This window comes from Heteronotia binoei, chromosome 8, assembly GCF_032191835.1.
Source record: "Heteronotia binoei isolate CCM8104 ecotype False Entrance Well chromosome 8, APGP_CSIRO_Hbin_v1, whole genome shotgun sequence".
Classification (NCBI taxonomy): domain Eukaryota; kingdom Metazoa; phylum Chordata; class Lepidosauria; order Squamata; family Gekkonidae; genus Heteronotia; species Heteronotia binoei.
Window position 1 is genome coordinate 80,402,250 of NC_083230.1, and position 288,358 is coordinate 80,690,607.

At 43.0% G+C, this 288,358-nt stretch overlaps 4 protein-coding genes across 7 annotated transcripts in view; 2 read left to right on the top strand and 2 right to left on the bottom strand.

Annotated features, from left to right (window-relative positions):
- The first annotated feature begins 12,613 nt into the window (after nucleotides 1–12,613).
- On the top strand, nucleotides 12,614–57,978 carry RANGAP1 (Ran GTPase activating protein 1). The gene is made up of 16 exons (XM_060245359.1): nucleotides 12,614–12,792; nucleotides 24,982–25,131; nucleotides 27,300–27,427; nucleotides 29,470–29,529; nucleotides 30,233–30,412; nucleotides 30,972–31,106; nucleotides 36,064–36,222; nucleotides 36,380–36,493; nucleotides 45,290–45,389; nucleotides 46,044–46,128; nucleotides 48,466–48,625; nucleotides 48,884–49,003; nucleotides 50,077–50,179; nucleotides 53,430–53,518; nucleotides 54,223–54,344; nucleotides 57,177–57,978. Exons 2-16 carry the CDS (start codon nucleotides 25,020–25,022, stop codon nucleotides 57,244–57,246), a joined length of 1,737 nt encoding a protein of 578 aa, XP_060101342.1. The 5' UTR covers nucleotides 12,614–12,792; nucleotides 24,982–25,019; the 3' UTR covers nucleotides 57,247–57,978.
- A 5,979-nt stretch (nucleotides 57,979–63,957) lies between these two features.
- CHADL (chondroadherin like) lies at nucleotides 63,958–108,122 on the top strand. The gene is made up of 8 exons (XM_060244428.1): nucleotides 63,958–64,026; nucleotides 66,442–66,723; nucleotides 69,530–69,701; nucleotides 78,188–78,204; nucleotides 98,971–99,138; nucleotides 100,964–102,634; nucleotides 103,153–103,319; nucleotides 107,897–108,122. Exons 1-8 carry the CDS (start codon nucleotides 63,958–63,960, stop codon nucleotides 108,120–108,122), a joined length of 2,772 nt encoding a protein of 923 aa, XP_060100411.1.
- Nucleotides 108,123–113,059: 4,937 nt separating this feature from the next.
- L3MBTL2 (L3MBTL histone methyl-lysine binding protein 2) lies at nucleotides 113,060–164,625 on the bottom strand. Of its 3 annotated transcripts, none has more exons than XM_060245372.1 (17): nucleotides 164,470–164,625; nucleotides 160,963–161,224; nucleotides 159,164–159,297; nucleotides 157,642–157,765; nucleotides 153,959–154,038; nucleotides 148,204–148,321; nucleotides 139,539–139,673; nucleotides 138,355–138,443; nucleotides 135,047–135,278; nucleotides 134,061–134,137; nucleotides 131,887–131,991; nucleotides 131,220–131,367; nucleotides 130,302–130,384; nucleotides 129,261–129,495; nucleotides 122,584–122,649; nucleotides 122,004–122,126; nucleotides 113,060–114,013 (listed from the first exon to the last, which is right to left on the bottom strand). In XM_060245372.1, exons 1-17 carry the CDS (start codon nucleotides 164,488–164,490, stop codon nucleotides 113,730–113,732), a joined length of 2,316 nt encoding a protein of 771 aa, XP_060101355.1. In that variant the 5' UTR covers nucleotides 164,491–164,625; the 3' UTR covers nucleotides 113,060–113,729. The 3 variants fall into 3 exon arrangements, with proteins under 3 accessions (XP_060101355.1, XP_060101356.1, XP_060101357.1); XM_060245373.1 differs by having other exon boundaries at nucleotides 113,060–114,010; nucleotides 164,470–164,608; XM_060245374.1 differs by lacking the exons at nucleotides 159,164–159,297; nucleotides 164,470–164,625 and having other exon boundaries at nucleotides 160,963–161,101.
- A 29,450-nt stretch (nucleotides 164,626–194,075) lies between these two features.
- Nucleotides 194,076–288,358, bottom strand: part of EP300 (E1A binding protein p300) — a 124,130-nt gene continuing 29,847 nt past the window's right edge. The window contains exons 3-31 of one of the 2 annotated variants that reach the window (XM_060245391.1): nucleotides 254,752–254,928; nucleotides 250,899–251,160; nucleotides 242,745–242,858; nucleotides 239,128–239,364; nucleotides 237,820–237,913; nucleotides 236,241–236,378; nucleotides 228,879–228,996; nucleotides 227,907–228,078; nucleotides 224,871–224,948; nucleotides 222,913–223,022; nucleotides 222,020–222,175; nucleotides 221,085–221,543; nucleotides 220,464–220,652; nucleotides 216,707–216,863; nucleotides 215,315–215,433; nucleotides 214,811–215,050; nucleotides 212,936–213,024; nucleotides 210,549–210,629; nucleotides 208,337–208,393; nucleotides 207,535–207,612; nucleotides 206,808–206,875; nucleotides 204,940–205,090; nucleotides 202,290–202,436; nucleotides 201,064–201,177; nucleotides 200,586–200,751; nucleotides 200,101–200,265; nucleotides 199,580–199,741; nucleotides 198,813–199,094; nucleotides 194,076–197,393 (exon numbers count right to left, since the gene is read on the bottom strand). In XM_060245391.1, the coding sequence (XP_060101374.1) occupies nucleotides 195,198–197,393; nucleotides 198,813–199,094; nucleotides 199,580–199,741; nucleotides 200,101–200,265; nucleotides 200,586–200,751; nucleotides 201,064–201,177; nucleotides 202,290–202,436; nucleotides 204,940–205,090; nucleotides 206,808–206,875; nucleotides 207,535–207,612; nucleotides 208,337–208,393; nucleotides 210,549–210,629; nucleotides 212,936–213,024; nucleotides 214,811–215,050; nucleotides 215,315–215,433; nucleotides 216,707–216,863; nucleotides 220,464–220,652; nucleotides 221,085–221,543; nucleotides 222,020–222,175; nucleotides 222,913–223,022; nucleotides 224,871–224,948; nucleotides 227,907–228,078; nucleotides 228,879–228,996; nucleotides 236,241–236,378; nucleotides 237,820–237,913; nucleotides 239,128–239,364; nucleotides 242,745–242,858; nucleotides 250,899–251,160; nucleotides 254,752–254,928 (6,576 nt within the window). In that variant the 3' untranslated portion in view covers nucleotides 194,076–195,197. Of the gene's footprint in view, nucleotides 197,394–198,812; nucleotides 199,095–199,579; nucleotides 199,742–200,100; nucleotides 200,266–200,585; nucleotides 200,752–201,063; nucleotides 201,178–202,289; nucleotides 202,437–204,939; nucleotides 205,091–206,807; nucleotides 206,876–207,534; nucleotides 207,613–208,336; nucleotides 208,394–210,548; nucleotides 210,660–212,935; nucleotides 213,025–214,810; nucleotides 215,051–215,314; nucleotides 215,434–216,706; nucleotides 216,864–220,463; nucleotides 220,653–221,084; nucleotides 221,544–222,019; nucleotides 222,176–222,912; nucleotides 223,023–224,870; nucleotides 224,949–227,906; nucleotides 228,079–228,878; nucleotides 228,997–236,240; nucleotides 236,379–237,819; nucleotides 237,914–239,127; nucleotides 239,365–242,744; nucleotides 242,859–250,898; nucleotides 251,161–254,751; nucleotides 254,929–288,358 lie in introns of both variants that reach the window. The other variant, XM_060245390.1, reaches the window with a different exon arrangement.

A 288,358-nucleotide genomic window follows, 5' to 3' on the forward strand; every position in this document is an offset into this window, starting at 1 on the left:
CCTCTAAGCTGAGTTAGTTTGAGTTAGCTCACAATTTTTTAGCCTCCAGTTCGCACATTTTTGTCCCTGCTCAGGAAAAATGGCCCTAGAGCAAACTAGAACATAAGAACATAAGAGAAGCCATGTTGGATCAGACCAATGGCCCATCCAGTCCAACACTCTATGTCACACAGTGGCCAAAAAAAATTATATATATACACACTGTGGCTAATAGTCACTGATGGACCTCTGCTCCATATTTTTATCTAACCCCCTATTGAAGCTGGCTATGCTTGTAGCCACCACCACCTCCTGTGGCAGTGAATTCCACATGTTAATCACCCTTTGGGTGAAGAAGTACTTCCCTCTATCCGTTTTAACCCGACTGCTCAGCAATTTTATCAAATGCCCACAAGTTCTTGTATTGTGAGAAAGAGAGAAAAGTACTTCTTTCTCTACTTTCTCCACACCTTGCATAATCTTGTAAATCTCTATTATGTCACCCCGCAGTCGACATTTCTCGAAGCTAAAGAGCCCCAAGCGTTTCAACCTTTCTTCATAGGGAAAATGTTTCAATCCTTTAATCATTCTAGTTGCCCTTTTCTGGACTTTTTCCAATGCTATAATATCCTTTTTGAGGTGCGGTGACCAGAATTGCACACAGTATTCCAAATGAGACCGCACCATACAGGGGCATTGTGATACTGGCTGATTTGTTTTCAGTTCCCTTCCTAATAATTCCCAGCATGGTGTTGGCCTTTTTTATTGCAATCGCACCCTGTCTTGACATTTTCAGTGAGTTATCTAACATAACCCCAAGATCTCTCTCTTGGTCAGTCTCTGCCAATTTACACCCCATCAACTTGTATTTGTAGCTGGGATTTTTGGCCCCAATGTGCATTACTTTGTACTTGGCCACATTGAACCTCATCTGCCACATTGACACTCACTCACCCAGCCTCAACAGATCCCTTTGGAGTGCCTCACAATCCTCTCTGGTTCTCACCACCCTGAACAATTTAGTGTCATCTGCCACGTTGACACTCACTCACCCAGCCTCAACAGATCCCTTTGGAGTGCCTCACAATCCTCTCTGGTTCTCACCACCCTGAACAATTTAGTGTCATCTGCAAACTTGGCCACTTCATTGCTTACTCCCAACTCCAAATCATTTGTGAACAAGATAAAGAGCATGGGACCCAGTACGGAGCCCTGTGGCACCCCACTGCTTACCATCCTCCACTGCGAAGACTGCCCATTTAACCTCACTCTATGCTTCCTATTAATTAGCCAATTTTTTATCCATAAGAGGATCTGTCCTTTTACTCCATGACTCTCGAGCTTTCTAAGGAGCCTTTGATGAGGAACTTTATCAAAAGCTTTCTGGAAGTCAAGGTAAACAACATCTATTGGGTCTCCTTTGTCCACATTTGTTCACCCCCTCAAAGAAATGTAACAGGTTAGTGAGGCAAGATCTTCCCTTACAGAACCCATGCTGAGTCTTCCTCAATAACCCGTGTTCATCAATGTGCCTACTCATTCTGTCCTTGATAATGGTTTCTACCAACTTTCCCGGTATTGAAGTCAGACTGACTGGCCTGTAATTTCTCGAATCTCCTCTGGAACCCTTTTGAAAGATGGGGGTGACATCTGCTACCTTCCAGTCCTCAGGAACGGAGGCAGATTTCAATTAAAGATTGCAGATTTTTGTCAAAAGATCCACGTTCAACTTTGAGTTCTTTCAGAACTCTTGGATGTATGCCATCCGGACCTGGTGACTTATTAGTTTTTAATTTGTCTATCAGTTGTAGGACCTCCTCTCTTGTCACCTCAATCTGACTCAAGTCTTTCAACACCCCTTCCATAATAAGTGGTTCTGGAGTGGGCAAACACTTCTCATCTTTCACAGTGAAGACGGAGGCAAAAAATCCATTCAGCTTCTCAGCCATTTCCCTATCCTCCTTCAGTAATCCTTTTACCCCTTGCTCATCCAAGGGCCCCACTGCCTCCCTGGCTGGTTTCCTACTTCTAATATATTTGAATAAATTTTTATTGTTGGTCTTTATGTTTTTTTGCAATATGCTCCTCATAGTCCTTTTGCCTGCCTCATCACAGTCTTGCATTTGATTTGCCACAGCCTGTGTTCCCTTTTATTAATCTCACTTGGACTAGCTTTCCACCACTTAAAGGAATCCTTCTTACCTTTTACAGCTTCCATTACTTTGTTTGTTAACCATGCAGGCGTTTTCTTATACCTGTTTGTGCCTTTCCTAACTTGTGGTATATGTTTTACCTGAGCTTCTAGGATTGTAGTTTTAAATAGCCTCCAAGCTTCCCCAAGGGTTTTGACTGTATTTACCTTTCCTTTCAGTTTCCTCTTCACATGCCTCCTCATCTCAGAGAATTTACCCCTTTTAAAGTTAAACGTGGTTGTGCTGGTCTTTTGGGGCAACTCTCTATTTATACAAATGGTGAAATCAACAACATTATGGTGACTGCTCCCAAGCGGTGTGATCACTTTTACATCTCTCACCAAGTCTTGGGCATTACTTAGGACCAAATCCAGGATCGCCCCACCCCTGGTAGGTTCTGTTACCATCTGCTCCATAGCACAGTCATTGAGAGCATCTAGAAACTCAATCTCTTTCTCTCAACCTGAACACATATTGACCCAATCAACCTGCGGGTAGTTAAAATCACCTATTACGACACAGTTTTTATGTTTAGCCACTATCTTTAATCCTTCCATCATATTATAATCGTCTTCTATCTTTTGATTTGGTGGGCGATAACAAACTCCCATAGTTAAATTTCCTTTTGGGCCCTCTATTTCGGCTCAAAGCATTTCTAGAAGGGAATCTAATTCTTTGACCTCAGTCTTACTGGACCGTATACCCTCTCTGACATACAGAGCCACCCTACCTCCAACCCTTCCCTCCCTAGCCTTCCGATATAACTTATATCCAGGAATCACTGTGTCCCACTGATTCTCCTCATTCCACCAAGTTTCTGAAATTTCCACAGTGTCTATGTTTTCCCCCAACATTAAACATTCCAACTCACCAATTTTACTTCGAACACTTCTAGCATTTGTATACAAACATCTATAATTTCCCAGGCAAGTTAGGCCTGCAACCTTCCTCCTGCTGCCTCAAGACTTTGGCAGACACTCCATACTGTTTGTCACCATCTCAGTGGACAACTCTGATCCATTACCCGGTAGAAAAGTAACAGCTAACTCTTCATCTCTTTGAGATGAGTCCTCCCGAACCAGAGATGTTTCATCTCCTGTCGGTTTCCCCCCAAAATTTAGTTTAAAAACTGCTCTGCCATCTTTTTGATTTTAAGTGGCAGCAGCCTGGTTCTATCTAAGGACAAGTGGAGACCGTCTCTTTTGTACAGCTCCCACTTGTTCCAGAAAGCATCCCAGTGCCTAACAAAGTTAAACCCTTCCTCCTTACACCATCGTCTCATCCACACATTGAGACTTCTAATTTGTGCCTGTCTCTCCAGCCCTGCACGTGGAACAGGTAGCACTTCTGAGAAGGCTACCTTGGAGGTCCTGTCCTTAAGTCTCCCGCCTAGCAGCCTAAATTTTTCCTCTAGGACCTCACGACTGCATTTCTCCACATTGTTGGTGCCAACATGCACCATGACCACTGGCTCTTCCCCAGCACTGTCTATCAGCGTATCTACTACACGTGTAATGTCCTCTACCTTCGCACCAGGCAGGCAAGTCACCATACGATCAGTACGCGGTTTTGCCACCCAGCTGTCTACTTGCCTAAGGATTGAATCATCAACTACCAAGACCCCCCCTTTCCCCCTGCCCAGGGATGGTTCCCTGGCGCGAAAGGATTCCCGCTCACCAACTAAAAAAGATGTCCCCTCTGAGGGCGCATTCCCCTTATCCTCAGCATGGTGCTGTGTTCTCTCTTGACCCTCATGCTTCCTGGCAGCAACGGGGCTGCCATGTTTGGAGCGAGGCTCATCTAATATGTCCCCGAGACTCTTCCCCGAGTGCCTAACTGACTGTCTCTGCTTCTCCAGGTCAGTCACCTCGGCCTCAAGGGTACAAACCCGTTCCCTGAAGACCAGGATCTCCTTGCATCGAGAACACACCCAAGACTTCTGTCCTGTGAACATGTGACACTCAGTGCAAAACATTGGAAAGCCCCCACCTCCCTGCTGGCATTCTACCTTCATGATAGCTTTTTTTAAAAATATAGTCCCCTTTAAATCCTGTTTGTTTATGTGGCTCCACTTCTGGAGGGTCAACTTACCTTATTGGGAGCACAAGAAAATTAGGGATCTGGGTTCCTGGTCCTTACAGAGCCCCCAGGTGAAGAGCCACAGGCCAAGAGCCCTTTAGCTCTCGCCCTTCAGCTCGCGTCTCTGGCAAGGCGCAGCTTAATAATGCAAAGAGGGTGGGAAACAAAGCCACTCCTAATCAATCAATCAAACCTAATTTATGCAGTTGCTCACAACTTTAATGCCAGTAGCTCACAAAGTAGAATTTTTGCTCACAAGACCCCACAGCTTAGAGGTAACATTGCTCAGCAGTATTATCCACAGGGGTGGAGCCTGGGGCCAGTTGTATGTTAGGGTACCTAAAAGGACTCACCACACTATTTCCTCCCTCCCTCTCCCTGGCATACCGCATATCCCCTTTCCCAGGTTCCTTCTCTCCTTCTCATCCGCCAGCCTTTTATTTGCCTCCTATTTTCTGCTATATTTATTATTTACTTCATTTATATCCCACCTTCTTCCCTCCCCAATGTGGACCCCAAACAGCTTACATCATTATCATCTATTTTATTATCCTCACAACAACCCTGTGAGGTAGGTTAGGCTGAGAATGTGTTAACTGACTCAAAGTCACCCAGTGAGTTTCCATTACAGATTGGTGATTCAAACCTTGGTCTCTCAGATCCTAGTCTGAAACTCTACACCACAGACTTCTGAGGTGGCTGCTGTTGAACAGTAGCCAACAGCCAGTGTTAGGTGAGTAATGCAAGTCATCTGGTATTAAATCTCTCAATGGTTGCTACCAGGCCTGTCCAAGTGAGTCCTCTTTCAAAGGCCAAAAACATCCCCAGAAAGGACCCTGCCTTCTACTTACGTAAGGAAAGGAAAGGTCCCCTGTGCAACCACCAGTTGTTTTCGACTCTGAGGTGACGCTGCTTTCACAACGTTTTCACAGCAGACCTTTTATGGGGTAGTTTGCCATTGCCTTCCCAGGTCATTACACTTTCCCCCCAGCAAGCTGGGTACTCATTTTACCGACCTCGGAAGGATGGAAGTCTGAGTCAACCTCGAGCCGGCTACCTGAACCAGCTTCTGCTGGAATTGAACTCAGGTCATGAGCAGAGGGTTCTGACTGCAGTATTGCAGCTTTACCACTCTGCGCCATGGGGCTCTTCTACTTACCTACATAAACCAAGTGTTAAAACCTGACAACACTGTCGTGGTTACCTAGCAACCCTAACAATGGTCACTTTCTTAAAAGCTACAGATATTGTTTCTGTTATTTTGGGAAGGGGTTAAACCCCCAATGCATTTTTTTTTAATTTCAGATTTTCTTCAAATCTGGGCCTTTTCTCAGGTTTGTAGAATAGCTGCCTTGTCTGTTCATGTCTCTAATATCTGGATTTAGATATGTTATTGATAATGGTGCTAACCTGCAGCTGGCATTGAAGGTCTTTATACAATCTATGCCTTTACACAAAGAATACATACAAAATGGTGCTTTTAGAGTTGGCTACTCAACTTGTGGAATTCCTGGATATTTGAGGGTGAAGCTTACGGAGGGTGGGTTTGGAGGAGGGTACGGATCTCAGTGTGGTATAATGCTATAAACCTGATGTCTGTCTTCTAGAGATCAATTGCAATTCCAGGGGCTCTCCAGGTAATACCTGGAGGTTGGGAACCATACTTCTGCCTCATGCATTGCATTAATAACTTAAGCCTGAAAAGGCCATTGTGGGTAGACCAGCTAACATTTGAGTGCACCTGTAAATTTTTCCAGGTAAAGTTTTTTACATTATAGGATTGCAGTAAGGGGAGATTTTGCTCTTCTATGCCATACCTGCAGCATAATTCTAAGCATGTCTACTCAGAAATAGATATCAATGAGTTCAGCTCCTCCTGAAATACAGGAAACATTTCATACATTAGACCTGACAATCCTATTTATTCCAGTGAGGAACTGTGAAGTGTGCATGCACATGAAAGTTTATATTCTGAATAAAAGTTTGTTGGTCTTAAAGGTGATACTTGACTCCTGCTTTGTTCTACCGCTTCAGACCAACACGGCTGTCCACCTGGATCTATCTTTTATTGTATATGTATAAACACAAGTATTATTTATTAAAATCCTTCTGTGCTGCTTTTCCACCCAAATAAGTCCAAGGCATTGAACATAAAAATATTAAAATGCCTGTCTTCGGATCGCGTCCTGGACGGCTTCGGCGCGCTCAGCCTGGAAGAAGTTGACAGGATCCTCCTATCTGCACGCCCAACAACTTGTAAATTGGACCCATGCCCCTCCTGGCTTATTAAGACCTGCCGGAGGGAGCTAAGATATCCTATACGGGATATCATAAATAGATCCCTACTGGAGGGGCATTTTCCATCAGCGCTCAGAGAGGCGGTGGTCCGTCCCCTCTTGAAGAAAACATCGTTAGATCCGACCGAATTGGCACACTATCGGCCGGTATCGAATTTGCCCTTTTTGGGCAAACTTATCGAGAGGGCAGTGGCGTTGCAGCTACAGAGCTTCCTGGAGGACGCTTCTATCCTTGACCCCTACCAGTCTGGTTTTCGCCCGGGCCATGGGACGGAGACGGTGCTGGTCGCCCTGGTGGATGACCTTCAGCGGCATCTGGATCAAGGCGGCTCGGCAGTGCTGATGTTGTTGGACCTATCGGCAGCGTTCGATATGGTCGACCATCGGCTTCTGGCGCGCCGCCTTGCCGACGCAGGGATTCAGGGGTTGGCCTTGCAATGGTTTTCCTCTTTCCTTGACGGTCGGGGACAAAGGGTGGCGATTGGGGAGGAACTGTCCCGGAGACACACGCTTGATTGCGGGGTGCCTCAAGGGGCGGTGCTCTCCCCGATGTTATTTAACATCTACATGCGCCCCCTTGCCCAGATTGCCCGAAGGTATGGGCTTGGGTGTCACCAATATGCTGATGACACCCAGCTCTATCTGCTTATGGATGGCCGGCCCGCCTGCGCCCCAGAAAATTTGGACCGAGCGTTACAGGCAGTGGCTAGGTGGTTTAGGCTGAGCGGGCTGAAGCTGAATCCGGCGAAGACAGAGGTCCTGTGCCTTGGTCGCTGCGGCCCGGGAAGGGAAATCCCCCTGCCAGTTTTTGACGGCGCGCCACTAACAGCGTCGGGCAGGGTTAAGAGCCTGGGGGTGCTGTTGGAGCCTTCACTGACAATGGAGGCCCAGATAGCAGCCACTGCCAAGTCCGCGTTTTTTCACCTTCGGCGGGCGAAGCAGTTGGCCCCCTTCCTGGAACGTGACGACCTGGCAACAGTGATTCATGCTACGGTCACCTCGAGGTTAGACTACTGTAATGCCCTCTACATGGGGCTACCCTTGTGCCGGACCCGGAAACTGCAGTTGGTGCAGAACGCTGCTGCCCGGCTGTTATTAGGGCTCCCAAGACGGGAGCACATTCGGCCGGGGCTCCGGGATCTGCACTGGCTGCCAGTAATATTCCGAGTCCGGTACAAGGTGTTGGTTATTACCTTTAAAGCCCTATATGGCCTAGGACCTGTCTACCTTAGGGACCGTCTTTCCCCACACGTTCCCCAGAGAGTACTACGCTCGGGTTCACAAAACCTGTTGATAGTCCCCGGGCCAAAGGAGGCCCGTCTAAAATCCACCAGGGATCGGGCCTTCTCAGTAACGGCACCTTATTGGTGGAACCAGCTGCCGGAGGAGGTGCGGGCCCTGCGGGACCTAGGGCAGTTCCGCAGGGCCTGTAAGACAGCCCTCTTCCGGCAGGCCTATAATACTGACTGACAAGGAAATCTTTTGGATGGAACAAAATGCATCTGTAGACCGCCGGTTTTTATCTATCTTGCTTTTATTAATTTATGGTTTTAATTTTACTTGTAAGTGTTTTAAATTGTAGTATTCGTATTATCATGTTGTAAGCCGCCCTGAGACACTTCGGTGCGAAGGGCGGGGTATAAATCCCAATATAAATAAATAAAATAAAAAATAAAATATTAGAGACATTAAAACAAGTTTTAAAATAAAGGATATATAAAACATTTAAACAATTTATTAAAACATGTAAACAGACATAACAACACAACCACGGAGGAAAGCTAACAACAGTTATTCAGGAATATGCCAAATAAAACAAAGAAAAACCCCTCTCTTCAACCACTACTGGAAAATAATGACAGTGGAAAACAAACCTCTCTGGGGAAGAAGCGCCAACATTCTGGCACCATGACTGAGAAGGCCCTTTCTCAGATTGCCATCTGTCTAAGCTCAGATGGCAGAACCACCCAAAGATACCCAAATTGGATGGCAGGTTCATATGGGAATATGCCATCTTTCAGGTATGTTGTCCCCAAGCTATTTTACAGGGGTCGTTTTGTAGAAAAATAGGTGGTGGAGCTCATCCAGGGATTGTTATGCAGCTGCACCTACTATTCAATGGACGAGGTAGGGAGTAAGAGGAGAAACCCTCAGAAAGGTTCAGGAGCTGTGCTCCTGTGAGCTCCTACTGAATCCAAGGCCTGGGGTTTTAAAGCTCAGTGTCAGCACCTTGAATTGGACCAGGAAGCAAATTGTGAGCCAGCATACATAAGAGAGTTCCAACAATAAGCTGTGGCTAATAGCTGCTGATGGACCTCTGCTCCATATGCTTATCCAATCCCCTCTTGAAGGGCTTTTTTTGAACAGGAATGCACAGGAATGCACTTCCGGCTAGCTTGGCATAAGGGGGTGTGGCCTAATATTAAAATGAGTGCCTGCTGGGCTTTTTCTACAAAAAAGCTTTGTGTGGAACAATGGTGCCATCAGAGGGCATGGCCTAAAATGCAAATGAGTTCCTGCTAGGTTTTTTGTACAAAAAAGCCCTACTCTAAATAAAAGGCTGGTACCAGACTGGGGACTATATTATAAAGCATGTGAGCTGGCATGGACAAAAGAATGGATGACAACTGAGTATAAAAAACTTTTAAAACTTGAGGGACATGACCTCAAATTGGGTTGGCATGCATTTATCTGATACCATAAAGCTGACACACACAAGTATTTTAAGAATCACCTCATCAGGAAATCATTCTTAACAACTTGAGAGAAGATTAAACACCAGATATACAATAAGATTCCTAATAGAGTCTCCCCTCCTGAAGCTTTTACTCAAATTAACTTGATTATTATTGAGACTAAGACTATAATTAGATGTGGAGAACTGCCTGGGAGAGATGGTATATTGAAATCTCCTGAGCAACTGAAGAAAGAAAATATAAACATTGACTGGTAGTCGAGACTACAAATCGAATCTAGATATACAAAAGATAAGTCACAAGGATTTTACACCGAGCAGACTTATTATATTATTATTATATTATTCATTTTATCCCTCCAATGATTAATTGTCAGTTCCTCAGCTTCTTTCCAATTCCTTGCTATCACTAGAATGATGTTTACATATTAAATAATAAAGTAGGCGGATAAGAACATCACTATCCAATGTATTTCTCTTTTAGCTGTATTGACATACTCAAATAGGGATACTGGCTGTTTATCTCATTACGTATACTAAGCCCATATTCCACTATATTTTAACATATTTTTCTTCTAATGGCAAACTATATGTATGTTACATGTTAAAACTTCTGAGAAAGTAATGCCCTCTTTTTGACCCAGGCTTATATAATAGAGTGATTGACAGACATTCTCACATTTTGATATATTACTGTTTTATTGCTTTCTCATACTCATGCTACCCAGATCAAAGGTTTGCTCAATTTGTTAATGTTACTATTCTATCACTGTATCTTAAAATTGTACCATTTTGCATTCTAAACCACTGCCCACCAGCTATATGTAGCTCCGCTCACTGTGCCTGATTCCTCGTCTGATGAAGTGTGCTTGGAACACACAAAAGCTTACGTTCTTAATAAAACTTTGTTGGTCTTTCATCCCTGGTATGAGGTCTGCACCTCAGGAAGGCTCACAGCTTAACTGTTTCTCTGGTTTAAGGTGAGAACCGCCTAACAACAACAAGCCCTACCAGGCACTTCACACTATCCAGATTTCTCAGGATACTGAAGATAGTTAAAGGGCAATTTTCAAGTTTTCATATTTTAGTATTTAGGTACCAGAACATTGGCTATCTTAAAGAAATATAAGACCTGAGCATTCTTGACAAACATTCTAACTACATTCCAAAAGAATTCTGTAATCTAAGCAATCCCTGGCACACGTACCAAAGAGAGGCACAACAGACCTTTTTGCTCAGTTTATGGAGCCAGTTCTCCACTCAAGGAATTGAGGCAGGCTCATTTGATCGCAGCACTGCTGAGGCCAAAGGTATGGAAGAAGGCAATGGGCATGGTTTATGTTTTTCATCCCAACCTATAATATAGTGGGTTCAACGCATAGAAGAGACGAGGTTGCGGTGATCATAGCTCTCTTTATTCAGTACAGCATAGTAATGGCTAAACTGTAAGACTGGAGAACTGAGCAAATACAGTTCAAGGTTCCTGCGCTAGAACACCATTGGGTCATTTGAACCAGCAGGGGGCCTGTGATTGGATCAGGGCAGCAGGGATTTGGATCCTACTGCCCATTGTTCCTGAATCCCCAAGCTCAGTCCACAAGGCTCCAATGAGCCAGACAGGAACCTGGTAAAACGTATTGCATGAGTCCACATACACAACCCAACCGCATTGCTTTGTCTTACTAGGAATCTTTGCTGCTAGAGTCAAATATGTCTTGTAATCCATTAATGGACTGCCTGTGATCATATTTTGTAAGCCACTTATTGACTGAAGTTTTTACCATAATTGTAATCCACCTTGGGTCCTAGTAAAAAAGGTAGGTTATAAATATTTTAAAAATGATTAGATAAAATTGTCTCCAATTCCTAGTCCAAGATGAATTTCTGAGGATACGTCTTGCTCCCTGTTTGTCTTGATACATACCACCCTCATTTCTCCTCCCACCCCTTAGAAAAGGTTGCTTACCCTTCTTTTAGATCCCCAAGTGCATTACACTGGCCTCCCAGAAGAGTTCTTCTACCTTTAACAGCAGTATATGAGGAAAACTTTCAATAGAAACAGCTTTTTAGCACATTACCTCTATACAAAGATATATGTTTAGCTACTGAATTGTTGTATTATTTAACAGTAGTCCCCAACCTTTTTGGCACCAGAGACCGGTTTTGTAGAAGACATTTTTTCCATGAACGGGGGCGGGGGGGGGGCACAATGGAATTATACCATTGTGCACTTTATTTCTATTAGTTTGGTGTGATTGTTAAGTATGCAGACTTTTATCTGGGAGAACCGGGTTTGATTTCCCACTTCTGCTCTTGCAGCTGCTGGAATGGCTTTGGGTTAGCCATAACTCTCGCAGACTTGTCCTTGAAAGGGCAGCTTCTGGGGAGAGCTCTCTCAGCCCCATCCACCTCATAGAGCGTCTGTTGTGGGAGAGGAAGGTAAAGGAGATTGTGAGCCGCTCTGAGACTCTGAAATTCGGAATAGAGGGCAGGATATAAATCCAATGTCATATTATTATTACTACATTGTAAAACATAATGAAATAATTATATAACTCATGACCCGGTTGCTAACAGGCCACAGACCAGGACCGGTCCACGGCCATGCATTGGGAACCCGATTTAGAAGCTACAGGCACAAGAGCTGACAACTTAAATTATGATAGCTGGAGTGATGCTGAAGGTGTTACAGGATGCTAGCATTTATCTTGGGTAGAAAATGCTGTATTCTTCTGATTACCTCTACTTTTAATAATTTAAGGGCAGAAACCCCAAAACTGCAAGGTTCCCTGAAATGCAGCAATGAAGACCTGAATTTTCATCAGCCACGCAGCTCTAAAAGCAAAGAAGGGTTTTTTGGGGGGAGGGGGGTGGGGGTGGATGGGGATTGCAGCCAACCTCCAGGTGGGGCCTAGAGATCTCCTGGAATTATATACTCCGGTCTCTAGACGAAAGAAATCAGTTCCCCGGAAAAGATGGCTGCTTTGAAGAGTGGTCTCTATGGTATTATAACCAGCTGAGGTCCCTGTGTTCCCCGAACTCCACCATTCCCAAGTTCCGCCCCTCAAATCTCCAGGAATTTCACTACCTGGAGCTGACGACCCTTGTTTACAGGCGTTAACCTTAAAAGAAAATACTGGTCATAACCAACATGCATGCCGTGCACGTCATCTCCTAGCAACAAGTGTGATGAACAGAGATGTTCCTTAACGAAGTTCAAAAAAAAAGATTCAAAGAAAACTACAGCTCCCACCATGCCTCGCGGCAAACACTCGCAACGTTAGACGCAAAATTGTGATCGCCTCTCTACATCTCCGGTGGCTGAACCGCCATGGCCTACATTGCCTCAGAGCAGTTGGGAGGCGCATGTGAGGGGAAACAAAGCGCCTGCGCAGCCGCAAGAGACGGAGAGACTGAGGAGCGAATCACAACGTCGGAAACAAAACAGCCGGCTTTCAAATCCTCCGCCTCCCGTAGCGCCATCATCCTCGGCAGTTGTGGCGGCGGCAACTGGCTGCAACGTGACAGGCGGAACAGATACCTTCCGCAGGTGAGCGGCCGTGAGTTGTGGAGGGTGTTGCGTGCGCAGTGGGTTGGTGTATCGCCCGGCCATTGGCACCCTAGCGAAATGGGCATGGGTGGGTTCGCCTTCTAAGATCAGGGCGCCGCCTGACAGGCTTCCCCCCCCCCCCACGTGTGTGAGGCAGGTGTGCGTATCTGCCTTTGGAAAAGATTCGCTTCCCCTCTTAATCCGCATCACGTGTAGGCTCATCGCGGTATTATCGCCACTGCACACGTGCTTGGGAAGAATTCGCATTCGGGAATTCAAGAGAAGGTACCTGATCAGACCTACCCATGTTACAACGCCTTCTCTTCCCTGTATGAGCTCATCCCTTTTGACCGACAACTGAGGGTCAACATAGGCAGGATTGTGTAATTTCGTGTTGCGTATGTGGATTGCTTTCATCACACAGAGAGGATCGCGGGGAGGCTTCTCTGTCTCTATTTCGCGTCACTGTTTGACTTAAAATCTCAGCATAGAGGTGGCTGTAAAAAGGGGGAAAAAAGGGAAAGCTTACTTTTTTAAAAAAGGACTAAATTGTACCAAGTTTGGCTAAGTAAGAGAAATAGCATAGAAAAATTGATCATTGTCAAATAATAGCCTAGTCAAGTGTTATTAATTAGTATGACCATAACATTGGTTAACTAATTTGATGAATAATAATTCTAAAACTTAAAATGCAAAGCATGGAGCACACAGCTAATATAAAAATGCCTTTAGAAACAAACAAACAACCCCCCCCACACACACACACAAATGAGCAAAGATGTGCATAAACTCAACAGGTATATGCCATACAGTCAAAACTCAAACACTTCCCTCGCAACCAAAAAAGCAGTATTAGTTCCTCAAAAGAGAAAATGGTAGAGAGGAGTGGAAGAGGGATAAGGAATAATGAAGTAACAAAAGGAGAGCAGTCACCATGAGAAACCCTTTGAATTAAGAAACCCCAAGCGAGGAAAGGAAGAGTTCGTACTGAACCTACAAAACAGACATGAAAGAAAAAAGCAAGCCAGAGTATAAGCTCAATAAAATGGAACAAAGGTAAAATACTAAAGCTGAGATAAAAGGAATTAAAATAAATAGGTAAAAGCTAAGATTGTATAAGGTTTTTTTTTTAAAGCCCTAGAAATGGAGCACTGCTTCATAATGTCCTGCAACAATGTTCCAGGACTGGCACCTTGCCTATTAAAACCCTTACTTCTCCCTACACCTCCTACAGTGGAGAAGGCAGTAAGATAGACAAAATATAAATATAAAAGTATTGAACCTAAAAAATATGTAAAACAAAATGAAACTACTACCTCTCAGCAGAGCACAGCCCCCCAAGCATACAAAAACAAGAACTGTGTATAGAAAACTAAGTTTAAGCGACTAACAGTAATGCTGGTTTGACAACAAAGAAAAGTATTTTTTAAAAAACTCACTTCAATGATGGCTGCATTACCACAGTGAGAGTCATGCTGTGTCAATATTGCAGTGAGTTTTGTGATTCGTTTATAGAGTAATGAATGTATTAACATGGCAAATGCAAAGATACACAAGGTGCTGTGAACTACAGGAAAAGAATGGGTAAGTAAAGGGAGCCTAGAAGGCCCAGTGTCCTGTTACATACGTGTGTTACCTTACATTGCAAACACAGGTGAAAATGGGACCACATGAAAAGAGTATACTGTTATACTGTTTGTAGACCATTTCCAACTGCTGATGAATTAGCAAAGCAGGATAAATCTGTGTAGTAGACCTTCACTTGTTGTCAGGAGTAGCTAGTATGGCTAGAACTTGTCATGAAACTCACTGGGTAACCTTCTCTGTCTGCTTAAATCTATCTTGCAGGATTGTTGTGAGGGTAGAATTGAGGAAGGGAGACACCTGCATAGTGCCTATCTCCTTCCTCCTTGTCTTTGCTGGCTTCTGGACTTGCAAAGCTACAAGGAAAACACGAATGGATTTTCCATTAAAGTCTCTGCACCTAGAGACCTTAATGGAAAACCTACCTCATGTTTTCCTTGCAAATTTGTGTTGCAATGTATTTCAATGGAGTGGAGGTAAGGCAGTTTCACTTTTTGCAGCATTTATGGCCAGTTAAAGCTGCTTACAAATAAAGGGTTGATATATGCTGAGTGAACCTGAGAACTGGTGCCTAGTGAGTACTCTACCCTGGGAACCCACAGCCATATTAAACTGGAGAGCTATTGTTAATCTGTGTAGACCCAGGGGCAGAGGGGAGAAGCTTGCAATGCCCAGCCATTTAATGTTTCTCAGATTCAGAGCATTTTAAATGTTCAGTTTCTGCTGTGATTTTTGTGCTTTTACTTGTTTTATTTTAAAAACTATTGCCAGATCCAACTATTCCCCCACCTTTCAATTTTAAACAAAGCGCAAGAGTTTTAAGCATGTTTGTGTTTTAAATTAAAAATAATATATTTGTGTTTATCTGTGTATCCATTATAAAGTTTTTATCTTCAGTACCTGGCATTACATTTTATGACATGTATAGGTTGGCCCCCAAAGTCCCATTTATGTCAAATCCATCTCTTGTAACAGATGAGTTTGACATCCCTGCTCTGGAATCTGTTTGCAATGTTCCTACAAATCTTTCTGGTGTTCATAGCGAGGGTATATATCTGTGTCAAATGAACGTAGCTTTTATGCAATTGATGAAGTGGGTTCTGGCTTGTAAATACTTATGACAATAAATTTATTAGTGGCCACTGTGGGAAGTTCTCTATGTTACCTGGAAAGGAGGGTTGGACATTGTCATCATATAAATTCTGGAAGAAAACAGTCCATGTTTCCGCTGGAATATACATGTCCAGGGGAGAGGCTATCTTAAACCCCCCAATCTTTGTTAATTTCCAAAAAAGCGCAGAATTTTTTAGTTTTACAGCCTGCATAAGTTCTTCCCATAGTTTCCGAGTATACTCTTTCTTCTTCCTTTGAATAATGCCTTTATAGGTTTTTTTATGGCTCACTAGGACACTTTGTGTCTCTACCCTTTTTTCTATGCTACTTCTCATAGCAAGATAATACAAACGATTTAGTTCTTTTTTTGCTTGGACACATTCAGAATCAAACCAACGTTTTGTTTTCCTATAATGCTGATGTAATCTATTCCCTGCTGGCACAGTCATAATAGAGTAAATCTCCTGGATTATATCTTGGTAAACTATTAACGGGTCTTGGTTTTCCTCTAAAGCTATGAACACTAACACATGCTTCTGCAAATTTTCCGGAGTTAAGATTTCTTTCACTTTTTTATCCAATTCCCCACCCCACCTTACTCTTTTCCCCATAATTCCTATCCTTGTTGTATAACATACCTCATTTTGGTTAGGATTTAATGGGAGAGCTATCTGCAGACATAGAGGTAGATGGTCACCCTCCAAGTATGGGAGTACTTGGAAATTTTTAATCAGAGGTAATAGAGAATTGCATACCAACATATAATCAATAGTGCTCATTCTATTCCCAGACATAAAAGTATATTCGCCTGGATGATCGCCATAGAATGCCCCATTTAGGATATGGAACTCTCTTCTGCCTGCTAATTTAGCTAAACATAGGCCGGCAAAGTTTGCCTTACAATCTTTAAAATCTCTTGTGAAGGGAAGTCCATTCTGGCCTTGTTCCTGCTCATTTAATAGGGAATTAAATTTATTTGCTAAGAAGGCATCATTCATTCCCATACGGGCATTGAAATCCCCTGCCAGTAAGATTTGAGCTTCCGGGTGTTCCAGGGAAAGATTTATTATAAATTGGTCTAGTGACGCCCAGTTTTCTTCTATAGATGTCTGTTTTGTTAGAGGTGGGAGGTATACATTTATAATAATCAGGATTCCCCTATCCCATCTCACCAATATAGCCATAGCTAAATGGGACAGCGAGGGTTTCAACACGCACTGAACCTTAAGGGCATTGGAAATAAAAATGCCCAAGCCTCCCCTTAACCTCCCTGGACCTTTTCCTGGAACTGCTGGTAAACTATAGGAGGAATAACCGTCCAGCAAAAGAGTTTCTGCCATCCACGTTTCCTGCAATAAAATAATATCAAAGTCTCTCTGGAAAAAAGGAACCTCTATGTATGAATGAAGACATCTTAGCCATCCTGCCACGTTCCATGACAAAATTTCAACAGGTTTGTTGGTGATCCCCATGTCTTGCGTTGAGGACAGTCATTTGCATTTTCCTCCATCAGGTGCTTGGGGGACATCCCTTATTTCGCATATTTCAGGGTCATCAGCTGCCACAATCAGGTTGGAATTATGCTTTCCTTTGTTAATTATTATAGTTGGTTCTAATGGGAAATGATGGGCCTCCTCTGCAGAATGGGTCCCTTCACCTTCACTCTTCCTCAGCTCACAGGCATTAGTACTTCCCTCTATTTCCATCTCCCTACAATCAGTAGAACCTCTGAGACCCTTCAGGGTAGATGTCAATTGTTCAAAACGGTCTATCAAGGACTCTTGCTCACAGTCTTGTAACAACGTAAATTTTGCAAGCAGTTGTTTCTCGAGTTCCTCCTCTGGCCAACTGGAATCCAGATTTTTCTGTCCAATCCCAATATCTCCTGTTAGGGGTGCCTCTTTGTCTAAGTTAATGGAGGTAATAGAGGCAATAGAGGGCTTCAGAGCTGATTCCAGCAAAGGAGGGGGTAAATTAGAAGGAGTTGGTTGATCTAAGATCAATACAGTGTTGGTAGATTCCAGTTCTGCCACCAGTGACTGTTTTTTATAGTCCTTCTTAGAACCACCATCTTTTGTTTTTGCAACTATTTTTGAAATTATAGCATTTTTGAAATGTCTTTGTAATCTAATCCCTAGCGCCGCATATCTGTTGGCATAAGCAAACAAGTACGAGGGAATTTTGTCTGTATTAAAATGAAGCAAAAAGCGTTCAAATCTTATAGGACCTGGCAGCCTTTCCATCTGTATGAGGTCAACCAAAGGGGGAGCTATCCCAAGTAAGTTGGCTAAATGTCCTTTTGCTTTCCATTTGGCGCTCCAATCGATAAATCTCCCTTGCAATGGGAAAATATTTACAACAATACTTTTTGGATTGTATACCAATGAAAATAAATTTTCTTTAACAACCTTTGGTTTCTTTGATGTCGAAGTAGCTTTAATCCCAGTACCTATTGGACCTCTTTTCTTAACAACGTTTGCTTTATTCCCCTCCTGTGCCTGTTCTTTATTTTCTTTTGCATAATCTCCACCCCTCTCCTTTATCAAGGATACTATTTCTCGTAAGTAAGTAAAAATTGTCTGTAAGGCCTCTGCCACCAGGGTTGTTTGCTGTGCTAGCAACTCCAGCCCCTCCGCATGCCTATTTGGTTGTTTGTCACTTAGTTGGCAAGGTATGTTATCATTCAGAGCTTCATTAGTGTTGCAAAAGGGCTGGCCCACAGGACAAGCTTCTCTTCCATCTTCTCCTCCATTAGTCAGTCCACTAGTCAGTTCCTCCTTTTCTGCTGGCTCCAACACGTCCTCTAGAGGGGAAAAGCGATTTGATGTTTCAACAGCAAATGACGGCAGAGCAGATTTGGACTTGTTGTTTAAGGTAAAAAAGTCCTCTATCCTAAGCTGTTTGCAAACTGGCAAAGAAGCAGATTCCTCCTCCATTTCTCTTGGCCGCTTGCCCGATGCCATTAAGGGGGTTCTGTTGGATGGTAATTGGCACTGTTCTGATAATAAATAAATAAAACAAATACCAAACAATTGATATCTTAAAAATTACAGATAAAAGCCACAACATCTGCTAAGAATATCGTGAAATGTCTTTAAAAGCCAAATTTGTCAGAACCAACGCTGTAGTCGACTGCACTCCGCCATGTTGCTTTACAGGAGTTGACTTAATTTCAACCTTCAGTTAAATTCACAGTTCAAGTTAAAAGACTCTAAAAAAAAAGGAAAAGAAAAAAACCCCTGTCTTTGAAGGACAATGTAAAACTTTGTAAAACTTTATAAAACATCAGCTGTCGTTCGTTAGCTGCAGCAGCTTCTGTGTCAGAAAACAAAAGGAGAAGCTTATTAACTGATTAAACAGCCAGAGCTTGGGAGAAACGAAACAGCTGCACCAAAATTAAAAGTGAGGTGATAAGATGAGACTATTTAAAAACAATTATAACAAGGCAAGATAAAAGTTAGAAGATTGAAAACAACTTAGCGTTTTAGGAGCGTTTTTAGGAGCGAAGAAACAAGCGTCTGCCTTCCTCCTAGTCTTTAAGGTACCAACACAAGACTCAGTCTTGGGTTGCAGCAAACTAACATGGGTTCTGTTGTGGAAGCTCAGTGTTGACTGATTGCATTATTTTGTGACATACCGTATTTTTCGGACTATAAGACGCCCCCCCCCCCCAAAAAAAGTGGGGGGAAAGTGTGTGCGTCTTATGGTCCGAAGGTACGTACCTTCCGGGGGGGGCGATCTGCTGCCTCTTCCTCCAATCTGGCGCTGCCCCCGCACCTGCCTGCCTGGCTCCATCTTCTTCAGGCAAGCGCTGGGATCGCTCCACGTGGCCCCAGCGCTTCGCAAGCGCCGGCTGCAGAGGGGGCGGGTGCTTCCTACTTGCCTGTATGCCTGCCTTCAGCTGTGATGTTTAAAGCAAGCGCTGGGATCGCTCCCTCCCCCCTCTTATCCCAGCGCTTGCTTTAAACATCACAGCTGAAGCCAGGCACACAGGCAAGGAGAAAGCACGCTGCCCTCTCCACAGTCGGCGCTCTTTGCATCGGCCTTGAATCGCTCCCGGGTCTCCCATCGCCTCCGGGAGATTCGCGAGCGGCGCTTTGGTGCTCATTAAGGTCCCCGTGCCGTACTGCATTTGTTGATGGGGGTGGGCTAAGTCACCCTCCCCTTGCTCCACCCCCGTTTGCTCTGTTGGATCTATCTGCACCACCTTCATCACTTTCGGGGTGTGGATCCCCCAGTGGGGTGGGCTCCCGACTCCCTCCGCCGGCTGTTTCTGATAGCCCTGCGCCCCCTCTTTCATTTGATATGTGTCCCGTGCGGGTGCCACCCTCCCGCCGGGAGATGCCGCAAAATGAGCCCCCTTGAGGCTTATGGCAGCAGGGCTCGGGGGAAGTGAGCTAGACTGCTGTTCTTCTGAGGGGTGATAGAGTGTTTTGAGCCCGTCCCTCTGGCATCGATCCCATCGTTGTGGGACCCAGGGGGCTGGCGCGGTGGCCCACCAAAGCAGCCTGTCAGTCACTTCCGGGTTCCTGTAAACCTGTAGGGGTTTCACGTGAGTCCATCACTAGGTGTGGCTCTTTCTGTTGCTCTGCATCTTGCTGCGTTACCCCTTTCTCCCCGTTTTTGCTGCCCAGGACTGGGGCAGGGGTGGGGGCTGCCTGAGACTTCTCTCCCCCCCCACTTGGGGTGTCACTGGGGTTCCCTCGTTATTTGCCTGTGGCTCTTGTGATGCCTGTGAAAGTGATTTTCCATCTCCTCCTCCCGAGGAATCCTTCTGTAAAGCCCGTTAGCAGCATAATGTTATTGCTTCCCGGTGGTTTGAGGTTCGCGGGGAGGGGCTTCGGGGCTCCCTCCCCCCTCCGATCCCAGTGCTTGCTTTAAACATCACAGCTGAAGGCAGGCACACAGGCAAGTAGGAAGCACCCGCCCCCTCCGCGCCTGATCAGAGGAAGAGGCAGCGGATCGCCCCCCAGGAGGAAGGTGCGTCCTATCCTCCGGAGCGCCTTATGGTGCGAAAAATACGGTATTTGTATTAAAATAAAATGACGAGCATTAATTTGTTGGCAACCTGCTAGAAATAAATCAGTTGTGGTGGGTAAGGCTGTGTCTTTTGCTTACTTTGTAAACTATGTTATGCTTATGAGAAGAGGCTATGTATGTGAGTAGCACACACTTGATTCTTTTAAGGAAATGTCATTAAAGACACAGTACACCAAAAATACATTAAAGAATACAAAAAGTCCCAGTGCACAGAATTCTCTCATACAGTCCAAAATCCAGTACTTGGAATGCACTCTTCCATAACATGGAAATGAATCCTCTAAGAAGGAGTCATAGGAGACTGGTTTCAGCCATGCCTTTCTCAGTCACAAGTTGCACCGTACATCACTGCGCATCTCGCCTCCAGTTCCATAAATGATCATTCGCTAGTGGGGACCCGGTCTTCCTTAATTTATGGGCAGTGGCTCTCACTAAACTGCTGGTTACGTCCCTACCAACCAGTGGCCAAAACCGGTCTCCTATTACTCCTTCTCCGAGGATTTAAATACATTGTATTTTTTGCCAAATATTCACTGAGTATCCGCTGTGTTTACCAAACTCTATGAGATGAGGCTGGCATGGTTGTGATCTTTCTGGGAAAATTTGTCAAATTCTAATTTAAATATTAGCAAAAGAAGGCAAAAACACCATGTAAAAGCCCAGACTGTGGATAAGCACTGAGGTTTGTCCATGCTTTACATGACTGGTTGGCAGCACAACATCCCTGACCACTATAGATAAACAGTCAATATTTACAAATGTAGGGCAGAAAATTTTCCATGGGAGACAAATAGTAACAGAAGATTTTTTGGGGGGTAGTGTTCTATTCTTGAAAATTTTTCTTCCCCACAACATTGGAGACTGGCTATAAGAATTCTGAATAAAAGCAGTTTAAATATGCCTGAAAATTTCCTGTGATCTTGCGCATAGCTCTCATATAAACATATGTAATTGTTTTGTACTGAGTCATACACTTGCTCCATCTAACTCACGACTGTGAAATCAAACTGATCTCAGTTCTCCAGGGTCTCTGTAAAAGGTCTTTTCTAGTTCATTTCAGTGAAATAATCTCATTTGTTCAATTTTTTACCCAATCTTTCTTCCGGAAAGCAAAGCCCGAGGTGGTGGCTTGTGATAGAAAAGCACACCAATGAACAGAACCAAAAATCTCACAATATCAATCACTTGAGATGTCTGGAAACTGGGACCTTCTGTATGCAAAGCCTGCAATTTGGCCCCTCCTCTTGACTCAAGCATTGTATTCACTAATACATCTTTAAAGGCCAAACAGTCTGCTTTCCTTGGTCAGTTAATAAAACAATCTATATATAGGTTGTTATTTTGGGCAGGAATGTTAATTACACTGTATTTCAGTTAATTAATAGAAAGATAGATTAAAATGATAGTGGGGCTGTCAAAGGAAAATGTGTGCCAAACCAACATTGGAATAATAATTCTGCTTGGAAAAAATGTTGTTAGAAAGGTAGTTGACAGAGTATGTTAAGTGCTAATATGGTTCCTGTGTTGAATGTGACACCTCCAGTCTAAAAATAATAGTGATGGTCCAGTTTTAAAAGTTGGCAAGCAAAGGCAACACTGGCGATATAAGTTTTGATGTAGACTTTAAATTTGTATGAAAACAATTGATGCTCTGTATTAGCTAAACAAGAAAATTGTTATAGAATACTTGGAACACATACACAGCTCTGTGTATTCTTTTTTTGTTTTTAAAGTCAGAATTCTGCATTGAGAGAGCTTTATTCTGTGACTTGTATAAAATTGTATTAATTGCTAGTGTATTTTTCTTGACCAAGAGAAAAACAAATCAGTGCTACACATGCATCCCTGGGGGGTGCTGCAGAAAAATTAAGCAGGAGTCCAGTAGTGTCTTAAAAGACAAGTATAATTTGTTCCATGGATATACACCTCATACATGTGGTGCTCTGACTCAGGAAAGAATCTGTGGGAATTCCCCCCTCCCCAAAATCTGTAAGGTGCCACTGGATTTCTGTTTAATTTTATTTCCAAACTAACATAGCCAATCCTCCACCTGTTAAATCTCTATATATTCCTAGTCTTTCTTTTTCCCTTAGAAATTCTGTTCTGGCATAAAAGTAACTATTTTTATCCTGTGTTATTGCACTTAAGAGAAATTTCATTTTTTCACTTAGAGGCCTTTTCTGACCAAGGCTTGGCTCTTTGATTGTAAGTGTCTTAATTGGGAGTTGAGAGTATGCCATTCTCACCATGTTTGGGGGTTTATATTATCATATTCTTATCATGCCTGCAGGTTCAAATCATATTACCTGCATCCAAACCTTATGAAAGCGGTTCAGGAAAATATACTACTATGTCACAAAGTAGGATATTTTTCCTGTTCGTTTCCTCGTTTTCACAGAAATGCTTAAAAATTCATGCTAATCTATCACCTTTTGAGAGCTTCTCCCCATGTTTTATATAATGCACTGACTATAACAACATAAATGCTGAATGGGACAACAATAATATCCTAACATGCTTTTCCAGAACTGTGTCACCATATGATGGGCTTGAATAATGCTCCTAAAAGCTCCCAACCTTGTAAAATCACTGGAAAACAAAGTAACCTTGTGATTTTAAAAGAAAATACAGTAAAATATATGTTAGGACTTGCAAACCCTTTATGGAGGGGGCGGGGGGGGGGGGAGGGAAGCACTCTGACTTCAGTCTTTCTCCTGACAAAAGTATTGATGAATTGGTTATTACATTTGAGAGCTTTACTGTTTGTTTGCTCAGTGGCTCCCAACCTTTTTGGCACCAGGGACCAGTTTCATGGAAGTCAATTTTTCCACGGACTGGCAGGAGGGCGGGTAGCACTCCAGGCTGCCCCCCCTGCCCACATCCCATCCCTGCCCCCCATGAAGATCTTTAAAGGGGGGGGGAGAGACGGACTGATTCTGCCACTTCCCTGCTAGGTGGCCAGGAGGCAGAAGGCCAATCTGCCTCCCTCTCCCATTTAAAGACTCCTGCCAGTCAGCTGATCAGGTGTAGGCTAAGGTTGCAGCAGCACTGCCCCAGGATCCAGGCGAACAAAAGAGGCAGTGTGGCCTCACTCCGAGGCAGGGGAGGCAGTTTTGGAGTGAGACCACACTACCTCTTTCATCCACCTGGGTCCTGGGCGGGCAGGGGCGGTGCAGCACCTCTGCCTTGCTCTGCGGCCCAGTTGCTAGCAGGCCACAGACTAGTGCCAGTCCGTGGCCTGGTGGTTGGGAACCCCAATGTTAGCAGATAGATCCTTGGACTTGTGGCCTAAAGACATCCTAATTCAATGCTGCCAAATATAGAAGTGGAAGAGTTTTCTGTTGTTTCCAGTATATCCCTTACTACATTTTCCACACTCTGTGTTATGTAACCTTTTTCCAAATCCAGGAAGCATAGCAAGGAAGATCTGACCTCATAGTGTTATTGCTGAACACCATAGCTTTAGTTCCTAACCTGTTTCTTATGTGTTTGTATGTTGAATGGTGAATAGTGTAGTGTAGCATGAAGTTTGGAGTTTGGTTAAAAACTAATCTTCACTATAGTTGCTTATTGAATCCCTCCCCCCTTGTTTTATTAGTGGCTGGCTCAGTTAGAGAATCAGCACGAATGTGTGAGAGAATGTTTTCCTTCTCATTCTATTGACAGGAGAGTGGAGTAAGTACTGAGGAAGAGGACACTGGCTGTAGAATTTTGGGAGTGCTATTTTCCCACCCAAATGCTGCAAGCATTTTCTTGCTTGGGTTCTCCTCCAGGTAGTAGAATTCAGGGGGTGTGATTGAGGACAGAAATTGGGAGCAGGACTCAAAATGTATTTTAACAAATGCTATATGGATGTTACTGATTTTTAAATATGAAAAGTATGTCGCTCTGTGATTCTGCTGAGTAGTAAATTGGACCAACCAGCTGACAGTTTTGCCATAGCTTATCCTGTCTCTTGCCAGCAGTCCTTTCTCAAAATGTGCTGATGCTCTGAATACAAAGCTAAACCATGGGGAACTTTACAGACGTATTATAGTGTGCAGTAGTAAATTATCTGTTCATTACCTCATCAGCATTTGTTTTCAAACTGACTGTTCTTAAAACTGATGTGTAGGAACTGTATACTTCTATGGGTCCTCCCAGTTTGAAATGTGTAATGTGGCCCACTTGCATTGTCTTCCTCACAAGTAGTTTGCACCCTAGTATTGGTCTGTTTCGACCCCTTCTGTTTTGTTACAATATAGTATGTCACAAGAGAGCCACTGTAGTTACTCAGTTGAATTTGTTGGCTTATAGGCCAGCTCCATTCATAATTTAATTCTCTGCTCCGCTTTTGTGATATTTTTCTTCTGGGCATACTTCAGAGGATACTCTTGAAAAATGACATACTTGCTGTTCTCCCCCCCCCCCCCCCCTCGGTATTTGTTGATGGTGTGTAACTTCTGTTCTCAGCACTCTTCTCAACTGGTAAGGCTGACACAGCCCGGAACATGGCATCAGAAGACATTTCTAAGCTGGCAGAGTCACTTGCCAAAACACAGGTGGGCGGAGGACAGCTGAGTTTCAAAGGAAAAAGCCTGAAGCTCAATACAGCAGAAGATGGTAAGAGGAATAGCAGTGTTGCTGGGAGGGTTTCAAAGTCTTCATGGTTTCAAAGTCTCTTTCAAGGCAAGGAATCTTTGAGAATATAAGCTCAGTCAAGGAATGTGAAGATGAAGTATTACAGAAGTATAAAAGTATGGTTTCATTTCAGGAGAGGAGAGTATTCCATCTCCTATAATTCCTTGAGACAGGAGGTAATTCCTTCCACCCCTGAGGAGGAGGTACCCCCAGTTGTTTTCCTGCCTCCTCTGCAAGCACAGGACTTTGTAGTCTTTTGGCTTTTTTCCCCCTCTGCAGGGAAACTAGGTCTGGTTTACTTCCCTTGTGGGTCTTTAGTTCCATCTATGTCTTCTTCTTCTCCTCCTCTTCCTCTCATTTGTTCTTCCCTCTCCTCCCATCCTTCTCTTGAGCAAACTACTGCCTTTGTGGGTCTTTAGTTCCATCTATGTCTTTCTTTTTCAAAAGAAAAGTCAGCTGCTGTGCATTTGTTCTTCCTTCTCCTCTCATCCTTCTCTTGAGCAAACTACTGCCCAGAGCCCTGCCACAATATTGCTTATGTCTCCAAAAGCAGAGGGAGAGGCCGCCCTAATACTGGAAGGAGACTCGCTGTGATGCCCAGTGACAGAGAGCTGCTGAAACAAAGGCAGAGGTGTAACCAGCCGCTGGGAGTGATTTCCTTACTCATTTAGAATATTTCTATGCCACCTCTTCAGAGTTGTAAGGTGGCTTACAATTAAAAAGGACAATTGGAAACGCAACTTATTAAAACTCAAGTGGACCATTAAAAAGCTTGTAAGATAAACCCCCTAATTAAAAGCCTAGGTTAAAAGATGTGTTTTAAGCTGGTGCCTAGAAGAAAATAAAGTAGGCACCAGGTGAGCCTCAAGGGATCATGCTTCTTAAGGGAATGGCTGTAGCTTGTGAAGTAGGTGGAGCTAGTAAAAGGCACAGCGTGCCATGAATGAAACCTGACTCTCCAACCATAAGCCAGGATCCATTAGCAGTTCCCCCCAGCTACAAACATGCTCGTTTGGAAGAATGCAGCCTCCTCCAGGACAAGGTGACTCTGAAGTCCCCAAGCAGTTTCTCCATTGACCTGTAGCACCTCACTTTGTCTGGAGTGAGCTTCAGTTTATTGGCCCGTATTCATCCCATTAACCTCTCCAATCACCTTTTCAAAACTGCAGATCCATTTGGCTTAGCTATTAAGGAGAAATAGAACTTTTTATCATCTGCATATTAGTGGTTGAATGTTCTTGCATTATAGGGGAATTCTGTCACCACCCCAGCTTTTACGTTCTTTGCAGAATGTTTTCGTCACAAGGAAACTCAAATCTATCAGTAATTATGTACATTTTCAGAGCTGTCTCAGATATAGTAAGCCTGGGGGAACAGAAGCATAAGTAAAATCAGGTGTGTGGGGAGAAAGGTTTCTTTAGACAGGGCAAAAAGAAGGGGTAGCATGAGCCGCTAAATGACAGTAAGGGCCTGTAGCTTTGAAGGTGGGGGATAATGTACAGAAACCCTTTACTAGTTTCATGAGCAGCACCTACAGTCTCTTTCTGCAACTAAAGCTCATGAAATACTGCATAGAGTGGGGTCTTAAATGACAGAAAAATCTACACCTTTAATTAACATGGAAGAACTGATATGGTGTGTCCGATATACATTTAATATATACTGAATGCCATCTGAAGCAAGAAAATGTCAAATATAATTAGCACCATATTGTTTTAATTGTTCTTAACTGTTTAATTTGCTCTTAATTGTTTAACTATTTAATTGTTCAATTGTTATGAATTGACTGATTATGAGCTGCCCTGAGCCTGCTTTGGCAGGGAGAGCAGGATATAAATCCAATAAACCTTAAACACCTGGTTTGCAGCTCTAAGTTGCTGGAGTAGAGCTTCATAAACAAATGATCTTAACCAGAGTGTCATAAACAAATGCTTTCTATCTGCTCCTCCAGAACAAAGCCACGCTAGTTGTGAGAAGGCCAAGCAAGGGCAATGATTACAGGCGAGCAACTTCAGTCTCTCTTGATACATAACCTAGGATTGTCAGTCATGCCTCCAGAGCTCTCCAAGAGTTTCATGTGGCACAACTGGCACACTTAACACTGCGATCTTAGCTTTGGAGAGTAATAATGTTCTGCATACTCCACGCAGCTGAAGAAGTGATTAAAGAGATAGAGGAGTTTGATGGCATGGAAGCACTGCGTCTGGAAGGAAACACTGTGGGTGTGGAGGCAGCAAAGGTCATAGCCAAGGCTTTGGAGAAGAAACCTGAGCTGAAGGTAAGAATCTTAAAGGCAGATGAGCAAAAAGCATATATTGTCTATTGATCCTGAAAGGCAAAATTACGGTCACAGAAATGTACTGCATGTTCATTTACTCCTTGAACTGGCAAATAAAATGGATCTATTGACATTCTGTGTGAATGAGTAGCAAATACAGGAATATGCTAAAAGAACCTTAGCAGTTCTGTGGGAAAAGTATGACATTAACCATGGGACTGCCTGCAACTCTGCTGAAGAATCAAAACTAGTAGCAAATTGATTTTGATAAGCACTGTTGTTTAGCTTTAAAGCACAGCTCAAACTGGTGGAATAAGCATAGATTGAAAATCATTGTTTTTCAAGGCAGAAAATTAATTTGGAGGGAAACTTGTAATTTCATAGAATCATAGAGTTGGAAGGGACCTCCAGGGTCATCTAGTCCAACCCCTTGCACATTGCAGGAAACCCACAAATACCTACCCTAAATTCACAGCCAGTTTGGTGTAGTGGTTAAGTGTGCGGACTCTTAGCTGGGAGAACCGGGTTTGATTCCCCACTCCTCCACTTGCACCTGCTGGAATGGCCTTGGGTCAGCCATAGCTCTGGCAGAAGTTGTCCTTGAAAGGGCAGCTGCTGTGAGAGCCCTCTCCAGCCCCACCCACCTCACAGGGTGTTTGTTGTGGGGGAGGAAGGTAAAGGAGATTGTGAGCCGCTCTGAGACTCTTCGGAGTGGAGGGCGGGATATAAATCCAATATCTTCTTCTTCTTCTTCATCGCTGTCAGATGGCCATCTAGCCTCTGTTAAAAACCTCCAAGGAAGGAGAGCTCACCACCTCCCGAGGAAGCCTATTTCATTCAGTATTTGCTTGGTCTTTCTATTGGGATAATTATTCAGTCATTCTCTTCCTTCTGCCTCTGAATGCTTTATGTAATGATGGGGGGATGATGATTGTACAGATACCCAGTTGGGAGGATGCTGTCCTCCTGCATTTACTGTTGTCTTCTGATGAAATGTTGTTACTGTTGCTCTTAGTAATGGGTTACTACCCCACCAGGAATCTTTTTTTGTGCTTGTGCATTGCCAAACTGATACTTGGCATTCAGAATTCAGTTTGTTTCATCTACCTGCCCCTTTTGGATTTTGATGAGCTTCATTTACTTCCTTGTGCTATTGTATTTGTAATGCACTCTACATGGGTCTGTCCTTGAAGTCAACTCTAAAACACCAGTTGGGACAAAATGCTATGGCTTTAACTACTGGGAACTAGACATAATATGCTTAGTATATTCATTCTACAGTTACTTCATTGATTATATATCAGTTACCAGGTTCAATTTAAGCTACCATCTCCCCTGCTGTGCTCCTATGTGACAACTTTGCTTATATGAGCAGGGTCTTCTGGCAGTGCCACCCTGCAAAAGGGTGAGACTGGCAATTGTATGTAGAGATCCATACTCTGTGGTGGTTCCCCACCTTGTGGAATAGCTTGCCTATGGTGGTCAGGAAAGCTTCCATACTTCTGCTTTTTTGAAAAATGGCATAACAGGAATATTCAAGAGGGCATTTTTATAAAGCTGATAGGTGTGCAGTATAATACGAAGTCTAGGGGGATGCTTATATAAATGGAACAGGAGTGTAATCTGTTCCAGTTTCTGTTTTATTATCATGTCCTTACTGCGTTGCCTTTTACTTTTATAATTCCAAGTCCTGCATTTGTTTTATGATATATCAGGTCTGAAATTTTTGCATTGTTTTTAATATTTGTAATATGCATTCTGTTACATTAGTTATTGACTGTCACATGCTATTTGAATGCATTGTTTTACATTGTGTAGTCTGCCTTGAGTCTTAGTGAGAAAGGCTGGTTATAAATAAACATGACTTCTGTTCACTATTTAATAACTGCTGCAATATGAAACAGCTGTCTTTTATTGAGCAAATAAATATACATCTTATGTAGCTCTGCTTATTGCTCAGCAGATTGTTCATAGGTAAGTAGTATGTAATTGTCATTTAGGCTACTTTGACTTTCCTGAGCACATACATATATGTTTTCCAGAGATGCCATTGGAGTGATATGTTCACTGGAAGGCTGAGACCTGAGATCCCTGCTGCTCTGGTAAGTGCATGACTTGTATAGGAGTTTGGTATGGGACTGTTATGAACATGCTTTCACAGTGATTTCAGTGGGCTCAGTCTGGAATAACTGCTTAGGATTGTGCTGTAAGTATGGAATTCTATAGGGCTAGGTTCTAGGCTAGCCAGATCTCAGAAGCTAAGCAAGACTGGCCCTTGTTAGTATTTGGATGCAGACCTCCAAGAGATACCAGGGTCGTTGCACAGAGCACCTCTGAACCTCTCTTACCTTGAAAACCCTATGAGGCTGTAAGTTGCTGGCACTTTCCACCACCACCAAGCTATGGGGGTGAGTTAAGTGCTTGATGATTAATGTTAGAAAAAGATGCCAGGTGGAAGAAGGTATGCAGTTATTGACCAGCATAAAGAATCTTTTAAAAATAGTTGGAGGAAAATATAGCCTGCTCAGGTTCTGATAAGGTTCTAAAATGAAACTCATTCTAAAATGGAACTCAGTTAGGATTTACTCCTCCAGGCAATATGATATTTCAAGCCTTGAACTTGATTTCCAAGGGTTAGCTATACATGGACTGGATAACGGTGACTAGGGCTGTATGAAGATTTTAAAAATAGCTTGGAGTTTTATGTTCTGGAGCATAAAAATATTGTGGGATGTGAACAAGATTTCTGTCTTTCTCTTGAAAAGAAAGCACTTTATCAAATGTAACCCTCTGGCTATCTTGCAGATCTCTCTTGGGGAGGCCCTTGTTTCTGCAGGCTGCCAGCTTGTGGAGCTGGATCTGAGTGACAATGCCTTTGGGCCAGATGGGGTGCGTGGATTTGAAGCACTGCTGAAGAGCCCTGCTTGTTTCACCCTGCAGGAACTCAAGCTAAACAACTGTGGCATGGGCATTGGTGGTGGCAAGGTGAATGGCATTTCTTGGGTCTGTATAAAGACAGAACAGGGGACTCTTTGGCTTCTCATCCCGCCCCCCCAACAATGATTTGTTTTCATAACCATGGTTATTGTTGCAGATTGTAGCCTGATTAAGTTAATTAGGGATTTGAGTGGGTGATGGTGGGTTTTTTTTAAATCATGGAGAAGATCTGCCTTATGGCAGATACTCTGAAACCATTACAGAGGGGAGCTGTGTTAATCTATTGTAGCAAAATATAAGTAGCTTTCAAAAACAGTGCCTGCCCACCATAACAGGGAAATAAATATAACTTGTAAAGATTGGTAAAGAAGCTGTGATCTTTTTGGGAGAACAGAGAGATCTGAATTTATGACAGACAGTAGAACCATAGCATCTTTCTAAATTCCCCTCTTGATGATACAACTGGCAATAGTATTATTGTTGCAAAATATATTTAGCTAAGACCGTCCCTGTATTGTATATAGGAAGTGATATCTTAAATATCCCTTGTATTTGCTTCTGGCTGAAGTGACATTACAGTAACATAAACTATCTGATAATCTCTTAGATCTTGGCAGGAGCTCTGCAAGAATGTCACAGGAAGTCAAATGCTCAGGGCAAGCCTTTAGCTCTGAAAGTATTTGTTGCTGGCCGAAACCGCCTGGAGAATGATGGCGCAACTGCTCTTGCTGAGGCCTTCAGGGTAAGTACAAAAAGGGAAGATCTTGTGACAAAGTAATTTTGTTAACTCTCATTGTAAGAGAAGTGAGAGTTTTAGCCACTGTATGGTTAGTGCATGAGAAACATACATACAGTTTCCTAAAGTACATCATACTTTCCTTTCTAAACAGACAAAAAGCATGACTTCTGCTATATCCTAGATTGCTCATGCTGAATGCCACTAAGTACTAGGACTCTTGTTAACAGCATAATTCAAGGTTATTTGATGCTATCTTGGCTACAGTTGATGATTCTGTTGCTGAGGTCCTGTATGTCATGTCTAGGTCATGGAAGAGTGAATTTGCTATTTGCCCATGCTCTCTCAACATGCCCTGCAGAATTGTACCACATTCCACAGGGCACAGATGTTGTTCAGCAGGGAGTTCCACCAGAAAATGCCCTGGCTCTAGTTGAGGACAGCTGAATGTCTGGCTGGGGGACCACCAATAAGTTCTGATTTGTCAAGCATAACGCTCTTCTGGGGGTGGGTATACCACGAGAGGCACATAGGCACATAGGTCCCTGCCTATTGATCTATTTATAGTAAATTTGAAATATATAGGGGCAGGTGGGATAGTAATGTTGATCTGAAGCAGCAGGACAAAGTTTGAGTCCAGTGGCACCAAGACCAACAAAAGTTTTATTCCCAGTATAAGCTTTTGTGTACAAGCACACTTTGTCATATACAACGAAATAGTTTCCTCAAGCCTTAATTATAGGGGTGGGAGGGTTACTGTCAAGAAGGGCCACTTAGAATCAAGGTTCATAAGTCCTGGGTGACTATAGCTGAGATTGGATGCAAGAAAGATCATGAATGGCAGTAAATTAGTGTCCAAATACAAGAGAACAAACATGTGGGACTGAAGTTTGAGTCCAATGACACCTACAAGTCAAAGTTCAGTTCTGGGTACAAGCAAGAACTGAGAGACTGAGTATGTACACGCCTTCAGCTTCATTGAAACAGAGTTCCTCAAGTATTACATATAGGTGGGGGAAGGGGTTAATTGCCAGGAAGGGCTAATAAAAGTCAAGATGCCTAACTGACTGTTAAGATTGGAATAACACATTAGGTAAGACACATAAATAGGAGTAAATTGGTATACAGATAATAAAGGAGTTAACAACTGATGTGAGAACTAAGTTTGAGTCCAGTGGCTCCTTGAGGACCAACAAACTTTGATTTCTGGGTGTGAGAACTGAGTGACTTAGCATGTGTAGTGAGATAATCCAATATCTGTTAAGTCTTGGGGGTTCCATTGTACTGAGTGTTGTAATAAAGTTGGAAGATGAGCAAGTGAATAAGCCTGAAATGGTGTAGTTGATGTTAGGTCCAGTGACTGAGTTGCCTGAGTGTATGTGGCAGCAAAGTTGGCATCTGGGTTTATTGGAAGTTCAGGTACCAGCTCCATGTTCAAATTAGATGTTGTATTGTTGTGGGGGTTGTCTGTATGCAAGAAAAAGTCCCCCCCAGTACTTGTGAAAGAGAACTGTCTTTATATAGTGGAGGTTGTAAGTTGCTAATGATGTATTGAGCTGTTTTGAGTTGAGAACTGTATGTGGCCACTAGTGGTGTTTTGTTATTACCGCTTTTGGGCCTGTCTTTCAATAGGTTTTCTCTGTGTATCTTACTTTGTTGATATGTCTCTTGACTTCATCAGGTGGATACTTTAGTTCCAAAAAAGGTTTGTTGTAGCATAGAGCCTGAGTATAATACAGCAGATCATTTGGTATGTTTAGGATGGTGGCTGGAGGTGTATAGGTATGTTTGTTGGTCAGTAGGTTTCTGGTATAAGGTGGTGTCTCTTCATCCATTGTGTATTTTGACAGTAGTGTCCAGAAAATGTATTTCTTGCATAGATTGGTTCATTGTCAGGTTGATGGTGGGGTGGAAGTTGAATGCCTGGTGGAATATGTCCAGGGCTTCTTACCATACATCCACATGATAAAAATGTCATCAATAAACCACAGGTATAAGAGCGATGGGAGTGGGTGGGAGTTTAGGAAGTTTTGCTCCAAGTTGGCCATAAAGATGTTAGTATATTGTGGGGACCATACAAGTGCCAAGGCTGTTTCATTGATCTGTAGGAACAAATTGTCACCAGATTTAAAGTGGTTATAGGTGAGAACAAAATGGCATAGTTTGGTGGCAAAGTCAGCTGTGGTATTGTCAGAAATCATACTCTTTGTGGCTTGTAATTCATCTTTGTGTGGGATGTTGGTATACAGAGATTCCAGATCCATGGTGGCTAAAATATTACTCTCTGGAATGTAGTCCAAAGCTTGTATTTTCCTTAGTGTTGTGCACATAGCTAGGAGAGTTGATGGCATAGGATCTTGGAACAGAGTCCATATATCCAGATACCCCCACTGTGATAATGTCTATTCCTGAGACATTGGGGCATCCTCGGTTGCCAGGTTTGTGTATTTTGGGTAGAAGATAAAAGGTACCTGGTTGAGGCTCCTATGGTGTGTCTGAAAGGATTTGTTCTTGAATGTGCAGAGGTAATTCCTTTATAACCTTGTTTAGTTCTCTTTTTTTGTATTCCTATGTGGGGTCTGAGTCAGTTGTTTGTAAAAAGCAATATTTAAGAGTTGTCCTTGAGCCTCCTGGATGTAGTCAGATCTATTCATGGTGACAACGGCTCCTACTGTACATACATATGACTAAAATGCACAGGTCTTTACTTGCAGTGTAGCATTTGGGTGGTCTGTGCTAGGGATGGGCACTGAATACGAAAATGGTGGATTGTTTTATGGTTCATTGGGTTGCCTGATTTGGTGGTTTGGTTCATTTCGTGTTTTTTTCAATTTCCTGAACCATTAGTGGTTTGTTGGTTCATTTGGTTTGGGAAGACATAGAACAGCCCCTCAGTGGACTAGAAACACTAAACTTGTAGCAAACTCTTCGGTGGACTTTCCTCTACCAGCTCTCCAAGTTTGGTGCGAATTGGATTTCGGGGACCAAGCTACAACCCTCCAAAGCAGGTGCTGCTTCTAGTCAATTTCACTGGAAACTGACTAGAAGCTCAGGGTGCTGAGGACTCATGCCAGGCCTTCTGGAAAAACAAACCAAACATGAACCAAAAGACATGCCAAGAAAAAAGACCAGTTTGTTTTCAGGTCTGGCCGGATCAGATAAACCATTTCTGAATGAACCACGAATCTGCCATTTTACCATGAATCACAATTTGTGGTTCAGTTCGTGCCCATCCCTAATCTGGGCTGTCTTCCCTTTCTATTACTATGGTAGGTCCTTAACTTGCTTAGAAATATGCAATGTTTCATCTACTGCTAAAATCATAGAGCTGAGATTCTTTGGTAGGTGTTGATGTCCAGAGGCATTCTCAGAGATTGCAGAAGTGCTGGACAGCAACCATCCTTCCCATGCGCTGTGCTGTTTTCTTGAGATATGCGCTGTGTTCCTGTGTTGCAACTTATGTGAGTCTGGTGCTCAGTCTACGATTGCCTCCTGAATGCCATCACTACTTCTATCTGCTTTCCATATAATTGTTGACGTGGAACAGTTCTCTATATGCTGTTGTTGCTGCTTTTTGAATAGGTCCTAGCTAAACCTTTTCTAGGTGCAGACTGATAGCTATTTCTATTACATAGCAAAGCATGTTAAGTTTGGATTTCTAAGGTTTCCTAACAATTCACCTGCCCTCTCTGTAATCATTTGCAGTGACTTCTTATGATACTTGATCAGAAATAATGATTGACTCTGGTAGAGTCAATGGTAGAGCAGTGGAAAAGCATTAATGCAGCTTACTGTTACACATGGGTCTTTAGAGGGAGGCTAAAGAGGTTGATCTTTGTGAGAGGAGAGTTCTCTGCTGCTGTTCTTTATCATCCATAATGACTAAACATTTTCATAACTGTATCACAAGTATTAGGTCCATTGTCTAAAACTACTTCTTGAAGTATATTATTTTGCATTGCATTCTGGTTTCAGGCTTTTACAGAAATGTTGGGGACTAGCAGTTTGATTTTGTGTGGTGTCTTTTCAAATAAAAGTAAAGTTTCTTGACTCAAGAAGCTAACCCCACACCATAAGATTACTTCAGCATCCCAGCATGGTGCACACTGTAGTAAAATGTTCATTGGTTATTCAGAATGAAAAGCTTGTCTCCTTGGATGCTTCATGGGGTTTCAGAATATTCAGGCAAGATATCTGAAAGTCAGTGCAGGTGAAACAATAATTATTCTCTAGCACCATTCTGGGAGAATGCTTATATATCTACTATTTATTATATTTAGTTTGTTCAACTTGTATCTTGCCCTTCCCACAAAACAGGCTCAGGACAGGTTCCATCAGAAGTTAAACAATTAAAAACAAGATTAAAACCACAATATAAAACAGCTAAAAATACAGACTTAAACTCTGTCTCAACAGTTATGGCCCAGAGGTCCATCAGATCCCAGGATTGCCAGAGGTGGGAAGGCCTAATAAAGGACATCTGCCCCCTCAACTGAAGCCCTGGCAGAAGAGCTCTGTTTTGCAGGCCTTGTGGAACTGCAACAGGTCCCACAGGGACCTGATTTCCAGGGGGAATTAATTCCACTAGGCAGAGACCAGGGCCAAAAAAGCCTGGCCCTAGTCAAGGCAAGTTGGATGTCTCGGGCTGGGGACTACCAGAAGACGTTGAGTTGTTGATCTTTTAAAGACTTTTATGGGGCTGATATGGGGAGAGGTGGTCACAAAGTATGCTGGCCCCTGGCCATATAGGGCATTGAAGGTGAGTACCAGCACCTTGGAACAGATCCAGTACTCAATAGGCAGCCAGTGCAGTTTGCACAGTGCAGGATGGATCCGTGCCTACATAGGTGACAAGGTCAACATCCATGCAGCTGCATTCTGCACCAACTGGAGTTTCCCGATCAGAGCCAAGGGCAGCCCCTCTATGTTGGTATAATGTTGGTATTTTGTTGCTATTGCTCAGATTATTGGCACGTTGGAAGAAGTGCATATGCCACAGAATGGAATCAACCATCCAGGAATTACAGCTTTAGCACAGGCCTTTGCTCTCAATCCTTTGCTGAGGGTGATCAACCTGAACGACAACACTTTTACAGAAAAGGGGGCTGTGGCCATGGCAGAGGTGAGTTCCTTTAAGTGAGATGCAGTCCTTTTTATGTTAGTAGTAGTTATAAAGTCCTGCAAAGATGCAGAATGGAAATTGCTTTGGGCAAGATTGAGTTGGTCTTGTATGGTCCACTTCTGTGACTTTGCTTACACATGGTCTTTATCCTACTCAGACCCTGAAGAAACTCAGACAAGTGGAAGTGATCAACTTTGGTGACTGCCTGGTGCGTTCAAAAGGTGCTGTTGCCATTGCTGAAGCTGTCAAAGAAGGGCTCCATAAACTAAAGGTATTAACTACCATTTGATCTTCCTGGATATCTGTGTATGCCTCTTTTAAATCAGAGTTGTCTAAGGGCATTCCAAATATATGCAAAATTTTCTGCCCATTTCTCTGTCCTACTTTAAAATCCTAGAATAGGGGCTTGGAAAGTATATGTGATCATATTCATGCCAGCAGCTGTAATCTATCCTAATACTAAAGATAGCATCTCCAACTGAAACTGAAGTACAGTTAGATCCAACTTAAAACAGTTCAACGTATCATCAACAACTTACAACCTCTTTTGGACAGTGACAGCTCTCTTTCAAAAATCCTGGGGGGGGGGGGGGGGGGTAAAACCTTTTCTTGCACACAGACAGCCCCCCAACGTCAAACAACTCCTCACCCACAACAATACAGCATCTCATCTGAGCATGGACACCAGTACCAGAGCTTGCAATAAACCCAAGTGCCAACTTTGCTGCCACATACACCCAGACAACACAATCACTGGGCCTAACAACATTAACTATACCATCTCAAGCTCATTCACTTGTTCATCTTCCAACATTATATATGCCATTAAATGCCAACAATGCCCTTCAGTTCTCTACATAGGGCAAACATAAGAACGTAAGAGAAGCCATTTGGATCAGGCCAATGGCGCATCCAGTCCAACACTCTGTGTCACACAGTGGCCAAAAATTTTATATACACACATACACTGTGGCTAATAGCCATTGATGGACCTCTGCTCCATATTTTTATCTAAACCCCTCTTGAAGGTGGCTATACTTGTGGCCGCCACCACCTCCTGTGGCAGTGAATTCCACATGTTAATCACCCTTTGGGTGAAGAAGTACTTCCTTTTATCCGTTTTAACCTGTCTGCTTAGCAGGTTAAAACAGGACAAACCCTATGCCAAAGGATAAATGGACACAAATCTGACATTAGAAATTACAGAACTGAGAAATCTGTGGGAGAACACTTTAACCTTCCAAAGCATTCACTGGATGACCTCAAGGGAGTTGTTTTACTGCAAAGGAACTTCAAGAACAGAATGGAGAGAGAAATTGCTGAAATACAAATTATTATGAAACTTGGAACAAACACCTCCCCAGGAATGAACAGGGATGTTGGTTTTTTATCTCATTACAGATGCTAAACCCACTCTCAGTGAGTATAGCTATGCATCCACAGTATTCCAATGTGTTTCTCTTTTAGAATTGTGTATCAATTTGTACTGACATACTCAAAATAGGGATATTGGCTGTATATCTCATTACGTATACTTTACCCATTTTCACTATATTTTATTGTATTCCTTTTTCCTATGGCAAACTAGAATGATGTTTACATGTTAAAAAGTAAGTTAGGTGGACAAGAACATCACTATCCAATGTATTTCTCTTTTAGCTGTATTGACACACTTAAACAGGGACTTTGGTTGCTTATCCCATTACATATATTGAACCCATCTCCCACTAAATTTTTCTCCTAATGACAAACTATATGTATGTTGCATGTTTAAAGGTGGGTTAGTTGGATGGGTAAACATAATAATTCCTTCCTTTTGGCCTAGGTTCATAGCAATAGGGTCATTGACAGACAATCTCACATTTTGACATACTACTATTTTGTTGCTTTTGCATGCTCATGCTACTCAGATCAAAGGTTTGCTCAATTTGTTAATTTTACTATTCTGTCATTGTACCATTTTACATTCTAAACCACTGCCTACCAGATAATTTTACTTCACTGTCATTGGTTATTAAATCTGTACCATGTTGCATTCTGGGCCACTGCCTACCAGCTATCTATGGCTCTGCTCAGCTGTGTATGGCTTTGCTCACTATGCTGGATTCCTCATCTGATGAAGTGTGCTTAAGAGCACACAAAAGCTTACGTTCTAAATAAAAATTGGTTGGTCTTAAAGGTGTAACTTGACTCCTGCTTTGCTGAAGTACAGTTACTGTGCCTCTGTGAAGCTTGAATGTTGTAATTATGCCTAGGTAGTTGCTTTTTGTCCACTACAAACCAAAACCAGTTTAATTGGAATGTATTGGGTCTACAGTTACAATAAGTAAATTAAACTTCACCAAAGATTAGGTTTTGTGGTCCGTGGACTGAGTCAACAAAACAACAGAGCACTCTTGTAAGATCTTAGGGTTATTTGTACTTTTTTTCCTAATATAGCCCTTTTTTTAAATAAAGGATTGCTTTGAAGTGTGTCTCACTGAGCCCATGTGAAAGAGGTTCTCCCTCAGAGTCAAAGGACATCTGAATGAGTTATTCCCATGGTTCTCTTGGGGGGCAGGAAATACTTTTGTAGTCTTCCCTTTGGCGCCCTCAGAATAACCCTGAGCTTTCAGTTTCCTTCCTGCCTCTTAGGGAGTAGCAGCGTTTTAGTTTAGGCTCTGCCTCTACTTCTATTTTTTCCTTTGTTTCTTCTTCCAAACTTTTTTTTTCCTTACTCCTCTAAACTTACCTGGATTCCTCCCCTGCCTTTTATTGTCTCTCCCCTCCTTCTGTGCTGCTCTTTGGTGTGGACAATGATCGAATTATGAACCCATGGAGGCAAGGCAGCCAGACGGGTTCCTTTGGGAGGGGCAGGAAGGAGCCTGTTCCACCGCGGCCGCACAGGAACCAGCTGGGGCTGATGTGCTTTCGGAGCACAATTGTGCCGGCGCCAAGGAAGCTGCTGCGGGGAAGCCAAAAAACCAAGCGGCCCAGATCAGAAGACGTCCTAGGAGGGTCAGGACACACGGCAAAACATGGCGGTGGCCATCTTGGAAGGCAGCGCTTCCTGCCCTTTCACTATGGCCCTCCAGCGGCCGATTCTGCAGTGGACGATGGCACATGGAGGGACCTCGTTTTTGGGGCGTCTGCCTCCACTTCTGCAGGACCAGGTAATGTTGCTGCAGCCCCAGACTTGGGTGATCCTGATTCTCTCCTGCCCCTCCATCAGCTTATGCAGGAGGAGATGGCTAGATTTTATCCAGGCTTTGGGGTCAGCGTGGCAGGGGCTCTTATGCCTTCCAACCCTTCCACCACCCCCAACCTTCTCCCTTCCTGGCCAACTAAGGCAGCGCGCAAGGAGGTTTCCCTACCCAAGCCCAGGCTTAATGTGGAAACAGACTCAGACTCTTCAGACCCTGAGGGAGAGGAGAGGGAGGAAGGGGAGTTTCTCTTCGATGAGGAAGAGAATGTCCAGGCTAAGACCAGGCTGAACTTCCTAATCGTCTGTTTAAGTCAGAGGATTACCAATATCTGGTTACCAAGGCACAGACTGCCCTGGAAATATGTGACCTTCCTGCTGAAGAGGAACCTAAGCCTTCTCAGGCTAAGAGGTTTAAATCCAGAACCAGTGGCAACACTGAATTCCTGCCCAAGGAAGAGACTTCTGAAAAAGTCTTTCCTTTCCCTCAGTATTTTGAGAAGCAACTTAGATCAGATTGGGAGAAACCGGCTTCTAGTAAGCAGTTTCCTCATGCAGTGAGGCGTTTGTATGCCTTACCTATGTACACTAATGAGATTTTACAGGTCCCAGCAGTGGATGGTCCTGTGGCAGGTTCTTCAGTCTTCAGGGCTACTAGCAGAGGACGGGCATAGCAACATCAAGGATGCCTTAGACAAGAAGGTGGAGGTTGCTCTCAAGAGAGTTCATGAATCGCCGGCCATGATGGTGAGGGCGTCTTCTTCCGCCTCCTTAGTCTCTAGGGCATCCATTGTCTGGCTGCGCAAGCTCCTGGACTTGATTCCTGAAAACAACAGACGTGGTTTGGAGGGTGTTAACCGCCTTCTTAAGGCAGCATCCTTCATAGCAGATGCAACCTTAGATGTCATCTCAGGAGCTTCCAAAGCCATTGCAGCTAACACAGTAGCCAGAAGGCTTTTGTGGCTTAGAGCTTGGTTGGCTGACCTGTACTCCAAGTCTATTGTAGCTGCGTTTCCCTTCTATGGAGAAAAGCTCTTTGGTGAAGCATTGGAGAATATCCTTGTGGAAACGCGTGATAAGAAGAAGGCTGTGCTCAGATCCATTCGCCGCTCCGACAAACGAGGTTTTCAGCCCTTTCATTCTCACCACTCCCTATTCAGATTTCAACAGGAGACTAAGAGATCATCATGGGAGTCCTCCAAGTTGTCCTCCAAACGGGGTCCTTCGGATCCAAATTTAGTAAGTTTGGCTCCAACAAATCCGACCATGCAGATAGAGACAACAAAACCAAGCAGGCATGACTGTGCCAAATTTCCGGACAGCGCCAGACTGCGGCACTTCCTTCCAGCCTGGCAGGTCTCTCAGGCGGACTCTTGGGCGTTGGAAGTGGTCTCTTAGGGCTACTCCATCGAGTTTTCCACTTCTCCCCCCCCCCCCACAGATTTCTCATGTCCCCCCGCCAGGAGCCCCCAAAAACGCCTAGCCATTGCCGGGGCGATACAACATCCGTTGGATATTCAAGCCATTGAGCCATTACCCTCTGGGGAACAGGGCCAGGGGGTCTACTCCATCTTATTCCTGGTTCCCAAGAAAAACGGTGACTAGCGGGCCATCTTGGACCTCAAGTTTCTAAACCACCATGTCAAGCTTCGACAGTTCTGGATGGAGACCTTGAGATCAATCGTGGAAGCTCTTCAATCCGGGGAGTTCCTAGCATCAATAGATCTGACAGAGGCCTACCTCCACGTCCCAATTCATACAGCTCATTGGCGTTTTCTTCTTTTTTTAATAGAGGGCCATCATCTTCAATACAAGGCATTACCTTTCGGACTAGCCACAGCCCCAAGGGTGTTCTCCAAGATGCTCATCAATCCAGTTGTCTATCTCAGACAACAGGGCAGCCATGTTCACCCATACCTGGATGATCTGTTGATTTGATTGGGCACAAAGGACAAATGTTTGCAAGACACCATCTCCACCAAGTGCCTGCAAGCTCATGGGTTCTTGGTGAACCATTCCAAGAGTGTTCTCACACCCACCCAGCGCCTGGAACACCTGGGAGCAATCCTGGACACTCGCAGTAACAAGCTGTTCCTGCCAGAGACCAAGACCAACAGAATAAGGGAGTCAGCCTCCCAGGTCCTGCGTAGTCACTTATCCTCTCTATCCCACCTGGCAAAGCTCATGGGCCTCCTTATTTCCACAATAGATATGATCCAGTGGACCCGTTTACATTCCAGGCCCCTGCAGAAGTTCCTGAGACCCTACCAGGGGGCGATCATGCAGCGCCGGAAAATGTCCTTGAGGGTTCCACCAAGGGTCAGGGCCAGTCTTGTTTGGTGGACTCACTCAAACAACCTACTGCAGGGAAAAGTTTTTTTTTTTTACCATTTAAATTTTATTGAAACTTTTTCATATATAAACAACATACAAACAACAAACTCAAAAAGAAAAAAGTTCAGCAAGATACATACTGCAGTTTCTTCAAGACAAACAGAAAGAAACATCTATTATCGTACAATAACCCAGTACTTCCCCAACCCTAAGGCCAAATATTACACAGGAATCCAAAATAGAGTTAGTAAATCATAATATTCAAGTACTTTGGAGGAATTTTACCAAAACTGGTTTCCTTATTATTTGCATATTTGAGGAAGGTGAACCATTTTTCAAGAAACCAATCACCTGCTTTGACATTTTCTTGCAAAGTGATGCTGGTTGCTAGTTTATCTTGGATCAAGATGTCCCAAACTTTGTTAAACCAACAATTTAACTTAGGTGCTTTAGCTCGTTTCCAGCAGCTGGCTATAACAATTTTCCCAGCTAATAGTAAAAGTGCAACCAATTCTTTTTGCAACATAGACAAATTAGAATTAGGCCAAAAGTTTAATAAAAGAGATTCTGGTGTAAATGGTATTGTAATCCCTGTTGTTTCTGTTATTTTTCCCAGTACTTCCATCCAGAATGCTTTGATCTCAGGACACTCCCACCAGCAGTGAATGAAAGTTCCAGTCTGCCCATAACCTTTCCAACAAGTTGGATTTTCTTTCACTTTGCCCTTATAAAGCCTGCAAGGAGTCACATACCACCTTGCAAAGATCTTGTAGTTCTGTAACCGAAAATAATAAGATTTGGATTTAAATAAAGCTGATAACCAAATTTGTTCCCATTGATCATCATTAATTGTAGTATGGCAGTCTTTCTGCCAGGCTACTTGCTGACTGGACATATTTGACCAAACTGGTAGATTTAAAAGATTTTATATAATTGAAATAACCCCCCCCCCCTTACTGAAGTGCAGCCTTTGTTAATTAATTTTTCCAGAGGGTTAAGCGATTTATTAGCCATAATTATTGGAATTATTTGGTGTAGAGCATGGTGTATTTGAGTATATTGATACCAAGGGATAGAAATTTTAAATTTGTGCTCTAGTTGGTACTCAATTTACCATTAGTTGTTACATCTGTAAGTTTGAATATATTATTATTCCTCCACACTTTGAATTGATTATTGTCCTTTCCTGGGGGAAACCAGGACTGACCCAAAAAGGCCATTATAGGTGAGGAGGAGGGAAACGTTTTTCACATCCCTATCCTCAAAAGAGATCTTCACAGATGCCTATCTGCAAGGTTGGGGGGCAGTTCTGCAGGCGAACCCAGTTCAGGGCCTTTGGACCCCATCAGAATCCAAACTACCTATCAACATTCTGGAACTTCAAGTGATTCGTTTAGCTCTCCTTCACTTCAAGTCATCAATATCCAACCATCATCTTCTGATCCAGACAACATGTCCGCCAAAGCATATATAAACAAGCTGGGAGGGTCCAGGTCTCCTCAACTACACCTGGAGGTGATGCACATTCTTCAGTGGTGAGAGAAGAACCTCTCAATTTGATTGGAGCGCATCAAGAGACAGGACAATATTCAAGCCGATTGGTTAAGCAGGCAAACAATCTTCAAAGCAGAGTGGAGTCTTCATCCAAGACTATTCGTTTTCATTTTACAATCACTGGGCAACCCAAAGGTAGATCTGTTTGCCTCTCACCTGAACAGGCAGCTCCCTTGTTTCTTCTCCCAGTACCAACACCAGGAAGTGGAACAGATAGATGCTCTAACATCTTCTTGGCCTCAGGAGCTACTGTATGCTTTCCCTCCGCTACCACTTCTACCCAAAACCATCAGGAAGATCAGGGAACAGAAAGCAGAGGTCATTCTAGTGGCACTCTGGTGGCCACTGCATCCTTGGTTTTCCATGGTTCAGGCAATGTCAATACAAGAATCGCTGATACTTCCAGCAACTCCGGACATGTTACTCCAGGGTCTGGTCTGACATCCCAATCCAGAGTGGCTATATCTAACCGTCTGGAGATTGAGAGGGGCAACTTCTGTCAGTTAGGTTATTCACCGGAGGTTACGGATACCATCCTCTCATCTCGTCACCAATCTACTATTCGCATATACAACACTACCTGGAAGGCGTTCGTTAGGTGGTGCAGATGCAAAAAAGTCAACGCCTTGTCCCCTTCAGTTCTCTCCTTCCTGCAGGATGGTCTTCAGGCTGACCTCAAACCTTCTACACTTCATAGACAGGTCGCAGCTTTATCTACCGTCTTACCCTTCATCAGCGGATACAGACTATCCCATCACCCTCACGTGAAGTTGTTTTTGCAGGGAGCAACAGCTAAGTGTCCACCTCAAGTTCATCGCTTCCCAACATGGCGGTTGAATGCCATTCTTACAGCTCTCACCAAACCACCGTTCAAACCTGTCGGGGAGGTGGGGCTAAGATGGCTTCGTATGAAGACACTTTCTCGTGGCGATTACTTTGGCACGGAGAGTCTCTAAGCTAGGTGCCTTATTCATCAAGACTGGCCTATGCGTCTTTCATCGGGACAAGGTGGTACTCAGAATGGATCCATTCTTCCTTCCTAAAGCCACCTCTAGGTTCCACCGATTACAGGAGTTATGTTTACCAACCTTTTGTCCTCAACCGAAGCATCCCAAGGAGGTCATGTGGCATACCCTGAATGATCAGAGAGCCTTGAAGGTTTACATTTCCAGAGTTCAAGAGATTCACACATCAGATCACCTGTTCGTCAACATAGCTCCTCCCAGATTTGGGAACGAGATGTCCAAAAGTGCCATCAGTTCAGTACTAAAGACCTGCATTGCAGAGGCTTACAAAGCATCACGACACATTCTTTTCGCTCTGCAGTTACTAACGCAGCATTCCTTAACCAGGCATCGGCTGAAGAAGTGTGTCGAGCGGCTGCTTGGTCATTCATCTTGACTTTTGTCCGCCACTGTAAGATTCACACAACAGCTTCAGCTGAAGCAGCCTTCGGAAGAAAGGTATTGCAACATATTCTCACAACCGGAGACGATGAAGAAGAAGACCCACCCAACTGAGGGACACTGCTCTGTAACATCCCATTGAAATGTCCTCTGACTCTGAGGGAGAACGCATCATTGGTACTCACCATGAGGGGTGGTTCTTCTTCTTCTTCTCCTTATTCCTCTTCATGGCTATTCCTTGTATACTGTTCGCCTGTTACATGTTCTGCCTTTTCAAGGCTTCAGGTTCTGAAATATTTCTACTGTTACAGTTTGTTTTTTGTTCTGTTAACAAGTTTTATTTTACAGTGATATAGTTTCTGTTAGATACTGCTCTTTGGAGTCCCAAAACTGAAAGCTCAGGGTTATTCCGAGGGCACCAAAGGGAAGAAGAAAAAAGTATTTCCTGCCTCCCAAGAGAACCATGGGAATAACCCATTCAGATGTCCTTCTGTACTTTGAGAAGGACTCCTCACGGTGAGTACCAATGGTCCTTTCTCAGCTGTCCTTTCCAACTTGATTATTCCTAATAACCATACCATCTGTCTTCTAGGAACTCAACTTATCCTTCTGTGAAATCAAGCGAGATGCTGCTCTGATTATCGCTGAAGCCACTGAAGATAAGTCGGAGCTAGAGAAGCTTGATCTCAATGGTATGGGAGTATGGTGTTGGTGTATAACATACATTAATTATGCTGTGGTGTTAACAGATATCTATAACCAAATAATTGATTCGTTGGTTCAGGTCAATATGTGGTATCACCTTCGTTCATAGTTCTTTTACCTTCTTCCTCAAGGATGTTTCCCTTTCACCTACGTAACCTATGTGTTCCTTGCCTTCGGTAGGGTGTCTGCCACCTTGCCCCTGGGCTTCCTATCCTAGCTTCCTGAATTCCTGGGAACTTATCCCACTCCTCAGCTGTTGTGCTTGTTCTTAGGTATGAGTGAGAGTTTAATCCTAGACAAATTGAACAATTTCTCTTTTCTCACAGAAGGCAGGTGACAAATATTCTAACAGCTTTGTTTTCTGATCACTTGGGATGTTTTTAACATTCATGGATCAGCGCAGGCAAATTAACTAGAGACCACATGTATAATGCTACAGATTTTAAAAATTCTCAGCAAAGAATGTACAGTTACTTTTCACTCCGAGGACAAGTCCAGGTGGACAGCTGGTTAGTAAAATCTTTTATATAAGATTATCTGAAATAAGTTTCTCTAGATGGAAGCATATTGATGTATTCCCAGACAAATATCCTTGTAGCCAGTATAATTTTTGGCATGGTTTGTTTCTGTCTGTATTGCAGGCAATTACCTTGGGGAGGAAGGCTGTGAACAGATTCAGGAGATCCTTGAAAGCTTCAACATGGCAGAGGTGCTTGGATCCCTGAGGTAAGAAACACAGTGACCCACTAGATTATTAAGTGGAATCTTTTCAGAACTGTGGTATGATAGTGATGGTGACCTGACACTACACAGATACAAGGGCTGTTGGCATGATAGGCTCTGTGTTTGTTTCCTCTCTTTGGCAGTGGTCTATCCATTGTATGTTGATTGAGTTTGGACTGCTAGTTAACCATATAACTTTTAATTCCTGATGATATTTTCAGAGAAACCGTTATTGGGGTAAAACAAGAGTGTGGGAATCATGCTGCTGTGTTTGCTGACTTTGAAGTTTCTATTCAGCCTCTTAAGTTTTAGCCCACATGAGCTCTTGAAGAACTGTATCTTCTAAGTAGTTTAAGTTACATTGAATTTGTCTACAAGTACTTGCTTTGTAATTGTAATTGCTTTAAGAAGGCGACAAGAACATATGTAAGGAAATGAATGCCTTAGCTTTCTATGAGAAAAAACCCAAACTTACCCTATACTTGAGAGAGCACCAAACTGATGCATCCTGTGTTATCTTGTGTATCTTTAACTTTTGCCATCTGAGACATACAGAAAACATTGAAGGTCAAAAACAAATTCTGAGATAAACAAAATTGTGTTGCTTGGACAGAAGCATTCTAATACAGTCAACGGTATGTAGGACTACCAGCATATTTAGATTTTGAATAAAAAACAACTCTTCAGTGTATTATTAAACACATTATAGCAGAATAATTGTTGCCAAAATTATTCACATTTAAAGAATATAGTTATTCTTGAAATTTTGCTGTATATGTATATATTGGAATCTTCTTTATCTTGTGCTGTAGATTTTAGTTTGGTGTAGTGGTTAAGTGTGCGGGGAGAACCGGGTTTGTTTTCCCACTCCTCCATTTGCAGCTGCTGGAATGGCCTTGGGTCAGCCATAGCTATCGCAGGAGTTGTCCTTGAAAGGGCAACTGCTATGAGAGCCCCACCCACTTCACAGGGTGTCTGTTGTATGGGGAGAAGATACAGCAGATTGTAAGCCGCTCTGAGTCTCTGATTCAGAGAGAAGGGTGGGGTATAAATCTGCAGTCATCTTAAAATCTCAAAATCTTACCTTAAACATTTCACTCATTCTAAAAGGGGGGGGGGGGTGGAAATCCCTATGAAATTTTTGTAGTGCCCCTAAACTTGAAATATTCATCCGACATTTTCATGATATGTATTTTGAGTCAAGGGAGAAAAGCCCTTCATTCCACATAGCTTTTCATAGGAAATTAGACACTTCCCTGTTTGTAATCATATTGTAGGATGGGCATTAAATCGTCTTCTGGAGTGGCTTGTGGATGTTAGTGACCTTGATTAAGAGTCAGAAGATGCTTATGATTCCAGGGCACCAGACAGTATGAGGGGCTGCAGTGAGAAGGGAGAACTGGATCAAATTGTCTCCTCCATTTTTTTTTGCCAACGCACTGTCAATGGAAGGGGTGATTTTAACCCAGTTTCTCCTGCTTCACTGCAGCCCCTTGAATTGTGGTACAGTTTAGTTTGTGAGGAAATCCTGACCGTAAGGATTTTGGGAACATAGTATGATGCTGGGCAAGTAGACAAAGATATACCTTCTTCTACAGCGTTCAACCCAGGATTTTTTCAGCAACTCTAAGGTGATAAGAAATCTATAATATGGCTTAAATCAGGGATGTTGAACTCATTTGTTATGAGGGCCGGATCTAGCATAAATGAGACTTCGTTGGGCTGGGCCATGTGTGTACCTGTTTAAGATTAGGTAGCGAAGATATGAACTTTTTAAAGAACAGAAACACAACTAAAGATTTTTTTAAAAACAACCTTAAAGTAAAACATGTTTAAAACATTAGCACTTGTTGGTCTTAAAAGTGCTTTCTTTGTATTTCTCTCCTGGGATCCAGGGAACTGAGCAAAGGAAGCTCTGGCTCTTTCCCTCTCTCTCCAGGGGACCAGGAGGGGGAGAAGCCACAGCCAAAGGAGAAAATCAAGGTTTTGCTCTGTACGACTGAGCAAGTTTTGTAAAGCAAGCTGAGATACAGAAGGAAGCAAGACAGATAGAGAAGGAAGCAGACAAGAGCTAGTTGCTCAGGGGCCTGAAAGGAGACCTCCGGAGGCCTGATTTGGCCCCTGGACCTCATGTTTGACACCCCTGGATTAAATAATATGTGTCCATGCCAGGCAGAATGTTATAAACTATTTAATTTTAATTTAATTTTTAGTTTTATATCCTGCCCTATCCCGCAAGTGGGCTCAGGGCAGCTTACAACAATAAAACGACAGAATTAAAATAATATCATAAAAACAGACATAACAACATTTATTTCTTCTAAAACTTCCTCTGTTTAGTGATGATGAGGGGGAAGATGATGAAGACGAGGATGATGATGAGGAGGAGGATGAAGAGGAGGAGGAGGAGGAGGAAGAAGAAGAAGAAGAACCTCAGGTGCAAGAGAGGGGGCAGGGAGAACAAGAGTTGCTGACCCCTAAAAAAATTTTAGATACTCATGTAAGTACAGTCAGGTTCCATTATCTTCAGGAGGCGAAATGAGAAACTGTTGTAGATAGAGATGTGTATATTTGGGGGCTTTCCTGTTGATGTTGTGAGCCTAGCTAGTCTAAATAGGCTAACAGTTGTTGCTTTCAGAATTGCTTCTCCCCCTCCCCTTCTAGTTCAGCTTTGTCCTTTGTGCAAGTCCTTGTGTGTACAGATTGAGATCTGTGGTGCATACAAAGATGTGCTAATGATCAGAGCTATTTGTTTCAGGAGTCCACTCCAGTGTCTTCCACCCTTCCTCCCGTGGATGTTGGTACATTTCTTGCTTTCCCCTCTCCAGAGAAACTATTGCGACTGGGCCCCAAGTGTTCAGCCTTGATAGTTCAGCAGGTAAGTCACTGCTTTCTTAATCAAATTAAAGCAGCTGCTCTGTGCACCCAAGAAGGCTTGGTGTGGCCTTCTTCACCAGTAGTTCCTCCCCTTTTAATCAAATTAAAGCAGCTGCTCTGTGCACCCAGGAAGGCTTGGTGTGGCCTTCTTCACCAGTAGTTCCTCCCCTTTTAGCTGCCTGCTGTGACACTGAAGTTTGTAAGATGCTTTTCATATAAACGTAGATGAGAAGAGTTCAGACGGTTCCCCGAAAAGGACATGCATGAGTCACACAACAATTAGTTCACAACTGAAACGTAAGTCAGGTACTGGATTCAGCAATGTGCACTGTGTGTTATAAGGCCCAGTCTTTCCAGGTTGCTTTAGAATCAGCTTGGGCATTAGTTTCCTGTACAAGCAGAAAATCATTCCAATGTATATATTTATTACTTTACTTTACTACCCCACTCTTCCCAAAATGGGCTCAGGGCAGGTCACATCAATAACTGCAATTGTGGCGGTACACCTCAGTGAGTAAAGGGAGGGCATTTAAAAATGCCACCCCCAGAGCCTCCCACCAATTCATGAACCACGAACTGGTTTGGGAAAGTGAAAGTTTGTGGTGGTTCATGGTTTCTTATGAATCTCCAGTTTCCCAGTTCATGCCCATCCCTACCTGAAATAACCCACTTCTGCCTGAGCACTATTGACTTGAGCAAAGTGTACTGCTAAGATACTAATGATGCAACTTATGGGAGAGCAAAATGAGTTACATCACAGGCAGTGCTCCAAGAACACTTCAACAATGATCTACTTATTTTGTGCATGAACCTTTCTTGTGAATATTCTGTCCAGAAAGACTTCACGTGCAGATTGTGCATTTGCACTTTCAGTGTGTAACTTTACTTAATTATGCTTGATATATTTAGATCCCAAAAATTGTCTACATTTGTGTGCTTTTCCCAAGTTGTAAAGTGAAGCTGTAATTAAGCCTGAGAATCTTAGTACAAACATAGCCAAATTATTCTTTCTGGCAACAAGGTACCTTGCAGTAGACTTAACATTCTCAGATTCTGGAATTATGTTTCTTCTAGACAGACACATCTGATGTTGAGAAGGTTGTTATGGTTTTTCTGAAGATTTCTTCTGTGTTCAAAGATGAAACAGTAGTGAAGACAGCAGTGCACGAAACAACAGGTGAGCTAATCTCTTTGGTCCAAATATTTGAGAAGCTTCAGAACAAATGAGACTGACAAACTTCAGGGCAAATATAGATGGCAGGTGTAGATAAGAACACTACCAGGTTCTTAAGATCCCTATGTTGGCTGCTAGCCTTGGACACAAATCAGAGGTTATCAAGCACTCAGGTTGTACAATACTTGGGTGGCCAGTTTATTTATTTACATGATGCATAATCCAGTTTTCTTGCTGAGACACCAGGTGGATTACATACCGTAACTGAAATACAGTCAACGGGCTGGGATGTCAATAAATAGTGCAATAGGATTGAAGAAATCTGAAATAGCTGAAACAGATCTGAACTAAGCATCTGAGTCCAAGGGCTGACTATAAAACTTAAACACTTTTTATTGTATTAATGGCATAGCATGAATAATTATGATATAATATATTCTGTATGCTGTTTGGTATACTTACGGAATTTAGAAGTACAAGTACTACATGCAAGATCAAGAATGTATCCAAAGCTTAAGAGAGCTGCAGACTGCTATACCCTATGCCACTGTAACTCATGTTTGTATATTAAAATCTTTTATGCCACTTTTCCACTTCATCAGAGTTCCCAAGGCAGCAAACAAGAAAACATTTGAACTCTTAAAAATAACATTTAATTATTTTATAATTTTAAATAAAAACACCAAACCTACAGTTCCAGAACCAGTGAGGAGGCCATTAACTGTTGTTGAGGCTATGCCAAATCATAGAATCATAGAGTTGGAAGGGACCTCCTGTGTCATCTAGTCCAACTCCCCAGCACAATGCAGGAAATTTACAAATACCTCCCCCTAAATTTGCAGGATCCACATTGCTGTCAGATGGCCATCTAGCCTCTGTTTAAAAACCTTCAAGGAAGGAGAGCCCACCAACTCCCCAGGAAGCCTGTTCCACTGAGGAACCACTCTGTCAGGAAGTTCTTCCTAAAGTTGAGTCAGAAATTCTTTTGATGTAATTTAAACCCTTTGGTTCTGGTCCTACCTTCTGGGGCCACAGAAAACAGTTCTGCACCATCCTCTACATGACAGCCCTTCAGGTACTTGAAGATGGTGATCATATCACCTCTCAAACCAAAGTCTTCCACTAATAAAAGGCACTGTTAGAGAAAGACAGAGTAATCTTCTGGAGCAAGAATACCAGAATTCTATAACTGAAGGAGCTCTTTCTTGAATCACCACCTGACTAGCCTCAGATGGCAGGAGCAACCCAAGCAGGGCTTGCAAAGATGACCAGAGTGAACAGGTAGATTCATATGGGAGAAGGTGGTCCTTAAGGTACGTTGGTTCTAGGCCTCACAGAGATTTAAAAGCGAGTGTAGATGGAACAAGACTGGTGTGATACGGTCTCTACTCCAGTCAAACGTCTGACCGCAGTACCAGCTATAGATTGCAGACCATCTTCAAGCTCATACCCATGTAGAGCACATTCCAGTAATTTAATCCAGATATTACCAAGGTGTGCACTGCAGTGGCAAGATCTTTGCTGCCTTGGAAGGGCTGAAGCTGGTGAAAAACATCCCTGCCAACAGGAGGCCAAGCTACAGACCTGTTCCTTTAGGGGAGCGCAACACTATCCATTTTCAGAGTCAGATTTTTCCCCTAGCAGCATCACCTCTGTTTGTGAGATTGTTTCAGCTTGCCTCATCCATTCCAAAACTGCCTCCAAGCCACCCCTTCATTGTTTTCACTGCCTTCTTGAGATCTGCTTAAGATATGAGATAGAGATGAGCAGCATCTGCATATTGGTGGCAACTCATCCCAAGTCTCTAGATAATCTCTCCCAGCAACTTTACATAGATGCCAAAAAGTTTGGAGGACAAGATGGAACCTTGTTGAACTCTGTAAACCAAGGAGCAGAGCATCAGTCCCCAGAACACTCTGAAACCCATCTTCAAGGAAGGACTGGAACCACCACAGAACCTGTTGTGATCCTGAGTGGTGGTTCAGAAGTATACTATGAACAATGATATCAAAAGCCACGAAGGGGTCTAGGAGAATTCACAGGGTCATACACCCCTGTCCATCTCCCAGCATGTGTTATCCACCAAGCCATTTTACAATTAAGACAACTGCAGATTTATACCCCACCCTTCTCTCTGAATCAGAGACTCAAAGCAATTTATAATCTCCTATATCTTCTTCCCCCACAACAGCCACCCTGTGAGGTGGGTGGGGCTGAGAGGGCTCTCACAGCAGCTGCCCTTTCAAGGACAACTGCAATAGCTATGGCAAACCCAAGGCCATTACAGCAGCTGCAAGTGGAGGAGTGGGGAATCAAATGTGGTTCTCCCAGATAAGAGTCCAGGCACTTAACCACTACACCAAACTGGCTCTCTAGTCCCATAACCAGACCTTGAACTAGATGGGAACAGATCCAGACTATCTGGTGCTTCATATAGGATCATATAGGAATCCCTGAAGTTGGCTAGTCATCACTCATTCAGTTACGTTACTCAAGAATGGTACATTTGAGACTCATTGTCATGAAATGAAAGACAAAAATAGGCAATAACTTTAGTGCTAAATAAGAGTGTGTGACCAGAAATAGTTTCATATTCACATAGAACTAGTGGCTTACATGGATATCAAGAAGCTTTAACACTGAACTCCTCAATAGGGTTGTTATAGCTTATTAATTGTGGACACATTTTGTTTTGTTTGAACAAGGAATGTACAGTAGGACATACGTTGTATATATCTGCAGTATAATCAAATTATAGCTGCTGTAAATGTTTACATTAAAATTTTCACTTGGTAGATTTTGAGTAACTCTTTATCTTAAAAAGTGACCATGTGGAACAATTTAAAGTGACCCATAGCTGTGTCCCAGCCAACCACTAGGAGAAGAAGACATACATTAGAGTTATGGTGGCTGTTCATCTACCTAAATGCAGATCCTCCTTGTTCTTGGCCCAGTCTGATGGGACTCTCTAAACTGGAGCCACTGCAGTCTCTTGCTGTTCTTGTGGCCTTCATCCTGTGTAGCAGTGAGTCCCATGGTTGCAGCTGGTCCATTCCTCTGTATTGCACTGCAGTGCAATACAATGTGCTGCCTAAATAGGGCTGGATGTCAGCAAAGTGCTAATGAATTCTCTTCCTGCCTTGTTACTTTAAGAGTTAGGGAATGTTGCCTGAAAAATGAAATTAGTTGTACAGCATTGTTTAAGATAAGCATCTTGTGGGCTTTTTAAACCGACACTCATGTGTCTCTTTAGATTTGTTAATGAGGGAAGCCTTCTCTTCAGCTACCTTCAATTCTGATGCTTTTATTACTAGCCTCCTGATCCACATGGGATTACTCAAGGTAAGATCGAAGAGGGCAACTTGCAATAATTTTGGGAGGCCTATATGGTTTGTGTTATCATTGACAGTACGCCATCCTTATTCAAAAATGCCCAAGATTCATAAGCCAACATCTCACCACCTGTGAAAGAAAGTGTTTTTGTTTCTGTGACACTATATTCTGGTGCATGCCTACATAATAGAAATAGGCTATACTAACATTATGAAATGCTGTTGAAATGGAGGCGGCACTTCACTTAATACCCATTCTGTTCTTAATGTGACAGAAATGTTGGGCAAAATAGAAATTGTTCAGTATTAATGGAATTGTAGAAAAGTCTTTTATCTCAGGGATTAAAGCACTTTCTGCTTATTATTGGAAGGATGACTTTTGGGGATTTTTCAACTCAGTGTCTTTGTATATGATAAGCTGTAGTTCCGTTATGGACACAGGTGCCATAATGCTTCAGTCTGGCTGAAAGAGCCACACAGGGTTAGTCTTCCTTTTTATTGGCTTTCAAAGACTGGTTCAGGCTGCCAACATGGTTGCAGCAGTGACAGCATAAGGGGATGGATGTAGGAGGAGGAGTATGTTTTGTTACACGTGGACATGAACAAAGGTAATATAGGTAAATGCTTGGAAATTTTATAGATACCTGTAGGAGGAGAACTTCCTGGACTGCCTTAAAGAACATAGCTCATCTGTATCTTGCTTCTGCTTTCTAGAGTGAAGAGAAGATCAAGGCTGTTCAAAGCCTTTATGGCCCTCTGATGACTCTGAATCACATGGTCCAGCAGGATTATTTTCCCAAGTCTCTTCTCCCAGTACTCTTGGCCTTTGTTACAAAGTGAGTACTGTGCCTCCTCAGCAGGGAAAATTAGTTTATATTGGTAAAAATCACCTGCTAGTATTCCTGCATAAATACTTGCTTAGTCTGGCCCCTGTATATCCGGTTTTCACAACTGAACAGAATGTTCAGTAGTCCGAATTTGAACCTGACATAAACCTAGAACTTAGATGACTTTGTCAGTAGATATATAAAAACTTCTGAAATTAGCATTGGTATAAGTAATCTTAGTGAGATGCAAGATATTACATACTGTGCATCTTACAAATACTCTAAAATTCATATTGCATCATTTTAATATAATTACTCCTTTTGATGCATGGTAAAAATTGAACCAAAATACTCAATGATAAGAAATATTCAGAATATGTCATTTTATTTACGTGTAGCATCATTAGATGAAGAAATTATGCCTAGTGTATACTGGTCAATACTTCTAGAGTTAATTTGCCCAATTCCAAAGAATTAGGAAATATGATGATTAGGGTTGGCATGAGCCACATATGAGCCAAAATTCAGCCTGGCTATATTGGGACTTTCTAGAGTGAAGAGAAAATCAAGGCTGTTCAAAGCCTTTATGGCCCTCTGATGACTCTGAATCACGTGGTCCAGCAGGATTATTTCCCCAAGTCTCTTGTCCCAGTACTCTTGACCTTTGTCACAAAGTGATGAGGTTAAGCATGAATGTGGTCACCATGCAATCTTTGAGCTTTTGGGTGTGACTCAAAATGGCTCAGAAGAAAAAACCCACCAGAATAACTGTGGCATGAAAATGCTAAGTGGGGATGGTGATGTTTTTCAGCCTTGGAAACACAAATAAGGACCCTCCAAAACTTGGCAGGCATAGTTGCCTGCCAATAACAGAGCTCCCTTTCCATTTGTTGCAATGGGAGGGGATGATCTATAAGATTAGGATAGGCACACATTTGCTTTGTTGGCATTGGGGTTTTGGATTGAGAGGGTGTACTTGTATGAAAGAACTTTGCTGTTGGGCGTTGTCCATTTGCAGAGGGAGGATGGGCCCAGCCAGAGACATGTCCATCTGCCACTGTGCCAGCAACAGTTCTCTCCTGTGTGCTTCCAGGAGAAAAGGGGGTATCCATCCCACATAGGTCCTCTGCAAGTTTGATGCCTCCCCTCTGCTAGGTGATATAGGGTCTGGTAAGGCTGTTCTTTGGCCCAGAACTCAAACTTGACACCATTTTCTCAGAAAGCACTTTGCTGGGAGCATCTTTGGCAGGCTGTAATTTATACACATAGATACTCATCCAGTCTTTTCAAAGGGTACATAAGTCCGTCTTTGATATTTCAAAGAATGTAAGGTGATCAGAAAATGCCACAGTTTCTCAATGAAGTGTATAAAGTCTTGATAATAAAAAAGTGCTTGTGCAGATAATTTCAATTGTCAGCAAATGGACTCCTTATTGCCACCTCTAACGGAGCCCTGCCGGCTTACATAGATGCATTGTTTCCAATACTTTTATCCAGGGCTTTTTTGGTAGAAAAAGCTCAGCAGAAACTCATTTGCATATTAGGACACACACCCTGTCATCAAGCCAGCCAGAACTGCGTTCCTGTGTGTTCCTGCTAAAAAAAAAAAAAAAAGCCCTGCTTTTATCAAAGAGTGGTCCAGGCAGTCCTCCATATACATCTTCACAGCTTCTACAGTCGATATGAAACATTTCATGAAACTTTTACCACAGGAGGTGGCAGCGGCTACAAGCATAGCCAGCTTCAAGAGGGGATTGGATAAACATATGGAGCAGCGGTCCATCAGTGGTTATTAGCCACAGCGTATTGTTGGAACTCTGTCTGGGGCAGTGATGCTCTGTATTCTTGATGCTTGGGGGGGGGGGCGGCGAGCAAAGTGGAAGGACTTCTAACCCCACTTGTGAACCTCCTGATGGCACTTGGGTTTTGTTTTTGTTTTTTGTTTTGTTTTTGTTTTTGGCCACTGTGTGACATGGACTGGATGGGCCACTGGCCTGATCCAACATGGCTTCTCTTATGTTTCATAAACAAGCACATGCCTTTGGATTGGACAAGGAGTCTGATTTGCTCACACTTGAAAATATCTGCACAAGCACTTCTTTCATGATGGGGGCACCTTGTTTGGGATTCTGTAATTTGGACCCCCCCCCCCCCAGTCCAATCTGCACATAACTTGTGGGACATGTGGAGGGGCATACTGGGAGGTGTACCTAGAGTTTGCTTCTAGCTCTCACAGAGTCTGTTCTATACACTCCTGAACCCATGTTCGACATCTCCCTGGAAAGCACTTTCCCAGGGGTACTTTGTTTGGGGGTCCATAACTTAGACCTCCCCTCCCAATCCAATCTTAGTTTGGTGGACAAGTAGAGGAGAGTCAGCTAGAGATGCCCTATGATTTTGGAGTCTCTACAGCACAAGAGGAGGGAGACTGCCCTCCGTGTCCTGAAGTTTGAGAACTGAACTGGTTCAGGACATGTCCCAAACCAGAGTTTCCTGTTTTGTGAATATCCCTAATGATGATAGTTAACTGTATGAGTGATATTTTAAAAGGAGATGAATACAAAGAAATATGAAATGTTGTTTCCCTTGCTTTTTGTTGGGGAAAGAGTCCTGGCAATTTGAGTATCTTTGAAACAAATTTCACCTGATAGTGGTCCCATTCTTATTCTTTGACATATGTTTCCTAATGAGGCTGTCTGGGCCTTGAGAGTAATTAAAATTGATGATAATGTTCCACGTGGCTTGAATGGCAGATCTTGTCGCTGTTGAAAACATGCCTGTATTCAGATACAAGTCAAAATTGGAAAATGGTTATCTTTTCATTTCTTTCTGTCTCTGCAGACCTAGCCGTGCTTTGGATTCCTGTTCTGTTGCTCGTCATTTACTGTTGCAAACTCTCCATCAGCTGTAACATATAAGCAGCTGCCCCCAGTCCTGTCATAGGATCGTCAGAAAAGCGTTCCAAGATGGAGAGCAAGAAAAGACAATTAGAACTTAGGGATGAAAAACTTTTCCTGTCTTATCTCCACAATGTCTGGCTGCCGTCTGCTATAACAAACTTTGAGGAACTCTACACTATGCTTTTTATGTTTTTTGTGGTTTTTAAATTATTATTTTAAGCTCAGTGTTTCCAAATTGAATTCTGCCATCCCTGTTTTATCCTTACTGTTTTTTGTTCAACTTCTCTCTTTATTCTCCTACACTTGTTTTGGTCAGATTTGTGTTTCCAAATTCAGCTGTTGTCAGGATCTGAGATCCACCTATTGTCTCAAATTGCAATGTGTGTCAAAGGACCTCCTCTCTTGGGGTAGCAGCAGCAAAATTCTGAATCTAACTTCATTACTCTATTGTACTGGAAGCACAATTAGGTTTGGATTTTTTTCCCAGTTGTTGACCAGCACTTAGGTATAAAGCAATGTTTCTGCCCTTGTTTCCCTGAGATTTGGAATGTCATAACTGTGGAATGTGGCATATATCTCTAAAAACAGACATTTCATTGCCTGTTTGGTTCTCATGAGTAATCCTTCACCACTTGTATTGGATTTTCCCACTAATAGAACTGATTCTGGTGACCTACTGTTGTGAAACTGCTTTATGCGCACACATGCCCAATTAAAATAGATTTGGTTCAGAATAAACAAAACCAGTTGCTCTTTATTTTTTCTCTTCCTGTCAGTGGGGATCATTGTCCATGGAGTAGCAGGTTTCATTGATTTAGTTGGGGGGATGTTTACTGCATAAGGAGGGAAGTAGGCTAATCAAACAGAAGTAGAACTGAAAATTAGCAGACTCCTTCAAGTGATTACCCCTCTTTAAAGTTCCATTATCTTGTCCTGCTGTTTTCTTCAGACTTGGCATTTTTGTATTAGAATATGAAACTGTTCTGAGACTTTGTTTTAAAATTTGAAGGGAGCACATTACAAATGAGTTCCTCAACTAATGCTCTCATATTTTCTCCAGTCAGCATGGCATATCTAGCTATGTGGTATTCTGTTCAGTGAAGACAGGCCACCAGGCACATCCCTTGTGCAAGGGCCATGCAAAAGAACCAATTTTAGGGGAGCTGCCTTATGTCTTACATTCTTCCACCAGGAATGCTGTAGGGCTAAAAGCTTATTTGTCTCTGGGGTAGTGTTTGTTATTTCCACCTTAATCTCACCCATGAAGTGAATGGTCATGATTTTCAACACATAGATCAGAGCAAGAATAGGCAGTACTCTCTTTGACAAACCAAAGGTCTTTCTCAATATAAATCAACTTCATGTGTTCATGAAAATATGTAGTCTGTGCTGTTGTAAATAATAGGTTGGATCCCATGCAGCACCAGTAGAGGTAGATTTTCTGCTTTTCCTCAACTGCTCTCTTTGAGCTGCACTAGTGGTTGCAGACTAAAAGCTATGCCATGCCAGTGCTACAGTGAAGAAGAGGAGGCAGAAGCAGTTCAAACCACCCCCTTTTTCATCAGCAGAGCCACTGCCACCACTGGAAACTGCTCTTATGGACAGAAGGGAGGCCTGCAATCCACCTCAGTATGGTCCTTCAGAGATACTGTTTGTTTAAAGTGTTTGTGCGGTATTAATGATGACTAGGCTCCTAAAAATTATGGTTGGAGGGATGGGTCATAAGGCACCTTTGCCTGCTTGTTGTCTGATCCTTGCTGAATAGTTTGAATGCACATATTGTAAGTGGGTAGATTCCTCTCCAGGATTATCCTACAAAACCACTGTTGATCCGCTTGTGTGAGAGAAGTAGATCACCCCTCTGCGGTCATGAAAGCAAAAAACAGGTTACTCACCTGTAATTGATGATCTTCGAGTGGTCATCTGTGCAGTCACACACACGGGTTTTCCCGTCAGGATGAACCCTACCTCGGAGATTTTAAAAGCTAGCCTAGGCGTTATTTTTGGCGCGCGCTCCCTTCCGTCCTGGGGAGCAGGCATCCACTGCGCATGCCTGGAACGGGAGGGAGGCGCCCCACCCAGCCAGTTTCTTTCCCCGCCGCTGACATAGTAGATGAGCGGTTGTAGTGGACCAGTAGCCAGCAGCGGGGATGGTTGGGCGGGCGTGTGTGACTGCACAGATGACCACTCGAAGATCATCAATTACAGGTGAGTAACCTGTTTATCTTCTTCGTGGTCTCTGTGCAGTCCCACACATGGGTGACTGATAAGCTGAACTGCACGGCGGTGGGTGCTGGCACTAGAGTAGGAGAAAAAAATTAATGCAATGTTAATGCAAATCAGTCAAACAAGTGTTGGACTCCAAGGTAAGTTGGTACTTACCGGGCCCAGGTCGTATCTTCAGTCGAAGATAGAACGAAGTACTGCCTGTCCAAAGGAAGCATCTTGCCTAGCACGAACGTCCAGAGCGTAGTGCATAGCAAAGGTCGAGGTGGAAGACCAGGCGGCGGCAGCACAGACGTCTTCCATGGAGACCCCTCTGGCAAAGGCAGATGATGTTGACAAAGCTCTTGTGGAGTGAGCTGGGAATGCAGTTGGAACCGGCTGCTTCGCGAGTTTGTAACACAGCGTTATAGCAGCAACCAACCATTTCGAAAGTCTCTGCGTAGATATCTTCTGTCCCTTATTGTGGCGTCCATAGGCCACAAAAAGTCTGGAGTCCTTTCTGAATGGTGCTGTCCTATCTATGTAATAAGCGAGTGCCCTTCTAACATCTAGGCAGTGTAGGGCTTCTTGGCCCTTATCTGTAGGACGTTGGAAGAAAGCAGGTAAAGTTGTGATCCTGTGCAAGTGAAACGTGGAGACTACCTTAGGTAAGAAGGTAGGATCTGGTCGTAGCACTACCCTATCATGATGAAAAATGGTGTAAGGTGTGTCTGCTCTAAACGCACAAATATCACTGGCTCTTTTAGCGGAGGTGAGTGCGACTAGCAGCGCCGTTTTCCACGAGAGAAGATGCAGCGGTATTGAAACCATGGGTTCGAAGGGTGGTTTCATTAGTTGACTCAATACTAACGATAAACTCCAGCTGGGGTACAGTTGTCGTGATGGTGGATGCAAGTGTAAGATTCCCTTCAAGAAGGATTTTGCAGCGGGGTGTGAAAACACAGATCGGCCCTCTATGTGAGGGTGGAAAGCTGAGATCGCTGCCAAGTGCACCTTTAAAGACGAATAAGTTAGCCCCTTTTCTGATAATGACAATGTATAGGCCAAGATTTGAGGCATAGAAGCAGATAGAGGTTTGAAGTTATGCTTGGTTGCGTAGATGGAAAATCTTTTCCATTTCATGGAATATGATTTTCTCGTTGATGGTTTTCGCGCATTTAATAGGACATTTCTCACTCCCTCAGGGAATTCTGAGAAAGTATCCTCCAAGCCGTCAAGCGAAGTCTGTCCGGGTCGTGATGAAGAACCTTGCCGTTCTGTTGTGAGAGGAGGTTCTTGGCCCGGGGGAAGTGATGGTAAGTATTGTCCGATAGGAAAAGGAGCGTTGTGAACCATGGTTGGCGCGGCCACCACGGTGTGATTAGAATGCAATTTGTATTGTCCAGTTGAATTTTCTGTATTGATCGTGTTATCAGTGGAAAAGGTGGGAAGAGAAAATGCAGCGGACCTGTCCATTTCTGGAGGAAGGCATCCCCTGCAGATTGTGGTGAGGGCGGACCTCTCATAAAAAAGAGAGCACATTGTGCATTGTCTGGTGCAGCAAACACATCTATTAACGGTGTTCCGAATTTCTGGCATACTGGTAGAAGGTACGGCCTGTGGAGTGACCACTCGTGGTCGTTGACGAGATACCTGCTTAGTGTGTCCGCTTGTGTGTTCTGGGCACCGGGGAGATGTACTGCGGTGAGATGGATCTGATGTGCGATACTCCAGTGCCAGAGATGCATTGCTCTCTTGCAAAGGCGGGTAGATGCAGTCCCTCCTTGCCTGTTTATATAAAATACCGTCGCCACGTTGTCTGACGCTATTTGAACGTGGCGGCCGTGAAGAGATGGCAGGAATGATTTGAGGGCTCTGTGGACGGCTAGGAGCTCCAGGCAATTGATGTGGAGCGACTGTTCGTATGCTGTCCATTGCCCCTGGACTGAGAGGGTGTTCAGATGGGCTCCCCAGCCCCATCTTGATGCATCTGTTGTGACTAAAGCTGATGGACTTGGCCTTAAGAATGGCATGCCCATTAGGAGATGATCTCGTACTGTCCACCATTCCAGAGAGGGAAGGATGTTGTTTGGGACGGTTAGGAGGGTTTGTTGAGATTGGTGTTGGGGACGAAATGCACGGACAAACCAGATTTGTAGGGGTCTCATACGGAGTCTTGCATGTGTTAAGACCGCCGTTGTCGCTGCCATGAGTCCTAACATGCGTTGAATGATGAAAGCTGTTTGTCTGGGCTGTTGCATTATTTCTGTGGCTAGGGTATGAATAGAGGCTATCCTGTCTGTTGGGAGGTAAGCCTTGTGGTCCGTGGTGCAGAGGCGAGCCCCTATGAACTGAATGTCTTGAGAGGGGATTAGATTCGATTTTTGCTGGTTGACTTGGAGACCCAGGTCGGCTAAGAGTGTAAGGGTTATAGCAATGTCTTTTTCCAGTTGTGACTTTGAAGCTCCTACAAGGAGCCAATCGTCTATGTATGGGTAAGTTGCAATTCCGCGCTGTCTGAGGGATGCAGCAACCACAGCCATACACTTTGTAAAAGTCCTGGGTGCTGTGGAGAGTCCGAACGGAAGCGCTCGAAACTGATAATGGCTGTTTCCCACGGCAAATCTCAGGAACTTTCTGTGGCATTGATGAATTGTTAGGTGGAAATAGGCATCCTGTAAATCTACCAGCGCCATCCAAGCATTCTGAGGGATTAGGGGCAGAATGGATTGAAGGGTAACCATCCTGAATTTTTTGTGGTGGATGAATTTGTTGAGAGCCCTGAGGTCCAAAATCGGGCGCTGACCTCCATCCCTTTTGGGAACTAGAAAATACCGGGAATAGAAGCCCGTCCGATGGTACTGATCTGGGACAGGTTCTATGGCCGCCTTGGCCATTAAGGTGATGAGCTCTTCTTGGAGGGTAGGGGATGGAGGGGTTGCAACAAAGTGATGTTTCGCAGGGGGCTGAAGCACAGACTCCATAAGATGACTTCTTAGTCTAGCGGCCCTGTTTTTCCGCGCCTGTTTGCCGAATTGAAGGCAATGCGCACAGGCGTCCACTTTATGGGTTTCTCCCAGGCAAAATAAACAAAGTGAATGTCCGTCTGATGTAGGGATTTTCGCTCTACAACGCGAACACCTTTTAAAGGTTATTTTACTGTCCCTTCCTTCCATACGCCCGGGGGGGGGGTAGGGGAAGGGAGGTCTGAGGTAAAAAGTAGGGAAATATATATATATATATATATTTTTTTTTTTAAAGATATAAGAAGGAAGATGGAATAATAATGCGGAATAGAAGAAGAAGACAGGGAAGAACGAAGGCTAGGTTCTGAGGTAAAAGAGGAGCGCAGCGAGGTAAGACTATCCCGGGCGACGGTTGGAAAGAAACTGGCTGGGTGGGGCGCCTCCCTCCCGTTCCAGGCATGCGCAGTGGATGCCTGCTCCCCAGGACGGAAGGGAGCGCGCGCCAAAAATAACGCCTAGGCTAGCTTTTAAAATCTCCGAGGTAGGGTTCGTCCTGACGGGAAAACCCATGTGTGGGACTGCACAGAGACCACGAAGAAGATCAGCTAACTTCTATATCTGTGGAGTACATATTCAATTAAAAATGGCTAAGTTTGAGTCTGAGAAGATGTTTTGGTCAACTTGGACTGTGGAGTACCTTGTCACGGAAAAGATATACTGTCTTCATAGTAGCATTGGAACATGATTTGTCAAAACCTTTGCCTATAAAAGGCAAAAGGAGGCAGGGTCATCAGTGCTAGAAGGCCAGTGGTGATACTAGTTCCTAGGACTAGACTGTTGTGTTGAGGTACAGGGTGGGTTCCAGTGTGTCCTGATATGCATTGTTGGGCTGGTGGAGCCACACATTCCAAGAGGTTCTCATTCTGGGGAATGATACAGACTGTACTCAGTCACTGGTTGGAGATGGTGAGACTCAATCTCTGCTAACCCTCCAGTCACTCACGATATTTGCCTATCCACAGCAGACTTGCAGCACACTTCAAACTGGTCATGATCCCCAGAGGAATACCAAGTAACTACTAGAGCAGTGTCTTCCTTTGTCTGTGTGTGAATGCTACTGATGTGGTTAGACAGGCAAGGATTGTATTTCTCTAATACACGATAGTTATTTTGAGTACTTGTTCCTGCTTGGTAATTAAAGTAGTGAAAGTAGTAATAGTCTGTGAGGTTGTAGCCTGTGGTAGAAGTCTTTCATGAGATGGAATAGTAGTCTTGAGTGCAGCATTTGCAGAGGAGTTGAAGGCAGGATCAATTTGAAAAGAAGTCAGTCTCTGTAACTGGGGGAAGGGAGAGGGGAAAGACAGGAGATCAGTGTGTTTCTCAACCCTTTGTCAGTCATACATGCCTTCACTCTTTGTAAAGCAGGATCCCAAATGTAACGTCTCTCCTTCAGCTGCATAGGAAAGCCCAATCCTCCACAACTTCAGACTTGCATAGTAGCTTCTTATGTCTGTTCTATATAAATGGGGGTTTTAATAGAAAGTTGAAAATATGAAGGTTGTCATTGCTTATGGAAGTACTATCTCTTTTGTGCCCCCTCTGGCCAACAGGTTTTTGCAGGTTTGTGAAGCACTTAAAAAAACCTGCTTCTCATGTATTATTATTAAATGTAAATATTTATTGCCCACCTTTCTCACTGATATTCAAGGAGGATTACAAAATATGAAAATTCAATCAGACAGCAAACAAAAACTAGTCTAAGGCATGACTGACATACCTCAATAAAGGGGGGGGGGCATTTACAGAGGTAGAGAATATTGCTGTGAAAAAAGGAGGTGATATGCACAATAAATGGTATACTAGACTGCAATACTATTCCTTATAAAAGCAACCTGTGCTATTCTGCTGCTTTACCCTTCTAATGTCTTTGTAAAAATGCCTTCCTAAATTTCTGTTTTGCACAGTCTGTAAAATGAAAGAAGTGTTGGGGCCTCCCTGACCACCTCAGGAAATTATTCCATGAGGTGGGAGCCACCACAGAGGTGAAAAAGAGCTTTCTGATTTTCTTTTTTACCCATTTGTAGGCTGGCAGCTTCAGAAGGCTTTGCTCAGATAAGGAAAGCAGTCCCACTGGGGCATAGCAGGAGAGCTGGTCCTGCAGGTATGTGGATCCAAGGCCATTTGATGGGAGGAATGTACACAGCTCAGGCAATTATGCTTGTATTTCTCTTTCAGCGGTCAGAGGGGGAAAGGCTCTCTCCCTGACACAGATTATTACTGATCACTCCTGTATTTTTTCCCCAGAGCTGTGGGAAGGGCAGCTGCCAAGTTTCCTTTTGCTCCTGTGGAAGGTGTAATTTGACACCATAAGAATAAAGTGTAGACAACTGAATGCAGAAAATGGAAGTAGGAATTAGAAAGGAGAAGCTGGTGGCTCCAGCTGGGAAGGGCTTGTATAAGTTTTCTGAATCCAAATATTAACCAAACATGTTTATTGTCTTAAACAAAACTTAGTAATTTTTTTAACTACAAAAATATTTACACCCCACCTTTCTCCACAGTAGAACCCAAATCAGCTTGCATGTAGGGCTGTTATATAAAACACTAGTCATGTGTGGCGAAACCATTGCTCTGCTTTGTTTACAGCATACCCCATTTGTAATCACTGGCCTCACACACCATATTGTTCTAGCATTTGTTTACTTTTTTCTCCCACTACTGGAAACAGCAGTCATGCAGAGATCAATGAACTGCCCAAATTAATCGGAAAACAAATTTTTTTTAGCTGCAGTGCTGTCTAGTGTATCATCAACTTAACTCAACATCCTTAGGCTGTTCAGAGCAAAGGCATGTTAGATTTTAAGGCCTTTCCTAAACTATACTGCATAAACCATAGAAAAGAGAAGTTTCCTTGCCTTGTGGCTGTTTGTATAAGAACGACTTCTGAAGGGTCCTGGGAGTTCTCATTGTTTTAGCTGCAGCAGTTGCTGGTTGCCACTCTGGAAATGTTGAATATGTTCTTGTGCTCTATAATCATCAATTGGATAGTGTCAGAACTTGTAACTACTGCTGAGGCTTAACTGTAATGTAACCAGTACCTGCTTTGTACTTTCAGTATTGCTCATGCTCAGATTGTAACTGAACCAAACTGACTCCATGTTGTAACCTCTTAACAACCCTGAATGCCTTTGTAGTAATTAACCTTGCCCTATTGGTATCCAAAATATTTAGGGCTGTAGACTGAATTATGGTGTGTCTCTGCACATTCTCACACTGATGCCCTTTGAAGCCGAACCGTGTGGCCTTCAGAACAAGGAGGCAACCTCCTTACTGATAGTGGATGGTGGGAAGACAGATGTGCTTGCTCTGGTGTGAATTGTGGCTTTGTGAGGTGTTTTCTTTAGTGTATAAAACTGTACCAGTGCTGGCCCTCGCCATCACTGTTATCTCGTCTCTTCCAGTACTTAGTTCTCTCTAATAAAATCCTAGCTTTGAAATCAAGTATGGGATCCGTTTGAAGTTCTTAAGTTCTGACATTATAACAGTGATCCCATTGTTTCGTGGCTTATCTGAACTGGAAACCTGGTCCGATGGCGGCAAAAGTTCCAGACAGCGGAGAGCCCACCACCCCTACAGACGATCCGCCGCTCGACCCGAAGGTGACGGGGGTCCGGCGAAAAATTAAGGTCCCGGCACCTTTCTCGGTCGACGCGTTCCCTGCCCCACGACCCTGGAGCCCGCGGAAGTCCACGGCCGCGATCGACGCCGCGGAGCAGCGCTACCGGAGCATGTTGGGCGAAGGAGGAACCGGAGACGACGACGAGGACCTGGGAGAAGGTCCCGGGGTGCAAGGTGGGGACGACGCGATCCGAACCCTCCGCAACGACTTATTCGACTGGGTGCGGGAAATTCATGACGACGTGCACAGGTCCCGCGTATCGATGGCGGAGGACATGCAGCAGAACCTGGGCGCGATCTACGACCAGCTTCGCACCCTGCAAACTGCGGTCCTGGGGGTCCCGCCGTTGGGAGGAGGGTTGCCGCTGGGGCTACCGCCCGCGGCTCCGCCGGCCACGCCAGCCCCAGCACCACCGGTGGTACCCGCCCCGGCTCCGCCGGCCCCGCCACCGCCCGCACCGCCTGCCCCGGCGCCACCGGCACCACCCGTCCCGGTGCAACCGGCGCCACCCGTCCCGGTGCAACCGGCGCCACCCGCCCCGGCGCTGCCTGCCCCGCCAGGCCCGGTGCCGCCGCCGGCAGTACCCCAAGCCCCGCTTCCAGCGGGTCCCCCGGCGGTCCCTGGCCCTGCGGCTCCTGGTGGGGGCGACGGCAGGGGCAGAGAGTTGAAGATTACATTCGACGGGAATCCAGAAGACGTGGAGTATTTCACGATACAATGCGACACGTTCTTCACCCATTGGGGTGCCGACTACCCGACGGAGGCCAGCCGAGTAAACCACATTTCGTCCCGCCTGAGGGGCCCGGCCCGCAAATGGTACGTGGGGCTCTACACGGGAAGGAAGCCCGAGCTGGCAACAGTCGCGGGTTTCCTGCACGCGATGCTCCGCCAGTACGGCGACCCCCTTCGAGAGGAGAAAGCCATTGCTGCCCTCCAGCGCATCGAGCAAGGCAACCGCACTACTCGCGAGTATGCTACTGAGTTCCTGGGATATTGTGCAGCAGCCCGGGGGTGGAACGAAGTCATGAAGTACACCGCGTTCCGCAACGGGTTGAACCCGAACATCCTCGACCGCTGCTACAGCCAAGGGAGACCCGACACCCTGGTCGGATGGATCCAACTGGCCGGGGAGGTGGAAACCAACCTCCAACATGTGGGGATGCGTCGGCAGCAGTTGGGGAAGAAGGGGGCCAAACACACTCCGACTAAAGCGGAAGGGAGGAAGACCCCAGCGACCTCGACCCCCGCCGCCGCGCGCAGGTGCTTTAGATGTGGAGACCCGGATCACCTCGCCGCCAACTGCCCCGTTAAAGCAGGAGCAACACCACCCTCGGCGAAACCTGCCGCCTCGGGGCCGAAGAAGAAAAAGAGCAGCCGCTCGAAGGAGCCCAGTCGGGGCTCCGTCGCCACTTCCCTGGCGACTGACGAGGATTTTACCACCGACCTGACGGCCGTGGAGGAATCGACCGAGGAGTCGGACGAGACCGAGTCGGCGGGAAACGACAGCGACCTGCTTTAATGGGTGCCGCAAAGCAGGTCCAACAACAGCCGGCACTCCTCACGGTGAGAGCCACTGGGGGTTTATTGTTTATGGCAGTCACCCTCCTTAATCCAAACTTAAAGCGGTTCATGCACGCCCGAGCGTTAATCGACTCAGGGTGTAACAGAGACCTAATTACCCCCTGCTTAGTAGAGGCACTGGGACTAGCCACCTCGCCTCTACCGCAGCCGATGCAATTTCAACAGATGGACGGGGGACCCATGAGGGGGGAACCGTGTACTCTTGAGACCCAAGCGGTCCCGGTAGGAACCGAAGAGCACTGGGGAATTGAAACTTTCGTAATCGCCCCCTCCTGCTCTTTCGATGTGGTGGTGGGCTCGGCTTGGCTCGCCCGCCACCAACCCGACATACGGTGGGCGGAACAGATCGTCCGATTCCCCGATTGGAGGTGCGAACACCACCACTGGCGCCCCGAATGGGGGCCGCACGCTCCCCCCCAAAACGAACGAGCTTGCCTCACACTCGAGGAAGTCGCTTCGATTCCCAAGGAGTATCGGGACTTAAGACTAGCTTTTAGCGAGAAGGAAGCAGATGAGCTACCACCCCATCGCCCCACGGATTGCGCCATTGAATTGATCCCGGGGCAACAGCTCCCCAAGGCGAAACTATACTCCATGGGTTGGGCGGAGAAAGCAGAACTCCGAAAATTTTTGGACAAAAACCTTAAGCGGGGGTTCATACGGCCGGCCACAGCCCCCCACGCCGCCCCCGTCCTCTTCCGAAAGAAGAAGGACGGGTCGCTTAGACTTTGCACAGATTTTCGTGCGATAAACGGGATTTCGATGTCCAACGCCTACCCGATCCCGTTGATAAAAGACTTGTTGAACACTGTAGCGAAAGGAAAGATATTCACCAAACTTGACCTTCGGGACGCGTACTTCCGCGTCCGCATCAAGGAGGGGGATGAATGGAAAACAGCGTTCAACACCCCTCTAGGACAATTCGAGTACCTAGTCATGCCTTTCGGACTACAGGGGGCCCCAGGGGTATTCATGAACTTTATTAATGAAGTGCTACGTGACTTCCTCTTTAAGGGGGTGGTGGTGTACCTTGATGACATCATTATCTATTCGCAAGATCTCAAATCTCATGTTCCGCTAGTCAGGAAAGTGCTGAGCACCCTGTGTAAACACAAACTGTACGCCAAGTTGGCAAAATGTGAATTTCACAAAACTGAGCTTGACTATCTGGGTTTCCGAGTGTCGGGGGAGGGACTGTCAATGGACCCCGCAAAGGTCCAAGCGGTGCTAGATTGGGAACCCCCCAAAACCCGCAAACAGCTCCAAAGTTTTATCGGGTTCGCAAATTTCTACCGCGAGTTCATCAAAGGGTTCGCCACAGTCATGCTCCCCCTAACCGAACTCCTAAAAACCAAGGGCAAAAGTGAAGAGGCGAAAAAGCCAGGCGCACGCTTAACGTGGACGCCAGACTGCCAAAAGGCTTTTACCGAATTAAAGCGCCTCTTCACTTCAGAACCCGTGTTGGCACATCCCGACGAGTTGAAACCCTTCGTGGTTCAATGCGACGCCTCTGACGCCGCAATCGGAGCCATATTGATGCAAAGGGGAGAGAACGGGGTGCTTCGTCCATGTGCCTACATTTCTAGAAAATTTTCTAACGAGCAAAGAAATTGGTCTGTCTGGGACAAGGAAGCGTTTGCAGTCATGTTTGCCCTTAAAACCTGGCGCTCCTGGCTTGAAGGAGCAAGGGTGCCGTTTGAAATATGGACCGATCACAAAAATCTCGAAGCCCTCACCGGGCGCCGCAAAATGACTGCAAAACAAATCCGGTGGGCGGGCTTCTTTGCAAAATTTGACTTTGTGTTGAAACACATTCCAGGCTCAAAAAATTTTTTGGCAGACGCCCTCTCTCGCATGCCCCAGCACGACAGTCTCCGAGAGGAAATCGTAGATTCACTCATTCCCCCGTCAGCCATTTCGGGGGGAGTCACCACCCGCTCGGGGAAACAGACCTCCCCTCCAGACGGAGACCTTCTACCCCGGCTCCTTACTGAATCAAACCTAGAAACTGACCGTCCACCTAACCTAACTAAGGGTGAGAACGGTCTCTGGTTGCACAACGACAAAATCTATGTGCCCAGCCCCCTCAGAAAAGACGTCCTCCAACGCTGCCATTCTAGTCGCCTGGCAGGCCATTTCGGCTATGTCAAAACGCTCAACTTACTCACCCGACAGTTTTGGTGGCCAAAAATCAAAAAAGACGTCTCCGAATTCGTTCTCGCCTGCCCCACTTGCCTCATGGCAAAACGAAGAGGGGGTAAACCCCCCGGCCACCTGGTTCCCCTCCCCACAGCCAACCGGCCCTGGTCAGTAGTCTCCATGGATTTCATTGTTGAACTTCCTCCCTCCCAGGGAAAAACGGTCATTCTCGTTGTAGTCGACACTTTTTCTAAACAAGCCCACTTCATCCCCTGTAAGCAACTCCCCACAGCAAAAAAGCTCGCTCAGCTCTTTTTCACTCACATTGTACGACTACACTCGTTCCCCGACAAGGTCATTAGTGACCGCGGAACTCAGTTCGTTGCCAACTTCTGGCGGGAGTTCTGCAAACTTGCTGGCATTGAACAGGGTCTCAGCTCCGCCTATCACCCCCAGTCGGACGGACAGACTGAGAGGGTTAATGCCCTTCTAGAACAATATCTCCGATGTTTTATTAATTTCCAACAGTCCAACTGGGTGGACCTCCTCCCCTTCGCTGAATATGGCTATAACAACAGCCTCCACAGCTCTACCAAAACTTCTCCCTTCCAAATCATTAACGGCTACGAGGGAAAGCCATTCCCCACACTCGCCCTCCCCGCCAGCCCATCCGAGCCCACTTCTTGCCAGCAATGGTGGGAGGGCCTTCGTGAAGGCTGGAAGGGTATTCAGGAAAATCTGGAGGAAGCGAAAAAAGCATACAAAAAGCAGTTCGACAAGAAACATTCCCCCGAGTGGGAATTGAGGGTGGGGGATACGGTCTTCCTATCTACAAAGAACCTCCCCCTCCCACAAACGTGCCGCAAGCTTGCTCTAAAGTTCCTGGGGCCCTTCAAAATCAAAAGGGTCATAAACAAGGTGACCGTAGAACTCGAACTGCCCAAGTCTCTAAGTAAGATCCATCCTGTTTTTCATTGCAGCCTTCTTCGGAAAGACCCTGGTGCTACGTCATTCCATCCCAGGGCCCCGCCGCCCCCTCCGACGACAGTGAGGGGTCAGAGTCACCATGAGGTCCAGGAAATTCTGGATTCCAGAGTAAAGAGGGGCCAGTTGTATTACTTGATCAGATGGAAACACTTCCCTCCGAGCTGTGACGAGTGGGTCAAGTCACAGGATGTATCTGCGCCTCAACTGCTGAAAAAGTTTCACCTACTGTACCCACACAAGCCCAAGTTGGTTCCCCGTGGGGGGGGGCGCTTAGGGGGGGCAGTATGTCAGAACTTGTAACTACTGCTGAGGCTTAACTGTAATGTAACCAGTACCTGCTTTGTACTTTCAGTATTGCTCATGCTCAGATTGTAACTGAACCAAACTGACTCCATGTTGTAACCTCTTAACAACCCTGAATGCCTTTGTAGTAATTAACCTTGCCCTACTGGTATCCAAAATATTTAGGGCTGTAGACTGAATTATGGTGTGTCTCTGCACATTCTCACACTGATGCCCTTTGAAGCCGAACCGTGTGGCCTTCAGAACAAGGAGGCAACCTCCTTACTGATAGTGGATGGTGGGAAGACAGATGTGCTTGCTCTGGTGTGAATTGTGGCTTTGTGAGGTGTTTTCTTTAGTGTATAAAACTGTACCAGTGCTGGCCCTCGCCATCACTGTTATCTCGTCTCTTCCAGTACTTAGTTCTCTCTAATAAAATCCTAGCTTTGAAATCAAGTATGGGATCCGTTTGAAGTTCTTAAGTTCTGACAGATAGTTACTTTGTGTTCTCTAGGAGTCGTCTCTGAAGGGCCTTGGAGGAGCTGCACTCCACCAGACTGTGCTCTCTTCTAATTGCTTTCTTCTGCCAGGCACTTAGCCAGACGATAGAGATAATGGATGGGAGAAGGTTATGCAGAAGTAAGTTAAATATTCACAAAGTATCTTAATCCAAAATTACTAAAGAGCATTCAATATATTCGAGCTCAAAATTAAAAAAAACATTAAAGTCATATATCAAAATGTTTTCCTGTACCAAAATAGTCAATCAACAATAAGTCTGTCAAGTATTTCTGTAATACTTGACAGAGTATTCAGTAATACCACAATAGTATCAATCTTTTCAAAAGTCCATACAACTTCATGAATGCTGAAAATAGAATGAAGCACTGTCTTCTTCCATAGTAATTTCCAAAAAGTGTTCTCAATGCAATCAAAAGAAGTGTTGAACTCCCACAAGAGAATGACACATAGATTAATTTATCTCTAGAAAAATCCCTTCACATAAACACAACTTATTAGACAATGTCAAGTTGGATGAGAGAGCTCTAGTTTTTCTTTTCTGCCTTGCTCCTCCCTTGCATCCTTATTTTTAAAAATTCTTTCCTGGAAATCTCACCATAAAGCTGGTTCTTTGCTGGAGCTTCTGTTTCAGGGCAAAGATTCTGCTGCCTTCTCCCTCTTTTCTTTTGTATGCCTCCCTCAAGCCACATAGATGAAGGAAACTGCATTCAGACACAATTGTTTCCTCCAACTGTCTTTTGGTGAAAATGGTCACACAGCTGGGCCATGGAAGAAAGGAAGCGGCAAAGCCAAACAAGTGTCCTCTTTGAAATTAGGTATGCTGCCATTTCACAGTACAACTGCCAGCTTTGGTAACACACAAAATTCAGATATTTAAAACTCATTAAAATAACCAAGTACAAACATAGCAGCGGTAGCAGCTTAGAAACCCAGACAGCAGCAGAAGGAGCCACTGCCATCTATCAGTAGAAGCAGAATCAAAACATTTAACTTTGTGCCAGAGTAAACAAAAAGTGGGTGCTAAGTGAATGTCTCAAAGGAGCCTGTTCTGCAAATAGCGTTACTGTAACTGCTGCCTATTGCCCCACAAAAAAATTGTGGACAACGTTCTACCCTGCCCCCATGAAGAAGGTTGACTGAAATATGCTGACCAGCTAGCAAGCAACATCAGAGGTGGTTTTTTTAGGGTGTCCATTACAAGATTCCGAACATAACACCAGTAGGAAATAAAAAGACTCAGCACAAACACTTTATTGAACTGCATGAGTTCATTACTGTATCAACATACAGGCATCAATTGTATATTGTTGGACTGAAATTTGGATCAATGTAACTTTTTGCATCAAATTCTGAGAACTTGAAAAATACATATTTTTGGAAACAGTTTACAGTTCTTGTAATTCAGCCGCAGTTTATTTTTGTATATTACTGCCTACTCCCCCACAGCAGTTAATGTCAGGGGAGCTAGTCTGAGGTAGTGGTTAGGGGGCTGGCCCAGGATCTGAGAGACCATGATTCCAGACCTGACTCTGCCATGGACGCTTGCTGGGTGTCCTTGAGCCAGTCACACACACTCTGCGTAACCTATATCACAGGGTTATTGTCAGGCTAAAATGGAAGAGCAAACGAATGTTGTAACCCACTTCGAGTCACCATTGGGGACAAAGGAGGCATATAAGGGAAGTGAATCAGAGATAGATCACTGCATGTGCTCCACTTACATCAAGCTTTATACCCAGACAGCAATTTTTTTCCTCAACTAACTTTTTAAAAAGTCGGGCAGTATCTTAAGGACTTACAAATTTACTCCTGATCTTCCAGGTTTTTTTGCAGTAAACACAGCTTTCTACAGTGATTTTCTTGCAGACAGGATGAAAGGGAGGAATACACAGGTGCAATTCTTAATTACTGTTTTAACAACCATAGTCATAAACAGCAAACCCTCACCTCCCGAATGGAAAACCTAAAATTTACTACAAAAATTAACATGTAGCTTAACAGCTGCCAAAAATTTCACCACACACAAAGTAGTTAATCTCTGAGTAACCAAGATGATTTAGCTTCTGAATAGACAAAGTCCTGATTGAATAACTGGGAGATCAGTTCAGCTCTTAGATCTAAAAATCTAGAGCAGTAAAAAAAATATGAGCCACAGAATTGATCCTGTTGTTGCTACAATTACAGACTCTGTCTGAATATGGAATTCCAATCCATATTCCATACAGTGGACTGGGGTCCTTGAGGCTCAGCAGTAGAAAGATGCTAGAGAATAGTCCTCCAGTCTATCTCCAGCACAGCCACTCTTGTTCAGTTGGGAGGAGGAGGAGATTGGATTCATACTATGTTAGCTCCTCACAACTAACCCCCACCCCACCCCGCATCTTCTCTCTACGTATATAAAATAGTTGAGGAAATTCTGTTTCACTATCTGAAGTTAATAAAAAATTGTTGGTCTTAACAGCATCATTCTAAGACCAACAAAGTTTTATCAGAGAATTATACTGGACCTTACCAGTGGGGTTTTTTTTGTAGAAAAAGCCCAGCAGTTCATTTGCATATTAGCCCATACCCCCTGACATCACTAGAAGTGGCATTCTGCCATGCCCATCTTGCCATGTCACCGGAAGTGACATCAACCAGGCCACACCCCTTAACTACTGGAAGTGCAGTCATCCTGCCACATCGAGCTCATATTGCTTCTGGTGATTGATGCTGGAAGTTCTAGAGAGAGTAAAGATATTATAGTCACTCCAGCAAAAAAACCCACACATACCTTGTTGGAAAGCAATTTCCAACACAATTGTTAAAATTCTTCTCTGAAAATTTTTTTGCTTCTTATTCCACTGTTTACCTTGTCAAAACCAATAAAATATTATTTTAAAAAGCAGTTTCCACACTTAATAATATTTTATGTATTTTAAAAGTAACAGTAACATAAGCAAATGTCTCTGGAACTTGGAAAACTACTGAAATGGTTAAGATAAATCCTTAAATCTACATTGGATTATCTAACAATCTAAATCATCTAATAAAGACAATCTGAGAAGGCCTGCTCAGAATTCCACTGTTAAAGTGCCCTTCAGACCTCCCCCTCCCATTGTAGGTGTGTGTGCCTGGAAAACAAAAAGACCATGTTAAAAGTTTGACCAATCAATGGCAATGTAAGAGGACTGGTTTGCAACTCTAAAACAGCCTTTCATCTGCAAAGGTATAGTCTGCAAGCCATGAAAGGTGGATTAGTCACCTAATTAAAGGCTGCTCTCTTTTAAAAGACCTCAGATAACAGAGCTGGGGAAATCTTCTGCCTCAGTCCCAGAAGCAATCACTACAGACCAGGGGTACACAGCATGTGCATTGAACAGCAGCACACCACACCATTTTGCTGAGCATGCAATCAACCACAGCAAGACCACTGATGTGCTGGCAGCATTATAGGTCCCATCAGCATGGGAAGTGGCAAGAGACAGAGTGGGCACCCATCACTGTCTCCAAACCCTCACATGCTGTTTGCCTGAGTCTGCTCTCCACAAGTTTGGCCATTCCTTTGCTGGTGCCCCAGTGTCATCATAAGTTGCTGCAGTTTTATTTGGCACTCAGGCTGCCTACCCCTTCATGGACCACGCAGGTGAATCCTATCATGAAATATCCAAACAAATGTGGATCCCACTATACATGTTGGTGATTTTTTAATTCATTCATCTCTGCAAAGGCAAACAATGAATCAGTCAAAAAGCATAACCAGCCCCAAATAACATGCCAGATTTATTTGTGGGGTGTGTGTGCAAACTTTTTGGGGGCGTCACCCCTCCTACCTTATATAGTTCAGATAAGGGGGATAGAGCTGGGAGAAGCCATCTTTGATGCCCATGGGCAGCAAGGCAACCTGCCATGGCCTGTGAAATGCCAGTAGCTGGTACAAGGCCAGAGGCACCGTGCTGCAAATAGAGGGCAGGCTAAGGCTGTCCCTGGGCATGATGCAGCTGGTGGAGACTTTGGAAGGTGCTGGTCTGTAAGAGCCGGTGGTAGCACTGGCTGCAGCAGCAACCTCCACTTTGTAGAGAACAGACTCCAGTGAGAAGGAGGAGGAGGCCTCATGGTGCCCACCACCACCACCTTCCACACTTTTGGGCTGAGGGACCCCAAGCTTAGGGGTGTATAGTCTGTGCAGGGAATGGCTAGGACCAGTGATGAGCTTTTGCTGCCCAAACAGGTGCCACCACTGCTGTTGCTGTGATGCATGGGAGGAGGGGGCGCAAACCATCCCCAATCTTTTTTATCTTGAGGCTCGGCTGGAAGATGCCAGTGGTGAAAAGTAGTGCATTTGGGGCTGCTGTCCCTTCTTGGGCAAGTAGGCGTAAGTGGCAAACTGTCAGGCAAGGCCTGACACTGCTGGAAGGTGCCAAAGGGGCTGCCTCACTTGTATTCCTCCACATCCAACAGCTGCCGAGTCCTGGCAACCAAGTAAACTGTGTTAAGGGGCATGCTGATGAAGTCTGCATTGTTGGACGAGGATGAGGTAGCCTCAGGAACACGCCACTGCCCTGGGCCAGCTGAAGTCCTGGCCAGTGCAGGCAGAGCTGCACTCCGGTGGGCTCTTGCACAAAAAAAGAATGGCAACAATGGGTGGTTCCTTCATGAAGTCTCAGTGCTTGTACTTATGGAGAGTGTTTAGCCAGCAATAAAACCTGCTTATAAAACTTGTACTTGCTTATAAAAAGAAACTAGCTTGCTCTTTGTCGCAGCCCAACAAGAGGAAGATATTAAGACTTCTGATGAAGTGAGAACACAAAATGAATCTACAACCAGTTACTCATTGAATGAACTCTGTTGAAAAGGCTGTGAATTATAGTTGTCAAATGTGTAAGTAGTTTTCTAAAAAGATATAGCCCATAAAGAATTAACTGTTGAAAATGCTGTATAACAGTACAAGAATGAACTCTGTTGAAAATGTCATATAACTTTGTGGTTGTTATTAATTCTTTATGTAAATTATAGTTATTACATGTATCAGTTGTTTTATTTAAAATATATAGTAGGATTAAAATATATCACAGGTTTTTTTGTATTCAGTATGATAGGATGCACTAGAGCAGGTGGTGGGGGAAATAACTAAGATCTAAAGAGGATCTTTTAGGACTATTTCCCCTACCTTTTTTGCCAATAAATTGCCTGCAAAGCAAGGTCTCCTCCATCTTTGTAAATAAGGGTACTATGCAAACATCAGCTGGCATACTGGCCATCTTGAAAAGAGAGAGTAGTATACACTATTATAGTAATATATGTAAGTTCTTGTTATTTCCTTCAGTTGAAGCACTGCAGTTTGCCCGAGCCCAGAGTTATCACAAAGAATACAGTGTGAGAATAAGCTCTTTCCACGTATTTCCTGTACCATCCACTTCCATGGCAGGCAGTATGGAAAAGTACAGAAAAAGACTTGAATTGAGTGAGAGACCTCTCTCCACCTAGGGCTTGTAGCATAACAATTTAAAAATACTGTGGAGCTCTAGTATTTGTTGCATGGAATGCTCTTAAGATAGGTTCTGGAGAGATCCCTTATTTTATGTGTTACTTAAAGGTATTTCAGAATAATGGGCATCTCAGCCCAGCCTCAGCTCAAACAAACCATTCAGTCTCACTTCTTTAGCCATTCAGTCTCACTCCTGTCTATTTTTCAGCTTTTTGAGCAGCCTCTGGAACCTGGTGGAAAATTCCAGCCTCTCCATGTACTGTTCCTCAGCAGAAGCAGTGAGAAATATCACAAGCACATGCCTGCATTTTTATTTTTTAAGTTGCTAAATTATCAAACTTCCCTCCTGGAGAAGAATATGAGAGTGAGAGGCTTTTCCAAATATACTTTGCAGTGTGTAACTAATCGACACATTTGTTTGTTTGTTGTATGTGCCTGGAAGGTGTAGGTTTAAAAATGCATACAATTATCCTGTCAGTTACAAGCTATGTGCAGGTTATTATTAATCGCTACAGAGAATTATGTGTAGAAACTGTGTAGCCAGGACTTTTTGTCTGGAAAAAGAGGTGCTGGAACTCTCAAGAGGGAAATGAAGGAGAAACACACAGGTACCTCTCATGAACATTTAAATTTTTTTTAGAACTTTGTTTCCACAAAAAGGTTCTGAAACTCCATTCCACTGTGTTCCTCCACAAAAAAAGCCCTGTGTGTAGCTATTTAAAAGTATATCCACAGTTCTGCAAAGTGGCCCAAAGCCATGTGGATGTCTTTAAATTACTTACTTTATAACAGCTGATATGTTTAAAACATTGCTACACATTAACAACTCTTACTTTACCTCATGGTTTAAACTGCCATTTTACGGATTAAATAACATTCACTTTTGCTGGTATTTGCCTTGTCTCTGGCTGTGCAAGCATGTGTGTGTATATGGAGGGGGGAGTTGGTGGGGGAGAGAGAAAAACACCACTGAGAAAGCTGAACAACAGTTCATTCATCTCTTTTCACCACACACATGCACATACCAAGAAAATTCAGAGAATTCTGACAGTTATCAGGAGAAGGTTTTTCAGGTAAGTTTTTTTTTTCACTGTTCGCAGTTTAATTTTTTTTTTTTTTCCTAGCTGGAGAAAGGAACAAGGTAAGTTATTGGGTACCTTGGGGAAGGGTACATGCCATTGACTGGTTCAGTAGAGGGACTGCACAGTTGTGGTTGAGAGTTACTATAAAATGTTTTCATCCCTGAGGGAAAGGGGCACACTCAGATGGCGGCAGTCAGGATGCCTCATTCCATACTGTGAATTTGCCCATTTCACAAAAGTAGGAACAAAAGTTATTAAATAAGTTCAGGCTCACTTGGAAGCATGGAGGATTATTCAGCAGCTTGCACTGTAATATTTATTTTTGAAGGATCCAGCTTGCTGGGGGGAAAGCGTAGATGACTGGGGAAGGCAATGGCAAACCACCCCGTAAAAAGTCTGCCGTGAAAACGTGAAAGCAACGTCTCCCCGGAGTCGAAAATGATAGGTGCTTGCACCTTTACCTTTTTTTAAGATTAAAGAGGCAGATTTCTGCCTCTCATCGGCTGGCAGTTACAGGAGATCGAGGGCTAACCCACACAGCCATTTAGGCTGGGATTTAAAGGGTGAGACTTTTAAAGGTGCTGGGAAGAAAGGTCATTGAATTCATTTGCTATTTTCCCACTAAAAATCACCCCTCCAAGGCTATCCTTTCAGGGGAAAATTTCGGGGTGTTTGTATCTCCCCACACATACACACACACACATTGCTGTTTGGGGATAACAGTTTTAGACACCAGTGTACCATGTTCTCAATCCATCTGTTAAAGCTAGGTGCGGGGAATAATAGAACTACATGTGTCTAGGGTTGCCAACTCCCATTTTTCCAGGAGATCTGAGGGGTCCACCTGGATTTGGCGAGGGAAGGAACCTTACCAGGCTATGAGGTCATAGATTCTACCCTCCAAAGCAGCCATTTTCTTCGGGGGAATTGATCACTGTCATCTGGAGATAAGTTGAAATTCCAGATTTTCAGGCCCTGTGGAGAGTTTTTCAAGCCCAGCTAAGATGCAAGACAAGGAGACTCAATTCATAGCTCATTCCCTCCATCAATTGAAAATTACAGCAGCAGAGCTGTCAGGTAGGAAATAGGTAAGTTCTCTGATCATGAGACAGAGATGCTGGTTGCAATATTTACATTTATTTTGACAAAGCAAAGGTAAGCTTGACTACTTGCTGAAGTAAAGCATACCAAAGAGCAAATACTCTCCAAACTGCTTTGGAGGAGGCAAGATGGGACATATCAATTGAAGAGGCACTTGCATGAATTAATGAAGTTCAGTGTAATGGTAAGTATAAGATGAGGCTCCCTGGAATAACCCCCCAACATTAAATATATAGAGATGGGTTTGTTTTAGTAAAGACTAAGAGGATAAAAGATTTTTTGGTTTCAGCAGGTTGCTCAATTAAAATGTAGGTGCAGTGAGTGGCAGCTGTGAAAAATGCAAATTCTGTGCAGGGAGTTATTAAGAAAGGGATTGACATTTTGTACTGTATTGTATTTATTTAGAACATTCATCTGCCACCTCTCTAAAGACTTGCTTTAGGCAGTTTACAACTAATAAAATAGAACTAATTAAAACTCAGCATTTTTTAAAAAACAAGAAATTGAAACAAAACATAAAAAAGCAATTAAAACACAAGTTTTTTTTTAAGACAATCACCATCAAAGCATGATCAACTTTATAAAAGGCCAATGCCATTAAAATAAGCTAGGGTATAATAACAGCCTAAAACCTGCACTGAGCAGCCTAGACTGACACAGATAGAAAGGATAATCTTTGTGCCAGAAGTGGACCATTCAACATTAAAAGGATAAAGCTAAGTATATATAAAAACGGAATGTTATACCCACAGTAATGAAAGTAAAGTAGTCACTAGATGAGTCTTACAGGGGAGGGCATTCCAAGTGCCATCATTGAAACTCCCCTATCGCTTGCCTTACCTGTGGGGACACTGAGGAGGAGATGTTAACTAAGAGCCTGGACAATATGGGCAGAACCATTCAGGGCTTGAAAAGCAAGCAAATAAAACAGTCAGTACGGTACCCTGTGCAGATCTACAGGGAGGCGTTATTTGAAATTCTGTGTACAGTTCTGGTCAATTCATCTCAACAAGTATATTGTAGCCGTGGAAATACATAAGAGGATAGCCAAGATGCTTAAGGAGCTGGAGTATGTTTCTTATGCAAAAAAGATAAAAATCTGGGACTTTTCAATGTAGAAAGCTGACAACTATAGGGTTACATGATTAGAGGGTTATAAAATTATGCATGTGGTAGAGAAGGTAGGTAGAGAAAAAATAAGACCAGTGTTTTTTGGGGTTTTTTAGCAGGAATGCACAGGAATACAGTTTCGGCTGATATGGCATTAGGGGTGTGTGGCCTAATATGCAAATGAGTTCCTGCAGGCCTTTTTCTACAAAAAAAGCCCTGGATAAGACAGATTTGTGGAGGACAGTCTATCTATTGCTACTAGCCACAGTGTATAATCAGAGGCAACAAAACTTGGAACACCAGCTCTAGGATGCAACCTCAGGTGAAGGCCTTGGTCAGTTTGTTGGCCCTCCAGGCCAACTGACTTAGTCATTGTGCTAAATAGAATTTTGGAACAGATGGACCACTTGTCTGATCATCAAGGCTCATGTTAATGGAGAGAACTGGCCAACTAGGGTTGCCAATCCCCAGGTGGGCAAAAAAATCAAAGGTACATAACCCACTGTGAAAACCAGCTTCTATTATTAAATTATACAAGGACAACAAAAACAAACACAAATTCCACCATCATAAATTACAAAACAACCATAACTTAGTTCTTAATAGAAAAGGAAGCAATAGCACCAAGAGTCTTTTTTTTCATCCTATGGTAAAACTTCCCATCTTATTCCATGCAATCCTGGTGCAGTACTCCAGATGTTTAATGTCTGTCCAAAGATGCAGCCAATAATCCAAGTTTCCAAGGACAAGGTCATACTGAACCCTTGTTTCGAGTGAGCTTCTTCAAGCTGCAACAATCCTGAATAACATGAATAATATACAATGATACAATAAAACCATATGCACAAAAGCCATAAAAACATTTTAAACCCTGAATAAAATCAACAAACCTCTCAGCAATTTCTCTTAAGTGTTAGGCCAAATAGCCAGCATATTTGAAGGAACTCCTACAAGGTGCTACAGTGAGTCATGCTAAATGGCTTATATGCAGCAGGTGCAACAATTCAAAAAGTTCCTTAAAGCTACAGAGTACCCAGCTATAGTAATGCTAAAAACTTACTATAACAAATATCCAAAGCACATGCCAATAAATTATTTTATAAACAGTATATTTAGACCACGAGGAAACATCGTCCCTAATTTAAAGATCATGCGCATCTCCTGCTGATGTAACCATCTGCTACAATCCATCCTACCTTGCAAACGCATTGGAAACTTAAGAAGTACGAAGTACACAAAAACGTAAAGAGTCTGGATCATGATTAAACTGAATGAAGTGCTCCACCAAAGGAGCATCTACCACATGATTCTTTAGTCTCGATTTATGTTCCAACACACGTGTACGAATACCACATGTGGTGGATCCTAGATACAGTTTTTTACATGGACACAAAATCATATAAATACATCTCTGTGTAGCACAGATGGTAATATCCTTTAAATATATCTTGTATCCAGTCTCTGGATGCACAAACACAGACACCTGCAACGCAAGACTACAAGCTCCTTAGGGCCCACATTTAAAGTGCCCCCACAGTTTTAACCATCTAGTGCCTCTCCCCAAAATACCCCCCAAGTTTCAAAAAGATTGGACTAGGGGGTCCAATTCTATGAGCCCCAAAATAAGGTGCTCCTATCCATTATTTCCTGTGGAAGGAAGGAATTGAAAAGGTGTGCCGTCCCTTTAAATGTGATGGCCAGAACTCCTTTTGGAGTTCAATTATGCTTGTCACAGCCTTGATCTTGGCTCCATCCCTAATGTCTCCTGGCTCCACTCCCAAAGTCCCCAGCTATTTCTTGAATTGGACTTGGCAACCCTAGAATAAACTGATGATACGATGCAGTTCCACTGCAGAAAGTAGTAGGGCTCAGCCCTACTTGGATGTGAGGTTGCCTGAGAATGAGATAAAATGCTTTGAGGTTGATAGAGAATACACATTTTGCAGCCTGGTTGTGGGTTACTAATGCTTGACTAGATGGATTGGGAGGCAAAGCTCAAGAACCCTTATTTTTTGCTCCTTCAGACCATAAAGGTTCCAAGTAAAAGTAAAAACAACCAGGCTAAGCCCAAGGGCTTTCCATCCCTGTCCTAGTGCCTGGTGGGATTGAATACCATGGAACCGGTAGTTTCTCTCCTTCCCAGGGCTTTTTTGGTAGAAAAAGCCCAGCAGGAACTCATTTGCATATTAGGTCGCACACCTGATGCCAATTTATTTATTTTTATTTCATTCAATTTATATCCCGCCCTACCCCACTGAAGCGGGCTCAGGGTGGCTCACAACACAGAATTCTAACAATAAAATCAATAATTAAAATACATTAATAATTTACACAGTAAAAATAAACACAATTCGTCAGCATACTATCCTACAGTCTTCCTTAAAATTCAGATTCAGATGCCGGTCATTTGTATGCCAACCGGAAGAGGACTGTCTTACTGCCAAAGGTTCCGCACAGCCCTCACCTCTTCCGGCAGCTGGTTCCACCAACAGGGGGCTGTGATCGAAAAAGCCCTGTCCCTAGTTGACTTCAAACGGGCCTCCTTTGGCCCGGGGATTGTAAGGAGATTCTGAGAACCCGATCTCAGTACTCTCCGGGGAACATATGGGGAGAGACGGTCCCTAAGGTAAGCAGGTCCTAGGCCATATAGGGCTTTAAAGGTAATAACTAGCACCTTGTACCGAACTCGGTATATTATTGGCAGCCAATGCAGTCCCCGAAGCCCCGGCTGAATGTGCTCCCATCTGGGGAGCCCTAATAGCAACCGGGTGGCGGCGTTCTGCACTAGCTGCAACTTCCGGCTTCGGCACAGGGGCAGCCCCATGTAGAGGGCATTGCAGTAATCCAACCATGAGGTGACCGTTGCATGGATCACTGTTGCCAGATCGTCGTTTTCCAGGAAAGGGGCCAACTGCCTTGCCCGCCTAAGATGAAAATATGCAGACTTGGCAGTGGCTGCTATTTGGGCCTCCATAGTTAGGGCAGGCTCCAATAGTACCCCCAAGCTCCTGACCCTGTGTGCCGCTGTCAGGGGCACACCGTCAAAGGCTGGTAAAGGAATTTCCCCTCCCGGACCATGCCAACCCAAGCAAAGGACCTCTGTCTTCACTGGATTTAATTTCAATCCAATCAGCCTGAGCCATCTAGCCACGTTGGAATGTTCACGTTGGAATCAGGTGTAGCACTTATGAGGTAAACAGACAATAGGAATGAGGTAGCTATAGAAATAAACATCAGATAATTTATCATAAATAACTGTTTCTGTTATTCAGACAAGTCTTTAAAACTTGAAGAGAGAGATTTCTTGGAAATTTTTAAAAATATAAACTAGCATTTTATTTTATTTTATCAAATTTATATCCCGCCCTCCCCTAATGAGCTCAGGGTGGCTAACAAGCATAGCATCAGCATTGTGGTCTAACAGACACTACAGTTGATGAAGGCAGGGACACTCAAACAAGTTCAAATTTCCTTCCTTATCCACAGGCTTGGACTTGTTGGGGATGGGCTAAGCTTCCCACTTTCCTAACTCAGGATCTTTCTTGACCCTGTCTCAGCTTTAGCCTTCTTTCCCAGTCAACTGTCAGTCCTTAATTGCTGCTTCTAAATGTCACTGACACTCTCAAAGTGAAGATATAATAATGCTTACCTCTTCAATGTGGATATTCCAGCACAAATACTTGATTTGCTTACTTATTCAGTACTTGACTGTCCATGGAGCATTCATGATGTTAATCAACATTAAAAAGAAGAAAATTGGAGCTTTACTATCACATCTTATCCTAGTATCCAAATAATATTGGGTCAATTTAGGATGAAAGAATGAAAATGATGGGCAATAGATTCAGGAGAGACAAAAGGAAATAGTTCTTTACACACTTTACACAGAGAGTGATTAAAATGTGGAATTCACTGCCAGAATATGTAGTAATAGCTACAGGAATAGACAGCTTTAAAAGAGGATTAGTTAGATTAGTGGAAGAGAGGTCTATCAGTGGCTACTAGCTATGTTACTGAGGGGAAACTTGATGTTCAGTGGCTGTAACCTCTGAATCCCAGCGCCAGGAGGCAACATCAGAAGAAGGTCTCGACCTCTATGCCCTGTTGTTGGTCCTCTGGACTCAAGGAACTAGTTGGCCACAGTGTGAGACAGGATGCTATACTATATGGACTACTGGTCTGATCCAGCAAGGCTTTTTTTTATGGTCTTAAGTGTGCACTTGGGGGGCGCGCGGCGACGCGGAAGATGGCGGACGCTTGAAGCGGCGGCTCCCGGCTCACAGTCCCTTCCCGCTTCTCCCACTCCCGTTCCCAACTATTTCTTTCACCTGGCATGGGCAAACGAACTGCAGGGAACACCAAGGCAGCCAAGAAAACTCCTGCAAAAGCCGCACCGACGCAGCAGGTACTAAACTTTCTTCCAACGAGCCCCGGGCCCTTACCTCTCTCTGAAATGGCGTCCAGCCCTTCCCCCGGCCCCGCTCAGGAAGAGGGCTCTTTATTAACGACCCAAACATTTCAAGCGGTGATTTCACACTTGGAGGACTCAATAGGGGTCACAATAGGGGAGAAGATCAGCAAAGCTATTACCCCCTTGCAATTAGAACTAAAAAAAATTAATGAAACGCTTTCAGCAGTCACTCAAACTGCGGACTCAGCGCTGGAAATGGCTACGGTGGCCCACGAGGCTGTACAAGCCCTGCAAAGCTCAGACCTATGGCTCCATGAGAAGGTGCTTTACCTGGATAACAGACTAAGGGCTGCTAACCTGAAATTTAGAGGCCTGCCAGAACAGGCGGAAGAGAACCAGGAGGTAAAAATCTTCATTGCCTCATGGCTTGCTTCAGCCCTCCACCTCCAAGATGGAGTCGCTCCTCTCATTGATTCTGCCTACCGTCTGGGGGCATTACAGCCCAAGTCAAAAGACTTTTCAAGAGACATACTTGCCACGGTTCCAGACTCCAGGACCAGAACCCTGATTTTACAGAGAGCCCGATCTGAAGAGGGTCTACTCTACAAGGGCAAAAAGATCCTGGTTCTAGCTGATCTTTCACCAGAAACCCTGCAGCATAGGAAAGAAATGAAGCCGATTCTAAATTCACTATTTGAACACAAAATACGCTTCCGCTGGGCTTCTCCTATCCAGATACTGGTTGTTCACCAGGGCCTTCGGCTAACAGCTTCTGATTTCACCTCCGGCTGTGATCTTCTTAAACAACTAAACATTGACTCTCCTTCATCTCCTGACTCAAGTGGGGCTACTTCATCTCGTTCAACCAACCCACCGTTTTCTTTCAAGCCAAGAAGACGACGCTGACTTCTTCATGGACCTTCATCACCTCCTGTTACTTCCATCTCCTGCTACTGAACAGTTGTATTTGCACTACCCATGCCATCTTGTTCTGGTTTAAGGGAGCGGGGTTTTTCTTTCCTCTTATTATGTCACATTGTTAAGGGAACAGCCGGGATGTTCCTTCTTTTTGCTCCCTCCATATTAGATTGTATATTTCTTATATACTGAGTAAAGTTGCATTGTTTCCTGGTTGGAAACAATGAACAGTTTAGTAAGATTTATGTTGTTAATATTGTTGATTTGTTTTTTCAAGGGGAAAAGGTACCTTTTACTGGTGTTTATTTATGGCCCTTTTTAGACGGTGCTTTTTGACCAGCACTGGTATGTTCTGGTATACTCTGGCCATGACCCTCGAACTCAGTGGATCCCTTTAGCGGTGTTTGGGTTTTTGGAAATTTTTACATTTATACTGAAAAGTGGTTTGTGTTTGTTCAATTTGGTTCAGACAAATATGGTTGTTGTGAACCTAGACTTTTGCAGTCAGGTCACCAATTCTGGTACTCCCACCCCAATGTTCTCTCTTTGTTTATTCTGTGTTGTGAGAACAAGGGAAATCTGGTCATTGTTATCTGTTTCTTCTACTTCTTCTCATCATTGTTATACAGAGCCCCAGTCCGGGATCTACAGGCGTTATATGGATCTTAACAATGTTTTTTTTTACTTTAATGTATCTAAATTATGTCTGACTTAAAGTTAATTTCTCTCAACTGCAGAGGCCTTAACAACATTATTAAAGCCAAGCGGCTTTTTTCCGCTTTGACCAAATTACAACCTGATCTTCTTTTCCTACAAGAAACCCACATTAAGTCGGCAGGCTCCACCATACTTCGATCTAAATGGTTCCATACACAGTACGTAGCTCCTGGTTCTTCTAAATCACGTGGAGTCGCCATTCTACTTTCAAAAAATACCCGGTTTGTTTTGTCGGCTCAAGAAGTCGATCCCCAAGGACGTTATATCTTTATAAAAGGTACACTTAATGACTCTCCTTTCACTCTGGTTTCTCTATATGCTCCCAACTCCTCACAAATTACCTTTATAAAAGACACGCTTTCTAAACTTGCCCTTTTCCAAGAAGGGGCAGTCATTATAGGGGGGAACTTTAACCAAATCATAGACCCCAGGTGGGACAGATCCTTTAAGCCACACTCTCCCCCGACTTCTTCCCCAGCACCTATGCAATCTGTCCTTCATAATTTTAACCTATGTGACGTTTGGAGACTGCATAACCCGGGGGTTAAGGACTACACCTACTTCTTGGCATTACACAATACCTTTAGAAGGATTGATTATTTTCTTATTTCTCCCTCCTTATTGAACCAGGTTTCTTACACCAATATTGGCCTCAGGACACTTTCCGACCACGCCTGGTTGGAGTGCACACTGCATGTTGGTTCTCAGGACAGGCCTTCATTTAATTGGACATTAAATAAATCACTCCTTCTGAACCAAGAATTTTGTACACAATTAGAGCAAGAGATCAATCTTTATTTCAAAAACAATCTGGATTGTGGGGTTTCTAAAGAAATTGTGTGGGACGCAATGAAAGCTGTTCTGCGAGGCAAGTGTATCTCCCTGCATTCGGCCTACAAAAAAAGAAAATTAGAATTGAAACAACTTATTTTAGACAATATTAAACACTTGGAACAAAAACACAAGCAAACCTGCTCTAATAAAATTTACCAAAAACTTGTTCTCGAAAGACAGAAACTAGACTTATTGGAAACATCTAATATTCGAAAAAATCTACTATTCGTGAAACAAAAATACTGGTATAACCACCCCCGTTCGTTGAAGCTACTTTCATGGAAACTCAGGAAAGAGCTAGGTGAGAGACAGATTAAATGTCTTAGAGACAACTCTGGCAAAATACACTCATCAAACAAAAAAATCTTGGACACCTTCCATCAGTTTTTCCAACAGCTATATACCTCGTCCAATCCTCCTTCTCACCTAATAGACCACTTTTTTCAAAACCAGAAGATCCTTACCCAACTCTCCCACGAACACCAAGCCTTTTTAGATTCTCCGATTTCTTCTCTTGAAGTCGCTGACGCCATTAAGGCCTCCAAAATCAATAAAACCCCAGGTAGAGATGGACTACCTTCAGAATTTTATAAAAAATTCAATCTTTCCCTGGTACCTCACCTTACCACTGTTTGCAATCTTGTTCTGGACTCCGGTTGTATGCCTCCCTCCTGGTCCCAGGCGAAAATAGTTATGATTCCCAAAAAAGACAAAGACCCATTAAATGTTAAATCTTACCGCCCCATTTCTTTACTAAATAATGATTATAAAATATTTACTTCCATTTTGACTGCTAGATTGAACACAATCATAGGGCTCTATATTCACACCAACCAATCAGGATTTATTCCGAATCGCGATATCACAGACAATACTAGACAAACAATTAACTTAATTCAATATTGCACTTTTCAGCCATATGACTCCTGCATTCTTGCCTTAGATATAGAGAAGGCCTTCGATAGTGTAGAACCTCTCTTCCTTAAAAAAGTCTTACATCATATGGGTTTCGGACCTAGGTTCAGAACGGTTATAGATTCTTTGTATTCCTGTCCATCCGCGTTTATACAAATCAATGGTCAACAGTCCCCTTCACTTATCCTAGAAAGAGGAACTCGTCAAGGGTGCCCCCTATCACCATTGCTATTCGCCATTGTCATAGAGCCCTTTGCAAATTTGATACGGCTTTCTTCAGAGATTTCTGGTATCTCTGTCCAAAATTCTACTTTTAAAATAAGTTTATTTGCCGACGATATAGTCTTATATATTACAAATCCACTGCAGTCTATTAAAGCCGTTTCCTCTCTCCTGTCTGATTACAGTAAACTTTCAGGTCTTACAGTTAACCACTCGAAATCAATTCTCTACCCGATTAAAATTTCCGATACTTCTAAAAAAGACATAGTTGCAAACTACCCCTTTCATTGGGTCTCTGATTCCTGGTCCTATTTGGGGCTGAAAATCCCCTTAAATATAGCTGGCCTATTAAAAACTAACTACACGGCCACGGCTTCTGAGATTACTACCACGCTAAAGCAATGGGATAAGTTGCAACTATCCTGGATGGAAAGAATCCATATAATTAAATCCTTCATTTTTCTCAAGTTTTTATATCTTTTTTGGGCTCTTCCTATTGAGATCTCTCAGCCTATCTTAAAATCCTGGCAACAAATACTGACCTTTATCTGGAAATATAAAAAGCCTAGAATCAAAATTTTAACTTTATGTCGATCAAGACAAAAAGGTGGCCTAGCAGTTCCCGACATTGCAAAGTATTATAAAGCTACTATTTTATCCCAGATGACCAAAATACTGTACCAACATCCCCCGCCGCCGTGGACGCCCATAGAGGAAGCTCACTTTACCCCACTGAAATACTACGAACTACTATGGCTCAAGAAAAATGAACGCCCACCGTGGCAATTCATGAACCCATTCCTCAGGGCGCTCTTGTCAGTATGGGATTCGGAGCGTCATTTTCTGGCTCCAGGACTCTCTACTATCTCATCTTTTATAGGACAAAAATATTTCCTCCCTGCCCAACTACCCTTTTCTTTCAAGGTCTGGAGAGACTCCTCAAAAGTTTTTTTCTTTAATCTTCTTTCATCTTCTAAACAACTTCTACCTAAAAATGACCTAGATCAAGTTTTGACTAAGCCAGCACCTTGGTTTGAATACTTTCAAATCAGGCACTTTCTTCAGGACCCTAAAGTGATCTCTTCATTTTCTCGCCCTTCATCTGACTACGAACATCTGGTTCTTCATTTTCACAAAGAGAGAACGCCTAAAAGTCTCATTTCACGGCTGTATCGAATCCTATTGTCTAAACTTGAAGCAACCTTACCCTCTTACACCACTCAATGGCATAAAGACTGTAGCATCATCCTTTCCCCCGACCAATGGGACTCTATATGGGCTAGTGATGCCCTACAATCTACTATTATAAATATATCTCAACAAAACTTTAAATTGATTGCACGTTGGTACCTTACTCCTAACCAGTTCTCCCATATGACCAGTGGCGTAGCTAGGGCTTTGTGGGCCCGGGGCCCAAGATTTATTTGGGCCCCCCTATGTGTGCGCACGCCTCCAGAAACAGGATATGATGTCACTTCGGCAAGATGGCCACCACTTGCGAGGTAGCCCTGCTGGAAACAGGAAGTGATGTAATTTCCCCGAAATGGCCACCACTTGTGGGGGGGGGGGGAAACAGGAAGTGGTGTCACTTTGGGGGCGGCACCCCCCCCAAGATGGCACTGCTGGTGCGATCTAGGTCATGTGATTGATAACCTGATTACCCCACCACACCATGTGACAGGGAGAAATGCCACAAGCAGCCTGCTGGCCCAGCTGTTCCCCTTGTGCCCTGAACTTGTGGGACTTCTATATTAAGCAAGCTTACAAGAAAAACAAGGAAAACAAAAACAGGCATACTGATGTGGTTTTCAACAAGCAAAGCTATAAGGAGGTCCCCATGGAACGTCTAATCACTTAGATTTTCTCCCAAGCTAGGATTTCCCTTGCCTTTATGCTAGTTGCTACTATCAGATCTTTCCAGGGATCCCTGGATGTCCCATAAGTAAGAATAAGCCAGTCAGCTATTTGTTAAATGCAGTTCTTTATCTATAACTTATAAACATATAGATACACACAATGCAGGTTAAGATGTAACACATTACTGTTTCAGATGTTATGGAATAAGAATCAATTAAGGGGCTATCTGAGGGGTAGCTCAGACAGTGTCAGGTGACCACTAGCCAGAACTTCAAAGTCCCTTAGTAGCTCTGCCCTTTTATACTGTTCTGTCCAATGGGGTCCGGGAAGCCCTCTTGACTGTAGTCTATCAGGTACTCCTTGGCATATCTCTGGCTCAGTGAGTATTTTATACTGACAGTACCAACTCTATGTGTTGCTTAGGAGGCCTAGGGACTTAAAAGGGGCCTTTCCTATCCTTTTAGAAGGACAGGCCTATATGATTTTATATATGGCTGTATAATTTAAATGGCTATATCTGTTATGTAGGTGCATATAGCTTCGATTTACTCAAAGCACTTCAATGTATATGTAAGGCAAGGCTGAGACTCAGTATATCTCTATACCATAGCTGTAATGTAGATAAGCTAACCTAAGAGTATGGTGTTGCCCTTTCAACTTTCAGGCACTTCCTGGCTGGGAGACTACTTCCCTGTATCTGATTTCTCTGTAGGGGAATTCTAATGCTTAGAAAAAACCCTCTGAAAAGCATTCAGGAGTCTCTCTTTGTATTTCAGTGCTAGAAAGATAGATTAGTGAAATATAGTTTAGCTTCTGCTTGAGAAGCCTTCTTAAAAGTCACCAGCAAGAAGTTACCAGCATTTACCAGCATACATATTTCTATGAAAAGTCCATTTCTCACAAAAGCTATGAGAAAGCTTTTAGCAGAAGGCAAGCAGGCAAGCCTTTAGCAGGGATGCCTAAGGGGCCTTTTCTTCAGTACGCATGTATGAAGCAGTTATGGAACCTTTACCCACATGTTTAATCAGAAACAATGCCTCTTTATTTTCGCTGCAGCTTCTTGCAGTGTATTGAGCGTAGGGGGTGGGAATAAATTATGGCATGGCATTGTGGGTAGAATAGCCTGGAGATCTGAAGATGGTTTGGCAGCTGCAAGTTCTAGCCCCTAACTTATGCTAGTGGTGAGCTAGACTTGTTTTTTAGGGGCTGGGAGCGGGACAATGGGGGCAAGAAGGCCCTTGCGGGTCCCTTCCTTGGAAATAAGGAGAGAGGGGCCCAGCCACTGATCCCCAAAGCATTTGGGCCGCGGCTCTTGGTCTTTAGCACTTTGTTGATCCACCCGGCTCCTAAAGGCCTCACCACGGGAGGGGGGGGAGAGCGGAAGTTCCCTGTGGATTTCAAGGGAACTAGAAGGCCTTCCAAGCCAGCCTCCTTCTCAGCTCCTGGAATCCAGGAGCCTTGTTTGTTTGAAGCCCCGGATTTCGGATGGGGGTGCAGGTTTAGGGGCAGGGGCCAGGACTCCCTCTGAGCTGTGGAGTCTTGTGAGCAGCAATTCTGCTTGGTGAGCTGTTGGCATTAAAGTTGTAAGCTGCTGCATCCATGAGTTTGCTCTGGGACTATTTCTCCTGAGCGAAGAGATAAAATGTGTGAGCTGGCAGCTAAAGAGCTGTGAGCTAGGCTCACACTCACTCAACATAGAGGGAACACTGCTTACAATGTTCCCTCTAAGCTGTGGAGCCTTGTGAACAAGAACTCTACTCGGTGAGCTACTGGCATGAAAGTTGTGAGCTACTTCAGAAGTCAGTTTGCTCTGGAGCCATTTTTCCTGAGCTGAGGCAAAAATGTGTGAGCTGGAGGCTAAAAACCCCCCAGTGAGGGAGGCTCACACTCACTCAGCTTAGAGGGAACACTGGCAGGGACTGGGCTGACGTGGGTGTATCCTCAGCGACGGATGTCCCTCCCCTGTCGATTGCGATTGGAAACAAAGCAGGGCCACTTGACCAACCAGACCAACCCAGTTGTATTCAGAAGCACACTTCATCAGACGATGAATCCAGTACAGTGAACAGAGCTACCTATAGCTGGTGGGCAGTGGTTCAGAATGCAAAATGGTACAAATCTGAGATCCAGCGACAGAATAGCAAAATTAACAAATTGAGCAAACCTTTGATCTGGGCAGCACAAGCGTGAGAAACCAATAAAAGTGTGAAAAGGTCTGTAGATCCAGGCGGGCAATTGTGTTGGTCTGAAGCAGTAGAACCAAGCAGGAGTTCAGTGGCACCTTTAAGGCCAACAAAGTTTTATTCAGAATGGAAACTTTTGTGTGCTCCAAGCACACTTCATCAGATGAGGAATCAGGTACAGTGAGCAGAGCTACTTACAGCTAGTAGGCCGTGGTTCAGAATGCAAAATGGTACAAATTTAAGATCCAGTGACAGAATAGTAAAAATTAACAAACTGAGCAAACCTTTGATCTGGGCAGCATGAGTGTTAGAAACCAATAAAACAATAACACGTCAAAATGTGAGAAGGTCCGTAGATCCAGGCGGGCAACCGTGTTGGTCTGAAGCAGTAGAACAAAGCAGGAGTCCAGTCCTACCTTTAAGACCAACAAAGTGCACACGAAAGCTTACATTCTGAATCAAACTTTGTTGGTCTTAAAGGTAGGACTGGACTCCTCCTTTGCGAGAATGTCTGTTCATCTCTCTCCTGGGTCAAAAGGAGAGCATTTCTGGCTGTGTGTCCCCCTCCCCTTTTTCGCTTTGCCAATGGGGCACTCTTGGGTTGCTGCTGCTGCCTCGGACGGCTGGTGTCTTGGGCTGGGCGGGAAGAGCCAGGGAGAAAGAAAGTGTGTGGGCGGGGTGGGGAACATAGGCCGAGTTTTTCTTCCGGGCTGCCAGCCGTCCTGCGATGGAAATGCATGGTGGGCTCTTTTTTACTTTCCCCTTCTCCTTTTCTGCCCCCTCTGACTCGGCCTGGGTGAGCAGCAGCGAGCAATTTGGGAGGCGCGGGAGCGGGGCCTTACCTGCGCGGGACTTTCACCTGACCTTTGGCGGCTCTGGCTCTGACGCCCCTGCGCAGAGAGAGAAAAAGTCCCGCCCGCGCCCTTTCTCTCCACAAGTCCTGCGGAAGAGGGGAGGGGAGGGGGAAGAGCGCGGGAAGGTCCCCCTCGCTCGCCCCTCGCCCCTCGCCCCAGGGGAGAAAGCAGGAAAACCAACACATTTTGGGAGCCATTAGCTCTTCAGAGGCGAATCTCCTCAGTGGCTTTTGCGCCTCGCAGGACGAAGGGGAGGGGGGAAGGGAAGGGAACGAGGAGCTCCGACGTGCGTGCGCGCGCTCCCCCTCGCTGTTGGGCGCCTCCATTCTTTTTCTCCCCCCCTCGCAGCGCAGCAACACGGTCATTGTTTGGGGGGCCCCCTTGCCAATGTGGGGACCCCCCAGACCTGGGGCGGCCCGCCACCCCGCCCCCCCCTCCCTACGCTACTGCATATGACCCAGTTAGGCTCTTCAGACTGCTGGAGAAACTGTGGGCTCAAAGCCTCTTATTTTCACTGCTGGTGGGACTGCCCCAAAATCAGACCATTCTGGACCTCAATTTGTGCCCATCTCTCCTCCCTAACTGGGGTCTTGATCCCAGATGACCCAACAAAGATACTTCTCAATCATTGGTCTGATACCCGTCTCTCATCTTCTAAAAAATCCTTGATAGTTAAACTCCTGACAGCTGCTAAAACCACGATCGCGCAGTCCTGGAAAAACTCATTGAATTTGATACTTGACAACTGGCTGCTTAAAGTCTGGGAACACATTGTAATGGATAAAATTCAGGCAGCCATAGACCACAAAGACCCATACCAAGCCTACGCTAAATATCTGGCAACTTGGCTTCCCATTCTAGAAAAGCTTGATACCGATCCATTTTATGCTAACTCTTATTCTAAAAATAAAATGTATAAGGATTTCCTTTTGCTATAAAATTATTTTTTTTAACAAGTTAATTTCAAGTTATTTAAAGTGTATTATATCTTCCTTTTTCCTTTCCTTGATCTTATTTTATTTTTAAATACTGTGTTATAATAACTATAATTATTATTACCTTCAGTTTGTATTTTATTTTGTTTTTAAATGTTGTTTTTGCTTTGTATTCTGTCCATTAAGCTTACGATGTTATTTCTGTTAATCTTCACGGTAAACTTCTTGCGTTATGGATTGTAAGCTACTTTTATGCCTCAATAAAATGTTTAAATGTGAAAATAAATAAATAAATAAATAAAAGGTGTGCGCTTAATCAGTACTTGACATGTTATGTTATTTCACCCTCAATTAGGTTGCCAGCTCTGAGTTGGGAAATACCTGGAGATTTTGGGAGCAGAGCCTGAACGAGGGCATGTTTTGAGGAAAGAAGGGACCTCAGCAGAGCATAATGTTATATAATCCACCCTCCAAAGCATTAGTTTTCTCCAGGCGAACTGATTGTGGTCATCTGGAGATCAATTGTAATAGTGGGAGATCTCCAGATGCCACCTGGAAGTTGGCAAGCCTATAAAAGATTTGATCTCAGTCATCTCCTGCAACCCTGGATCTTGACTGGGGAGGAAAAATTAATTGGAGGGAAGGAGCATGAGAGATAAGACGTAAACCAGAATGGTTAAAATCCCTTCTTCGCTTTGAGACCATTTCTGCATGGGCTATCTGTCCAAAGCAAAGTGTGTTTGGGAAGTGTTCCCTGTCTCACTTCCCCACAACACTGTGGTGGATTTGTATGCCTGACTTTTCTCCATCCTTCTCAAACCTGCTTGGCTCCAAAGTTTGAGGAAAGATAATAAGCCTGGATGGCTGCTGTGTAAACTGGGGGATTTGGATTTTCTGGCCCAAATGGCAGCCATTTTTCCCTCTTCTGTCCCTGTAACCGCCATTTCCTCCCCCTCTACAAAAGGGAGAGTTTCTTTTTTAAAAAAAACCAAAAACAGCAATAGAGTAGCATTATATTGATATACTGTTGAAACAATAAGTTGCAGCAGGTTTTCTGAATTCTCATCTAATTAGGGTTGCCAGGTCCAACTCAGGAAATATCTGGGGACTTTGGGAAATATTCAGGAGACTTTTCCATTCCCTAAAAATAACTAAGAAATACAGCAGTGCAGTTCCCCTCCTCCTCCTCTTTTTTTTGCATTCAAATGGTTCCACAGCAGCTGCACTGCCACTAAAAATTAGAAATAACTCTCTCTCTCCCTTCCACACATACAAAGCAGCCAAAATCAACAGTTTGCATGTTCACACTTTTGTGATATAGATAGCTTTACTCACTGGACTTGCTGAATGTAACAATCTGCTGTATTTCAGCCAACTTTTGGAGTGAGCGGTCTAAGGGATGCCGTTTTCCTCTATCCTGTACTCAGATTCTAGTTAACTCTTTACAATCTCTTTTACTACACAAACAGCTTCTGAAAGGAATGCAAAGCAAACAGAGGGATAGGGCTCTCTTGCTTCCTCTCTCACACACACACACACAGTTCTTCCTGTACACACACACACCGCTTCAGTCTCATCAGAGCTTTTTTTTTAGCAGGATCTCATTTGCAGGGTGTGTGGCCTAATATGCAAAGGAGATCCTGCTACAAAAAAAGCCCTGAGTCTCACTGAGATTTACACACGCACCTTCCCAAACAAAAGCAGTTGCAAGCTTTTGAACCTGCCTGAGATCGAAAGGTACATCATGGCTGTTGGGGAGGGGCTTCCCCTTGCTGGACTGCTGGCTGCTGGTGGTAAGGAGCCTGCAAAACCAGAGGATCCCCTGCCTGGACCTGGGGAGTGGCAAGCCTACTCAGCTATCATTTTTTAACAAGTAACTCTCCAATCCCCTCCCTTTCAGAGATAAAAGAAAAAAAGGCATTTATTTGCAAGAGATCTAGGGTTGCCATATCTGTGCTGGAAAATTTTGGGGGTGGAGCTGGAGAGGGCAGGATTTCAGAAAGGGAAGGATCTCAGCATGGTTCAATGCCATAGAGTCCACCCTTCAAAGCAGCCATTTTCTTCAGGGGAGCTGATCTCTGCCAGCTGGAGATCAGTTGTAAGAGTGGAAGATCTCCAGGTCCCAGGCCCTAATTTAGAGACTTTTTTTTAAAAAAGAGGGAAGCTGAGAATTCAGAGAACTTGCTATACCTGTTACAATGTTACAACAATATCATCATTTTTAAAAAATTGCAAAAGCCCTGATGGGTCACCAGGGCTTCAGGGAAACTTGCCACACGGATGGAAGCTCTGTTGCTGCTGTGCTTTATCTGCAGCTGCACTAGCAACTTGGAAACCACAAAATACTGTCCCTTTGTGGAACCTGTTGTGTACTGCCTCTTTAAGAGGCTATCCCAGTAGGCCTCAGAGCAAGCAGGAGAGTAGGAGACACTCAGTGCTTGTCTTCTCAGCCTGCAGGAGTTCAAGGCCAACTAAGAATCTGAAGAGTCAGGCAGGATAACCCTGTCCTGGAGCTCTATAAATAGTTTAGTTAATTATTGTTACCCCTTATTCCCAGGGCTTCTTTTGAGCAAGAACGCACAGGAACACAGTTCCAGCTGGCTTGGTGTCAGGGAGTGTAGCCTAATATGCTAATGAATTCCTGCTGAGGGAGCCATTTGAAAGAGGAAGGGAATTAGAAGGCTGCACAGGGTTCCTCCTTAGTTTCATAGCTCTTATAGGAGCTGTATTTACTAACATTGGTGTCACAGCAAAGAGGGATGCATAATGATGCAAACAATGGCCAGTGATTTATATGGTACATGTCTGTTTCCTTTTCTAAAAGATGCCAAAAAATTATTCCCTAACCTTTCCCTATGCTGGTTTTATGGGGACTGATATTCCCAGCGTTTTTTTTTTTTTAAGTCTCCTTCTAGCATGGTTGTGTTGTAAAGTGCATACATATGTAACTTATCTTCCTGTGCAAAGAAAGAATTAAGAGTTTTAATAAAAAAAAGTGTGTATTATTTGTTCCTATCTTGTGGTTCTCAAACTGCTAACATTTATAATATGTGACTCTTATGTTAAGCAAGTTTGGTCACACCTGGTGATACACTATCTCACTATTTGCAAGCTAAGAGGATCGAAGGGGCAGGACAAAACATTGCAGTTTTATTGTGTCTGTGGAGCTAAATGTTTTGCTATTGTTTGTTCTGACAGCACCTGCTACATCAAGTACAAAAATGTATGATGAACATTTCTTGAAGACACAGCTCTGTTGAAGACAAATTTTTGCCCAACATCATCAATTATTATACAGAGGTTCACTTTTTTAAGAGTGATCAACCAGTAAATTAAAATATAATCGCAGAATACATTGCAGAGTTCCATCACCTTGTTGAACATTGTAAATCTGGGAATCTTCTGGGAGGTTTGTTACAAGATTGGCTCATTTGTGGAATTAAGGATACCATCCAGTGGTGCCTCCTCTCTGAACATTTTTTTTTTTTGCTGCAGCACAGCAACAAGCATTAGCAGCTGAAGCAGCTTCATGTAATGTCGGAGAAATGAATGACAGGCACCCCACTGATTCCCACATTCTCCAACAAACCCAGGAATCAGATGAGCAAGTACAGAGGCTCATATTTACATCAATGGGATTATATAAATCAAGTAATATGTTGAAGCTGTCGAGGCAACGTAAAGTTAATGCAGATTCAGAAATGCAGAGGCTCACTCTTGCAAAAAAAAAAAAAAAAGGCGGGGGCACATAGAAAGAGTTTCTCAGTCAAGATCTAATCCCTGGAAATAAAGAGTGGCAAAAAAACCACTCAGTTTCAAACTGCCCATGATTTAGAGGATTTACCTGAGGAAGAAATACCAACATTGTACCCCAATTCAACATATTCATGCTGTCAAGGGGCCATGCCCAGAAATGATAGTCACCGTAGAGATAAATGGTCAGAATTGTGAAATGGAAGTTGATTCTGGGGCTGGATCCACCATCAAAGACAACACATTTTCAAAGCTATTTTAGGACCATTCTCCCAAATTACACAGATAAAAATATTGGCTTTGTGACTACAATGGAAGCTGTGATATAGATGTTCACAGTGTGAACCTGTCAGACAGACATCACCCTTGCTAGTCACAAAAGAGATGTGTAAAAGCCTGCTGGGAAGAAACTGGTTCACACTCTTGGGGTACATAGTGTCTGCCCAGCAATGTACATGAAAGCTTATATCCAGAATTTAATTTTGTTGGTTTTAAAGGTGCCAATGAACTCAAATTTGGTTCTATTAATCAGAAATGTTGACAGAGCAGGGCACTTTTTGGGAGCAGCAGACCCTCTGTAGTGGCTTCTGTTATTTTAAGAGAAGACAGAAATGGCACTTGGTTGTTTTGGCCACTGTGTGACACAGAGTGTTGCACTGGATGGGCCACTGGCTTGATCCTGCATGGCTTCTCTTATGTTCTCTTACTACAATCTCACTTCAGCATATGAAGTAAGTGTGTGAGACATACAGCTGGTCTCAAAATCCAAGATGGATTTTCAGAACCAATACTATTTGCTTTTGGAGCTTCTTTGATTCTTGGTTCTCTCTGCAGCTTTTGTGTTATTTTTTAGCATATCCAAAATAATGGTAACTTAAGGAATATCTTCATTTTCTCCATTATTTCTTACTACAGAGACTAAGGAAGCCTGTCCAGATACCTAGCAACAGTACTTCATAAACAGCAGAAATAATAATATCTAATGGGTCTGTCTTTGCTTTCATCTTGCCCTCAGCCATTTCACAAGATGTGGAACTCTCTGGGTCTTCTCCTGATGTCAGCTCTCTGTGTGGGAAAGGTTATTGCTGAACGCTGCCCCAAAATCTGCATCTGTGATGGAATCAAGCGCCAGGTTACATGCTTAAACAAAAACCTCACAGAAGTACCTGTAAACATCCCTCAGGTCAGTCTATATGAAGCAAAGAAGAAACTGCAAGATGACTATGGAAAGAATATTTCTAAGCAGCACTGCTAGGGATGCCAGCCTCCAGGTGGGACCTGGGGATCCCCCGTAATTACAGCTAATCTCCAGACTAAATATCATTTCTCTTGGAGGAAATGCTTTGAAGGATGGACTCTGAGGTCCCTGTCATCCTCAGGCTCCATCTCCTAAATCTCCAGATGTTGCCCTGCCTGGATCTGGCAACCCTCCCCCCCCCCTTGCTGGGATTGGGGGTTACGATAATTCTACATAAACTAGTTTTCTCACATTGCAATGTGTGTGTGTGTGAATTGTATTTTATCCTGCTTTCTAGCTATAATTGGCTTCCAAAGCAAGTGATGTAAAACAGATGTTCTACCAGGCCAACAGTTGAAAACAGCAATGGCTTTGTACTACCATCCTATAATAGCCTCCCCCATGCCCAGTTTATGATCTGCCCACAGAGGGAGTGAAAATTGCTACACCATCATTACTAGAGAATGTTTCTTGATTTTACCTGTTATTACTTTATTTTCCTATTTATTGTATTTTAAATTATATGTTTTTATTCTGATGTACACTGCCCTGAGCCCTTTGGGGGGGTGGTCTGTAAATATAACAACAACAACAGGAGGAGGAGGAGGAAGAAGAAGAAACAAAACAATCATATCCGTGACAATTATGTTTTATGGGGAGAATTCTTAGCTGATTTGAATCCATCCATGACTGAGGGGTACCTGAGTCTTTCTTCCCTCCTGAATGCGTTATTGATGATACCTAGAAGCTGAAGGAAAGAAGTATCTCAGCTTACATTAGATTTATGCTCACATAGTATGTACCTGAAATGGAATTTGTGTAGACCTACAAACATCCCATATAGTATCGTATACTTTCAAACTTTATTTATTTATTATTCTCAGTTTATAATTTACCACTGCCCTCGCTGCAGAATGTTCACTTTCTAGAGGGAGATTTCAACTTTCCTTCTTCTGGAATTTTCAGATTCGTCCTTAACATTAGGGAACTGCTAGAATATTGTAGCCAACATTCTAGATCAGGGGTGTTGAACTCATTTGTTATGAGGGCCGGATTTGACATAAATGAGACCTTGTTGGGCCAGGCCACAAGTGTTATAAAATGTAATGTCAGGTAGTAGAGATACAACCTTTATAAAAGACACGGACAAACACAATTTAAAAAAACCCTAAAAATAACATGCTTAAAACATTAGCATTCTTGCAATATTTTGCTTATTTAACAGTCTCTGATAACTGACACCTCTTGCTCTGAATTATTGCATCAAAATCTGGCGACAATGTCTGTGCTGTAGCAATCTTGAGCGTGCTGTTCAGGTGTGTATCTGTAAGTTGCAAACCTACTTTTGATTTATGGACATTCATTACAGAAATCTCATGGTCAATGCTTTGACCCAGATTAAACCAAGAAAAAACTGGGCATTTTGAACTTTTGTACATAAATTGCTTCTTGCACTGGTCAAGAAAAGGCACCATGACACAGACTGAGAGTTATGTGTTTGTCTTGAGGAGCCTCAACCAATGGAGAAAATAGAGGCTTTGTAGCTCCTGTGGAATTGAGCAAGCCTGACAAAGCAAACTGTGATGCAGAAGGAAGCAAGAGAGGGGGAAAAGAAGCAGACCTACTTGTGGGCCTGATAGGAGTCCTCTGGGGGCCTGATTCAGCCCCTGGGATACACGTTTGACACCCCTGTTCTAGACTATTCTGCAGAAAAGCAAAAAGCACCTTTCTTTGTTGATTCTATACTTAATAATGTTTTAATGATTTACAGATCACTCAAAAACTGGACCTCCGGGGCAATGAAATAAAAGTAATCCCTGCAGGAACTTTTCTTCCCATCCCCTACCTCACACACTTGAATCTTCAGAAGAGCCAGGTAGAAAGTGTTGAAGAAGGAGCTTTCAGGGGTTTAGGGCGGCTGGTCTACCTCAATTTGGCTTCCAACAATATAGCCTTCCTCTATCAGGAGGCCCTAGATGGCCTTTCCTCTCTCCAGCAACTAATCTTAGAAAATAATCGCATTGAGGAAATAAAGCCAGGGGCTTTTGGACAACTGGGCTTCCTTAGCTTTCTTAACCTAGCCAGGAACTCCCTGGTTTATCTGCCAGATATGGTTTTTCAAGGCCTTCAGTTGATTAAGTGGATCAGTTTGTCCCATAACACACTCCATGTGATTGCCAATGAGGCCTTTGGGGGATTACCAACCCTTAGGAGGCTGAGCCTGGACCACAATGAATTGCAGTTCCTACCCACTGAGGCACTGTCTAGACTGTCAGGGACAAACCGGCTGGAGATAGGACACAATCCTATCACTTACATTGGTGAGGAGGCCATTGAGATAGCTTCACTGAAGCAGCTGTTCTTGGACAACATGGCCCTTCAAGATGTGTCACACAGAGCTTTTGTCAGAAGTCCACTCTTGCATACCATTGACTTCCACAACAACCAGTTGTTTGTGCTGCATCCCCTGAGAGAAATGGCCCATCTCAAAAAAGTCAATTTAACAGGGAACCCTGTGCTTTGTACCTGTAATATGCGCCCCTTTAAAGAGTGGGCAGAAAAAGCCAGAATTCACTTGGATGTGGCATGTGCTGGCCCTGCTGCTTTCAGAGGACAACAGCTGGAGTCACTGAGGACAAGAGATATGACGTGTAGAGGTCAAGGCTATGAAGAGGAGCTGCTTGCCAACCTGCCCACACTCACCAGGGAGCCAGAGGAGGATGCTCCAAAGTGTCCAGAAAGATGTATCTGTTCTCCTGATTCCCAACATGCAAACTGTGAGAGCAGACAGATGCAGAGTATTCCCAAAGGTTTTCCTAGCAACACCCAACTCCTGGACCTGCGCCACAATGAGTTCCATTCCATACCAAAAGGCTCCTTCCCTGGCTTGAAAAACCTTACATCACTCCACTTGCACCATTGCAAGATAGCTGCACTGCAGCCTGGCGCTTTCCAGAACCTGAAAAACCTGGTCTATCTTTACCTGTCCAACAACAGCATCTCTTCTATAGATGCTGATGTTTTTGAAGGAAATATCCAGCTGGCTTATCTGTACTTGGACCATAATAGGTTCACCCAAATACCCAAGGGTGCCTTCAGATTCTTGCCCAACCTCTTTTCCCTCCACTTGCAACATAACTCCATCAGTCAGTTATCAGATAAAAATCTGGAAGGGATGGAAAAGCTACGATGGCTCTATCTGACAGGAAACCGTATAACACATGTGTCCTCCAAAGCTCTGCGTGGTGCCAAGATGCTGGAGAAGCTGCACCTGGATGAGAACTTTTTGCGAGAAGTGCCTACCAGGCCCCTTAGAGAACTGCCCAACCTTCTTGAACTGAAGTTGTCCAAGAACCCCATAAAATATATCGGGGATAGAGCTTTCCTTCCAGTTGCAAGATCCCTGCAGCACTTGTACCTGGATAACATGGGGCTAGAACAGGTTAGTTTTACATGGAGTGTGGAATTCACTCCCTCTCCTGGATTTTTTCTCAAAGCTAACTTTTGCCATGTAACATATTCAATTTAGCCAGGGCTGCAATTATTTAAAACAAGTTAATGTAAAAAAAGGTTATGTGAATTTTACAAACCATATTTTGCTTCAGGCTTGTAATGAATTGGGAATTATTTGGCAAGGAAAGCCAAACTGTGGCTTGTGCTTTCCCTCCAAACCTAGGTTGCCATCCTGGGTTGGAAGGACAGCCATTGTTTTCTGGCTAGGGCATAACAGCAAATTATTATTTGAACTGAAGGTGAAGTCACTAATGAATCAGATTGCACAAGGAGAGGACAGAGCATGCAAGCACAGGGCTTGGCATTAAACATGAAATGAGACACAGTGAATAAGGGTGATCTGGACATCTAGAGAACCTAAATCTCTAGGTTGTAAGGATAGTTAATTTATTATTCATAGCTGTTGTCAGTTTTGTTGCTCACACCAAACCTTTGATATGTTTATAGGTTTCTTTCCGTGCCTTTACTGGGTTGGGTCCAAAGATAAAAAGCCTGTACCTGGAGAAGAACAAAATGCCCAACTTACCCAGCCTGCATAGCTTCACAGATCTGGAGGTCATCAATCTGAGTGATATCCCATTTTATTGCAACTGCCAACTTCTCCCGCTACGCAAGTGAGCATATAATTCCCACCTGCCATGCCCTGCTGTTGTAGCATAGCAAGAAATGGTAGCACTGTATCATTTTATTGTATGGCATAATAGAAACAGTGTACAGTCACACCAGCAGTCTTGCAGGCCATCTCAGCAAAGCAGCAATTGGCACAGCTATCATGCACTGTCTAGAGTTGCAGTATCAAATTCTTAGATTATTTATACAGCACTATCAAGATGCATGAAGCTTTCTTAGCAGGGAGCCAGTGTGCTGTTGTGGTTAAGTGAAAAGACTCTTAATCTAGAACTGGGTTCTCCACTCCTCCACATGCAGGCAGCTGGGCGACCTCGGACCAGTCACAGTTCTTGCAGAGCTGTTCTTTCAAGAGCGGTTATCTGAGAGCTCTCTCAGCCTCACCTACCTCACAGGGTGTCTGTTGTGGGCAAAGGAAGAGAAGGCAATTGTAAGCCACTCTGAGACTCCAAGTAAAGGGTGTGGTATAGATCCAATCTCCTCCTCCTGGGGTCAGCATCCCTGTTGAGCCTGTAGGACTCTTGGAAATCTGAGAAAGGGGAATGGGCACCAACACCACAAAATGGCTTCCAGGAGCAGCAGTCACAAAATGACTGCCTTGGAGTTGTGGGTCCAATCACAGATGGCTGAGTTACCCCCCACCCCTTGATAAATGTAGCTGTTTCTAAATGGGTGCTCCCTACAGACACAAAGGTAAAGCCTCCTGGATTCTTCTGAAGCACTTCTGACAGAGGAAAACTAAAGTTAGGTCTTTGCTTTGTGAAACAGATGATTTTTAAGAAGCAAATAGGTGTCAGAAAACTCATTAATAGACACCACTTTAAGGATCACTACTTTATCAAGGCACCTGCCTAAACAATTTGCAATCTGAAGTTTACAGTTATAGCTGACTATGATCTAAGTAATGCTGCAGTACACCAAGATATTTCAAGAGATTCTGGGTACACCTCTGGGTTTACACAATACAGCTATAAACAGCACAATCTGAAACAGAGTACACTCTTCTAAGGTCATTTACTTCAATGAACATAGGAGGGGTTATCTCTAAGCTTAAGATTGCACTGAAAATGAATTTGATTAGCTCTGCCAAAAAACAAATGCAAGGATCATAAAAAGTTACTAACTGTATTCCTTGCTTATTACAAAAAGACTAGTGGATTAAAAGCCCCAGATCAGCAGCTATCAAGCTCATCTTGATATCAAGTTGCTTCTGATGAAACTGCTTGTTTCAAGCTAAAAAAAACATTGTCAGTCACAAATTCTGCAGCATCTGGTTAGACAAAACTATGTTAAGCCAGGGAGATGTAACCCTAGAGAAACATTACGGATAGGCCTTTGGTCTATCCAGCCAATTGACCTGTGTTCCACATTTGCTGATGGTGACCCAGAAACTGTAACATGGTAAGTGCTTGAAAGCCTCATGGTCAGAGAGCTCTCTTACCCAGCAATCTTCACACTAATGGAAGGTCCTACATGGTCCAACATACAGTATGTTACAGAAGTGAGTACACTCCTTCACACTTTGTAAATATGTAAGTACCATACCATACCAAACCTTTAATGGCATAATAGATTCAGATAAAAATACACAGAATATAAAAATTTAAACATTGGAGATAAAATCAAAATAAAACCGAACTTACAGATGCATTCAAACATGGTCAGAATTAAATTTAAGGATGGCAGCCAGAAATTTACCACAGCCTCACTAACCACCCCCTCAGTATCACTCAATAAATAATAACAGGGTGGCAGAATAGACAAATCTGGAGAAAAAGAAAGCTTGCCAAATAAATCTTTACGGAGGTTATGGTATAAAGAACAATCAAGCAATATATGCTGGATTGAGTCAGGGGTATTTGCTCCACAGGAGCAAAGTCTGTCGGCTAAAGGGACTTGCTGATATCTCCCTTGTAAAACTTTGGAGGGAAACGCGTTTAGTCTAGCCAACATAAATGCCCTGCGATGACTTGGAGTGGTTAGGTCTGATAGATAATTGGGCATTTTGCCACAAAAAGCATAAAGACCTAAGGAAGCTGGAGAGCAAATATAAGGGTCAGTTGGCCGTAATTTCGTTTCCTCCGATTCCCATAGTCTCAGTTTAATACATCTGAAGATATATGACTCATCAGCGGTAGAAAAATCATCTACCTCTAACCCCAATTGATTGAGTTTAGACAGAAGCACTGCTGTCCAGGATGAAATATATGGGTCTCTTTTCATACAATCAAGAAGGCTGTTGGGATCTGTTCTAAAATGAATTTTGAGCCAGAATTTAAACACTGCAATCCAGGCTTTTGTCTCCACCAAAGACTGACCCACTTCAGAGCAGAGAGCAAAGTAGGACACACATTTTGGCAAACCAAAAATTTGTCTAAAGAATGAGGCTTGAATGCCCTCCACTTTCCTGGTCAAAGCTGAGATCCAAATAGGGATACCATAGAGGATTTGGGCAAGCGTTTTGGCTTTGAACACTTTAATAGCTGCTGGAACTAATTGGTTGCCCCTTGCAAAGAAAAACTGTTTAATTTGAGCAGCTGAACATTTAGCCAAGTTGACGGTGTTGTTACGATGTGAAACCCAGCTTAACTTGTGGTTAAAAGTGATCCCCAAGTATTTAAAATTTTTTGTTTGCTCGATTGTTGAATTGCCAATAAACCATCTCTGCCACTGTGTGTAAGTATATATTTTCATGTGACTACACTGAAGAAATGACACTTGGCTACAATGTAAAGTAGTGAGTCTACAGCTTGTATAACAGTGTAAATGTGCTGTCCCCTCAAAATTACGCAACACACAGCCATTAATTTCTAAACTGCTGGCAACAAAAGTGAGTACACCCCTAAGTGATAATGTCCAAATGGGGCCCAAAGTGTCAATATTTTGTGTGGTCACCATTATTTTCCAGCACTGCCTTAACCCTCTTGGGCATAGAGTTCACCAGAGCTTCACAGATTACCACTGGAGTCCTCTTCCACTCCTCCATGACGACGTCATGTAGCTGGTGGATGTAAGAGACCTTGTGCACCTCCACCTTCCATTTCAGGATGCCCCACAGATGCTCAATAGGGTTTAGGTCTGGAGACATGCTTGGCTAGTCAATCACCTTTACCCTCAGCTTCTTTAGCAAGGCAGTGGTCATTTGGGAGGTATGTTTGGGGTGGTTATCATGTTGGAATACTGCCCTGCGGCCCAGTCTCCGAAGGGAGGGGATCATGCTCTGCTTCAGTATGTCACAGTACATGTTGGCATTCATGGTTCCCTCAATGAACTGTAGCTCCCCAGTGCTGGCAGCACTCATGAAGCCCCAGACCATGACATTCCCACCACTATGCTTGACTGTAGGCAAGACACACTTGTCTTTGTACTCCTCACCTGGTTGCCGCCACACACGCTTGACACCATCTGAACCAAATAAGTTTATCTTGGTCTCATCGGACCACAGGACATGGTTCCAGAAATCCATGTCCTTAGTCTGCTTGTCTGCAGCAAACCGTTTGTGGGCTTTCTTGTGCATCATCTTTAGAAGAGGCTTCCTTCTGGGACGGCAGCCCTGCAGACCAATTTAATGCAGCGTGCGGCTTATGGTCTGAGCACTGACAGGCTGACCCCCCCCACCCCTTCAACCTCTGTAGCAATGCTGGCAGCACTCATACGTCTATTTCCCAAAGCCAATCTCTGGATATGACGCTGAGCATGGGCACTCAACTTCTTTGGTTGACCATGGCGAGGCCTGTTCTGAGTGGAAACTTTCCTGTTAAACCGCTGTATGGTCTTGGCCACCATGCTGCAGCTCAGTTTCAGGGTTTTGGCAAGCTTCTTATAGCCTAGGCCATCTTTATGTAGAGCAACAATTTTTTTTCAGCTCCTCAGAGAGTTCATTGCTATTAGCCACAGTATATTATAGGAACTGTCTGGGGCAGTGATGCTCTGTATTCTTGGTGCTTGGAGGTTTGTGCAAAGTGGAAGGGCTTCTAGACCCACTTGTGAACCTTCTGATGGCACTTGAGGGCGTTTTTTTGGCCACTGTGTGACACAGTGTTGGACTGGATGGGCCATTGGCCTGATCCAACATGGCTTCTCTTATGTTCTTATGAGGTGCCATGTGGAACTTCCAGTGACCAGTGTGAGGGAGAGCGATAACCTGCTCCCCCTTCACCCTGATACCTTGTACCACTAACGAGTTACATGACACCAAGGAGGGAAAACGGCTACTTGGGTCCCATTTGGACATTATCACTCAGGGGTGTACTCACTTTTGTTGCCAGCAGTTTAGACATTAATGTCTGTGGGTTGCGTAATTTTAAGGGACAGCACATTTACACTGTTATACAAGCTGTAGACTCACTACTTTACATTGTAGTCAAGTGCCATTTCTTCAGTGTTGTCACATGAAAATATATACTTACATATTTACAAAATGTAAAGGGGTGTACTCACTTCTGTAACATACTGTATGACCCCCAAGAATTGTATAGAAATGTACTCTCATTGGGTGACTGAACTGATGTGGGTACAGTGGTCAAATAGATTATAATAACTCACCACCATTTCTATATTTCAGGTGGCTTGACAAGCTGAACTTGAGAGTAGGAGCCACTTGTGGCTCCCCAGCAGATGTCCGTGGCAAGAAGCTGAAGCTCATAACTACCTTTCAGAGCTGTCCAGGATGGGGTACCAAGAAGGCCAAGAGAACCAGCCCAACTAAAGCCAAGGCTGGACAGCATTCTAATAGGAAGCAGAGGCCAAAACATGTCCAAATAAAGAGAAGCAAGAAAAGCAAAGCATGAATTGTAGGACTGCTGCTACAGATAGGCTTCTGATCTTATCAGCTTTTAGAAAAAAGGTTAGAGAATATGCATCCAAAATTTACCTTAGGGTAGCAACAGGTGCATATTTAAAAGAGAGAAAGCAGACCAATGGTTAGGTGTTTTTAATACTTTGGTAGAGGTAGACAAGAGAATGAAGAGGTTTTTTGCATACAAATTAAGTATCAAGAATAACTGAATTCTGTACAATGTGCAAATTAAGCGGATTTATTTTGGTAGTCACAGAGAAGTGCAAGGACCACTAAAATCTTACTGAGCCCCTCTTATACCAGAGTTTTCACTAGACAGCCAAGTCTCATTGGCCAGACTTACTGGGGAGGAAGCAGCCTTCTTGTGCATGCAAAGAGCTCCCGATTGCTGTAATTCACCCTTGTGAAGCTTGGTGTGACTTCTAGCCCTTGTAGTACAACTGTTCCTGACCAGGGCTTCCATAAATATATTTTCAGGCATTGGAGTGACACAGAAAATGCTACTAACACACAGCTAGCATAGTTCATGTCACTGACTCTCTAAAAGGATTTTCACAAGCAACACCAAATAAGCCTTGTGTCACTTGCGATGGTTTAAGAACTACAGCACCCTGATCTGGATGGCCCAGGCTAGCCCGATCTTGGAAGCTAAGCATGGTCTGTTAGTACTTGGGTGGGAACCACCAAGGAAATCCACGGTTGCTATGCAGAAGTAGGCAATGGCAAACCACCTCTTGAAACCCCTATGGGGTTGGTGTAAGCTGACTGCAATTCAATGGCACTTTCTACCACCTCCAAGAACTACAGCAGCCAAATTGAAGCTACTTGAAACAAACTCTCCATGGTGGTTGCTCTGTGCAGAGGCAGAAAATTGTATAGCAATTTCTCCATCATATGCCTGGTTTCTGGAATAATGCCAGCAGGCTGTTTCAAGCAGTTCCCAGCAGGAGAGGGTAATGCACAGGCCACTTTTGTCACACTACAAAAAGAAAAAGGCAGTTTTCATTTAGGTTTCAAATGATGGGAGATGATTTGTGAATACAGAGTGAAATACCACCCTCTGCCAGGCCAAATTGCCTCATACATTTCTGTGATGTGTTCAGTGTGAAACCTGAGAGTGGTAAGTCTAATGGACAAAACAGATATCACTGATTCAGCACAAAACAAACAAAAGATAAAGAAGTTGAAAGCTGTATGATATGGTCCTTAACTTACTTGTGAGTTTCCAGGGGGCAACTAATTGGATATTCCAGGAAACAAGGTAGATCTCTGCTCTAATCCAACAGTGTGTTTCTTAAGGTTCTTAGGAAACACTGAAAACATCACTGCATGCTGCACTCAAGAGAAATGAGGAAGCTGTGTGATAGTTATCCAAAATGTCCTAAGAAACAGCATATTGGGGCAATTGTAGGAAGAACAAAAAAAATCAACTGGTAGTTTACAGCAAGGGAGATGGATATCCTCAACCTAACTCTGTTCAGGCAAGCCTTGAAGATTTCAAAATGGAATTACTTCTAAATGTGCATGCTGAGGACAGCAGCCTAACGCTGTGTAACAGGAAATGCCTCCTCCTCAAAGCAAGAGTGGGCAGACAATAAAACAATGTATTGCAGGGAGTGGTGGGGTTTTCTCCTTTTTAAACAAGATATTGGATGAGCCCATGTAAGATATTAACCTCAGTGTCTTTTGTCATTGCAGGAGGCTTCCCTTAAATATCATGAATATATATATATATCATTAATATTAGTTATCAGTTCAGCATAAAAGAAGTATTTTAAGGTTTTCAAACCATAACCCTCTTTTGCAGATGTGCCACTGCCCACTTTCCTCTGCCCCAAGGTATTATTTCATACATTACATAGGTAAAATGGCTTATGGAGGGGGTCCCTGATTGATTTACATTCGCAATAGCGGCTAAGCCATCTGCCATGGCAGCTTCCAAGTGGCTTACACTGATTTCTGCTATATTAGGGAAATGCCCCTGCTCTCCAGAAAAAAAGAGAAAATCTACTGGAAAGGTTAAGATCAGGGATGATACTTCACACAAAGAACTGACCACACAAAATGGCATTTACAGAAAGTCTGTTTTTGGCAAAAACCAAATAGTTTGTTTAATGCAACTGCATGCTCCCAACTTTCTAAGCTATAAAGCCATCCACAGGACAGCACCCTCAGGTTCCTGTGGCTGACGGAACACTGGAGCATTGAGAAGGATTTCAAATGTCATCTAAGCAATCTATGTTATGCTTGTCTAACTTATCAGTTATGTATATGATCAGAAACAAAATCTAGGAACCACACTGAAATCAAACAAAAACATATGGCACCTTTACCAGTGTGTCTGTTCTTAGCTTATGTGATACTGTTACATTTTATGTTATAAATGTATAATGAACAATAAAGCTGATAAGCAAGAGCCACAGGTGCAGCTATGGTTAATTCACGTTTACCAGCATAGCGTAGCAGTTAACAGTGGACTCTAATCAGGAGAACTGGGTTTGATTCCCAACTCCTCCCCATGAAGCCTGTTGATTGATGTTGGGTCAGTCACAGTTCTGTCAGAACTCCCTCAGCCCCACCTACCGCACAAGGTGCCTGTTGTTGGGAGCAGAGGGGAAAGGCAATTGTAAACTGCTTTTGCCTCTTTCTGGGCGAGAAAAGCAGAGTATAAAAAACAAGTTCTGAGTAACAAAGTACAACTACAGAGAGATGGGGAAAAACTGAGTGATGGAGTAGAATTAATGGTAGAAACTTGGTCCCACTCTAAGATACTCCAAGCACACGCACAGGGATTTTCCATTGCAAGTGCTTAAGAAAGTAAGAGTCATGCTGAATCAGACCAGCAGTTCATCTAGTCCAGCATCCCACCTCATATAGCGGCCAAACAGTTCCTCTGGAAGGCCCACAACAGGGTACAGAGGCCAAGGCCTTCCCCTGATGTTGCCTCCTAGTTCTGGGATACAGAGGATCAGTGCCTCTGAATGTGGAGGTTCCCTCAGTCACCATGGCAAATAGTCACTGGTAGACATCCTCCATGAATCTATATAATCCTCTTTTAAAGCTGTACATCCATCACTGGATCCTCTGGAAGTGCATGTCAAGCATGGTAAAATTCCATTGGTAATTGATTATTTTAGGGTCCTTCATAAAACTGGTCTGTGAAGTATCATGGAGGACTAAGGTCTGGTAGCTATGTTATTCTTTCCCCTCCCCCTTTTTGCTTTATTGCTTGCAAAGTAGAAGTAGAGAGAAACGAAACTAACTTGAGAAAAAGTAATCAGCACCTTCCCATACATTCCTGTTAGGGAGTGCGACACATCTGGGGAAAGCAAGGACAAAGTCCTGATAACGCCATGAGAATGTAGACATAAAAACATAAGAACATAAGAGAAGCCATGTTAGATCAGGCCAATGGCCCATCCAGTCCAACATTCTGTGTCACACAGCGGCCAAATATATATATATATATATATATATATATATACACACACACACACACACACACACTGTGGCTAATAGCCACTGATGGACCTCTGCTCCATATTTTTATCTAACCCCTTCTTGAAGGTGGCTATGCTTGTGGACGCCACCACCTCCTGTGGCAGTGAATTCCACATGTTAATCACCCTTTGGGTGAAGAAGTACTTCCTTTTATCCGTTTTAACCTGTCTGCTCAGCAATTTCATCGAATAGCCACGAGTTCTTGTATTGTGAGAAAGGGAGAAAAGTACTTCTTTCTCTACTTTCTCCATCCCATGCATTATCTTGTAAACTTCTATCATGTCACCCCTCAGTCGACGTTTCTCCAAGCTAAAGAGCCCTAAGCGTTTCAACCTTTCTTCATAGGGAAGGTGTTCCAGCCCTTTAATCATTTTAGTTGCCCTTTTCTGAACTTTCTCCAATGCTATAATATCCTTTTTGAGGTGCGGCGACCAGAACTGCACACAGTACTCCAAATGAGACCGCACCATCGATTTATACAGGGGCATTATGATACTGGCTGATTTGTTTTCAATTCCCTTCCTAATAATTCCCAGCATGGCGTTGGCCTTTTTTATTGCAAACGCACACTGTCTTGACATTTTCAGTGAATTATCTACCATGACCCCAAGATCTCTCTCTTGGTCTGTCTCTGCCAGTTCACACCCCATCAACTTGTATTTGTAGCTGGGATTCTTGGCCCCAATGTGCATTACTTTGCACTTGGCCACATTGAACCGCATCTGCCACGTTGACGCCCACTCACCCAGCCTCAACAGATCCCTTTGGAGTTCCTCACAATCCTCTCTGGTTCTCACCACCCTGAACAATTTAGTGTCATCCGCAAATTTGGCCACTTCACTGCTCACTCCCAACTCTAAATCATTTATGAATAGTTTATGTGTAAGAGCGCATCCCTTGCCCCCACCTTTTGGAATCCTTTTGAAGTTAGCCTTAAAAGTATTGTATCAATGTATTTGCAGCATCACTCTCAAGAATCTGTTACACTGAAAGTATCGGTCTATCAATAAACGTAGTCTTGTATCAAACCTGACTCGTCATTGAAACCACATGCTTGACAGTGGATTCCATATTTTTATCACTCTGTGTAGAACAGTATTTCCTTTTGTCCATTTAAACCTACTATGCATCAACTTCATTGAATGCCCTCAACTTCTAGTATTTTAGGAGGGGGAACAATTTATCTTTGTCAACTCTCTCCACCCCATGCATAACTTTATAAACCTCTATCATGTCCACTCCCCTCAGTTGTCTCTTTCCTAAACTGAAAAGTCCTACTCTTCAGCCTTTCCTCATAGGGAAGGTGTTTCAACCCCCATATCATCTTAATTGTCCCCCTCTGTACTTTTCTGGCTCTAGCTATCTACTACAACCCCAAGATCTTTTCCCCTCTAAGTCTCAACAAGTTCAGACCTCATTAGTCTATTATTACTGTTAGTCTATTATTCAGAAATGTCTTTTAATAAACCATTTAATTCATAACACTTTGGAATCTGTGTTTTCCTGCTGACAGTTGTATACACCCCAGAGTAAATGCTCTAAGATTAATATAAGCCTCTTGCTTAAGGAGACTGGATTAACAATGCTGAGCATTTTACTCTCATAGGAAACAACGGAACATTTTTGTTTGTGTGTGAGGGATGGGCCTTACATGCAATTTCACTGGCAGAATAGTGTCTGTTGGTCAAATGGCAAACAATAAACAAAAGCTGACAACATAATACAGAAGGTAACATGGAGAGCAGAAGCAAGACTTGGAGTGTTCTCCTTGTCATAGCACAGATTAGCTTTGGTGTTTATCTTGACACAAGATCAAATTGAAGATGATAGCTTGAAAGGAGGGGAGAAGATGCTAAGTGGAGAAATTCATCTTCTGTTGTAGTTTGAAATGCAGTATAGGTTTGCTTTTCTACAGGATCTCATTAAGTCTGTTTTCCAAGAGCAGTTTTTTGGTGGGAGATGGCCATTTTCTATAAAAATTACAGTGTTGTAAAATCTGCCCTTCAGCCCAAGTCCTCAAACAAGCCCAGTGGGCCATTCTGTCATATTCATAAGGCTTATTGTGCTAGGTAACAAGTCTTTTTGCTGCCTTAAAAGTTTAGTCCACATCCTCATCCTTCAGGCAGCCAATCAACACAGGACTCTTTGAGACTTCCTGTTCCATTTCCTCATCTTTTACAGAAGTGCTCAGCATGGGGCTTAATGGAACTTCGGATTCCATGTCCTCATCTTTTAAAAATCCAGTTAGCACAGGACTCTTTGGGGCTTCCGGCTCCATGTCCTCATCTTTTACACAGCTGATTGGTACTGGAAGGTGTGGAGCTTCAGAAGCTATCCCTGTATCATTAAGAACTTCTTCTTTTACCTGCACAGCAACAACTACTGTGAAAGAGAGGAGAGAGGGCACATTTACATCACTGGATTTCACTTCAGAGTCCTTTCCTTGGCCAGACACACAGAGTTGTTAGCAAAGATACACAGCAATAACATGGAATTAAATCTGAATTCACACTCTGTGGCAATTGCTGTTATATATTAAATATGACAAAGGAACATATTTATTATATAGGAGAATGGTGATACACCTGTTTTTCAGTATTTTATTTATAGTCAAAAGGGTGAGAAGTCTATCGCTTTCTAAAAAGAGGATTTCCAGAGTTTTGTAGTAGACAGATTCAGCACTGAAAGTCAGATTTCATTCTATGATATGCACTAAGTAATGCCAATTTGCCTAGATATCAGCAAAGACCCTCCCTCCCCCAATACCTGAAGAGCATAAGATAGATTTCTGGTTATGGTACTTGGGAATGTGACCAAAACTTACCAGAATATGCAGAATTCAGCAGATGCTGTGAAATACTGGGCTCATTTTAATGAAATTTAACTGTCAGCCTTCGTGGTTTCCATAAGAAAAAAACCTGGAAACATTCTGGAAATCCCTTTTCAATGCTTGGCAGCCACAGAGAGTGTTCACAGGACTTCTTACTACTAAAATAGTAGAACTTAAAACCATTTAGGCAACACCTGCAAGTTGACTGCAGTTTATATATAGACATGAATCCAATCTGTAAAGTGTGCCTTGGGCAGTTATTAAGGTGAACAACCACAATGCACAATGTGCACTGCTGAAGGATCAAAAGAACAAATGGCATGGAGTCATCTTACCCATAATAATTTCTCTTTAATATACAGAATCAGTTCTTCCTGCCAGCATGGCTGCTGAGACACGGGTGCAGGCACAACCCAAGCGAAGACACAAGGCCCTTCAGCCTTTGCCTTCTACCATTTTTCCAGTCTAGTCTGTGAAAAATTACAGGAACTACTATACCAAAACATATTTGAACAGTTGAAGAGAGATCCTAGGTCCGGCTGTGCAACTAAGCCAGAACAACTAAGAATGGATTACAGTATTCCAATTTGTTAGCAGGATTTACCAAGAGATCAGACAAAAATACATATTAGTGTATTCTGAAGGGAAATTCAGCAGATGCTGTGAAATATTGGGCTCGTTTTAATGAAATTTAACTGTCAGCCTTCATTTACTCCAATGGCAGGATCTGGGATTTGAGTGCAGAACCCTGTTTTAGCCTGATACTTGCAGGACCCCTAGAACTGATAAATTGCATCATTTTTTCAGTGAACAAAGATCTCATCTTCCACCAAGGTGTGGGGGAAACTCACAGATTCACTACATCATCAGGTCTCCCTCACAGTTAAAGGATCCAGCTATACCAGACTTCCAGGGTTGGAAAATGTCGAGCTGAACTGCTTCTCAGAAGGGGAGCAGGCTGGAACTTCTGTTCGGGGTAGTGAAAGGCAATCTAATGCCTACTGCCTACTTTTCTCAGTCAGAGAACAGTCCAAGATATGCACAGGAAACTTTGAGAAGATTTACTTTGGCTAAAAGGGAGTCCCGGGGGGGCTCCTTTGAGGCTTTGAAGAGTCTTCAGAGACGAGTTGCATTTTCATCATCTGCAGAGGTTTCCAGAGTCATTTATTTGACTTAAGCTCGACAGGATCCTAATCTTCTTTGATTCTACTAAACATCTAAAGCTATGCAAGACCGGTGTTGATTTGGATAACTACAGAAAAGGTACAGATAGCTATCTTTCATTCCGAGACTAATTAAAATTAAACAAAATAAAATCAGAAGGTGGGAAATTGAAATCTAGAAAGCTTGGAAGAAGGGGAGAAGGGGCAAAATTTGGACTGTGTAAAATTAAAGGACAGTGTTAAAAAGTGAGAAGGAATTTATTGTTTGGTCTACTTGTGGTTTCAGAGAAAAAGCCCCATCGTCATAGAATTGCAGCCTCCACAGACAACACAGGAAATACGTCAAGTATTGTGAGATCTCTCTACCAGTGAAAACGGGATTTGGTGGCAAGCAAAGCAGGAAGTATTGGGTGAAAAAGGGAAATCATTGAAGCAGCCAGCCTACTCTAGGACTGAAATATCATAGAAAAACATCGGCGGCCATTGCAAGGAGGTCAAAGTTTAATTATTTTTAAAGTGTTCGGGACATTAAACATTGGTGGAGCCGGTAGAGGTGACTACTATAAGGTAAATACTATTGGACATTATTGCTAAAAACTACTCTAGAAGCCTCAAAAGGAAAAGACATTTTTTTAAAAAAAGAGAGGCAGATACTGTATTTATTCCAAACTATCCCGATTGTGGAAGACAGCAAACAATTTAATAAATGGCAAAGAAAGATTTCAGAATTTGTATGGGCTGGAAAGAAACCAAGGATTAAAATGAAAGTTTTAACAGACGCTAAATAAAGACGAGGATTCCAATTACCAGATTTAAGATTATATCATGAAGCAGTTTGTTTGGTATGGATAAAAGATTGGGTGACGTTATTGAATAAAAAACTTTTAACGCTAGAAGGTCATGGAAATAAATTCGGCTGGCACACTTATATATACTATGGGAAGAAAAAGATGGATGGTTTTTTCTCTCACCATTACATAAGAAGTAATTTGCTAAATATCTGGATGAAGTATAAGAAATATGGCGATGACAGAAAACCACTATGGATAGTGCCTGCAGAAGTAATTAAAATAACAGCTGAGCTAGGAGAAGGAAAATGGATGTCATACAATTAATTATTAAAAATACAAAGTGGTAAAATAGAGTTGAAAACTGCTGAGGAGCTGAATTATAAGTATGATGGTTTCAAATGCAACAAATAAAGAGTTTGGTGGAAAGTGATGTTAAAACTGAAGGAATAAGACGAGAACAAACGGAAATGTAAAAAGTTCTGCTTGGAGATAATGAAAAACTAATTTCGAAAATCTATAAGTTACTCAAAATGGTCTACGGAAGATGAAGTAGTAAAATCTCAAATGATTAAGTGGGCAATTAATGTAAATAAAGAAATACAGATGGATACATGGGAATATTTGTGGAAGAACTCTATGAAACTCTCAACATGTCAGAGTATTAAAGAAAACTGTTTTAAGATGATATATAGATGGTATATGATTCCTAAAAAGTTGGCAAAGATGAATAACAAGATGCCAGATAGGTGTTGGAAATGTAGAAAACATGGTTCTTTCTACCATATGTGGTGAACTTGTGAAAGAGCGAAAATGTATTGGCAGATGATTCAACAAAAGATTTCTAAGATCTTGGGTTACGAATTTAACAAGGTTGCAGAGACTTTTCTGTTGGGATTACAAATGGAAAAATTTCCAAAGGAAGATAGGACTTTAATCTGGTACTTGCTCTCAGCTGCTAGGACATTGTATGCGCAGTTGTGGAAGCAAGAAAAAATACCAGAGAAATGGGATTGGATTGTAAAAGTTATGACATGGAGTGAAATGGACAAGTTAACAAGAACCTTAAGAGACTATGATTTAGAAGCATTTAAGATGGAGTGGAAGAAGTTCAGAAGATACGTAGAAAAAGAGTGGAAAATAAAAGGACACTGGACAATTTTTGATAATGACTAAGTATAAGTATAAGAGGGAGGAAGATATGAATTTTGGTTCTTATTAATTAAGGGTACCTTTAGTAATAATGTTTTAAATATAGTACACCGGCGGGGTCAAGTAACGGGGGGAGGGGGAGGTAGAAAGTAATATATGGGATAGAGAAAAAAGTAGTTATTAATGATGTAAGAAATTTAATATATTACCATATGTTACTAATTTAAAAAAAGGCAGAAAGTCGCGACCGCCATTTTGGAAAAAATAAAAACTTTAAAAATAAATATCTGAGCCCAGGAGGCTCTGAGGATGGCAAAATTAGGCTCATTGAAGAAAGCAAGTTGCATTCTTTTAAATTTGATAATACCTGAAGGTTTGAGTTTTGAATTTCAAGGGAGAAGGATTATAATTACAAATACACAGGAACTGCGGAGATTTTGTGAAGAACATAAAGAATTTGCACCACGATGGATTACAAATTATTATCTTGGAATGTAAATGGACTAAATTCACCACAAAAAAGAAAGGCAACGTTTCATTGGATTAAAAAGCAAAATTGTAATATAGTTTGTCTACATATTAAACAAAAGGATTACAAATTTTTATGGAATAAGCAGTTGTGACTAGAATTTCATTCATTGGCTGAACAGAAGAAAAGGGGAATGATTTTTATATTAAACAAGAATTGGATCCGGAATTATTGTTTAAAGATAAAGATGGGAGATTTACAGCGGTGGAAATAACATTAAATGCAAAAAAACCATTGTTATTGGGACTGTATGCACCAAATGGAGCAAAAGATTTTTTTTAAAGACATTATACAACAATTTGATGAAGTGACATATGATCAAGTTTTGATAATGGGGGATTTTAATGGAACAATTAAGAATGCATTGGATAGGTCCAGGAAAAAAAAATAATAAGGAAGGGAAATTGCCAAAGTCTTTTTTTGAACTGGTTAAACAAGAAAATCTGGAAGATATGTGGAGGAAATTTAATCCTGAAGTGCGGGACTATACCTTCTTTTCAGCAAGACATAATACTTTTTCTAGAATTGACATGTTGTGGGGTACTAAGGACTTAGGTCTTATTACAAAGAAAATAGAGATCCTACCTAAAATAGGAGCTGACCAAAACCCAATAATGTGGACTACAAAATTGTTTAAAAAGTCAAGAAGATGGAGATTAAATGAAGATTTACTACAGAATAAAGAAATAGTGACATCTCTAGAAAATGAAACCAAAGCTTTTCCCCAAATAAACTATAAAGAAGACATAGAATTTCAAATGGTTTGGGATACTTATAAAGCAGTAATGAGAGGAATATTGATTACATTGAATAATAAAGACAAAAGAGCAAAAGAAAAACAGATGCTGGATATTCAAAATGAAATAAAGAAAAAAGAAGGGGAACTGAGAAAGAGGCCAGGGGGGAAAAATTATGAGGGAGATGACAATATTACAAACACAAATGAGACATTTGCTAAATAAAGAATTGGAATGGAATTTGAAAAGATTACAACAAAAATCTTTTGAGGGAGCAAATAAACCTGGAAAGTATTTGGCCTGGGGCAAGTGAAAAAAAAGAGAGAAAGTAAAATCATTAATAAAATTTTGGTTGATGGGAGAGAGTTTGTAGATCAAGAAGGAATAAAAAGAGAATTTTTCAAGTACTATGCCAAATTATTTAAAGGTGTTAAAGTAAAGAAAGAAAAGATGGAAGCGTATCTACAAAATATTAAAATAGCAGCCTTAACAGAAAGCATGGGAAAAGTCTTGAATGATCCAATTGAGAAAATAGAAATTGAAGCAGCAATTAATGCAATGAAAAACAGAAAGGCACCTGGACCAGATGGATATACAGCTAAATTTTTTAAAACCTTCAAAGAGGAATTAATACCGAAACTTCAGAAACTGATGAATATTATAAGAATAAAGGGGAAAATACCAAATACATGGAAGCAAGCTGTTATTTCATTGATTCCAAAAGAAGATAGAGATGTCACGAATGTAAAAAATTACAGACCAATTTCATTATTAAACAATGACTATAAAATATATACAAGAATCTTGGCAGAACGGCTTAAACAATATTTGATAAATGTTATAAAGGAGGAACAAGCGGGATTTCTTCCCAAAAGGCAAATAAGAGACAATATTAGAACGGTTGTAAATATTGTGGAATATTATGAAACCCATCCAGAAAAAGAAGTTGCATTATTCTTTGCGGATGCAGAGAAAGCATTTGATAATTTAAATTGGGACTTTATGCTTGCAGTAATGGAGAAAATGAAATTGGAGGAAAACTTTATAAGGATGATAAAAGCAATATATACTAAGCAAAGTGCAAGGTTATGCATAAATGCAGATCTTAAAGATATGATAATTAGCAAAGGTACAAGACAAGGCTGTCCGGTTTCCCCATTGTTGTTTATAATGGCTCTTGAAATTCTATTGATGCAAATCCAAGAAGACAAAGAAATAGAAGGATTAAAAGTAAAAGGATTTACTTATAAATATAGGGCATTTGCAGATGATATGTTTATAAATGAAAATCCCATACAAGTAACCCCTTTGTTGCTAGTTAAAATACAAGAATATGGAGAAATGGCGGGACTTTATATTAATAAAGAAAAATCAAAAATTCTATGTAAAAATATGTAAGTGAGTAAACAAAAGGAACTGCAGAAGCTAACGGGATGTGAAGTTACCTCTAAGGTAAAATATTTGGGTGTGAAGATAACAATGAAAAATATTGACTTGTTTAAAAACAACTATGAGAAGCTATGGCATAAAATGGATGAAGACATGATAAAATGGAAGAAACTTAATTTGTCATTGCTTAGCAGAATAGCTGCAATAAAAATGAACATTTTACCAAGAATAATGTATTTGTTTCAAACTATTCCAATTGTGAAAGATAGCAAACAATTTAATAAATGGCAAAGGAAAATTTCAGAGTTTGTGTGGGCTGGGAAGAAACCAAAGATTAAAATGAAAATTTTAACAGATGCAAAAGAAAGAGGAGGATTCCAACTACCAGATTTAAAATTATACCATGAAGCAGTATGTTAAGTGTGGATAAAAGAATGGGTGATGTTATTAAATAAAAAACTCTTAGCGTTGGAAGGTCATGGAAATAAATTTGGCTGGCACGCTTATATGTATTATGGGAAAAAAAAGCTGGATGGCTTTTTTTCTCACCATTATATAAGAAACAATTTGTTAAACATGTGGATGAAATATAAGAAATATGGAGATGATAGAAAGCTGTTATGGATAGTGCCAGCAGCAGTAATAAAAATATCAGCTGAGACGGGTGAAGAAAAGTGGTTGTCATATAATCAACTATTAAAAATACAAAGTGGTAAAATAAGAGTTGAAAACTGCTGAAGAGCTGAATAACAAATATGATTGGTTCCAAATGCAACAAATAAAGAGCTTGGTGGAAAATGATATTAAAACTGAAGGAATAAGAAAAGAGCAAATAGAAATGGAAAAAGTTCTGCTTGGAGACAATGAAAAATTAATTTCAAAACTATATAAATTACTCTTAAAATGGTCTACGGAGGATGAAGTAGTAAAATCTCAAATGATTAAGTGGGCAATTAATGTAAATAAAGAAATACAGATGGAAACTTGGGAATATTTGTGGAAGAACTCTATAAAACTTTCGACATGTCATAGTATAAAAGAGAACTGTTTTAAAATGATGTATAGATGGTATATGACTCCTAAAAAGTTGGCAAAGATGAACAATGAGATGCCAGACAGATGTTGGAAATGTAAAAAACATGAGGGTTCTTTCTACCATATGTGGTGGACTTGTGAAAGAGCAAAACAGTATTGGCAGATGATTCAACAAGAAATTTCTAGGATCTTGGGATATGAATTTAAGAAAGTTGCAGAGACTTTTCTGTTGGGATTACAAATGGAAAAATTTCCAAAAGAAATTTTGGAAATTCAGCTTTCAGCTGCTAGGACATTGTATGCGCAGTTGTGGAAGCAAGAAAAAATACCAGAGAAATGGGATTGGATTGTAAAAGTTATGACATGGAGTGAAATGGACAAATTAATAAGAACATTAAAAGACTATGATCTAAAGAATTTAAGATGGAGTGGGAAAAGTTTAGAAGGTATGTAGAAAAAGAGTGGAAAGTAAAAGGACATTGGGCGATTTTTGATAATGATTAAGTAACAGAAAGAAGAAGGATGCTTAATTTTTGTTTTTATTAGTTAAGGGTACCTTTAAATATTAGTATTGTAAATAACACCGGTGGGGGTCAAGTAATAGGGGGAGGGGTGGTTGGAAAGTAATATATGGAATAGATAAAAATAAGTTATTAATGATTCAAGAAATGGATAGTTACCATATGTTACTAAATAAAATTGTTTTAACATAAAAAAAAAAGGATCCAGCTACACCCTCCCCTCTTTACCTTCATCAGGAGCTGGTTTTGGTGAGGCCTTGCTTGCCACTTGCGTTCCTTTCTTTGGTTTTGGAGCAGGAAGCTTCTTAGCTGCTTGCTTGACAGAACGAGCTTTAGCAGTCATCTTTTTTCCTTGGAACATAAAAGGAAAGTTGTAAAAAACCAATCTCACCTGATTGTTTCAGTCATTTGCTGCCCTTCCTCCCAAGGAGTACAGAATGCTGACGATAGCCTATTTCTCACTGAGGGGGTAAACTTGCATCTGGGTTGTACCACTTGCAGCCACAGGAGGGCTCATGTTATGGTGGCTGTCCAGCCGAGCACAGATCTGAACTTGGGTTTCCTACATTTCAAACTATCTTTTGTGCTACTGCTACCCCCCCACCCCCGCCACCCCCAGCCATTGTCAGATTGAGTGTAGTAAAGAATCATCCCAAGACACCATTATGGTGAGAGAGTGGAGACAGTATTTGGGGTTTGGAAGTGAAAGAATGAAACATATTTCTTGCCTAATACAGAAACAGGAAGAGACATGCACTAGACTTTTGCCTGAATGTGCCAAACACAAACTAGTTAAATTGCCACTTACTCTTCTTCCCATATGGCTTCCGCTTTTTCTTTGGCACCTCCTTGACTGGCACAGGTGACACAGGCTCTGTCACCAAGAAAAGAACAGAGCACTATTTTATTCATAATTTTTATCCCACAATTCTTCACAAGAGGCTGAAGTTATACAGTACACAGGCAATACAAACTAAAAACAGTACACAGAACTCTGACCCCTATAAACAGATCACTGCAGCTACCAAGCCAGTAAAGAGAGTTCTAAGCCATACAGGGATTAATGCAGTCAGCAAACAGATATGGATTTGAATAGGCTCTTCTAAACATCTCCACCTTATGGTGGCTTCCTAACCTCCTTCAGAGGTCCATTTCATAATGCCAGTGCCATGGCACAAAAAAAGCTCTAGCCTGATCTAATGAGGCTCATATTTACCTGTAAAATTGTACCTGAAGCAGACCTTGAGCTATACAATACAGCCACTAAAGCAGCAGGTATGCATGAAGTACTTTCTAGGCAAAAGGTTCCAAGATTACTTTCCGGCTTAAGCAGGCTAACAGTTCTTGGGTTAGGAAGCAGGAAACTTCTGGGCAAATTAAAATAATGATTCCATCACTTTCCAAATTTGCTTACTTTGCATATTTTATTCTGGGACCACATATATTAACTTTGTTTTGCAATGAAAAGTCCCAGAGATAGAGCATAGCTTCGAGTGAGATTGTAAAAGTCCGAACAAATAAAGGAATATGATTCAAAGGCCATTGTTGTATGGTTTGAGCAGGCTGGATGCTTCCAAGGAGCTGGCAAGCAAATGGTCTGGCTTTGTAGCACCAGAGTAATCAAAATAACCTCCTAAATAGCCCCTCCTAGAATTCATAGTAGAAATTCCACAGAACTATTTAATTTCAGAAGATGGAAGATTGTGCTATCTGTACTTTTCAAATATGAAGGCCAAAAACATTTTTAGATTTAAGAAATAGACCTCTAAATTCTGCACTAACCACTACATTCCTTGCTATCATAGAGAATGAACAAGCAAAGGAAGCAGGAAGCTTACAGTAAGTACAATTCAAGATGCAGTCACACTGACCCCTGCTGATTACAGAGGAGAGCAACACTTAAAAGAGATGCTTACCCACTCACATGATTTAGGATGCCAAGGAAGACCTGGAAACACTGACTAAGGTTGCATTTACTAGATTCCCATAGGAAACAAGGACCACATTAAGACATGCCCAGGTCCTAAACTGTGTCAAGTTTAAGAAGCCCTATAGTGTTACTACAAAAAGAAGTAATTTAATAACTTTGGGGTGATGGTGGCTTCATACTGAGAATCTCCCTCATAACCCTAAGTCCCAAGCTGTAGCTTACTTAAGCTCATGCCTTAAATTCAGCTTTGCTGTTGCATCTTAACTTCAGTTCCTCATCAGCTACAGCATTAGCTCCTGTCCAGGTTCCTAGGGGTGTGCATTCGGTTTGGCCGAACCGAACAGACTGCTTAATAGCCTGATTCGGAAGTATACGGTGCTGTATAGTTCTGAATCCAATTGGAAGGCATTATACGGGAGCCGGATACGGCTCCCTGTATACTTATGATTCAATATTCGGAAGTATATAGAACTCAATGTAAAAGGCGGCAAAGGAGCTTCTGCAGCCTCAGGGAAGCTGCTTGCCTCCTTTCCCACCTTTGGAAGCCTTTTCCCACCTCTCCCATAGCCTCCCTGGGATCAGGGAGGGAGGGGGAGAGGAGCCCCAGCAGCCAATCCAAAGCATGCATTTGCAAAAGCATGCTTTGCAGGGCTGATGTGTAGCTGATGGCTGGGCTAATCCCCCAGCCATCAGCAACATTGTTGTTCTTTTGTTTACTTGGGTATCAAGTAATTACCTGGGTATCAAGAAAACACTTCTCTGGCCAATCACAGAGCAGTGGTATTTTTTGAAACTGCTCTGTGTAGGGCCAGAGAACCTTTTTAAGGAGTTTGCCTGGCTGGACTCCATTCCATTGCTGCTGTGTTGGTGTGAGAGAGAGATAGTGCTGCGCTGGCCCTTGGCCTCAGCTGCTGCTGCTCTCTCTCAGCCTTGCCTGACCTGCCTGGAGTAAACATCTAAGGTAAGACAATCTTGGGGTTATTGTTTTTATTTTAGTTAGGATAAAAGTAAAAGGATTTTAAAAGACTCAGAGTCCCTTTACTTATCCAGATTTGGGCGGGTGGATAGCTTATTTGGGGTTAGGGATAGGGAGTTCTGCTGGGGGTGGGGGGGATTGCCAATTTTCCTCTTATCTTTCTTTAGTGAGAGGACTTTTAAAAGTGCAGTGTCCTTTTACTTTTCCTGATTTGGGTGGCTGGATTTCTTGGGGTTAGGGTGAAGGTTTTTTGGAGGGGAGGGGTTGGTTAAGTTCCTATATTGTTAAAAGTCAAGTTTTTTACTGTTTTAAAAGGATTCTGTGTTTGATTTGTTGCAGCTGTGTTGTGCTGCTGTTGTTCCTTTTCTCTTTTGGTTCTTGGGGGGGTGCTGTTTGGCCTAATTTTTATTGTTAAAAAGTTCAGTTTTTACAGTTGAGTTTGTTGGCCTTTTCTCAGTTGGATTTGTTTGGATCTGTTGCTTTTACATCCTGTCCTGTTGTCCCTTTTCCTGGTTCTGTTTTTTTTTTGGGGGGGGGAGGGAGGGGAGTTAAAAGTTAAGTTTCTTTCTGTCACATTTTGGGGTTTTTTAATTACCTCTGGTTGCTGTGTGGAGTGGGTCACTTTCATGTTTTTATAGAATTATTTTTGGAGTCTGAGAGTGCTTTCGGTTTGCCTACGGCCACTAAAGAGGCTGCCCCACTAATAAGGGTGTTTTTAGGGATTGTGTTTTTTGAAATCTAAAAAAAAATTAATCCAGTTTAGGGCTATATCTTCTTTCAAAATTCAACTAGGCCATTTTAAAAGATTTTAGGTTTCTCATAAAAGGCAGCGTGACTACTAGGCCACATCAGGCTCCCTTTTAAAGAGACTAGGGTTGCAGTGCATCTTGCTTTTAGCCACTGAAAGTTGGTGCAGATTTGCATAGGGTAAACCACAAATTCTCTCTAGTTATAGGGGACACCTGATTTCTAGCTTGCAAGGAAATCCGATTTGTCCCAGGAGAAGTTTAACTAGGAGGATATAACAAGGATTGCCTTCATCTCAAGGTAGCCTTTTAAAAACTGTAGCCAGGTAGAGGCAGGATCACTTAGTCTCCTGAACTTTATCAGACAACTACTACCCCAACCCAAAGAAGGACAGGTTAGGGACCAAAAAAACAAACAAACAAGTTTTGGTGGGAGGGTTTTTAAAAAGAAGTCAGGGCACCTGTTGGTTCAGGGTAGTGTAGTGAGTTAGGTTTGTAAAAAACCCCACTCTCAGTTCAGGTTGTGTGAGACTGGCCAAGGGTGACATGAGTGACAGGCAGCAGAAGAGGGGCCCTGGGAGCAAGGCCAAGGAGAAGACTAGAGGGGTGGAGGGGGAGGACCCAGTTCCCCCCCCAACAGCTGTGCATAGGGCCACTCCACAGCCACCTTCCAGCACTCCAACCTCTGGCCAGAGTGTAATGAAGAAGGCCCGCCTTGGGCCCTTCATCGAGGCTGCTGCTGGGGCGCCCCCAGCAGAGGTGCCATTAAGTGCTGGCACTGAGCAGGGGTCTGCTGCTCGGGCAGTCTCTCCTCCAGCTGATGTCGCTCGGCCTCAGCAGCTGGAGGAGGAGCAGAAAGAGCAGCTCTCCTTGGAGATGAGCTTTGGGGACAGTTTTCTGACCAAAACGATCACCCCAAGGGGGGTGAAGAATGTTGTGCAGGAGCTGGAGGAGAAACTGGTTGAGGAGGACCAGCGCCCTTCTGCGGTTCCTTCGGGCACCAGCAGTCCTTCAGGGGCCATGATGTGAAGCCACATGGGGTGGAGGGGGAAGAAATGGAGACACACAAGGTGCCTCCATCTCTGCCCACTTCCCCCCGGCGGCCAGCCCCTCCTGCCACCCCGAGACACAATGTGTCTGCCCCAAGCACCTCACAGGAGGTCAGCTTGGGCATCTGTACACCTCCACGACTACCTCCAGAGTCCTCCAGGAGAGTTCCACGACAGGGCAGGGACGCCAGGCATCTCTGCCTGAGATGTTTGGTGGGGGTGGCACCTGTGTGTCAAGAAGGGGAATCACGCATGGCAGGAGGGTGATCGCCTGGAACCTCACCAGGTTGGTCGCCCATGGGCTTCAATTTTCAGTAGTCGAGAATCCTGGGGTGCTAGGGTTGCTCAAGTACCTGGCACCCAGGTACAAAGTTCCTGCTAGAACCACCATTAGCAGGACCATTGTGCCATCTGTTTTCAGGGTAACCAGATATGTGATGAAGGAGCATTAATGCCTTAAGGGCATGATCGACGAGCGGGCCAACGAGCTCGATCGCTGGTGAGACAAGCTCTCCCAGAAGGTCGAGCGCTGCAGAGTCAGGGTGGGCCCAGTGCCGGTAGCTGAGGAGGAGATGGGTAGAAGCAGCTCATCTGCCACTTCCACTGCTGTTCATCCCCAACCTCCCCAGTTTTCCACCAGACTCACGCCAAGAAGAGTGCCGAGATGACACTCATTGGGCGGCTCGTTGGCCCCTCTGGGAGCGGTAGGCCTCTGAGAGCGGTGACAGGTGCTGTGATGGTGAGGGACTATCTTTCAGATAGGGGCAGTGACAGCTGGTGTGTTGCTGCTGAGCCGAGAGAGGAATGGTTCCCTTTCTCTCACACAATCTGAGGGCCTCCCAGTGATCTTCCTCATTTGGGGTGCAACTCTGGCTCACCTCCTCGTGGTGCACCCTGGGTAACGCAAAAGAGCCTGGACCAGCCAACCGTCCATCACTCAAGGTAAGTCTAAATGCTTCTTGCTTTGTGTCAGATACAGAATGATGTGGAGCTAGGTGTGGTCCTCCACTTCTCTTGTTTGAGAGTTGTGTTGTTTGGGGCAGGGCTGGAGAGCTGGCATCTGTAGATTGCATGTTCTGTGGCAGGGAAGCTGGCATCTGGGTGAGAGACCCAGAACCAGCATGCTTATTGTGCTTGGCCAACTCTCCCCGCGTTGTCTGGGGCAGGGCTGGAGAGCTGGCATCTGTAGATTACACGTTCTGTGGAAGGGACCTCAGCATTGGTATGGCTGCTGGTTGCCTGTCATCATCACTGGCACCTCCCTCTTTCTTCCTCCTGCTCCTGAAAAAAAAAACTGGGTTATCCTGGCTGGGCCTGTGGGTCCCAGGGAAGCTGGCATCTGGGTGAGAGACCCAGAACAAGCATGCCTGTTATGCTTGACCAGCTCTCCCCACATTGTTTGGGGCAGGGCTGAAGAGCTGGCATGTGTAGATTGCGCGTTCTGTGGCAGGGAAGCTGGCATCTGGGTGAGAGACCCAGAACCAGAATGCCTGTTGTGCTTGGCCAGCTCTCCCCGCATTGTTTGGGGCAGGGCTGGAGAGCTGGCATCTAGGTTTGCTGCAGCCAGGTCTGCAGAGCAGACCTTGAGCAGATTGTGTTTTGTGTGGTGGTGATGTGGCAACTGGGTTTATATTAGTTCCAGGCCAGCAGGGTTCATAGAGTAGATGGATGTAGTGCATTTGGCTCCTATAGAGATTTTCTGGTGTGAAGTTAGGTTTCACTTTGGGTGCCCCAGGAATTGGACCCCCTGGTCCAATTTTTTTTTTTTTGCCTTATGGGTTTTGTGTGGGACAGTGCCCTGAAGCTGCACAGCAGTTTGGGGGGCTTTCCTCAAAACTCCCTGCTCCCCAGAGTCACTTTTCCCATTATAATTACAGTGGGGGAAGTGGCTCTAATTGGTTTTTTCTCATCATTGGGAACAGTGTTCCTTTTGGGGTACCCACAGATGGGTGCAGTCTTTTTGGGCCAGGGGGATTGCATGCTGGGGAGTCCCCTGAAGCTGCCCTGCAGTTTTGGGGCCTCTCCCTCAAACCCCCCTCTGGTCAGAGCCACTTTTCCCACAGCAATTATAGTGGAGGAAGTGGCTAATTGGGCTTTCCCCAGCATTGTTGGCAATGGACCTTTTGAGGAGCCCAAAGACAGGGACCTCCTGGCCCAATCTTTTTGGGACTTGGGGGTTTTGTAGGTGAGAGTGCCCTGCGGGTTCCATGCAGTTTTAGGGGCTCTTCCTCAAACCCCCTGCCCCCCAGTAGCCTCTGATTATGCCCTATATTGCCATTGAGTTCAATGGCCCATAGGGTATAATGGTGGGATAGGGAACTCCTGGCCCCATCTTTTTGGGACCTGGGGGGTTTGCAGGGGAGAGTCCCCTGCAAATCTGGGGGCTCTCCCTCAAACCCCCTCCCCTCCAGGCAGCTTCCAATATATCCTATTTTGCCACTGATTTCAATGGTCCATAGGGTATAATGGGGCCATATATTCAGAAATAGCCATATATCTCCAGTATATAAGGCTATTCCAAATACCGGTATTTGGAAATATACGATATCCCGAATATTCTGGCCCCGTATATTTCCGAATCCGATTAATTCCGATCGGATTCGGAAATATATATATAATTAAATTTTTTTTTGCACACCCCAAGTTCCTAGCTCATAACACATTCTGGTTTTCTTTGCAGTAAAAGTTGAGATCTTTTCTCTTGGAAGTGCAACAGCCAGCTTGCCACCAAAACATCTCTTGAAATAAGCTAGTGGAACTGGGAGCAAAGCCATCTTTCCTTACCTGGGACCACTGGCGGCTGCAGCTGGTAACCTATCAGCTCGCACCAACCCACAGGATAGATATCTGGAGATTCACAGTCCATCCACTGGTCATATTCATTATCCCAGCCGTCAAAGTGGATTCTGAGAAGCCGATGGATCACTCGCTTCACCGTGGCCACGCAGATAAGTCTGGGTTCCATCAAATCTACTGCTTCTAGCTTGGTGCCCACCTTGAAGCCATGGTTTGGGCAATCCTGCAGAGAGGAGAGAAATACCACCAGTATGATTATGCAGTGCAGTCTTTTTAATAATAAGGAAGCTATTAGGAACGGGTTATTAGGAAAGAACCCCGTGGTGCAGAGTGTTAAAGCTGCAGTCCTAAGCTCTGCTCACAATCTGAGTTCGATCCCTGGTGGAAGCTGGGTTTTCAGGTAGCTGGCTTGGGGTTGACTCAGCCTTCCATCCTTCCGAGGTTGGTAAAATGAGCACCCAGCTTGCTGGGGCGGGGGGGGGCGGAAGTGTAGATGACTGGGGAAGGCAATGGCAAACCACCCCATAAAAAGTCTGCCATGAAACCGTTGTGAAAGCAACATCACCCCAGAGTTGGAAACGACTGGTGCTTGCACAGGGGACCTTTTTTTCCTATACACATTTATGATGTGCCTGCACTTAGAACACTATGTACAGTTCTGGTCATCTTACTTTGGAAGGGATATGATGCAGAAGGAAAACACAAGCAACAGAGTTAAGGGATTGCAGCAACTTCCCAGTGAGGTAAGAGAAAACAAAAAGATTTTTCTTTGTAAACTAAAGTGGTCCAAATATTTGAGTCCTTCCCCCATAGGGAAGGTGCTCCAAATCCCTTCAAATTGCCTCTTTTTATTCTTTCTTTAGATGAGTAATAAAACAGGGGTACCAGAAGTGTACACTATCAAGGTATCCACTCTACAGATTTATGTAACAGCATTTCCAATACAGCAACCTATCCTCACCACCACAGCCACTGGACAAAACAAAGATAAAATGCTTTTATAACAATATCCACCTATGTGGCACTCACCATACTGAACAGGCGTGTCGGTGCAGCTTTGGATTTGGTCTTTTCTAGGTAACTTGTCCAGCCGAAGGTCTTGGCATCATATCCTGAAACAATATAAAAATTCAACTGTTATTAGCATAAAATAGAGTGTTTGAGGAAAAACCTTCAGGAGCACTAGAAAAAAACCAGTGGCAAAATGTAAGCTGAGGATATTTGGGGACAGTTCAAAAAGATGCACCACTGTAGCTGATGTGTCAAGTTGTGTTTGTTTTTTGAGTGGAAACAATACTGTGCAGGAGTTAAGAGGTGCTGAGGAAGTCATCTAAAAAAACAAATAATTCAAGTTTCAAGAGCTGAAAAAGCAGAACTTCTGCTCACCCTCCATCAAGAACAGTGATTTTTTTTTGCGGGGGGGGGGGGTTGCCCTCAAGTTGGCATGGGGTTTTCAAGGCAAGAGATGAGCTGAGATGGTTTGCCATTGCCTGCCTCTGTGTTGGTTCCTCGGTGGTCTTGCATTCAAATACTATCCAGGGCCAATCCTGCTTTGCTTCCAAGATCTGATTAGACTGGGCTAGCCTTGGCTATCCAGATCAAGGTAAGTAAGAAAATGTTTAGCAGTAAGGACATGATTTTCAGGATGAGATATCTTATTCAATTAAACCCAGCTGGCAGCGGGAGAGAAACCAAACTCCATCTTTATTTCAGATCAGGAGTCTTCAAATAGTTCATAAACTGGAAACAAGGTAAGGACCAAATATGCCCTTTAGTAACTGAGAGCACTATCTTGATAGCTGTCTCAAACAAATCTGGAATTTCTGGTTATAATCTAACTCCTGCAGCATTTCCTTACCTCGCTGTTTTAATAGGAGTGGGCAAGGTTCTCTTTGCTTCTGTTACAGAGTTGGAAAATTGAAGGAAAATTGTTAAGAGTTGCCTCACCTTTTGGAGGAGTCAGTTCAATGTTGTTTTTCTTACAGAACCCGGCAGGGAAAATCGAGTGTAAGGATGCATGGTAGCAAAACCAATCAGAGCCATCCTCTGAGGCTGTGCCATCTATGCCAATCATCAGATAGCCATCCAAAAGGACCTAAAGCAGGCCAAGGATGAAAAGAGAAACCAGCACCCAAGCCTTCTGCCCCCAAAGCTTCCCCACAAAATATTTCATGGCAGCAGTTTCCCTACCAGAAACCCCTTGCTGCCTCATTTATTCTCCTACCCGTCCTTTCTTCCACAAGGAAAGCCAAGGCAGGTTAATATATAAGCATGCACAGATACAAAAAGCACCTGCCAATATCCTGTAATGCTAATACATTCCAAAACTACATAAATGTCTATCAGAAGAGTTTTAGGGTCCTAAAAAAGTGTAGCACTAGGTTCTAGTGCACCTGTTTAGGGAAAGATATCTGCAGATTCCTGCTTGGTACCTGAAACAGATTGCAGAGGATGGAATCTGGACCAGGAGGAACCCCCTAATGTAAAATCAGAGCCACCCTCCTGTCCTTCCAACACAGTTCTGTCTTTTCTCTAAAATCTGACTCTCAAGTCCTTCAAAGGTTAAGTGTGTGCCAGAGGACAAAGGCCCAGTGCTTGATTCCAGCCAGCATACCTTGCGAATGGTAGCCACACAAATGTTGCCCAGATTCAAAGGGTCAATAGCTTCCAGTTTCATGCCCTCTTCAAACCAACCACCCTCTGGATAGACAGCACGCACCTGGAACAAATTGTAGTTGATCTATTACATTATTACACAGCATGGTTGCAAGGGCAAACATGATAAACATGCCAAATGCTTAATCATTAATACTGAACACTGTAACTAATTCTGAACTAGGCTCTAGAGAATGCATTTTTAAAAAATCCACAAAGGGAGCAGGGACAGACAGGGAATATTTTCCCACAAACTTCAGGGAAGCTCCAAGTTTGCAGAAAAATCTGAAATCTTAAAACACAAACACACACCTAAAATAACAGAAGCAACATTTGTAGCTTAGCGATGAATGCCCACTTGAGATCTCACAAGACTATGTTCTGAGATCTGTGGCCATTTGAGGAGCTTGACAGACAACCACAACAATGTTGTCTAAGTTTCTAAGCTTTTGGTTTTTGTCAGTCAAACGGGAAGGGGGAAGGCCTGGGAAATAAAGAGGGAAAGAAGATAGAAAAAGAAGTTGAAGGAGGAATACCAGAAAAGGGCAGCTGGGTAAACTGGAGAGAAGACATACGGAGAGGCTGCCAGAGGCAGGGAAGAGAAAAGCGAAGGGGGGGGGCAGGGAAAGGTAGAAAGGACAGAGAGATGAAGAGCCAATTCTTAATTTCTATCACATTCCTGTGTTTCTGCTTCACTGGAGGAGGATAAAAAAAATCAAGCATGGTTTAAATGTTCAAACAAACTCAAAGTTTTATGTGGAAATTTATTTTTAGTGGAATAATACCTGCAGGAATTGGAGACAATATGCCATGTATTTTGTTTATTTTATTAAATTTCTATCCCACCCTCCCCCCTCAAGCAGGCTCAGGGTGGCTTACAACAGAATAAGAATAGTTAAAATAATTTCAAATACTCCAATTTAAAATCCCAATGACACAACACACAAAATGGCAAATAACTGGTTAACAGAAGCTCCCAGGGAACCTATGTGTATGCCCAGACAGATCAAGGTGTTGGGGAATGGTGTAGGACACTACCAATAGCATGACTAGAATAAGACGGCGGTGGAGCAGGGGAGGCAAATGTAAATGGGCATCCACCGCCTCAACCAAAAGCCTGATGGAACAACTGTTTTACAAGCCCTGTGGAACTGTAGTAAGTCCCACGGGGCTCTGATTTCATTTGACAAGAGTTCCACCAGGCAGGGGCCAGAGATGAGAAAGCTCTGACCCTGGCTGAGGCTATGTGGATGTCTTTGGGGCCAGGGACCACTAGAAGATGCTGTTTGGAAGAGTGCAAAGCTTGCTGGGGAATATATGGGGAGTGATAATCTTGCAGATATGGTGGCCCCAGACCACATAGAGCTTTATATAATCCACGGTAAATTTAAAAAAAAAAACCCAAAGGCACTGAAAACTGTTGACACTACTTTCAACACGCCCAAAGAACTATGCCTGATACACCACAGATATTGTTGGCCACTTATCTATTTCAACATGGGAGCCACTGGGGCACCTTAGTTTTGTCACTGTGCGAGCATCACTTGTTAGCTCTAAATCACACTGCTGATTACAAAATTGTTCCCATCATGTAAGAAGAGAGAGATAAATAACAATTTTAACTTGTCTTAATCTCATCTGAACATGCACTCAGAAGAATTCATAACTTGATCTTTTAATTTATATGTTTTTCTGCTTTATTCCCTCTCCTCCCTCCATTTACTACACCCCCCCCCCAAAAAAAAATGTTCTCACCCACATAAAGCCTAGGAACAACCACCTGGAAAACATTAATTACAACTCTGAAACTGCTCATCTTGCATAATATTGAACTGGCAGTTGCATCCCATTCATTATTACTAGCTTGGTAAATCAACAAATCTTTAGAAGCAGAAAAATTTCTGTGGAAAAATAAAGCACTGGAAAATTCCCTGACCCATTGCTACAACTCTGATTTGCTGTAAGACAACTTCCTGTGTACCTACTGTTAGGCCTTTGCAGAGCAAGACAGAGAATTCAACTATTCTACCAAATGCAACTGCAAGAACAGTAGACTTCTTTTGCCTCCTCCCACCAAGAGCTTTACCACTGGGCAGTACTGGAAACAAGAGCAGGAAGTTGATGCTCTCCTACCTTCTTAAAAAGATATGGAACAGCATCACAGTAGATCTTCCGAAAGGTAGGATGGTTTGCCATGTTGTTACACTTTTCTTCCAGGAAAGACATAATATAGGAACAGAGAGAACTAAGGCATCTAGAATGACTTGGATACCTACTGGTCATCTTTAACAAGGAAAATAAAACATTATTTGAGATATCAGCAACTCAACCTCAGCTTAATTCTTCGTTCTTCTTGCAAAGATGCAAGACTGATACACAGGAATGCACTCATGACTGAAATGGACCTATTGCATTTACAGCACAATTAAAAAAACAATTTAAAAATATTACGTAGAAGTTGGAAAGATTAGGTCCATCCAGCAATCCATATGTTCAACTGCAACACTTGAGCAGTCCAAAGACATGAACAGAAACTGGTGACAACAACGCCCTTCAGGTACATGCATGTGTTACAGGCACACAGTTTCACACTCACTTTTGAGAGAAATGCAGAATGTGCTGCCTCTCTCACCACAAAAAGAGGACTCAAATGGCTGCTACTTCCTCAATTTCTTGTTCCAACACCAGAATCTCAGAGTAAGGCTGAGCCAAATATAATCCTACTGTAGAAGTCAGTGCTGCAGGCACTTTCTTGCTGGCACTCAATATTTTCCTAGGGGCTGGCAGCTAAAATACCTGGAGTGGCAAAAACACACTACTCGATACACTGCGGAGGAAACTAAACATAGTTTGGAGAGGCACTTAAATTATGTAAGGAACAGACAAGTCAACATGAAATTCACTCTCCACACTGTGTACCTCAAGTTATCTCTCCTTCACTTGCAAGCGTAAAGGAGTCAGATGGTGGGATTGGGGCATAAGTAGGAATTTTAACTCCTTTAAGCACATGAAGAGTACATGAACATAAGACCCACCACCAACTGCAGCTTCAGCAGTACACCAAGCCACTTATAACAAAAACCACCACCACTGAATACACTGGACATGCAAACTCTCACCTGGTTTCTTTATGCTATGGCCAACCCTTCGAGACCAGCCCACAGGGTGGATGAGAGGACTCCACATGTGACACCAGAAATCGTCATCACTGTCTCCATCCTCATAAAGGAGCCTCAGACGGCCACCGATAACTGTGTCCACTACTGCCATACGTGTCCGTGAAATACGGGTCTTGTCCACCACTTCTACTCTCATTCCTTGGCGGAAAGCATACTTCATGTTCTCAGTCATCTGTGTAAACAAAAAGTAAACGCTCTGGTGCTGTAACATCCCCTAACACAACTACCTTCCTACTGAGGCTTATTATCAACTGCCTGTGCTTTTTATATCGCCTCTGGCCACAGAGTGCAATTCTTTTGGAATGATGACAATTGCACTAATTCAGCAGATTCCTATCCCATGCCAGAATAAAATGACCTAAGTATTCTGATGAACTATAATTTTTGTACCTAAGTTCTCTGGGGAAAGGCACAATGAAGTGTGTTGAGTCATAGTTGGTAGTCTGAAATCCAGAACTAAAGACAAATTTGTTAAATCAATATTTCATATGAAGATTCGCATCAAAGCACTGATGGAAGCAACCATAGCTAGGGTAGTACACTGAGCTATGAAGTGGGAAATCTTCAGCTTAAGTATTGCCTAACATGTCAGCAAGCTGTAGTGGTTAAGAGCAGCAGACTTCAATCTCCACATGAAACCTGCTTGGTGACCTTGGGCCAGTTATAGTTCTTTCAGAACTCTATCAGGCCTACCTACCCCACAAGTTGTCTGTTGTGGGGAGAGGAAGGAAAGGAGATTGTACGCCACTTTGAGACGCCTTAAGGTAGAGCAAAGTATAAAAACCTACTGTTTTTCAACTTTGGACACCCATTTCCAGCCTCCTGACCTGGTTCCATGGGAGGTTTTCCATGCATAGGGTGTGTGTGACACCTTCTGTTAAACTTCATCCCCATGGGAAGTCTCCAACTCCCTCCTTAATGCTATTTCTGGGTATCCGGTGTTTCACAAACACCATTACAGGGGAATTTCAGACTTTTTTGCCTTGTCTTCAGGAACCTTCTGGTGGATCCAAGCACCTTCCTACAATACAAGAATACATCTACTCTAGCTCACAGGGCTATTGTAAGGATTACTGTGATCAAATATATAAAGGGTTTCTGATGCTCAAACACATGCTATAGAAAACACTGTACAACAGAGACTCTCAGCCAGATCCTATCCATACTTACTTAGAAGTAAGTCCAGTAGATTTCCAGTGTGACTTACTCCCAGGTATGCATGTATAGCACTGCAATCCAAGTGTCAATCACTGTCCACTGAGCCTCCATCAAGGAAAGGTTTTTTTGACCTGCATTGCTCAATAGACTACTGTCAGACATGACAATGTAATACAGGAAAGAGAAAGGAGACAGACTTAAGCAGCAAGCGTTCATCTTGCAGCCATTAGTCAGCCCTTCCACCACAACGAGAAGGTGACCTATACTGCCAGTGATTCTAAATCAGCACTGCACACATTTAATGTGAAAGTCAAAACCCACAAATCTCTTCCTTAATCCGCCATCTCATTATTCAAGACGCAGAGATGACGAAGGAAAGTGCTAGTCCAAGATGCTTTCTAAAACATGCCAGCAGGGGGAGCTTTTCCAACATATACTCTCAAACTGAAGAAAGGAGTGTGCAGTATGCCAGCAAAGACAGATTCATCAGTTTACACCATGCTGTATTTATTCCGTGCCAGGGCTGTTTTAGATCACTTAGGGCAAGGTTTCAGAGGATGTGGAGTGTGGTTTTCTTTCCTTGCTGAGTAGCTACACTCTGAACTCAAAAGGGCTTCCAAAGTGGAACTGATGAGTTTGACCAACTGCTTTTCACTGCTGTATGAGAGCCAGTTTGGTGTAGTGGTTAAGTGTGCAGACTCTTATCTGGGAGAACCAGGTTTGATTCCCAACTCCTCCACTTGCACCTGCTGGAATGGCCTTGGGTCAACCATAGTTCTCACAGGAGTTGTCCTTGAAAGAGCAGCTGCTGTGAGAGCCCTCTCAGCCCCACCCACCTCAAAGAGTGTCTGTTGTGGGGCGAGAAGATATAGGTCATTGTAAGCCGCTCTGAGTCTCTGATTCAGAGAGAAGGGCGGGGTATAAATCTGCAGTCTTCTTCATCTTCTTCACTTCAGCTGGGCTATCAGAGGCAGGAACTAACAGCCCATGTGGTGTAGTGGTTAGCATTTTGGACTAGGACTTGGGAGACCCAGGTTCAAATTCCCACTCTATCATGGAAAGTTGCTAAATAACCTTGGGCCAGTCACACTGTCTTTTAGCCTAACCCGCCTCACAGGGCTGTGTGAGCCTAAAATGAAAGAGAGGAGAGCAATGTAGGCAGCTTTGGGCCCTACTGTGCATACATGAAGCAAATAAACAGGCAGCTACAATGAACTGGTAGTGCAAGGGTGAGAGTTTGAGTTGTATCCCCCCCCTTGTCTTCTTTCTATTAGTCCTGCACTCACCACCCACCTAGACTGTGCATTTGGAATTAATTCTTATGCTTGGCATGGGCAGTCTGTGTTCAGGGGTAGCCCGTCCACTAGGTAGCCCTAGGTGGCCGCCTGGGGCACAACCCCCGGGAGGGGACCCATTAGGGCCCTCCCACCCACCCTTGCCTCTGCGGTGAGAGAAATAGTCAGGCTGAGCCACAGCATGGAAGGGCACCTACGCCTCAGGGCATGGCCAGGCTGCTGTTGCTCCGCCTCATGCATCAGATGCTATGGCAGCCTGGTGCAGTCACTGTGTTTGCCCTCACCGGGGGGTGGGGCACCTTGTCTAGGGGGCCAGCCATGCATCAGCATGCTAGAGCTGCTGCTGTCTGTGTTCATCACGGAATATAATCTCCTGACATGATCTGAGGCATGGAGTGAGGGAAGTAGTGCTGCAAAAAAACTGCCCCCTACATACGGAGGACAGGATTGTGATCAAAGTCTTTAATGGCAACTTATTTCTCAGTGTCCCCCACTTGTCATCCACACAGAGATAGGCATTTGCCAAAGGAACAAACTGGTACTGACTACAGCTATGTATTTCAGTACTTCTGCATGGCCCAGCACTGCTTGACCCTTCAGCTCATACTGATCCCTGCTGGGATGCACAGATGACGAGATCCCAGGCAAGCTGAAAACCATCACCTGCACTCCACAAATTCGGACAAGAAGCATGGAGGAGGGCCAAGAAAAAAGTACTGCCCTAGGATACTGCCAGTTGATACAACAACATTCCATCAGGAAGTCAAGGCACTGAACAAGTTCAGAAGAAATTACCTTTATATGGAAATCTGCTGGGATGGTCCTAGCTCCTACAAGTTTCTTCATAAGGTAATCCCTCCAGTTTGTGTACTTGGAACGGATGGCTGCACAGGAAAGACCACAAAAATCAAAATATCTCAGTTGGCATACCTTTTTATATCTTTTTACATTTTTCATAGTTTTCAGGACCATTTAGATGGAGGGAGCCTGGCACCTTCAGAAAAAGAAAATCCACAGTTGTGGGGAGGGTCACACCTGAAACTCGCTGGACTGGTACCTACCAATATAATTTCTGTTAATGCAGCCACAAACAGCAGGGCAACAGTAGCTGATCTTGGGTAACAGGGAGACACATTGTCACAACCAGATCAAGTTCTGGACCACCTGTAGCCAAATTCTGCAATGTGCAATAAGCTATGCAAGCTGCTGCTTGTTTGCATAAAGTCTGTTTTGAGTTGTGCTTGCCATGAGGAAGGGCATCTAATCTGACTTCAAAAAGTTCTATTTAATCAACTGGTGGTTTCTGAGACTGCAAAAGGCATTGCATACAGAAGGACAGGAAAAGGAGCAATAAGGAAGACGGAAGCCAAGGAAACAAGGGATCAATGTCAACGAGGCTCATACCAGTACAAGCTATGCAATGATGTGATCATCATACAAAACTATGTATGCTTCAGCTACCTGCCCTGTGCAGGTCTCACAATGTACAACTATAGGGAATGTATTGTGAAAATGGAAATCAGTTAATCAGGTGGTTATGGGACAAAAGAAAAATTAGTAAGTAGCCTGTCTTAAACCTGGCGAACAAAAGGAAGTTTGAGTAGTGTTTCCAAGATGATGTCACATTAGCTATGTGTACTTGGATGTCCACCTCTCCTTCCCTTTAATAAGCTAAATAAGAATGTAGATACTCTTCCCATTTAAAAGCACACATGTCTGGGGCAAAGCAGTTCTTAAACTTACCAGAGGGCTGATGATGTCCATAAACAACCCAAGCCAAGCTCCAAAGATGCTAATAGTGCCACACAGCCTTTCCACCCTATCCCAAAAATGCTTATTTAGGTGAATGTGCTTGGTTAACTCCAAAGTGAGATTTGTAAACACTACATCCCATGAGTATGATCCAGCTTCAGGAAATACAAGATAGATGTTTTTAACTATAAGGAAATCCCACAGGTGGGTGAAATTCAAGTACTTACTCTGGGGTGGAACCAGAATTTTGCTGTTGATGGCACACCAGCCAATAGGGTGGATGTCCATCATGCCCAAGTTGACCCAGAAGTCATGGCTGGAGTCACTTTCAAAGCCTTCATAGCGTAGCAGTGCCTTGTAGCCTGCCATGGCAAATTTAGGGAAGAGGGAAGAAAGAAAATGAAACAAATTATTAGCCTGCCGTGGCAAATTTAGGGAAGAGGGAAGAAAGAAAATGAAACAAATTATTACATTTTGAATACCCCTGCCCTCCCTGGACAACTGCAGCAATATTCCACACCGAACACCCTCCATTTCATTGGGTGCAAATGCCTCAACACATATGGTTCCCATCACTAGTTTTAAGAAGCTATACATCACAGCCCCAACCACTTCCTTTCCTCAGAGGCAAAATATTCCCTCTGTTTTTCTTTACCTTTACTGACTGAGCTACCCTAGTAATGTGTTTTTGTCTTTGCTGATAAGCTCTGTCCCCCAACCCTGTCACAGTATGATATTTTGGCTGCTGGCTCACTCCAGGAACCAAAGGGAAGGATCAGGAGCCCACTTTAACAAGTTAAATGGCACTCAAGGTGTTTTTAAATTCAAAAGGAACAAAATATTTTATTTAACATAGGGGGAAAGGTCAAGTGAAATCATTTGAAATTACTGAGGTAAAACCTATACATGCTTTAGTTCTTATGTTTCAGGCTGATGTGAGTTTCTTAAGCTTTTCACAGTTACTTAAATTTATTTTTTTATTTTAATTTTATTGGATTTATATCCTGCCCTCCTGAAGCAGGCTCACAACACATAACATACAATAAAAACATCTACATTAAAAGCATTAAACAGTTTAAAATAATTTGGTGCTAATTTCAATGGAGATTTAATACCAATTTAAGATGGCGGTCAATGATCTTATCATCCATTGGATCTAGCGTCTTGGTGGTGGTCAGCATTTCAGTTAAACGCTAACTGAAACAGTGTTGTCTTACAAGCCTTGTGGAACTGGGCAAGGTCCTGCAAGGCTCTGACCTCCTCAGGCAGTTGGTTCCACCACTGAGAGGTAGCAATTGAGAAGGCTCTTTCACACGTTGTTTTCAGGCTTGCCTCCCTCGGCCCAGGGATCGATAACAAGTTTTGTGTTCCCAATCTAAGAACCCTCTGGGGAACATGTGGGGAGAGACAGTCCCTAAGGTAAGCAGGTCCACGGCCATATAGGGCTTTAAAAATAATAACCAGCACCTTGTAGCGAATCCAGTATACCACTGGCCACCAGTGAAGTGTACACAGCCCAGGCTGTATGTGCTCCTGCATAGAAAGCCCCGAGAGCAGCCTGGCTGCTGCATTCTGCACCAGTCTTGAAGTTGAGAGGTTTTTATTCTGGTGTTTTCCCCAAGCATCTCCATAGTCTTTCTATGAGTGACTCTTTTAAGTTTCACAAAGGCTGGTACACTCTTTCCAGTACCTAAGCCCCTTCTCTTGAAATATCAGTACTTGTCTTGAGTTTTTAATTGACTCTTAAGGTGTCTAAAGGCAGTTCCTAACCACACCAGGAATCTCTGTACTCTTCAGAGTGAACTCCCTGTTTGACTGGGTAGAGAATTTTCTTCTCTGTCTATAAGATCTGTTCTTCCAAATGGGAGTCTTCATCTACTTCCCAAACTTCCTTGCCAGCTTTCCCCAATTCTCCACCTGTGTTAAACTGCTCTCAGCAAAGGCTGAATTCTGAAACTGTCAGTATTCCACTCTTCTCAGCTAGGGCTGAAATCAGACTCAATTCAATCAAGGCAGAAATCTGACTGAATCTCTCCTCAGTATGGAATTCTCTTCAAGAATTTCTCTGCTTAGCTGTTGCAAACCAATCAGATTGCTTGGAGCAGTCTGTCATTCAAGGCTTTCAGGCTCTGTGAAGAATTAACCCCTCACATCCCTTCAGCTGTTTGTACAGCACTTCTAAGATTCGTATAAGTGCAGTTCATCACACTATTCCATAACCTAATGAAGTTTGCCATTGGGAACTACAGTTGATGCCCCAATTCAGCTCCACAAATCCTTTACAGTTGTCATCCATGCCTTAGTGTTTTGCACCTCAAACTTATCACAACTTTATCTTGACATCTTTTGTAATTACTGAACAATTTGTAAACAATCATTTAAAGCTTTTCTTCACAAGCCAGTTACAGGGGCTGATCTCAACACCTGTCTAGCTGTACAGGCAGCCAGGCAGCATAGCCATCCTCTTTCTCACAGATGGGGAAGAAGGGTTCACCAGCACTCTTAGCATCTGCACACAGTTTGTACTGCCTTCTCAATGAAGAAAGACAGGTTGCTTACCTGTAACTGTAGATCTTTGAGTGGTCATCTGTGCATTCACACTTGTGGGATACTGTGCCTGCACCGGTCCCCGATCGGTATCCGTAAAAAGCCCGGGATTTTTCCACGGTCAGCGCCAATGGGCATGCGCAGGCGTCCCATCGCGCATGCTCACCGGCGCCATCGCGGCAATCCCGCCAGTTCCTTCCTGACCGCTGGAAGCTCCTACTGGAGGGAGACCGTCAGCAGTGGGGAAGGAGAGCGGGTAGTGTGAATGCACAGTTGACCACTCGAAGATCTACAGTTACAGGTAAGCAACCTGTCTATCTTCTTCGTGGTCTCTGTGCATCACACTTGTGAAGATTAGCAAGCAAGACATACCTGGAGGCGGGGAGACGGTCAACCGGAAGCAGCAACTTGTAGCACCGCAGTCCTCAACCGAGTCCTCTGCTGAGCATGTACGTCCAGCGCATAGTGCTTCATGAAGGCATGCAGAGAAGACCAGGTGGCCGCCTTGCAGACATCCGCCAGGGACACGCCCCTCAGGAACGCCACTGACGTCGCCATCGCTCTTGTGGAGTGTCCACGAACAGGTCCAGGTAGAGGCCTCTTTGCCAGCAGATAACAAAACTTAATCGTCTCCGTCAGCCACTTTGAGAACCTTTGGGACGAAATCCTGGAACCTAACTTGGGAGCAGCGTATGAAACAAACAGCTGCTGGTCCTTACGAAAGACTTGAACGCTTTAAATAAAAAAGTAAGGCACGCTTAACATCCAGGGCATGCAGCCTACGCTCCTCTTCTGAGGAAGGATTAGGGTAAAAGGTTGGCAACCAGACTTCCAAGTTGAGGTGGAATTGGGAGACCACCTTCGGGAGGAAACTAATGTCTGGGGCCATAGAAACCCCAGTCTCTCTAAAAACTAGATAAGGGTAGTCACAACGCATCGCCGTGAGTTCCCCCATGCGGCGTGCAGAAGTGATGGCCACCAAAAAGGCAGTCTTCCAGGACAGAAGCTGCAGAGAGCACGTGGCCATTGGCTCAAAGGGACGCCTTGTTAACATGTCCAGCACTAGTGTCAAGTCCCACAGCTGTGGGGGTGACCTTGATGGTGGATGCAGCCTAAACAACCCCTTCAAAAACTTTTTGGATTGAGGGTGGGCAAATACGGAGTACCCCCCCACGGGATTGTGGAAGGCAGATATTGCTGCCAAGTAGACCTTAACAGAGGAGAAGGCCAGGCCTGCATCCACCAAGGACAGTAAAAAGTCAAAAATCGCCAACAGGCCCACCTCATTCGGTGAGTACAATTGGTCGGCCACAAAGCTCGAAAACTTCCTCCACTTCCTATCATAGGAAGCACGGGTGGAAGGTTTCCAACTGTTCATTAGGACCAGCTGGACCCTGTCAGAAAACTCTACTGGTCTATCAACCACACTGTCAGCTTCAGGTGTGGCACGTTGTGATGTAGTACATGCCCCCCCTGAGACGACAGAAGGTCTGGCTCCGCTGGGAACTGATAGAATTCCCCCCCCCCCGAAAGTTGGAGTAGGATCGAGAACCAGTTCTGGCGGGGCCACCATGGGACCACCAGGATGCAGCGTGGCCTTTCCCTTGCTATTTTGTTGACTACCTTCGTCAACAGTGGGAGGGGCGGGAACATGTAGAGGAACCGGCCCACCCAGGGAAGCAGGAGTCCGTCTCCCAGAGATGCTGGATCTGCCCCCCCCCCCCCCCCCCCCGAAGCAGAACATGGGGCACTTCGTGTTCTCTGCTGTGGAAAAAGCGTCCAGCTGCGGGTACCCCCAACGCTGAAACACCGGCTCTAGAAAGCGCCACTGCAGCTCCCACTCATGCGGGGACGCCCCCCCCTGCTGAGGGAGACTGCCTGGATGTTGAGGACCCCCCAAAGATGTGCCGCCTTTACGAAGATGTCGCACCGGAGGCGCTCCGACCACAGGTCCATTGCCAATGCACAGAGCCGACGAGACACTGTCCCACCCTCCCTGTTGATGTAGCTCAGGGCAGTGGTATTGTCCGTGAGCAGTGCTACTGTCTTCCCCGCCACCATCGGGTGGAAGGAACGAAGGGCAAAGTGCACCGCCAGCAGCTCTAGATAGTTTATATGGTACAGAGTCAGCTTTGGTGGCCACTGGCCCCCCACACACAGGCCCTCCATGTGAGCCCCCCAGCCCCACAGAGAAGCGTCCATAGTGATGGTCATCGTGGGAGCCGGAAGGTGGCTCCTTGACAGATGTTGTCCTTCGACTCCCACCACTGCAGCGTTTGGAGCGTCTTTGGTGGAATGGTGAACCTCTTTCGAGGTGAGTCTCTGGTTGGACGAAACTGACGATGGAACCATAGCTGTAGTCCTCTCATCTTCAGTTTCGCAAAAAGCAGCATGCTTGTCGTCGCCGCCATCAGCCCCAGCATTCGCTGGAGCTGCTGCGCTGTGCCCCACCCTCGCCTCTGAAGTAACTGCACCATATTTACAATGTCCTCTGCCCTCTGGGCAGGCAGGAATGCCCGATGACGATTTGTATCCAGCACTGCTCCTATGAACTGCACTGTCCTTGATGGAGCGAGCTGCGATTTTTCCAAGTTGACCTGCAACCCTAGGGTGTTGAGAAGGCGTAGGGTGATGGCAATGTGAGTTGACAGGCTTTCCCTTGACCTCGCCACCAGGAGCCAGTCATCTATATACGGAAAGACGACCACTCCCTGGAGCCGAAGATGGGCAGCCACCACGCTCATCATTTTTGTAAACACCCGAGGTGCTGTGGACAGGCCGAACGGAAGGGCTGTGAACTGGAAGTGTTAGGAACCCACGGCAAACCTGAGGAAGCGTCTGAACGCTGGGTGGATGCTGATATGGAAATAGGCATCCTTGAGATCTAAGGTTGCCATCCAGTCCCCTTGATTGATGAGGGGCAGGATCGATTGCAGTGTGGACATCCTGAACTTTTGGTACAGAATGAATTTGTTCAGATTCTGAAGGTCCATAATAGGTCTCAATCCTCCGTCCCTTTTGGGAACCAAGAAGTAGCGGGAATAGAACCCACCCGTCCTGTCCTCCACTGGCACCTTCTCTATGGCTTGTTTCTGTAGGAGGTTGGTCACCTCTGCCAGCAGAGGCGGGGAAGGGGGAGTGGTGACTACCACGGACTGCTCTGGAATCTGTGCAAACTCTATTTTGTAGCCCTCTTTTATGATGGACAGAGCCCACCTGTCTGAGGAGACCAGCTCCCAGGCAGGCAGGAAAGGGCGGAGGCGAATAGCTGATGAGTTGGTGGGGGCGATGATGCGTGCGGTAAAGAAGTCAAAGCCCCTGCATTGTAGGGCGGGCACCCTTGGACTTGCCTGCAGGTTGGGTGCCATAGCAGCTTCTATTATTGCCCGAGTAGGCCGGCCTGTCGGGCTGAGAAGAGCGAGGGCGCCATTGTTGTTCTGAAGGCAACTTGTGGTAGGGCTTCTTGGCCCAAGGCTTGTTCCACTATCTGGCTCTGGGTTGTTTGGAGGGTGCCTGCACCCCCAGGTTTCTGGAGGTCTTTAAGTTCTTATCAAACTCCTGCAGAGCACTATCTGTTGTGGCGCTGAACAGGCCGTCTCCCTCGAACGGCAGGTCTTCTATGAGCGCCTTAGTGTCCTGCTGCAGGGCAGTGGACCTCAGCCAGGAATGCCGGCGGATGCACACGGCAGACGTGAAAGGGGTGAGCTGCTCCCACATGGCATACTGGTATCTCGCCATGCAGGCCGCATAGTTCGACACCTTCACCCTGAGGGCTCCTGCGGAGTAAATCTTCCTCCCCATGCTGTCGAGTTTCTTCCCCTCCTTATCTGGTGGAGCAGAATGCACCTTACGTGACTTGGAGGAAGACGAGACGATGACTGAGTTCGGCTTCAGGTGTGTAAAGAGGAACTCAGCCCCCGTCTCCTGGACCTTGTACATGTGGTCCAGCTTCCTCGAAGACACCGGTGCTGACGACGGCTTCTTCCAGGGCTCCTTCACAGCTTGCAAGATGACCCTGGTAACTGGCAAAGCTACAGCCAAGGACGTGTCCCTTTTCATGATGTCGAAGACATTGTCGTCCACGACTGGCTGCGGCTGCGAGACTGGTAGGGAAATGGTGGCAGCCATTCTCTTCACCATCTCTGCATACAACCTCAGGTCTTCCGATGGTGAGACCGGAAGGTCTTCGGCCATATTGGAGTCAGGCGAAGGTTCCCAGGTTCTTCCCTGGACGTCGCTCTCCGATCCCGACGATGAGGACTCCCGGCGTGCCGAGTGTTCCGACAGAACCGGCGTCGATTCCCTCAGCGGCGACTGGATCGGTGGTGATGGTCGATGCTGGGGTTTTGTCGGCAGGTTACGCCTCTCCAGGGGAACCGACACCAATGCTTTCCTGGATCGGTGGGACATTCGGGAGAAGCAGGACATTTCAGACTGCTGCTCCCAGTCCGGGAACTCCCTCGGATGGTACCACTGGTACGGAGGGTAATAGGAATACGGCGACTGCCATCGATGTTGCTCCCACGGGGGTGTTGGTGGAAAGCGTCGAGGCCCGACCGGTGGCTCCGGCTCCTTCCTGCCTCTAAGCCCCGTCGTTCTAGCTGCGTCAGCCGATGTCGATGCCTCTAGCTCCGAGGCCGACTCGCCGCTTTGTCGACGTGATCCCGATGACGGCGACCGCTGGGTCAAATCGATCTCCGCTTCCGATGCGGAGAGGCGAGGCCGATGGGTGCTGCCCCTTGGCGTCGACGGGCTGCGGCGTGGGGAAGCCAGGATCTTCCTCGGCGGCTCGGTTGTGACCGGCGCCGAAACGTCGGGTGAAGGCGATGGAGTGCGTGGCCTTCTCCGCTTCTCCTTAGCCTTAGCTTTTTTGGAGATGGACTCTCGCCCCGAGTCCTCCCGACGCTTTTTTGCAGGCACGTCCACCAACCCTTCGTGGGATCGTTTCGTGGAGCCTCGCTCTATCGGCGTTTCCACCGCCACCTGGGTTGCATCGGCCGATGAGACCGTCGGGGCCTGGGCATTCGCCATTTTCGATGCCGATGGGCCCGCCGCTGACTTCGGAGGACGAAGTGCCGACTCGGTCAACGCGGCCGACAGTCTCGCCGCCCTGTTCTTCTGCGTTTGCTTGGAGAAGCGGAGACAGTGTGGGCAGGCCTCCACATGGTGCGCTTCACTCAAGCAGAGAAGACACAGGAAATGGCCGTCTGGGGGGGCGATCTTCTTCCCGCAGACCCGGCACCGTTTAAAAAACCCCCAGTGACTGTCCATAGACAACCGTTGCTGAAAAAAACCGCTCAGAGTCCTCTGAGGGGAAAAACTGGGGGAAAACAACAGGGGGAAGGCCCCGAAGGGCGATCCGCCAACAACACTCACAGAAAAACACTTTTTTTTTTTAAACACTAACTATCTAACTACTTAACTACTACACTAACAAAACAACAAACAGGCTATATACAGAGTGAAAAAAGGCAAAGGCCAAGAGCTCACCGACCGGGAACACGAGAACACAACCTCTCCGCGCAGCGGTCAGAAAGGAACTGGCGGGATTGCCGCGATGGCGCCAGTGAGCATGCGCGAAGGGACGCCTGCGCATGCCCATTGGTGCCGACCGCGGAAGAATCCCGGGCTTTTTACAGATACCGATCGGGGACCAGCGCAGGCGCAGTATCCCACAAGTGTGATGCACAGAGACCACGAAGAAGATCCACCATTCTAAGCAGACTGCCACCACAACTGTCACCTGTCTACTGTCCACCATGATGGTCAAGATCTTAACAGCAGAGTGCATACTTTGTATGTACAATATTCCAGTTAAAGGATTCCAAGTAGCAGGTCCAGGAAAGGCATCAGCAAGCTTCTGACACCTATATTAAGATATAACCAATGTTCTGAGAGCATATGACAGCTTCATAATGCCATCCACACATCAGACAAGGGAATAGGGATTGTTATATCAGCTCCTGCAAAGCTAGGAAACTTACATTTTGCAGAAACTCATCATAGGCTGATCTGGACATTCTTTTGTAATTAAAATTTTACTTGGGCTGGTGCAAATTCGTCTGACTTGACTTTAACTACATTTTAATGTCTGGAGTGGGGGAAGCACAGGGGCATCTTCTTTTGAGTCTGTTACTGTCTGCTCTAAACTATCAAGATGAGGCAGGGCACCCTAATGGGGTGCTGGATTCTTCATGGTTGGAGATATTATAGTTGTAGTTCCTGTGTTGGCAGGGAGTTGGATTAGATGACCCCAGTAGGCCCTTCCAACTCTGAGATTAATTACATAAATAAAAATGAACAGCTATTCCCAGTCTTTTCTGCTGCCCTCCTCAAGACACTCACCTGCAATCTTAACAACAGAAGCAATCCAATATACACGACTAGGAAGCACAGCATCACTGTTCAACACTTCCACCTTCAACCCTTTCATCACATCCTCCCATTGCTCATAAAGGGGCACCTGAAAGATTTGAGGATAAGAAGAAGAGTGGGTTTTAAAATCTGCTTTTCTCTACCTTAAAAAGTCTCAAAGTGGCCCATAACTGCCTTTCCTTTCCTCTCCCCACAACAGACACCCTGTGAGGTAAGTAGGGCTGACAGATCTCTGAAATAACTGTGACTGATCCAAGGTCACTGAGCTGGTTTCATGTGGGGGAGTTGGAAATCAAACCTGGTTGTCCAGATTAGCGTCTGCTGCTCTTAACCACTACACCACACCGGCTCTGAGAGGAGGTGTGAAACAGGAAGATAAAAGGCCCAGAAAAAACAACAAATATCAGACATGTATGTATGCCGAGAGGTATATATCTGAACACAGCACACACTTGTAGGATGTGATCTCTAATTCTGCCTATGCAGTTTGCTTGCTTGTATAGAGCTTTCATTCCCAAATACAGTATTGATCTTTCTGATTCTCATGAATGACTACAGACAAAACTGGGGAGGGGACGACTGTGAGAAAAACTAGGAAATCAGAGGGAGTCCAGGGTGGGCAGCCCTCACAACAGAAGACACACACAAATGAAATAATACAAAGCAGATTTTCAAGTTAAAAACTTACAGTTACTTATTATTTGCTATTTTTAATTGATACTAAAGTGATCTTTGATAAGTTTGCCCAAATCTTTGGCTTTTTTGGGAAATAGTGACTTCAAATTGAATTGATGATACAATTTATGTTTGTTTCCCCAAAAGTGGAACACTGACGTGTGAAGGAATTGAATGCCTTGAGAGGTTATTTAAAAACAAAGTATCTTTGCAACAGCTTTTTATAAAAAGAACAATTCTGCTCACAACCAAATGATGGAATGTTTTTTAATAACTCTTTGTATTTTAAGCTGGTTGCGCAGCTGACCTGGAATCTATCTGCAAACTGCTATTTAGCATTCCACTGCTGGTAAGACAATCGTTTAGATTACAGTTTCTATGAAGGAAAGGGCAACAGTCTGGCAAACCAACCTTGTTCTGATTTCATCTATAGACTTAGAAAGCAGGCTTAAGCCTTCCTGTACTTTGCCCTATGCAACAATGCTGAGGGCCTCGGAATGTGCTGCCCTTTTCACCTCCTTCCTGGAATACACATTTGGGGTAACAAGCTAAGGTAAACATCGGTCGCCTCATTCTGCACGTTGTTAGTAAATGATTGTGTAAAGAATAATGTATATAAATAAAGCAACGCAGTCACTGACAGACAGCAGCAGAGACAGACTGATACAATGAACATCAACCTTGAGTTGTGTGACATTCCTACAAGTGGCGCAGCAAACAGGGACCCCTCTCATCAACGCCTGGCATAGGCCCCTTGAATGCACTCCGTTGTTCTAAATGACCCCTTCATTGGTGAGTATGGGAGGACAGTTCTCACAAACCCAGCAGAAACATTTGGAGGAGCTGTGGTTCCTCATTCAGAAGTACGGCGGGTCTGTGACTTCTGGGCAACTTAAGACTCTCTTACAAGAGATCAGTAAGCAATGCCCCTGGTACCCGGAGGGAGGTTCTCTTAAACTTCGGAACTGGCACACAGAGCCCCGAGCTTCTGTTGAACTGCTTCAAACCTGGCATAAATGCAGGTATGCAATAGAGAAATTTATGCCCATTTCTAACACAAGCCAGCTCTCCAAAGATTGTCCCCTAAAATGCACTGGTGTCCAACTTGTGCCCCCTGCCCCTCCTCCTCCACCAACGGATCCACCCGTGGGCCCACCATCTAATGCCCCAGGACACATGGTCTGTGAAGTTTTGGAGAAAGAACTTGATCTGGCTAAATTGGAAAATGTTCCAGAATTGGCAGAAATGTTGTCTATTTGCCCTGTACATCTGACAGGGGAAGGGTTGGCTGACTTTTTATCAGTATGCCCAGTAACGTATGCACAGAATGAGAATAGGCAACAGGTTGTTAACTGCACTGTGTTGCCCCACTCTGTTTTGAGTGAAATTCAAAAGGCTATCAGAGACATGGGCATAAGGGGAACCGATGTGCAAAGTCTTTTAGCAGGACTCTCTAATGGATACACTGTGATTCCTCAAGATTGGAAAAATATGGTGGGAATGATGTTAACTCCTGGACATTATGTGGTATGGGACAGTGAATATTGTAATTTGGCTAATGCTCAAGGGCATGGCTCCAATGGGGTTTATACTGCTAAACAACGATATGGATCTGGACAGTTCAGCACTATTGAAGCACAAGCTGTGCTCTCTGTTGCAACCCTTGCTATAATATCTAAATGTGCTTTATAGGCCTTTGCCAAAGTATCTACAGAAGGGAAACCAGCCCATAGTTTTGCAACCGTCTGTCAAAAGCCACAAAAGTCCTATTTAGACTTTATCAACTGTCTTCAGGCAACAATCAGAAGACAGGTTGATAATCCTGATGCAGCAGAACTGATGATGAAATTGGCCAAGGAAAATGCTAATTTGGATTCAAAAAGAGCCCCGTGATGCAGAGTGTTAAAGCTACAGTACTGCAGTCTTGAGCTTTGCTTACGGCCTGAGTTTGATCCCAGTGGAAGCTAGGTTCAGGTAGCTGCCTCAAGGTTACTCAGCCTTCCATCCTTCCTAGGTTGGTCAAATGAGTACCCAGTTTGCTGGGGGGGAAAGTGTAAAAGACACACTTTACTTTGCAACAGCGCTCAGTGCAGCAGGCTGAAGTTACTGCTGTAACAATGGCTTAATAGCTCTTATATGCATTCAATCTGATTTATCAACTTCCTGGTGCATGTATCACTCCCCAAATTGACCCTCAAATTTGATTGGCTATATTTTTAACCTTACAGTTTTTAATTTCTTGCTGTGCGTTACCCAATTTTTGTTTTGCTACTATTCGAAGCCATTCTAATCTCCCTGGTGTGATTGCTAAGGCAATGCACTTGCTGATAAGGTTTAAAAAGTGTTACCTCTCTATTTACTAATCCCTCTCTCAGTCATAGCTATTTTCACCAGAATGCCAAAGCATTTGTCAAACAGTTCTCATTACCTTTTGATCAGGACAATGGTCCATTCAGCCCAGCACGCTGTGTTATACAGTGACCAATATATGTATCAGTTTGGTGTAGTGGTTAAGTGTGTGGACTCTTATCTGGGAGAGCCAGGTTTGATTCCCCACTCCTCCACTTACAACTGCTGGAATGGCCTGCGAAGGTTGTCCTTGAAAGGGCAGCTGCTGTGAGAATCCTCTCAGCCCCACCCACCTCACAGGGTGTCTGTTGTGGGGGAGGGAGATAAAGGAGATTGTGAGCCGCTCTGAGACTCTTGAGTGGAGGGCAGAATATAAATCCAATGTCTTCTATGTATATACATACACACACACACATATATATACTGTGGCTAATAGTAACTGATGGACCTCTGCTCCATATTTTTATCCAGTCCCCTCTTGGGGCTGGCTATGCTTGTAGCCACCACCACCTCCTGTAGCAGTAAATTCCACATGTTAATCACCCTTTGGGTGAAGAAGTATTTCCTTTTATCTGTTTTAACCTGACTGCTAAGCAATTTCATTGAATGCCCACAAGTTTTTGTATTGTGAGAAAGGGAGAAAAGTACTTCTTTCTCCATCCTATGTATAATGTATGTAAACCATGTATAATGTACATAAACCTCTTATCATGTCACCCCACAGTCAATGTCTCTCCAAGTCAAAGAGCCCCAAGTGTTTTAACCTTTCTTCATAAGGAAAGTGTTCCCTAACAAGCTCTGGCAAATGGATGTTACCCATATAGTTTCCTTGAAACCCTGGTACTGTGTTCATGTTTGCATAGACACGAACTCTGGATATCTTTGGGCTACTGCTCACTGTGGTGAAGCCACAAAACATGTCATGGCTCACCTTATTTCTGCCTTTGCTGTAATGGGTCGTCTGCAACTGTTGAAAACTGATAACGCCTCAGCATATAGTTTTTCTCAATTTGTTGATTTTTGTATACAATGGAACATTCAAATCCAGCATAGCATTGCATATAATTCCACAGGTCAAGCTATTGTGGAACATGCTAATCAGATATTGGAAACCACTCTTCAAAAACAATTAAAAGGAGTGAAACTGAAGGTTCCTATCCAAATGCGGGTTCAGGAACAATGGACTTTGGTCTTATTAGGGAGGGACGGTGGCTCAGTGTTAGCGCATCTGCTTGGTAAGCAGAAGGTCCCAGGTTCAATCCCCGGCATCTCCAAAAAAGGGTCCAGGCAAAGAGGTGTGAAAAACCTCAGCTTGAGACCCTGGAGAGCCGCTGCCAGTCTGAGTAGACAATACTGACTTTGATGGACCAAGGGTCTGATTCAGTATAAGGCAGCTTCATATGTATGTTCATATATTAACTTGGCATGGTCCAGTTCCCCTTATTACCTGGGGGCGCAGGCATGCTGCTGTGTTCTCTCTTACAGGTCCTTTGTGGGTGCCGGCTAAGTGTGTTCGTCCTGCTCATGGCGTGGCATCAGGGTCTTCCAAATCTGATTCTCACTGTCAATCTCAGCCTCAAAAGGGAGATGGTGAAACCCACACACCCAGACAGCTCGTGATGTCACATGGGGGGATGTGAAGCGTCTAACTAATCAAGCTCAACAAATGTTGGAAGAGGCTGGGCGAGAGCCATCTCCAGAGGACTTGGTGGCTGTTGTATAGACTCAGAGGGCAGTTTTTAAAATAAAAACAAAAAAGAGATGAAGGAAAGGGCAACAGTCTGGCAAACCAACCTTGTTCCGATTTCATCTATAGACTTAGAAGGCAGGCTTAAGCCTTCCTGTACTTTGCCCTAGCAACAATGCTGAGGGCCTCAGAATATGCTGCCCTTTTCACCTCCTTCCTGGAATACACATTTGGGGTAACAAGCTAAGGTCGCCTCATTCTGCACGTTGTTAGTAAATGATTGTGTAAAGAATAATGTATATAAATAAAGCAATGCAGCCACTGACAGACAGCAGCAGAAACAGACTGGTGCGATGAACATCAACCCTGAGTCGTGTGACATTCCTACATTTCTAATTTTTTAAAATTATATCTTCTTGTTCTTTGAAACGGGTTTATTTCTACTGTCTGCCACCCAACCACTGAGCAGGACACACACCAACTCAGCTTCAATCATGTTTATTATCAAGTTCTCACAGTCTATTTATTGGGTCTAATCTGTTGATGAGCATGTTCAACATACATCAGATCCATAGTGGTTACCTAGACAACGTATATCTACACTATCTGCTTCACATTCTGTGTTGGTATTTTGCTTAGCAGAGCCCTGTTTATGCCAGTTTTCAGAAACATCTTCAAATTTTTCTTTTCAGTCCAAAAAGGAACTGAAGGCAGCTTTACAAAACAACCCCCCTCCTAAAAGCTCTTATTCTTCCTAATGTTTCCTCAATGTTATATCTTAATAAAAGAATAAATATTAACACAATTATTTATATCTCACTATTCTCGCCAGTGGTGGACTCAAAGCAGCTTACAACATCATTCTCCCATCTTTTTTTTTTTTTAACCCTCACAACAACCCTGGGAAGTGGTGTTAGGCTGAGAGAGAGTGACTGGCTCATGATCGCCCAGGGAGTATCATAAAGAGATGAGGTCTTGCAGAGAAACCACAGAAAGCAAATAGGGAATGCTCACATGTTTGAAACTGCTGACAGCTGCAGCCTTGCATCCATGTTCTTGTAGGTACGTCCCCCAGTCAAATCCTACAATAAGAGCTAAAAGAGGACAAAGGACTATCACAGTCATCTCCAATACTGAAGACTCAAGATTAAGCAACACAAACAGACTATTAGTACAGCTAAAAGACTCGCATTACAAAATTGGAAAGAGAAAAGCCCAGGGCTGTAACCAGGAATATTTTGGGGAGGGGTGAAAGGGGGGGGCAGTAATTTAATTAAGTGCCCGGTAGCTGTTGCTGGACCTGCTGCTGGCCCCAGGAGCAGGAGAACAGGTGGTGGACACCTCTGGTGCTAACCTCACCCTCTCAGATCTCCCTGCCCTCTCCTCGCTGCCACAAGCTTTTTTTTTCCTCCTGTGCTGCTTGCAGGAACACATGGGAGGGGGGAGCCTGAAGGGAGGAAGGCATGCCTGATCTCAATGGGTGTGCCTGCAAGCCCCCTAAACAGTCCACTGAGGTCCCTCAAGGGAGCCTTACCTTGATCGCTGCTTGTGCCATGTCCCTCTTTTTTCTGCAAAGGCAGGGTTGCCCAAGCAGGGGTGAGGGGAAGAGGTTCTCCTAAAGTGATGAGGGCAATAGATCCTCCCATCCGGAAGGAAGAAACATGTCCCCCTCAGTTCTGCTCCAGTCCAGAGTGCTCTGCTCAGGCACTTTGCAGGCTGGGTGCAAGACTGGCTGGTGCTGTGGAACAGCTCCAAGAAAGGGAAGGACTCCTTCTGACCTCCAGTTCCCCCATTTTGAAGTCAAAATTAGCAGGCTCACCCACCTCCTCACTCCCGCTAGCTTCAGGAGCAGAAGAGGTGGCAGCAACCTGTGGTACTAGGCTTGCCCTCTCCTCTCTTTGCTGCCTGAGCTCATCTGCCTCCTTGCTTCTGCCAGCCCTGGGAGCAGAAGAGGTGGCAGCAACCTCCAGTGCTCAGAAGGAAAGCCAAGCAGGCAAGGATTTCCCAGCCTTCCAACCCCACCCCCTCTGTTTGAGGCAGGCAGGACAGCAGCGTAAGTCGTAGCACCGCCCATCCCAGACTCCCTCCCTAGTCAAGAAGGTTCAGATTGGAGTGGCCAGTGGGGTGGGGAGGTGTTGGAAATTCGAAAAACAACAGAGGGACAACAGGCACATCCTTTATTGCAGCAGAATCTGGTTGGAATATGAGCAACTTTTCAACCTGCACAGAGCATTTCATTCCATTAAAAAGAGCAGGAGATAAGCTTCAGGAATACCAAAAAACAAAATAAGCGGTTTTGTCACTTGGAGAAGCTGTGTATGTAGCCACACTTTAAACCCAACACATAACATAACAGAGGTGATGTCAGAAGGAAAAAAACAAAAATCAGAAGCTGGGTGAAGGGCTCCCCCTACATTGGTACAATTCACAAATGTACCAACATTAACCAGTACAAAGGAAAACCAAGTTACCTACTTGATCAGATCTTGCAAACTAGTTTCAAGGCTTAATGAAAAGGTAAATCTGGCTAGCCTTAACCACAGTTATTATAGGTGTCAATTTAACTCTGGATAGAATTTGGATGATGGGGGTAATCTACATTGTGTCTGCATCTGCCCCTAGATGTCCAACATATAAAAATATGCTGAGTACAAGGTCAAAATTACTAAAATTGGCAGTTTCCCACAATTTCGTATATCTCCAAAATTATGCACACAATCTTATAGTAAATACAAGGGCCCAAAACTGGGGGCGGGGGAATTCCCAAGCATGTCATTTTCCTTATTAGGTATCTGAACCAGGAAGATGTGCAGAAACCATAACAGAGGAGAGACAGTCGAATCATACACCCTATAAACTAAAGCTTGCAATGAATTCCAGATTTAAATCATGAACAATCAGAAAAACTCTCATCAACCTTCCAGAAATCAAAGTTCTCACATCAAAGAACAACTCCAATTAGGACATCGCAGACTACTCTTCAAGAGCTTTTTTTTTTTTACCCAGACACAAGACAGAAGAGCACCATGAGATGTGCTATGTCCCAGACTCAATCTCTGATAATGTCTTAAGGTGGAGTAGTGTGTTCTTTCAGAATACAACCCTACAGATTCTGACGTGCATATGTACCTACAGAACTGAAGAGTGAGAAAAAAAAGGAAGGAAAGGTCCCCTGTGCAAGCACCAGTCGTTCCCGACTCTGGGGTGACGTTGCTTTCACAACGTTTTCAAGGCAGACTTTTTACGGGGTGGCTTGCCATTGCCTTCCCCAAGCAAGCTGGGTACTCATTTTACCGACCTCGGAAGGATGGAATGCTGAATCAACCTCAAGCCAGCTACCTGAAAACCCAGCTACTGCCGGGGATTGAACTCAGGTCGTGAGCAGAGCTTAGGACTGCAATACTGCAGCTTTAACACTCTACGCCATGGGGCTGTTAGGAAGAGTAAGAAGGGACCAAGAAATTACTTCTACCCCAGTATTTCTTAACCTGGGGTCCAAGGGTTCTGTGAGCCCTTTCAAAGAACAGAGGGAAAAGCCCCCATCAGGCTAATGTGAAAACAGAGTCCTGTCCTTTTCCTAGGAATGGAAGCAAAGACTCTCGCTCAGGGGATGTAATCAGTGCCTCCCTCTCTTGCAGGCCAATGCTTGTAAAGTCACCATATCTACAGGAGAGGATTCTCCCCCTGCTACCATCACTGGAGGATTCCTATTAGATTAATGTATCCGCCTGTGAGGCAAAGCACCATGGACCTGGTTTTTCCTTGCAAGTGTTGCTCATTAAGCACTTCTGCCTGAGCCTGGCACCTTATCAGTTCCAAGGCCAAAGCTGTTGGCATTCATGAGAACATATTCTTAGTGTTGGGAGAGGGAAGACCAAAAGTGGTAATGTAAGATTCTGGAGAATTCTCCTGGAGACATGTTAGGATTGGATGCCACTATCACCTGACTTGAGGGGACAGAAGTATAATTATAATATCCATCCAAGGGCTTAATAAGGTTTGTGTCACCTACAAAATTATCTGACAGTGTTAGATAGTTAAAGCTAGCTTTATTGTTTTGTATCCTGTGTGACTTTTGGCAATCTGTTGGCTATATTCATATTAACCTGTCTGTTCTTGCAATAAACTTTATAAATATTTTTAATATCAGTCTGGTTACTTGTGTGCTCTTGCCTGGGAACTCATGTTGACATCCTTGACACCCCCATAAGGAGGTGCTTCCAAATTCAGGCACTGGAAACTTTACCCATTACTTTCATGAACCCATCTTGCGTGAGAGAGAGAGAGAGAGAGAGTGCGCACTTTAAGCATTTAGGCATGTTTGAAAGTCATGACTAGAGATTCAAACCAGGAGACTGTCTTGGTTAATATTAAAACACACAGATGATTTCCTCCCAACCCCCAGCCTTTTTTATTTATTCTTAACAACCTGATAACGAATTCTAGAGAACTCAACAGCTTCCACACTACTGTGTGTTATTTTGGTTGGTCTTAAGAGGTATTATGTGGTTTTAGGATTTTGCTTTGGGTAAATGTGGCTACCAGCAACCTCTAGTCAGTATCACTTACGCATTCATTTCTGCCCCTCCCCCCAGCTGTTATTTAAACAAAAAATAACTTATGTGCAAAGCTGGAGCATGCCCTCTATTTTGCTGTTTGAAGTAAGTGACAATCCTCCGCCTGCTGTCCACACTTACCATCCTGGCCAGTTGGAGTTCCATCTGCAAGTTGACCTGTCCCCTGTGTATGAAGGAACGCTCCAATTTTAGCAGACCAGGCTGCCTTGTGCAAGACTTTTGCTTTCTTTGTAGGTGGTTTTCCCTGTGAAAACATTTTTTTAAATGCACATTGTTCAGAATACCAGCTCAGTAAGGAGTAAACAAGCCTTTCTACCTCTCATGGAAGGCTTAAGAAATTAATATTACAATCCTGAACAGAGTTGCACCCTTCTAAACTACAGAAATCAGTAGGCTTCCAAGGATTCAACCCTGTTCAGAATTGCACCACTGACTACCAAAACAAAAGGACACCATTCCAGAAAAGTAGTCCTCATTAATCTGCTTGCCACCAATGCTAGAAAACATATTGCAGCACAACCTTCACAAGGCTACAAGTTGCTTTGTCAGATGTATGTGATGGGATAGGCCGTTTATGAAAACTCACAGACTCACAACATAACAGCTTGCATGCTAGTTTTTAAGATGCCACAAGACTTTTTGCATTCCTATTAAGAAGGCAGGCATGTAATTCTGTTAAGTTTGTAAGATGAAACCTGCACATGTAATTCATGACTGACTTGCCTTGCCTTCATACCTGGGGGTGCAGAGTGAATAACGTAGTTTAACAGTTAACAACATGAAAAATGGAACCGTTCCTGAAAAGCTAGTAACTCTTACATTCATGTAGCAGAAAACTATAGGAATATTGGGGGGGAGGAAAGCATGTAGGTATTCCTTCACTTTCTACCCAAGAATCTCCTTTCTCCTGTAACCCATTCTTCTATTCTTAGATTACATCCATCATCAATATACTTCAACTTCAGGGTCTATTGTTTGTCACCATTGATATAAATTGTGCCTACTGAATGATGACACCCTTCTTTTCCAAATTTAAAGTCAACCACCACCTCTGGATCTACTCTTGAAACTTCTACTGTAGATACAAATCACTACTCAAAATTACTGTAGCTTACACAAGACCTGCTTTATTGTGTGGCCAGTAGGTCCCCTAATTACACCTCCTAGCAGGGACTAAACAAAATCTACTCCACACAAGCATGCATTGAAAAGGATGCAGGAAAAAATCTACCAGATTACTCCTGCCTACAAATACACAACAATGAATAAAGGATAAATATTCCATGTTGAATGAGCTGTAGTATGTTGATGCAGGTAGTTGTAAAATTATGAAATGAAGAGTCGTTCAACCTAATCCCTTTCTCTTGTACAAAAACAGCTCCTAAATGCCTCCACAATCGGATCTGTTTGATGCCGCCTTTTTCAAGACACCTATTGGGAGCTACCATCTTAAGACTTTGCTTACTGGAAGAACAGTTTTTCAGATGCTCTTGCCAAACATCTAGTTATGTTTACTGTTACAGAAAAAAGCATCTTCAAATAATGTCTTCATTTCTCTTTACTCCGACATTTAAGCAAGTGGTGGGCGTATTTCTCTCAGCATCCTTGGATTCTAGACTCCCATTTGAGTGTGAGTGCTCACCTGCAACCTAGCCAAGATGCTGGCCTTCTTGGAATTTGAAGAGTAGCTTCTGGAGCAGGAGACGCTGCAAAAACGTTTGGTCTTTGAGAAGAAAGCATCTTTTGTGCCCACAATGCCACACATCTCACAGATAGCTGAGGGATCATAAATATAACAAGTGGGAAGTGACAACTTTGTCAGCAGCAAGCTCAGAATTGCAATATTAAAAACACAGGAAAACAAAAGGCAACATTGAGCATTATCTGAAACAGGATACACTTCCTCAAAACAATGAAGAATTGCTTGCATCCTCTCTAAGACTAGCGTAAATCCCAACAGCGTAAAACAACTAGGAAATCAAGGCAAATGAGTGGTGGTGGTGGGGTAATCAAAAGGTTAAGTCCCTGCAGGCGGTCTGCTGTTGCTCTTACCATGGTACATGAACTTGCAAGTTAAAAAGAGAAGATAGCGGAAGCAGTACCCACAATGCACGTTAAGTTCCTGGAGTCTCACCCAAGGAAGTTAAGAGCATCAGTGAAACACAGTTATTGCACTGGTTATACAAAGTGTCAATCAAACCAGATAGAAAACTGATAACATTGCATCAGCTGAAAAGCACTGAGCCTAAGAAAAATGTGCATCTCTTAATACCGACAGTCAGGAGAGAATCCTCATATTGTATATACATATTACATGGAAGTTTCCAAAGAGCAGTTTTGTACAACAATGTTCCACGCATCTTATAATATCTGTAATCTGCTTACCATGTAGACTGTCTTTATTGATACTACTTTATTCCTTTATTGCAAAGCAGAATCAGATACATTTGTGAAAAATGCCATTTATTCCCAAATACAAGTGGTTATCCATCAGTTCAAGAAAGGCCTTTACCCAGTTTTCCAGCAATGAGGACTGCCCTATTTGTAATAAAGACACTGTATCCAATTTCACCTATATATCACAACTTTTGGAAGACCACCTTGGAGGTGGTAACAAGGTATGGGTGATGTGAATTTGGCCTGATATACACCCCTGGGTGTTTTGAGATCTCTTTGCTGGACTATGGGTATGATTTCAGAAGACACCGGTGCTAGTATAGCCTTGGCAATTATCTACCCTAAGTTCTTGGTCACAATGCAGACAAATCTCCTGGCCCTTAGTAATTCCATACTGGAAGACTGGAATACTAGCTAGGACTGTGTAGGTGATCCCTGATGAAATGCAAGTTATTTATCCAGCATTGCCACCAACTCTGGTTGGAAAACTATACATGTAGATGATTTCAAGTATGATTAACTGCATGAGTTTTAGTTAGAAATGGCTCCAATGCAATGACTTTGGTGGAAGTTTAAAACAGTAAAAATTTGGATTGCAATTCAGTACTAGAACAGTAACTGTATGACAACAAGTTACATACAATTCTGTTTAAAGCATCACATCAAAAATTTGATACAAATAGGGCTTTTAAAATTTTTCTTACTTCTTGCTTAAAATTACCCTTGTGGGGAAAAAGGATTTTACAGATTTGAAATGGATCAGGGAATCTGCTGGGAACAGACAAAAAGGTAATTAAGGATCCAGATTCTTTCACATTTGCTCATATAGGCGCTCTTCCATGTAATATTGTACAGCTGGGCAGTCTCACTTTTTTTCTCCCACAAAGTGAATCTCTAATTCAATGCTGACGTTTTATTTTTGGCTCATATCCTCCAAATGCATTAAATCCTATTAAGCAGCTCCTATTTCACCCAAGGCAGAGCAGGACTGTCTTGTGGTCTGTCAGCTACAAACTTGCTTCACTGCAGAAGGGAAACCTGTACCTGGCTCAGATCCATTATCATCTGGTAATCGTCCAGCAGATGTCTGGGTTTTTGTCAGGGATGCAGGCACTTCCCCAGCTTCTCGATCTGCTGTTTCATTCTCACTAGAATCTTCCAGGTAGGAGGTGCTGCCACTGTCCACACTGCTGCTGTACTGTCGAAAGCTATCATAACCCCCAAAGAGATCCAAGTCATCATCTTCCTCTTCATCCTCATCCATCTGTTCCAAGGGTGAAGCTTTGCGCTGGATAGGAAACTCCAACTAGCAATAGGACAGACCAGAGTTGAAACACCCACAGGCAGTAAAATAACATGACAGAATGGAAAAAGATACTCAGTTCAAATACTGATGGTGCCTCACACCTCCCAATATGTTTTCCTAAAACTTCAGGAGGTGTAACCAAATGTATAGGGAAAGGGAAGACAGAAGGTATAGTGGAATTCCAGGAAGTCTAGTTCCATACAGGACACACAGATTATGGGGAGAGACAAGATGGAGGAGGAAGAAAAGTGTATGGGTTAGAATGGTGGACTTTGAACAAGGGAGATCATGGGCTGGGCTTGGACAAGTCACACATACTCATTGTAGCCTTCCTCACAGAATTGCTGTAAGGATAAAACAATGCCTGAAATTCTCATTTTACCCCTACAGCAACTAGTGAAATACACAAAGACTGAGCACAAATGACTCGGGACATTCCATCAGCTCCTAGGGCAAGGTGAGATAAAAGGTAAGTGAGATGAAACTGCACCTCCCTTCACTATCGTTTATTCAATACTTTACAATTTTAATATTGAAAGTCATCATAATTACACTACCACTGCAGACTACAGTGACATACATTAAAATTAGAATAAGGATTAGGTTATAAACAGAAAATAAAATACGAAGGTGAAGGTAGTCCCCTGTACAAGCACCAGTCGTTTCCAACTCTGGGATGACATTGCTTTCACAGCAGACTTTTTATGGGGTGGTTTGCCATCACCTTCCCCAGTCATCTACACTTTCCCCCCAGCCAGCTGGGTACTCATTTTACCGACCTCAGAAGGATGGAAGGCTGAGTCAACCTCGAGCTGGCTACCTGAACCCAGCTTCTGCTGGTATCAAACTCAGGTCATGAGCAGAGCTTAGAACTGCAGTACTGCAGCTTTACCACTCTGTGCCATGGAGCTCTTAAAATATATATAAACATGATTAAAAACAAAACAATACATACAATCATTCTTAGATAGAATAATCCAAAATGTCATACAAGTATATTAAGCAGGTCTTCTTTGCAGAGAAAAGACTATACTAATACTCTGAAACAACTTGCCCTCCATTAATACTTTCCATATTGATCTGTCTGATTAAAAATGCTCCAAATTTGGAAGCCCTAACCATTGCAGAAAATTATTGGCAATATTTCATCACCAAATTTCAGTTCATTTAGATTACCATCCCAGTCTTAAAACTAGCTAATACTTCACACAAACTGAAAATATTTTTCTACAACAGGAATATCTAAACAGGCAGTTCATGGGCTGCTGCATGCTCATGCTATCCCTAAGAGACCTAGGAAAAGATTGTAGAAAGATCTGGTATGGTTTTTGTGTGTTTTTTAAAGGTTTTATTTTTATAGGATTTTTCTCTGTGCTCCTTAGCTGATGGCTTTATTTCTGGTGCTCTTCCTATTTCATGTTCTATTTCTAAGACAGGTAAAGCTTACTGATGATGGAGCGGAATAGCACAGGATAATGTTAATTACTAAGAAATAGCTCAGATCCCTGATTTAAAAGGCTGTCAAATCCCTGCCATAGATCCGTTATGGCTTGTCCACAGCGTAGTGTATTGCAGAGAAAAGTATTGTTTATTCAATTTCAGACCACCCTCCCCCACCGAGTAAACTCTTTGCCATGATAACGTTCAATGTTTCCAGTCTATTTTTACACAACTATCCTTTCCTAGGCTGGAACTGCTGGATGAATGGAAATGTTAAATTGAGGACAATTTTCCAAGGCTTCATACTATGTTCTGTTCACCAATAGCTGCAAAACAACAAAAATTGATCTTCTTGTAGATTGGATAGATCTTAATTGCCCTGGTATACTATTATTAAATTGTTTTGATTTGTAAAAGCACAGCTATCTTAACAGAACTTTAAACAGGCATATAGATAAACTGATATTTCTATTGGCACTTTTGAATATGAAATCAGAATAGCTGTTTAGGTTAATTAACACTGAGCATGCATACATATGATTACCATAGTTTTGTGCATTATCTTTTTATCCTGATCTTCCTCAAAGAAACTGCTTCATGGTTCTTCTGCTCCCATTTTACTACTCTAACAAATCTATCAGATAAGATATGCCAATCACTCTGTCCGTACTTAAGACAAACAAGAGAGCTTCATAGGTGAACCAGGATCTGAGCAAAAGTCTCTCAAGTTCTAATCAAAAACCCTAACTACTACACCATATTGGCACTACAGTTTAATGACCTTGCATACATGGTGCTTCAGCTCTCATACGAACCAAGTTATTTTACACAAGAAGCCACCTCTTACCTCAGTCCTAATAAAACCTTTCCACAAGAACCCTGCAGCTTACCAAATGATTCCTTTCTCTCATTCCCCCACAGTGCTCCACTGCATCTAGTACAGCCTGCCTTCTTTCACTACCGAACTACTCCCCTCTCTGCTTCGCAGTACAGCTTTTACTACCAACATTTCCTGAATCCTCATAAAACTATATATTCTGCATTCATTAACCCCCATTCTGTATTCCTTATTAAGCCCAATCTTCATTGCTTCATCTTCAAACTCTAAATTTACTCTTATAATACACCCATATTCTACAGCACACTACAAGCTCCATGGGAGATTCCTTGAGACAAGGGACTGTCTAGCGTCAATCATACGGAAATATTTAAATACCAGCAGTTTAGATTTTATCTCCATTTTACACAATAAGGTACTGAATACAAACAAGCACGACTGAACGTTCAACTTGTTAACTAGATTTTAGAAGCAGCCAGCACCTCTTCTGACAAGCTACGTTGTTTCCAGATGCTGAGCTCTCTTCCAAGCGCGCCTTTTTAGTTGTTAAGACGTTCACGTGTGTGCGAGATCCTCCACAAAGATAACACGTCAGAAAGCTTCAACTACACGGATACCTAATGAAGCGACTCGAGAGAGAGAGAAGAGGAAACCACTTTGTTCAACACCCCTTCCCGCTCCCGGCCTAAAAGAGACACAAAAGAAACACAATCCACTAGAACAAGGGAAAGCCCGAAGGAGTCACTTGCCCCAGAAAAGTGCAAAATATAAGAAAACTAACACAGTCAAGGGAAAACCCAGACAAGCAACCCTGTCAAGTCTGTAGCAGCAAAATAAAACAGGAAAGATTACAGTGAACAACTGTCAGTACTTAAGGCGCCACTATATTCGAAGCACAGAAGAGAAACAACTCATCCCACTCTCGTTGCTCAGCACATGGAAATCCCACGCCCGCCGGGCTTGTTACCTCGCCTTTTTCCCGCTCCATGGCTCTCTTCTGGCCACGCAGACCCCGACAGGCACCTTCAAGCTCGAGAGCCAGCCTAGCGCGTGCTCCCGCTTGGCTCCACAACGCACACGACGCCCGCGGTCAGGTTAGCTTCGCCGCCCTCCATCTGTCTGCGAAAGCTCATTCACCTCCGTGGCCAATAGGCAAAGAGAACAGAAGACGGCAGGAAGAACGGATAACGAGCTTTGGCCTTGCCCAAAGGAGCTTCGGGAGTTGTAGTCTTCTTGTTCTGTGGAGGGTGAACGGAGTCTGTGACAATCCATTTATTCCTCCTCTCCCCCCCCCCCCCCGTTTCTTTTCTGCTGTTGAAGGAAAGGGTACCTCCTCCCTGGCTATTGTCCGTCATCTTTGCACCAATTGAGTCCCCTCTCTGCCCGCCTTCCTGACCAAATCCATCAGTTTTAGCGTTTGTGTTACCTGGGAATTAAAAGCAGTGTCTGAGTAAACTGTGTCTGCGTAAACTGCGCATGGGCTTTTATTTCTGCATTTCGCTTCGAATCAGAGTAGTTATCTGCAAGGGCTACCGGCTCCCTCTGTTACTCTCGTACCTAACCAGTGTCTCTTTCTGCCCGGAAAGAAGGGGGAGAGAGGGAGCGCTGCGTATTGTGCTTCGCAGTTTAGCAAATAACGTGCAAACTGCCTCACTCCTCCGCTAGGGCCGAGTACCCCCCCCCCCCCGCTTTTGTATGAGGCTCACAAGGTTTGTTCGAGCTGATGCAAGTTTACTGGGAAGTAAGCCACCCGGAATGCAATAAGAGTGTGCATACAATACGAATACAAGTAGACTTTGGCCCCTTTTGCCACACCCATACCCTGTCTGGAAGTGAAGCGGAAAGAGTACGCAGAAATGACAACTTTTAGTTTAGTATTATTAATAAGAACTAAATGTCTCTGTACAATATAAAACTAAACAAAAACTTTGCTCGTACACTTTCAATCTAATGACTATAAAGGCACGATAAACCAAGAAAGAAGAAGAAGAAGAAGAAGAAGAAGAAGAAGAAGAAGAAGAAGAAGAAGAAGATGATATTGGATTTATATCCCGCCCTCCACTCCGAAGAGCCTCAGAGCGGCTCACAATCTCCTTTACCTTCCTCCCCCACAACAGACACCCTGTGAGGTGGGTGGGGCTGGAGAGGGCTCTCACAGCAGCTGCCCTTTCAAGGACAACCTCTGCCAGAGCTATGGCTGACCCAAGGCCATTCCAGCAGGTGCAAGTGGAGGAGTGGGGAATCAAACCCGGTTCTCCCAGATAAGAGTCCGCACACTTAACCACTACACCAAACCGGCTCTCCGGGGGAGAGATTATTAGCTTTTTGCTCAGTGGTAGAGGAATGCATAAGCAAAATGCTTCGTACAGGCTGGGGCTGGATAGGGGAGAATGTACCTCACTGCTCGGGAGGGATTGGTACAAGATACTAGTTAATACCATGATCATGAGCTACACATTGCAAAATTCAGGCTTAAACTGAAGAAAACTGGGAAAGCCATCAGGCCGTTCAGGTTTGACCTTGATCACATCCCTTATGAATATACAGTGGAGATGACGAATAGGTTTAAGGAACTAGAGTTGATAGAGTGCCGGAAGAACTGTGGACGGAGGTTCATGACATTGTACAGAAGGTAGCAATCAGTACCATCCCAAAGAAAAAGAAATGCAAGAAAGCAAAATGGCTGTCTGATGAGGCTTTACAAATAGCTGAGGAAAGAAGGAAAGCGAAAGGCAAAGGTGAAAAGGAAAAATTCACCCAACTGAATGCAGATATTCAGAGAACAACAAGGAGAGATAAGGAGCCTTCCTGAAGGAACAATGCAAAGCAATAGAGGAAAATAATAGAATGGGAAGGACAAGAGATCTTTTCAAGAAAATTGGAGAAATCAAGGGTACGTTTCATGCAAAGATGGCCATGATAAAGGACAAAAACAGTAGGGACCTAACACAAGCAGAAGAGATCAGGAAGAGGCAGCGAGAATACACAGAAGAATTATACAAGAAGGATCTCAATGTCCTTGACAACCATGATGGTGAAATCGCTGACCTTGAGCCAGACATCCTGGAGTGTGAAGTCAAATAGGCCTTAGCATTACTAACAACAAAGCGTGTGGAGATTATGGAATCCCAGTTGAACTATTCAAAGTCCTAAAAGATGATGCTGTGAAAGTGATGCACACATTGTATCAACAAATTTGTAAAACGCCAAAGTGGCCACAGGATTGGAAAAGGTCAGTTTATATTCCAATCCCAAATAAGGGTAATGCCAACAAATGTTCAAACCATCGCACCATTGCACTCATTTCACATGCCAGCAAGGTCATGTTAAAGATCCTAAAAGCTAGGCTTCAGCAGTATGTTGATCGAGAACTACCAGAAGCTCAAGCTGGGTTTTGGAGAGGTAGAGGAACTAGAGATCAAATTGCCAACATTCGCTGGATTATGGAGAAAGCACGGGAGTATCAGAAAAATGTCTATTTCTGTTTCATTGACTATGCTAAAGCCTTTGATTGTGTGGATCACAACAAACTGTGGCAAGTCCTTAAAGAGATGGGAGTACCTCACATGTCTCCTGAGAAACCTGAATAAGGGTCAAGAAGCAACTGTCAGAACGGGATATGGAACAACTGATTGGTTTAGAATAGGAAAAGGAGTTCAACAAGGATGTATATTCTCACCCTGCTTATTTCATTTATATGCAGAGTACATAATGCGAAATGCTGGCCTGGATGAAGCAGAAACCAGAATTAAGATTGCTGGGAAAAACATCAACAACCTCAGATATGCAGATGATACCACTCTAATGGCAGAAAGTGTGGAGGACCTAAAGAACCTCTTGTTGAGGGTGAAAGAGGAGAGCACAAAAGTAGGCTTGAAACACAACATCAAAAAAACTAATATCATGGCATCTGGCCCCATCACACCATGGCAAATAAAAGGGGAAAACATGGAAGTAGTGACAGACTTCACATTTCTGGGATCCAAGATCACTGCAGATGGTGACTGTAGCCATTCAATTAAAAGACGTTTGCTCCTTGGGAGGACAGCTAAGGTGAACCTGGGCAGTATAAGAAAAAGTAGAGATATCACCCTGCCAACAAAAGTCCGTATAGTCAAAGTGATGGTATTCTCAGTAGTAATGTATGGCTGTGAGAGCTGGACCATAAGGAAGGCCGAGCACGGAAGAACAGCTGCTTTTGAGCTGTGGTGCTGGAGAAGAATCTTGAGAATCCCTTGGACTGCAAGAAGTTCAAATCGGTCAGTCCTAAGGGAAATCAGCCCAGAGTGTTCCCTGGAAGGTCAGATGCTGAATCTGAAGCTCAAATACTTTGGCCACCAAATGAGAAGGGAGCACTCCCTGGAGAAGATCCTGATGCTGGGAAAGACTGAAGGCAAAAGAAGAAGGGGACAGCAAAAGATTAGATGGCTGGACAGCATTGTTGATGTAACAAACACGAATTTGAGCAGACTTCGGAGGATGGTGGAAGACAGGAGGGCCTGGCGTGACTTGTCCATGGAGTCACAAAGAGTCAGACTCAAATGTGCGACTGAACAACAACAACAACTAGTTACTAAAGCAAATGGGAGTGGGAATGGATATTTTTTAAAAGTAGCACAGAAATAGCAGAGTCTAGTAGAGGAAACAAAAGGGAAATTACATAAGCCTAGGCGAGCTTATCTAAGAGAAAATAGGAGATATATAGTGATGTTTACAGTGAAGAGTGTGAAGAAGAATTAATACAAATGGTTTTAGAGGGAGTAGAAGAGAAAAGATTACACTAATCAAGTCTAGATAAAATCAGTTGATGAAAATTAATTTGTGGCATCTTTAGGGATAAAACAAAGTAGTTTAGAAATAGTAATAAGGCTGACAGTTTTGAAAAGGCCTGGGTTTGAATCCTAGAAAGACAAAGCAGCATTAAGCAGTTTCATCACCTCTTATGTCTGGACTTGTTTTCTTATACCTTGCTGAATAGTAACTGATCCGGGGGGGGGGGGGGGGGCATGCTTGGACTTGTTCTCCAAAGTCTAGTGGGAGCTTGGAGTTGATTGGACGGGCTGTTACAGGCAGCCATTAGGGTATCTGGGGTCAATTTAAAACTTCCAGTAGTTTGGAGAGTGGGTGGAGTTTTAGTGTATATAACCAGGCTGAGACCTGTGTGTTCCAAGTTAGTTTTGCTGGAATCACAATAAAACGAGCTAGTAGTCACTATGCTTGGGGTCCTCATCCTTACCATCAAACACAGTATTCTACACCACCATTCAAAGTGTTTTGATACTCTAAGCAAGGTACACACATTCCCCCTCTTCTGCAGAATTATTGGCCAAGTCCACTCTGAGCTGCCATGGGGACCTGCCACTGCAGCTTAGATCCCACTGATGGCACAGTGGGCATTCCTATCACCTGCAGAACATCACATTTAAAGGGACTGCAAATCTTTTAAATGCCTTCCCTCCATTTGGAATAATGAAGGCTAGGGGCACCTTCTTTGAGGGCTCATAGAATTGGACCTCCTGGTCTAATCTTTTTGAAACTTGGAGGGTGTTTTGAGGAGAGGCACCGGATGTTATGCTGAAAGTTTGGTGCTTTTACCTCAAAAAACAGCCTTCCCAGAGTCCCCACATACCCACTGATCAATTCTCTATTATTTGTTGTTGTTGTTGTTCAGTCACACTGTCGAGTCTGACTCTTTGTGACCCCATGGACAAAGTCACACCATCCTCTGAAGTCTGCTCAAATTTGTGTTACATCAATAAAGCTGTCCAGCTATCTCATCTTTTGCCATTCCCTTCTTCTTTTGCCTTCTGTCTTTCCCAGGATCTTTTCCAGTGAGTGCTCCCTTCTCATTTGGTGGCCAAAGTATTTGAGCTTCAGATTCAGCATCTGACCATCCAAGGAACACTCTGGGCTGATTTCCCTTAGGACCGACTGATTTGATCTTGCAGTCCAAGGGACTCTCAAGATTCTTCTCCAGCACCACAGCTCAAAAGCAGCTGTTCTTCGGTGCTTGGCCTTCCTTATGGTCCAGCTCTCATAGCCATACATTACTACTGGGAATACCATCGCTTTGACTATACGGACTTTTGTTGGCAGGGTGATATCTCTACTTTTTCTTATACTGCCCAGGTTCACCTTAGCTGTCCTCCCAAGGAGCAAACGTCTTTTAATTGAATGGCTACAGTCACCATCAGCAGTGATCTTGGATCCCAGAAATGTGAAGTCTGTCACTACTTCCATGTCTTCCCCTTCTATTTGCCATGGTGTGCCATAATCTTAGTTTTTTTGATGCCATAATCTTAGTTTTTTTGATGTTGAGTTTCAAGCCCACTTTTGTGCTCTCCTCTTTCACCCTCAACAAGAGGTTCTCCTCACTTTCTGCCATTAGAGTGGTATCATCTGCATATCTGAGGTTGTTGATGTTTTTCCCAGCAATCTTAATTCTGGCTTCTGCTTCATCCAGGCCAGCATTTCCCATTATGTACTCTGCATATAAATGAAATAAGCAGGGTGAGAATATACATCCTTGTTGAACTCCTTTTCCTATTCTAAACCAATCAGTTGTTCCATATCCTGTTCTGACAGTTGCTTCTTGACTCCAAACGGAAGACTTATACAGATTTCCTTTATACAGGTTTCTCTATTATACCCTATGGGAATTGGTCTCCATAGGAAATAATGGAGTGTGAAGCAGGCATCCCCCCCCCCCACTTTCTGATGACACTGAAGTGAGGAGAGGGCCTCCAAACCGGGGGATCCCCTTTCCCCCACCTGGGGATTGGCAGCCCTATGGACTACTCTGGGAGTACTCTAACCCAGGAACCCACAGCCAAAAGGGGGTATTACACTGGAGAGTCATTGCCAATCTAAGTAGACCCTGAAGGTGGGGTGGGGAGAAGGTTGCAATGCCCAGCCATTTCATGTTTTCCTAAGCTCAGAGCATTTAATATTTTAATTTCTGCTGTGATCCTTGTGCTTTTCCTTGATGTTTTATTTTTAAAATTGCATTGCCGAATTCCACTATTCCCCCACTTTCCACTTTAAACAGAATATTGCAAGAGTTTTAAGCCTCTTTGTATGTTAAAGGAAAACCCCCTCTTTAATTGTCTTTGTCTGTATCCCTTGTAAAGTTTACATCTCCAGTACTTGACATTACATTTAGGGCACACATGGCCTGGCCCTAGGGTTGCCAATCCCCAGGTGGGGGCAGGGGATCCCCTGGTTTGGAGGCCCTCCCCCCGGTTCTGGGTCATCAGAAAGCAGGAGGAGGGGAGGGAAATGTCTGCTGGGAACTCTCTTCTTCTCTATGGAGTATCTATTCCCATAGGAAATAATGGAGAATTGATCTCCGGGTATCTGGGGCTCGGAGGGAGGGGCTGTTTTTTGAGGTAGAGGCAGCGAAATTTTTTAGCATAGCATCTAGTGCCTCTCCCCAAAATACCCCCCAAGTTCCAAAAAGATTGGACCAATTCTGTCCAATTCTGTGAGCCCCAAAAGAAGGTGCCCCTATCCTTCATTATTTCCTATGGAAGGAAGGCATTAAAAAAGGTGTGCGGTCCCTTTAAATATGATAGCCAGAACTCCCTTTGGAGTTCAATTATGCTTGTCACACTGTTGCTCCTGGCTCCACCCCCAATGTCTCCTGGCTCCACCTCCAATTACTCCTGGCTTCACACCCAAAGTCCCCAGATATTTCTTGAATTGGATTTGGCAACCCTACCTGGCCCCACAGTCCTATTTATGTCAGATCCAGCCCTTGTAACAAATTAGTTTGACACCTCAGGTCTAGACCATATGCACAGCATACCTTCACTGAGCCCTTTGTTTTAGGTTGGTAGCTCTCAAACATTAGCAGCTCAAGTACCAACCTTCTAAGTTTACAATTGCTGCAGAATCTTGAATCCTTCCATTTCACTGGTACACACCAGATACAAGGCAGCCCCTTTTCAAAGTCTGTGTGAAAAGATGTATATCCTCCCAAGGAAGCTTAAATTTGTTTACCAACCTGCAGAAAAATGTCCTGTCTCTTTAATAGAGGCATAATGTGTGGAAGTGGGCTGCTAGTACTTTTCATGGCATGGAGCTCAATAACATCTGATTAATATCTCTATTAAAGGGACAAGGCATTATTTCTTCAACCAGTAGGTAATCCTAACTTCGCAACTTATTTGGAAGGTGTTTTCAGACATTTCTACAGCAATATAAAACTCTCCCACAAAACCTGATCTTCTAGTATTAGTTTGAAAATTGCTGTTGGTTATTATTGTCTATGGACACATAATTGCATCTCTTTCTATTTGCAATTTAGAGGGTTTTAGCAATTGAAAAACCATTTAATTTGCTGCCTGAAGTAACTACAGTGATCACATTAGGATGATACCTCCATGGTGCAACTTAACCAACTCTTTCAGGTTTCTAAGTAGTGTTCTGAAGTGATCTGGAATTTAGATGGGTGACAGCTCCCACCCATGGTTATCAATGCTGGGGTGTGGTCTGGATATCTCCAAGAATTACAACTGATCTCCAGATGGCAGAGATCAGTTCCTCTAGGGTTGGCAACCCTATGAAGTCCCTCAAAGATCAGGAAACCAATTCCATCCACTTCCCCTCCAAAGGCGGGAAATCCTTGTCACTGCTCCTATAAAACTAGGGCTCAAGTTATCCGCAGATATAAGAAGGGTTTGTCCTCCATCCTAAGAACATAAGAGAAGCCATGTTGGATCAGGCCAATGGCCCATCCAGTCCAACACTCTGTATCACACAGTGGTATGTATGTATATATATATATATATTGTATACACACACACACTGTGGCTAATAGCCACCGATGGACCTCTGCTCCATATTTTTATCCAATCCCCTCTTGAAGCTGGCTATGCTTGTAGCCGCCACCACCTCCTGTGGCAGTGAATTCCACATGTTAATCACCCTTTGGGTGAAGAAGTACTTCCTTTATCCGTTTTAACCTGTCTGCTCAGCAATTTCATTGAATGCCCATGAGTTCTTGTGAGCCGCCCTGAGCCCGCCTTTTGGTGGGGGAGGGCGGGATATAAAAATAAAATTTATTTATTTATTTATTATTTATTTATTTATTGTGAGAAAGGGAGAAAAGTACTTCTTTCTCTACTTTCTCCATCCCATGCATAATCTTGTAAACTTCTATCATGTCACCTCGCAGTCAACGTTTCTCCAAGCTAAAGAGCCCCAAGCGTTTTTAACCTTTCTTCATAGGGAAAATGTTCCAAACCTTTAATCATTCTAGTTGCCCTTTTCTGCACTTTTTCCAATGCTATAATATCCCTTTTGAGGTGCAGTGACCAGAATTGTACACAGTACTCCAAATGAGACTGCACCATCAATTTATACAGGGACATTATGATACTGGCTGATTTGTTTTCAATTCCCTTCCTAATAATTCCCAGCATGGCGTTGGCCTTTTTTATTGCAATCGCACATTATCTTGACATTTTCAGTGAGTTATCTACCACGACCCCAAGATCTCTCTCTTGGTCAGTCTCTGCCAGTTCACAACCCATCAACTTGTATTTGTAGCTGGGATTCTTGGCCCCAATGTGCATTACTTTGCACTTGGCCACATTGAACCTCATCTGCCACGTTGACGCCCACTCACCCAGCCTCAACAGATCCCTTTGGAGTGCCTCACAATCCTCTCTGGTTCTCACTACCCTGATAGGTGACAACTCACCAATTATGCAGTTATTTTCAGAGATCCCAGAGTCCCCAGGCCCCTGTTTGATAAATTCTGTTTTATTTTCTACTTAGACTACAGACATTATTGACGTAAGAATAATTTAACACTTATTAGGGGGAAAAAACCAGTGTTATTTGGTAGATAACTTCTCTCTTGAGGAGGGCCTGTCAAGTATCTGCCGGCCATACAGCTGTTCAAAGCACAGAACTTATGTCAGAGATGCCAACTCTCCTCTTAGGTAAGTTATGGTTTACTTGCCTGCTGTTGTATAGGATATACACTTGCCCCTATTTCAGGTTTGAGGAAGGCTTCTAAAGTCACAGCTTTGAAAAGCTGTTTCATGTTGCCAAAAGCAGTATTGTGCTGCTGTCTTTGCATTTTCTATACACATTCTTTTCTTACAGCTTACCATAGTTTTGATCAAGCCAGTTTAAAAGGTTATTGTAGTGCTTTAAGTTAGGATGTCCAACTGTTGAACATGCTTATTGGATAATATGCTATGATATAACAGTACTAATTCTTTCACACCCAAGCTGTTTTAGTGTACATGGTTACTTGGAAATAAATAGTTGAATTTTAATTTGGCGAGAACAAAATTTTTGGTGTTTTTAAATGTCAGAGCATAAGCAAACCCATACAAGGGCTACCTCTCTGGAAAAAATGCAGGAACAATTAGAGGCAATGGAGGCTAGAATGATGAAAGGTATGAAAGACATGATAACTGCCTCTAAGAAAAAAAATATAGAAGAGATTAAAAAGGATATTGAGGATCTCAGAAATGAGACTGAGGAAACATCTAAGAAAGTGCAGGAGGTAGAAGGGAGAATGAAAGTACATGATTCCACCTTGTTGAAAATACAGGAAAAAGTGACAATCCATGACTGCAAATTGATGGAAACTCAGATACTTCTGAGAGGAGTGCCTGAAAAGGAAGAGAGTGATTTGAAAGAATATATAATAAAAATAATTGCAGAATTTTGGGAGGAAGATCTTGAAGAGTCTAAAAATATGTATGACTATTTGTATAGAGTGAACTAATTCTATGCAAAAAAAAAAATCTACCAAGAGATGTGGTCATAAGATATATGACAAAAGAAATGGTGGGAAAGATTATGAACAAAATTTTTGAAAAGACATTGATTGTGGCAGGTAATAGAGTAAGAATAATGAAGGAATTACCAAGGCAAGTGATAAATGACAGAAGAACATACAAAAAAAACTCACAGAGAAATTACAGGACAATGAAATGAGGTATAGATGGATAATACCTAAAGGTTTGAGCTTTGAACTTCAGGGAAAAAGAACCACAATTACAAATGAACAGGAACTGCGTAGATTTTATGAAGAACATAACGAATTTGCATCATGATGGATTACAAATTATTATCCTGGAATGTAAATGGACTAAATTCACCACAAAAAAGAAGGGCAAGATTTCATCGGATTAAAAAGCAAAATTGTAATATAGTTTGTCTACAAGAAGTACATATAAAACAGAAGGATTATAAATTTTTATGGAATAAACAATTGGGATTAGAATTTTATTCCCTGGCTGAGCAGAAGAAAAGGGGAGTGATTTTTTATGTTAAACAGGAATTGTATCCGAAATTAATATTTAAAGATAAAAATTGAAGATTTGTAGCAGTAGAAATAAATTTGAATGGGAAAAAATGTTGTTATTGGGAGTGTACGCGCCAAATGGAGCAAAAGATGTATTTTTTAAGGATATTACACAACAACTTGATGAACTGACATATGATCAAGTTTTGATAATGGGAGACTTTAATGGAACAATTCAGAATGCATTGGATAGATCTGGACAAAAAAATAATAAAGAAGGAAAATTGCCAAAATCTTTTTTTGAATTGGTTAAACAAGAAAATCTGGAAGATATATGGAGGAAATTTAATCCTGATGTATGGGACTATACATTCTTTTCAGCAAGACATAATTCTTTTTCTAGAATTGACATGTTGTGGGGCACTAAGGATTTGGGCCTTATAACAAAGAAAATTGAGATTTTGCCTAAAATAGGAGCTGATCATAACCCAATAATGTGGATTACAAATTTGTTGAAAAAATCAAGAAGATGGAGATTAAATGAAGATTTACTACAGAATAAAGAGTGACATCTCTAGAAAATGAGACCAAAGCTTTCTTCCAAATAAATGATAGAGAAGATATTGAAATCCAGACAGTGTGGGATGCCTATAAGGCAGTAATGAGAGGAATATTGATAACAGTGAACAACAAAGATAAGATGGCAAAAGATAAACAGATGTTGGACATTCAAAATGAAATAAAGAAAAAAGAAGGTGAATTAAGGAAAAGGCCAGGGAAAAAGAAAATGATGAGGGAGATTACAATATTACAAACACAAATGAGACATTTGTTAAATAAAGAATTGGAATGGAATTTGGAAAAATTACAGCAAAAGTCTTTTGAAGGAGCAAATAATCCTGGAAAGTACCTGGCCTGGCAATTGAAAAAGAGAAAGTAAAATTATTAGTAAGATTGTGGTGGAAGGAAGAGAGGTGGTCAATCAAGAAGGAATAAAAAGAGAATTTTTAAAATATTATGCTAAACTATTTAAGGGTGTTAAAATAAAGAAAGAAAAGTTTTGAATGTGCCAATTGAAAGAATAGAGATTGAAGCAGCAGTCAATGCAATGAAAATTGGAAAAGCTCCTGGGCCAGATGGATACACAGCTAAATTTTTTAAAACATTTAAAGAGGAATTAATACCAAAGCTCCAAAAATTGATGAATTTGATAAGATTAAAAGGTAAAATACCAAATACATGTAAGGAAGCAGTGATTTCGTTAATTCCAAAAGAAGATAGAGATGTCACGAATGTAAAAAATTATAGACCGATTTCATTATTGAATAATGACTATAAAATATATACAAGAATACTGGCAGAATGACTTAAGCAATATTTGATAAACTTTATAAAAGAAGATCAAGCAGGATTTCTCCCCAAAAGACAGATAAGAGACAATATTAGGACTGTTGTAAATATTGTAGAATATTACGAAAGACATCCAGAAAAGGAAGTAGCATTATTCTTTGCGGATGCAGAGAAAGCATTTGATAATCTAAACTGGGACTTTATGTTTGCTGTAATGGAGAAAATGGAGTTGGGAGAAGAATTTATAAGGATGATAAAAGCAATATACACTGAACAACGTGCAAGGCTATGTATAAATGCAGACCTTACAGAAGATGTGATAATTATTAAAGGTACAAGACAAGGGTGTCCGCTCTCTCCACTGTTGTTTATAATGACGCTTGAAATCTTGCTGATGCAAATTAAAGAAGACAAAGAAATAGAAGGATTAAAAATAAAAGGATTTACCTATTAATATAGAGCATTTGCAGATGATATAATGTTTATAAATGAAAATCCAACTCAAGTAACACCCTTGCTGTTGGCTAAAATACAAGAAAAATAAAAAATTTTGTGTAAGAATATGCTAGTAAGTAAGCAAGAGGAGTTACAAAAGCTAACGGGTTGTGAAGTTACCTCGAAAGTAAAATATTTGGGTGTGGCGATAACAATGAAGAATATTGATTTGTTTAAAAATAATTATGAGAAGCTATGGCGTAAAATGGATGAAGAGAAAATGGAATAAACTTAATTTGTCATTGCTGGGAAGAATAGCTGCAATTAAAATGAACACTTTACCAAGAATAATGTATTTATTTCAAACTATTCCGATTGTGAAGGATAGCAAACAGTTTAACAGATGGCAGAGGAAGATTTCAGAATTTGTGTGGGTGGGGAAGAAACCAAGGATTAAAATGAAAATTTTAACAGATGCAAAAAAGAGAGGAGGATTCCAACTACCAGATTTAAAACTATATCATGAAGCAGTCTGCTTTGTGTGGATAAAAGAATGGGTGATGCTACTAAACAGAAAACTTTTGGCGTTGGAAGGTCATGGAAATAAATTCAGCTGGCACGCTTATATGTACTATGGAAAAAAGAAGATGGATAGTTTTTTCTCTCACCATTATATAAGAAATAATTTGTTGAATACGTGGATGAAATACAAGAAATATGGTGATGAAAGGAAACAGTTATGGATAGTGCCAGCAGAAGTGATAAAAATAACAGCTGAAGTGGGTGAAGAAAAGTGGTTGTCATATAATCAGCTATTAAAAATACAAGGCGGTAAAATTGAGCTGAAAACTGCGAAAGAGTTGGATAATAAATATGATTGGTTTCAAATGCAACAAATAAAGAGTTTGGTGGAAAAAGACATTAAAACTGAAGGAATAAGAAAAGAACAAACAAATGGAAATAGTTCTGCTTGGAGATAATAAAAAATTAATTTCAAAACTATCTAAACTGCTTTTGAAATGGTCTACAGAAGATGAAGTAGTGAAATCTCAAATGATTAAGTGGGCAAATAATGTAAATAAAGAAATACAGATAGAAATTTGGGAATATCTTTGGAAGAATTCTATAAAGCTTTCAACGTGTCAAAGTATTAAAGAGAACTGTTTTAAAATGATGCATAGATGGTATATAACTCCTAAAAAGTTGGCAAAGATGAACAATAAGATGCCAGATAGATGTTGGAAGTGTAAAAAACATGAGAAGGTTCATTTTACCATATGTGGTGGACTTATAAAAGAGCAAAAAAGTATTGGCAGATGATTCAACAAGAAATATCTAGGATCTTGGGATAGGAAATCAAGAAAGTTGCAGAGACTTTTCTGTAGGGATTATATATGGAAAAATTTCCAAAAGAAGATAGAACTATAATTTGGTACTTGCTCTCAGCTGCTAGGACATTGTATGCGCAGTTGTGGAAACAAGAAAAAATACCAGAGAAATGGGATTGGATTATAAAAGTTATAACATGGAGTGAAATGGACAAATTGACAAGAATTTTAAGAGACTATGTTCTAGAAACTTTTAAATTTGAGTGGAAGAAGTTTAGAAGTTATATAGAAAAAGAGTGGAAAATAAAAGGACATTAGGCAATTTTTGATAATGATTAAGTCTTAAAAGAAAGAAATATAGAAATTTTTGTTTTATTAGTTAAGGGTACCTTTAAATATTAAAATTTTAAGTACATAACACCGGTGGGGGTCAAGTAGCGGGGGGAGGAGGGGTTAGAAAAGTAATATAAGGGATAGTTATAAAGAAGTAATTAATAATGCAAGAATTGATTGTTACTATATGTTACTGGAATAAAATGGTTTTAAAATACAGAGCCTGGAGCAGAGGATCACCACACTTCAGGAAATCAAGGCAGGAGAGCAATTCATTGACAAGAGCCTGGAGACTCAGCAGAAACATGATAAAAGCACCCAAACAGAAGAAGGAAAAACTGATCTACCTTTTGAGCCTCCACTCAGTTCTGCAGTACAAATCCAAAGACGTCAACAAACACAGTGCTCAGGTCCCCTAGAGCTCAAGAACAGATTTGAGGCACTTGATATGGTGATGGAGTCAAGGGTGGAAGACGAACCACAAGGACTTGGAAGAGGGAGTGAAGGGGGTATGGGACAACGAGGAAGAGAAGCAGAAAGTGAAGATGAAGATGAAGATATTGGATTTATATCCCGCCCTCCACTCCGAAGAGTCTCAGAGCGGCTCACAATCTCCTTTACCTTCCTCCCCCACAACAGACACCCTGTGAGGTGGGTGGGACTGGAGAGGGCTCTCACAGCAGCTGCCCTTTCAAGGACAACCTCAGCCAGAGCTATGGCTGACCCAAGGCCATTCTAGCAGGTGCAAGTGGAGGAGTGGGGAATCAAACCCGGTTCTCCCAGATAAGAGTCCGCACACTTAACCACTACACCAAACTGGCTGGTGGTCATTGGGGACTCTTTGCTCAAGGGTATGGAACATCATGTGTCCAGGCCTGATCCTCTTCTCTGAGAGATGTGTTGCTTGCCAGGGGCTAGGATTCAAGATATTACACATCTACTGCCAAAGCTGATCACACCTTCTGATCAATACTTGTTTGTGAAGTGGGGACAAATGACACAGCCATGAATACCATTGAGAGAATTAAGGAAGACTATGAAGCTCTTGGAAGGCAGTTAAAAGCACAGGGGGCACAGGTGATCTTCTCATCTATCCTTCCTGTCAAAGGAAGAGGCAAGGTATGGGAGCAGACCATACTTGAAGTGAATTATTGGCTGCGATTGTGGTGCTGGAGGGAGCGCTTTGGGTATGAGACTACAAGGGCCTATATACCAATGCCCAAAGTATGGGTAATAAGAAGGGTGAGTTTGAGCTTCTCTTGTAAACAGAGAGTTATGATATAGTAGGGATTACTGAGACTTGGTGGGATGATTCTCATGACTGGAATGTGATAGTGGATTGATATGAGTTGTGCAAGAAAAAACATAAGGGCAAAAGAGGATGTTAGGATGGCCAGACCGTCCCGGGCACCCGGGAATGTCCCGGTTCTGGCCCCCTATTCCCGCCTCCCGGGCTGGCTATACCGGGACCATTAGAGGTCCCGGTTTAGCCAGCCCCGGAGGCGGTGGGCCGCGGGCGCCGGCGCGGAAGGCGGCGAGGGAGGGATGCTCCCTCCCTCCCTCGCCGCCTTCCCCGCCCACGCGCGGGGCCCGGCGGCGGTGGTGGAGGCCTCTCCGCAGCCTCCAGCGACCAGCGGAGGCCCCGGAGCGGCCGGTGCTGGTCCCTGGAGGCCCTCCAGAGACTCTGGAGGGCCTCCAGCCACCAGCGCCGACCCGCGGAGGCCTCTAGAGGGCCTCCAGACTCTGGAGGGCCTCCAGCGACCAGCAGAGGCCGCGGAGAGGCCGCGGAGAGGCCGGCGCTGGTCCCTGGAGGCCCTCCAGAGACTCTGGAGGGCCTCCAGCCACCAGCGCTGACCAGCAGAGGCCTCTCCGCGGCCTCCGCTGGTCGCTGGAGGCCCTCCAGAGACTCCCTCCTCCCTTCCTTCCTTCCTTCCTTCCCTCCCTTCCTTCCCTCCCTCCTCCCTTCCTTCCTTCCTTCCCTCCCTCCCTCCCTTCCTTCCTTTCTTCCTTCCCTCCCTCCCTTCCCTCCCTCCTCCCTCCCTCCCTTCCTTCCTTCCTTCCTTCCTTCCTTCCTTCCTTCCCTTCCTTCCTTCCCTTCCTTCCTTCCTTCCTTCCCTTCCCGCCTTCCTCCCTCCCTCCCTCCCTCCCTTCCTTCCTTCCCTCCCTCCCTCCCTTCCTTCCTTCCTTACTTCCTTCTTTCCCTCCCTCCCTCCCTCCCTTCCCTCCTTCCCTCCCTTCCCTCCTTATGTTCTTATGTGACACAGAGTGTTGGACTGAATGGGCCACTGGCCTGATCCAACAGGGCTTCTCTTATGTTCTTATGTGACACAGTGTGTTGGACTGTATGGGCCACTGGCCTGATCCAACATGGCTTCTCTTATGTTCTTATGTGACGCAGAGTGTTGGACTGGATGGGCCACTGGCCTGATCCAACAGGGCTTCTCTTATGTTCTTATGTGACGCAGAGTGTTCGACTGGATGGGCCACTGGCCTGATCCAACAGGGCTTCTCTTATGTTCTTATGTGACGCAGAGTGTTGGACTGGATGGGCCACTGGCCTGATCCAACAGGGCTTCTCTTATGTTCTTATGTGACGCAGAGTGTTGGACTGGATGGGCCACTGGCCTGATCCAACAGGGCTTCTTATGTGACAATACTGACTTTGGTGGACCCAAGCACTGATTCAGTGTAAGGGAGCTTTGTGTTTGTGACTGGAGTGGACAATACTGACTTTGGTGGACCCAAGCACTGATTCAGTGTAAGGGAGCTTTGTGTTTGTGACTGGAGTAGACAATACTGACTTTGGTGGACCCAAGCACTGATTCAGTGTAAGGGAGCTTTGTGTTTGTGTCTTCTGGTGCAATTTTGTTCTCAGATCCTGTATTTACTTCATCAGTATATGGGATAAGGCACTTTCTCAACTGTGCTGCATAATGCAGCCTATTTATTTTGTCCTGTTTGCTCTGTTGGCTCTATCTGCGCCACCTTCATCACTTTCGGGGTGTGGATCCCCCAGTGGGGTGGTCTCGTGACTCCCTCCGCCGGCTGTTTCTGATAGCCCTGCGCCCCCTCTTTCATTTGATATGTGTCCCGTGCGGGTGCCACCCTCCCGCCGGGAGATGCCGCAAAATGAGCCCCCTTGAGGCTTATGGCGGCAGGGCTCGGGGGAAGCGAGCTAGACTGCTGTTCTTTTGAGGGGTTATAGAGTGTTTAGAGCCCGTCCCTGTGGCATCAGTCCCATCATTGTGTGGCCCAGGGGGGCGGCGCAGCGGCCCGCTGAAGCAGCCTGTCGGTCACTTCCGGGTTCCTGTCCTGCATCTCGACCTGTGTTATTAGTGACAGGCTGCTTCGGCGTGCCGCTGCGCCGGCCCCCTGGGCCCCACAATGATGGGACCGATGCCACAGGGACGGGCTCGAAACACTCTATAACCCCTCAAAAGAACAGCAGTCTAGCTCGCTTCCCCCGAGCCCTGTCGCCATAAGCCTCAAGGGGGCTCATTTTGCGGCATCTCCTGGCGGGAGGGTGGCACCCACACGGGACACATATCAAATGAAAGAGGGGGCGCAGGGCTATCAGAAATAGCCGGCGGAGGGAGTCGGGAGACCACCCCACTGGGGGATCCACACCCCGAAAGTGATGAAGGTGGCGCAGATAGAGCCAACAGAGCAAACAGGACAAAATAAATAGGCTGCATTATGCAGCACAGTTGAGAAAGTGCCTTATCCCATATACTGATGAAGTATATGCAGGATTTGAGAACAAAATTGTTTCCGGCGGTGATATTTGGGGGATTTTTGGGGACGTCACAGGAAGTGCTGTGAAGTCACTTCCTGTTTCCGGCAGTGGCATTTGGGGGAAATGATGTCATTTGGGGGAAGTGATGTCACAGGAAGTGATGTCACTTCCCGTTTCCGGCAGGTGACGCGGGGGAAATGATGTCACAGGAAGTGGCGTCACTTCCTGTTTCCGGCAGTGGCATGACGTCACTGGAAGTGACGTCACTTCCTGTTTCCGGTGGCGCGCGCACGCCCCTACCTTCCCCCCCCCAAGGTGTCCCTGGCTGGCCTTCAGACATTATGGTCACCCTAGAGGAGGTGGAGTGGTATTGTATGGGACGGATGGTGTGCAGCTGAGAGTGCTCAAAGAACTTTCTAAAGAGCTAGCAGAGCCTTTGTCCATCATCTTCAAGACCTCCTGGAGCACTGGGGATGTTCCACAAGATTGGAAGAGAGCAAACGTTATCCTAGTCTTCAAAAAAGGCTAGAAGGATGAACTGGGAACTACAGTCTGGTTAGTCTGACTTCTGTTGCTGGAAAGATATTTGAGCAGATTTTAATGGAGTCAATCTGTGAGCATCTGAAGGATAACTTGATGATTTGAGGAAGTCAGCATGGATTTGTCTCCAACATATCTAGTCAGACCAACCTGGTTCCCTTGCTTAATCAAGTAACAAGCTTACTGGATTGTGGGAATGCTGTTGATGTGGTTTGCCTGGATGTCAGTAAAACTTTTGATAAGGTTCTCCATGACAGTCTGATAGGCAAACTAGAGGACTGTGGACTGGACTATAGGACAGTTCAGTGGATAGGAAAATTTTTAGAGGACCATACCCAAAGAGAGGTTGTCAATGGAGTTTTGTCAGATTGGAGAGAGGTGTCCAGTGAGGTGTCACAGAGCTTGGTTTTGGGCCTGGTTCTTGTCAACATTTTTATCAGTGATCTGGATGAAGGGGTGGAAGGGCTGCTCATAAAATTTTCTGATGATACCAAATTGGGAGGAGTAGCAAACACCCAGGAGGATAAAGTTAGAATTCAACAACATCTGAATAATATGGAGAAGTGGGCAGTTGTGAACAGGATGCAATTCAACAAAGATAAGTGCAAAGTCTTACATCTGTGCCACAATAATGTGAAGCACAAATACTGGAGGGGGGATGCACTTTTGGGAAGTAGTGTGTGCAAAGAGATCTTGGGGTACTAGTGGACTGTAAACTAAATATGAGCAGTCAGTGTGATGGTGTGGCAAACAAAGACAAATTCAATCCTGGGTTGTACCAAAAAGGCATTACATCAAAATCACAGGAGGTCATAACTCTGCTGTATATTGCCTTGGTCAGGTCATATCTGGAATACTGTGTGCAGTTCTGGAAGCCTCACTTCAAAAAAGATGTGGACAAAATCGAGCAGGTGCAGAAGAGAGCAACAAGGATGATCAAGGGCCTGGAGGAATAACCCTATGAGGAAAGGCTGAGGGCCTTGGGAATGTTCAGTCTGGAGAAGAGGAGATTGAGGGGGGACATGATTGTTCTGTTTAAATATTTGAAATGATGTCATTTTTAAGAGGTCAAGGAGCTGTTCCACTTGGCAGCCGAGGATAAGACCTGAAGCAATGGGCTCAAATTACAAGCAGAAAGGTACCGGCTGCATATTAGGAACAAATTTGTTTTTTGCAGTCAGAGTAGTTCAGAGGTGGCACCAGCTGCCTAGGAAGGTGGTGAGCTCCCCTTCATTGGTAGTCTTCAAAACACAGCTGGATGATTATTTGTCAGATATGCTTTGGGCTGATCCTGCATGGAGCAGGGGGTTGGTCTAGATGGTTTGTATGGCCCCTTTCAACTCTATGATTCTATGAAAACTCCCCCCCCCCTTGAAATTAGAAGCTACCATATATTTGACTGCTAACTTCCAGCTTCCTACCACAATGGGCTCTTTATCTGAAGAAGTCAAACAAAGATTCAGACAAATACTGCTGGCTCCCAGAGCCTGGTTTATTCTTTACAAAGGGGTTTGCTTAACTTTAGACAGAGAGGAAACCTGTTTAAGATAGAAGTGGTCTATCTTCCTTTAAAAAACACTGCTTACACTTGTGTTGGAATCAGATTTGGTGGAGATCAGAATAGTAGCATGATAAAGATGTGGAGTCATCTTTTAAATATGTTTATTTGGTAATAATACTGTTGAGAGTAGTGCTCCTAGCGCTATGCTTAAGTTTTAAGGAATATATATATATTTCTGTGGGCATATTCGAAAGTAAATTAAATGGGACTTGTATAAAAAATGTGTACACAGAATTGCTGTCTTATCCAAAAGTAAGCCACATAGATTCAGGAAGGACTTAACCTCTGAATGACATGCATGGGATGAGGCTTCCTGGAAGTCGCAAAAGATGGGAAGAGAAAACTGAGCAGGTCACTGTGATTCTTCCATTCTTCCCTGATTTTACTGTATTAATTTTAATGTTGTCATCCGCCAAGGAACATGCCAAACAGGTGCAGTGCACACATTTCCCAGAGCTGAAGAGTGGGGTCTGGGAGGCAGAGTTGTTTGTTGACTGCACCAGTTGGACTGTCACCAAGAATACTCATAATCTGTCTGGGACAGACAGGTGGATGGGGGTCTGGATTCAGGCCTTCTTTCACAAACATGGCAGTGCAAGTGATGGCACTTTTTGCTGGGTCTGAGCATACACCATCCTGGCTTCTAGATCAGGCTTTTTTCCAGTTGCCAAGAGGCCTGGAGAAAATGTCCTGTCCCTTTAACAAAGACTCAATGTGCGGGAATGTGCAGCTGAATTTTTTCATAGCATGGAAGTTTCTAAAAAAAACCATAACAGCCGATTAAGTTAAAGGGACAGGGCATTTTTTTCTTCAGGGCATTTTTTTCTTCAGGCAGCGGTACCCTATGCAAAGTGCTTGCTTCTAGAGAAATCAGAAAACAAGAGTTGCTGAGGGTTTCTTGGCAGGAAATCTGCTCATATGAGGAAAGAGCATTTTCTTTATTATGATTTCCCTCGTACAGTTGCTATTAGTGCCATTTGATTGAAAAGACCACCAAAAGGAATATCCTGTTGTGAGCAGATGTGCAGCACATGTATATTCCCTAAACTGTTTGAAGCTTTGTTGGGGATGCTGTAGCTATATATTACTGCAGTAAGCAGGGGGTTAAACTATGACCTCCAATATGTTTTCCAGGATGTTATGCTCTAGGGGGGGGGGGGGGGCGAGTTCCAAAAATCTGAACAACACTGCATCCAATACAACTGTATTTGTTCTGACTTTATGGGAAAATCCTCAACTTAAACTCAAACTGGCTGTCAGACAGGAAGAAAAAGAGTGTGTGATGGTTTGTGCCGTCTCCCCCCCCCTTTACGATACAGCTGGACAAGCCCTTCCCACATATGGTGCTATTTTGTTTCAGATTAAGTTTGCTGGTAGAATCCCAAGGGTTTATTGGCTGCCTGTTAGCTCTTCCTTCTTTTCCTCCATGCATCTTGGGATGAAGGAAGACAGCTCACTGCCCATTTAGAGGAACTAACCTTATGAGAAGTTGTGGTTTCACTCTGTTACAAAGAAGGACAATACAGTTTAACCCATGATGCAGCCCAATCAGATTCACCCCCTTGCCTGATGGTTGACTTGCATAGGGAGCTATTTTAGCTTGGCACTTCTCAGAGTTTACTCTTTTACTTTGTCTTGCGTGGCTGAATAGCCAGACCTCACACTCCCACCTAGATCTAAGATAAAGCAAGTAATTTCCAAACGCTTAATTATTATTTGCTATTTAAATTAGTTACTTGAAGGGGGCAATCATTATGCAGGAAAAAAATTTAACAAGAAGGGTGAATGCCTTAATTTTTTAAAATTACAGTTGTTTTGTATGAAGTTAGGATGTGGTAATTCAGTAGCAAGAAGCAAGATATTGACTTTGCACTTACTTAGGGTTTGTTGCTTGACATTTTTGTGGGTCTCTGTAAATAAATGTTAGTAGCAAGTGGCTGAAATCAAAAGTGCATCAGTGTGTTGAGGTATGTGAGTAGCTCAACTGTAAGAGTGTCCCATATACTTGACAACCTAGTCCTGCACAATCTGGAAGATGTTCTTCCTAATCCCAGAATATGGAGAACAGTTATTAATAGTAAAAGGTACTCTAGATATGGTTAGAGGTTATTCTTCACAGGCAATCCTAGGACTAAACCAGTGCATTGAAAATAGGTTATAATACTGAGTGCTGGGCCATGTCTCAGATTAAACTCTGTCCATGTTCTTGATTTATTTCCAATTAAAGGGGGGGGGGAAGAATGGTGATATAATGGGAGAGCACAGGGTATTGCATCTATAAGGGACAGTAAGATAGTTTGTCTATTGCACAGTTTATTGTACCCATAATTTCCCTTTTTACTGAAATATCCTCTACCTCTGTAATCTGTAAATTAAAATAATAAAAGAACAAAATAACAACAATATAATAAAAAAGAATAATATTTTTGAGAAGTTGAAGTGATTAAGGGGGGGATCCTTGTAAATATTTCCTGATGCTTTAAAAACTTTGCTGTGGAGAAGAGTTGGTTTATACTCCACTCTTCACTACCTGAAGGAATCTCAGAGCATCTTACAGTCACCTTCTCTTCCCTTCCTCTCTCCACAATAGACATCCTGTGAGGTAGGTGGGGCCAAGAGAGTTCTGAGAGAATTGTGACTGACCCAGGGTCACCCAACTGGAAGAGTATGGAATCAAACCTGGCTCTCCAGATTAGAGTCTGTTGCTCTTAACTATTACACTCACGCTTCCCTTAAAAAACACATGAACTGAAGACTTTATCCCATGTGGTCTTGATTAATTTTTGAATGAGAGATGTTGGAATAGCAAGGCGTTTTCATGCCATTTTCCCTATCTATGGTTGCATCAACACATCACTGTATAATGTCACATAATTTGGCTTTAGCAGTAATTGATCTCCTGGAGTGTCTTGTCAACACAGAACTGCAGATGTACAATATGCAACTAAGTGTATGAACAAAATAGCTACATTTCTCAATATGGAAACCATTACCCAGTGTGCCTGCTTAATGCTCTTTCCTTTATAAATGTTCTATAAATTGTAGTGTGACAAATGGATTCCTGCTCCCATCCCTCTTAAGTTGTAGTCTTCAACCTGCTGAAAAGATCATCTGCTGCACCTAACTGTGCTATCGTAAGAACCTTTCCTGGGAGGAATCCACATTGAATATTTTTCTGTAGGATTCTTAGTAGACTTTCTTAGGATTACATTGTAAATGATGCAGGGGGCACATTCACTTTGTTATTTAAAACACATAATTCCTATCTTTGTTTCAAAGTACAGAATGTTCACATGCCAATTTCTTCCAGTCAAATTTTGGAAATGATCCTATGTATACCTATATGGAAGTAAGCTCTGTTGCAGTTTGTGGAGCCGTCTCCTAATGAGCGTGCATAGGACTGCAGCGTTAAGACTTACAAGAATCTATTTGTTTGCAACAAGGTTTGTAACAGCAAAACATTTGTATATCAGGTTTTGTTTGCATATTTTAGCAAGTGAATGTTTAATCATATGCTGACACAGTATGAGCCTTATGTGTATATTGTGCCTTTGCTTGAACAAGTGAGTATCTGAGCACCATTCATAATTGTGTAATCCTTTTGTGGTTGCCTCTTGTCCAGTAGAAGTCTGGTGTCATTTAGGGTTTTAACAAACTTAATACACAGAAACTGGCAGATGAATATCTGCACATCAAATAGTTGTAAAAGAGCTCAGCTATGTAGCCTGTTTTTAAAAATGGCAGTCCCACATTTATCATACATTTTCTGGAAGTTGCTTAATTTCACCATTTGCAGAAATGAGTGGCTCTTGCATTTTTGATTTCCAGTAATTTAAATGACATGTGAAACAGAATTAATAGACAATCATAGATTGTCATTCCTCTCCCCCCACTCACTCTGTTCATGTGTCTTTAACAACAGCCTTACATAAAGAAATGAAGCATGCAAACCTTTTCCAATTACTACTTCCTATGGCACCCAAATCATTACCTGTTTAATGTTTAAAATCAATGCACCTTTAAAAAGTAGAAAAGCAGGATGAATAGACCAGGGGGCAGCTTCCAAATGACTCTGCAAATATAGGCTGCGATCACACTCACTAAATAACGCACTTTAAATCCACTTTCCAACTGGATTTTACTGTATGTACTGGCAAAATCTAGTTGGAAAGTGCATTGAAAGTGCATTATTTAGTGTGTGTGATCACAGTCATAATGAGTTCCTTTGAGTAGACAATGACATGAGCAGTTGTGCAATCCCTTCAGGTGGGCACTGGGCAGCAGGATGAAGGCAGCCAAGGGAGTCCTTAATAGCTGTGGAGAAGAGCTGCACCTAACCTTGCAGACCAGGGTTTCAAGAATGTGAAGGAAAGCCTCCCTATGAATACATGACCTCATCTGAGAGACATCCCACTCCCATTTGGAACCTGTGTGTCTCTTCAGGTCCTCCCAGCATCTCGTCAAAATCCTCTAGTGAATTGGCCACCACTTGGGCTTGCTCCTAAGATAGCAGCCCCAATTCTTCAGAACTCCCTGCCTGGCAAACGTAAAGGGCCCCCACTTTGGCCCAATATTGTCATGCCTTGTTTAGATGAGCCTTTGACATATAATAGTCTATGAATATCTGTCAGTGGAGGAAAATGTGCGTTTGGTGCTGATATTAGCCTTGTGAAGTCAATCTGGATTTTTTCCTCTTTTTTTGCCTGCTACTTTCGATTGACTTGTAAGTCCACCTCCAGTCACTTCATATGGCAAGAAAACAGGGTGGCATAAAAATGTCTTAACCATTAAGAAAATTCACAGTTGCTCACTATGGTACTAACTTCTGCAGCACCATCAGAGTAACTAGCATGGCCTATTCGATTTGCAAAAACACGAGAGGGAAAAGGACCTTGATATTGAATTGAGGATGGCTTGTTGTGCAAAATAGTTGTGGTTGTGTAATTTCTGCCCTTTCCAAATAACACTAGACTAGGCAGCTGGGCTTCCTTTTTGTGTTATCAATTTCTCTTTAGGAGCTAGGAGAGAGGAAAGCAGAGCATGGAAAGGTATGCAGCCCCATAAACTAAATTAATCCATGTGAGAGCGGCTAATTTATAGAAGGGAGAAAAGAGATGGCTCTGCCACTCTCAGCACTTTCCTAAAACAGATTGGTTTCGCTGCTTTTGAAGGGAGGTTACAAGGAAAGGGAAGTCTGTCTCTCTTGCCATCTTCTCTTTATGTAATCTTTAACTTAGTAACCTACCTACACTTTATGCTTTTTATAGAGCTACAAACTTTAGAAGATGGATATAGTCTAGATCCACAGTTAATGTCTTGCATTGAGAAGTTGAAATGCAATTGAGTTATATTGCAGTGGTTCCGTAGCAACTCCTGTGGATAAAAGGAAATACTGGATTTCTCATGAGATTCAATGCACATTAATTTCTATTAAGTCTCATGAATTTCAAGGTGGTTAAATGCGGACAAGAGTGCGGCCGAAAGAATACCAAACAATTGCTCCATAAAAGCTGCTGTTTGTGGCAGTAATTCCCATCCCACAAGTTAACAGAGCAGGCTATGGATTTTCTCTAAGACTGGGGGCAATGGAGAAAGGAAGGACTGGTCCTATGAGAGAAATTTCTGGATTCCCAGCATAGAAACAATGGGAACCAAGGGTAGGGTAAGTGATCTTCGTACGCGTGTTTGCTTTAAGTTTGAAGTCTGTTTCAGAGTTGTTACTTGAGAATCTTGGAAATAATTTGCATGGTGAAGTTTGTGTCATTTCCAGCTTGACAGTACAGGAAAGGCATGATGTGGTGGCCAAATCAGGATGTGGAAAGCAACCCCCCCCCCCCATTATAGTGGCTCTGATTTTTAGGAAAAGCATGAAGATCCGCAAGTACCCACTATTTCCTTCAAATTAGTTCTTCTCTATTGTGTATACATGCGCAAATTCCTCTTGCTGTTGAATACAGCTTTATTAAAAGATCTTGGCCTCAAGTATCTTTTAATGGGATTTGCTGTTTTATTTCGGTTTTAACTGAAAACGTTTCTACGATTGTAAGGTAACTTGAATCGCAAGGCCGAGTGGAATATATTTTGATAAACTACAGTATTTACTCAAATGCAAGACTAGCCTTAGGAGCCCCATGGCACAGAGTGATGAGCTGCAGTACTGCAGTCCAAGATCTGCTCACAACCCGAATTTGATCCTGGCAGAAACTGGGTTCAGATAGTCAGCTCAAGGCTGACTCAGCCTTCCATCCTTCTGAGGTTAGTAAAATGAGTACCCAGCTTGCTGGGGGGAAAGTGTAGATGACTGGGGAAGGCAATGGCAAACCACCTTGTACAGAAATCTGCCAAAAAAAAGGTCATTTGGCGCCACTCCATGGGTTGGTAAATGACTCGGTGCTTGCACAGGGGACTACCTTTACCTTTTAAGATTAGTCTTTACAGGTATGCCATAAGAAAGAGGGGATCATCTTACATTGGCACACAAGTCATACTTCGGTCAAACATATAAATATATATATAAAATTTTAAGGGACCTGGCCATATTATATTCAGAATCATTTTCAAGTACAGCATCTTATCTACCTCTAGATGAAAGCAAGAATATATACTGTAGGAATACGCTATGTTACTATAGTGCTACTACTATAAAATGGATGCCTATAATGTGTTTTGAGCATTACTGGAACATATATAGAAGCTGATGCTTTGTTTTCACGTGAGAAAGTTAAATTTGTGACAGGCTACAATTAATTCCCAACAGGCTGGCTGTTCCTACTGTTCTCTTCCTCATATTTTCCCCAACTGCCACATAAGTACTTCATAGTGGGGACAGTGACTAGGGGTACAACATCAGCACGCAGTGGGCCCTTCTGTTTGCCTGCAAAGAAACAGTACAGATCAAATGTGAAGGTTGGGTAAAGCTCCCAGTGGCCAGAGGTGCTTCAAAATTTTCCATGGATTCACTCTGTTTCTGTACCTTCAGTATTCATGTCAGATAAAGCAAGCTCCTTACTTCTACAGCTTCTTCTCTCTCACCTTCAGGAAATGGTATTTCCTGGAACCATTTACTTGCTAGAATCAAGCCTCATTATTGCTGTGATGACTTATAGTAGCAATTTTCAAACTTTAGTGACATGGAGACCATTTTATTTTTTAAAGATCCTAAATTCTCAGCTCCATTTCAGAGTGTGTAGCATACCCCATAGGCCTCAATGGTCTAGTGTCCGCAAAACAATACAGATCATCAATTACATTTTACAAATTTTGACTCCAGTGGCGCCTTTAAGACCACAAAGTTTTATCCAAGGTATAAACTTTCATGTGCAAACACACTTCTTCAGATATGCTTGCACTCAAAAGCTCACATTCTGAATAAAACTTTGTTGGTCTTAAGGATGCCACTGGACTTAAACTTTGTTCTGCTGTTTCAGACCAACACAGCTACCCAACTGAATCTATTTTACAAACAAGTAAAATGCATTTGTTGCCTATGCATGATGTACACATAGGGTGTGCATTTGGATCTACTGAAGCCAAAAATATACCAGAAAAATACCTTATTGGTATTTTGGGGTACACTTTGGCTCCCCAAATTTATTCAGGTTTTTATGGGAAAACCGGGGCGAGGGGGGGGACCCTGAGAAAGTCTTTGATATATTCAGGAATTTTGGGTAGATCTGAAAACAGTGGAAGAGGCAGGAACAGATTGCTCCAGCTTCTCAGCTGTTTGTGAGGCAGGCTCATAAAGGTATTGCAGAAGTCAGCTCAAGGATCAGCTGGGGTGGCAGAGAGCTGAGACTCCACACCAGCACAGCTTTATGTTGCCTTCTCCTGTTGCCTGGTTTAAACTGATTAGCAGGAGAGGGCAGCCCAGCTGCAATTGTCTGTGCCCAGAGGATCCAATCACTCCCCACTGCCACAACTTTGAGCTGCCTTCTTCTTGGGTTTACTGGACCTGTAACAGTATTTGAAGTCAGGACTTTTTGAGAATCCCAAAAGTTTTTTTGGGACCAGTAGACCTGAACTGAAGAATACCAGTAAAAGAAAAATTGCATACCCCTATGTACACGTAAGGTCTTGGAAGGTAGCTGAATTTATAGGGCCACAACTCAAGTTCTAATCAATCCCACCTCTTGATTGGAAGAACCTTTGCACTGGAAGCAGCAAGGAACTTGCTTGTTGGGTTGGATAACTTCTACAGCTGCTCATATAAAATGACTAATGTGTCAAATTTAAGTGAGAACTGCTTATTACTATCTATAGAAGCATTGTGGCTTCTCTTTCCATGTTGAAATACCTGGCTTTCAAAAATAAAGGGACAGAATAGTGTTTATAATCAACTGACATTATGAAAGTTAGTCCCATAGAAGAGTTTGGGCATTTAAGGGCTACAGCCTGATCTCGTTTGAGGAAGTATACCCAACTACCAGTTAAACCCACAATTTTTTTTTACATCAATTTTTTCACTGACACATTTTTCTACAGGAGAGAAAGTACTGCATGTTTATGGGAGGATACAGCACATGTAACTCACTCATAAGTAACCATTCTCCTAAAACACTGCTGAAACAGTACAGCAGTTTTTGAAGTTCATGGGCAGTATTTACTCAAATGCAAGACTAGTTTTCCTCTAAGCATGCCATAAAGAGGGTGGGGAAGGAGTCATTTTCTATTTACATACAAGTTCAAATTATGTCCAGTAATATTTTTGTGTTTATAACATGTTTAGGGGTGTCATCTTACATTCAGGGCAGTCTTCATTTTGAGTAAATATGGATATAAGACACAATGGGGTGGATTCCTGCTCATGCTCCCATCCCACAAGGCAGGTTCATAAATGCCCAGCACAGCCTTTTCGGGGGGTTAAAAGGGACCCGTTTTCACCAGTAGAAAAACTGGATGAATCCAAACCCTCCCCCCCATAGGATTAAATTGAGATTGTTGGCAGCATTTTAAGTTAATTTTGTTTCTATGGGTTAATGCAAAAATGATTTCAAGTTTCTCAACCAGAATGCACAGCTGCTTGAACTATGAAGAATGTTGAACTTTTCAGCCACTTTGGCTAGCAGTGTTCATAGCTACTGAATACACATGAAGCTAAAGCTCCTGGCAGCACTGAAAGAGTTATTTCTGTTACCATACTATCTAGGAACCCCTTAAAATGAATGTTCTTTGAAGGTATATGTGACTGCAGTATTAAAACATAACTTCTCTCATGCTGTAGCACATTAAGCCTGACTCTGAAACTAATCAATCCAGAAATGAACAAGGCAAAGAATCTTGCAGACCCTTTACTCTTAGTAGCTCATGCACACAACCAGCCAACAGGATTTCTCAGCTTTAGAACTCAACATGAAATCTTTCTCAAATGCTTAGGAGCCCTTTGCAAATGCTTTACATAATTTTAATGTATTTACCATGAGACATATGCATCAGTATTATACCATCTAATTTAATGGGCATGAAAACCTTAAGACTACAAAAAAGCCCCAGGTGTCCCTTATTAGCACTTATTCATAGAAAGAGGCTCTCTTCAAACCAGCACTACTTGTTACTGTAAGACTGGACTGCCACTCTTCCAGTGTGCCTGCAACCTCCATTACTCCCCAAATTCTTCAATCGCATGGCCTGTCACCCTGAGAGAGAAAGGTGCCTGAGGCTGTATGACTCAACTCCTCATTCTGTTCCAACATTCAGAGTATGTTCCAGACGTTCTTTGAGCGATGAGATTGTACTCAAGTTAAACATGCAAATAAGATCCCACCTGGACAGTAAAATAAATTGTTGTAGTTTCCACAGCAAATGGAAGCAAATACAGAGTCATAGCAAATGGACATTGAAAATCTTCATTACAGCCCAAAATAACAAATTAAAAAAAAGAGAGACAATGGTATGTTGCTACACATTAAGAAAATCTCCAAATACTGACTGGTAAAGGCTGTTGCAAAAAGCATACCATCTTCTTTCCCCATTTTAAAATAAGCACCAATAGTCGGGAAAAGGAGAAGGGAAGCATTAAAAATCAGTCTGTCTCACACAGTTTATTTAACAATAGGTAATAAGAAATCAATTTTAACAGTCTATACAGTGATCGAAAGTTCGTATTTATAAGTAATCAACTTTAATTGCATGATTTACAACATTTGAGGGTTTTTTGCTTTCTATTTTCAAGTTTTACAGAAAATGGAAGAGGAGGAAAAGGGAAGGGAGGGAAAGAGAAAGCAAGCGTAAAGAAGAAACCCCAGGGATTCTCTCTCAGGTTAAAATTTATACCCTTGGAATAGTTTCTTACCCTCTTTATTTTTTCCTTTGTTAGATGTAAAAATAACAAAAAAATTCTTTCAAGAAAACAAACCACAATATATATACTACATCCATTTGGCAGCTGCCCTGTGTATTTGCAAAATGTCTTCTCTCTACATGTACAAATTTTTAATACTTGAAGTTTAAGCTCAGACTCTGGTATAGAAAATTCTTGGAGGACAAAAGTAGACTTCGGGAGGGAGACTGGGTTACTTAATTTTTTACAAGTTTAAAAGAATTGACATCTTTCCAACCAAAGAGGAAAAACTGGTATTTATCTTTAATATATATTTATATATATATGCACTGTATTTTTAAAGCAACATTCACCCTTTTTGTCCTCCAGTTTAAGGAAATGTTCTCCTGTGGTTTTTTTTTTCTTTTCTTTTTTGCAGTAGATGTGTGGAAAAAACAGAATAGGGAAAATGTTAACCATCTGCATCAGTAAATAACTATCAATATTACATATTTCATTAATTTAAAAAAAAATAAAACCTATTGGAGGCAAGAGAAGGGGGCCATTTGGTCAGCAGCCAAATAACTATCTGCCTCCCAAGTGCCTCCCCAATGCACGCAAAGGGAAAACAAAAACAAGGGGTGGGGAAAGGACTGGTTATTGACTCCAGCCATAACAAAAATATATTTTCTTTGTATTGTATTGTCCCTCAGGTTCATTTTGTTGGTTTCTTGTGTTTAAAACCAAACACTACTGCTGCAGAGTTCAGATGTGTTCCAGGGAAAATTGTTATTTCTGCTAAGAAAGATTCAAAAAAATTGTCTTCAGTACAAAAAGTCTTGAGAAAATAAGTTCTTTTTTGCTCCCAAAATGCTACAATGTGTCTTAGTGTATGTCTAGTGTACTCTGTGAAAGGTTTGAATTCAAGTCTGAATTATCTGAGCTGAGCCCCAGTTCTGTGGCACTTGCACCATGGAGGCCTGCCATGCCTGGATTACTAGCAAGCTGAGAAAGCATTGCACTCTGGTCCGGGCTGGCAAAGTGCCCTTGATCCATGGGGTTAGCCTGGGCAGCTACCAGTCCTGGATGTGGGGAGCTGGTCTGTGGGGAGACATGATGTGGAGAAGGCTGAGGCTGCATTCTAGGGGAAGGGCTAGAGTGTGGGGGCTGGGATTGGGGCCGTGGTGAAGGGACAGGCTGTGGAGAACGCACTTGATTGGCGAGTGAAGATGGAATCTGCTGGCCTTGTAAGTGTGGGGACTGGGCCTGGCTAGGGAGCATGTGCTGCTGGGGACTCATGGGATTAGGTTGAGCTGGTGATCCCATCTGCTGCTGGAGTAGCCTCTGCTGGAAGGCCTGCTGCAAGCTTGCTCCTGTTTCTGCGCTCATTGCTTGTGGAAGCTGGCTCATTTGTCCCATATTTCCTTGCTGCATCTGCTGCATGTGATGCTGCATCCGCTGCTGCTGCTGCTGGGTGTACCCGACTCCCTGGGGCTGCTGGAACTGGTTATGGTTGGCCATGCCTGGCCCCATCCCTGGTCCTGCTCCTTGTTGCTGCTGCTGCTGCTGGCGCTGTTGTTCAATCATCTGCTGTCGTCTCAACAGGAGTTCTCGGAACTGGGGAGACATTCCCGAGTGATTCATGTTCATTGGCTGTGCCTGAGGATTCATCCCACCCATGGCCTGCTGAGGTGGAGGCTGCTGGGGTGGTGATTGCTGGGGCATGCTGGGTCTCTGGACTCCGGCTTGCATCGGATTCATGTTCTGCATGGCTGGGTTTGGGTGCACCCCTTGCTGCCCTGGCATGGCCTGCTGCTGTTGCTGCTGCTGCTGCAGCCCTGCTTGATGCTTGACCCGCTCTTTGATGAAGGCAGCCAACAGCTGAGGGTTGGAGTGCAGGATGTTAAGCACCTGCTGCTGCTGCATGGGAGAGCTGGGAGACCTGAGAGTCCGCAGCAGGTTTTGTATGGCTGCCTGGGGCAGAGAACTTCGTCTTGGCTGAGCTGTACCTGGCACCTGACCCATTCCTGGCTGTGGAGACATATTCATGGGCTGCCCTGGCTGGGCCACTGACATCATGGGTGGTCTCTGCATTCCTGGCTGCAGCTGTGGAGGCTGGGGCAGCCCTCCTTGGGCCCATGCTGGCTGCTGCTGAATTCCTGTTGGTCCCATCCCTTGATCTATGTGGCCACCAGGTCCTCTGGCCATTTGAGGAGGGGTTACACCCATAGGCTGTATTGGATTCATTTGGGGCATCTGATGTTGAATTGGCCTCTGGAAAATGGGAACGTGAGCCATCTGCCGCTGGTGATCGGCTACTCGCTGGATCTGCATGGCTATTTCTACTGCAGCTGGAGGAGGACCCTGGATAGATGGCTGAGCAGTTTGAGGAGTTGTTGGAGGAGTTACCTGGCCACCTGCCTTGCCCTGGGACACAGCACCCGAAGACTGATTTCTTGACAGACTATATGAAGGAATAGTATTGGGAAGCGTAGGCTGTGGCTGTGAGACAGGCTGAGTTTGAGGTTGCAGCTGTGCAGTCTGAGAAGTTGGTGTCTGTGGGCCTGTTGGAGTAGTCGGTGTGGCTGGCGTGGGGGAGGGCAACCCTTGCTGTTGGCCTACTATGCCGGTCCTCTGCATGCTTGCCATTCTTCTTCGGAGCATCTGGGCCTGCTGCAGGCGATGCTGAAGCTGCTGTTGACGGAGCTTGTGTTTGATGTTGAGGCAAAAGGGCACTGGGCACTTGTTCTCCTGGCAGTGCTTAGCGTGATAGCAGCAAAGAGCAATGAGCTGCTTGCAGATTGGGCACCCGCCGTTGGTTTTGCGCTTGCAGCCTTTGGTGTGCTGGACGACCCTCTTCATCTTCTGACAGGACGGCAGTGAACAGTTGGCATTGCGACACTGGCAGGCATGGACCAAAGACTGGATGCAGCGCTGGATGCTGAGGCGACGTGAATCACCAGGACTCTGAGTGGTGGCTGTCTGTTGGTTGTTGCTTTCGTCATCAATGCCAAGGCCCAATTTCTCCATCTTGTGCTCATGGTTTTTAGTGTTATAGCATGTGATACACAGGTCATAATCCTGAAAACATAATGAATTAGTCAGATAATTGTCTATGTAGCTCAATAGAAACCAACACAATTTATCAAGTTTTTGAAATTCAAAGACTTCTCAGAAATTTACAACTGAGAGAAAAGCAAGCTGTCAACACAATCCAAAATTACTAATCGGGAAGCTGTCCAACTAATACACCTGAAATATATACCCATCCTAAACTAGATCCAATAGGAGTCTGACCTGATGAACAGAGACTGCAGAACCACCAGCCTTTAAGCTGGGAGACATGAAAGAACAGTCAATGGGCAGTGAGCTTCAGCAAGATGACACTCAGAGAAAGTGAAGGAAGAACAACAGGACAAATATGGATAGCAATTGATAGCTTCAGTGTTGTAATTACTTCAAAATGTACGAAGTCCACAGGCAAATATGGATTTCTACAAAGGGCCTTCAGAAGACACATTTCTAGTATAGCTCTGGCTGGAATATCCTAAGGAAGCTACTAATTCTGAAGCACAAGGAGACTGTTTTTTGAATGGGTTATCAATTTGGAAGGACATCACAAAGAAAACAACAAAACCTGGAGTGAGGGCTGTATGGTATGTTTGCCTAAATTTCCCAAAGTAATACCTAACAGTGGAGGTGATAATATTAAAGGCCACAAAAGTTATTCCCTCATCAAAACAAACAATCCCCCCACAACATGCTAGAAAACACCTGTCCTATTCTTTGGAGCTTTAAAGCAGGGGTCCCCAACTCCCGGTCTGTGGATTGGTCCCGGTCCGTGGCCTGTTAGCAACTGGGCTGTGAGTTGTATAATTATTTCATTATATATTACAATGTAGTAGGAATAATAATAATATGATTTTGGATTCATATCCTGCCCTCCACTCCGAATTTTAGAGTCTCAGAGTGGCTCACAATCTTCTTTACCTTCCTCTCCCACAACAGACACCCTGTGAGATGGATGGGGCTGAAAGAGCTCTCCTGAGAAGCTGCCCTTTCAAGGACGACTCTGCGAGAGCTATGCCTAACCCAAAGCCATACCAGCAGCTGCAAGAGGAAGAGTGGGAAATCAAACCAGATAAGGGTCTGCACACTTAATCACCACACCAAACTAATTGAAATAATGTGCACAATGGTATCATCCCAAAACCATCCCCCCCTTCTCTGGTCCATGGAAAAAATGTCTTCCACAAAACCAGTCCCTGGTGCCAAAAAGGTTGGGGACCACTGCTTTAAAGTGCCTGCCATACTTGCCAGTCAGAAACTTAGTCTTTACACAATATGTAATCACAAAACACAGCAAGACGACTAGTGGCTCCTATTTTGAAGTGAGAAGTGTTTCTGCTGCATTCTAAACTGTTCCAGCATGTACAGCATAAGGGCTCTGAACCAAGGCATAATCAGTGCTGTCAATACCGAACAGCTGACCAAACGTACCTCACAGACAGTGCAGTGCCATCTCGTCTCCACATGGTGCTTGCACTCGTTGCAGGTGTAAACAAAACGGTCCTGGCTCTGAGTATGCAGCTCCACCAGCATGCACATAGTCGACCACATTGCCCTTCGCAGTGAGGAAAACTCCAGGTGTTTGTCTCTAGCAAGCGTGAGGAAGGCATCACGCCCATCCATCAAGTCACACGGAATGAGTGGATCAGGTTCAATGATAGGAGGCAGGGAATTGGCTGCAGGACCAGCAATTAGACGGATAACAAAGAATACCTGAAAGATAAAAGAGTGGCTAATTGGCTTATGATGTTCTAAATTAACAAAATAAGCACAACTATTTAGTTTTGCAAGCAGAATATGCTGCGCATGAACCTGCAAAGAGTTCAGCTTTTTTAACACTTTAAAACTTTACTAGATTCCAAGATTAAAAAAAAAAAATCTTAAAAAATGTGGGAAATTGAGGGCATTATTTAAAAAACAAAACATAAAGTGTAAAAAAAAAGTGTTGCTTGTTATTGACACAAGATTAAATTTGCAAGGGTCTGATTTGTGCAGCAAATATGACTTATTTGGCCATGACAGAATTCCACTCAGACAACCTAGAAGTAGTTCTCCTCCTGTTCTCTCGGCTCCCAGAGAAATATTGTTGCTTCATTCTCATTTGTCTAAATTCAACACTGTATGTTTTGCAAATTCCAAAGACTGTCTAGTTTAAAGTCACTACATGAGGTCAAATATAGTTTTGCATTTCCTCCTACCTCCTTGTGCTTCTCCATAGTGGCATACAGTTTCTGGGAGAGGTCATTGGAGACATTGGGCATTCCAGGCTTCTTTTTATTACCACGACTCAAGCTGCTCTTATTTTTACTCGTCTTCTTGTTGTTCTTCTTTTTGGCATTTTTACTATCTCCTTTGCTCACCTGAAAATTGAACCCAAAACTTAGGATGTGCCATTATCATTCTCACATTTCACTTACCTAGGATTCTACATTTCATGGACAATGAAGGCATCACCTAGAAGCAAATGAACTTGGCTTCCAAACTACTGGGTGGTGAGGCAAAGACACCAGTAGGCAGCCAACCAAACTGTACAGCATTATGTGGACAACATACTCCTACTCCCACCAGGCAAGTAGAATATGGAATGCACTTCAACTCTTAAGTCATTCCATAATGCTTTTTGTTGTTTCCTATTCCTTTGCTTTTTTACAATTAAGCCAGCTGCACACTTTAGAAAAGAAAACAATGAATAGCAGATAAAAAATGCAGGCTTCCTTACATCAGTGCTCTCATTGCTAGTGTTTTCTTCTCTCTTCCTCTCCTCCTCTTCCTGTTCTAGCTCCTTAATGCTCTCCTCTAGAACATTGGGCCAGAAGTCTCCTTCAAAATAAGGCAGTTCTTTTGCACTTGTTAAACGATCTTCTGTTGCCTGCTTAAAAATGTCCTGTAACACAAAATATTTGTCAGAAAAAAAAGGCTTGAGACACACACCCAAAAGGTCAGCTAGTTTCTTTCCAAAGCACTTTCCCCCCAACAGTTCTTCAGTGTTTATTTGGTTCAACAAAATATAGTTCTGGGGCATAAAAGGAAGGTATAATGTTCTGTCTACCCATTAATGTCAAAATACCACAAAGTGTCCAAATGCTTTCCAACATTTAAGGAATGACAGATTTCAAAAGTACTCAATTTTTTTTTCATAATTTTCTAGGAATAAACTTCTACTCCATGAACCCAAAATTTTGCTGCATCTGGTTCACAACCAACCTTGTAATCATGGACTATGCGCTCAGACACTGATTTGTCCAGCATCTTTTTGTACCACTCTTGCAATCGTTTGGGCTTGGGTATCTTCTGATCAGGAGGATGGCAATGGAAAATATAGTCATCTCCTTCACTGGGTGGGCAGGCCCAGATGTGTCCAGTTGTATACCTGATAGTATATATAAACAAAAAATTCCAGTCATTAAATTAAACTTTTCATTAAAATAGCATCCCAATAATAGCATCTCCCTTACCATCACCACACAGCTCAGAACCGTCACTCTGGAACACTTTGTAAACCTCCACTAAAGAGATTCTTAAAATGTATTCTAGTTGCCACAAGCAACCGAACTCTTATATAGTCTCTCACTTTGATGGTATATGCTCCAATGCACATCTAGATGCCAGCACATACACCTTAAGCTGCAACACTTCCCTTTTATCATCAAGTTACTAGAGAGTAAATGGATGGAAAGCTTACCCCAACTTCTTGACATACTCTAGGTATCCTATTAGTATTTCATGATAGACGGCAGTCCTCAAGCATTTAGGGCGGAAAAAATGAACACTGTCAAGGTAAGATATGTACACTCGCCTAGACAAAGGAGAAATAGTTAAGTCCAGGAGTAGTTTGCAATACTTAAAACACTCTTCCCGTCCTAATTTTCCATCTTTCAGATACATAAAAAGGTAAAACCCATGTTTCAACTATTGTACAACTGATTCCTGATTAACTGGCTCTGAGATTTTCTCTCCTTCAATTTTAAATTTCTATTTCAGTGCCTTTTCCCATCCATATTTGTCTAGTTCCCACTTGACCCTTTGTTAGAGCGCTCTCCCTAGTATTTGTCCAGATATGAGTTAAGCTGTAAACTGTATCTAGATTGCTCAAATGCTACTGGATTTGCAATAAAACCAAGGAGATAAAATTTGAATGTATGGCCACTAAAATCATATCACAAGAGAAACATCTCTGCAGTGCTCACAAAAATTAAGCTATCTCACCACTGCAAAGCTTACTTATGTTTGTCAGAAATGCAATTCTTAAGTTAAAGGCATTTATTAGTCTTTCCTCATTTTAAAGATTTCTTGTTCATCAAATTTTTAGAGAGATATGCTAGTATAAGTGACACAACACTGTATTAGCAGCAGAGTCAAGAAAGCATGTTATTAGTAGCTGATGGGAATAAAAAATGCTGTTGAATGAGTTTTACTTCAGCAAGATTCAACCCTAGGTTAAGTCAAGCTACTTCTATAATCTGTAAATTGATTTATGATGACTTTACTGCTATGTATGATTTTATTGTACTGCATTTGTATGTTGTGAGCCGCCCTGAGCCTGCTTGTGTGGGGAGGGCAGGATATAAATAAAAAGTATTATTATTATTATTATTATTATTATTATTATTATTCTACAAAGCAACCAGGTATACTGTATAAAGCAAACAAATCATGTTTTTGCTGGAGGTGAGAGAGAACTGGGGTTTGAGAGCCACATGCTATTGTGTAAAAGTTAACAGCTAGCAAAAACTCAGTTATGAGCAGGGTTTTTTTTTTTAGCAGGAACACACAGGAATGCAATTCTGGCTGGCTTGGTGTTGGTGGGCATGGCCTAAAATGCAAATGATCTCCTGCTGGGCTCCCCCCCCCCCCCAAAAAGCCCTGGTTATGAGAATGACACATTCACTGTCACAATGAAGTCCTTACCTCTGGTTGGGTTGTGGGCAATCTGACCCATACTCCTGAACATGCATACCGAAAAAGCACAAATCTACACCGTCAATTTCTTCAAAAGCAAAAAGGGCTTTTGTTCGATAAGGGAACTGTTCTGCCATCTCTCCACTATCTACAAATCTGTAAAATTTAAAGACATGATTAAAACACATTCCTCAGGGCCAGAAGTGACACAGCAAAATCAACAAAATGCACATAATCCAGTCATGTGTTAGGAGATTAAGGTAAAAAAATTAATGCACAAAAGTGCCTGCAACTATAGAAAAAGGAACACCACATTTCAGTGTAAACATCTGCTCTTCTCAGTAGACTGAGAATATTATGGAGGAGGTTGTCCCTCCATTCACCTCCACAGGAAAAATGTTCCAAGTGAACCCTCTGCATGGGAAGAATCTCTTAATTTTAGGACACAGCCGAAGAACAAGCAAACTACTATACTATAACCCTCCATCAAAACGAAGTGCACAGCATGGATGGGAGCTGGGACAGTGAGAATGCCCCAGGGTTTAACAGAAAGTTGTAGTGAAGGAGTAATGTATGCATGTTCCCAGTCTGTTCAATTACAGTCTCATTTCCTTTCAGTAAGTCTCCTCCAAAGAGGGGCATGATAGCCCTGGTCCACTAAGCAAGTACAAGTGTTCCTCTCTCTTGGCAAAGGAAAAGAGACTGTACTGAGATTCTAGGAGAAGTGTCCCACAGCACAGATGGGAACTCAGGGAAAGACAAGAAAAAGAACCCAACAATCCCAAAAGAACACCCTCTCCAGCAGGTTAACGATAGCACCAACAGTTTAGTAATCATCACAAGCAAGCCTAGGCTAAATGGAAGCACTCAGAATAGAACTGCTGCTTCCAGTATGTGAACTGGAAGAACCTTCATGGACTGGCCTCAGCAAGGTATGCAAGTAAGCTTCTCCCAAACCAATTGGATAAGAAAATGCCTATAGGCAGCCTTCCAAGATGGGTCTCAGTTCAGAAACTTAAATGGGTAATGTATCTGTTCAGTAAGTTGAGGGCTAATACCATAAGAAAGTTCCCACTCTTCACAGGAAATTTTTGCACTGAAGAACTGATTCTATCATCCTAATTTCTAGGAGATCATCTGTGGCTGCTTGAATTCTTCAGAAGGTATTTTTATTTCAGATGAACCAGTCGGGTAGTGCTGCTGCTAGCTCCAGCAAGTAACTTGACCTGACAGGTTTCTAGTATTTAGCAAAGGTTGCATGATCTCTAGGATATAGTCTGCCCTAATTAGCTAGTAGCTTGTCATTCAGGTGATAGAGGTCCTCTGTTGAGACTTGAAAGCAATGATATTGGATCTGCTGGCAATGCACTGTCTAAACCAAGAGGCTTGTAAAGCCTGGATTAGCAGAACACATACTAGAATCTGAGGGATAAAAAAGAACCTACTCTAAGTTTACAATTCTCTTTCTGAGAAACCAAAGACAATGCTTCCCCCCTCTCCCTTCACTTTCACAAGGGTTTTATCAAGACATTTCAACAGCTTTCAAATCCTTAAAAGGGGTAGAAGCTCGGCTGTCCTTGTGGGTCCCATCTACATTCATCTACATCTACACTGTTGTAATCATAGGCTTCTCCACACTAGTGGGCACTATGGGTATGGAAGAGACTTGTAGGGCACAGAAGAGACAAGTAGCCATGGTGGCCTCGTGGCTTGGTGCTGCGGCCTCATGCGGCTTATGAAGAGTGATCTCTTCTGAGTCTTTATTTTTCCACCCCATTTTTAGGTAGCACTGCCCCAAAAGTACATGTTATTACTAGGGCATCCACCAAAACAGTTTGAAACATGTCTCACTGAGAAAAGTACAGTATTTTTAAGCAGCGTTAGTTGCACAAAAGGAGGTTGTCATTTGCTTTTAAAAGGTTTTGCCTCAAAGCGCTAAGAATGAACTAATTTGCTCCCTAATGTCCTCCTTGGAGGTACCCACATCCTGATAAATGAAGGCCTAGTCAAATGAATAAATTAGGGACAAAAGTGCAGGCAAAACCAGCCAGCATTTGAAGGGCAGAGATGCTGGCCAGCTTTGTTTCTCCCTCCCTCATTGCCGAGGTTTCCCTCTCTTCCCTCCCAAAACTTCTTCCTTTTTCTTATTACATTACTTCTTATGAATCCTATTAACAGAGAAAGTAACAAGGTAGTACACTCAAATAAATAATTCATATAGTACTAGAGATTTCAAAGTGCCTGAACATGCATTGTTCCACTAATCAATATAAATCATTAGAATTCTCTGGAACACTGTGGGCAGAAGAATATTTTTAATGTTAGATCTGTTCCATCTTACCCTGTATATGACAATTCAACAGACAGTACCTACAACTGACTAAAAAGTTGTTTCTTTCCTTCTTCATGAAGGATATTAATATCTGATACAAATAGGCACCTTAATCACCCTATGATCAGAATCTGTGATGGAATGCAACCTACTTTCAAAAAACACCTATTGAATTAATTTGAAGTCCTTCAGTTTTGTAATAAGTGAGGTATAGCTGATAGAAATCAAGATTATTTCCAGAGGCCTAACTACATGCAGCAATAATGAAAACAAAAATAAAACTCATGTATAGAAAATGTTACATCATTAAGGATTGACAAACCATACCTTGCTTTCATTCCTGGTTTAACTTCTACAGTTTTCTCTGAAGTATGAACAACTCTAACAATTACTTCACCCGACTCAGGATGATTCTGTCTTCTCAGGAAATCATTCACTCTATTTTCCAAGAAAGTACCAAGCCTTGTGGTTGGTAACCCTACATAAACAAAAACAAAAACCCCCTCTTAATTTGCTGTAACACTAGCACACAAGAACAAAATTAGCCTTATAAAATGAAAAAAGTGTCCGCTTAACTTTTGGATACCAGTGATGAAGTCTCTTAGTCAATTAAAACTTTACCTGATCTATCCAATTAAGGGCTTCCCAGCTGAGGAACAATTAATTACCTGGATATCTGCTTTCCACAAAGTAATCTCATAAATGAGCACATGCATAACTAGCTCCCCACTAAAAGGGTGCTATTAGACATAAAACTTGACTCTGAAAGAAAGTTCCAGATTATTTTTTTTTTGGGGGGGGGGGCTGGCCCTGCTTATCTGATCAAACAATATCAAGGGTCCAACACTGTTATCAGCAGCAGCCAGCCATGTTTTTGTTTACACTTACTGTCAGAAGCTCACAAGTGACATATGAAAGCAACAATCAGTCCATTCCTTGTCACCAGCACCCAATATTCAGATACTCTGCCTTGGAATATGGAAGCTCTATTTAGCTCACAAGGCAAATAACTGCTGACAGATTTATCTTGTTAGAATTTTGCCTAACATTCTTTTTAAAAAAATCTAAACTAACAGCTATCATATGTTAAGGCAATGAATGTCACAAAATGTTTTAAAAATATTTAGAACTCTATCCATATTCCCTATTACTCAGAATATTATAATTTTCTACCACAACCTGCCTTGTGTTGGCATCTAGCACAGGGATACTGCTCTAACTTAATTTTTCACTGTCATCTTTTTTTTAAATCACCCATTCTTCTACGCCGTCTTTTTGTAATATGGAATGGTAAGAACTGCAATGCTGCTTTTCAAATATAGACACGTTATAGACATACAGAATGGTATTATGGTATTTATTTCACTTTTAAATCCTTTTTTCAATGCTGTTACACAGATTTTTTTTTCAGTCAACTATAAACCATAACCAAAGGATTTTTCTCGAACTGTTTGTGTCCATCTAGGAAAAAGTCCTTGGCAAATAGCTCAATGAAGATAGGACAGAGCATAGCAACAATAAAAAGGGGGAAATTACCAGGACAAATCAAAATCAAACAGGACATATGGAAGCAGCACTCCTACAACCCCCCACAAGCTAGCACTCAAGGAATTATTGTAATAAATCCAGAAAGTTTTAATTAGGAGGAAATGCAACCAGATGTTCAAGGCTTGAAGTATCACTCTCACATTGTTTTCTGAATTCCATTTTAGGAGAGAATGCAGCTGAAGAATAAAACTTCTGGGTAGTTATGCCACAAGTTAATATCTTCCATACTTCAAAGATGTGTACGGAACTGGGCCTCCTAATTGCACCTTGTCAGCAGAAATTATCAGGCAGTTACTAACAGCTCTCGATTTCCTTGCTAGCCTTGAGAATTTTTTAAACCAGAAGTGATCCAAGATTCATAATTCAAAGTAATTTTTTTAAAAACAAAAAAACCCAAACAATTTTATGCTGGGATCATGCCCCCGATAGGGTAATATGGTTGGAGAGAGGCAACAAGGAACTTGCCAATAACCTTCTACAATTATTGACGTATAATTGTATTAGAAAAATGAGAGTATGCACTTAACATCTTCCATCTTTAATAAGGCTGTAGAGTTCTGAACACACAATTTTTAAATATGGTTTAGTGACATTAATGTGCTTTATTTTCAAGTAAGTGGTGGATTATGATGTATATCTGTACTTACTTCTAGCAGAGAATTTATTCTCTCTCCTGGTTCGTCCTGTTTTCTTTAGGCAACCATCACAGACAAAGCTGAAATAAGTGAGATAATGGTAGAAATTACTGATACAATTGAGCAAGTGTAAACAAAAACATTCTCATTGGGTTTATGGCATTCCAATACTAATAACAAAGAGATTTCAAACATTTTCCCCAAAAAATCATCACTGCCGAAATAACTGGATTTTACCAATTAAGCAGAACATTAATTTTAATGTGATCCAACACACCACCACCACCACTTGTAGTGCTATTTGCACTAAGAGGAACATATAGGCCAACTAGGACAATACTATAGGAGGAACAATGATCTTTGCCTTTTGCAACACTGGATCATGAACAAGGGAGATGATGTACACTACTACAGGCCATAAGCTATGATGGGTGCAAGTCTGATGCTACAAACTTTTGACGAGGAAATCTACTAAAACAAACAAAAAACATCTGTTTATATTAAAACTCCTGGGATCTTGGCTATGGAAAGACCTAAGACCTAATTACAGCATTCACTCAACAATACTTGATGTTTCAGATAATCTGTTAACTGGCCAATTAATCAACTGAAAAACTGCAAACCTCTGTATTAAGTCATGATGACAGGCATTTTGAAGGTTCAAATTATGGCAGCAGCAGCACATAAAAGCCTACTTATTACCCCAATACAACAAAGAGAAGAGTAGCAAGTAACTCACCCAGAAGGCCAGATTATCTCATTGTGAAGTACACAGATCTGATGCATTTTTCTTCCACATTCTATACATTCAACAAATCTTGGCAGGAAAGAAAGCATAAGTTAAATATAAAGCACTCATTGCTTGAAACAGGATTAAGGACATGTCTATGTTAAAACAATTCACAAATTACAAAACCCAAAAACAAGGCTGTGTTCAAATTCACAGATTTACTGTAGCTTTACCACAAACAAAAGATGCAACTCTTCAAATGATACTTCCACTTGAAAGAGTTCCACCTTTCCCAACCGCTCCCCCCTCAATGATTTGTGGACAGATTCATGCATGGCCCAAACCCAAGTGTGGGACTGCACAGGGATGACAAGGAAGATTATTATAGCTTCACTTTTCCTGCACGCCTCTGCTTAAAAAAAAATCAGAGCAACTCAACTGATTTCAGTGCATACACTATATTCAAAGTGGGACTGGGCACTCTACAACATAGGAGCTGGGCATGCTTTTTGAAGAATCCAATAAAACTGATGACATCTCATATTCCAATACAGGATATCACAATGTATTCTGTAATTTTTAATACTCCATCCATCTTATATTATCCTGTCTAAAATGAGTATAACTCCTCCCTGGTAGATTTGAGACAGATTTGGGATGATGGTGGGGGAAACTGGGATGTCTGTCAAAACAGAAAAAAGCTACAATTTGTTTCTTTAAATGATACATGGTGGGAAAGAGGTGTTCCTTTTTTATTTTATAAAGGATAATTAATCATTTTAAAAGGCAAGATTTTAGCTCCTTTACTTACTGTTCAGGATCCAGTGTATCATTTTTCCTTTTTGAAAACTGGTCTTTATTTATTGTGCTGAGGAGACAAACATTACAATCTTAGTTGCAACAAGAATATGCAACAAGAATATGCTCATAATTTAAGCTGCCTTACTTTTTGCGGCAGATACTGCACAGGACACCCTAAACAAACTACTTAATTTTTTAGAGGGCAAGAGGAGAGAGAGAGACTGAACTGGACCAGGTGACATTACAGTACAGGATGAAATACATTTTTATTTCCAGTTTGATCATGAAGCAAAAAACAGTTTTTCACAGATATTACAGGTGAATTCAGACAACTGAAAGCAACACACCAATCGCTTAAATATTTATAGCATGACATAGGGGCCACCTGCAGACCGTGATCATAACTTTACTATTACTATGTAGACACCTGGAAAATGAGAATAGCAGAGAGTGGCAAAAGGGCTGAACTGTGCGGTCACAGCCTACAGATCAGTTGCTTCTCACAGAATTCAGCTGCTTTGTATGTTTGTAATTCCTGGTCATCTAAATCCTCTGTCTCTTTGATAGGGGAATATGAATGCAGAGAATTCCAGAAAGTACAGAATGTCTTACTATTATTTGCTAAAATAAACTATTGCTAGAATTTAGTTTGTGATGTTTTATGAAGCCTCACTTAAGAAAAACACCTTTAAATGTTAATATACATCATTAAACAACATCTTATGACTATTAAATAGCTGGATTAATCAAGTCTCCTCATAGTGTCAATGTCCAGTTATTTTATGAGAAGACATACTATAAACTAAAGTATCTTGATTTTATTTCAGTCAAACAAAATTAGCTATACTTTAAAATATGAAGTCTGCAATCTTTATATTTTAACATTGCTTATGCCAGCATAAATGTATATAAGCACTTTTCACCTACAAAATGCCCTCTCCATTATCTGGTATTGGTTTTTCAGACTTAGCAATGAGCAACTTGGGTATCAGGCCTTAGACTAATACAACTGCTGATGCAGTACATAAGATCATCTCCAAATTCAGTCATTTATTCTGTTATGTTTCCCTCTCTCTTTTTTACACGCTCTTTTTTTATTGTACTCTAAAGAAAACACCACAGGTTCCCTGAAAATCTGATGCACAACATCTTTCTGTGGCTGTAGTTTAGTTATTGATCGCTAAATTTAAACAATCAGTAGAATTCTCTCATATTAAGCTTTTGCATCTAGTCAATACATTTTTATCCCTGTCTTCCTTCAAGTATGACTGGGGAAGGCAATGGCAAACCACCCTGTAAAAAGTCTGCCATGAAAACGTGAAAGCAATGTCACCCCAGAGTTAGAAACGACTGGTGCTTGCACAGGGAATTACCTTTACTCCTTCAAAATAATAATAATAATAATAATAATAATAATAATAATAATAATAATAATAATAATAATAATAATAATAATAATTATTATTATTATTATTCAAAGAGCTCAATATGGCTTTCCTGCCTATTCTTAGAGAACTTTTCCAATGCTTGCCCTGCTAACACTTACAGATGAACTCAGAATCCATCTCCATCCTAAGGCCCTATCTTCAGCTGTTCATAGGGGCTGCTGCTCTCAGAGCAATTAAGTTTCATATGGATGTTTTCACACACACGCGCACACAGTGAGTACATACAAATTATATAAAGACATAAATTGCTTTGAGTCATTATACAAATAATGTATTTGTACAGGAAAAGGAAGGAGTCACAGGAAAAGGCTCTTAGAACTCCATGTCTTATTGTAACATATAGAAAAGTAATCTTCATTTTCAAATTTAAGTTTGCCTCCATTTAGTTACTTGCCTGGAACAATTCCTTTCAGCTGAGCAGACTTTTTGATCTGCTGCTTGAACCAAAGATGATGTAGGGAATGAATTGGGAGACCTCTTTGCAGGCTGATAAAATTCTTTACAATTAGCCTTGCACATTTAATACTATCAACAAAATCTGGACTTGAAAATATTTTTTGCTTGTTTGTTCCAAAATTCATAATTTGGTCGCTTACTGAGGTTTTCAAGGGCCTCAATTTTTTCTGCAACTGGCCCAAGGCTTCATCATTAAATAAAATATTTTCTATAGTTTGTCTTCCTTTTTCTTACATGCTGTGGATTTTAGACTACAAGAATAACTGAAGTTATGACATTACAAAGCTGCTATTAGAAAGGAGACACACAGCTACTCACGTTTGAGGTTGTGATGGGTCATCCCCCAAAGAAACGCTCTCCCCTTGGATTTCGTTGAAGCACTTCTCACAGAAATGATACCTGTCGGCAAGAAGGCCATATTTGGGTGAACTGTTCCGTCCACACAACACAGCCCAAGCCAAGCAACGGAGCCACCAATCACAGCAGGCCAAGGAGGGGGGCGGGAGCAGAGAGCAGGTCGTCAACGGCGACAGGGACATTCAATGATGAAGATTTATGGGACCCAGAGTGTTTGGTTTGGTTTTTTTTGGGTTGGTTTTTTTGCAATCAAAGCCAAGTGCAGACAACGACAAGCATGAAGGAGAAATAAAAACACATACACACACAAAGAAATGGGGATTTGCAGGACGAAAAACAAAAAACACAGAAGCAAGACAGGACAACACAAAGCAGAAAGCCAAGGCAAAGCACAGATTAGCATTAAATCTCTCAAATGGGATCACAAGCAGCAAATTATAGCAAATAAAAAGAGTATTCAATTTTAGTATACCCTTGCCCTCTTCATTTCAACACTCAACGTCACATAAAGCAAAGTATCAAAATGAAGAAGAAAAAGGGTAAGAGCAATTGCTGCTCCAACATCAGTATAAGGGTAGCAATTTTTTTTTATAAGAACATCTGCCAAGAGAGGGCTGGAAGGGGGTGAAAACAATCCATCTCGAGAATGCTCAAATATTGATAGACCAGGCTTTTTCTCTCCTGAAGTGGCTATTTTCAACATCTGTTTAGAACACCAGTAACTATATGAAACAATTTCTACACAGTGATTTGCAATCTGCCAAAATGTTAGATACTTTTAAGGCTTATGAGAACACGCTACACATATACTGCATTTTAAATCTGCAAAGTACGGATGAACATCAATTTAAAGGGGTGGGATAGGCAGTAAAGGAATTCCATCTTCATCTGAAGAGTTTTTACTCAGGATGTTTTCTCCCCTCAAGACTGTATTGAGAATGCAGCCTCTCCATTTCTAAGCAAGTTAATTTGAATGCACAAACACATCTAAACAAAAGGAACAAAACAAAAAACAACAACTGACAGCATTATAAAGCAAAACAAAACCAACACTATGGATCTATAGTTTCTAAGGAACTCAACCAATCCCCCCTTTCGGTTAAGTTTCATTTGTTTACTGGAAACAATGACAAACATCTGTTTAAGTATTCAGAAGTATAGCCCAGATCCAAAGAACATGGCTAGTTACACATTTACAAGGGGATTTCTTAAAGGTCATGCATCTCAAAAGCAAGGGGAATTTCAAAAGCAGCAAGTGTTACAGGATAAGAATCTCCTGGATTTCAGTAAATCCTATGACTAGCATACCTAAATCATAGGCCATGCTTAGAGAAGCTCTCTGGACCTGAGCTCACATCTAGACAGAAGCCTCTTTCCACCAATTTGACAATACTATTCTGTAGTTTAAAACTGTTTAAGTTACAAAAACACATGAACATTCATTCAGATTTGTTTAGAGGGAACTGACGGCATTTCACAATTCCAACAAAACCTTGCCTTGCAGCAACATCCCTGCCCCCTCCAACGGTAGGGGAGGGAAAGAAGATGGAGGAACACATCTCCAGCTTAAGAGTTCTCAACACTGCTTCCTCCCACAAGAAAGCTCCAAATAAAATCTTCCCATTTGAAACATCACTAACTGCAAGGATTATCTTAATTAACTTAAGAAACAACTGTTTCTGAGGAAGATAGCAATTCTTGAGAAAGAGAAACTACCAAGATAATGCTGGTTGCACCTACAAAAGGATAGTCTTCAGGCAGTTCATTCTCGTATGCTAAGTCAGCTTCCACTCTAGAGTAGAACAGAGTGGGCAGAAAGTAGACTGTATATCCTTAGCAGGGTAACCTGCTGGAATTTGTGCAAATGATGCTGGATGAGGTAGAGCTTGGTGTGCTCCAGTCAGACCAGACAGCCCTCCCCTGATCTAGCAATTTAACTCAGAAATATAACACTATTTAATGACTATAGCTTGGGATGCGACAAAGAAAATACAGCTCCCTCAGAATGATATTGAAGACACAAAAGTCAGTGATCTCAAGATGTAAATATGCATGTTTAAAGAATGGTCTGGAACCATTACTGTAACCACCCAATATGCTGACACACTGAGATGCAGTTCAGGATGGAGGAAAGACAAAGGGCTTACTGCAACACCTTTGAACTTATCAGTAAATACGTACAAAACATAAATTAACATTCTAAATTTGAAACATGGAAAAAAGACAAATGATTCAATGGAGCAATTCGCTAGCATAAGAAGTGATCAGGCTGTTCACTGCTATAAGGGCATGTCCACTTTTGTCTAATGTATTACAGTGGGCACAGCTCTACACCAAGTTCCTCTTACCTGTTTTGGTAACTGTAATATGTAGCATCTCTTGGGATTGTGCATAACTGTTTGCCATAGCAACATAACGTCTGTGGTGAAAACTCCAACTGCAAAAAAAAAGATTTTATAAATATTTGTGTCAGTACTGGGCTGTTCATTTGAGATTTTTGCCTAGCTGAAAGATTTGTTCGATAACTCACAACGTAGTTGTCTTACAAACAGACAGACATCTTCAGTTCAACAAAGTAATGTGCAAGCTTAGCTGTTCTTATGAAGACACACTTATCTTTTTACTCTTATTTTTCTGGACGACTAAAAATATTCAGGCCCACAGTTATGGTGGGGCCTCTTGGGGCCCAGCCCCCACTTCTTGTAAAGGCCCCCTGCCTCCCCACCCAGTCCAGGCCCCCTAAGCCAGCAACAGAGGGCAGAAGAGGACACAGCAGCGGGAGTGGAGAAGCATTTGGGTCTGGTGTGAGGGGCTCGCTATGGTGGCCATGTGGAGCCAGATGCGGTGCTGTTACTGCAGCTCTCTGTTGCTGAACTGGAACCGGGTTTGGGGCCTGAGGCACTGCTGAAGTGACGTCAAACCCAAACCCATTTCTGCACCTTCTGTGCTTGCAATGCACTTTCAACTGAGTCTGATGGGTAGGAGTGTGGGACAAGAGCCAGGCTTGGCCAAGGGGGAATTTCTCTCAAGTCAGAAAGAGGAGCTCCAAAAGTGTCACTAGTTGCTGGGCAGGCCTGTCTCTGGCAGTGGGAACTTGACTGGGAATAGCAAAGAGAAAGCTAGCTCTGGACTAGCCCCCCGCCTATGACTCTGCTGGGTGTGTGTGTGTATTTGTGTGTATCTGTACACACACACACACACACACACACACACACACACATATATATAGGAGGGGGGGCAGGAGAAGGCTGGTGGAAAGGTTGTTGCTGTATGGGAGGAAAGTGAAGTCTTTACAGAGCCACATAACCTGGCTCTGGTTATGTGGTGGGCAGAGGGTGGGCACCAGAGGGGAGCAAGACCTCCCTCCAACTGGGCTAGGAGCTAAAAGGAAATCTGAATCCTCCATCAGTCAGCAGGCCAGGGAAACGACCCATGTGGAACGCCAAGGATGGGCTGCCTTGCTTGAGAAGTCTTTTATTTCTTAGCATTTCTTTCTTTGGATACCACCCCTTGAACAGCTTAGCTTCATTTCTGGGGCTATCAGCCTGGTCAGCAGAGATTCCAGTGATCTGGGGTGGGGAGCCAGTGCTTTTAATGTTGCAGACCATGCAACACTAAATTTATTAATTAAACTTAGAGTAATTCAATTAACTTTAATTTAATCAAGTTTGGTTAACTGCTCCCCAGACCAAACCCCCTCCCCCACATCTGGCTATGGGCCTGAAAATATTGTGTTTCTACAGCATCATACTGTGTCTTGGGCAACAATGTTTTGTATGGTTACTTGTTAATAACTGCCACCAAGCTCGGTATTGCTACAAATGAAAACATCTTAAATTAAGTCTTAATATCCCAAATAATGTGAACATCTTATATATGGCTGCTGACAATATTTGACACCTTAATCAGCTCCGGAATAAAAGTAAATCTACAATTTTAGAGCACATTACATTAATGTAACTGAAATACAACCATCAAAGTCCTTGTACTTATTTTCCTGTTGTGGACTGTAACTCTCCAGTGATATTCACAAAAGGGAAAGCTAGCCCTACAAGCAATTTTGCCGGGGACAAATAAAGCTGTAGGCAGAACACTGGCCATCCCCAAGCATCTATGTTCAAAACTCAGAACTGATGGGAAGAAATGTTTACATTTATGTATTTAAATTTTTGAAACAAACTGCTATAGCATCTTGGGGTTCAAACTCTGAGGCATTTCCTCACCTTTCTTCCACAGCAATAGCCAAGGCTCTGCATAACTGGATCAATTTCCTGTTCAAACACCTCTGCCAGCTTGGAACAGTACTTATACACCCTGGATGTTTTGCGGTTGTAAAGCCAGGCATTGTTGAACATGAGCCAAATATCATCAACATATTGCCAAGGTTCTTGGTACTGTCCTGTATCAAGTTTCCTCTTGATGGTAGAAAGATCCATGGGGTTCTTAACTATATCAAAGTAATCCTACAGAAAGAGAAGCAAAATGGCAACAATGACATTAGAAGACTAAAGTACAAGAAAACAGTAAAGAACACATGGATGATCAAATTCACTCCGTCCTGTAGTTTTTGAGGTAATCTTGCTCTAAATGAGACCTCTCCTGGTTTCCCATCCCAATTCCTGACTTTTAACTGGGGGACGAGGCATGGACGGGCAAAGCTTTACTACAGCTTAGTTAAGCACAAAAGCCCTCTGCAGTAAGAGAAAATGCTTTTGTAACAGACTTACAGGAATTCCTAGTAGTTGGGGATCCACTGGCTGCCGGAAGGGAAGGGATTCTGGATCCTGACGGTAAAGTGCCTCCAAAGTTGGCATAAGTGCCTGCCTCAACTCTTCTGGCTTGAAAACTTCTCATAAGTAAATGCACAAGATGAAAAAGGGGGAGAAGGGTTAGAAATCTGCTGTAACATCAATTACATACATGTGACATTCCTCTGTAATATCTCCACGTAAGTGTCCAGTCCTGGTATGATACAACCTGTAATTTGATAAGGCTGGAGGCAAGAACTGACTACATTCAAACATTCACCAAACAAAAAGTGTTGCTAATAGTAAATTCACAGGCATGCACAAAAAGGAGTTCCTAAAACTTCCAGTAGATCTTTTATGAAGATACTGCATCACAGGCTTGCCAAAGGTGTGGGAATGGGAACTGAAAACTATAAAACTTAAAAACTTGCTTTTGCAAAGCTATGGAGCAACAGCTCCTTAAAACTGTCATTGAAAAGTGGATGGAGGAGGTGAGATGGTTTGGTTCTTCTCCCCACTCCACCCCACCAATCAGTGCAACTTTTGGAATCAGGGCTTGGATACTTCAGAGCTATGTCAAGGCTATGTTGCATTGCACTCCACATTTTCTCCCCTTGCAGCAGAATTAGGTGAGGTAAAGAACTGCTCATTTACCATCACCTAACATGCAATTCTATGGGGCAAAAGCTTTATAATACTTTTGTTAGAAGGAGTGTGGGCACAACTTAAAGAACTTGCTCCTTTCCCATGTCTATCCCCTCCTCAAAAACAGTACTTAGGACTCCTGTCCCATTAACTTGTTTTGGAAAGGAACAAGGGGAGGCAAGAAACTTATTCCTCTCTCCATACACCCCAACAACAGTGCTGGAAGACTCTCTCCCAGCCTATTCTTAAGAGAAACCTTAAAAGTAGATCTAAACCCAAATCTAACCTGGAGGGGGGTATCCTTCAATATATAGAAACCTCCCTTCTTGTGCCTAATCTCCACTGTACTATTGCCATTATCCTTTGTAGAAAAAGCCCATTTGCATAGTAGAATACACTCCCTGATGTCACCATTGTTTCACACAGGGCTTTTTTCAGAACAAGCCCAACCGGAACTCATTTGCATATTAGGCCACACCCCCTGACACTAAGCCAGTTGGAACTGCATTCCTGCTAAAAAAAAAAGAGGAAAGCCCTGCTAGTCAGTCACTTGATTATTAGAGAACATGAATGCAGCACTTCACAGACCTGCCTTCCAACCTGTGTTTCAGTAGACAGCTCTGTAAAAGTCATAACTATTTATGTTACCAATGTGTTAAAACACATGCCCAATTTTCAGATTTAAAAAGTTACTCTGCTTCCCCTTGCGATAGGCAAACTACCTACTTTTCCTCTTTGACTGTCCTGAAGCTGGTGAAGACTGAGTACCGGGAGTACTCGGTCTTTCCTCCTCTTCTTTCACTTCTGACTTCATCTCTGGTTTCTTTTCCTCCTGCTCAGCTGGTTCAGATTTACATTCTTCTGACATGGACTCTATCTTTACCTGGAAAAAGGCAAGGCATTTGAGCAAGAAGTCTAGTATGACTTTAACTTGTACCTCTAAATAAAGAAAGCAGCATTGTCTGCTCCTCCCATAAACTCTGAAGATTACCTTCCCCCTACACAATTTATTTTCATTCAAGACAAAGGGACATTCCTATTATTTGTAAGGGAAAAATCATGAACCTAGATAAACACATGTTGCACAAGCCTACAGCATGAACAGAAGTTGAAAGACCTATACTTAACTGTGGTCTTCCAATATGTATACAGTGAAAGTGACCTACATTAATAGTTCTCACAAGTTAATATCCACATAAAGAAGAATAAAGAGACTGGATTTAAACCCCCAGCCTTTCACTACCCAAAGGAGTCTCAGAGCGGCTTACAATCTCCTTCCTTTTCCCTCCCCACAACAGACACCCTGTGAGGTAGGTGGAGCTGAGAAAGCTCTAACAGAAACTATTCTTGAGAGGAACAGTTCTGCGAGAACTTGTGACTGATTCAAGGTCACATCAGCAGGTGCAGGAGTGGGGAATCAAAGCTGATTCTCCGAGATAAGAATTTGCACACTTAACCTCTAGATTAAACTGGCTCTCTCAAAAGCATTAAAGTACTTCATGTAGGTGTCACAGTCTGGGCAGCAAACTACATCATGAGAGGGAGAGCAGGCAATGCAAAACAGCTTCCATAAGCCTCTTTCAGCTTTTCCTTCTAGTGGACTTCAGCACTGCCACCAGGAAAAAAGGTTTTCCCCCTTCCTTTTGGGCTATCATCCATCCTTTTCTTTTTAACTATATGTTTTTCTTATGGGACCTAACCAACTCACAGTTACTTAAGAGAGGGAAATGGCCCTTAGAAATATGTAGAAAGTGAAGTTTAAACATTACACAAAGACTATTTTTTACTAAACACTTTTAAAAGAGCATCATTCTAAAAACGTGAAGTAGCTTACACACAAAGAATCATAAAGAGCATTTTGGTAAGAAAACAAAACAAATCCAGTAAGCCTAACCAGACTTTTCCCTGTTCTGGCAGAATTTTAAAATATCTGCTTTCTTTAGCTCAGTTTTATTCCTTTCACAGGTTAGCTTCTTTGAATGAGCCAATTTCTCCAAAAAGATTTTCACCATTAATCATTTCTTCTTTGTTCAGCTCTTCCTACTCACTACTTGGTCTCTGGTTCCTCTTATTATATGTAGTTTAGGTCTGATACATCCACTCAGATTTTTACTGGTCAAGGGGTACCCCTACAGTTCCATGCTCAAAATCTGAAGTTTCATTTCACCAGAAAGACACTTCTGTTTTGGTTGCTATTTCTTAAGACCATCCTTATGAACTTTCTGCCTGAAACCACTTTTAAAAATCACCCCCAAGCACCCATTTTTACAGTATAAATGTAATAACCAAATCCCAAAGGATAGAAACTGTTCTATTCCTTTGAAATAGTGCTAAGGAACACTGTTGCATAGTTAAGCCTGAAAAATAAAAGCATCCCATGTTTCCCATTCCTCAAACATGTAACGTATAGAAGTGAGCAGTTCTATACAAGCATCCAACTGTAAGTACCAGAAGGCCTAGAATAGGGGTGGCCAAACTTGCTTAACATAAGAGCCACACAGAATAAACATCAGATGTTTGGAGCCGCAAGACACAAACAAATATTACATACACATCTTTATTAAAATTCTTAATACTTTCTTTGCACAGAAAAATAAAATACATATGTATGCACATTACAACATGACCATGCTAGAAGGAGACTTTTTAAAAAACAAAAGTTGAGAATAACAGTCCCCGCAAGACCAGCATAGGGAAACGTTAGGGAATTATTTTTTGGCACCCACGGGAGAAAGAAACACATATATACCATAAAACCCACCAACTATTGTTTGTATCATTATGTATCTCTCTTTGCCTTGACACCAAGGCTAGTAAATACAGCTCCTACAAGAGCTGTGAAACTAAGGAGGAACCCTGCATTGCCCTTTTTATCTCTGTGCCTCCTTCCAGTGGCTCCCCTGGCTCTTGCACTCTCTTTCTCTGCTCTAGGCCTCTGGGCAACTTCTGTGGTGGTGGAGAAGAGCTTGAAGCCTGCCTATTTCTTTCTCTGTTCCCACTTTACACACAGCAGAAATAGTTACCTACTTATGGGTCAGTGCTCAGAAGCTAAGGTCCCAATGCTAAGCACACTTACTTGAGAGCAGGCCTGCATTAAGTTCCTCTTTGACCTCTGGGAGCCGCACAATATGTGTGAAAAAGCCACATGTGGCTCCTGAGCTGCAGTCTGGTCACCCCTGGCCTAGCATCAGTGAACTGTAACAAGAATGCTGCCTCATATTCTTCCTTTAACACTTCTTGAATCAGGCCTCCCAGACCAAACTTAAAACACTTTGCAGTTGTAAACTCACATAGCACAGACAAGAGACTTGTGCATAAAACACACAAAACCTTAACAATTTGAGGTGCCCCATTTTGATTGATTTTTTCACTAAGTCCTCTCCTTTTCTCTTGTTGTTGCCTGGCATGTGCTGGACAGCCCCTTTTTCAACTGCACAAGGCAAGCTATGCATGCCCTGCAGAGATCTCAATTCTCTTGGATTCTCAAAACAATGCAGGGAATCCTACCATCTGCACAACAAAAGCAAATTTAAGTAAAATGTATGTACTGTCTGTACCTGATCTACAAGGTTCACAGGGTAACTAATTCTGTAAGGCTGGAACTCAAAAGACCCTGAGTGAAGTCTCACATTCTTTTACTGGTAGAAAAGAGCAAGAGTCCAGTAGCACCTTAAAGTAATAAAATTTGTGGCAAGATATGAGCTTTTGTGACTCATTGCTCACATCTTCAGATACAGCTAGAATGTGAGTTCATCTGTCCTTGTATCTTGGAAAGTGTCAGATGCTGAATGACAACAGCAAGTAAATGACAACAGCAGCTGCCACACATTTTGTTAGTCATTAAGGTGCTCTAGACTATTGGGACTTTGTTCCAAAGACCACAACAAACTTCTTTATGATAGCTTCTAACATTTGAAAAGAGTGAAAACCAGTTCAATGTTTCTTATACAACTGCACATTAGGACTGTACCTCCTTGGTGCCACTCAACCAACTAAAGAATTTCTAGGGCTGAGCTACTGGTTGCTAGCAACTAATCAACATGCTTTCTGGCTTGGGCTTTGAGGGTCTCGAAGCTACATGACTGCACATGGTGACAACTCTACAAACTTCTGCTCTTTAAAAGAAGAGGAATCCAATTCTACCACCACCACTTCCCATACAGTGCAGAGTTTCTGCTTCCATCTGGAGAAAATAGAAAACTGTTTTCAGGTTAGCCAGATGGTTCAAGAATGTCTCACCCTTTGTCCTTACAAAGACCTTGCTGATTCCCAGATTCCTCTGTGAGAAATGCTGGTGCAGGGTTCCTTTGGTCAGTTAATATCTCTCAACCTAACGTATCTCACAAGGTTGTTATGGGAATATATTGAAAAAAACAAAAACAAAAAATGCCTTATGTAGGCCATCCTGAGTGCTACGGCAGGGCAGAAATCTTAAGAATTAAAACAAATCACTAGACACATCTAATGAGCATGTTCTACTCACCTCTGGTTTCTCTTCCATTGGAAGATCTGTTTGTTCTGACTCCTCGTCTTCCATTTTAACCTCCATTTTGATTTCAGGCAATGGTTGCTGTTGCTGCTCAGGAGCAGCTTGCTGAGAGTTCACATCTGCACTGCTGGTAGATGGTGGGTTCGATACCTGCCCATCTATGCTTATCCCTGGCTGTGAAAGCTAGGGAACAAACCAGAAAATCCAGATCCTAAGTAACAACTTCACAGCCAATTTAGTCTTTATTTCATTTTATGCACCTAACTTAGACAGTATCTTAGGCATTGCATTCCAATATGAAGAGGGGATTTACAATTAAGATCTGTCAACATTAGTCCACCTAGTATAGTGTTCTTTAACATTCTTCTCCAAGCTAACCCCGTACTGACGATACTGAACTACATCATTTATGGAGCACTACACTCCCTTAAAATTCTACTATACAGAACATAGTATGGTTTCTGAAATAAAGTGTATTGTTCTGTTTTTCCAATGCAGTGCATGCCATCACGTTTGCAGAGTCCATTCTGTCACTTAAGCTGTATACTAAGAAAAGTAAAAACCAAGCTTGAACTTTTGCACTTAAGAATAGGGAGGTCATTAAAATTTCCTTACAGGTGTTGCAGGATGCTGAGGCTGAAGTGGTGCTGTTGGGGTGGGCACAGATGCAGTCGTGCTCTGTTGTGAAAGAGGCTGCTGCGGCAGCTGCTGTTCTGCTGAAGGGGTAACCGAAACCGGAGGCTGCACCTGTGGAGTCAGTTGAGCCTGGGGAGGTGTTGGAGTCTGCCTCTGAGGAGGATGCATAGTTTGTGACTGTGGAGCAGATGGCATTGCTTGGGGGACAGTGGTAGGAGCAGTGGCAAGTGTTGCCTGTGGTGGTGCTGGTGGCTGTTGCTGTTGAGATACCAGACCTGGAGGTGTATGATGAGGGGTAGGGGTACGACTTGGTACTGGAGAAGGAGAATTTCGATGCAAAGTGGGCTGTGGAATAGGGGGGCAGTGAACGTGACCTCCTTGAGAGCCTGATGCCACCACTGGAGAGTTCACAGGACAGGAAGAGCTCGTCATTTGTGCCTGGGAAGGAAAATTAGACCTCTCAATACCTGAACAAATGACACTGGACATCAGCAGCTAGAGACCCCAGGGACAAATCTGACCCCCTGAATATAACCAATCCACACACACACACACCCGGTAGCAGAAAAGGCAAAAAAAGGTGCAGAAAGCACAGTGATGGCATTGGAAGTTGTTCGTCTATTCTGGAACAGCTAGGGGAGAGGCACTGGCACTTTCCATTCCCTCCAAGGGGCTCTCTGGTAAAATTAGATGTCCACCACAGGTTACACAGATGTGAGCAAAACTGACTATATTCCCAAGAAGATGGGAGAAAAAAAAGGTATTTGCATAAAAGATACTGCTCCCCTTTAGACACCTAGACAAACTAGTTAGTTGCATGATGGGCTAGTTTCTTTTTTAAAATGTCCCATTTAATCTACCACACATAAAGAAGTCCATATTCAATTAAACTTCTCTTAGGAGCAGAAACATACTTGAGAAGTTGGTGTCTGATTGCCAGGTTGAGACATAGGTGTGCTTGCTGCACTCATTCCTGGGGATAACGCTGGGAACTGGTTCTGCTGCAGGAACTGATTTTGACTGGAAGGCTGTCCAACACCTGACTGTTGCATACGTGGGGGAAATCCCATCTAAAAGAAGCAGCATTTATTATAAATAAAATAGTGCATTTATCCTCCTTTGTTGCCAGAATATAGTTTGACATCATATTTCCAGGATAAAAAAACACCATGCAACCCCTTATCTTCAAAAAGTTGCAAAGCATACTTGCTTGGACCATACAATGGCAGTGCTGAGGGGCAACAGAGACAGGCGCTGGTCTCTTTGTTAGTCTTCTGGGATGGTTGGCTGCTGTGTGAAATAGGATGCTAGACTAGATTGGTTGTTAATCCGATGAAGCAAAACTGTTCTTATGTTAGGATAAGAATTAGTCTGGATACTTCCTGGCTTGTTTGGTGTAGTGGTTAAGTGTGCAGACTCTTATCTGGGAGAACCGGGTTTGATTCCCCACTCCTCCACTTGCACCTGCTGGAATGGCCTTGGGTCAGCCACAGCTCTCACAGAGCTGTCCTTGAAAGGGCAGTTGCTGTGAGAGTCCTCCCAGCCCTACCCACCTCACAGGGTGTCTGTTGGAGAAGATATAGGAGATTATAAGCTGCTCTGAGTCTCTGATTCAGAGAGAAGGGCAGGGAATAAATCTGCAATTCTTCTACTTCTTCTCAGCCCTGTTCCTCAGAAACCTCCAATTTCTGAAGAATGTCAGAAGCTAAAACAGAATCAGCTCAAGAAAGGGCTATGTGAAGGAGTCATATCTGCATATGCACACATGCGCACACACACAGGATGTCAGACTAAATAATCAACTGACCTGACTCATGGTCCCTGCTTGGCTTAGCTGCCCAGGGTGCTGAAGAGGAGGAGCTTGCCGGGGTCCAACTGATGGCATCTGCATGTTCATTGGGCCAAACTGATTGATTCCTGCATATTCACACATTGAAAACAAAAGGTCAAGCTGATTAGAACATTTAAACCATGTCACATGTTAACATGTAAGGGTTAGAGGACAGAAAAGTTTTAATGGACAAGATAGGCAAAAGATGAGTTAGGGATAAACAGTATAAACGCCATTTAGAGAAGAATCAAGATGGCACCAAAAGTTCAAGAGGGGTGTAATTGCGAGTAGTTATGGAAAGTCTTTGAGACAAAAAGTAAGAATTAGAAAAAGTAAAGGTATATGCAAATCAAGTGCATAAAGGTAGGAAGTTTTGAATGCAAGACCAAGAAGCTGAAGTAAATGAACTCAGAGTGAAAGAAAAGGCAATCATTGGAATATTAGAGGGGAAAAGTCACTTAGCATAGGCATTCTGAAACACACCAACAGGGAAAATACAGCAGAAAAAAATAAGAAGGAAATAATAGGGAACTGACCGGAGTATGGACAAAGGTTACAAAACATAGGAAGGAGAGGGAAGATCTTGAAGACACTAAGGAGAAAAAGCAGCAAGATTCTGGCAACTGTCTGGGGGTAAGGAAATAGAGGTGTCAAAGATGCCTTAAGATGAGAAGATCCTGCAATAGTGAGAAACCAGTATCTCTGACAGGGAAGCATAAGTGTGTCAGGATCTGAGCAGGAAGATACGGAGTTCTATTTTTGCACATCAGAGAGGTCAACAGAAAACCAAGGTAAGAATCTGCCAGTAACACTGAGATGAAGATCAGACAGAAGGTGAGAACAGCTGAATGAATATTAGATAAGAGAACCAGTTAAAGCATACAAAAGAAGCCATGAGAGATCAAGTGGAGAAAGTGTAAAGGAATAAAAATCACAAAACCAACAGCCAAGCCCTGCTGGCTTCCTTTTGAAAGGGGGAAATAGTTATGACATTTATGAAGAAAGCCAGAATATGAAAACAATATTGAAACCCAAGGAAACCAGCATTAGAGCATAGATGTGTCAAAGACAGCTGGGCAAGTCATGGAGCATCAGTCTGAAGAGAAACTTAACCAGAATTGCACTGAAAATTTTTGTGGGAGTAGTTTAACAGCATGTAACATTGGAAGGATTGATATAGTGACAAGAACAGAATTAGCTATAAAAACACATTCAATGATCACAAGAACTCAAGAGGACAGGAACTGATTGGAAGAGTGAAGACAATGGCCATTCATGGCCAGGAACAGTGATAGGGACTGCGACAAGCCAAGCCAAGAAAGAAGAACTTAAAGAATGGAACTGTAGGTAAAAGGATTTACAGCAGACATTAGTACAGTCTTTAGCTGTTCAAGAGTTGAGAAAGTAAACCTGTGGAAGTCAGCCAAATCAGTCAGAAAAATGGGTGGACAGAATAGGACAAGAGCAGCATCCAGAAATAAAGCAAAAAAAATAATAAAGAAAACTAGACTCAGCAGCAAGGTGAGATGTAGAGGAAGAGGAGCAGAACTTAGAATGGTCAAGTTGGTGCATAAGATATATTTACATTAAATCCTATTGGGAAAAACAACCATTGTGAAGAATGCAAACTATTTTCTTTTCTGAACTGATCTGAATACAATTCTTCCTCAACAGGCTTCAAAAAAATATACAAGACATCATATAATAATGAAGCTGAAACTTTCCTCTGTATATATGTGTTATGCTGAAAAACCTCACAATGGTTTCCCAAACCTCATATCTAAGTCTGTAAAGAAATTGCCATTTGTGTTTAAGGAAAGAGGACAGTTATTGCTGTAAAAGCTCCATAATAGTACATTATGAAAGAAATGTTAACTGGTTAAAAGAGAAATGCCAATAACTCAAATTGTTCAAAGTTTTCTTTAAACTCTCACCTGGTGGTGTAGGCATGCGATTCACCATCTGGTTTGGCACACCAGCACGAATCATATTTGGATCAGGAAGAGGACCATCTATAACATGGATGAAAAAACAAGGTCAATGAACTAAAACTGTTTTTATAAAACTTAAATTTACTATCTTTTACTGAGGAGAAAAAAACCACTTACTTTTGATATCCACAAGCCCTAACATTTAGCTATAAGAACAAGGACGGGAATTTAAATAGTTGTCTTAAACTTTGTTGGTCTTAAAGATGACACTGGACTCAAACTTTGTCCTGCAGTTTCAGACAAACATAGCTACCCACCTGAATCTGTTTGGTTTACTTACAACTGCTTAAGACACACAAAATTTTCTGTCTTGCAAACTGTCTACTTAAATAATATCCTAGTATTCATAAGAGTTCAAAAGGCAAGCAGATGCAACAGAGTATCAAAATGGAAATGACAGGCTTTGTTGGAGGGACTGATTCTGTATCTGATAAAAGCTATCCTTAGCTATAAAGTTACTGATTACTGTTCTCCTATTTTGTTGGGTTTTTTATATGTGCTTAATGCTACTTTGAGTGAAATTAGGTCACATGCTGAAAATGGGTAAAATTAGATCTTTTAATAAACCAAAGCAAACCGTAATCCATTCCAATACCAGCATTCAACATAGGACAACGCAAGCGTAGAAACTGAACTTTCCAGAAAAAAAAACGGGAATTCTTACCGTGAATTCCTGTTCTTGGTAGAGGCAGAAGGACATGCTATATCCTTTGGTATTATCACTCCCATCGGAGAAGGTGACAAGAACAGCTTTTAGGGAACAAAATCTCCTTAACTCCAACCTAACATTCCAGCTTGAATAAATCGAAGGCTAAACAGAATGGAAATTCTAGAAAACCCTATCTAACTTCCTCCAAATGTAGCTTGCCATCCAGAAGAATGGATCAATGATCTCAAAATCTGACAGTGGTGGGCTGAATGCCCTCATGTCTTTTCTGAGAACAGGAATTCATGGTAACCCCCCCCCTTTTTTTTTCTAAAATAGGCAGGCATTCCATATCCTTTGGGATTAAGAGCACAGTATCCCTGTAGACAGGCATTCAAATGAACAGTGACATTATGAAAGCAAGACTTTTGCAGGAATCTCCTTCCAAAGGCTGTCATTGTGCAACACCTAGTGAACAACTGCACAGATGTTCATGTGGGTGCTTCACATATTTTGCCCATAGAAAAGAAAACCACAGAAGCAGCTAGTCCCTTAAGTGAGTGAACGAGGACACCTTGTGAAGTGGTTTTGCCTAACACCCCGTATGCCATCTCTACACCTTCCTTCACCCATCAAAACATAGATGTTGACACTTTTGAGTGTTGTCAAAAGGTTATTAACAAGGCTTCAGCACTTCATACTGTTCTGTCCAAGTTTCTGCCAATTTTGTTCTTGTGGATAAATTGGCTAGGGATGAAAAAAGAGAACCATCTCCTCAACTACAAGAAAAACTGAACTGATTTTAGTAGAGGTTCTTAAGACCCAACTGGAAAGCAGTGTACTGTGGAAAGCTTAATAATATACATAGTATATTTTCTCTCACCCTTCCTTAAAGAATCTCAGAGCAGTATATACTGCATTTTATTCTCACATCCACTCTGTGAGTATGTTAGGCTGTGACTGGCCCAAAGTTGTTCAGAGAGCTTCACAATGGTTTAGGTAGTCAGAACCCTGGTTTTCCACACCCTAGTCTAGCGGTCTGTCTAGGACAGCTTCACAAGACAATGCAAGCTCCTCTGAGTCACAAGGTGTATGGCCTTAGGATGAAGTTAATAGGACACTCTGCCTTGACAGTTGTATCACAGAACAATGGGAACGGGACAATTGAAGTCTGCAGACACTTTCTTGTCCCCTTGCAGGAAGAAATTTGCCCCCTCTACCTTGTCAACTAAGAGTTTCAAGGTGAGCACGGCCTTTAAAAAAAAACTTGGTTGGCTAATGACATGGTTTAAAGAGATTCTGTCTGGAGTTCTCTCCCTATGTTTCTCATGAGTAGTCTTGAATTTTAGTGGTCTTATTCTTTTAGGACAAGACTTGAACCACCATAAATTAGGTTGGAACTGTAAATCCTCTTACTGGAACAGGACAAAGTGTGCTAACATTTGTGTCTGGAATTGCCATATAATTAATTCATTTTGCAGTATTTTTACTCCTTCTCAGCCTTCTTTTATAGGGACCTAGAGACATGTCTGGTGCAAGGGGGGGTATCCTCTGTCTCACAAGTGCCCCTGTTACTCTATCTTCTATCTTATCACCTTTTGCATCCATTTACTGTGAGTATGCTTGTTCCCTGTTAAGCTCAGGCACAGGAGAAGCCAGGACAGGCTCAACTCATTGGTATGTTGCACAATATACCTGCTCCTCACAAAAACAGAACTGGTACAAGCTTGGCTGGATAACAAGACTGAGAAATGGAGGGGATTGCTGCTGCTACACTTAAACAGCTTCCCCGTATCCTGCTGTCCTGGACAAAGATGTATAAGAAGCAAATAGGAGCCACTGGAAAATTCACTTCCATACAACTGAGACTGGAGACTGCCATTTCTAAAAGGCTGACATTTTCTTGGAGAAGTGTAATATGTCCCTTTTTCATGAAATATCCGGAAATTAACAACATAGTTATCAATGAAGTGACTTTGTATTTGCCAAAAAGTTACTAAGAAAAAAAAATGAATGAAAATGTCAATATAGTAGCTTCACATTAAGCACTAAGTGGACCACTACTGTTAAAGGCTGGGGCAGCACTAATGTCTACAACTAGCCAGGGATGGTAATCAGAGAAACTTTTCAGTTGTAAACAATGGTGCAGATGATACAAAAAAGCAGAGCTTCCTCACTCACTGGTGGACATCATAATAAAGAATACAGATCTCCATAAATTATATTGCTGCAAAGAACTCTCTTAAGTATATGTTCTTTGAAATCTTGAAGCTGGTTAGGAACTAAAGCTTTTAGTATAAATCATATTAACGGCCAGACTATCTGGCACTTACTTGCTGTCATCCCAGGTTGTGGCTGCCCCATAGGTCCTTGATTCATGGGAGCTGGTGGCATTCCAGGGGCATTTGGTATCATGCTCTGCCTCTGCAGTCTGGTTCTCCTCTTTTCCTCTAGTTCCTTCTGAATCTTATAAATCTTCTCTGCTAGTAAGTGGTAATACTCTGCCTGCAATGGGAGAAAAATTAAAGAGGCACACAATAAGAATACCTGACAAAAGTGTATTTTTGGTCAAAGAGAAGATAAGAGAACTTATATGGGAATGGCCCAAGTGGCAAACAAAACATCTACTTGTAAAGATGGTGGTGTGGCAGTAAAGGGGGGGGGATGTGATAACTGAGGGGAGGTGCCAGCAGTAGTGATGGCATTTGCTCTCCACAGAAACAACAACATCTCAGTTCTAATTGGCAACATCTTCCACCCACTAGAGTTGCACACTCTGACGATTTCACTTTCTGAGGGAGAACTAGTTTTTTAATATCTTTCCCTTACATTGCCGTATGCAATCCACTTACTTGGTACCACATTACCACAGCTGGAGCATTTCAGAAACAAGTCTGCTCCTCTCTGCATAACAGCATCCTGGTCATGCTAGGCTGTGACCAGGTCATTGAAACTGGTCTTATAAGCAGCTAAATACTTCCTACAATTTAGTGGTATTACTGAATAAATCCTTCCAAATAATTTATTTTATACATGTTTTAATGTTGGAGAAGAATATTACTTTCTTTTTTTGTGAAATAGATGAACAAGCCTGACACTGTGACCAAGTATTTAGAAATGGACTCATACTGAAGGGGAAAGTGTGATACTAGAAAATGATAGTGTTTAGCTACTGTGTAATATTGGGAAATAAACTGTCATATCTGGGCTCAGCTCCAAACACAGAATCACTTTCACACAAATGTCTACATTAAATTTAATATCCTTACACAAACCATGTTTTTTTATGAATCCCGACAACTCACCCTGCTATTTGCTGATTCATACATATCCCCTTCTACTTTCCGAGCATAGGAGACAAGATTAGCCATGCGCCTATCTTTTAGCGCTGCAGGGTCAGGAGTTGGAAATATGGCTTGCACTCTGCAGGAAAAAAATCAGCAACTATTTCAACATTTTCTCCTAAATACCTAGATCACAAAATCAAATGTCCCTTAATTGCTATACATTTAAAAGCAAACTAAAATCCCCTTCCCTCCTGAATGGGTCAGAACATAATACAATATGTGAAACAGTATGCCATCTCCCCTTCATAATCATGACGGGTCCCATAAAAATAATACCCTCCACTAAACAAAACCCTTTCCTTATAGCAAACCACCATCTTCCAATGAATCGCTTTATTCTTATATCTGAGAAATGGCAATATACTGTGGATTTTCATAGAAGATTTTTCATTTCATTTCATTTTCATAGAAGAATTTTCATTTCAAACTTGACAATCTTTTTCTTTTTTGTGTGCTCACTATAAATTCTCTTATGAAATGCTAGTGCAATATTCTTACTAAGGATCTTGAGTTTCATTGCTTTAGTTTGCAATGGCAAAGATCAAATAACCAGAACAAAGTCTAGGCTATAGTAGAAACCTCATTAAAGAAGCGCTCTCTCACAGTTTTACAAAAAGCTGTTATTGGTCTTGCTCTCCAGAACAGTCTGATACTATTCAAAAATTCTTACCCTTTTGAATTTGTGCCCTAAGGAGTATCTTGAGAACATACCTCTTCCATAAAGAAGAAACACCCTTAGTGATACTTAGTGTCAAGTCTGGCTGTAACTCTGGCTCAAATGTAGAACATGCTGGGTAGAACCAAAGTGTAACCAAATGCTGCTAGCAGATCCTCTCCTGTTTCCCCCTCCCTCCTCTTAGAGAATATCCCTGCTTTGAAATGATGATGTGTGAAAAGTCTTATCTGAACCTTCTCAGCCCAGGCTCGGGGAAGCGGAAGGAGCCTGAGAGCATCAAGGCCAGATTGGCCTCTAATCAACATGATAATGTATCTGTAACATCTATGTGTGAATGCTCTCTGCACAATTCCCCTACCCGTAGGAATCCCTTTGAAGTATACCTTATATGCAATGTATCTACTGTACGGCCTTTAGTCTTTTCAAGCCTTGGCTTAGGCCACAAGTATCCAGCATCAATAAAATAGTTTCTTTGTACCTACATCGACTCATCATTGAATCTGCAGACTTGACATTTTGAAAAGACTCCCTTTTGGAGCTCAACTGCCCTGGCAACTTTGTAACCTGATGGCCGAAAAGATTCCAGGAGACGGAGAACTTCCCAACTTGGAGGAAGAGCCGGCGGCACCTTGGCACGTCTTAGATGCCAGGCGAGCCACGGTTTCCCCTCCACAGTTCCAGCTCATGATCACCCCTCAGCAGTGGCAACCGCAGCCCTCCACCACCACAATGGACGAGGCACCCGCTCGCAGGGAAGCGATCATGACCCACCACATGAGGAGAGTGCGGATGACCGAGACGGAGCCCGACAACCCAGGCATCCTAGAGTTGGGCGAGGCCGATGCCACCCTTGATGTCCGAGAGCAGGAGGAGAACACCAAAGGTGAAGAGAAAGGGGGGGGAAGAGCCGCTGCCTAAGGACATGCACGAGGAAGACGCCCGCATGTTTCGGAACATGGTCCGAAAAGAAGTGGATGAGGCGATCAAGGGCCTGAAGGACGAGATGCAGGCTATGACCGCCCAGATATCCCGCGCCCTGGGGTTGGCCGGGCCACGGAGACCCCCTCAGCCTCCACCGGCTCGACTACCCACGGCCCCGCCACAAGCCCAGGCGGCCCCGCCGGCTGCCTCAAGGGACGGAGGGCGAGGCAGGGAGTTGGAAGCCACCTTTGACGGGGACCCAGACGAGATGGAATACTTTGCCATCCAGGCGAACAGCTACATGTATTACTGGGGGAACACCTTCCCTGACAAGTTCAGCTGAGTAGACTACCTGGGGTCAAAACTGAAGGGAGCCGCGAAAAGATGGTACGTAAGCCTGTACGAGGCCATGAGCCCGGAGCTGGACTATGCACAAACTTTCCTCCAGGCTCTGCTGGTCCAGTACGAGGACCCGCTCCAGGAGACGCAAGCTCTAGCTGCCTTGCGAGACATGCAACAGGGTTCCCGAACCATCCGGGAATATGTCGCAGAGTTCCGAACCAACACGGCCAAGGTGCGGGGGTGGAGTGAGCTGATGAAGATCGAGCACTTCACCCGGGGACTGAATGCAGGCGTTCTGGATCGGGCCCTCACCCAGGCAAGGCCCACTACCTTGGTAGGATGGATCCAACTGGCAGGGGAGGTCGAGACCAACATAAAATGACTGGCGATACAGCGCCAACACCAGTCCAGGAAGGGGCCGCTGAAAGCTCTCCCCCCCCCCAAGGCCGAGCCCAAGAAAGCCGCCGGAGGGGGGGCGCCTGCGGGGCTCCGCAAGTGCTTCCGCTGCAGAGACCCGAACCACCTCACTTCCAGCTGCCCAGCTCCCCCTAAGGTCCCGCAAGGGGGGCCGAAGACAAGCACCCCGACTCCCAAGAAACCGACTGGCCGCCCTAAGGAAGCGGCGAAGAGCAGCCTCGCCATGGTGGAGGAGCCGGAGGAGAATGTGCTGCTGTTGGCAGAGCTGAGCGACCTGACTTGGCCGGCGGGAAACGAGAACGACCTGCTCTAAAGGGTGCCAACCAGCAGGTCGAGGAGGAGCTGGCACCACAGGGTGAGAGTAACGGGACGTTTATATTTTGTAGTAGTGAGACTGCTGAACACTAAACTGAAAAGGTTCATGCAGGTACGGGCCCTAATAGACTCAGGGTGCAATCGGGAGCTGATCACCCCCAACCTGGTGGAAGCTCTGGGACTTGAGAGCTCGCCTTTACCCTGCCCGATGCAGTTCGAGCAGATGGATGGGTCGGTGATGCGAGGGGAGCTGTGCAGACTAGAGACTCAGTTTTTACCAAAGGGGATTGAGGAACACTGGGATCAGAAGTCCTTCGTCATTGCCCCCTCCTGCTCTTACCCAGTAGTTCTGGGGGTGGGCTGGTTAGCGAAGCACGAACCCCGCATAAGGTGGGGGGCACAGACTATCAGGTTTATAGACCACCTTTGCAAGACACACCTCTGAAACCCGGCCTGGGGCCCGCGGGCTCCGGTGGCCAGGGAAAGGGCGTGCACGTTGGTGGAAGAGATCCACGCCATCCCTAAAGCATACCAGGACTTGATGGGGGTGTTTAGTGAACAAGGAGCGAATCAATTGCCTCCCCACCGGGATACAGACTGCGCAATAGAGTTGATCCCGGGGAAAACTCTGCCCAGAGCCAAACTGTACCCTATGGGCTGGGTGGAGAAGAAGGAGCTCCGCAAATTCTTAGACCACAACTTGAAGAGAGAATTTATCAGACCGGCCACTGCCCCCCACGCTGCCCCAGTTCTGTTTAGAAAGAAGAAGGATGGCTCGCTTAGGCTTTGCACGGACTTTCGCGGGATTAATGCGATTTCCACAACCAACACCTACCCCATCCCCCTCATCCGAGACTTGTTAAGCACGGTATCTAAGGGCAAGAGATTTACCAAACTGGACTTGAGAGATGCATACTTCCGAGTGCGTATCAAAGAGGGGGATGAGTGGAAGACCGCGTTTAACACACCTATGGGACAATTTGAATACCTAGTCATGCCCTTCGGACTACAGGGGGCCCCGGGGGTATTCATGAAGTTTATAAACGATGTGCTCAGAAAGTTCCTGTTCAAGGGGGTGGTGGTGTACCTGGATGACATCATTATTTACTCACAAGATGAGCAGTCTCATGTGAAGTTAGTGAGAGAGGTGCTAAGCACCCTGCTGAAACATCAGCTGTATGCCAAGTTGTCGAAGTGTGAATTCCATAAGACAGAACTGGATTATTTGGGATTTCGGGTGTCTGAAAGGGGGTTGGCGATGGACCCGGCTAAAGTGCAGGCAGTGTTGGAATGGGCTCCCCCGAGGACACGTAGACAGCTCCAATCATTCCTTGGGTTCGCAAATTTCTATAGGACCTTCATAGAGGGGTTCGCCCAGATCGCCCTCTCGCTGACAGAGTTGCTAAAAACCAAGGGGAAGGGGCCAGAGGCCAAACGGCCAGGAGCCCGTCTAAATTGGAGTCCGAAGTGCCAGACGGCCTTCGATAAATTGAAATGCCTGTTCACTAGCGAGCCGGTCCTGAGCCACCCCGACGAGCAGCGGCCCTTCATTGTGCAATGCGAAGCTTCCGATGTGGCCGTCGGAGCCATACTCATGCAGAGGGATGGGGAAGGGCGACTGAAACCTTGCGCCTATATTTCCAGAAAATTCTCGGGCAAACAAAGGAACCGGTCAGTTTGGGACAAGGAGGCTTTTGCAGTAACTTTCGCTCTGAAAATGAGGCAGTCCTGGCTGGAGGGAGCCAAAGTGCCTTTTGATATTTGGACCGACCACAAAAACCTCGAAGCCCTCACGGGCAAGAGGAAGCTGACCGAGAAGCAAATTAGGTGGGCGGGATTCTTCTCCAAATTTGACTTCACTCTAAGGCATATCCTGGGGGCGAAGAACTTAGCGGATGCTCTATCTCGCCTCCCGCAATATGAGAATCAGAGGGAGGAGGGGGTAGACTCTCTAGTTCCCTCGTCTCAGGTGGCTGCAGTAGTAATCACGTGGTCACAGAAAAAAAGGGACTTGGAGGGACTAGGAACCGAGAAATTGGCCGCAGAGACTGAAAGGGAGAGAGACATCCAAAAAAGGGGGGGACGGGCTGTGGTATAGAGGAGAGAAAATGTACGTCCCCAAGACCTTAAGGGCGGAGGTATTGCAGTTCTGCCACTCTAACAAACTGGCAGGGCATTTTGGCTACATCAAAACGCTCCACCTAATCAGTAGACAATTCTGGTGGCCGTCCCTTAAAAAGGACGTGTCGGAATTTGTAACCTCATGCCCTATCTGCATCATGGCAAAGAGAAGGGGCGGTAAAGCCCCGGGACTACTCAAGCCCCTGGAAACGGCCAAGCGCCCATGGTCAGTGGTGTCCATGGACTTTATTGTGGAACTGCCGCCCTCTCATGGAAAACCGGTGATATTGGTGGTAGTGGACACTTTTTCCAAACAAGCCCACTTCATTCCCTGTGCCCAACTACCCACAGCTAAGAAATTAGCCCTCCTCTTTTTCAATCACGTGGTCCGGCTTCACTCATTCCCCGACAAGGGTATTAGTGACCGCAGCCCGCAGTTTGTTGCCAACTTCTGGCAGGAGTTTTGCAAATTGGTTGGAATAGAGCAGGGGTTGAGTTCCGCCTACCACCCTCAGACAGACGGACAGACGGAACGTGTAAACGGACTTCTGGAACAATATTTACGTTGTTTCATTAACCATCAGCAGTCCGACTGGGTGGATCTACTCCCCTTTGCTGAATATGGGTACAACAATAGCATGCATAGCTCAACCAAGGCTTCTCCCTTTTCCACTGTAAACAGGTATGAAGGGAAGCCCATGCCGCTATTGCCAGGAGGGGACCCCTCCCCTGAATCAACTTCTTTCGAGCAGTGGTGGCAAGGGCCGAGTGGAAGCTGGAAGGCAATCCAGGAGAATTTAGAGGCGGCCAAGGAGGCCTACAAAAAACAATATGATAAATCCCATGTTCCAGCTTGGGACTTTAAAGTAGGAGACTCCGTGTTTGTATCCACTAAAAACTTGCCACTCAGCCAACCCTCTAAGAAACTGGCATATAAGTTCCTGGGACCTTTCAAAATCAAGAGGGTATTAATCAGGTAACTGTAGAACTGGAGCTGCCAAAGATGTTTAGTAAAGTGCACCCTGTATTTCATTGCAGCTTACTCCGTCGGGACCCTGGGGCTTCAGTCTGGCATCTTCGAACACAAGCCCCCCAACCCATCCTGATTGGGAACCAGAATCACCACGAAGTCCAAGCAATCCTGGACTCTAAAATCAAAAGAGGAATCTTGTACTATCTGATAAAATGGAAACATTTCCCCTCCAGCAAAAATGAGTGGGTGGCTGAGAAAGACATATCAGCCCCAGATCTGATCAAGAGGTTCCATCAAAAATGTTCCAACAGGGCGGTAGAGGCGGCTTAGGGGGGGCAGTATGTCAAGTCTGGCTATAACTCTGGCTCAAATGTAGAGCATGCTGGGTAGAACCAAAGTGTAACCAAATGCTGCTAGCAGATCCTCTCCTGTTCCCCCCTCCCTCCTCTTAGAGAATATCCCTGCTTTGAAATGGCGATGTGTGAAAAGTCTTATCTGAACCTTCTCAGCCCAGGCTCGGGGGAGCGGAAGGAGCCTGAGAGCATCAAGGCCAGATTGGCCTCTAATCAACATGATAATGTATTTGTAACATCTATGTGTGAATGCTCTCTGCACAATTCCCCTACCCATAGGAATCCCTTTGAAGTATACCTTATATGCAATGTATCTACTGTACGGCCTTTAGTCTTTTCAAGCCTTGGCTTAGGCCACAAGTATCCAGCATCAATAAAATAGTTTCTTTGTACCTACATCGACTCATCATTGAATCTGCAGACTTGACACTTAAGAGGAAAAGGTTTCACAGAACTCTTTGGACCCTTCAGTCTTATAAACATAGCTGTCCATGATAATGCATTTGGAGAGAGCTACAGAGTCCACTATGTTTTATTACTTATTGTATTCTTGCACTGAACTTCAATTCAGCACTGGAGAATCAAACTGGTTTTGGTTTTATCCTGCTGGAAAGCTGCACCAAACACTGTGAAATTCATTTCAAATTGCCACTGAAAATCAGTTCAAATAAGTTCAGACAGTTACTTCACAAACTATTTGGTTGTCTTCTTTAATTCTAAGGAAAACAGCCTTTTACCATTTGATTACTATCTCAGATTGGGTCCAATCAATAAGCAGCAAATCTGAAGAACTTTATCACAACTTTTTTTGGGGGGGGGCAGGGGCAAAGGAAGGAATTTAGGGTTTGTTATTTTATTCTGGTTTTACCTGTAAATACTTTTAGCTATTATTGCAAGTTGCCTTGAACCACCAATAAAGACAGGCTATAAATATTTGAATTAATACATTACAACCTTTGGACACATGGTTATTTGCCATGGATAGTCATTAACAGCACTACCCTAACTCTGTATTCCTGCCCAGTACAAGAAAAAACCCCTCAACAGATACCCACCACATATGGCTGAAATGCAACCAAGATGATTTTCCTTCAGAAGTTTCAAGTATTTTCTATCTCTTACTCTTTGAAGTATACTGTCTTACTCTTTCAGTTCTTTTGTTCCTTGATGATTGAACCATCACACAGTAATCAAACACTTACAGTTTATGAACAAGATGATTTCGGAGGTCCTGAGTAATATCTTCATGCCATTGTTTTCGAATTCCAATGCCAGATGGATGTGTTGCTGTTGGCATGGCCCCCAGACTGGCAACATTAGCATTTTCATTCATCATGGGACTGAGAAAAATGTAACGGATGCTCAGCAGAGATTCAAAAAGTACCACTAGAACTAATCTACAGGTAGCACAGGGTATTGGGCATGGACATGGGCAGCCCATACTCAGCCATTAAATTCATTTAAGGAGTTCAATCCAAGAGAATTTCTTTCAATACTTTATAGCCTCAGGGGATTGAGAGTAACATTAAATAGTGTCTCCTGTCATGTGCCCTTGGAGTTAAATGAGAACAAACATCTAAACCCAAGCTCTTTACTGTGTTAAACATTCAATAAAATGATGAATGCTAGCTGTACTTCAAACTACTGAAGAAATAGAGAAACTACACAAATGTACACACTTGTATTTGATTTTCCCAGAAGTCTATTTGAGCTTCTTAGTTCTTAGTTGTTTTAGCACTTTTGCCCTCTGAGTCCAAAATTCAAGTACACCTAGAGCACAGAAGCCCCATCACACAGTGGCTCTGCTCAAATTCCTGGAGTTTAGAATGCTCAACTACTTTCATTTTGCTCTGTACTTATAAGTTTCCTTGAGAAAAAGAAATGTGGAGTTTTTTACAATTTAAGTAGAGATTCTCAAGCAATATTCAGGATTTTGTTCATTCCGTAATTCATGAAAAGTTCAGAATCCAGGAACTGTAAGCTTTCATTTTCACACAGATATGAAAATAAACTTCAAAATTTACAGATAGCCCCAATGTCTCATGAAATCTCGGAAGTCAAACTGGGTTCAGTAAGATTAACAGTTGTAGGGAGCTGCTGCACCAGTGCAGTTAGATCTTAGTCCCATAAAGTGGAACTAGAATTATTGAATGAGTAAATTTGCTTTAACATGCATAATTACAGGATGCGACCATTTTCTATGACAGCATATACATAACATTGAACATATCACACCACTACACTGAATGCATTATCTCACAAATTTTGTGTGTGGGGCAGAGGGAGGAGAAATCACTTCACATATATTTAAATGCCAATACATTCCAGCAGATTACAGAACTCGCTATTCAAATGATTTCAGTCGAACTACAACAAGCACATCAACTGAGATAGATGAACACCTATTAAGACAGCAGCTGTTGAAAGAAACCAGGTTCTAACAACTGCTTTATCTACAGGAAAAGGAATTTTCAGTTACAGATGCAGCCTTTGGCAAAAAGAAAACAGATTTCATATGATGTACTAAGTAAGCCAAATATAGTACACCCCAACACTAAGTCTACGCATCTTATTAAATACAATGACCTTGGAATGAGGCCAGCTGGGCAACAATGACAATACTGGAGTCCAAAGTTGATGTTTAATAAAGAAATTGTGGTCACTTTTGTTGTAGTATATGTTGTTGCAGTATATGCTAACTTTTGTTGTAGTATATGCCTTTTGATGAATTTTTTGCTCAACAAAACATTCCAAAAGTTATGATCCATATAAACAACTTACTTTTGTGAATTCATAGCTGAATGTAACATGGAGTCAGAAAGCAGACTCTGAGCCTGGACCCCAACACCTCCATTCACTCCCATGGGATTAGCATCTACATGGGGGGGGGGGGAGAGAGAAATCAATAAAATATGCTTGAGTGCACACTCTTTGTACTAGGTAAGCAAACATCCTGTGCAGCCATAGCACTCCTTCAATGTGCTTCAGGAGCCTGAAACAGTGAGTTTATTCTATTGTGTCCACAAAGCACAAAATTTCCAAACTTCCCACAAGATTATAGCGGCCAAGAAGGAAAGCCACCAGGTTACATACTTTTCCAGATTCACAGCACTAACAATTCAACCTACTCCCATTTTCCTGGACTTTAATTCAGCTGCTTCAAATTCTGTAACCTTTTATCTCTGAATTACAAGCAGAGAGAGACACCTTGTACCAAAATCAGTAAAAGACACTCTCCCTCTACTTGTTCAGTTACTCTTACGGACTGGGAGAAATACTTCAAAACAGTTATTAACAATTCCATCTCCTTGCCAGAAGGTCCTTTTCTGAACACAAATCCTGGTCACTTGGAAAATTGGGATCTTGTTACTATCAAGGAAATCTTCACCTTACTGGGAAAACTATAAGTTGAGAAAATACTTGGTCCTGATTGAGTTCCTGCCAAGCTCTTCAAGTTAAACACTGATTGGTGGGCTCCTTTTAGCTGCTGAATTCACTAAAAGAGAACCATAATATAGGCATTAAATCTCCTGAGGGATTCCTCAGGTTTTGGCCCAATGTGTGTATATTTTTCACCACAGGAATATTTAGCAGCAATTCATTTATACAGGAGAAAGGAAAAGGAATGGACTGAGGGATACACGCAAACTGCTTCCTCAACTGCTTCCCAGATTGCAACCTGCTTAATTCACTCCATAAAGTTTAAATGGAGCCATTCTGATCTTGAACAGGGGTGGATGGACCATGAAAGCTATTAGGAAACATCTCCCAGTGGGGGCCAGTGGCCAGTCACCCTCCACAAGGACAACCTCACCCAGGGCAGATGTACACCAGGCAACTCTTCTTGTTGCACCCATGCAGCTCTATGCAAGAAACAGCCCCTGTGTGTGGCCCTTCTTTGGGCCGTGTGTGGCCCTTCTTTTGGGCCATTTTCCCTTCCCAATCCACCCCGATCTTGAACATGGTACAGCATGACAGAATCAATAGATGTTTTATGTAGGAAGCCTATCAATCATTTTAACCTTTCTTCACCCAAAGAATAGTGATATATGTAACCATGCCTGGTCTTAAACCATTTTTAAAACTTACTTGCAGGATTCATGGGACGGAGTCCCTGTGGTGACTGTCCTTGTTGCTGGCTTTTCACTTGTGCCTGTGGCTGTGTCTGCATCTGGTTCCCTTGATATGTCAATCCAAGGGCAGCATAGGCTCGCTCAATAGAACTGGGGTCAATTTGATTGGTAGTGTTAATGTTGGGTGTTGTCTGCTGTCCCACTCCTACAGAACCAGAATTTCCAAGTCCTACTGCAGCACCACCTAATAATGCTGAAGGGAATGAAACCATTATTTAAAAGCATGGCAATATGTGCTAAAAGCAACCTTTGACTACCACAAAGACACAGAAAACAACTTGTTGAGGCACCCTGCTTTCCCAGAATATAGGTATGGTCAAAAAGCACTCAGGCATCCCTCGTACATGTCTGGATCCAATACCATCAATGGAACCTTAAGAAAGAGAGGAGGCAGCCAGGCATCCCTCCATGTTACTTAAATTCAGTTTAGACAAGAATTCTCTCAAATGAATGTATGTATTCAATTTTAATGTTATTAGTATTGGTATTTTACCCCTGCAAGGCATTCTGAGAGCCACTTTTGGCCCAAAAGCAGCATTAAAATATAAAAAATTTCCACAGATGGAAGGATTTCCATCCATAGAGTCATGACTTCCCAGTTCTTCCCCCTATTGCCTGAAATGTCCCTTGAAATGCTGCTCTTGGGGGGATCCTCTCGAAAAACACTGCAAAGAAATGAGGCCTGCTGAGAGAGGGGGAATGGCAAAATTTCCTCTTCCCTCTTGTAAGCATGGAAATTTTATTTGGAATCCAAGACAAAGTCTAAATCAGTGAAATGTCTCACTTATTTACAGTAATTTTATCCTTGTTCTGTCCATAACATCTCAAAGCAATTTCCAGGTTACAATAAAAATGCATTGAACTACTTAATACATTAAAGATTAAATTCAGCTTCCAAACACAAAATAAGGTAGTCTTCACCTATTGTGAAAGGAGACAAGTAACAGAGAAAGGGAAACCAATACCACCACACTGGGATAACCAATGAAACAGTTCTGCTCCTGATAGATGCCTATCACGCATCTGAGATGGTACACCAAGCAGCAAATCGCTAGCACTGTGTGATCATAAATATGCAGGGCAGAAAAATCTGGAGTTAATGTAGTAGACTGTTGCTATTGTGACTTTAAAAACCAATGAAAACACATCTAATTCTGAACAAAAGGGGAAGAAGGGTAAAGAGCTTTTCAGAACTTGGGGGTGCTGCTGGATCATGGCCGACAGTATGATGCTGAAGTTTCCTCTGTGACACATAGCACATTTCACCAGCTTTGGCTAGTATGTGAACTCTGTCCCTTCCTTGAAAACTGAGAAATGGCCAAGGTCATCTTTCCTCTGATCACATCCATAACTGATTTACATAATTGCTTTGCAACCTCTTCTGAAACTTCAGTTGGTTCAAAATGTGGCAGCTACATTACTGTTGGGACTGGATATAGGGGTTGTACAACTCCTGTGTTAAAAGTTCTGCACTACTTGCCCATCTGTTTCTGAGCACAATTCAAAGTGCAGGTTCTAACTTTAAAGCCATAAATGGCTTGGGGCCTCCACCCATACTACCCAGCCCACCAGTTAATATCGTCTTCCACCCTGCTTTCTGTGCCCTTGCTTTCAAAAGTTAGGCAGGTGACAACCAGATCCAGGGCTTTTCTAATGGTCGACTCTGTTGTTAAAATATCCTCCTATGTGAGGCTCACTTTACTTTCTTCTTCCCCATGCCTTGGCTGTTTTAATGTTATCTCAGTTTTTAATGGATTTGTTTTATTGTCTTATAATTGATAACTACCACAAGAAGGTTGTGATAGTTATCAACGGTCACCCATATCTTACTTCACTGTGACTTCTATGGGGAAGTGCGGGACTGTATAATCAAACCTATCCTGTCTAACCTTTATGGACTACCTGAGGCAAAATTGGTTTTCTTTCTGTTATCTGACCGATGCTCCCATACCACTAGCCTAGTTGCAAAGTACCTTTTGGCTGCCATAACAATCAGAGAGCAAAAGACTAGCTTCCCTTCTTGATGCTTGACTAGTTTTTATAACTGAAACTCTGTGCAACTTTGCCATGCTGTACTTTTTACTTCTATGCCAATAAAAGTATTTGGATTTGGAAATTGTCTAAATAATTAAGAGAGTGGAAGGGGTTTTGTTGTTTTTAAACAGCTGTCAAAAGGTCTGAAAAACTTTAATTCTCAGGTGACTAGCCACTGACTGGGATCACCACTGTGATCAGTACAGGATTCACTGAACTCACTCTCATGAACTTCATCTGCTCTCATTGACATCATCACTTAGCTAAGTCCAATTTGCTATACAGCATGGATGTATCATATCTTGCACATGACTGGCTGCAACCATTAAATGTAATGGGAATAAATGGTTGGCAAATCCACAACTGAAGGTTTAATATGGTGGCTGCAAACTTCCATGAAAAAAGCAGGATTAAGGGCAGATGCATGTGTGTGCACATGCATGTATTGTGCCCCCAATCATTTGAGCTGAAAAGAGAACAGAGAGAATTTCCAGCTCAACACTAGATACAGCTACAGAGTTGTAAATAACTAAGTTCTGAAAAAATTATACCAACTTTTCTGAACACAGCAAGAGCCAGTTTGGTGTAGTGGTTAAGTGTGAGGACTCTTATCTGGGAGAACTGGGTTTGATTCCCCACTCCTCCACTTGCAGCTGCTGGCGTGGCCTTGGGTCAGCCATAGCTATTGCAGGAGTTGTTCTTGAAAGGGCAGCTTCTGTGAGAGAGCTCTCAGCCCCACCTATCTCACAGGGTGTTTGTTGTGTGTGTGTGTGGGGGGGGGAAGGTAAAGGAGATTGTGACCGCTGAGACTCTGAGATTCAGAGTACAGAGCGGGATAAAAATCCAATCTTCTTCTTATAAATGTAGTTCATATACAAAGAGTTTGGTCCCATGGTTTTTGACATCTTTAACTGTGCTCAAGGAATGGGTGACAAACAGAAGGTAGAACATTAGGGTAATGCAAGGTTGCAGGGCAAATATAGGTTCTCCACGGCTGCTTTCCTTCCTACTTTCTAAGCACTCTAAGGTTCTCCATGTCTGCTTTCCTTCCTACTTTCTAAAGAACAAGCACATGGGGAGGCAGCCTGTCCTGCAACCATTAGGTAGGCACCTGCTACCCTTGCCAAAAGCCTGGTAGACTGCCTGCCTGATCAACAGCCAGTAACAGCTTCTCCATTCATTAAACTTAAAGACAAAAAGGAAAAAAACAAGGCCACCACTGCTGCGGCTTACCAAAAACAGCAGGATACTGAGTCACCCAGGGTGGAGTGGTACCTAATGGAAGTAAAGGGCACCACCTCACCCTCTCCCACCTTTAAGCAGCTGTGGCTACAACTTGGTCTGTGCACAGAGTAGGCTCCTGTTGTAACTCTGGAGGAGGAAGAGAAAAACAGAAAGCCCATGCCCATTCAGTCACACTTTTCGCTGTCTTTTGCACAAGACTTATGATCCACTAGCCTTCCTGGCACTCATCCCTCAAAAGCATCAGCCATTTTGCTAAAAAAAAAAAAAGTAATCAGAAAAGAAAAGCATGCTTACATTGTTGATTTCTTTTGTCTCCAGCATTCTTAAGAGGGAGACACACAGGACAATCATGCCGTGTACAGTTCTTCCAGTGCGATATGATTTGTCGAGAAGATGCACAGTGAGCCACTAAATAAAAACGGTAAAAGATCCATTTTGAAACATGCTTCTTTTAAGTAACAGTGCTGCATTTACCTGTAACTACTGTTCATCAAATTGTCAATGTACAGGCACATACAGGAACTGCGTGGGTGCACAGGCCAGTCACCAGAAGATTTTTTAGCTAGCCTAGTAACAGAGCACAACTGGAGACATCAGAGCCATTTTCCCACCTGTCAGATGCTCCAGGGAGGGTATACACATTCTCCCTGAGTTCTGAGCTGCCCCTATAAGCCAGAGATTTTTTTTTAAGTTTATAACAGAGGAATAGCTCATAGCAAGGTAGAAGGGAGAGATGTGTGCCTGCACAGTGACAACTCGATGACCAACAGTTATAGGTAAGTGCAACAGTTTTCATCATTGTTGTCCTGTGCAGTCCCACATGGGAAACTAACAAGCTGACTTACCAGGTCATGGGATGAGCAATTCACTGGAAAACGGAATGCAAGACTGCTGTCCCCCCATCTCCCTTCTTGTATTAACATCTACAGAGTAGTGCTTAATGAAGGTGTCTGCAGATGACCAGGTGGCTGCCTTGCCTCAGTCAATGGAATGCCTTGTTGAAAAACAGCAGATGATGATTGAGACTTAGTTGAGTGTGCTTGTATGTGTAATGGATCCTGGACAGATGTCTGCTCATAGGGTCTCTTGATGGTAGAAACTATCCACCTAGATATCATCTGGGCTGACATGGCCTTTTCTTTAGAAGGCCCGGCAAACACAGACAAATAATTTATTTATTTATTTATTTTTATTTATTTAGTGGACTTATATCCCGCCCTTCTCACCGAAGTGTCTCAGGGCGGCTCACAGCATAATAATTCATACAATTCGATTTAAATTTAATTGTGAGGTCTTCCTGAACAATTGTTCTTTTTAAATAAAACATAAGGGGATTTTTCACATCTAATGCATGTAGTCTCTTTTCTGCCTAAGACAATGGGTACAGAAAAATGGTGAGAAGTGAAATATCCTGATTAAGGTGAAAATGGAAAACTGGAAACAACCTTAGGTTAAAAAATGAACACTGAGTCTTAGCACTACCCTATTGTCATGAAATTTTATAAATGGGTACTCAGCTCTAAGTGCTGTAATTTCCCCTACTTTCCTTGCAGATGTAATGGCTACTAGGAAGGAAACTTTGAAAGAGAGATGCTCCAGAGAGCAAGTGGCTAATGATTTGAAGGGAGTTTGTATTAGGTGTATCAAAACTAATGACCGACCACTGTGGCACAATGGAAACCCTGGGTGGCTACAAATTGTTGAGTCCCTTGAGGAATCTTTTGTTTGAATCCTTATTTGAAAAGAGGGATTTTCCCTCTACAAGGCCATGGAAAGCAGAAATTGCTGCCAAACAGATCTTAATAGATGAGTCTGATAGTCTAAAGGCTTTCAGTGACAATAAGTATTCTAATACTAGAGGCAACTAGAGATGTCAGGTAACACCTGTCTATTTCCCAACCAGCATAGAAAATATTTTCATGTATATGTATAGGAAATCCAAGTTGAGGGTTTTTGAGCATTAGCAAGAATATAAATTATAGAGTCAGAAAAGAATTGAGCACTCATTTGAGCAGCCAAGCAGTTAGGTGTAGATTCTCTACCCCTGGATGGAGGGAGGGGGAGTGTCCTTTACTTTCCATAGATCAGGGAGTCAAAGTAGGTGGATAAACATGCCTTTCAACCTGTGTAGGAAGACCTGGAATCAAATCTGCCTTGGCCAGAAGGGAGTGACCAATATGCAATGAGAGTCATCCATGACCAGTTTGGCAACAACCCTGCATCCAAGTCATAGAATAGGGTCTGGTTCCTGTTAACTGAAAGGCTTCCCTCAGACAGAGTGGTCCATGTCTATACTGGAGCAGAAGAGGGGGGCTTTGGAGTTGAGCCTTGTGGCAGAAAGGTCCACCATAGGAAAACATAAGGAAACCCCATCTTGCAAAAATGGGGTAGATATAACCTTGATGGACCTGGAGGGATTTGTGGTTTGCAACTGCCCATTCCCAAATGGGAACCACTTTTTGAAGAAACCTGTTACACAGTCTGTGAAGTCCTTTCCTTTATTATTAAACTGGTATGGCAGTGGCTTCCTGACACAAAGGGAGGGAAGTGTTTGTTGATGTAAAACATTGCTGTGGTGTTGTTGGACAACCTTCCTGTGCAGCAGAGCTGAAAAAGAGTTAAGGGTATAGCAAATTGTTCTCAGTTCTAACAGAAGACCCCATTCAGTTCTGGACCATGTGTCACTGATGCATCTATCCCCACAGTGGGCACCTCAATTTGTGAGGGTTACTACAGAACTGTGATTTGAGGAGACTGGGAACCAAAGGGAACTCCCCAGTAGGTTAGAGTTGAAGTTCCAGCTTCATACTTGATTTCCCTAGGAACAGAAAAATGACAGTTCTGAGAGTGCCGCATGGGGTTAAACACTCCTCTGAATCAATTCTGTACTGGTTGCATTTTAGGTGGGCAAAGGGAACCATGAAGACAAGCGAAGCCATTAGACCCAATAATCTTTGGATGGCGATGGCTTTCTGAAAGTGATTAGACATTAATTGCCCAACCATGAATTTAATAAATAAGGCCTTGTCTTCTGGCAAGAACACTCTAGCAGCAACAGAATCCAGTCTAGCCCCGATAAAGGATGTTTGCTGGTGGGGAATTAGGTTTGACTTTTCCAATTAATTTGTAAGCTAAGTAATTCTAAAAAGCTTGGGCTTTCCCCTTCCCCAACCTTCAGCATAGTTCACAGAAAACTCAGTTTCTTAACTCTTGAGAAAGGAAAGTTATTCTCAGCCTCCATGTCCAGATGGTACAAGGGAGGCCCCCATATTCCCAAGCAGTCAGCAACGTCCCCACTGGGGGGGGGACCCAATAACCTTCACAAAACCAACACATAGGCATAACATTCAACATAGCAAGATAGATATGGGGGGAAATTGACAGGAAACAGAACATGGATCCTGAAGTTTACATATGCTGAGAATCAAAAACTGGATCAAAAACTGGCTGAGTAATAGGAAGCAGAGAGTGAGTATAAATGGGCAGTCTTCGCAGTGGAGGACGGTAAGCAGTGGGGTGCCGCAGGGCTCGGTACTGGGTCCCATCCTCTTTAACTTGTTCATAAATGATTTAGAGTTGGGAGTGAGCAGTGAAGTGGCCAAATTTGCGGATGACACTAAATTGTTCAGGGTGGTGAGAACCAGAGAGGATTGTGAGGAACTCCAAAGGGATCTGTTGAGGCTGGGTGAGTGGGCGTCAACGTGGCAGATGCGGTTCAATGTGGCCAAGTGCAAAGTAATGCACATTGGGGCCAAGAATCCCAGCTACAAATACAAGTTGATGGGGTGTGAACTGGCAGAGACAGACCAAGAGAGAGATCTTGGGGTCAAGGTAGATAATTCACTGAAAATGTCAAGACAGTGTGCGTTTGCAATAAAAAAGGCCAACGCCATGCTGGGAATTATTAGGAAGGGAATTGAAAACAAATCAGCCAGTATCATAATGCCTCTGTATAAATCGATGGTGCGGTCTCATTTGGAGTACTGTGTGCAGTTCTGGTCGCCGCACCTCAAAAAGGATATTATAGCATTGGAGAAAGTTCAGAAAAGGGCAACTAAAATGATTAAAGGGCTGGAACACCTTCCCTATGAAGAAAGGTTGAAACGCTTAGGGCTCTTTAGCTTGGAGAAACGTCGACTGAGGGGTGACATGATAGAAGTTTACAAGATAATGCATGGGATGGAGAAAGTAGAGAAAGAAGTACTTTTCTCCCTTTCTCACAATACAAGAACTCGTGGGCATTCGATGAAATTGCTGAGCAGACAGGTTAAAACGGATAAAAGGAAGTACTTCTTCACCCAAAGGGTGATTAACATGTGGAATTCACTGCCACAGGAGGTGGTGGCGTCCACAAGCATAGCCACCTTCAAGAAGGGGTTAGATAAAAATATGGAGCAGAGGTCCATCAGTGGCTATTAGCCACAGTGTGTGTGTGTGTGTGTGTGTGTATATATATATATATATATATATATATATATATATATATATATATTTGGCCGCTGTGTGACACAGAATGTTGGACTGGATGGGCCATTGGCCTGATCTAACATTGCTTCTGTTATGTTCTTATGTTCTTAGAAACTGAGACCTCTCAGATCCAAAATACTGCATAAACCGCCATTCACTAGGAAAAATCTGGAGTAGTAACCAAACAATGAAGCAGAGGGGCTTAAATTTTGAACAGTACTCATTGCGAACAAAACATTTAACTCAGTAATCAACTCTGGGAAAACACTGTCAACTGCTTTTGCACCTTCAATCACTGGAGGTACGTTGGCAAACTCTAAATAGTGACCATTTTCAGCAACGGACAACACCCAGGTATCAAAGGCAATGTCGTGCCCCTCTGGTAAGAACCTGGACAAACCATCCTGGAAAGAGAGGTGAGGTGGGATGTCACCTAGTACTAAGCAGGAAGGCTTGGAAGCCTATATGTGGTCCTTTAAGTCTGGTGTTGAACAGGACCAGACTTGGAACTCAAGTTAGACCAATGGCAGTTCTGCTGAGAAGGTTGGGAGGAAGATCTTTGTTGAGGATAATGGTAAGTCTGCTCATGGTAGGGCCAATGGAAGCTCTGGAAGGATGGCTAGAATCTTTACTGATACTCAGGCCTGTTTGGATGAATCTCCAAAGGAAGTTCATAGTACTAATAAGGGCCAAAAGTTAAAAACAGCAATAAAGAGCCTGAGGAGTTATTCCAAAGAGTGAACTGTTTGTCAATTTTTCTTGATTTGTTGCAGGAAATCATCAGTCTTTGACAAGAAGAGCGATGAGCTCTTGAAAGGTAAGTCTTCCACTGGAGTGCTTATTTCAGGAGGAAGAAAATCTGACCTTAACCAAGCATGTCTTCTCAGGATTATAGCTGAAGCCATTGTGTGCACCAAAGCATCCGCTGCATGCTTGCCCACATTCAACTGTTGCTTTGATAGTCTAAGCACTTTTTCTTGGATGACTTTGGCTAAGGACTTCTTACCATCAAGCAGCTGATCTAAATAGGGGGCTATTTTCTCCCACAGGAAAAGCTGGTACATTGACACAATAGCTTGGTAGTTAGCTATTCTAATTATGATGCATAACTTTGCGACTTAAGGCATTGACTTTTCTACCCTCTTTATCAGCTGGAGTGGAATGAGAACCAGCTTTCTGCATGGCTTTCGTCTCCTCTGCTAATAAAGAAAATGAAGCAGGATGGGTAAAAAGGAAAGGGCAGGCCTCCTGTTGAACTCTATACATATTTTCAACCTTTCGTGATGTGGCAGGGACAGAAGATGGTTTTTCCTAGATAAATTTTTTTTTGCCATTTCAAGAATTCTTTCTAGACTAGGAAAGGCATCAGTCCCTGGAGAATAGGGATAGATCCATACTAGGATCCTGTCTTCGGGTTTAGCATCCGCAGATATGATCTAGATCGCTAATGATTGTGTCATCTGTACCACCTGTTCTGAGTAAACATAGGAGTCCTCACTCAGTGACACCAGATCACAGTCCTCAACAGTGCCATCAGAGGATGGTTCCAAAACCATCCTGGAGCTCACCATGGACTGGTGATCTTTATATCTTGAAACATGGGGGACCAGTCCTGAACAAGGGGTCCAGTACACAGGTGTGTGACTGTTCCATCATCTGGCACAATGGTTCCATGTTTGGATGGTTCCGACAATCCTGGTTGGCATTGAAGAGGGTTATAGCAAGGATATTGTTGCCATGGTTCTTAAGAAGCGTTTTTTTTTCTTTTCACATTTTTTCATCTTCGACAGGCGAAGCAGTTGGCCCCCTTCCTTGGGCGCCGGGACCTAGCAATGGTGATCCATGCAACGGTCACTTCGAGACTGGATTACTGTAACGCCCTCTACATAGGGCTGCCCTTGTGTTGAACTCAGCGGCTGCAGCTGGTGCAGAACGCGGCGGCTAGGCTGTTGTTGGGGCTCCCATGGTGGGAGCACATACAGCCGGGGCTGCACTGGCTGCCAGTGGTGTACCGAGTTCGTTACAAAGTGCTGGTTATTACCTTTAAAGCCCTATATGGCCGAGGACTTGCCTACTTGAGGGACCGTCTCTCCCCATATGAACCCCAGAGAGCGCTGAGGTCAGCTGGAAAGAACCAGCTGAATATCCCTGGGCCAAGGGAGGCCAGATTGAAGACTACTTGGGAACGGGCCTTCTCTATTGCAGCTCCACTACTGTGGAACCAGCTCCCGGAGGTGCAGGCCCTGCGGTGTTTGGACCATTTCCGCAGGGCCTGCAAGACCTTCCTTTTTAAAATGGCCTTCACTTAATGCTGAGCCAAGATAGATTCGCTGGAAATGTTTTAGCCACTGAATTTTATAGAAGATCTGAGTTATAGCACCATAATGTTAATTTTTAATATAAGTTGATTTAATGATGGTTTTATCTGATTGTAATTATTGTGTATTATGGTTTTACTGTGTATAGTATTTATATGTTGTGAGCCGCCCTGAGCTTGCCTCGGTGGGGAGGGTGGGATATAAATAAAAAATTATTATTATTATTATTATTATAAGCCCACTGTGGGGCAGCTCTTGGGGCATGATCTGCATGTAATGCTGGCAGTAGTTCATGCATTAATAGGGAACACGCTTGTGACAAGCAGATGGGAGATGGAGTGCACAGAGTGGTCTGTCCGCTAACCTCTACACCTGTCTTCAGAGCTGGTTCCTTCAGATCTGATTTCCTTGGTTCTGAGTGTTTTTCCAGATCCGCAGAGCCTTATGTTTCAACTTTGACCTGTGTTTCTTCAGTGGTGGTTCTGAAGATGATCTGTTTGAAATATTTTCAGGTATCCCTGAATGTCTATGACTCAGGTTTGACCCTGGAACCAAGTTGGAACCACCAAGAGAAGGCAAGAAGCATGGATTGGATTGGCCAATGGACAGAAAGCTTTTCCCCACAAAGCAGCTTTTAGTCGGGGGGTGCAGCTGACCCTGGCTTTTGGGAGTAAACTGATGGATTTTACATGCCAATATGTTATGGTTCTCACCCAAACACAGCAAACAAATAGAGTGCTCATCTGTTCCTGTCATCTTCATCAAACAAGAAGAGCATTTCTTAAAGAGCAACATCTTTTAGAGAAAAAGATGAGGAGCTAGCTAAGAAGTATTCTACAACAGTGGCAGCAAAGAGAAAACGGAGGGACAGTGCAGAGTCCCTCCCTGAAGCATGTGACTGTTAAGTGCGAAAATAGCTCCAACAGCTCCAAGTTGGGTGGAGCTCCTCCTGCTCTGTTACCAGGCTAGCCAGAAAAATCTCCCAGCAGCTGGGACTGCACAGGACAATGATGATAAGTGCTCAGTTCCTTCAAATTTATACAAACATTTCTCCTTAGTATAAAAGCACAACAGCTCTTAAAACATATTTGGGAACAATTTTAACACAATACTGCAAGTTTAACATGAACATTTTTGGTGCAGAGCTGAAAAAATCCCAAATGCTTAGCTGCCAAATAATTTGCTGCTAATGCTGAGAAATGATGCCACTTGATCCCAAGCTTGTTCACCTGGAATTCAATGAGATTTATCCCTCAATGTAATTCCACAGGTTCATAACCATCGCTTCAAAAATCCTGTTACCTTCAGGGATTGGAACCACTGTGACCAGTCCTGACAGATTACTGGGAGGCACTTAGGATGTCCTAAGGACCTGTTTAATCCAAATATTTGGATTAAATACAGAACAAGTTTACCTATACCTGGCAATATCTAATATATGGTACTTTTCCTGACAGCTCATTTCTATTTCACAGTGGAAGCATGTTATAATTACTAGTACTGCAATGTACCTTTATTTCTGAGAGGGAAGACATTACCATCAGATATTATTATCTGTGTTTTTTTGAAGAATTTTAGCTTTCTTTTATAAGACAAGTGTTCAATCAGTGGTCTACATGTATAGTACCCACAATCTTCTAAATTGAGAAAAAGCTTTACTCACCCTGGCAGGATTTTCCCGCCTGGCAATGTGTCATATGGTTGAGAACATTCTTCATGGTACGACAATGAGGAAGGTTACACTGTCGCACCTCACCATTTGCTTGCTCCCTCCGCTGACACTTGTGAGCATGCAAGAGGAGAACAAGTTGCTGCTGAATGAGCTTGCGCTTTTCTGGGTCTGCTGTAGGTGCTCCGGATCCCATGCCCTGGGGGGCAGTTGACACCATCCCAGGCTGCTGAACTGGAGGAGTCTGCTGTTGACCCTGCATAAGAAAAAATAAATGGATATACGACCTTTACCGTTTCCTCAAAAGTCAATAAAATGCAAAAATAAATACATAAAATCAATTTTTGCAATTTGAAATTTTTCACTTAATCCTTAAAGAAGCAATTATATCAGTTAGTGTAGGATAATCTAATGAACTTTTCTCTCCCAGATATAGGGTGGCCAGACCGTCCCGGTCACCCGGGAAAGTCCCGGTTCTGGCCCCCAATTCCCGGCTCCCGGGCTGGCTATACCGGGACCATTAGAGGTCCCGGTTTAGCCAGCCAGAGAGCCGGTGGGCCGTGCGCGCGGGCGGGGAAGGCGGCGAGTGAGGGAGCGTCCCTGCGCGTGCGCAGGGTGATTGTGGCGGGCTCTGCGCATGCGCGGGGACGCTCCCTCCCTCACTCGCCGCCTTCACCGCCCGCGCGCGGGGCCCGACGGCGGTGGCGGGGAGGCGGCGGAGAGGCCGGCGCTGGTCGCTGGAGGGCTGCAGGCGGAGGCCGGGGAGGCGGCGGAGCGGCATTAATGGCTGTGAGTTGCGTAATTTTGAGGGGACAGCACATTTACACTGTTATACAAGCTGTAGACTCACTACTTTACATAGTAGCCAAGTGTCATTTCTTCAGTGTTGTCACATGAAAAGATATACTTAAATATTTACAAAATGTAAGGGGGTGTACTCACTTCTGTGACATACTGTATATTGAACAATTACTAGCTATAGCACGTTAATCATTTTTTTAATCTTAAAAGAGTAAGTTATCAGAAATAAACTCAGAGGTACTGTACCCTACACAACACAGATCCCTAGTCAGCACCATCAAGTATACCTACTGGCAAAAGGATTACCAATTATTGCTTCAAATTAAGTTTGTTTTTAAGAATACCAAATCTTTACAGCTTCCAGCTACAACTGCCACAAAAACAATAGGTTGCTTTAGTTTTAACTCAAGTGTGGTGAAATTTTAATCAACTATAATGGATGATACTTCCTCCCCCCACCCCAAATTGTCATCACTACTATATGAACCAGAGAAAACTAACACTGAGGTACCCTGTTATGATAGCTTACTAATGCGCTACCCAACATTTATGGCTACTTATGCAGAATTCCCACTAAAGTCAACATACTTTATAGATGAACAACAATGGTAGATTTATCTTCCATTAATAGCTTGACTGAGCTATCCAAAATACAGTTTAATAAACCCCCACCCAATTTCACTGCACACTAGAGCTGCAAGCTTTGATCTGTTTAATTAACAGATCAGCTGACATACACTATTTAGAAAAGGCCAATATAAATCAGTAGTAAGAGCATATTTTGGGAAGCGATTTTAGTTCTGCTATATCATAATGAAGAAGAAAAATGCTCACAGAAGGCCAGGATGTTCATTAAAATTGTTAATTTTTTCATTATTTATGTAAGGCTGCAAATACTTTTAATTTTATTAAAAAGAGTTTCAACATAGAATTATTTAAATTTAGAAGTCTTAACTATTAATCTATTAAAATACAAATCAATTAAAATACTGTTGAAAGCGGTAAGTATTGCCCTTGTTCAACATACCATTACCAGTAGTTTACCACCTTTTCAAGTTAATCACTGTACACAGTACAAACCAAATTTCAATCAACTGATAACTTGCTGTTGTGCTATTTATATTTCTTCATTACAATATGCCTAATGACTAAGAAACAGGTACAGAAGTCTAAAAAGCTGCAAACAGCATCAACTAGAATGATAGTAAGAAGGCACTTCCTTTCATTTGAGCAGTGTGAGGGGATTTATACTCAACTGTGGGTAGAATTCTGAAAGAGCAGTAACATCGACTTAAGAAATAAAATGGGCATCTTTCTTCTAGTGCCTCATTTGTGGCCCTCCAGAAGCATGAAGAAGTCATCAGAAACTGCCACAAACCAAGTTGCTACTTGGTTGGAATTTATTCATACAACATTTACTCGAGGGATTTCCAGTGCACAAGTTCTGCTTTACCTTAGCTAGAACCATTATGCTTCAACTGTTATAATGGAGTCAAAAAAACTTTCCATAATCAAATTATGCTGCACTTCAACTTGCCCATTTTCAGATTCTGGTACCCATAGTAGAATAGTTTGTGTGATCATTCTGCTTTCATAGGATAAGCTTTACCTTTTGACAGTTTCTAATATTGAGTGAGAAAAGAAACAATTTTAAAGAAACTGACAAAACCAGCACATTTTTAGATATCAAACTAAGAAGCCAGTAGCTAAGAGTTGCAGCCTATACATATTTTAATAAAATTAAAAGTATTTGCAGTCTTACATAAAGGCTTAAAATAAGCTGTAACCAATTTCGAAAGGATATGCTAAGAATAAAGTGTTCAGGGAGAGAAGGCAAAAACTAGATTTTTTTTAAAAAAAAAATAAGGGTAGCAATACAATAGCTAAGTGAGATATATCAGCTGACTGGTATTCTCTAATTGCTAGGGGTGGAGTCACAGCTCACAGTTATAAAGCAGAATTCATTAGAAGTGATACAGTGTAAGAAGGCACACAGATTTGGTGGTGTGTGTGTGCGCATGTACCCCAGAACTTGAATTTGGTGCTCCTTAACAGGAGTTTCTTACAGAAGAGTTGAAACACCAGGGGGGGGGGGTAGGTAGGTCTCCAGTCTGAGTTTCCTGAAAAAGGCCATTCACGCTCTATAGCAGGAAGGAAGGCAGTGTACTGCATTATTCTTCATTCTATAATCTGCACAGAGGCAGATAGGAACCTCACTTCAACCCTAGAACACCTTTAAACAACCAAATCAGTTACAAACGCTGGGGGTGGGTGGGTGGGGAAACGATTTATTATCTTGCAGGGAATGCCATGTGTATGATTATCTGGCCACTGGGTAGAAATTTGTGCATGTGTGCTCAAGGCATGGAGCTCTTGGCTCTCAGAGACTATGGTTGTCAACCTGGAGAAGATGAGGGGGAAGAGAGGTGTACAGAAGAGATCTTCAGGGTCCAACTAGAACAGTCCCATTTCTGTACTGACAGCTCTTCTGCTGTCTTGAGGTTCAGAGATGTCAGGCTGAGGAGGAGCGACACCATCCCTTACTTGGGACCTTTTCTTTGGAAGACAGAATGAACCACTTCTGAAGAGGCAGGAATATACTAGGAATAATTTGATCTAAGTATCTTGGTAGTCAAAGGATAACAATGAGTTTTCCCAACAATAAAATGTTGAGTACAAAGTCAGAGCACTTGAAACAATCAGTAACTGAGACACAAAGAAGAATTTGCAGAGTACAGTCTGCAGACAGCACAACTCCCATTTCCTGTAACCCACCCCCATTTTGTTTGCCAGCACTGTCACAGGTGGACACTGCATTTCATTAAGCACTTTATGCCAAGAAGTTACCTGCCCCTAGCCTATATTCATCTTTCTTCTTTGAAATGCATCTTCTGACCTTCCCAAAGAGCACCTATTTTATCCCTCCTTTCAAATGGTCACATTAGGAAGTACTAAGCAACAGTCCAACACAAACATATTATGTAAACCATCTGGGATAGGAATATTCAGGATGTGCCATGGAAGTATTTAATGTAGTACTACTTACCATATTAGGCATTACTGGACCAGGCACTGGCTTCTTGTCCATTGGAAACTGGGGTAAACTGTTAGGTAGCACAGGCTTATTCTGCATCTGAGGACCAAGTCCAGCGGCTCCAATCGGCTGCCCAGTGTTTTGGCTATATGGTGGAACATAAGGACTGGGATTGTTCATCATTCCCATCTAGAAATTAAGAAATGGTAAATTTAGAAAGTTTTTCATTGTTTCTTTTAAAATGCCATGGAACATTCACTGGGAATGCATGCAACTTTCCTTTGAATGTACTGCAAATGAAAACCCAAAGCCTAATCTGAAAGAAAATATAGCAGTTATTATCTTCTCCTATTACCTTAGAAATATGCAGCAAAGATCACTGGGCTACGATCTTCTCAAAAAGTCATAATGAGGACCAGTTGCAGACCAGCTACATTCAGATTGTATCACCACACAGTACAGGCACTATAACTACAATGATTTTTGAAGTATGTTTTACTTAATCACATTTAAACATATTGTACAACTTCAGGCTATCCCAGAAGTTCCAAGGGGGAGAAAGCCAGGATTACAATCCCATAAATGCTGTTCATATAGATGAACTTTCCTTTATAACACTAGTTTCAAATTCAATTACTTTTATAGCTGGATAAAAATATTTTTCACAGTACAGATCTTGATATATAGGCATTAGATATTTGGTTATTACTGAATGATGATTCGAATCTGAACACGTCATCCCACTGTTAACTCCTTTTACCTGTCTATTAATGTTGCTTTCTGACTGCAGCATCAGCACCATACTAAGTCTCACTTGAAGTCCACTGACTTCAAGAGAAACTTTATGAGAAATATGGCTCTCTGTGTCAGTTTTTGCATATCACATTCTACATTTTTCAAGCATCAAAATGAGGTTGCAATTACCACTGTAGGTAGAATACATCTCATTCTATGGCAACAAGAATAATAATGTATTTTATAGGAAATATAACCTAGAACAAAAAGTCTGATGGTAAATACATTTATTCCAATATGAGCTTTTGTGAGCCAGCTCATGAAAAACTCACACTGGAATAAATGTTGATCTGCAAGGTACCACGGGACTTCTGTTTTGATTTCTGTAACATGCCTGCCCTTGTAGATACATACCTATAATAACTGCACAATTTTCAACAAAACCCCAAACCTATGATGCAGCGATAAGGGTTTCCCAGAATGCAGCGATAAAGGGTTTCTCAGGGGAAAAAATCTCAATTCGGAAATTTTCCAATTCAAATTAAAATCATTTAAATATTTAAATAATATTAGCAAAAACAAGCAAAACACAATATACAAGTCTGAACAATGTCCAAGCACTGGGGTTTGTCCATGCTTCATAGACAATATTTAGTACATCTAAAATGATGGACTGGCACTTCAAGAGATCACATAACTATATATAAACAAACATGTTACATATGTTGGGCAGAAACTTTTCCAGGGCACAAATGCACCGTCAGAAAAATTTTCTGTCCCACAACACTGCCTTCATTTGCTAAATGTTGTTATTTTGGTATGGGATGACTGACTTGTGTACCTGGCAGGGCTGGCACCGTCATTGTTACATGCAGTTCACCTTGTCCAAGCACAAGACCAGGTCCACTTGCTAGTTTTTGAAAACATATGCGCATACCGCATATATCAAGTGAACACTGTACACCAACAACCTGAGCGATAAAATCCAGGTAGAAGCCTGCTGTCAGAGAATTGGCTGGTCTGTTCCAAGTCATGTGTGAATTTGCTAAATTCACTGTTTTTGTCCTCATGCTACTCTTCCCAAATAGGTTTCTGATTCTCAGTCTATTGCAAACCCTGCACCATTCTGCTACGTTGCTTATTCTTTAGTTTTCTCAACTTTTAGAATCTCATCCTAGTCCTCATCTGGCTATATAATGCTGTTCCTGAACCCAAAATTTAATCCCAGAAAAACTGGCAGCATTCTCTTCTAAAGTACTTTGACAACTTTGTTCCCTAAGAAGCTAGAATATTCATGAACTATCTGTACCAGCACAATTCACCCTATGTAAGGGACTTCACTAGAACAAGTACAAAATAGGTGAGGCATTTGAAAAAATTAGATGTACTAAACAGGTTACCAAGATGCACTGACTTTACTATATGACACCGCAAATCTGGGATACTGTTAGAGGCCGATAAAGCTATTTCACTCCCATAAAAAGTAATCACAGAAGACATTTATTGATTAACTGATCTTCCAGACAGGATATGTGAATGGACCTCTCTGCTGAAAAGAAAAGCCATAACCATTTAGGAAACTGATAGTGATTCACATTCCTCAGTTAAACAATGCAAGTGGGCAGTAGTTGTTTTCATATTTTATTTCATTTAGCCATACATGCATAGTTACTGATTGATCTTTTAAATGCTTAAGGTCTGGAACTCCTTGTAGCTGTTGGCACTAGAAGCAGATGGCACTAGAAGCTCCTGTAGCAAGAACACAATTTTTCTTCTTCTATTATCTGTAAAACTCAGCCTCCAGCACTTTTATTAAAACAAAAACTCTAACTTACTGCTTTCCCTTTCTGAGCTCTGACAGACATATGGCTCTTGTAAGAGACATACAACCTATAGCTAATCGGTCAAGAAAAAAAATATAGTGTAAAGATAAAATGGCCTTCTCACAAGCAAGTTACAAAATGTTATTAACTGAAATTATGTAGCTGTACAACACAAAGGAAAAACTTTGAAATGTTTATCAAATATAACTCCACAAATACTCTTTTTGTAAAAAGATATAGATTTCTAAAAAAGTGGAAGGTGGCATTTGAAAAGTCATATGTATACATCTTATACATCATCTTTTGTTTGTTCCTTATTTCCAAACGAGTATGCTACCATGCCAGCAAGAACTGGCAAGGTAAATGTTTAACTGCATGATATGCCATAATGTAACTAATGAGAATAACCCTTCCAGTCTTCATACTAATGTTCTTTTAGCCACACTAGTTGTCACCAAAATTAACCATCATTTACCCATAATTTTCAACATGTTTTCAAGTAATTACTATTACTTTAATATACATGCTAAGCAGTTTTACTAGGTTCTAAAATAATTTTTGCACCAATTCTAGAGTACCTTTCAAAAAACTAACCAAGTGAAGAGATTTCAGCTGACAATCATTGGTACATGATGGCTTATATAGTAATGTTTAGAAAATAACTTTGAAAATCTGATCATCGGGAAAATTTAAAATTTAAGAAGATACCAAACACATTCAAATTGTTTGCATCTATTCATAAATGCAAGGCTAATTAAGCCTTTCAAAAATGTTTAGGTAAATTATTATAGTGAAAGATAATGATACTTGCAGATAGTCACATTCACACTATTTAAAGAGAAGTTATCTATCAGGGGTTCCCAACGTGGGCAGTACTATCCTCTCAATGGTGGGATTATCTAGAGGAGTGATACCTAAGTGGGAGGCTTCTAGTGTCCTGGCTGCACTGATGGACCTCCTAATGGCGCCTGGTTTTTTGGCCACTTTGTGATGCAGAGTGTTGGAGTGGATGGGCCACTGGCCTGATCCAACATGGCTTCTCTTATGTTCTTACCTACCAGGAGGAGAATTCTTATTCTCAGCCACTTCAATAGGACTGAAGTGGTTGGAATGGAGGTTTGGTGAAGGCTGATAGTACTGTATGTAATTTCCAGATTGAGAGTCTATGCATCTGTGGAGAATCTTTTAGAGATGTTTCCCTTGATGAAATGGCAAAGTTGAGGGTGTCTTGATAGACTGACACCTTTGACCTTTGGTAGTACTGTGGATAATGCTGTGACTTGTCTTCTATGCGTAGCAACTCTTAATCCTCTTATAATGCCTTCCTGGTGAACTCTAGTAATGATTTGAGTTGTCGATTTAGAGCATCAACTTTCTTCCTCCTACACCAGCGAACAAAAGCTTTCTATGTAATGTTGTATGTTCTGATGGCCAATTGTCTCCTAGATGCAAGGAGAGTATTGGCAACCTGCACAATAACCTCATTGGAGGAAGTTATTCTGCTCAATCTCCAAACAGTCACATTTAACCACACCAGTTCTGGATTCCAGAGAGGTCCTTGTTGCAGCATATCTGCTGACACTGGGAGTCTTAGAGGTGGATACCGCAACTTCTAAAGTATTGCTGAAAACCATGGGTGGCAAGCCACTTGTATGATCTCTGCCTGTGTTCTCCAATCTTGGATCTCCCCCCTCCCCCAATTAATCTTTTTTATTTTCTCCAAAAACCAAAACACACACACACACACACAGACAAATAAATAAACAAACAAACAAACAAACAGAGAATGCAGTTTTCATAGTTAACAATACAATAATGCACAACCATATATATTTTCCCCCAGTTATTTTTGACCCCTCTTTACTCTACATATTACCTTACTAGCCTCTTAACCGGCATTATTCTCTAAAGTAATCCACATTCCATCATTTACACATCAAATCATTAAGTGGTGACCAATTCCATACTTCATATTAGTTCTGTTCTATTCCCAACATATTTGTATTTCTCTCTCCCTCTCTTTTTTTTGGAGGCTTGAAACTATCTATATAGGCTAAGATTGATTTTAATCTTCTTCCTCACCAGCCATGGAGTTTCTCTTAAAACCATAATTTTTTGTTCAGTAATTTTTAATGGTTGATCAATTGACACTTTCCAACTTAACTTCATAAATAATCTTTTATTGGAGCTACTGTAGACTTCCCTCTGTAACAAATATTTTCTGCTACAGGTTAAGTTATGCCTATGCAGCTCATCTGTTTCCTTCTCTATATCCAAGGGCTCTATTTCCCTTTATACTATTGGTGCTTCATCTAATATTTGTAATACATCTTCTTGTTTCTGTTCTGAAGCATCTTGAGGTCTCAATTTATACACTGCCTGCTTTGACTCAAGTCTAACTAATCTTTCTTCTTCTCTCAGTTGAGTTGTCTCAATAACCTCCAGTTCTTGCTTAGCAGCCTTCATTTTAATATCGAAGAATTCTACAGATTGGGTTAAGCCCTGAATTTCTTCTTTAGTTTTTATTATTTGTACCTGTAACCCATCCACCTTTGAGTTCAGCCCCCCAATCTGGTCTGTTAGATTAGTTTGTACCTGGTTCAGTATTGTCCTGAAATAGATTTGCATATTATTTTGTAATTCTTTGATGACATCCTGAAATATTGAGGCCCCCACTAATTTTGGGACCTCTGGTGAGGGTGCTAACTTTGCTGGCATACTCATTATTTTAAATTTTGTATTTCATCCTAAAGACCAATGACTTACTATTAATTACTGTAAACCAATATTTGTTCTATTTGTTATTTTTATATTTTCCCTTTCCCTGTTCAGATTCAAATTAGACTACTAAACTCATTAATTAATTATTTCATAAGATCAACTCAAACCAGCTTAAATTAATTGTTTTTGTTTTATAATAATTAATTGCTTCCATTTCGTAATGATTGAGCACCCTCACCCATTCACTATATCTCTCTCACACCCCTCTTCACCCATACTATGCTATTTCAAACTATTCCAATCACCCATCCATATAGATCCAAACACTCCCACATCCAGTCCTTATCTCCCACATACACCCACACTCGTATTATTCTCTATTTTACATTCTAACACAGCCACCCACAAAACTTTTCTGTACAGTCCAATATATCTCCTAGAATTTTCTTAAAGCTCCCTAGATCTTCTGTTTTCTCTCTTCTCTTCTGTCTTCTCTCTTCTTCCTTCTCTGATTCTTCTCCTTCCCGTCTACTCACTCCGCTGTAAATTCCAATTCGTCAGTTTATTTTACTTTTGCATGCAAGCAGTCTGTTGCTTGCTGAGCACTGTCCACGAGAAATCAACTAACAGTTCAACACATTTGTTCCAGTTCAGAGCAAATCAAAGCACCAACTTAAGGAAGTCACCTTAGCCACGTATAGGATCAGTCCATCCAAATTCCACAGTCTGCAACTTGCCTGCAAGGGCAGTCTGTTTGCACCAAGCCTTTAAACAGAGTCCGCTGAGCCGTTGTCCTCCGTCCTCTCCACCCTTCTCTCCTCTCGTCTGTACCATCTCCACCTTTAGCTCTTTAACTCTTGATATTCCATTCAGCCGGTCATCACTTCTGAGCCCTGTTATCTTCATTGAAATGGGTATCAGAAAGTCTAAATTTACCTTGCTGAGAGAGTCTTTTTCGTTGTTTAAATGTTTTCACCACCACTTCTCCTCTCCGGCATTCACAGCTTCTCTGCCCAATGGCATCCGCAACAGTCCGGGCTTCAGGGTTTCAGAAGCTGTCCTCTCCAGAGTGGAAGAGATGTCCTCTCACCAGTGGACAAGTCACACCTTAAGGGCTTTTCCATCTCGGTTGGATCTGTCCAATCTGCTGTTTTGTAACTTGTTAAATCTGGCATCAAAGATTCCCCTGGCTGTCTTGACTGAGTCCAGTTGTTTTTTTCTCATTCCCTGTTTAAATCCAGGAAGTATGTGATGGGCATGAAAGGAATAATTTCCAGACGGCCTACTGTCATTGAGTTTCAAGGTTCTGGGAAGTGCTTTCTTCTTGTACATAGTTTCCACCAGGATCCTGTCTAGAGCATCTCCAAACAGTCTGTTTTGGGTATACCAAAACAATGGCTTTGGAATGGTAATCTGCCTGCCACATAAACAACTGAAGTGTTCTTGCTGCTGCTGCTGAAGCCACTGTTCAGGAAGAAAAACAATCATAGAATCCAGGATTGCATCCGTGTGAAGAACATCTCCTTGAGTAGTCTACTGATGCCTTTGTTAAGATGGTGAATGTTGTCTGATATGAGCTGGAGTACTTTTCTGGTCCATATTATGGCTGTCCTAGATACTATGGATGCTGTAGCTGATGCTGCGATGGGCACAGCTGTGGCCTCATGTGCCTTTCATAACACCAAGTTGGCTCTTTAATCCAGGCTAGCACTCACGGAACCTTGACTGTCTTCCGACAAAAGCCCTACAGATTGTAATGCTGTGCATCTACCAGGGACACTTGCAAAAACTCACTGGCATACAAAGATAATGTATGTAATTTTAAAAACAAAGCCTGGTTACTGCCTGTTGGCCATGAGCTTTGACCATTCTGCTTTTAAATGAACTCAGGGAAAAGAAAGACCTTCTCACTCATGCTAGATCTGGGGAAGGAGTCTTTATTTCCCTTTGGTCTGCATTTTAAATTTGGTGCTGTGGGATCTTGGTTCTCTCTCGGGGGGGGGGGGGGGAGAGATATCCTGTAAATCTAGTGCTGCCAGAATTTTACATAGGAGGCATTGGTAGTCAAATTTAAAGAACCTTCAATTTTTTCCTCTTCCTCATCTAAGAGGAATTCTCCCTCTGCCTTCGCATCTATATCACTCTCAGATGAGTGAGGGTCTTTCCACAAGGTGTTGTCTCTCCCTCTTTTTCTGTTAATAGGCTCCTTCTGTGTTGCTTTAGTTAGCCAAGAAGAGCCTCTACTAACTGATGTGATTTCCTCATGCCTCAAAGGGGAAGAGGAGGGAGGGCTACTATGATTCTGTCTGCTCTATAGTTTTTTCGGTGCAAACAAAAAAAAAAAGCTCAGTCTCTTCCCTCAGGGTTTGTCTAATGAGGAAAACGAATTCTGATGAGAGATTAAAGGGTCCTGATCAGGGCCAAATCCAGGATTTCATGTTTGGTGGGACCCACAACAGCATTCTTTGGTGGGGGGGGGGGCAGGGGACCACCTGGTTTGGCCCTAAAAATCCTTCTCTGCTTCTCAAGTAAAGTGACAGCCCTCCACCCTCATCTGCCTAACTCAGTAAACCTTCAGGACGATATGGCTGCAAATAGGCTTCTCCCCCCTTCTGGTATGGATCTGAAGCCCCTCCTTGCTGGTCTCTCTGGCCAGGCAAAAGCAAAGCCTCCTTCCTGCCCTCCTGGAAGGAACTGCCCCCCCCCCTCAGTTTCCAAGGCCCCTGCTGCCTCTGGCTGCTGAGGATCCAGCTAGCAGGGGCCTATTTCTGTTCCAAGGAAGGTTTCCTCCCTTGGCACCCCAGTAGCAATGCTGCACTTGTTCAGAGGGGTGGCAAGTGACAGTGAGCAAAGGGGGCAGATTGGAGGCCCTCCAATGGAGGAGCCATACAGATGAAAAGGGGGCTTGAATGGAGTGGCCTGGCCCCCCTGTAGCTACAGCCCTTGTCCTGATAGGTACATTACTGCTCCATTGCACCTATGTAGTGTCTTTTTTGCTGGGTGCCAGCTTAAATCAGCCTGCCCAATTCTCACTGGTTCCCACATCAATATGTTGACATTTGGAATCAGAAGGCTGATCTCCACAGTCTGGTTTTGTGCACTCAAAATGGATGCTGCTCACAGTCAGAAGACTTGTGCTGGCCATTTCAGTAACCACCTTCTGTAACTGGTGTTTCTTCGTGCCTTTTAGCTCCTTGGCCGGGAGGCTCGGCTGTCAGGACTAAGGCAAGCTTGTTAGGGATCTTGCCTGCCTGTAGGTTTCACTAGCTCCTGCTGGGACTGTAGCCCCTTGGATGACCAAGGGGTAAAAGGATTACTGAAAGAGGATAGGGAAATGGCTGAGAAGCTGAATGCATTTTTTGCCTCTGTCTTCACTGTGGAAGATAAGAAGTGTTTGCCTTCTCCAGAACCACTTATTTTGGAAGGGGTGTTGAAAGACCCGAGTCAGATTGAGGTGACAAGTGAAGAGGTCCTACAACTGACTGACGAATTTGAATGGGTTGAAGTTGAACCCAACGAAGACTGAGGTCCTTTGCGTGGGTCGGGACGGACCGGGAGGGGAGATTATTCTGCCAGAATATTCAGACAGAATCATTTGACGGTGCGCCACTGATACCAGTGCGCAGGGTCAAGAGCCTGGGGGTGCTACTGGAATCCTCGCTATCAATGGAGGCCCAGATAGCCACCACTGCAAGATCCGCCTTCTTCCACCTCAAGAGGGCGAGGCAGTTGGCTCCCTTCCTGGAACGCGACGACCTAGCAACTGTGATCCACGCAACGGTCACCTCAAGATTAGACTACTGCAATGCCCTCTACATGGGGCTGCCCTTGTGTCGAACGCGGAGACTTCAGGTAGTGCAGAATGCAGCGGCCAGGCTGTTGGTGGGACTACCTAGGTGGGAACACGTGCGGCCTGTGCTGCGGGATCTGCATTGGCTACCGGTCGTCTACCGCGTTCGTTATAAGGTGCTGGTTATTACCTTTAAAGCCCTATATGGTCGAGGACCTGCCTACCTCAGGGACCGCCTCTCCCCATATATCCCCAGGAGAGCGTTAAGATCTAGCTCCCAAAACCTTCTACAAATCCCTGGGCCAAGAGAGGCCAGACTGAAGATAACTCGGGAGCAAGCCTTTTCATTAATGGCCCCTCGCTGGTGGAACCAACTTCCAGAGGGGGTGCGAGCCCTGCGGGACCTGAACCAGTTCCGCAGGGCTTGCAAAACCTCTCTTTTCCAGCTCGCATTTGAATTAGGACCAGACTAAACTGATTAAATCATCGTAACTTTAGCCATCTTATGTGTAACTGAAACTGATGTTTGATAGTATGTAATTGGGATGTAATAGCACCTATTTTTATCTATTTTAATCTATTTATGTAACTGTACTATACTTAAAATGTTGTTTATCTGTCTTAATTAAATCATGACGTGTCATGTCTGTGAGCCGCCCTGAGCCCGCCTTCTGGTGGGGGAGGGCGGGATATAAGAATAAAATTTGATTTGATTTGATTAAAAACTAATAAGTCACAAGGTCTGGATGGCATACATCCAAGAGTTCTGAAAGAACTCAAAGTTGAACTTGTGGATCTTCTGACAAAAATATGTAATCTTTCATTGAAATCTGCCTCTGTTCCTGAGGACTGGAAGGTAGCAAATGTCACCCCCACCTTTAAAAAGGGTTCCAGAGGAGATCCGGGAAATTACAGGCCAGTCAGTCTGACTTCAATACCGGGAAAGTTGGAAGAAACCATTATCAAGGACAGAATGCGTAGGCACACTGATGAACACAAGTTATTGAGGAAGACTCAGCATGGGTTCTGTAAGGGAAGATCTTGCCTCACTACCCTGTTACATTTCTCTGAGGGGGTGAACAAACATGCGGACAAAGGAGACCCAATAGATGTTGTTTACCTTGACTACCAGAAAGCTTTCTGATAAAGTTCCTCATCAAAGGCTCCTTAGTAAGCTCGAGAGTCATGGAGTAAAAGGACAGATCCTCTTGTGGATCAAAAACTGGCTAATTAATAGGAAGCAGAGAGTGAGTATAAATGGGCAGTCTTCGCAATGGAGGACGGTAAGCAGTGGGGTGCCGCAGGGCTCAGTACTTGGTCCCATGCTCTTTAACTTGTTCATAAATGATTTGGAGTTGGGAGTGAGCAGTGAAGTGGCCAAGTTTGCAGATGACACTAAATTGTTGAGGGTGGTGAGAACCAGAGAGGATTGTGAGGCACTCCAAAGGGATCGGTTGAGGCTGGGTGAGTGGGCGTCAACATGGCAGATGAGGTTCAATGTGGCCAAGTGCAAAGTAATGCACATTGGGGCCAAAAATCCCAGCTACAAATACAAGTTGATGGGGTGTGAACTGGCAGAGACTGACCAAGAGAAAGATCTTGGGGTCGTGGTAGATAACTCACTGAAAATGTCAAGACAGTGTGCGACTGCAATAAAAAAGGCCAACGCCATGCTGGGAATTATTAGGAAGGGAATTGAAAACAAATCAGCCAGTATCATAATGCCCCTGTATAAATCGATGGTGCGGTCTCATTTGGAATACTGTGTACAATTCTGGTCACCGCACCTCAAAAAGGATATTATAGCATTGGAAAAAGTGCAGAAAAGGGCAACTAGAATGATTAAAGGGTTGGAACACTTCCCCTGTGAAGAAAGGTTAAAACGCTTGGGATTCTTTAGCTTGGAGAAACGTCGACTGCGGGGTGACATGATAGAGGTTTACAAGATAATGCATGGTATGGAGAAAGTAGAGAAAGAAGTACTTTTCTCCCTTTCTCACAATACAAGAACTCATGGGCATTCAATGAAATTGCTGAGCAGTCGGGTTAAAACGCATAAAAGGAAGTACTTCTTCACCCAAAGGGTGATTAACATGTGGAATTCTGCCACAGGAGGTGGTGGTGGCTACAAGCATAGCCAGCTTCAAGAGGGGGTTAGATAAAAATATGGAGCAGAGGTCCATCAGTGGCTATTAGCCACAGTGTGTATGTATATGTAAATAATTTTTTTTGGCCACTGTGTGACAGAGTGTTGGACTGAATGGGCCATTGGCCTGATCCAACATGGCTTCTCTTATGTTCCTCTTCAGAGAGTAAGCTGTTGCTACCCTCTACTCCATGGTTTGAGCAGCCAAATAATACACCATGCAAGCAGGTTAGGAATGGAATGATCACCAGTGTCCTTTCTTCTGGCCTTCACTTGCTTCCACCCAAAGTTGGGGAGCGAGTAGGACAGTAGGGCAGAAAAGGTGGAAGGTAAGAAAAGGACAAATGTAGAGTAGTTAAGGAAGGAAATGGTATAAGCAGACCAGCCTACTCTAAACTGTTCTCCATGAAGAGGCAAGAATAGAAATACAGCAGACACAGGAAGGAGGGTAAAAATATTGTTCCTGCCTCCCTGAATGGATGGTGGGAATCACTGACCAAAATGTCCTCTGCCTCAGAGGAAGAATAAATGTGCAATTAGTTATAACCAGAGTTTTTTTCCCCTGGGGGAATGCAGTAGAATGGAGTTCTGGAACCTCTTTGTGGAAATAAAATTCTCAAAAAATGTTTAAAAGTTCATGAGGGGCATCTGTGTGTTTCTCCTTCATTTCCCTCTTGACAGTTCCAGCACCTCTTTTTCCAGAAAAACAGCCCTGATTATAACTGTTTTAAATTTTATTGGTATTATATCTTCCTTAGTGGGTTGTACAAACTGCTATTCTGAATAATGCTTTTTATAGGGTAGCATAGGTAATAATTGTACCCTCATTCCATGTAGGGGTTAACTTTAGTATTAAGAAAGCCCAGTCAGGCTAAGCATATGCACATAGCTTGGGAACAGTAGGTTCTTATCTCTCTCAAGGTCAGGCGACGAAATATATTAATTAGATGCCATTTTTGAGAACTATGCCTGGTAAAAGGATGGGATGGGGGAGAAAGAAAAAGTGAATTTTCTGGAAGATTCCCAAGGGGGGGGGGGAAGACTTCATTGACTCTAGACCAAAACCTATAATTGGGCAGGCAGGTCTTTTCTCTTCTGTTTTCCCTGTATCTATCTGCCTGACATCTATACCTGATGCTTAAAACTGATATGCTGTAATATGTTATAGTTTAGATTATTCCTCTGTTCACTAATATCAGATTGCTCACAGAAAACTTACAATATTAACAGCAGATACCCCATGTGTTTGGTGGTTTTGCCAGGTTTGGGGTTCCAGGTGCTGGTAACGGCTTCCCTACAGGGTAGATTCCTGACAGGAGCACTTGGGATACGTTTATGGAACCAAGAGGGTGATGGCCTGAAAAAGTCTGGGAACTACTGGTCTGAACAAATATTTGCACATTAGGGTCATTCTACACAACAGCCATACTGCAATTCTGCATAGTTGGTAAAAAAAAAAGGGCCAAGTGTTTCAATCCCAAAAATTTTTAAAAGCAGAAACAATAATCATATCTAGAGCGCAAATAATTTCATTTCGAAAGCATTATAGAGTCAAACAAGGTTTTGCTCACTCTCCCCAAATTGAACCAGGTACTATGGGCAAACCGTTGAAAAGAAACTGAGATCATACACTACTGTTGCTGTCGTGTTCCAATGCTGTAGCAAAAAGCTAAACACAGGCTTTCTGCCAAGAACCACAGCAACTGAATACATTAAGAATGTGCATTAAAGGCAAAATAAATGAGATGTTCAAGTGAGATGTACATGCAACAAAATACACCCTTTCTGCTCAATAAGACAGCAAGGTCCAACTGCATCAACCACTACCATTGATTTCCTCCTATAATTGCTAAGCCCTGAACAGATTTCAAGGCTTGAAAATTATACTATACCCACCCAGATTTGTATTGCTCACTAAACTAAAATGTTGTATGTTTTAAATTTAGTCATACTAGGGCTCTCATTTGGAAAAAAAAATTTCCAAACATTAGAGATAACTGATAATGCTACAATCCCATGCATACCTCCCCCATTTTGTTCATTGGGACCACTTCTGATTAAGCACATATAGAACCAAGATGTAAATTTATGCATATCTACATATTAATAAAATCGTTTCAAGAAAAAATATTTTTATTTTGGATGTTGTATGTCTCTGTAAAGGGAGAGATATCCAAGATGACACCTGATGCCTTTTTTAAAGTTAAAAATCTGCTTCCCAATTAATCAAATGTTTTAAAACTGATTAACCATATCATTTTTTTAATAGGGATACACCCAGGCTTTGAGATCACCAGTCTTATATTCTGCACTGCTGAACTAGCAGTTGCCCAGAATTGAAGATGGAGTTCAAATACGCAATTCCAAGAAATTAAACTGCAGCTTTTTAAAAAGTGGCTGGAAATACTCTCTCTTAAAGTCTCAGTACAGAAAACTATACAGCAGCCTTGCTCAAGAACTCAATAGTTCTTAAAATTACTTTTTATCAAATATTCAAACAAATTTATACTTTGAAAGTATACTTATATTGTTTCTCTTTTTCCTCTGTAGCACTGGAGAGCAATGAGCTGCTATCTTCTTTTGAGCAGCTGTTTAGCTACTTGAAGATTTGTAACTGCACACAAGCAGTGCAAGTTTAATCTGTAGTACCATCCAAGGCCACTCACCACTGATGCCTTGTCCTGACATTGCCACCACCTCCACCTCTGACAACCAAAATAGTGGCCAAACTTGAGGAAGAAATCTCAGAAGAATTCAGACATCCTATAGGACATGCATTACTTGTTGTGTGTCTTTAAAGAAGTCTGGAAGAGAGAGCAATGAAGATTAGCTGCTCCATTTTCTGGGCAAAGGCAATGGAAGTAGTATGGGGAACATGGCAGAAAAGGAAATGGGCTGGTGCAATGTTGCTGCCCCCTTCGCAAATCTGTCATCTAAGGTAACACCTCAGTTGGCCTTTATACACAATATAATTCACCACAAGTTTGGAATCTGGATATGAATTTAGATTTATATCAATGAAAGCAAAATATGCAATTTCAAACATACCTGAAATATTCTCTGCTAAAAGACATAATATAAGCCAATCACAGATCAATACAATAAATCTTTTAATAATTATTTAAAAAGATACCCTGAACTAGAAAACTAAAAATAATTGTGTCCCAGAGCATAAAATGGCTTGAAATGGCCTTCCAACAGAGTTAGACAAAGTTCCATCTCACTAATGATGGAGCCTTTTTTTGGTGCAAGGACCCTTCCTAGACACACCTCTTCTGCCAGAGGAAGGCTCTGCCATTAGTGCAACAGAACCATAGGATCCAACCCTACACCAGGAAGTGGGAGAGGGAGATTATGAGCAGGAAGCTGCTTTACAATGTGTGAACCAGGCCAAAAAGAGACACCCCTATCAATCTCAGCTACATAAATGCTGAAATTATATAGATTAAAAAAGAGTGCTTGGTCAGTTCCCTGAAGGTAATATAATTTTTTTCTAAAATAAGTGTGCTGGAGTGGGAAAAGGGGACAAGACAATGGGATGGAGAAAATTAAAAAAGCCCCCCATCCCCACTTGCCTCATCTGTTCAATGAAAGTATTCACAGGTTTCCACTTGTAGCTAATTACCTTAAACCCTTTGCATCAGGGATCCAGAGACAGCATTGCCAGAGGTACTCTCACACCCCTCTGGTAGCTGACCTGGAAGCCCAATACAAGACAACTTCTTGCTTCCTTCCCTTTCTAACGAACTGCAGATAACTTGGGGAGGGGTTCACTTTACACTAGAAGAAATAAGGAATGTTAAAAGAACCTTTGCCACTTCCTTGCAACTCTGAAGCTCAGTGAAAAGAAGTCATCCTACACTCCACCAAATCAGCACACACCATAGCATTTGCTTATTTCCACAGTCCCATAAGGGTATAATGAGGAAGAATCTGCATAAATCTCTGCTTCTTTGAACCTCAGTGTCCTTTTCTCTAGTTTCCCATATGTGTAAATGGTGCGGGGGAGAGAGACGGCAAGATTTACTGCAACCTTAAATTATGGCTAACTACAATTCTCCTGTTCACTGATAATTTCTGAATCCCATTACAATGGGGCATAATATTCCCATTTATACACAGTACTTTTGTGCAGTTCTTTGTATCTCAACTCAGAATGGAACCTTGGATATTCACTGTAAAGGTTCTTTCTGCTATGAGATTACAAGGGCATCCTGGAATGGTGTTATTTTTACCAATGGCTCGGGGAGGCGGACTAAACACTACAACTTCCTGCCACCTGGGAGGGAGTCATCCTGGCTCAGTTTGGTTACTTTACAAGCTAATTAACCCAGGAACAGAACAGAGACAGAACAACCTGTTAGAAGCATAACAAACGATAACCAGAGAAGACACACGAGCAGGGTTAAAGAAGAATTAGAACCAGCAGGCATCTTCCCCTGAAAACTGAACACACAGATTTGGTCAGAGTTATGATCCTTTTGTAGACACTCCTCAGTTCCTTCTGCGTTTGTTTTGCGGTTTGTTTTTTTGGTTGGGATAAGATGCTCCTCTAACCTCAGAGCAGAAGGAACCATCACAGTGCATATTCAAGGTTCTGTTATTGCTTTGACAATATTTTGGAATGGTACTTCCAAAAGTAGTGTCCCAGTAATGGATGAGAACTGATGATCTTCCACCATATCCTGTAGCACTTAATGCCCATACCTAAGTATCTGACAGAGGTTGAGACTGGGGACCATGTTGCCACTTTGCATATTTTCTCCAGTGAGGCTTGATGACTGAAGGTTGCAGCAGAGCTGTCCTTCTCATTGAGTGGACTGTGATCTCCACTGGAACCAGAATGTTGCTTGCCTTAGGCATGGAATATGTACTCTTAAATAGCGCAGCCGATGGCCAATCTGGACACCTTCTTCCCTTATTTGTTAATGAAAAGAGTTCACCTTTTGATGGAATCTGTGGGCCCCCTGGAAGTCTGAGAAGTTCTACTGTCTCTCCTGGGTGACCACGATGCAGGCAGAAAGAAGGGAGGTGAATCTCCTGACTCCCGTGAAAAGCTCAGTTAATCTTAGCAATGAAGGTGGATCCAGTCTGAGTACCACCTTGTCCTTGTGGAAAATACATATGCCTTTTCCAGCAGGCAAGGGTCCTCATTTCAACACCCCTTTTCGTTGAAATCTTTTCCATGAAAAAGGAGGTTTTTGTGTGCAGCTATTTTAGGAGGAGCCTCCCTCAAGAACTCAAAAGAAGGACAAGTGAAAGCCAAACTAACTATATGCAATCTCCATGAAAGCAACTGTGGACTACAGAAGGGTTGATTTGCATAACCCCTTAGACAAAGAGGAAGATATGAAGGTTTCTGGTTAAAGGATGCCAGCTACATAAGGTGGGATTCCCTCAGGGAAGCCCTGATGGTCTTTGTGACCACTGAGGAGTAGCCGAAGTTCAGAAGCCTGTTCCTTTCAAGAGCCACATAGATGGAGCCACTCTAGATCCAGGTGCCAAGTCAGCCCTGCTGCAATATGTCTGGACAATACAACTGGGCTTACAAAAATCTCTCACGGGCCTTAACCAAGGGTGGAAACCATTGCTAGCGCGGCCAATCTGGAGCCACAAAGGTTACCTCCAGATGTATCTTCCAAAGAGCCTGAGATCACTGGGAGGGGCAGGGGACTTACAGTAGGCCCTTGGGCCATGAACAGTTACAGTACCTGTTTATTCTAAGCAACAGAGATGGTACACAGAGAAAAATCTCAGTACTGGATGACTGGATGCTATGCCAATAGATGCACTTCCAGCATTCCAAATCGGAATATTTCCTATTTGATGGACCATGTGTTTTTGTTGATGGTCTGTCTGCTCAGCAAGTCTGCCTAGGCATTTAGAAGTCTCTGGATGTGTTCTGCTGAGATGGATTGTAGATGTGTCTCCACACAGAGAAGCAATGAGTTGGGCCCCTGGGTTTAGAGGATGATATGGAACCCCCTCCCCCCCTGCACTTAATATGGGTCATGTCTGAAAAACTACCCATCCTGATGAGTATGTGCCAGTCCCTGACATCTGCCCAGAAGAAGGTGAACACTTTCTTGGCAGCTTTGAGGTCCAAGGCATTGGTGTCCATTGTGTTTTCCTTTGAGATCCACATGCCTTGGACAGGCCAGCTAAGCAGTGATGCTCCCCAATCACAAAGACTCAAGAGTCTGAAAAGTTGCAGGATGCGGTCCAAGACATAGGATTGGCCCTGTTTTAGTTGTATGAGTCAGCACACTGGACCATGCCCTGTGTCATAAACTCTAGGTTCAGAGTTAAATTGCTCATCTGCAGGATCTTTAACTGATAAGGATGGCTGAACCACTGAAGTAGGCCACCATATAATTAGGCCCATGGAACTGTCCCTATGCAGGAGGCCCTGGAAGCATGCCAGGGACATCAGCTGGGTAGTCTTGAATTTGACTAGATCTTTTGACCAAGCTCAAAATCCTGGAGGTCCTAACTGCCAGGGAAGGGGGACAGCATATTCTGGTGCGTGTCTATGGTCACACAAAGGTGTTGAAGCCCCTGTGCTATTTTCCTTATTTGAAGCAAAGCTGTGAATTTCCAGGAGCTGAATGGTTCTGAGGGTCTCTCTGATTGCTAGCTCTTGAGTGGAAGAACAGATCAAGATATTGTCCAGATAAGGATGGATTTGGAATTCTTGCGGGTGAATCAGGGCCACAAGAACTATGAAGGCCAAGAAACTAATGCTAGTCCAAAGAGTAGAGCAATGAACTGGAGGCAAACTGGAGAAACCTAAGAGGATGGGCATGTACAAGCACATTTCCTTGAGATACATGGAGATTGGACCACTGGATACTTACCCATCTTGGTGGGTGATTCTCACCCTCCAATCAGGAAGGCAGGAACAAAGTCTTCCACTTCCTGTCTCTTTGGTGGGAGTCACCAAACTCTCCAGTTTTGGTAACTCTAAAAAGCAGTCAATGATATCCTAAACTAAAAAATAATTAATAGTCTTAAACTATAACAAGGAGAACCATTAGTAACAGAACAGAAACTACGGAACAGGTAGAAGACTGAAGAATGATGATTTCGAGAAGGACAAGATGCCCTCTTTTCCTCAGAGAAAAAGGACCCTTCATGGTTAAGTATCCAACGGTCCACTTACCCTCTGATATGAAGGACATCTTGGTGGGACCTCCCAAAGTAGTGTACCTATTGCCTGGATGAGTCATCTTCTGTGTCCAAAGTATGTTGTAGCACTGCCAAATGCTGCATCTGCCAAGTCGTATATGTTCATCTTGCAATGTCTAACAAAGGTGGATGTTGACTAAGTGGCTGTCTTGCAGACCTATTCAACTGTAGCATGTCTGGGGAAGGCTGTGTTGGTTGCGGCACTGAAATGAATGGGTGGTGATACCATTTGATATGGGTAACTTTTGAAATTTGTGGGTTTTGATAATGTAAGACTTAAAAGTGCTGCTGATGGCCAATCTTGACATCTTCAAACTTTTATTAGGTGGAAAGACTGAAATGAATTGTTAATCCTTTTCCTAACATGTTCTGTCCTTTAGTGTGTGTCTTTAACCTTTCTGTAGGGTGAATGGGGTTTGGGCAGAAAGAAGGAAGGCAAATCTCCTGGATTCTATGGAAAGCAGAATTCACCTTCTGTTTGAAAGGATAGTCTGTATGCATAACCACTTTGCCTCTATGGAAGATGCAGAGCTCAGGGTTGACTGACAAGGCTCCTAATTCAGACATCTTCCTTGCTGACATGACTGGTGTAAAGAATAGGGTTTTCATCCTCAGCCACTTCAGAGAAATCTCTTTGATGGGTCTCTTCGAAAGGATATTTAGTGAGAACTGGCAGCAGAGTGTGCAATCTCCATGTCGGAAATCAATGCACTTGTGATAGGTCTGTTAAGGCCACATCCTTAAGAAACACTGAATATGTGGGTGTTTGGATAAGCTCAATTTCTGGAATTGAGGCTGTACCACTATCAAAGCTGTGACTGACATCTTAGCATTGAAGCTGAGACCTTCTGCGAGACCATCTTGAAGGAAGAATAGATTTAATCCTTGGTTTCAATAGATCCAATACTTTTCCTTCTGTACCACTTGATAAAGACCTTCCAAGACATGTTAGAAATTCTATTAGAGGAACTTCTTGTAGAAGCTAGCAAGGTGTCTGTTATTTCTGCTTAATAGCCAAGTCTTAAGTTATCTCGCTCAATCTCCAGGCGGTTTACATACACTAACAGGGGAGCCAAACCAGGCACTGTACTGGATGGATCAAAAGTTCCTGATGGGTCAAGACTCACAGTCACCAAGGCCAATATGGTGCAACTTCTATGATTTCTGTCTTCAGTTCCTTGATTTTCCTGATCAATTTCGGAAGAACCAATGTGAGTGGAACCAATGTGGGTGGAAGACCACTTGGCCACTGGGACAGCAAAGCACTGGTTGCCTTGGCTGCGGGATGAAGAAATCTGGTGATGAAGTGGCTCACCTGATGATTCATTGGTAATGCAAAGAGGTCCACCTGAGAAAGATTGAAGTGTGCAGTAATCAGTTGGATCATGTCCTTCAAAGACCATTCCCCTTCCTGAATGGTCTGCAGGCTGAGCCAGTCTGCCTGAGTATTCATCAACCCTTTATGTGCTCTATGATCAATGCCAGATTCTTTTCACCACACCAGGATTTTGATAGCCTTCTTCTGAAGCACTGAAGATCTGGATCCTCCCTGTTTGTTGGGAAAGATCTTGGCAGATATGTTGTCCAGTATTCATGAGCTGGTGTAGTGGGGCTAGCTGAATCTCCCATAGTTCCAGGAAGATGATGGGGAATCTCGTCTGTCAGACCACTGACCCTGTACTGGTGAGTCATCTAATATTGCTCCCCAACCAGACTAGCATCTGTGAAGATCTGCTCCACCAGAGTGCAGTATATCTTTCCTCGTAAAAGACCAGATTTTCTTGTCTACCAGACAAGGCACTGGTCTTTACTTTCAGTGGTACCCTAATTGCCAGATCTCTGTTCAGTATTCATAACTGAAAAGATCTCAGCAGCAGTTATAGAGATCTGTTGTAGAGCTGTCTCCACTATACACATCAATACTGGAAATCAGTAGACCCATCGGTTTCACAAATGTCATCAGAGAAGAAGACTTGCTCTTTTATGGCCGCTTGTGCCATTTCCTTCATTTTCTTTGTCCTTGACTTGGTTAAGAACAGGCAATTGCATGCTGTGTCCAGGATGACACCTGAGTGCTCTAACCTCTGTGTAGGCTGCAGAGAACTTTTCTGAAGTTCAAGCAAGAACCTGTAATCCTGGAGGGATCAGGTTACTATTTCTGTGGTTAGGCACAACTTGATTGGGGAACCTGACCCAATCAGCCAGTCATCAAGGTAGGGTGGATTATTAATCCCTTGCTCCCTTAATTTTACAAGTGGGTTGATTAGCCGCCCTGAGCCTGCTTCGGCGGGGAGGGTGGGATATAAATAAAATTATAATGATGATCAAGATCTCTGTAAAGACCCTTGGAGGTTGAATGGAAGGGCTCTGATCTACAAGTGGAAGTCTCTGACACAGAATCCAAGGAATCTTCTGTGGCCAGGAAAGATCAGAATGTGGAGGTAGACTTCTATCAGATCTACTGAAGTAAGGGACTCTTCTGGTTTCAGCGCCTTTGTGACTGACCTCAGTGTCTCCAAACAAAAGTGCCTCAGTCTGATAAATTTGTTGAGATACTCTGTTCTTTTTTGGCACCATGAAGAATATGGGCTGAACTCTGCCTCCTTTCTGATGATGTGACAGATTTCATGGCCTGTGTAACAAAATGGTTAAAGTGCTGGCAGTTGACTGGTTTTAAAATGGCTGCTGTTTGTAGTTTTAGATTTTAAAATGCCCTCCTCCTCTGACCTACAAGGCCCAGCAGCCATTGGACCTAAAAAGGAGAACTTCCCCAAGGGGCGGGGCAACCTTTATATGTTCCTATCCAACCAGGAAGCAGGCATCCTTTGTTCTACTGGAGAGTGGGAGAGACTCTTGTGGAAGGGCTGTACAGGGTAACCAGGCCACAGAGGTGGAGAACCCTGCAAGTAAGAACTGGAAACCCAAGGGATTCAACTGCAACCAGTCTGGGTCCTGCACTCTCTACCTTGCTAAGAAGAGGAAGCTGTAACTGCTTTCTTGAGTTTCCATTTCTAGAGTGGTTGGAGATGCGCTTTGTGAAGGCTAGCAAGCAGGGAGGCGAGAAAGTGGCCACTGCAGCCAAGGGTCAGACCCATACTGGAATCTTTTTCAACCTCTTTGTGGAGACAAGAGAAAGGAAGGAAAAATTCAGATGGAAGTAGAAGTTAAGGAGAGAGTGGGGTGGGGAACTAAAGATGGCAGTCTGGGAAAACTTGTGGCACAGCCAGATTTGTTTGCAGAACCTAGTGGCATGGCTGAGATTGAAGCCACTAGGTTGGAATTCCTGAAGCTGGTCAACCATCAGAATGTCCCTAGCATCATGGTTTCCTTGTTTGGCCAGCTGATCCAGTTTGTCACACCTGTAGGTCTGATGTATGGATGACTTATTGGCATGGAGACCTTTTGAAAAGGGCTTCATGTGCATGAAGATTGGGCCCTCTTTTGGTCTGGTCTAATCTGAGATAAAGTTTGATGGGAACAAAAGGAATGAGAGCGAAAGGATTTTCTATTGTCCCTCCACAAACTTAGGCATGAGCCTCTTATTATCCTTTGTTTCTACCAGGATTTTGTTGAGACTGTCCCCAAACAGCCACCAAGGAATAGGGTAGGATACTACTATGGACTTTGAATGTGAAGCTGCTTGCTATGCACAATGCCATAGAGCAGTCACTATGGAGCTGCATGCAACGGTGACTGGGTTGAGGAAAGCATCCACTAGGACACAGCTGGTGCCCTCTATTGCCCTTCTGTTGTCATTGGGAGTGAGTTGGACAAGCTTTAGGGCCCACAAAACAACTGCTCTAGTGATTAAGGCAGAGTTTGCTGCTGCCCTGATGGTCACTGCCATGGTCTCAAGGAACATCCACAGTGCACAGTCCAATCCATGCTTTATGGCTCCAACACCATCCTCTGAGACCAGGCCAGTGGACTGTAGCACTGCTACCAAAGCATTCACTAGAGAAAACTGTAAGAATACCATAGTGTGAGAAGTCAAGGAATAATGCCTTTGGGAATTGTTTGTCAGATATAGGCTTGGCTCACTCTCCCTTCATCAGTCTTTTTAGGGAAAAAAAGAAAATGAAATGGAAATCAACCTCCCTGAGGAAGGGCCCCTGAAAAAATTCCTTGCTCCTTGGGGCCTAAAGAGGTTCCTTTGTGAGGTCTTGGGCCACGATGGCTTTGGATAAGAGTGATCAGTAGTAATCCACATTGAAGAGATATGTGAGTTGATTAGCAACTATGGGCACCTGAGCAAAACTCTCCACCTCTTTCTTTGGTTCTGAGTGTGATGAGGGCTGTCCGTCCCTGAGAAGCTGCCTTGGACCCTGGCAAGGGTGGCAGCGGAGGAAGAGGCTTTGTGGGCTATCTTGGGCCGAGAGTGAGGGTCTCAGCAGGATGAAATGTGCCCCTCCCTACATCTAAACCCTGGTTGGCAGGCGAGAGTGACCTCGTGTTAAAGCACTTAGACCCCCAAGATAGGGTGGAAGAGGAACATTCTTCCATGCCTTGCAGATCCTGTCTCGTGGCTCTTAAAAGATTCCAAAATCTCAGCTGAGCAAGGATTCCACCCATTCCTGAAGATATGCTTAAGTGGTGCAAGAGTCCCCCTGGTTTGGAGAAAGTCCAACATAGGAGCCTGGCATGCCACTGTAGCCCCTGGGGGCCAAACTGGCCTATGAGGGAGCCAGGGGGGTGTCCAGCAGGGAAGCCTGGCATGTCTTCATAGTGTACTGGCAGCTGAAAAAGCCGTTTGCACCTGAGCTGCCATTTTTGTGCTTTTTTAAACGGTATGTTAAGTGCTTTGGGGGGGGGGGGTTTAGTCACAGCAGACTTCCTAGGCTGCTCTGGACTAGACACAGTGAAGGAGCTGTTTACAAGAGACAGAAGCAGGGTCTCCATTCTTTTCATAGATGAACTTGTTTCTCTTCCATTCCTCTTGCTGGGCCATTCTCTTCCATATTCATCCAAGGGAGGGAGGAAGAGGGTGAAGCAGGAAAAAAACTGCAAAGAAATAGCAGAACCAAGAGGTAGTATGAAAGCAGGTGTGAAGAGAAAGAGGGCCAGGCTGAAGAGGTTAGGAAACTCTCCCTCAGGTATGAAATTGTCCTAGGAGAAAGGCAAGTAAAAAAGGAAAAGGAGTATGAAGAATCCCAAGACTAATAAGTCTTTGGGTACAGATGGATACTTATCGGAATTCTATAAGAAATACGCATCTCTTCTTCTTTAACCCTTAACTAATGTGTGTAATGCAATCCTAACACCTGGAATAAGGCTTCTATTACTGCACTCCCAAAACATGGCAAAGACCCTACGAACCCGGCATCTTTCCACCCCATCTTGCTACTAAAGTTGGACTATAAGATCTTTACTGCAACGCCTGCCAACTGCCTCAATTCTCTAATAACCAACTACATTCATTCAGACCAGGCAGGCTTTATGCCCGGGAGGAAAGTAACTGACAGCATACATAATATGTTGCATATCATCTCTGCATGCAAGTCTTCCAAAACTGCCATGGCTTTAATCTCTCGAGAAAGCGTTTGACTCTCTGGAACCATCATATCTTCTGGCTCTTCTAGAGTGTATGCTTTTTGGGTCTAACTTCCTTACAGCCATTAAGGCTATTTATTCCCAACCTTTGGTGGGCATTAATATTAACAGCCAATCCTCTGATAAATTTATACTGCAACAAGGAACGAGGCAAGGATGTCCCTTGTCTCCAGCCTTATTTGCATTGGCGATAGAACCCTCGGCGGATTTAATTCGTCACAATAAGATCAAAGGCATTTACTGTGGTGTCCATCATTTGAAGTTGAGCCTATTTGCAGATGATATATTGCTCTACATCAGTGTTTCCCATCTGCAGGGTCGTGACCCTGCAACCGGCCACGGAAGCCTCAGTACCAGGTCACAAGAAAAGCCAAAGCTAGCCCCGCCCCATCTCTGTGTTGTACAGAGAGGAGCTGGGTTGCCTCTCCTTCCCCCCCACTCCCAGCATTTGAGAGAAAAGCTGGCATCCACTGGCACTTCAGACCCATTAAATGTTCTTCAAGGTATGAGCTTTCACGTGCCTTGCAGTATGTTCTTTTGGGGAGATTTCGCTGGGAGGCCTGAGCTGCAAAGAATGTGTGTGTTTTTTTCAGTCAGGAGGGGTGGGCAGTGGGCATTCCAGTAACTATTTTTTTTACCAAACGACCCCTGAGCAGAATTGTTGCTGGCTGGAATCATCTGATGGTGAGGAAGGCTTCCCCCCCTTTCTTTCATTCCCTGCAAGTGATGCTCTGTCTATTCTTGGTGCTGGGAGGGGGGGGGGAGCAACAGTGGGAGGGCTTCTAGTGCCCTGGCCCCATTCTGGTGCTTTTTGGGCATTGTATGAGGGAATTTTGGACTGGATAGTCCACTGACCTGATCCAACATGGCTCCTCTTATGTTTATGTTCTTTCTTTCCATGTCTTTCTTTTCCTTTCCTTTCCTTCCATTTCATTCTTTCCCTTTCTCTTTCTTTCCTTCCATTTTTACTGGATGAAACTTTTCTGTTCATCATACTGCTGTTGCAGACATAGGAGCTCTGCCAATGAAAAGTTGGCACCCCCAGTTGTAGCCAGCTGGCCTTCTATGAGATTTCTGTGTGAGTGAGTGAGAGGTGTGGGGCAGAAAGAGATTATTGGAGATCACTGCAGTATATCTCAACAGCACTGGAAGTGATGGTACTATGAACTTGACACCATTTTACTGGTCCTGCTTTTAACAGCTGACTGACATCAAAATTAAACTCCTCCTGTAGGTATTAAAAAGGATTAAAGAAGTTCACTGGCTAAGTATCTGCACAACAGGTTGCTTTTAAAGGCATGGGAAACACAGCCAGTAAAAAGCTGCAAGCCCCTCATAAATATCCATTTTGAGATAACTGCAGAAAAGCTTCTATGAACTTCATATAACTTTAATTTATTAATTGCAGTACAATTCTCTGCTGCCTTTCACAGCAATTTTCCAGTGTTTCAACCAAAGAAAAGTATGAAAAATAGCTGTCAAAAGATTTTCTTGAAACCAAGCAAGCTTGGTTGTAGCTTGAGGAAGGGTTACAGTAGTAGCAGCTGAAGGAAGGGCCTACTAAATGTGTCAGCATATTTTGAGGTAGAGCAGCTGCCAGGGCCCAGTGTGGGTGGTACACAGTTCTGGCATTCCTGATGGCAATGGCAACAGCACTCCCAACTGCATACACTGGCCACTGCTGTTGAGGAAGGGATGTGTAGGTGGTGCAGGCAATTGAACACGGGCATTAGGAGTGCTTGCAAGCTGGAGAAGAACAAACAAACAGGTGCATGCAGGTGTGGGAGTGGAAAGAGAGGACCGCCCACTTTCCACTCCCATTTTGATTCAGTATGAGCTTCAGAGAGATTTTTCTGAAAATGAATTTACTTCAGAAGAGGCAGGTTTGAGGGAGTGCCCTGGAAGTGACATCAAAGGAAGATGTGGAGTTTTGGTTCAGTGTGCCCCGGAAGTGACATCACTTGGCCCTTGACACCACAGGAAATGACATAATTCCTGTCTCCCAGCTCCACTCTCAAATTTTAGTGGACCACAAAAGAGAAGTGTAAAAACAACCAAGTCACAGGAAAGAAAAGTTTGGGAAACCCTGCTCTACATCTCTAATTTCTCCATTCCTCATCTCCACAGTCTTCTAGATTTCAGCTGTGTCTGGACTACAAATCAACCAATCAAAGTCAAATATCTTACCTATTAACTTACCGGCTGACATGGAGAAATCTCTTAGGCAGCGATATGCCTTTCAATGGTCCAAACTCTCCATTCCTTACCTGGGCATTCAGCTTCCCAACTATCTTTCTCAATTATCATCTCTCAACTTTGTGGCAAAATTTAAAGAGATTTACTCTGACTTTATAAAATGGGACAAATTAGCTACCCCCTTTGTGGATAGACTGTATTTGTCAAAAGCTTTTACACTTCCCAAACTTTTATATCTATTCCGTATCATTCCATTGACTATTCCTTTACCAATCTTACATAAATGACAAGCAACCTTCAATTCTTTCCTTTGGAACAACAAGAAACCTAGGGTTGATTTCCATATCATCAGGCGTCGCAACTCTGCTGGTGGGCTTAATTTCCCAGGCATACTATTATATTATAAAACGGCATTGCTTTCATCAGCGTTCAAACTAGCACGTCACAGGGATAGGGGAGAATGGTCAAAACCATTTAGAACACTTTTATTCCCACTTTCTCCTCAGGACTGTATTTCAACTGACTCTAAATCAAGACCTCCAGGTGTTAAAATGAACCCTATGCTTAACGTGATTCTCACTACCTGGGATGGTCTCCAAAAACACCTAGTTCCAGAGTTTTCTCGATATTGTTCTCTCTCCAATCAGTCCTGGTTTCTTCTGGGACATTCTTCTCCTATTCTTCGAGTTTGAAAAACCGCTAAAGTCTCCAGAATTAAAGATGTTGCTTCTGCATCTGGGCTTCTTCCTAAGAACATTTTGGAACAAAAAACTGGTCGCAATATTCCTTGGTTTTTCTGCTTTCCACTAAATCATGCTTTAACCAAACTTGACCTTCAGATAATCTTCTGTTCCCCACTCACTGCCTTTGAAAGATTACTACATGCCTTGACCTCTAATCACAAAGGTCTTATATCTGCAATCTATGACATCGTATTGAGAATTCACAGTACTAAACCTTTGGGACACCAGATGGTGTGAAATAGTGATTGTGGTCTCTCTTTAGATTCAGAGCAATGAAATGAATTCTATTCTTCCTCCTTATGCTCATTACCAGCTGTCACCACCAGGCTTCAGACTTTTAAAATAATCAATCATTGGTATCTCACCTCTGCAAGATTATCCTCCTTCTCTAAATCTGTTTCACCTTATTGCTGGAAAAAAGTGTGGCCATAGAGGTACCTTCACCCACTGTTGGTGGGAATGCCCTTCAATTGTTAACTTTTGGAACAACATTCTTCACTATACTGAATCATCTCCTATCGGATACCTCTCAATCCCTCTCTGATATTTTTGGGACACTCTTGATATTCCTAAACCACGTCAAGATCTGATTATCAACTTGCTAGTTGCTGCCAAAGCTTCTATTGCCTTTTTGGAAGGCATCTACTGCCCCTCATTAACCACCTGGTTTGCTAAAGTGTGGGATCATTTCATAAAGGAAAAAATTCACTCCAATCTGCAGAAATCCGACTCTTCTAATTTCTCTGCTAAATGGTTTCCTTTTGTTAACTACATTAACATATAACCCTCCCTATAACCCCTTCTGGATGTCTCTACTTCTCTTGTAACTCTTGTTTGTTTTTTGAATGCTGTCTGTTTTCTGGCACAGGGGTGGAAATTTTGGTTCAATGCAAAAAGACAAGGAGCTTTGCTCCAAGGGTTCATTCCTTAATAAGGCAGGAAGTAAAGTGGGATAGGGCACTTTCCAACCAGGATACAGGAAGTTGAAGATTTAATCCTGCTTTCCTGAGCAATTGGTGGTAATCACCCCATTTAAAGATGCCCTCCTTGTCAGAGTGAGAATAGCACTTCTCTTTATTTTAACTCATAAACTCCTTTCTCTTTTGTACAGTACACTTTTTTCCTTGTGACATTTATTCTGTTCAATTTTATCAACTCGTCATAGTTACACTGAATTTGTATTCAATCTTCTATGCTGACCTCAGCCCTTTCTACTTTTGACACCTCAAAATTAATGCTCATTTATTTTCCTAATTTAAGAACATAAGAGATGGGCCAATGGCCCATCCAGTCCAACACACTGTGCCACACAGTGGCCCAAAAAAACCCAAGTACCATCTAGAGGTCCACCAGTGGGGCTAAAAGCCCTTCCACTATGCCCCTCCCAAGCACCAGAATACAGAGCATCACTGAACCAGACAGAGTTCCAATGATAAGCTGTGGCTAATAGCCACCGATGGACCTCTGCTCCATATGCTTATCCATTCCCCTCTTGAAGCTGTCTAGTGAATTCCACATGTTAATCACCCTTTGGGTGATGAATTTAAAAGTGAAATTTAATCCTGACAAAATGGAGGTGGGGGGGAGATAAGGTCTGGCCCAGGAAATGGATTATCCCATTCTGAATGGGGTTGCACTTCCCCTAAAGGAGTAAGCCTGAATTATCCCTAAAAGCCAAAATGAGTAAACTGAGGCTATTGTGCTTTGGTCACATTATGAGAAGACAAGAGTCAATGGAAAAGACAACAAATGTTAGAAAAAGTTGAAGGCAGCAGAAAAGAGAAAGACTTAACATGAGATGGATTCACTCAGTAAAGGAAGCCATGGCCCTCAGTTTGCAAGACCTGAGAATGGCTGTTAATGACGGGATGATGTGGAGAACATTAATTCCTACAGTTGCCATAAGTCAGAAGCAACTTAATGGCACTTACACAAACACACAGAGGAACAGGTTCCTAGCTTGAGGGTACTCCTTGGCTCAGGCCTCCTGTTCAATAGACAGGTAGCAGCAATGGCCAGGAGTACTTTTCAGTAGCTTTGGCTGATGAGCCAGCCCTTCCTGGGCAGAAAAGATCTTGCCACTGTGGTGCATGCACTCGTAACATATAGATTACTGAAATGTACTCTTTGTGGGGCTGCCCTTGTATACTGTCCAGAAGTTAGTTGGTGCAGAATGTTACAGCCAGAGCATTGACTGAAGTGGGTCACAGGGACTCCAGTCTTACTCCACCTATGCTGGCTTCCAAGTTGCATCCAGGCTCTATTCAAGGTGCTGGTACTGATCTTTAAAGTCCTGTATAGCCTAGGCCTTGAGGACTGTTTTTTCCCATATGAAATTACTTGCTCACTCCAGTCATCCTTGAAAGTCTTCCTATGGTTACCCCTGCATCTGAGGCTCAACAGGTGGCAACACAAGTAAGGACCTTTGCCATCTCTGCACCAAAATTTGGAATTCCCTCCCCAAGGAGGTTTATTCATCTCCTTCTATTGTCATCCACTAGTGAGTGAAGATCTTTATTGTTTCATCTGAAATACCCCCAATAACCATTATTGCCCCTCCTTCTAGTGTTGTTTGTGTTTTTAATTGAATTTTATAATTTTAACTGTTATTTAAAAAAAATATTTTAATGTTCACTACCTTGTGGCTCCTGATAAGGAAGGCAGGCAGCAAAAATTTTAAATAGCCGCTGCTTCAAGATATATAAAGGTGTAACACAGCTAGCTTATGTGAACTGAAGACTTTACAATTCTGGGGCTGGACCCAGTGTCCCAGATGGTTCAAACCACGATACAGTCAACTGGGAAACCAGGAAAATTGTTCCAGTTGAAACAGAACATCTTGAAAACATTGCATTCTTTGTTTCTGTTTTCCCATAAGAGATTGCTGCAGGTGATGGTCTGAAGAGAATCAGAAAACCTGATGCCAGCTGTGGTACCTGTGCTCATCCCATTCAGCAGCAAGACTCAGAATTCACAAAGGGTTTTACAAGATTTATTCATAACTATTTCCAGAGTAAATCTCAAAAGGGAAAGGTGATCTTTTATTCTTGCTTGGCAACAGCTATATATTAATGCAAAACAAAAACAGATTCAATGTTAACTAATACGACTCCCTTTTGTTATGGGGGAACAGTAAAGTAATATGCAGTTACTTTGCTAGTGGGTCCCAAAAAGAAAAGTTTAGAAGAGGATTTCACTTCAAAAACTTTTGGAAATCACTGCTTTAAATGAATTACCATCTGTTGATCACACCAGCAATCTGAGAGTGGCCAGCCTAACATTCTTCATTGCTTTGACTTAATTGAAGACTGAACTGAAAAGCAGTTTATTACAGCAGGGGAAATAATTCAGGTAGGGGGACTTCTTCCTTAATTTAAGCAAGCTAAGTCAGCAATAGATGGCAAACTCAAACACTCAGGTGTTCTGTAGGGTGTCTACTCAGAGGCTTAAAAATGACATTTTTACTGCAGTCTTGCTTCCACAGACACACTTCTTATGAAGAAGTTACCAAGTTCAGGATGATGTATTGTACAGATTACTAATAGTTGCTACATACCTACCACTGAGAATATTTTGAAAATGTTTTCAATAAGACTGCTATAATGGCTATTTATTTAATGACTATAATATCATAAATTACAATGGATTAGTATATTTAGAATACTTATATGTCCATATTACATTTTGCGAGATGCAGTCTTCCCTAGTTCATGAAGTTCATTTATACCATTAAATGCTGGAGTAAAAGGTGAGATAATAAAATGCAACAGAGTGACAACACTAACTGCAGCAACCCTAGGTAGTATGCACTATGCTTCGAGTTTCACTTCTGAGAACAGAAACATTTACATTAAAATACGATCTCTTTGAGTAAGTTTAAAAGAAATGTACAATGACATTTCTATTTATTAAGACATTTATACCAGTTAAAACCAGAATTAAACAACAAACTCTAAATCTCTCCCTCCCTCTTTAAAAGATACTTGCGATTCAAACCCCCAGCAAACAAGCAGACCTTACAGTGCCTCCTGAAGATCTCCAAGGGGAGGTCCTCCGTCCCCTCTTCAGAAAGTCCATTCCACAGAGCAGGAGGCACAATGGAAAAGGCCCAAACTCTGGTCAATTATCCACTGGTCAATGCCAGATGGGCCATCCACCATAAGGATAGCCAACAGATGAAGACCATAGTTGGCACACTGGGACATATGGAAAAAGATGGTCCATTCTAGGTAAAAAGGTCAAGGTGCAAGCATCGAGTCATTATGGACCCATGGGGTGACATCACATCATGATATTTTATTGGCTTTTCTTGACTTTTTACAAGGTAGTTTGCCATTGCCTTCTCCAGTCATCTAGTATTCTGTTATATGGCATTCCAAATCAGAAGTTCATTCTAATATTATGAATGGAGTATTTGTAACATTAGTGTATTTGGAATCCAAAATAACAAGAGGTCTATAAACTTCAGTAATGCTTTCACATGTGTAATATTTAAAGTCATTGTATAAATGATCACGGTCTTTATCACAAATTTGCCCATTTGCATTATGAAACTCTGACAATGTACTTGTTTTCCATCAAAAGGTTCACTTGTTCTTTGTTAAATCGTAAAGAACCCAGCAGCACCTTTGAGACTAACAAATTTTATAGTAGCATAAGCTTTTGAGAAACACAGCTCTCTTCATCAGATGCATGGAAGGTATGATGCTTCAATAAAATCTATTAGTCTTAAATGCGCTACCGGACTCTGCTATTTTGCAGCAACAGATTAACATGGCAAACTTCTCTTGTTCTTCGTTACAGAAGTTTTAGAAACTTCATAAATAAGAACAATGTCAAAAATGGACAGATGATCTGTAACTTGCAGAACTAGAATATGAACATGGAGCCGCAGTATGAGGTGAATACAGACATTCAACTTCAAATAACAGCTACAGTAATTAGAACTACTCATATCTTATATCACATGATTATTTCTCTACAAAGATCATGGAACTGGATTCCCATATGTAACTGACTATATCACAAGCATACTGTTGCTCTGCTATTCATACAATTCTTACACATTCACAACATTTTATGCCATTTTAATACGTTTTTCTATGCTTTCTATATATGGCGAGAGATAAAAAATAAGGGATTGTGCAAGAATAAGAAACATTTAGAAACATAGAATTTCCCCATTTTTGGGACCTGAACCTCTTATGAACTATTCCGCCTCCCAGAATGTGGTGCTCAAACTGGGGACCTGGATGCAAAAGCTGACTGCAACTCTCTTGCAGGTAGCTCATAAGGCTGGAAAGAAAAGGAGGCTTGGTGAGAAATGTTGGGTTTCTTTGCATAAAGACCACGAAATACAGCTTATTGTTTACTCATGCTATATATTTAAAAATACTAAAAACTATACAGAATATAAACCTGCACACCATTAACCAACATGAAACTCCAGGAGTGGGTGAGAGGACATAGCAATATGCTGTATGTAAGTCCCAAAAAGTACAGTACCATTACAAGTGGGTCTTGAACAGTATAATAAATTCAGGAGTCAGATCCACTCCAAAATGTAAGAGAACCATTAAATTCCACAGGAACTTAATAGTACTACACATTTTAAATCCATGTTAGCAGTACCACTGCTACCATATTATTTGCATTAATAGACAAAACACACTCTTAAATTTTGATGCTGATAAAGTTCCTTCTAGTGCTTCAGAATATCTCCTAGTATCTGGTGCAGGAGAGTGATCTGAAAGTCTGCCAAGCTTGTTGCTCCTGCAACATGGTGGTGCTGCCTTTACACAACATGCACATACTTGACTCAGATTCCTCCATCTCCTGCATCAAGTGAAAAACTAATGAATGCTTAGAAACTCATGAACATAAAATCAAAGAAATAAATCATGCAGGAAGAGTAAAAAAGCTTGTTTTAATCTGTGAAACCTTCTACTCTTTCTTTCCTGGGAGTAAGCCTCACTTAATAAAACTGAATTTCTGAGTATACCAATTCTAAAGTAAACCCAGGTCAGTAGGTTTTGTTCTCAAGCATGCACTGAATTGCAGTCTGCAGTACTTATCAGCAAAGTTTAGAAAAGATACCAAGTACAAAATTAGAGAGACAACTGACGGGGTGATATTGCCTACTAGTTCCTGATACGTTCCCTTCCTCCTATCAAGAAACATGGAATTTGGGTGGGAGACTTTTCCTGGCCTCTGAGCCCTCCTCCAAGAAGGCCTACTCAAATGAAAGTCCTCAACCTCATTTTACTTTCAGAGACTATATTAAACCAATTCCCCTGTTCCTCTGGATCCACTTCTGACTTTATGGGGAAATGCAACTCCAATACTGAGCTCCTTTGCAAAACTGTACGTATGCAGAAAACTAATGCAGCTGGCCACACTCAGAAAAATGTGCTTTCTTTTTGAGTCCTAGTTAGTACCATTAAATTACAACTTAGCAATTTTCTATGAATCTGTTAGTCTTTACAGTGCTGCAAAGACCTTTTGCAAGGAGGGAGACCAATTGTAGCACCTATTAAAATGTATTCTACCTTGGAGCTATGATGATGTTTTGTGATGAATTAATGCATTCATGGTCATATTTTTAAAAAATGATCCCAGGAAGCTGTAGATCAGGGGTGGCCAACGGTAGCTCTCCAGATGTTTTTTCCCTACAACTCCCATCAGCCCCAGCCAACATGGCCAATGGCTGGGGCTGACGGAAGTTGTA

What these genes read in the sequence shown, in the direction of transcription:
- RANGAP1 (XM_060245359.1), top strand. Translation starts at nt 25,020, where the DNA reads ATGGCATCAGAAGACATTTCTAAGCTGGCAGAGTCACTTGCCAAAACA. An exon ending in AAGGGCTCCATAAACTAAAG is followed by an intron (nt 36,494 to 45,289) that starts GTATTAACTACC and finishes TCTGTCTTCTAG; the next exon opens with GAACTCAACTTATCCTTCTG. An exon ending in CTCTTGGCCTTTGTTACAAA is followed by an intron (nt 54,345 to 57,176) that starts GTGAGTACTGTG and finishes CTGTCTCTGCAG; the next exon opens with ACCTAGCCGTGCTTTGGATT.
- CHADL (XM_060244428.1), top strand. Translation starts at nt 63,958, where the DNA reads ATGAAGGTTGTCATTGCTTATGGAAGTACTATCTCTTTTGTGCCCCCT. An exon ending in CCCTGGCCCTGCGGCTCCTG is followed by an intron (nt 66,724 to 69,529) that starts GTGGGGGCGACG and finishes CGCATGCCCCAG; the next exon opens with CACGACAGTCTCCGAGAGGA. An exon ending in TACCTGTAAACATCCCTCAG is followed by an intron (nt 99,139 to 100,963) that starts GTCAGTCTATAT and finishes AATGATTTACAG; the next exon opens with ATCACTCAAAAACTGGACCT.
- L3MBTL2 (XM_060245372.1), bottom strand. Translation starts at nt 164,490, where the DNA reads ATGGAGCGGGAAAAAGGCGAG. An exon ending in TTCTGTTGTTAAGATTGCAG is followed by an intron (nt 139,674 to 148,203) that starts GTGAGTGTCTTG and finishes TTGCCATGGCAG; the next exon opens with GCTACAAGGCACTGCTACGC. An exon ending in GCAGCCGCCAGTGGTCCCAG is followed by an intron (nt 122,650 to 129,260) that starts GTAAGGAAAGAT and finishes TCTTGGTGACAG; the next exon opens with AGCCTGTGTCACCTGTGCCA.